The 288,358-nt window shown below is 38.1% G+C and overlaps 1 protein-coding gene across 1 annotated transcript; it reads right to left on the reverse strand.

Moving 5' to 3' along the window:
• Positions 1-70,421: 70,421 nt before the first annotated feature.
• On the reverse strand, positions 70,422-223,111 carry ERCC6L2 (ERCC excision repair 6 like 2). The gene is made up of 20 exons (XM_059071749.2): positions 222,656-223,111; positions 217,561-217,985; positions 182,478-182,600; positions 173,144-173,337; positions 165,666-165,827; positions 165,058-165,265; positions 154,114-154,254; positions 152,758-152,871; positions 151,778-151,897; positions 145,429-145,500; positions 144,667-144,812; positions 134,229-134,324; positions 123,392-123,491; positions 114,725-114,877; positions 110,523-110,603; positions 107,735-108,896; positions 102,006-102,160; positions 79,779-79,960; positions 71,612-73,221; positions 70,422-71,064 (listed from the first exon to the last, which is right to left on the reverse strand). Exons 1-19 carry the CDS (start codon positions 222,735-222,737, stop codon positions 72,249-72,251), a joined length of 4,689 nt encoding a protein of 1,562 aa, XP_058927732.1. The 5' UTR covers positions 222,738-223,111; the 3' UTR covers positions 70,422-71,064; positions 71,612-72,248.
• Positions 223,112-288,358: the final 65,247 nt, after the last annotated feature.

Here is a 288,358-nt window from a genome sequence, read left to right on the forward strand (position 1 = left end):
CTCAACTTGGGATGATTCGCTGTCTATTCAGATATTCCACAGATGCATGTCACTTCAAGTTGATTGTGGAGCTTTAATCCGCTGCTTCTGAGGCTGCTGGGAGAGACCTCCCCCTCTCTTCTTTGTTCGCACAGCTCCTGAGGTTCAGCTTTGGACTTGGCCCCGCCTCTGCGCATAGGTGGCCCGAGGGCGTAAGCTCTTTGCTCAGACAGAACAGGGTTAAAGGAGAAGGTGATTCGGGGCCTCTGGCTCACTCAGGCCGGGGGGAGGGAGAGGCACGGATGCGGATCGAGCCTGCGGTGGCAGAGGCCAGCATGACGTTGCACCAGCCTGAGGCGTGCCGCATGTTCTCCCGGTGAAGCTGTCCCTGGATCCCGGGACCCTGGCAGCTGCGGGCTGCACAGGCTCCCGGGAGGGGAGGTGTGGAGGGTGACCTGTGCTTGCACACAGGCTTCTTGGTGGCGGCAGCAGCGGCCTTAGCATCTCATGCCCGTCTCTGGGATCCGAACTGATAGCCGCAGCTTGTGCCCTTCTCTGGAGCTCCTTTAAGCAGCGTGCTACTCCCCTCTCCTCTCGCACCGGGAAACAGAGGCAAGAAAAAGTCTCTTGCCTCTTCAGCAGCTCCAGATTTCTCCCGGACTGCCTCCCAGCTAGCCGTGGTGCACAAACTGCTTCTGGCTGTGTTCATGCCGCCAACCCCAGTCCTCTCCCGGCTTCCGACTGAAGCCCAAGCCTCAGCTCCCAGCCCCCGCCCACCCCAGTGGGTGGACAGACAAGCCTCTCGGGCTGGTGAGTGCAGGTTGGCACCGATCCTCTACGGGAATCTCTCCGGTTTGCCCTCTGCACCCCTGTTGCTGCGCTCTCCTCCGCAGCTCTGAAGTTTCCCCCCTCCGCCACCCGCAGTCTCCACCCGTGAAGGGGCTTCTAGTGTGTGGAAACATTTCCTCCTTCACGGCTCCCTCCCACTGGTGCAGGTCCCGTCCCTATTCTTTTGTCTCTGTTTATTCTTTTCTCTTTTGCACTACCCAGGTACGTGGGGGAGTTTTTTGCCTTTTGGGAGGTCTGAGGTCTTCTGCCAGTGTTCAGTGTGTGTTCTGTAGGAGCAGTTCCACGTGTAGATGTATTTCTGATGTATCTGTGGGGAGGAAGGTGATCTCCCTGTCTTACTCTTCTGCCATCTTCTCTCTCCCTCCAGTGATATTCTGAGAGAAAAACCTTCTCAGTCCCCCTGTGATTTGACGCCAATGGTATTCTGAGTGAACACCATTCACAGCCACCCCTGTGATTTGAATCCAATTGTGTACTGAGAGAATATCATTCTCAGCCTCCTGTGATTTGATTCCAATAATATTCTGAAAGAACACTGTTCTCAGTCCCCCCTGTTATTTGACTCCAATGGTGTTCTGAGAGAACAGCGTTCTCAGTTCCCCTGTGATATGCCTCTAATGCCGCTCTGAGAGCACAACATTCTCGGTCACCCTGTGATTTGACACCAATGGCGTTCTGAGAGAATGCTGTTATCAGTCCTCACTGTGGTTTGACTACAAATGCATTCTGAGAGAACAGTATTCTCTGACCGCCCTGTGATTTGACTCCAATGGTGTTTTAGAGAACACTGTCCTCAGTCTGCCTTGTGGTTTAACTCCATTGTGTTCTGAGAGAACAATGTGCTCAGTCCCCCCTGTGATATGACCCCAATGGTGTTTTAATAGAACACAGTTCTCAGTCCCCTCCAGTGGTTTGAGTCCAATGGTGTTCTCAGAGAACAGCATTCCCAATCCCCACTGTTATTTGATTCCAATGGTGTTCTGAGGGAACAGTGATCTTCTTCCCACCTGTGATATGACTCCAATGGTGTTCTGAGAGAAAACCGTTCTCAGTCGCCCCTGTGATTTGACTCCAATTGTGTTCTGAGCTAACAGCATTCTCAGTCCCCCCTTGGATTTGACTCCAATGGTAATTTGAGAGAAAAATGTTCGCAGTCCCTCCCTTAATTTGACTGCAATGGTGTTCTGAGAGAAAACCATTCTTAGTCCTCCCTGCGACTTGAATCCAATGGTGCTCTGAGAGGACACAGTTCTCAGTCCCCCGTGTGATATGTCTCGATTATGTTCTGAGAGAACACCATTCTCATTCCTCCCTGTGATTTGACACCAATGGTGTTCTTAGGGAACACTGTTCTCAGTCCCACTTGTGATTTAACTCCAATGGTGTTCTGAGAGAACACAGTTCATTGTCCCCCCTGTGATTTGAGTCAGTGGTTTTCTGAGAGGACAGAGTTCCCAGTCCCCCCTGTGATTTGAGTCCAGTGGTATTCTGAAAGAACAGCGTTTTCATTCCCCTTTGTGATATGACTCCAATGGTGTTCTGAGAGAAGACCCATCTAAAAACCCCTATGATATGATGTGAATGGTGTTCTTCAGAGCACCGTTCTCAGTCTCTGCTGTGTTTTGACTCCAAAGGTGTTCTGATAGAACACTGTTTTCAGATGACATTTGAATCCAATGGTGTTCTGAGAGAATAGGGTTTCCAGTCCCCCAGTGATGACTCCAATAGTGTTCTGAGAGAAGACCATTCTCAGTCCCCCTATGATGTGACACCAATGGTGTTATGTAAGCACATGCTTCTCAGGCCCTCCTGTGATTTGACAGCAGTGATGGTATGAGAGGACAGTGTTCTGCGACCCCCCTGTGATTTAACTCCAATGGTGTTCAGAATGAACACTGCTCTGCTCTCAGTCCGCCTGGTAATTGGACACAATTGGTGTTTTGAGAGAACACCATTCTCAGTCCCCCTGTAACTTGAGTCCAATTGTGTTATGTGAGAACACCATTCTCAGACCCTCCTGTGATTTTACAGCAGTGACAGTCTGAGAGGACAGTGTTCTGAGATCCTCCTGTGATTTGACATGTTTGGTGTTCTGAGAGAAGTGTTCTCTGTATCACCTGTGATTTCATTCCAGTGGTGGTCTGAGAGAACACCGTTCTCAGTCCCACCTTTAGTATGAGTCAAATGGTGTTCAGAATGAACACCATTCTCAGTACCCCCAGTACTTTGAAACCAATCGTGTTCTGAGACAACACCATTCTCAGAACTCCCTGTGATTTGAAACCAAACATTGTTCTAAGTCTCCCCTGTGATTTGACTCCTACTTTGCTCTGCAAGAACACCGCTCTCAGCCCCCACCTTGATTTGACACCAGAGGTGTTCTGAGAGTACACCATTCTCAGTCCTCCCTGTGATTCTACTCCAATGGTGTTCTGAGAATACACCGTTCTCAGTCCCCTGCCCCGTGATTTGATATCAGTCCTGTTCTGAGAGAACACCGTTCTCAGTCCCTCATTAGATTGGACTCCAGTGGTTTTCTCAGCTAATAGCATTCTCAGTCCCCCCTTGGATTTGTCTCCAATGGTTTTTTTAGACAACATCATTCTCAGTCCCCTCTGTAATTTGAATCCAATGGTGTTTTAAGAGAACCTATTTCTCAGTCCCCCCTCTGATTTTCCCCCTATATTACTATGAGAGAACACTGTTTACAGTCCCCCGAGTGATTTGACTCCAATTTTGTTCTGAGAAAACACTGTTCTCTGTCCCCCCTGTGATTTGACTCCAATGGTGTTCTCAGAGAGCAGCGTTCAGAGTACCTCCTGTTATTTGACTCCAATTCTTTCTGAAATATAGAATTCTCAGTCCCCCTTGACTTGACTCTAATGGTGTTCTAAGTTACACCGTTCTCATTCCCCCCTGTGATTTGACTCTAACAGTGTTCTGTGGGAACAGCATTCTCAGTCCCCCTTGTGGTTTGAATCCTATGGTGTTCTGAGAATACAAAGTTCTCAGTACTCCCTATGATTTGACTCAAATGTTGTTCTGAGTTACAGAATTCTCAGTCCCCTCGGTGATTTAACTCAAATGGTGTTTTGAGACAATGTCGTTCCCATTCCCCTCTGTAATCTGAATCCAATGGTGTTTTAAGAGAACATCTCAGTCGTCCCTGTGATTTGAATCCTATGTTACTCTGAGAGAACACAATTCTCAGTCCCCCCTGTTGTTTGAGTCCAATGGTTTTCTGAGAGAACACCGTATTCAGTCCCCCCTGTGATTTGACACCAAATAGTGTTCTGAGAGAACACTGTTCTCAGTTCCTCCTGTGATTTAACACCAATGATTTCCGAGTTATTGCGTTCTCAGTTCCCCTGATTTGATTTCAATGGTGTTCAAAGTTACAGCATTCTCAGTCCCCCCTGTGAGTTGCCTGCAATGGGGTTTTGAAAGAACAGCATTCTCAGTCCCCTCTGTAATTTGAATCCAGCTGTGTTCTGAGAGAACAGCGTTCTCAGTCCCCCTGCGATTAAACTCCAATTTTGTTCTGAGAGAACACTGTTCTCAGTCCCCACCCCCCCTGTGATTTGACTGCTATTTTGTCCTGAGAACATCCTGTTCTCAGTCCTCCCTTTGATTTGGAACCAATAGTGTTCTGAGTGAACATGATTCTCTGTCCTCACTGTGATTTGACTCCAATGGTGTTCTGAAGGACCACCTTTCTCAGTCTCTCCTGTGATTTGATTCCCATGGTTTCTGATTTATAGCATTCTCAGTTCCCTCTTGATTTGAGTCCAAGGGTGTTCTAAGTTACAGTGTTCTCAGTCTCCCCTGTGAGTTGCCTGCAATGGTGTTTTGAGAGAACAGTGTTCTCATTCCCCCCTGCAATTAAACTCCAATGGTGTTCTGAGAGAACACCATTCTCAGTCCCCACTGTGATTTGACTCCAATGGTGTTCTAAGAGGTCAGCGTTCTCAATCTTTCCTGTTATTTGACTCCAATTGTGTTCTGAGTTACAGCATTCTCAGTCCCTCCTGTGATTTGACTCCAATGGTGTTTTGATAGAACATCATTCTCAGTCCCCTCTGTAGTTTGAATCCAGTGGTGTTCTGAGAGAACACCGTTCTCTGTCCCCCCTGTGATTTGACTCCATTTGTGTTCTGAGAGAACTCACTCAGGAAAAACCTGAAGAACTGTGGTGTAATTTGTTGTTTGAGAACAGTTTCAATAGCTACTTAAACAATCAGAAAAAATTAACCTTGTGTATGAGAACCAAGTGCCAGAGACTGCAAAGATGACTATGGGTGCACAGACTGAATCTGGGAGCCTGCTTTCATTCCTGGGGCCATTTTGCTGGTGCAGGAGAGTTTTGTTAATGTCCCCCTGGACATCTCTTTCTTATAGGCCTGATCCAGTGTCTGAGAATGAAATGCTTAAGATGTTTTTCTTAGTTGATAAGTCTGATTTAAGCAAATACACATGGCAGACACAAACCCATACCCAATTTTGTCCTTGCTAAATTTCATTAATCCCTGATGTATTGAGCTCAGCTTTTCATGTGAGCTGGTATATAGGAAAGAAGGAACTCATAGTGGTGTGTGCACTGGAACCTGATCACTGGGTATACATATAGGTCCTTTTTTGACACTAGTGAATGACCTTGGGGAGTTAATGACTGTCCCTTTATCTCCACTCCCTCCATGTAGAAGGGGACTAATCCTAGTCCCTACTTCTTAGCATCATTGAAAACATTAGATACTGGTGGCTGCTGGGTCCTTATCACAGTGCTCAGCTAGTGGGCACATAACTGGTGCTTTGCAAACATGAATTAGTTATTTTAATAATTGCTATTTGGTAGAAATAAGTGTGTAGTTTAATTAATTATTCATTAACTAAGCTCATAATCTTATCCAAAGGTGATGAAGGGGGCAGTGATAAAAATAGCAAGCGTGTATTAATCACCTGCCAGGCACCATACTCTCTTTGAAGCATGTTCCATATGATGTAATGAATGCTCAGGGAGTTTGAGTAACTTGTCTGGGTCAACTAGATAGTCAGCTGTAAAACTGGGATTTAAACCCAAGCAGTCTAAGCTCAGAGCCTGACTAATCACCTTGCCATGCTGCCTGTCAAGGGAGACCCTCTCAAGGCTTATGCCATGACCTATATATCCACAGAAGGGTGGGCAGATTCACTTCTGCTCTTGATTTCCTTATGTCCTACATGGTCAGTGCAGTGCCCTGGGCATCTTCCTTAAGGTTAAAGGACACTGATTAATATCTTGGAAATGCTGGGCAGTAAAAATCTTGCCCTCCCACTGGAATATGGGAGGAGATGTGCAGGAGGGTAAATGATTGTTTAAGCCAGGTGAGCTTGAGGTAAGTCTTCCAGGCATCTCTCCAATGTCATGGTTGGGGTAATCTCCATGACTAGTTATCTTTTAGGAATGATTCACATTGGCATTATCTTCTGGACACATGGTGAGAACTAGGGTGCTCATCTTTAGTGGGTAGTAATTTCCATGATTACAAACAAGCATGACTGTGCTTTCCAGGACTCTGGAAAATGTGGGTTGCTGGGCTCAGAGCAAGCCACCTTAAGGAAGAGGGTGACAACTTTGAGAAGTGAGCAGATCATTTGGAAAACTCCAGGAAAATTAGGAATCAGGAAGAATTGGTAACACCAAATATCCTAGAAACAGGAGAACAAAGTTGTCATGAATACCTTGGAAAGAATAAATTCTGGAAGAGATAAGAATCAAGTTCCAAAAACTGAGAAAAGAAGTGAACAGAATGATTAAAATTCCAGTTCTTGATGAGAACGGAAGCAGGAAAATTCCAGGATGAGATGGCCAGTTGGGCTCAAAGACCTTCACCACCCTTCCCAATTCAGATTCTACGATTCTATCAATGCTTCACATCAAATAAGTGACCAGGATTTCCTTTGCCCAAAATAGCAACTGCTCCATCTGACCTGGGGGTAAAATATTTCTGAATAGTTTCCAAAACAACTGAATCTCACCTCCCCTTGCAGTCCTGATGGCTTAAGAAATTCCTTTCTTCCTCTTTTCCAACTAACTTCCCTCCTTGCTCTTCTTCTTTCCCTCTCCTTCCCCCTCCTCCCTCTTCCTCCTTTTCTTCCTCCTCTTCCTCCACATGCTTAGATTTCTGGCTACTGGGATAATTTAATTCCAATAATATACAAAGCAAATGGCCTGGCTTCGAAGCTATAAGTGGGATTTAACACCACTTCACACTCAACCATGGCAGCAGAGTGAAGACAACAATTTTCTGTTGAAGGAGGTGAAAGTGAAAAAAACATTTTTTTTTTTTTTCTGTCAACTTTGGCTTTAAACCTAATAGTTTTATTTTTATAAAAGAGAAAAGAAAAGGAAAGAAAAGAGTTCTTATGTATTGCAGTGTGATTAGGCTGTCCTTGGTGTTTAAGCAAAACAGAGTGTGACTTAGTTAAAGCTCATGCTCTGATTCAATAATGGGGAGGCTGCAGATTTTCATTGCACAATAATAACATTTCAGCTGTGGCTCGTGAACCCTGGTGGGGCTGTTGCTCTGCATATTATTTCCATTGGATTATGCTGTGTTGAGGCCTGGGTTTTGTTAATATTTTAAAAATCTTATCTCAGCTATCACATGTTTTGAATACCAGGAAGAGTTTAATGGAGACGCCAAGGTTATGTAGACAACATGAACTGCATTAAAACGAGCTGTCCTTCCTCCCTCGTCAGTTATGTTGCAGATTTGGAGTCAGTGACTCTTGTCTCAGAAACAACAGACAGAGCAACTCAGTGCAAGCAGGGGCCTGCTGGGAGAGGGAAGAAACCTAATTAAACAAACAATGGAGACCTGGGAGGAGCCAAACTAATAGAAACCAAGGACAGAGAAAAATAAACGAACAGTAGACTAAGTAGGGCAAAGTTGATTTCATATCCTCTTTTTCCTTTCTTGCATATCCCAAATATCCTATTCAATACATCATTCATTCATTCATTTATTCATACTACCCCCATCCTATTATCACTTTCAGGAGAGATTAGGAGATAACAGAACATCAAAATAAAAGTAACGGCATGAATTAAATGAATAAGGGGAAACACAGAGGAGTCAAACTAAGGCATGATGCTGACAGAGGAGTTAGAAAAAGGAACATTGTTTTTTCCAGTACAACACAATCAAATCTCAAAATGGCATATTTCATGCCTTTTGAATCTGGTTGTTTGGCCTAAGTGTGTTTTTGATGCCTGCTAAAAAAAAAAAAAAAGGATAAAATTGACTGCTTTATTTTCATATTCCTCACTTTAATAGAAAAAATGGAGGGATTAGGAAATGAGAATGGTGAGCTCTGTAAATGTAAGAATGAAGAGCATTAACAAGGGTGGGAATTAAATGGGAAATGCAGCAGAAGATGGACCAAGAAAAGAGGAAAGGAGGAGAGGAAGTCACAGAGAAAGGGCTGTGCAGAGCAGAGCATCACGAAGAGGAAGAAGCCCTTGTCTGTGCTTTCCCAGCGTCCCGAGCAACTTTCATCAGAAGGTTCAGAGTCCCGGAAATGTTCTTTGAGCCACTGTCTCCCCCATTAGTCTATCAATTTGTCCCTAGGGAAGTTTCTAACCCATAGTAGATGTTCCATAAGTGCTTGTTGGACTCAGGTCTGAAAGCTACGAATGGAACAAGTATAAGAAAAAAACAAATGTCATACAAAATACAGGTGATGAAAAATATTAGTAAGAGACAAATAGTAAGGAACAAAAACAAAGAGACGTCTTTCAGGTATTGCTTTCGATCTTTCCTTCTCTGGAAGTCCCTTCCTGACCTTCTAGAAAAATCACCCCTCCTACGGGCTTCCACCATTGTTTGCAGTGACCTAGACCATGACTGCATGGCTGTATCTCTTCACTGCTGGACATTCAGTTTTGAGCAGATGGCAAGTGTGTCCATCTGGCTCACTCTGGTGCCCACAGAATCTAGCACAGTGGCTGGCTCATTGTAGTTGCTCAATACATGTTATTCTGAATAATACAGAAGTTAAAGGAAGTGTCTCATGAAAATATAGGAGAAATTATAAAAGAAATGATAGAGGATATAAGAAGCTGTTTAGGCACATTTAAATGCAAGAATTTAATTTGAAAATTCAATGAAATAGATGCTCTTTAGTGAAAAGCAGGGAAGGTGTTCCTACACTGTTGGTGGGAATGTTAATTGGTGTAGCCACTATGGAAGTTCCTCAAAAAACTAAAAATAGAATTACCATATGATACAGCAATCCCACTCCTGAGCATATATCTGGAGAAAACTCTAATTCTAAAAGATACATAAACCCCAATGTTCATAGCAGCACTATTTACAATATCCAAGACATGGAAGCAACCTAAATGTCCATCAACAGATGAATGAATAAAGAAGATGTGGTATATATACAATGGAATATTACTCAGCTATAAAGAAGAATGAAATAATGCCATTTTCAGCAAATGGATGGACCTAGAGATTATAATACTAAGTGAAGTAAGTCAGAAAGAGAAAGACAAATACCATATGATATCACTTATCTGTGGAATCTAAAGTATGACACAAATGCACTTATTTATGAAACAGAAACAGACTCACAGACAGAGAAAACAAACTTATGGTTACCAAAGGGGAACAGAGGTGGGGGAAGGATAAATTAGGAGTTTGGGATCAGCAGATAAAAACTACTACATATAAAATAGATCCTATTATAGGACCTAAACAAGATCCTACTGTATAACATATGGAAGTATATTCAGTATCTTATAATAAACCATAATTGAAAAGAATATATATATAACTGAATCACTTTGCTGTGCACCAAAACTGACACAACATTGTAAGTCAACTGAATTTTAAAAAATCAAATCAAAAACATTTTAAAAGCAGGGAAGGTACTGTGATAGTAAAGGTGTGAGGTATAATCTCCTGAAATTTTTGTTTCCTTATCTCTAAAATGGAGTTAATAATTACTACCTCCTAGGTTTTTTGTGAGGATTAAATAAAACTATGTAAAGTGTCGAGCATTTCTCAGTCCATACATTTAATTAAGATTGTTAGGTTGAGGGATTTCCCTGGCGGTCCAGTGGTTAGGACTCTGCACTTCCACTGCTGGGGGTCCCGGTTTGTTCTCTGGTTGGGGAACTAAGATCCTGCAAGCTGTGGGGTGTGGTCCCCCCTCAAAAAAGACAGTTAATTTGAAAGTGATAGAAGCCCAGTTTGAACTTACTTATGAAAAAAAAAAAAGGAGATGGAGGGTGCTTTACTGGTTTATGTAACCAGGCCAGGAGGAGAACAGGGAGGGGTGAGGAGGGTGTGAGTGCAATGAGGACCCCTGTTTGTTGGATTCCTCCTCTACTACTCCAGCTGTCTCACAAACCTGCCACTATGACTGCCAGCAGCTCCCGATACATGTGTTGACAATTGCACAAGTAGAGAGGAAAATGGGGCTTCTCTATCCTGGCCCCAGTTCAACAAAACCCAAGAATGTTTCTGATGAGTTCCATTCAAATTGTGCCCTCACCTGTGCTCCTCACAGTACTCAGAGACCTGCCTTACCTTGAGTGTCCTACTCTGGGTCACATGCTCACCTTTCAAAAGGGAGATTGAGGAAATCATTGTAGGCCAGGCAGTCATCCCAGACTGTGCCTATGATAGTCAAAAAAATGTAAGCTATTAATGGTAGTAGTAGACATAATAAATGCAGTGAAGGAAACAAAGGAGAGGAAATGACCAACTGTAGCTTAAATTTTTTCACTCTTTACTTAGTTTAGTAACATGGCACCTGCCCTTGGCTTTGCACCTTGATCCCTACTCTGTATCTAACAGCCTCAAGCGTGGGAAGCCACACATTGCACTTGGTAAAATTCAATGTCCAAATTGGCTGATCTGTCAGCCAGAAGAGGGTGACTGGCACCTTGAAGCTGCTTCTCTTTTCCCTCCTCCTCTTGTTTGAATGAATAAATGGCAAGTTCCACAGAAACAGGCACCAAGGCTTCTACTTTCTTTTATGAACCTTGTCTTACCCACAGGGTGCTGTGTTGCCAGTAAATGTTTATTGAGTGCTTTTTAATAACTGAATTAACATGCAAACAGATGAGCAACAGCATCAGGCATCAACTGCGTTATGCAATGAAATGCTTGTGTCAAAATATTTTCTGTGAAAGTAACTCACTGAAAATAATTGAAGATTTTGCTTCAGAAAATTTGTCTCCTAAGCCAGTTAAACATGTCTGTTGAATACTTAAAATGTACAGATCCGCAAGTTTGGCACACTTCCTGATGAAATAGAAGATTTGGGTTCTGAGAAGCTTCCAATTAAATGACTTCTTTATTGTTTCTAACGTAAGCTGTTTTAATATTTCTCAGTGAAAGATTAATTTATCCCCTTGTATTTCAACTCTGAACTCTTTTTGCTAATCCTACATGTAAAGTCTAGTCTGAAAAGGCAGCATAGAAATCCAAAGAACACGTTTACAAAAGAGCTCATCAACAAGGGAACATTAATAGTCCCCTGGAATAGCTAAGTTCCGGGGAGCAGCAAGCGAAAGAATGACTCAATTCATGTGCAATCAGTCCTGAAATGTTTCCTGAACAAGGTGAGTTTGGAGTCGTATTTTAAAGGAAGTTAGAACCATGCATTGAAGTTAGGAGTGAGGACAGGAAAATGGGAAAAGGAATGATCTAGTCACGAATGTGAATTTTAAAGCAAGACAGATGAATCCTCCTCTGTCCTTAGGAAAATATATTACCTCTGAGATAAATGAGGGGAAGGCAGGTGGAGTGTGAGAGATCGGATGGCAGAAACTGGTGGGAAGTTGCTCCAGTGAGGCCCCTCCTGTCTCTGGGCTGTTTCTAGAAGGAGGATTACTGTGAGAAGTTGGCACCGAGAGACAGGCATGGGAAACCAGGGCCAGAGTTTGAATACTTGGAAAAGGCAGAAAACTGTAGAAACTTATGAGTTCTTGAAGCAGGAGAGATCATCCCCGGGGTGGCTGGGGAGAGAGATCACGGTAAGTAGAGGAGGCAACAAAACACATGTGAGGCACATTGAAAGCCCAGTCAATCTGCATTTACAAGGGTGATTAGTGTGAAAAAGAAGCCCAAGAAAGAGAGAGCACTGACTAGTCAGGGTGGCTGAGGTTATGCTTCAGTAACAGACAGTTCCCACATCCCTGTGGTTGAAACCACAAAGGTCTGCTTCTTGCTGAACTGCTTGTCCATTGCATGTCAGCCTCATAGTCATTTTGGGACCTAAGCTGATGGGGGCTCCATCTTGACTCTTGCTACCACCATCCAGACAGGACAAAGGATACTCGGAGAATCCTTTGCACTTGTTCTCAAAGCTTCTGCACAGAAATGACACACATTTCTTCCACTCACATATCTTTGGCCAGAATAAGTCACACGATCATGCCTATCTTCAAAGTTTCTGACCATCTCTTTTTAGTTTAACTTCCTAATAGAATACACTTCAAATTCTCAAGCCTAACATTATATATGTTTATTTAAAATTACTCTTCCTCTGAGTTTATTTTAATATCTGTGAATAAAGAAGGTATAATATATAAAGAAGGCCTGCATTGTGTTCTGTGATGAGTCATCTTCTATGTTAAATGAAGGACCTTGTTACAATAGAATATTCTTGGGGAGGCAGAGGTGTTGGAGTGAGAGGCTGACATGGTTAAGTAAGAGTTGCCAAAGGGAATTCCCCGAATAGAAGCACCTTTGCTTTGCATTATGCAAGAGCAGGTCCAAAGCCAATGGTACAGCAGAGTTCCAGGGAGAGCCTGCTTGCCACATGGAGCTGCCTGTGAGGGTCAGCAGTGCACCTCTTGGGGAGCGGGGTCATGGACTATTTGATAGAGTGTGTCTCTGTCAGGCTCTCTGGTGTGGCAGTAAGGCACTTGGGATAGTGAAGACCTGTTCCTTGTCGGCTCCAAGATAAATGAAATAACATGCCCTGTAGGGGTTGAAATTCAAGATTAAGCATAGTGGTTTGGAGTGGTAATATGTAATGGTTACTTGAAGGAGACAAGCTGACTGTGAAGTCACTAAGACCTTCATGAAACATTCATCTATCTGTCAAAAACTTACTGAGTACCTCCCGGGTACCATGTCCTATTATAGGCACTCGGGATGCAGTGATGAACAAGATAGATGGAGTGGATACTGTGAGATGCCACCAGAGGACAAGTGCAAGGATTCTGAGATGCAAATATGATTCAGGAAGGTGAAGAAGAGAGAAGTGTGCTGTGGCTGGGTGGCATGAACAAGAGAAATCATCTTGGATCAGTGAGATAGGTGGGGATAGACAGTGGAAGCCGCCACTGGCCATGACAGGCACTTTGGACTTTAAGGGCAATGAGAGATAGGGGCCACTAGTCCATACAGTAGTTTCCAGTGACTTAAAAAAAAAGGCACCCCTTTCTCAAGTTAAAAAAAAAGTTAATGACTAGTTTAGTGCACGATTTGAACAACAGTTCACAGTATTGCTGCTGGGGAGAGCAGGGATGCAGAAATTTGTGGCAGCTGGGACACATAACTGGGAGAGGAGCGGGGATATGGGGATAGGAAGAACATCAGCCCTGGAGTTTAATCAGCATCATCCAGCCCAGGTTCATTCAAAGGGTGATTCCATAATTCAAGCTGCATTTTAAATCAATGGCCAGACATATGCATCCTATTACAAATTAGGCAAAGCTGCTGCTGTGAGGACATACCCCTTGACTTGGCCTGGCTCTCCCCACGTGCTCACTCATCACCTCTCGACGTGGGGTGCATACGCAGTCAATAGTATGAATATGCCTCTCACACACACCCCTCCACCCGTATGTGTCCCAAGTTGTTTAACACAGCTGGGGAGGGCTGGGCTTATTTGATTGCTTAGTTCCATACCTCTAAATAAAATGCTATATTTTTTGTATCAGATTGTGTTCAGCTGCCGGCACAGAGACCCAGCAAAATCTGTTTAAACAAGATAAAGATTTGTTTATCTCTCACATAAGAGAAACCAGACACAGGGAGCAGAAAGATAGAAGGAACTTGGATCCCAAATGATTACAGAGCCACCATAGAAATCCCAGACTCTCTACATCTGGCTGGAAAGGAGACAAGGGAAAGGAAGAGGGGAATGCCCCACATGTTTTTTGACCTTTTAGGAGCTTTTCCATAAGTCCTACCAACAACTTAGGCTCAGATTTCGTTGGCCCTAATTTAGCTACATCTTCTCTCCACCTCTGTCCTGATATAGATATATCACTATTTGTAGTTAATAATCAAAGTTTCTATTTTTATGATTGTGTAAATATTGTTTACTCCAGCTACAAGAAATGAATCATTTCTTTTGTTATAAAGAACATCTCATAAACTTTTTGTTCTTTCCTAGAGTTTTAACTAGCCTTTTTTTTTTTTTTTTTGGTACTATCTGTCATTATTATAGCTTCAGCTTTTCTTCACCCCCACTCTGCCCTTGAATCTCTATCACTTCAGGTATGTTTCCTTTCTTTCTGCCTCACAAAGGCCCTTATTCCTGGACCTTCTGTTCCTTGGTCTCATCCTCTACTGGTTGATCTCAGGGTCTGCTGCTCAACAGTCATCCTTGGACTTGCCATTCCACTCTTGTGGGATGGAATCATTGTTTTCAGTGTTCCATATCTTCTTCTTTCTTCATTTATTCCACATTTTGATAGAACTTCCCTACTGATTACTCCTAGATTAGCAACCAAAGAGGTACTGGACTAGGCACCAGACATACAGAGATGAATGAAATATAATTCCTGTCTCGAAGGGTTTCACAGCCTAGTGATAGAGACAGACATGTAGAAAGATGAGTAATAATACTTAAGTGCACTTATACATTCTCATAGCTAAAGTGTGAGGCAGTGCCTGAGCAGGAGCAGTGAAATCTATTTGTGATATCAAGGAAGCCTTCGTAGTAAAGGTGAAACCAGGCTTTGAAAGAAGACTAAGTGTATGGCTTAGTGGAGAAGTGGAGGAAGGGAATTGCAGGCAGAGGTAACAGCATGGACAAATGCATGGAGGCATGAAAGATAAAGCCAGTTAGAGGAATGGCAAATTCAGTGATACTGGAGTATAAAATAAAAAAAGGGAAAGTCAACTAGGCTGATGAAGTAGGTTATGGCCAGAGGATACAAGACCTAGTATACCTTCCAAGTTCCAAACAACCTGTTTATAAACTTATGAGCATGTCTTATTTGCTAGCTGTGGGTGGCCTAAGCAGGTCTATAAATGTAGGCAGGGCATTAAAAAAACCCTAACATTTCTGTACAAGAAATAAAGTCTCTTCAGTTCTGTTTGTTGGTTTTTCAGTCCCAACTTAGAGGAGACTGCAGTTCTTCCATCAGGCCTATGTATCCCTTACTAACAAGTCGCTTGAGGTTTATCTCAAGATAAATGTTTCTTTCTTAGATACACACTTTGCTTTCCCTTCAAAAGACAAAGCAAACCCATGTCACAGAGGGTAAAGACCCTCCTATTTTCTACCTTTCCAGATTATTGGGTTTATTCTATATTTGCAACATTGCTAAGTGTTTCAAAGGGAACTAGGGCAGACATAACCTCACCTCATAGACTCCTTCTGGTTCCAAATCACAAGTCTCCTGGGTACTTTCACAATATTATTGGTCAAAAAACATTTAAAATCTTTTTCCTCTATAAATGCATGGGCATATAGCTTCCCCGTTTCCCTGTAATGCCCACATTATAGGTAGGAAGTAGACAGTTGGACAACTGTTTTATGGAGAGGCTCAGACCTCAAGAAAAAATACCTTCACCCTCCTTAATGGTGGAAACCAACATAAGGTAGTTCATGGTTACTCTCTTTTCAAATTATTTTTTGTCCTTATAAATAAAGTTGTTTCAGTAATTTTGTCATAATAGCTCTTAAGGAGGAAAGAATGAGAGGAAAATAGTTTAATTGGTTAGGGGAAGTGTGGAAAAGTGTGAGGGGGCAGGTAACACTTAATATTTTGAAATCTACTTCTAAACCTAAAACCTAATTCATAAGCTTTGTTATGAACATTTGAAAGTGTTTGAATCATTTGTTTACTTTTCCAACTAATATTGAGTGCACATCTTGTTCAATGCTGCACATTTGCTAGGCAACAAGAACAAGATGAAGAAGAGGTCCAGGCCTGCAGGGAACTTGGGGTCCACTGACCAGCAGAGGAGGACTCCTTCTTGCCACTCGGTGCCGTCAGTGCTGGGAGGGCAGAGGGGTTCCATGCCAAGGACCCCACCTTTTGGCTCCCCTTTGCAGATTTAAGTTCCATCCCTGAAATGACATCCTCTGTCTAATTCAACAAGCTCCACTATTATAAAACATTTTAGATTTTTAAAAAAAGGCTTTTTGGTCATTGCTCAACTGCAGATGACATTCTTTGGGCTCAACTTACCTTACTACAATTTTCCTTGGCTTAAAAATCCCAGCATCGCCACTGAGGATTCTCTTCACTTTGGGGAGAGAGTGTCAACTGCCCAGGTTCCAATTCCAAAATTCGGATCCAGTCCACTGTCATTCTGGAATCTTTTCTAGGCATGTGTGTATACATACATATATGTGTGTGTATATATAGATGTATATGTATGTTCAATATATTTTATACACACATATGCATATATACATGTATGTGCATATATATTATATATATATTTCTGTTTGTGCCTCTTTTTTCTTCATATTAGAAAAAATGTAACATTAACAAAGAAATGAAAACATCAACTTGTTTGTGGCTCTAGATTTCACAACTCAGTGAATGTGTGGAATTTTGTAGTGACTGAAAGAGGAGTGTCCCCATGATTTTCTGAGCTCTAAGCCTGTGAGGGAGTCACCCTTTGGAAGTGAGCAATATTATATAATTCTAGTGATAAGACCATTTGGAGTTAAATTGACCCAAATCCCCATGCGGCAGATGGAAAACATCTGCTGGGGGAGAAACCTACCCTGGCAGCCAAATCCCTACAGGACTTAATCAGTTTTATGAAAACAGTTGTTGGCAAACACCCATTTCAGTTAGTGCCCCAGTGTGATACCCTGCATCCTGGGGTCGGGGTGCTGTGGGGTGTCGCCTAGGGCAGCGGTCCTGAACCTTATTGGTACATTGGACTCAATTGAGGAGCTTCCAAAACTACTCCTGTCGGGGTGCTACCTGCAGAGTTTTCCCTGACTGGTATGGGCGAGGTCAAGCCAAGGTTGGAAACCACTGCAGTGAGGTCACTGGCTGAGAAGTACTTGGTATTTGGGGGCAGAAACTACCAAGATAGCTTGTCTTCAATCTGTCTCTTTCTCGAGTGGAAAGTTGTGGAGAGAAACAGCACAGGGATCATCTGGGGTCATCTGGGGACCTCAGGCCTAGGCATTCTTTCAGGGAGCCAGTGGCCCTGCCTGCGTGGACCCCACCACACACTGGCCTGGAGCCCCATGTGGACTGTCGTAATAGTGTAAGATAAGCTCCTAGGAATGAAAAGAGGGCAGCCTGCCTTTCTGGGCTCTTGTGCCAAAACAAGAGGTCTCAAAACTACATGGCGGTGGCAATATAGTTTGCGAACAGAAAAAACCAAAGGACAAGAGGACTCTGTTTTAGCAGATTCATTTATAAGGAAAATATCAGAAGCAAAGGCACACATGGGAATATTATTATTGGAAAGAGCATTTTGCTAAAGAATTTTTATAAATGGAAACTGCTTCAAGTTCAAACCATATTTAAAAACACAACCACATGGGTGGCAGGAAGGAGGGTAACAGCTGTGTTCAAATATTTTTCTGAAAGGATGAACACTCTTCAGACCTCATTCAGCTGTCTCTCCCGAGGGCCTGAAGTGGCTCTGTGTGGGTCCTACTTGTGTTTGGACCGGCCCCCAGCCCTGTCTGAGGCCTCTGCAACCCAGTGAGGATAATGAAACATGGTAGCTGGGTAAAGAGCTACCCCTTTAGAGATACAGATTTTTTTCCCCAAGACAATTCAAGAACAATTCATTTTGGTACTGGAGGGAGAAATGGACACAAACTATGTATGATTTAGTGAAAAAGTTAAGGGGCCAAATTCCCTGTGAAACTCGCACCCCAGGGTATCTTGAAGTTTGTGGTATTCGCCTCAGGGATAGCTCAGGAATTCTCTCTCCCTTCCTTTGACCCATAGCAGAATAGACTGGGTTAATTTTGGGTATTTCTGAGAGGTTGTTTGGGTTGGAGGTTGAGGGGATTTGGGGAAATGGGAGACAATAACTGTTTCCAAATAGACCAGAAGAGAATGTTTGCTGCGATGTGCAGCCCAGAATCTAGTGTAGGCCACCCTCTGTGGCAATTTTGGAAATCACTATGGTTTGTCACAACCATTTTTGGCCTGAGGGAACTTCACTTTTCTAGAAAACCACATTTTCTTGTTAAACTAGGTGTATGGTCCATCACTGGATGCCAGCTTCATGAGGGCAGGCAGTCTGTCCTGCCTCCCCAGTGGGGTCTGCCTTGTGCCCAGAGCAGCTGGCACAGGCAGGCACTCCAAATATATTTGTTGAACAAGAGAAAGCGTAAATGTCTCCCCTGTAAACTTCCAGGAAGCATTTCTGAAGTAGACAAAAGACCCTTAATACACATTTTGCCCCAGATTCATCATTTCAGTTCCAAGGAAATAAAAATCTGCTCTGACCTTTTGTATGCTGTCTCATATCACATAAATGTAATGAAATCTGTTCCTGCTATTGATAAGAATTAACACTGTGAGCACACACTATGCAATCAGGCACTGTTTAAAGGGGCTTGCATATATTAACCCATTTTTACTCTTACAACTGTATAGGAACAGCTATGTCCATTTCACGAATGAGGAAAGGGAGGCCCAGATGATTTAGGATATAAGTTTAGACACTCAGCTAATGAGTGGTGGAATTGGGAGTCCAACCCAGGCAGTCAACCTGTGGACATTGTTCCCATGTCCACCTCCCTGCCCTGTGTCTAAGGGTCATAAAGTCAATGCTGTGGTTTTGCCTGACCGGCATCCCATTCTTTCCTTCTGGATGCCCCTGGATGACTCTATCAACATGGTTTGTGTTCTCACATGACCCTGCCCCAACCTTAGGTCTTTGGTCTATGAATGTGCACCTGACTCATCAGTTTATGACTTTTTCCCCAGGGTTTTTGAACTTGAAATTAGTAAGGAGTCAGGGTCTATTTCTCTCCAATAATTGTAAAATCCAGGAGCTATTGGAAGCCCCATCTGCCACCACAAGGAGAAAGCACTCAACAGCCAGAGAGAGGAAGGAAGCCAGGTTCTCAGAGAAATGGGAAGGAGACACCAAGAGTCCTGAAACACTGAGCCTCCGGTTTGTAATGTTCCAAAAGGCCACCACCTTCCTGTGTGAGATCCACGATCTCTGTAAAATTCCTCCTTTTGTTTGAAGCACTTTGAATGGGGTTTCTGTCACTTACAACTTAGATACTTCTAACTAGTAGAGGCAGAAACTCAACTCTGAGCCCTAAGCCAGATTTCAGAGCCCTTTTCCCTTTTTATCAACAAAGAAGGCCTTTGTCTAGAGAGGGATGTAAGCCTTTCCCTCATGGCCTTTTCCACAAGACAGGGACTGTTCAGGAGGACTTCATACGTGTGTTGCTACTCCAGATGTTTTCAAAGATGCGGCAGTAACTTATCCCGTGCCCTCTTGCAATGGGACTCTGCCACTCCTTGCATCAAGAGACAAAGTCTATTTCCTTTCCCTTAAATTTAGACATGACACGTGACTTACTTTGACCAATAGACTACACCAGAGGTGGGGTATGTGCCCTCCAAGGCTAGGCCTTAAAAGGCCTTGTGGCTTCTGCTCTTGCCATTTTGGAGTGCTGCCCTGAGGTCACCATATAAGGAAGACAGCCCAGCCTCCTGGTGGATGAGAGGCCAGGTGGAGGAGAGCTGAAGCACTCCACTAAGAGCCAGTGGCATCTGCCAGACTCGGCGGCCCTCCAGATGAATGCAGCCATGTGCGTGAGTCTAAGTGAGCCAGCAGAGAGAGAAACCAACCTTCAGAATCCAAAGAAATAATACATCATTGTAGTTTTAAGTCACTAAGTTTTGGGGTGGTTTCTTTCCCAGCAATAGTTAAATGATACAGCCAGTTTCACATTTTCAATGTTTTAATTTTTCAAGTTTTGTAGTGAATATTCCTAATGAAAACAAATACAGCTGGCAGCTAGCAGGAAGCCTCTGAATGGAGTCTCCCTAGGTGCTGGGTTTTGTTGTTTGGCAGAGAGGTATGGAGACAGAAGGTGTGACAGGAAAAAAAATCATATCTTCCAAGGCAGAGAGGGGATATTTTCCCTGTATTTCCTGACCTACAATATGCTTTGACATAAGGGTCAGAAAGTGTTTTCGCCACTTGGCAGGCTGTATGAAGTCTGAGAACCTAAATGTTGGACGCTTTAACGTGTACGTAATGAGAAGCCATGCTTGATGGCTCCTGAGCAAGTGTATGTTAGTTCTGCAACATTTCTGTAGATGGAGAAAGCTCCGGGTGTCATCCGAGTGCTGATCCAGTGAAGAGGGAAAGCAATGTTCTGCATGAGCTCTGAACATGACTACCTATTGAGTTCCAGAATCACATGGCTCTACGTTCCCTCTTCCAGGCCCTGTAGTACTCTCACTTCAGGTGAAACTGGTCCAGGCCTAACTATTGGGAGGAGCCCAAACTTGGGATATGTTAAGCTTCCAAATCTAGAGTTCTTGACTCGGCCAGAAAGAACTTTATGCCTTTCTTCTCACTGCACTAGTTATTCAGCAAAGAGCCTTTCTAATCTTTTGCTGTTTCTCCTCCTAGTTATTGATAGAAAACCCTGGGTGTGTAGAGCTGAAGAGTCTGAGGATACAACTGAGGAAAGCTCCTCACTTTACATGATGTTGGGGTGTCTTGGTGATTTCAGACAAGCTTGGTAGGACGTGGAGTTGAGTGTTGGCTTCCAGTGGACCTCTGTTTGCTCAGGGCAGACAAAACCACCTTAACTGTGACCAAATTCTTAGGATCTCATAAACTAGTGTCCAGCTAGATCTGTTGGTTTCCCTGGGATCCCACTAAAAAGGACTTAAGCCTCAGTGAGACTCAAGTGTCTGAAGGACTTGGGACCCTCTAGGAAACAGGATTGCAGAGAAATCCCCCAGTGGAAAATTTCCCAGTTTGAGAAGGGCATTCAGCATACTGCAGGCAGAATGTCAGGTGCAGTGTGAGGAAAGAGTGGGGGTCCAGCCAGGAATGTCCCCCTATAGTCCCTGATGTGTCAACAGGAGGACACCCTAGAGCCCACAGACCAAGTCTGGCCCAGGCCTATTCTCGTGGATAAAGCTTTATTGGCACCCAGCCATGCCCATTTGTTGTAACAGTATAGGAGGAAAAGGATGACACATAGTTCCATCATGAACTTTGTTCTAGAGGTAGAGACACCCCCACTCTTTCCATCAGGAATGCAGAATAAGGACAAGGGTGAAACCCAATTAATGATGAATCTGAATAGATGATATCAAAATAAGGAAGTCCTGGAGTAAAAGATTTTAGTAGCAAGTAACTTGTGGCATCAAGGCCTGAGAACTTTACTAAAGCAGCCCTCGGCAACCACACTGAAACAGTGGCTTGGGACCTTGGAAAAGAATGGAGGTAAAGATTGAAAAGATGCAAGAAATGTTTAACAAAGATCTAGAAGAATTAAGAACAAACAAACAGAGATGAACAATACAATAACTGAAATGAAAACTACACTAGAAGGAATCAATAGCAGAATAACTGAGGCAGAAGAAAGGATACATGACCTGGAAGACAGAATGGTGGAATTTACTGCTGCAGAACAGAAAAAAGAAAAAAGAATGAAAAGAAATGAAGACAACCTAAGAGACCTTTGGGAAAACATTAAATGCAACAACATTTGCATTATAGGGGTCCCAGAAGGAGAAGAGAGAGAGAGAAAGAACCAGAGAAAATATTTGAAGAGATTATAGTTGAAGACTTCCCTAACATGGGAAAGGAAATATCCACCCAAGTCCAGGAAGTGCAGCGAGTCACATACAGGATAAACCCAAGGAGAAACAAGCCAAGATACATAGTAATCAAATGGGCAAAAATTAAAGACAAAGAAAAATTATTGAAAGCAGCAAGGGAAAACCGAAAAATAACATACAAGGGAACTTCAAAAGGTTAACAGCTGATTTCTCAGCAGAAACTTGACAAGCCAGAAGGGGGTGGCATGATACACTTAAAGCGATGAAAGGGAAGAACTTACAACCAAGATTACTCTACCTGGCAAGGATATCATTCAGATTTCTATGGAGAAATCAAAAGCTTTACAGACAAGCAATAGCGAAAAGAATTCAACACCACCAAACCAGCTCTACAACAAACGCTGAAGGAACTTCTCTAAGTGGGAAAAACAGTAGAAGAAAGGGATCTACAAAAACAAACCCAGAACAATTAAGAAAATGGTCATAGGAACATACATATCGATAATTACCTTAAACGTGAATGGATTAAATGCTCCAACCAAAAGACATAGGCCAGGTGAATCGATGCAAAAACAAGACCCTTATATATGCTATCTACAAGAGACCCACTTCAGGTGTAGGGACACATACAGGCTGAAAGTGAGGGGATAGAAAAAGATATTCCATGCAAATTGAAATCAAAAGAAAGCTGAAGTAACTATACTCATATCAGATAAAATAGACTTTAAAATAAAGAATGTTACAAGAGACAAGGAAGGACACTACACAATGATCAAGGGATCAATCCAAGAAGAAGATATAAGAATTATAAATATATATGCACCCAACATAGGAGCACTTCAATACATAAGGCAACTGCTAAGAGCTATAAAAGAGGAAATTGACCGTAACACAATAATAGTGGGGGACTTTAACACCTCACTTACACCAATGGACAAATCATCCAAAATGAAAATAAATAAGGAAACACAAGCTTTAAATGACACAATAGACCAGATGGATTTAATTGATATTTATAGGATGTTCCATTCAAACACAGCAGATTACACTTTCTTTTCAAGTGCACATGGAACAGTCTCCAGGATAGATCACATCTTGGGTCACAAATCAAGCCTCAGAAAATTTAAGAAAATTGAAATAATATCAAGCATCTTTTCTGACCACAATGCTATGAGATTAGAACTCAATTACAGGGAAAAAAATGTAAAAACCACAAACACATGGACGCTAAACAATACGTTACTAAATAACCAAGAGATCACTGAAGAAATCAAAGAGGAAATTAAAAAATACCTAGAGACAAATGACAATGAAAACATGATGATCCCAAACCTATGGGATACAGCAAAGGCAGTTTTAAGAGGGAAGTTTATAGTATACAAGCCTACCTCAAGAAACAAGAAAAATCTCAAGTAAACAATCTAACCTTACACCTAAAGGAACTAGAGAACGAAGAACAAACACAACCCAAGTTAGTGGAAGGAAAGAAATCATAAAGATCAGAGCAGAAATAAATGAAATAGAAACAAAGAAAACAATAGCAAAGATCAATAAAACTAAAAGCTGGTTCTTTGAGAAGATAAACAAAATTGATAAACTATTAGCCAGACTCATCAAGAAAAAGAGGGAGAGGACTCAAATTAATAAAATTAGAAATGAAAAAGAAGTTACAACAGACACTGCAGAAATACAAAGCATCTTAAGAGACTACTACAAGCAACTCTATGTCAATAAAATGGACATCCTGGAAGAAATGGACAAATTCTTAGAAAGGTATAAGCTTCCAAGACTGAACCAGGAAGAAACAGAAAATATGAACAGACCAATCACAAGTAATGAAATTGAAACTGTGACTAAAAATCTTCCCACAAACAAAAGTCCAGGACCAGATGGCTTCGCAGGTGAATTCTATCAAACATTTAGAGAAGACCTAACACCTATCCTTCTTGAACTCTTCCAAACCTTGCAGAGGAAGGGACACTGCCAAACTCATTCTATGAGGCCACCATCACCCTGATACCAAAACCAGACAAAGATACTATAAAAAAAGAAAATTACACACCAATATCACTGATGAATATAGATACAAAGATCCTCAACAAAATAGTAGCAAACAGAATCCGACAACACATTAAAAGGATCACACACCATGATCAAGTGAGATTTATCCCAGGGATGCAAGGATTCTTCAATATATGCAAATCAATCAATGTGATACATCATATTAACAAATTGAAGGAGAAAAACCATATGATCATCTCAATAGATGCAGAGAAAGCTTTTGACAAAATTCAACACCATTTATGATAAAATCTCTCCAGAAAGTGGGCATAGAGGGAACCTATCTCAACATAATGAAGGCCATATATGATAAACCCACAGCAAACATAATTCTCTTTTTATTTCTTTTTTTGCGGTACGCAGGTCTCTCACTGTTGTGCCCTCTCCCGTTGCGGAGCACAGGCTCCAGACGCACAGACTCAGCAGCCATGGCTCATGGGCCCAGCCGCTCCACGGCATGTGGGATCTTCCCGGACCGGGGCACGAACCCGTGTCCCCTGCATCGGCAGGCGGACTCTCAACCACTGCGCCACCAGGGAAGCCCAAACATAATTCTCAATGGTGAAAAACTCTACTACCCAAAGCAATCTACAGATTCCATGCAATCCCTATCAAATTACCAGTGGCATTTTTTACAGAACTAGAACAAATCATCTTAAGATTTGTATGGAAACACAAAAGACCCCGAATAGCCAAAGCAGTCTTGAGGGAAATAAACGGAGCTGGAGGAATCAGACTCCCTGACTTCAGACTATACTACAAAGGTACAGTCATCAAGACAATATGGTACTGGCACAAAAACAGAAGTATAGATAAATGGAACAAGATAGAAAGCCCAGAGATAAACCCACTCACCTATGGTCAACTAATCTATGACAAAGGAGGCAAAGATATACAATGGAGAAAAGACAGTCTCTTCAATAAGTGGTGCTGGGAAAACTGGACAGCTATATGTAAAAGAATGAAATTAGAACACTCCCTAACACCATACACAAAAAAAACCTCAAACTGGATTCAAGACCTAAATTTAGGACTGGACACTATAAAACTCTTAGAGGAAAACATAGGAAGAACACTCTTTAAAAAAAAAAAAAAATATATATATATATATATATATATATATATATTATTTATTTATTTATTTATTTATTTTGGGCTGTGTTGGGTCTTTGTTTCTGTGTGAGGGCCCTCTCCAGTTGTCACGAGTGGGGCCACTCTTCATCACTGTGCGTGGGCCTCTCACTATTTGTTTATTTTTGTTTTAATTTCCATTTCTCTAGGAAGTGGGTCAAAAAGGATCGTGCTGTGATTTATGTCATAGAGTGTTCTGCCTATGTTTTCCTCTAAGAGTTTTACAGTGTCTGGTCTTACATTTAGGTCTTTAATCCAATTTGGCTTTATTTTTGTGTATGGTGTTAGGGAGTGTTCTAACTTCATTCTTTTACATGTAGCTGTGCAGTTTTCCCAGCACCACTTATTGAAGAGGCTGTCTTTTCTCCATTGTATATTCTTGCCTCCTTTATCAAAAATAAGGTTACCACAGGGGCTTCCCTGGTGGCGCAGGGGTTGAGTGTCCACCTGCCAATGCCGGGGACATGGGTTCGTGCCCCAGTCCAGGAGGGTCACGTGTGCCACGGAGCAGCTGGGCCTGTAAGCCATGGCTGCTGAGCGTGCATGTCCGGAGCCTGTGCTCTTCAACGGGAGAGGCCACAACAGTGAGAGACCCATGTACCACAAAAAAATAAAATAAAATAAATAAGGTGACCACATGTGCGTGGGTTTATCTCTGAGCTTTCTACGCTGTTCCAGTGATCTATATTTCTGTTTTTGTACCAGTACCATACTGTCTTGGTTACTGTAGGTTTGTAGTATAGTCTGAAGTCCTGGAGCCTGATTCCTCTAGCTCCATTGTTCTTTCTCAGGATTGCTTTGGCTATTCAGGGTCTTTTGGGTTTCCATACACATTGTAAAATTTTTTTGTTCTAGTTCTGTGAAAAATGCCATTGGTAGTTTGATAGGGATTGCATTGAATCTGTAGATTGCTTTGGGTAGTAGAGTCATTTTCACAATGTTGATTATTCCAATCCAAGAACATGGTATATCTGTCCATGTGTTGGTATCATCTTTAATTTCTTTCATCAGTGTCTTATATTTTTTGGCATACAGGTCTTTTGTCTCCCTAGGTAGGTTTATTCCTACATATTTTATTTTATTGTTGCAATGGCAAATGGGAGTGTTTCCGTAATTTAACTTTCAGAATTTTCATCGTTAGTGTATAGGAACGCAAGAGATTTCTGTAAATTAATTTTGTATCCTGCTACTTTACCAAATTCATTGATTAGCTCTAGTAGTTTCCTGGTAACATCTTTAGGATTCTCTATGTATAATATCATGTCATCTGCAAACATTGACATCTTTACTTCTTCTTTTCCAATTTGGATTCCTTTTATTTCTTTTTCTTCTCGATTGCTGAGGCTGAAACTTCTAAAACAATGTTGAAAAATAGTGGTGCGACTGGGCAACCTTGTCTTGTTCCTGATCTTAGTGGAAATGGTTTCAGTTTTTCACCATTTATGACATTGGCTGTGGGTTTGTCATATATGGCCTTTATTATGTTGAGGTAAGTTCCCTCTATGCCTACTTTCTGGAGGGTTTTTATCATAAACAGGTGTTGAATTTCATCGAAAGCTTTTTCTGCATCTATTGAGATGATCATATGGATTTTATTCTTCAATTTGTTAATATGGTGTATCACATTAATTGATCTGCGTATATTGAAGAATCCTTGCATTCCTGGAATAAACTGCACTTTTTCATGGTATATGATCCTTTTAATGTGCTGTTGGATTCTGTTTGCTGTATTTTGTTGAGGATTTTTGCATCTATGTTCATCAGTGATATTGGCCTGTAGTTTTCTTTCCTTGTGACATTTTTATGTGGTTTTTGTATCAGGGTGATAGTGGCCTTGTAGAATGAGTTTGGGAGTGTTCCTCCCTCTGCTATATTATGGAAGAGTTTGAGAAGGATAGGTGTCAGCTCTTCTTGAAATTTTTGATAGAATTCTCCTGTGAAGCCATCCAGTCCTGGGCTTTTGTTCGTTGGAAGATTGCTAATCACAGTTTCAATTTCATCACTTGTGATTGGTCTGTTTATATTTTCTATTTCTTCCTGGTTCAGTCTCAGAAGGTTGTGCTTTTCTAAGAATTTGTCCATTTATTCCAGGTTGTCCATTTTATTGACATATAGTTGCTTGTAGTAACCTCTCATGAGCCTTTGTATTTATGCAGTGTCAGTTGTTACTTCCCCTTTTTCATTTCTAATTCTATTGATATGACTCTTCTCCATTTTTTTCTTGATGAATTTGGCTAATTGTTTATCAATTTTGTTTATCTACTCGAAGAATCAGTTTTTGTTTTATTGATCTTTGCTATTGTTTCCTTCATTTATTTTTCATTTATTTCTGATCTGATATTTATGATTTTTTTCCTTCTGCTAACTTTGGGGGTATTTTGTTCTTCTTTCTCTAATTGCTGTAGGTGTAAGGTTAGGTTGTTTATTGGAGATGTTTCTTGTTTTTTGAGGTAGGATTGTATTGCTATAAAAGTCCCTCTTAGAACTGCTTTTGCTACATCCCATAGGTTTTGGATGATCGTGTTTTCATTGTCATTTATTTCTAGATTTTTTAAAATTCCTCTTTGATTTCTTCAGTGATCTCTTGGTTGTTTAGTAGTGTGTTGTATAGCCTCCATGAGTTTGTATTTTTTACAGATTTTTTCCTGTAATTGATACCTAGTCTCATAGCACTGTGGTCAGAAAGCATACTTGATACAATTTCAATTTTATTACATTTACCAAGGCTAGATTTGTGACCCAAGGTATGATCTATCCTGGAGAATGTTTCATGAAAACTTTAGAACAACATGTATTCTCTTGTTTTGGGATGGAATGTCCTATAAATATCAGTTAAGTCCATCTTGTTTAATGTATCATTTAAAGTTTGTGTTTCCCAATTTATTTTCATTGTGGATGATCTGTTCATTGGTGAAAGTGGGGTGTTAAAGTCCCCTCCTATGATTGTGTTACTGTTGATTTCCCCTTTTATGGCTGTTAGTATTTGCCTTATGTATTGAGGTGTTCCTATGTTGGGTGCATAAATATTTACAATTGTTATATCTCTTCTTGGATTGATCCCATGATCATTTTGTAGTGTCCTCCTTTGTTTCTTGTAATAGTCTTTATCTTAGTCCATTTTGTCTGATATGAGAATTGCTACTACAGCTTTTTTGGATTTCCATTTGCATGGAATATCTTTTTCCATCCCCTCACTTTCAGTCTGTATGTGTCCCTAGGTCTGAAGTGGGTCTCTTGTAGACAGTATATGTACGGGTCTTGTTTTGTATCCATTCAGCCAGTCTATGTCTTTTGGTTGGAGCCTTTAATCCATTTACATTTAAGGTAATAATCGATATGTATGTTCCTATTACCATTTTCTTAATTGTTTTGGGTTTGGTATTGTAGGCCTTTTCCTTCTCTTGTGCTTCCTGCCTAGAGTAGTTCCTTTAGCATTTGTTGTAAAGCTGATTTGGTGGTGCTGAATTCTCTTAACATTTGCTTGTCTGTAGAGGTTTTAATTTCTCTGTCGAATCTGAATGAGATCCTTCCTGGGTAGAGTAATCTTGGTTTTAGGTTTCTCCCTTTCATCACTTTAAATATGTCCTACCATTCCCTTCTGGCTTGCAGAGTTTCTGCTGAAAGATAAGCTGTTAACCTTATGGGGATTCCTTTGTATGTTATTTGTTGTTTTTCCCTTGCTGCTTTTAATATTTTTTCTTTGTATTTAATTTTTGATAGTTTGATTAATATGTGTCTTGGCATGTTTCTCCTTGGATTTACCCTATATGGGACTCTCTATGCTTCCTGGACTTGATTGACTATTTCCTTTGCCATATTAGGGAAGTTTTCAACTATAATCTCTTCATATATTTTTGCAGTCCTTTTTCTTTTCTCTTCTTCTTTTGGGACCCCTATAATTCAAATGTTGGTGCATTTAATGTTATCCCAGAGGTCTCTGAGACTGTCCTCAATTCTTTTCATTCTTTTTTCTTTATTCTGCTCTGCAGTAGTTATTTCCATTATTTTATCTTCCAGGTCACTTATCTGTTCTTCTGCCTCAGTTATTCTGCTATTGATTCCTTCTAGAGAATTTTAAATTTCATATATTGTGTTGTTCATCACTGTTTGTTTGCTCTTTAGTTCTTCTAGGTCCTTGTTAAATGTTTCTTGTATTTTCTCCATTGTATTTCCAAGATTTTGGATCATCTTTACTATCATTACTATGAATTGTTTTTCAGGTAGACTGCCTATTTTGTCCTCATTTGTTTGGTCTGGTGGGTTTTTACCTTGGTCCTTCATCTGCTGTGTGTTCTCAGTCTTCTCATTATACTTAACTTACTGTGTTTGGGGTCTCCTTTTTGCAGGCTGCAGTTTCGTAGTTTCCATCGTTTTTGGTGTCTGTCCCCAGTGCCTAAGGTTGGTTTAGTGGGCTGTGTAGGCTTCCTGGTGGAGGGGACTAGTGCCTGGGTTCTGGTTGATGAAGCTAGATCATGTCTTTCTGTTGGGCAGGTCCACATCTGGTGGTGTGTTTTGGGGTGTCTGTGACCTTATTATGATTTTAGGCAGCCTCTCTGCTAATGGATGGGGTTGTGTTCCTGTCTTGCTAGTTGTTTGGCATAGGGTGTCCAGCATTGGAGCTTGGTGGTCGTTGAGTGGAGCTGGGTCTTGGCATTGAGATGGAGATCTCTGGGTGATTTTAGCTGTTTGATATTACGTGGAGCTGGGAGGTCTCTTGTGGACCAATGTCCTGAATTTGGCTCTCTCACCTCAGAGGCACAGGCCTGATGACTGGTCGGAGCACCAAGACCCTGTTATCCACGGAAAAGGAGAAAAAGGGAAAAAAAAAAATATATCATTGCTCCCAAATCCAGAGCCTCAATTTGGGATGATTCATTGTCTATTCTGGTATTCCAGAGATGCAGGGTACATCAAGTTGATTGTGGAGATTTAATCCACTGCTCTTGAGTCTGCTGGGAGAGATTTCCCTTCCTCTTCTTTTCTCACAGAGCTCTGGATTTCTGCTTTGGATTGGCCCCACCTCTGCATGTAGGTCACCTGGGGGCATCTGTTCCCTGCTCAGACAAGATGGGGTTAAAGTAGCAGCTGATTAGGAGGTTCTGGCTCACTCAGGCCAGGGAGCAGGAAGGGCATGGAATGCGGGGTGAGCCTGCAGTGGCAGAGGCTGGCGTGACATTGCACCAGCCTGAGGCACACTGTGTGTTCTCGCTGGGAAGTTGTCCCTGGATCCCGGGACCCTGGCAGTGGCGGTCTGCACAGGCTCCTGGGATGGGAGGTGTGGATAGTGACCTATGCTTGCACACAGGTTTCTTGGTGGCTGCAGCAGCAGCCTTAGCATCTCATGCCTGTCTCTGTGGTCCAGGCTGATAGATGTGTCTCAGACCCGTCTCTGAAACTCATTTTGGCAGTGCTCTTAATCCCCTCTCCTTGCGCACTGCAAAACAAAGGGTCAAGAAAAAGTCTCTTGCCTCTTCAGCAGCTCCAGACATTTTCCCAGACACACTCCCAGCTATCTGTGGAGCACTAGCCCCCTTCAGGCTGTGTTCATGCAGCCAACCCCAGTCCTCTCCCTGGGATCTGACCTCCGAAGCCCGAGCCTCAGGTCCCAGCCCCAATCCACCCAGGTGGGTGAGCAGACAAGCCTCTTGGGCTGGTGAGTGCTGGCCAGCACCAATCCTCTGTGCGGGATGTCTCCAATTTTCCCCCTGCACCCTTTTTGCTGTGCTGTCCTACATGGCTCTGAATCTTCTCCCCTCCACAACCCACAGTCTCCGCCAGTGAAGTGGCTTCCTAGTGTGTGGAAATTTTCCTCCTTCATGGCTCCCTCCCACTGGTTTAGGTCCTGTCCCTATTCTTTTGTTTCTGTTTTATTCTTTTTTCTTTTGCCCTACCCAGGGATGTGAGGAGTTTCTTGCCTTTTTGGAGCTCTGAGGTCTTCTGCCAGCGTTCAGTAGGTGTTCTGTAGGGTTTGCTCCACATGTAGATGTATTTCTGATGTATTTGTGGTGAGGAAGGTGATCTCCATGTCTTAGTCTTCTGCCATCTTGAAGCTCCTCCGTTTGCAGATTTTTTGATCATGGCCATTCTGACTGGTGTGAGGTAATACCTCACTGTAGTTTTGATTTGCATTTCTCTAACGATTAATGATGTTGCGCATCCTTTCATGTCTTTGCTGGCAATTTGTATATCTTCTTTGGAGAAATGTCTATTTAGGTCTTCAGCCCATTTTTGGATTGGGTTGTTGGTTTTTTTGATATTGAGCTGCTTGTAAATTTTGTAGATTAATCTTTTATCAGTTGCTTCATTTGCAAAGATTTTCTCCCATTCTGAAGGTTGTCTTTTTGTCTTGTTTATGTTTTCCTTTGCTGTGCAGAAGGTTTTAAGTTTCATTAGGTTTCACTTGTATATTTTTGTTTTTAGTTCCATTTCTCTAGGAGGTGGGTCAAAAAGGATCTTGCTGTGATTTATGTCATAGAGTGTTCTGCCTATGTTTTCCTCTAAGAGTTTGATAGTGTCTGGCCCTACATTTCGGTCTTTAATCCATTTTGAGTTTATTTTTGTGTATGGTGTTAGGGAGTGTTGTAATTTCATTCTTTTACATGTAGCTGTCCAGTTTTCCCAGCACCACTTATTGAAGAAGTTGTCTTTTCTCCATTGTATATTCTTGCCTCCTTTATCAAAAATAAGGTGACCATATGTGTGTGAGTTAATATCTGGGTTTTCTATCCTGTTCCAGTGATCTGTATTTCTGTTTTTGTGCCAATAACATACTGTCTTGATTACTATAGCTTGGTAGTATAGTCTGAAGTCAGGGAGTCTGATTCCTCCAGCTCCATTTTTCTTTCTCAAGATTGCTTTGGCTGGAGCATGGCCCGGCACCATGGCCCTCAGACCGGGGACTGCAGGAACACAGCCCATTCCCACGGGATCTGTAGGTGAGATTAACCTTTACATTCATGGACTTTGAGTGGATTATCCTCCATTATCCTCCATGTTGGTGATAGGCCTCATTCCATCAGTTGAAGGCCTTAAAAACAAAAGAGTTCCCCCCGAGCAAGAAGGAATTCTGCAGCAAACTCCTTTTGGATGCAAAAAGCAGCTCTTCCCAGGGTCTGTCTCCAGCCTGCTAGCCTACCTCGTCAAATTGTGGACTCGCTGAGGCTCCAGAATCAGTGGGGGACCTTCCAGATGGTGGAAGAGTAGAAGTGGAGATCATCTTCCTCCCCACAAATACATCAGCAATACATGTACCTGTGGAACAACTCCTACAGAACACCTACTGAACGCTGGCAGAAGACCTCAGACCTCCCAAAAGAGTGAAGACTTGCCACCACATCCTGCTGCCGCCTGCAGTACCCAGTGGGGAGTGGCCTCAGGACCTTGCTTCAGACATATATAGGGAAGCCCTCCCCATCAAGTTAGTTATGACTTACAGCAATTTGGTAAACTACACCTGTGGGTAGAATCAAAACTTTTTTTTCTCTCTCTGCCTGGAGACTCTTGGATTCTGAGCAGAAATTGGAGACTCTTGGATTCTGAGCCGCCTTATCAGGTGAATGGGAAAGACTGTCTCCTAGCAAGTGCAGGAATCTCAATATTTTGAGGACCTCTAGAAAAGAGAAATCCACCAGGGTGGAGCCTGATGGCAGGCCTTTGGCATGGCTTTCCTGGCCTTGAGAGGCCTTTTGGGAATTTAGTCTGAGACTCCTTATGAGGAGTTCTACCAAAGGCAGTTTTGAGGAGCCTATGTGGTCAATTCACCAGACTAATTTTGCAAACAGACTCTTCTTGATTTGGCTTTGTTTGGTGGAGATGAGGGTAATTTTAGAGAGAAAAATATTTTGCTTCAGTGGATTCTAGTTCTGTTCATTGAGGTCTGTATTTATGAAAGTTATTGTGTTAGCCATACTTTTTCTCTGATGTTCAAGATGGAAAGAAAATTATCTAGCAAGGTTGTCACAGAGTATAACTACTCATGATGTATCACTGCTTGCTGTAAGTCTGCCACTAAAAGGACATGAATAATGTTTGTGTAAAAATTTGATGTGATAAAATGTGATAAATTGTATAATTATAAGTGATAAAATATATAGCCTATAAAATGTTTCCCCATTAACATACCTCTGAGCTTGTTCACAATATCTGATCAGTTTTCCCCCAACGTGGATAAGTAGACAAAAATAAAGGAGGCCTAGGGCTTCCCTGGTGGCGCAGTGATTGAGAATCCGCCTGCTGATGCAGGGGACACAGGTTCGTGCCCTGGTCCGGGAAGATCTCACATGCCACGGAGCGGCTGGGCCCATGAGCCATGGCCACTGAGCCTGCACGTCCGGACCCTGTGCTCCACAACGGGAGAGGCCACAACAGTGAGAGGCCCGTGTACAGCAAAATAAATAAATAAATAAAATAAATAAAGGAGGCCTAGAACCAAGGGACATGGTCTGGACTCAGGGCAGCCAACGTTCACTCTGGCTTCAAGGGACATATACTTTGGTCTATCAGAAGATTTGCAATCAAAAGGGGAAATGATGGGAAAATCTTCACATATGAAGGTATAGGGAAGTCATTCTGGTTTATACATGGTTTAACTTAAACTTTACTGACCAGAGTGGCCTGTTTTGTGGCCTGTCGAGCTTGCATTGTACATCTACTTTGGCCATTGAGGAGGGGAATACATTTGAAAGTCAAAATGGAGTAGCTGTGGTTCAGAAATCCAAGGTTAAAACTAGGTGGCCATTGTAATGTGATTTGCGACATGTTGCTGTATTACTGAAAACTTGAGTTTTCTGAACTCTGTTGCAGACTGGGACAAAATCCACAGGTGGGTATGGTATTATCTAGAATGTGGGTACTGCTAGTATTTTGCTGAATGGTCATGATCCCCCCTGTGTTGTGTCTGTTAAATGTTTTACACATTATCCCTGGCCTGAGTAAAGGAAATCTATTTGAGGACTGGGAAGCAACCATGGCCTCACTGCAAAATGAGTCTAGTTGTTGGGTCTACAATGATAACAACACAATAATAATAGCGTTTTTATTATAAATTAAGTTCTAGACTTTGGGTCTACAGTGAGAACCTATAGAAGATTTAGAATTACACAAAGCAATAGTTTGTTTTACTTTAGCTGTATGTGCTCCTGAAAGATTTGGACAAATAAATGCTTAATAAATTAAATCATACTTCACACTTAAACTTGGAAATGGCTCTATTTTCCTTTCTGATTGGTGTTCAATTTTCTCTGCTCTTAAAACTTTAGTTTTAAGTTCTCCCAAGAGGCTAAGGTTTGGCAAACGCTTAAACCTTCCAGGGGAGCCCCCTAAAGGATCGGTCTAAGTGCAGTGCATCCTGTTTGCCACCTTCCCCCTCTCGCCATCCACCCTCACCCTCTCAACTGACCCCGTCCTAGGAGTCTGGCTTGTATGGACTGCGTTCTACAGCTGCCAGGTCCTCAGGCTTCTGGGTGGGCTTGGCCAATGGGGGCCCCAACAGGAGATCAGAGGGAGGGGGGAGAGGGGTCCAGGGTATTCATTGCTCTGGCTTCCTTCCTGCAAAGTCACCTCTCAGGAAGGTATCCTCCACACAACTCTCTCCTTCCAGGAGCCCATAACTTCTCCTTTCCTCATCCCATTGGGTCTGGTGGTAATAACAGCTCCACTGCTTTAGCCTACACCTTGTAAATAGTACCTTTGTAAAGAAACCCTATTCTAATTATTGTAATTTAAGTGTGCCTTCTCTTTCCTGTTGGGTCCTTGTCTGATAAAGTCTGGAGGGTTCGGGAATCATTTGACAGTAGATTGCATCCTTCCTTAATTTGGCGGCTAGAAGCCAGTGGAAGCTTTGCTATTTCTTTCAAGGGCTCTGTGAATTAAAGATAAGGACACACAAAAGAGGAAGGGCATCAAGGATCTGGGTGCTAGACAGAAATAGCAAAGCCATCACTGGTAGAAGATCATAGTGGTTAGGCGTGTAAGCTTTGGTGCCACGCTGCCTGTATTCAGATAAAGCACTGTGCTCACTGTAGTAACCAGCCTCGAAGATGGCCTCCAGTGACCCTGCCTCCTGCATTCTGCCCCCGTGAAATCCTTCCCTTTGAGAGTGGGAGCATGTGACTTCTTATAACTAACAGAATATATCATTTTTGTTATTATGTTGCATTAGATTGTAACTTCTTTGCTAGCAGACCCTCTCCCAGGCTGGCTTTGATGATGCAAGGTGCCATGCTGTGAGTCATCATAAAAAGAAGCCCATGAGGCAAGGAAATGAGGTGGTATTTGGCCAACAGTCAGCAGGGAACTGAGGCTTTCACCCCAACAGTACTCAAGGATCTGCCACCTCCAAAAACCCTGTGAGTTTGGAAGCAAATCCTTCCCCAGTCAAGTCTCCGGATGAAACCCTGGCCCTGGCTGATACCTTGATTGCAGCCTCATAAGACACCTTGAGCCAGATCACTCAGCTAAGCTGTGCCTGGGTTCCTGACACAGGAATAATAAATAATATCAGGTAATAAATGAGATAATAAATGAGCTTTGTTTTAAGCCACTGACTTTGTGGTAATTTGTTAGGCAACAAAAGATAGTGATATACTTGCTAACTGTGTGACTGCAGGGAAGTTACTAAACCAATTTATGTCTTAGTTTCCTCATCTTTAAAACTGGAAGTAGGATAATAATTATACACTTCTACTTTGTAGGGCTGGGGTAAGAATGAAATGGGTGCCTAAAGCAAAACCTGTCATAGAGGTGACTGATCACATAAATGTTGGCTAATATTTTTAGAGCAGACCATGTAGTCCCTTCAGAGATATGCCACCTTCCCTGATAATAAGATTCAGTTGACCCTGAGCCCCAGCTTTCCTCCCTCATTTGTCTCTTTGCTAAGTCTGGCATTTAATAACAGATTTCCACAGAGCAGAAAGCGTTTGCAACTTTGCAGAGCCCTAGAGCATGAAAACATTGCCCTGAACTTTTTCTGAGACTCAGTCACCTGCTCTGTCATCCTCTCTATGGATTCTTCCCTGCTGTGATTTCTGAATTCCTTAGAAAATCAGCTGGAGACACAGTTTGTCTGACTTGTGGAGCTCTGGATCAGAGCACAAATCTGGATGTTTGTTTGGTGGCATTTATTATAATGCATCCCTCTAGGGGCCAGCAGAGCATCAGAGACCCATGGCATCTGGACACCAGAGAGGAGGGTCTTCAGTCCTGCATCTCCCAAAACAAAGTGTTCAGTTCCTAAAGTGCATTTCACTGTCATCCAGACCTTGGATCTTTCTCTCTTCCTGCATCTGATAGACTTAAGATTTCAAGGATCTCTTCCTGTCAGTCCTCCTTCCCCATACCTTCTCTCCATACACTCTAAACTTTCAGATCCATCTTCTTACCAGAGTGAGGCCTAGGCCTCCAAGCTCCTTCCCTTCTCCTTGTATCCACCCGTGCTCCTTTTTCTTCATAGAATTTTACCTTTCCATCCAGTAAGCCCTCTCTGATCCAGATTCACTTTTACCTCCTGTTCCTACCTACCTAGATTTGGTGGACATGGGTTTTCCCCATTGCTCCAAAAGCCAGCCCCCCCCAAAAAAACCACACATAAACTATGCACATATGTGGGATATACTGCCCCCACATGCTGTGGGAGAGCAAACAGACCAAAAGAGGAAAAATGACTCTTCAAATTAGCCTCCAGCTAGTGGTCGTCACCCCAGGAGTAAAATCCAGGTGTCCTGGGCTTCCCTGGTGGCGCAGTGGTTGAGAGTCCGCCTGCCGATGCAGGGGACACGGGTTCGTGCCCTGGTCCGGGAAGATCCCACATGCCGCGGAGCAACTAAGCCCGTGAGCCATGGCCGCTGGGCCTGTGCGTCCGGAGCCTGTGCTCCGCAGCGGGAGAGGCCACAACAGTGAGAGGCCCGCATACCGCAAAAAAAAAAAAAAAAAAAAAAAAAATCCAGGTGTCCTGACCCAGAGTAGACACTGTCAGACAACAGAGCTGACCTGTCAGCTGGGTCTAGTCAGCTGTGCAATAGTTTTGGTTGCTTTTGACCCCATGAGGTAGGGGCAGAGCTGGATGTGGGCAACACTCAGGAAATATGGGCTGACTCAGAGGGCAGGGAAATTAAGTAGTTGGAGATCATTTGGAAAAACAGCCCACACTTTTGGGTGGAGCCTTTCTGGGAGGTGCATTTCATGCATTTCACAATAGCTGTTTACCTTTTAGTGTGCTGCCAGCTCTCAGGGACTCCACTGCATGTGTTCTGTTTCAGTGCCAGGGAAAATGATTCTCTTCATTGCCAATCGTGGTTTTTTAACATGTGAGTAAGCAGCTCCCCTGCATCTTTTAAATCTCCCTTGCTGAGTGCTGGGCTGCAACACAGAGGAGAGAAAGGGGAAAACATAGAGGGGATTTGTCTACAGGGATAATTTATTATTAGCAGCAGCACTGCTTTCTTCCTTTTACCCCCCTTTTTTGTGGGGTCGTGGGTAGACACTATAGTCTTGTGTGTGGGTGGGCAGATGAGTGAGTGGATAGATAGACGGAAGAGGGAGTTTCCTTCTTGGGATTCTCATAATCGGTCTGTGGTTTACATCCCATTCATCTGGAGGGCACCAGGATTAATCAGAAACAGCTCGAGCTGAAACTGCCTCTACTGTCACAAACATGCTGAGCTCCATCAGGGTCTCTTCTCTCCTTCCCACCAATCAACTCCTGCTCTATTTTAAACAAAACTCCCTCCACGTGTCCTTAATCTCAGGTAACCACCACGTGCAATGCTCATTATTTAAACTAAAAGCAGTACATACATAGAGTAACAAAACAAAACAAAACAGTACAGAGAAGTATACGGTAAAATCCCAGTTGTTACCCCCCAAAGAAACTTTCAGAGATTGGACATTTACAGAAAAATGTCAGCTCCTAAACTAGAAAAGATTATATACTTTTTTTTTTTTTTGCAGTACGCGGGCCTCTCACTGCTGTGGCCTCTCCCGTTGCGGAGCACAGGCTCCGGACGCGCAGGCTCAGCGGCCACGGCTCACGGGCCCAGCCGCTCCGCGGCATGTGGGATCTTCCCGGACCGGGGCATGAACCCGTGTCCCCTGCATCGGCAGGCGGACTCTCAACCACTGCGCCACCAGGGAAGCCCTATATACTTTTTATTTATATAAAAGGAAATTCTCTATATCCACGACTCTGGCCCTTGCTGATTTTACTTTCTACACATTAGAGCTCTTTCAAATTAGCATGTGATCACTGTAGTTCATTCTTTATAATGGCTGTATTGTATTCCATCATATGGTTACATCTAATTTATTCAATCAGATTTCTGTTTATAGTTGTTTTGGTGATTTGCAGTTTTTCACGTGGCAGCTTCAGGGGCAGAAGTCTCCTGACTGGAATGCGGGCCCTGGCGGTCATTGGCATGTTGGTCCTGCTTAAGGAGTTTGCCAGCCAGGTGCTGAGCCCACGGACTCTCAGAGATGTTCCCTCCTGCAGTGAGGCCCCACCACAGGAGAGACAAGACCCAGGCACTGCATGCTAAAGAGGTGCAGAAAAAGGTAATTGGGCTCCAACACACAAGACCTCCAGAGGGAGCAGGAAGAACATTCTCTGGGAGCCTGAGCCATGGGCTCTGGTCCTACCTCTACAGAAGAGTAAGAAACACAAGGGGCATGGACAAGCCATTCATTGTGCTCTGACTCTGAGCCAGCCACTTCGCACAGGCCGTGGCCCTTCCTCCTCATCACAGGGGGAGGTATCATCAGCCCCTATGGGTGTGGGGACTAAAGCACCGGTGCTAAGTTGCCTGCCATGGATCAACACTATTTTTGTCCTAGTGGCACATGCCAGGGATCGTTTCTCTGTTAATTCCAAGTTTGAAATTCTCTTCTTCCCAACCTCACTTTGCTCTCCTTTTAGCCACTCTTTTTTTTTTCTGGCCTCTCTTTTCAGGATAAACTAAATGAGGCCAAGAAGTTTTTATTGAGCACCTGCTCTTTGCAGAACACTTCTTTTTCTCCTTATCCTGTAGCTTTCCAAATGGGAGGCACAGTTGTCTAAGAGATTCCATGGTCTCAAACCATGTCCATTGGGCCGCAGACTCAAGAAGTCTGTCTTCTTGGTGCTCAACATCACTAATTATCAAAGAAATGAAAATCAAAGGTACAATGAGGTACCACCTCATACTGGTCAGAATGGCCATAATTAAAAAGTCTACAAATAACAAATGCTGGAGAGGGTGTAGAGAAAAAGAGCCCTCCTACACTGTTGGTGGGAATATAAATTGGTGCAGCCACTATGGAAAACAGTATGGAGGCTCCTTAAAAAACTAAAAATAGAGCTGCCGTATGATCCAGCAATCCCACTCCTGGGCATAGGTCTGGAGAAAACTCTAATTCGAAAAGATACATGCACCCCAATGTTCATTGCAGCACTATTTACAATAGCCAAGACATGGAAGTAACCTAAATGTCCATCAACAAATGGCATGGATAAAGAATATGTGGTACATATATACAGTGGAATACTACTCAGCTATGACAAAGAATTGAAATAATGCCATTTACAACAACATGGATGGACTAGAGATTATCATACTAAGTGAAGTAAGTCAGAAACAGAAAGACTCACAGACATAGAAAACAAATTTATGGTTACCAAAGGGGAAAGAGTTTGGGTGAGGGATAAATTAGGAGTTTGGGATTAGCAGATATAAAATTCTATACAGAAAATAGATAAACAATAAAGTCCTACTGTATAGCACAGGGAACTATATTCAATATCCTGTAATAAACCATAATGGAAAAGAATAGTATATATATATATGTATAAGTGAATCACTTTGCTGTACACCTGAAACTAACACAACATTGTAAATCAATTATACTTCAATTAAAAAAAAAAAAGAAGTCCAACTTTCCAAGGTCTCCTTGGGAGGAAATCACAGGATGCCCTCCTGACACACAGGACAAGTGGCAAGTGGGTCGTCTCTGCCTTCCCGGGTCTCCTGCCAATGCAATGAGCCCAGGGCTTCTCCAGGTTGCACTCTGAGCTTCAGTGCTGAGTGTGTCAGAGGCTGGGATGCTGGAGGCTGCACCAGGGCTCAGGCCACAGGGGCCTTGGAGGGGAGGGAACTTAGAGGTCCCTGGGGCTGGGTGAACACAGCATGCTAGTTTCTCCAGGGGCTGGATACTGAAGGAGGAATGATATGCAGTCACAAGTCAGACATCCATGTCCTGTCCCCACTGCCACCCCACCAGTCCCCATGGGAAATGGGCTCTGAGAGGTGGATTGACAGCAAGTAACACAGCCCCAGGCCCCCTGCTCCCATCGAACTCCTGGGTTGTTAGCAAGGCTATGGGAGCTCCCCAAAGTGCTTCAAAGTTTGAATGAGGCCTCCATTCATTGGGCAGTTGCTGAGGCCAGGCACTACCTAAGCCGGGCCCTTTTCTAAACCCGATAACAGCCCTGCAAGTCATCTATCAATACTCACATTTTACAGATAGGAAGACAGAAGCTAAAGTTAGTCAACTGTGTGTTCCAGAACCCGGAGCACGTATAAGGCAGGCAGACAAACTGTGAGAGCCCAAAGCAGGGAGGAAACCTGGGTGGCAGCCTGGGCTGGACAGGAGGCGGCTCTGGCTGGGGCGCGGGAAGCAGCGGCATTATGAGCCCTTTGGGCCTTGTCTTCCTTGAATGGGGCTATTTCCTGGTGAATCCATAACACTGGAGCAGATTGGACTCTGGCAAATCCCTTGGCAGGCTTTCCCTAATGGAACATCCAGAGAGAAAAAGTCCCCTGTCTTCCTACATGTCCCTTGTAACCTCCTCCCCACCACGGGGACCTTGTTTGCTCTGGCAGACAGGGAGCCCATTCAGAGTCCTGGGGTGGCACAGGTAGAGTCTGGCCTGGGAGCCTGGACCCCACGCCTGGTTAGGGGGATTGGAGTGGCCTCCGAAAGCCTCCTTTGGCTCGAGTGGGGGAGGGCACAGACCTTATTCTGGCAGATGAGAAGGACTGACTTTACGGTTCTATCTTGCCCCATACATCAGAAAGCCACTTCGAGCTGGTGGAACGGGGCCTGGTGGGCGGGAGGGTGGCTGGGTGGTGGGGCCGTGGTCTCTGCTGGCTGCAGGGAAGGCGATTCTAGAGCCATCAGCAGCCCCAGAGGGTGCCAGGCCACGTCAATGGGGACAATCTTAGCCCTACCTGCTTGGGACACCCATAGCTACCCACTTTAGCTTTTTATTTATGCTGTAATCATAGAGCTTTCTTTCTTATACAAGGAGGGGCTGCCCAGAGCTTTTTATATTTCCAAGGGTGGAAAAATCCACCTTACCTTAGGCTCAGACCACATCTGATTATGAAGGGGCTGTGAGTGAATTACATTCAAGCTGCCACCCAAACTGCCCCCGGGCTCTCCCTGCCTTGGAGGCCTTGGAGGCCTTGGAGGCAGGACAGGCCCTCATTCTCAGCTCCAGGCACAGGCAGCTCAGCCCCGCCCAGGGCCAGCCCCTCAGAGGAACGTCAAGGTCACTGTGAGGAAGGAACGTTCACAGCTTTTCCCCCTCCTGCCTTCTTGCTGGCCACAACTGTGCACGACTAGCTGAAGCTTATTATGTTTAAATATTCGAAAATGCCTCGCTAAATACGGCGGCTTGTTTGCGTTTGCTGACAGTAACAGTCTACCCACAGAGCCCTTTCAAACTTCAGCGGTGTTTGGGAAAGTGGACAAGGGACTCATTCAGTGACGCGCAAGTTTGACCAGAGCCAGGAATGAAGCCTGGATTTCATGAAATGAGGAGTAGCCTCAGACCACACACAGAGATGGTTCTGAACCGGCGGTGCCTGCCCTCCCCCCTGCCCCCATCTCACACACACACACACACACACACACACACACACACACACACACACACAATCCCTCCCTCCCTCTCCTCGCCCTGACAGAGGGCCCCAACTGACAGCGGGAAAGCTCATTGGCATCCACAGCCGAATGTGAAGGGGTGTCCTGGGCTTAGGCGGCCCTTTGTTAGCAACAAGCTGATGAAAAAAATGGATTACTACAGTGTGTGCACCCCATCCTAAAGAGAGCTCACACAAAAGCCAGCGCCACCTAAACACAGCTGTTAGAGAAGAAAACGGAGCCGAATGGGATCGTTGAAATCAATTTTGTGTGAGGAGGCAAGAAACACACAACTTTTCCCCCAGAATGAGGTCCATTTTGTGAAGACCTCCCCTGCATTCAGCGAGTCCAGGGGATGCCCCTTCCCTCCAGCCCCACTTCCTGAAATGTGCCCCCCCCCCAAATGACATTATGAGGACTCTAGGAGTATGCTTCTTGCAGGAGACATCAGGGCAAAATTATTGTTGTTCCCCTGTCGCTGACTGCAGACTTCATGCAGGGTAAACTGAATCTGCCTAGGGCCCTGTTTGAAGTTTAGAAGATTTAGGCTTTCTTTTCTTCCCTTTTGAACTTTTATTTAGACACAGGTTCCAATGCATCCAAGGAGCACCAGGCAGTTACACTCAAGAAATATTTATGGCGTTTCAGTGAACTGGGTGGGTTAGAGGCAGAGCTGGGCAGGGTGAGGGAGGGCAGCCCCAGCTCCCAGCCTCCACCCCGAGACCTGGTCTTTACGAAGGGAAGCTAGGCCCAGGCAGACATCACTGCCACATCTAGCTTGGCAAAAACCGTCACGCTTTTTCACGGTTTTTGTTTTTCCTTCACCAGCCACTACCCACCCCTGCCCCTCCGCACACTGTGGAGTGGCTGTCCCGGGGACGGCGTGGGAGGCAGAGTGCCGGCGCCTCCTAAGGTTGCCCCCGCTTGCCTCTCACTAGGGTGCTTCAAGGAGAGTGACCTGGAGAGAAGACTTGTGGTGTGCCTTCTTTCTTCTTACACTCATACTTTCTGAAAGGAGAAAATGATTTTGCCAAGAATAGGTACAAAGTTGGAAGCCCAGGGGTTCTGGTTTGGTTTGGAACGGGAACCACACAGTTCCAGGATGTCCTAATAGGGTACACAAATTCTTAACCTCAAGCAGTGCAGACGGTCAGGAGAATGAGTTCTCTCTTCCGAACTTTCATGGGGTTTTCCTGAAGCTTCCTCTCAGTCTGTGACCATGCTGGTGAAATTATTGACCTCGGCTTCCCTAGCCCAGAGCACAAACCACAGAGATGGAACAAGGGCCAAAGGTTCCTGGCTGAGGTGTCACTTTACATCCAGGAAGGTTTCCTCCCTCCATCCTGGGTTGTTAGAGCCAGCTACCACTCCGGTGATGGTGTCATCTCCCACGATAAACTCACTCATATTTTAACTCAAGAGCTGCTCTTTAACCCTTCTGCCTCTGTACCACTGGGAATTCATGTCCTTGTTCCCTTGCTAAATAGACACCCAACCTCTGCTCCCCTGGCATCTCTGCTCCTGCACCTCCACCCCTCCCACTCCTGCTGCTGTTGCCTCTGGAACACCAGGTAAACAGAGGGCTGGGCCTATAGTATCCACATGTGCTCCTGGAGAGCCAGCCTCTCACCTGTGGCCCAGGGTGTCACACCCAGGTCAACCCTCCTCCACAGGCCTCCCAGGAGGGACAGAAAAATACAGCTTCCCCAAGCAGTAAAATAGAGATCATGATTCTGAACTTGCAGGACAATGTGAAAAAAGTAAGATCCCCCCTTTTTTAAAGTCCACCAATATTTATCAAATATCTATTACATTCCAGGTACAGAAACATTGCCAGTTCCCAGTTATTTGGTAAATATTCTGGAACACATTAGCAGAACAAGGAGTAACAGTTTTGAACATTATAACTAGGTGTGGCAGAGACTGTAGTGCTCGCCAATCAATACCTGATTCCTGTGATCCTCTCTTCCCACTGCGCACACCCCTGGAATACAGTCTCAGCCTCCCTTGCTGTCAGGTGGAGCCATGTGACTGGATCCCAGCCAATGAGATGAGCATGTGATGTGTGCCATGTCCAGGCCCAGCCCATAGGAACTTCCCACACTTTACAAAAATGAACCAAAAAAATGGATCACAGACTTAAACATAAAACATAAAATTATAAAACCTTTAGAAAAAAACATAGAAGAAAATCTTTGGAATCCAGAGCTAGGCAAAGAGTTCTTAGGCTTGACATAAAATCACAACCCATAAAAGGAAAAAAATCCTTTAGACTTCCTAAATTAGACTTCATCAAAATGAAAGCCTTTGTTCAGAGAAAGACTCTGTTAAGAAGATGAGAAGACAAGCTACAGACTGCGAGAAAATATTCGTAAACCATATATCCATATGTCTAGAATACATACAAACCTCTCAAAACTCAGTAGTCAAAAAGCAAACAATCCAACTAGAAAATGGACAAAAAAACATGAAGAGAGACATTTCACTGGAAAGGATATACAGAATCAAATAAGCACATGAAAGATGCTCAGCATCATTAACCATTAGGGAAATGCAAATTAAAATGACAATGCGATAACCATACCAGAAAACAGTTTGGCAGTTTCTTAAAAAAACAGAAACAAAAACAAAAAAACGAAACATGCAAATATCTTCTACCCCAGCGATTACGCCCCTGAGCATTTACCCCAGAGAAATGAAGACTTATGTACTTATGTTCACATAAAAACCTCTATACAAATGTTTACAGCAGCTTTATTCATAGGAGCCAAAAATTGGAAACAGCCCACATCTCCTTCAGTGGGTGAATGGTTAACAAATTGTGGCACATCATACCATGGCACACTGTTCAGCAATAAAAAAGAACAAACTATTGCTACATGTAACAACCTGGAAGAATCTCCACAGGAATTATGCTGAGTGAAAAAAATCCAGTCTCCAAAGGTTGCATACTGGGACTTCCCTGGTGGCGCCGTGGTTAAGAATCTGCCTGCCAATGCAGGGGACACAGATTCTATCACTGGTCCGGGAAGACCCCACATGCCGCGGAGCAACTAAGCCTGTGCGTCACAACTATTGAGCCCACGTGCCACAACTACTGAAACCCATGTGCCTAGAGTCCACAATCACAAAAAGAGAAGCCACCGCAATGAGAAGCCTGCGCACCACCGCAATGAGAAGCCTGCGCACCACAGCAAAGAGTAGCCCCCACTCGCAGCAACTAGAGAAAGCCCACATGAAGCAACGAAGACCCAATGCAGCCATAACTAACTAACTAACTAACTAAATTTTAAAAAAGATTATGTACTATATGATTTTACATATACAATATGATTGAAACGACAAAATTATAGAACTGGAGAACAGATTAGCTTGCCAGGGATTAAGGAGGGGATTAAGGTGGGAGAGAAGCAGGTGTGGTTGTAAAAGGGCAACATGAGGGATCATTGTGTGATGGGACTGTTCTCTATCTTGACAGTATTGATGTCAGCACTGGCTGTGATATTGAACTAGAGTTTTGTAAGGTGTTACCATTGGGAAAAACTGGGTGAAGGGTCCATGGGTTCTTTCTGTATTATTTCTTACAACTTCATGTAAATCTACGATTGTCTCAAAACAACAAATTTAGTTACTGGACCCCCCCCAAATACCGCTAAGACTCATGATCCAGTGATCTTTCATCACTGAGAAAGATTAACAGAGAAAGGCAAACCCCAAAGTGTCCCTGAATGGCCGTGTCCTGCAAAGTCACTCCCTCAACCTCCCATACTGGGCTGAGATGTAATCAAGAAAAAACTTTTCTTGTGTTAAAGCACTGATGTCTGGGGATTGTTTGTTACTGCAGTCACTTCTACTTACCCTGACTAATGACACATTGAGGATCTGGGACTTTAACCCAAATTCGGGTTCCACAGGGAACCGTCAAGTTGTACTGACTTTCCCATGAAACTATTTTGGTCTCTAGTGCTGAGAAATTACCCCATCTTTCTGTCTGTGTGAAAACCAGGGATCGACTCCCACTTCAAGCACTTACTGGCATTTGGAGTTTAAGTCACTGGACTTCTCTAAGCCGCATTCTCCTCTGCTGCAAGACTAGGGAGTAAAGAAGTGAGGTGCATATACGTGTAATTACCTGTGCAGCTGAGATTGGGGGTTGTGTGTCCAGCAGCCTCCTCCTTGTTCTCTTTGTGATCTGACTCTTCTGCTCTCCCAGTAATTCTCTGTCTTAGCTCCAGAGTGACCTTTTCTAAAAATGGACCTGATCACTTGCCTTGGTTAAAAAATAACAATAATGAGAGTGACAAAATGGTAGTGATGCTGTTATTAATCATGATAGCTGCCATTAATCAAGCACTTATTATATTCCCAGAGACACTCATAAGTGACCTCAGCCTTCACCCTAGGGTTTGTGCTGGCATTTCCAAGCCCAGCACCTTCTGAACTGCTCTTCCTCCAACCCTCCTGGGCAGGTCATGCTCCACCAGGCAGCAGTTCTTCCCTTCAGCCCTCCACGACTTGCTCTTGGGGCATTGTGTCCCTCATTTGAGGCTGTGACCTCAGAAACATGTAGGTGGGGCCTGGGCTTTACCTGCTCCTGAATAGCTTTACATGCCAGGCACTGGGCAGAGTTCTCGTGTACATCGTCTTACCTGGTTATACAAAATGTCCTTCTGTAGAATGGGAAATTCTGACAGGCTCTTTCTAGGATGGGCTTCTAATGCTAGGGGCCCCCCAGACCTCAGTCAGGCCATGATGAAGTTTCACTGGTTGTGCTAGCTTTCTATTGCTGCTGTAACAAATTACCACGAACTTAGTGGTTGAAAACAACATGAATGCATTATATCTTGCTGTTCTGTAGGTTTCAGGTCTCACTGGGCTAAAATCCAGGTGTCAGCTGGGCTGCGTGTTTTCCTGGAGGCTCTGCAGGAGAATCCCTTCCCTAACCTTTCCAGCTTCAAGAGGTCGCCCTCCTGCCTCGGCCCACGGCCCCTCCTCTGTCATCACAGCCACAGCAGTGGGTGGAGGGCTTCGCATATGGCATCACTCCAACTTCCTCTTCTGCCTCCTTCGTCCACTTAAGATTACACTGGACTTGTGATTGCATTGGGCCCACCTGGATAATCCAAGATAATCTCCCCAGTTTAAGGTCTGTTTGTGAGCAAGCTTAATCCTATCTGCTACCTGAATTCCCTTTTGTCAGATAAGGTAACACATTCACTGGTTCCAGGGATTAGGAGGTAGCCATCAGACCTTCCACACTGGTCCACAGCAAAATGAGAAAAATAACAATAGTGATTTTCCTATGAAGCTACTTTTTAAAAAAAATTTGCAATTCTGAACGTATGCCTTTGCAATTTGAGGGAGGGGATTTTTTTTTTTTTTTTTTTTTTTTTTTTTTTTTGTGGGCCTCTCACTTGTGGCCTCTCCCGTTGCAGAGCACAGGCTCTGGATGCGCAGGCTCAGCGGCCACGGCTCACGGGCCCAGCCGCTCAGCGGTATGTGGGATCTTCCTGGACTGGGGCATGAACCCGTGTCCCCTGCATCGGTAGGCGGACTCTCAACCACTGTGCTACCAGGGAAGCCCGGGAGGGGATGTTAAATAGTATGAAATGTCCTTTTGAGAAAAAACGAAAAGTTGGCAAACTGACATTTTCCTGGTCCATGAAGTTCCAACCTGTGGAACTAGTAGTGGAACCTGTGGAAATAGTCCCCCAGAGCATCATCTGCATGGCAGCCAGAGGCTGGCAACCTCAGGGTGCTACTGAGGGGACCAGGGGTCCTAAAGGATGCAGCCCAACTGAGAATCATGGAGATGTGAGGGTGTCAATGACAGGGGCTTATCGTCCCATTCAGATCGGCTCCCTGATTAGTACTTGGGCTGGGTTGAGGAGTGGGGGCCCCAGGCTATGAGCAACCACGGGATGGCTGCAAGAGGCAAGCTGACATAACATGTGTCACGATCCTCAGCTGACAGGTGTTTGTCTAAAGCTAACGTGGGTCCATGGAGGCAATCAGAGGGCTGTGTGGTTTTTGAGAAGCCACTCAACCTCTCTCAGCCTGTTTCCTTGTCATCAATTAAATAAAGAGCATAATATCTTCCTTAAGGGCCTTATGAGGCTAAATGAGATCCTGTACAAGAGGAATTTGTGTAGTCCACATACTTATACTATATAAGCAAATAAACAAATACCAGTTTTTACCTTACCTGATAGAGAATACTCTTGATATTTTTGAGGGTTAAAAATAACTGTAATCTTTAACAAAATGTATTTCTTGGTTTTTGCCGTTGTCATTTGTCTTTAGAGAAACAAGTTAAACCAGACAACTTTAAAATAGCTTCTAAGTCAGCGTTTCAGTTTCAAGATATTGAGAGACAAATTCACTCAAGAGATGGGATAAAATCCAGCCATTAGCAAGCAGATGAATTTAGTTCAAATGTTGTGTGTTTATAATATTTTGAAAATGTTTATTGGTCTATTAGTTGCACAGGTAAGGATTTACCTACTGGTGAGGGCTTTTAAAATATCAGCAAATGATTTGAAAGATTAGAAAGAAAGAAAGAAAAAAAAAAAGGAGAGAAAAAGTTTGGTTTTGGTTGATAACCTTAAAAATCATATAAATGGGGCTTCCCTGGTGGTGCAGTGGTTGGGAGTCCGCCTGCTGATGCAGGGGACACGGGTTCGTGCCCCGGTCCGGGAGGATCCCACATGCCGCGGAGCGGCTGGGCCCGTGAGCCATGGCCGCTGGGCCTGCGCGTCCGGTGCCTGTGCTCCGCAACGGGAGAGGCCGCAACAGTGAGAGGCCCGCGTACCGGAAAAAAAAAAAAAAAAATCATATAAATGACTTTTTAACAAATAGTAAAATTAATATATAGATATTGATGGATATTTAAAGAGATTATATAAAGGAGAAAATAATAGTCACTCTTATTCCTGTGACCCAGAACCCTGCTAACATTTTGTTGTATTCCTTTCTGTTGTTTCCTTTTAACCAGCAAGAATAAAGTGATTTTCATACTGTACTGCTATCCCATAGAATCCTACCAGCATAGACAAATGACTTTAGCTCAACAACAGAAAACCTTGTGGGTTTTTCTAATTATTACATTATCTATATATACCCTCCAATATTTCTAGATGTCCAGCAATATCTGCTTGGATTCCCCCTATATTTTCCATTTTTCCTCTCTCCTAGAAATTCTTTGAATCTTTCAGTACTCTCTAGAGCACTGGTCTAAATGAACACAGCTTTTAGAACCGAACTGGGGTTCATCCATGGCCACAGATTCTGAGGAACCCAAGGACAAGGGAGGTAGGAAGAGAAGGAGACACAAGTCCCATTCCCCTTCTCCCTGTCCTTAGGCATTTATCTCATGGCCATCGTGGTAGCATGGTGGCTGGGGCTTGGCCCTTGTCCCACTTTCTGCACACACTCCTGACCTGCTGGGGCCGGAGCACTAAACAACTTTACCAAACTCTCTTGTACCTGAATGTTTTCACATGAGTTCGAGTTAACCACTCAGATACATCTGTGACAGGCTTGGAAGACGGGAGTGAGGCAGGGTTGACATCTGCGGTTTCTGCAGGCTTGCGGACATCAGGAGCCACGGGCACCTTCCATTTAGCTGGGGTAGCTGGTAGCGAACAGCTGTGATTTCTGGAGCCTGCCTCTGTAGTGGCTGTTTCTTGATTACAGAAGAGGCAGCAGCCCTTTGGTGGCTCCATTCTGCAGGATGGCTTTGAGAATCACCTCTGAAATCTCTCCCTAGAGGTGGTTTCAGAATCACCTCCCACTGATTTTACAAGCCATTTTGCTTAATTAAGCCCAACTCACTTACACTAGCTAGAGTGGCTTCTATTCTCTGCAACTGAGCCCCCACTGATACAGCTATTCTACAGGATCAATCTAGTTTGAGCATCTGCTATGAATTCACATTGTACTAGGCAAGAAGGAGTCCATCAGAGAAGTACTGGAATGGCTCGCAATGTGCTGCACCAAAGTTACTTAATCCTCTCCATTGCCTTAAGAGCAAAGTACTATTATCACTCCTATCATACAGAAGAGGAAATGGAGTCACAGGTGAATTAAATAACTTTCCTGAGAGATTTTGAAACCTGAACTCAAACAAGGGACCATAAATCTCTCTCTTCCATTATGTTTTTCCACATAGTCAGGCTCTTTTCCACCTCTCCCTTATACCATCTCCCAGCAGAATATTTCACAAGAAGCCCGTTTAGCTCTTAGAAACGGATTTCTTTATGCCCTGCATTTGAAGTCTGGAATATTAACCAAATAGTGCTACTGCAAAAGACATTCTCAGTCTGTACCTAAAGAGGGCTGGAGTGTGCACTACATAGTTCTTGCTTTCTTTGTAGGGGAGATTAGCCGGGGAGGATTGCTCTTCTTTTCACTCCTCCACAGAGATAATTTATCACTATTTGAAGAATTGTATGCTTCTGTGGTTTCTTGGTTTGGAACCGCAACAGACACTGAGACTTCTGCAAAATTCCAATTATTTTCTGCATGGAATGCAACTGAATGCACTGATGTCTTCCAGAGAGCAGGTCAACAGGAATAATTTTCTAATAATTAGTCCTATGAATAACACAATTCTCAGAGCCCACTTTCACTCAAGCCTTTCCATTGATAGTTTCAGTAGCTCCAGGTCAGGATTTCACTTTACACATCTAAGGTTCCACGCCTCCCCACCCCAGTCCTGCTCCATCCAGCACAAAAAGAGGCAATGCGAACTTGACAGAAATGAAAATGCCAAAACCACACGTAAGAATCAGGCCTGGGTGTAGCACTCATCTGCTAAGTAAGAAATCTTTCCCCTGAGTGAGTCCTCCACAAACAAGGTCAATCCCCAAAGCCCACACTACCTTAGCCAGGGAGGGGCCGATGGCGCCATTAAAAACTCTTGCCAGCGGTTACCTCAGACAATGTAAATACAAAACTGGTGCTTGTGTTTATTTAAAGTTATTGGCATCCGGCTCATTCCTGGTAGACAAGGATAATCTTGTTTACAGCAGCAGCAGCATCAGATGACGGACAAGACTCTGTATAACATAAATCAAACGATGCGGGGTGGGGGGGGCATAGTTTAAACATGCCCCCCCCCAGCCCCGCATAACAACTTGGGGCATAAACAACTTCCCTCAAGCAAAACAAATCCTGCCAAGATCAAGCTGGAATTAATTTATTATACAGCTTCAAGTTGACTTGTTTCAACATTAAACAACTGCAAAAGCAGAGGGATAAGAACTGATGTCCAAGACCATTACAAGCCTGTCATTTTACTCCTAACATTTTTTGCAAAATGTGTTTTTGGCTTTGTTGTGTGCTTGTTTGGCAATATTCACTTTCCTGCAAATGCTGCCACTCGCATCACTTCACAGGGAAGGTGTGGCTGTGGACTGTGCATGCGCATAGACAGCAGAAAGGAACAAGGGGACCACCTGAAGAGCTGCCATTGTCCTTTCAAAGGCATTTGGTCTGGCAGATAAACCCGGACCTGGGAACCTTAATGAATTTAACGATATAGAGACAGATATTAGGATTTCAGGGCAAATGTACAGAGCTCAAGTAGGGGTCAAAACTTGGCAATAAACTCTGCCTCTTTCTGGGGTTCAGACTTGCTAGAACTGATGGAAAGGTCTTGCTGAGATTTACTCACATGAGTAACTACAGGGCCTCCAGGGAAAGACTCATGTCAGTGAAGATGGAATCTATCAGACAAGCCAGTCCAGAGAAAAGAGTGGTCTTAGACCTACCTGGTGACTCAGTAGCACAGACTCTCAGCAGGAGGTCGTGCCTGGGGAACACAGCAACCCCCAGAAAAAGGGGGCGTGGCCAGGAGAAGGAAGAACAGCAGTGGTGATGGCACACGGTGTGGGAGGGTAAATGAATGAAGAGTCCCCTCATCCCAGCGCAGCACACGTGACACAGGAATAGGAGGCAGACCCGCTGGGAGGGGCCAGCAGGACTTTGTTTCTCTGAAGCCCGATTCCCATTCTGGGTTTTTCTCCCTTTGCTGTCTGTTTCTCCCCTAGGTTGGGACACATCTTCATCTCAGTGTCCCTGGCATCCTGCAGATGGTGGGATTCAACACTGGGGATGACTCCATGCCCATCTGTGGCCTGCCCTCTCCTGGCCGCACCATCTTCCTTGCAGCCCTCTTGGGGTGGGGGCATCCTGAGTGCCATCCTTGGCTCTGCACAGGCTGTTACAGCTCCACTCTTTGGAAAAACCTCCCTGAAGCCTCAAGCTACCCAGAGATGCCACCTTTACCCCCTGTCACCTATTGGCCTGACACTCCCCCATGCATGTTAAGACCTTTGGCATCTGAAGGTAGGTCTTTCTCTCTACCTTAAGTCCTGCCTCTGTCCTGACTGCCTTTGCTGTCCATGAACCTTAACTCCACTGTCCTCAACTTTCCTTAACCTTCACCCTGTCCACCTGAACATGTTCTCCTCAAACAAGAAATCCCACTCCCTGACTCCCCTACACCTCACCCCCTCACCCCCACTCCGATACATATGCTCGTTGATTCCTCCAGGCCTGTGCCTTCTCCATCACCTCACCTGAGACGCGTTTCCCGGACCTACTGCATTCTATTCTCATGCCACTAATGACCCTATTTTCCTGCCCCTTGACCTCTACCAGGGCCCACCTGCCAAACCCTGACCCTGGATCAGTCTCACTGTCTGCCTTCTCTGCTCTCACACTTGGGCAATATATTTGTTATCAATTGTTAATAACACATTACTCCAAAGCTTAATATCTTAAAATAGCAAATGCTTAGTTTTCTTTATTTAGACTCTGTGGGCTGAGCTGGGTGGCTGTGGTTCAGCGTCTCTCGGGAGGTTGCAGTGAAGATGTTGGCCAGGGTTGCAGTCATCTGAAGGCTTGACTAGGGCTTTAGGGTCTGCTTCCAAGGGCTCCCTGTGTGGCTATTGACAGGAGGCCTCAGCTCGCACCGCAAGGACCTCTCCATAGCGTTGCTTGAGCACCCTCAGGACATGACAGCTGGCTTCCCCCAGAACAAGTAATCCAAGAAAGAGAAAGAGCAAAGGAGAATCCACAGGTCTTCTGTGATGTAGAATTGGAAGTCACACACTGTCACTGGCACTTCTGCTCATTCTATTCCTTAGAAGCAAGTTGCTAAGTCCAGCCCACCCTCAAACTTAGGGGAATTAGACTCAACCTTTTGAAGGGAGGAGTGTTGGGAACATGTGGACATTTTTAAAAACCACCACAACTCACTTTATTCCTTTCCTCTCATGACAGCAATCACTCCACTTTCCTGCCCCCTTGACTACAGTCAGGGCCAACTTGTGAAACCTTAACTGGGATCAATCTTGTCATCCACCTTCTCTTCTGTGCATGGGCAACTGAGCCCCAATGAAGAAAAATCTCACAAATGGGCGATGGGGTTCATGCTGACGCATTTTCTCCAGCCTCACTGGGCTCCTCCTGCTTCTGGTGCATCTTCTGTGCTGCCCTAGGTGACTCTCACTGCTGTTTCTTGGTGGCACATCCAAAGTCCGCCTCCCTCCTCCGGACCCTCATACCACATGCTCTCAGCAGGCAGTTGCCACCAGCTTCATTGATGGCATCAGCTTCCTCCCTCTTTCACAAATGAACCTGTATCATAAACTGCCTTCCCTCCCTTCTTGGGGGAAAAGGGGCTTCTCTCCTTTATTCAAGCTTGACCGTTCCTGATCCAATGCCCCATTCCTCCAGCAATCAGCACAGATTCCTCTCAATCTTTCACCTTTCTACTGGGTTCCCCTGCCCCCTCACCCCCAAACTAAGAACAAACTCATGTTCATTTCAACGTTTGTTTTTAAAAGTTGAGACAAAATAACAATCCACCCTTGGCCCTGTCTCTCCCCTACCACACAAGACACCCATAGTTGGATGGTCTTGTGTCTCCTCTACTTCACAGTTGAGCTTCTAGAAAGAGTGGTCTGCACTCTTGGTCTCTTCTTCCACCCTTCCCACCACCACCGACCTCTCAACCCTTGGCAACCTAGCTTTCCGCTCCCTGGCTTCCATGATGCCCTGGGGGCCACCACATAGCCAGCTCCACAGATTATCCTGTCTTGTGTGGCCTCCATGTAGCCCTGGACTCCCTGTTGATACATCGTTCCCTTTGACACTCTCTGCCCATTCCTGTCTGTCTCCTCATTCTCCTCTGTCTCCTCTCTTTCTTCCTAGAATGTTCTTGGTCTCTCTGAGGTATCTCACCAAACTCACGTCACCTTTGCCCTGGCCTTCTGCAGCTGCACTTCTAGCCCCATCTTTGTTAAGGAGAGCACAACTTACTGCCCAGCAGTCCGTGGCCCTGCTGCACCTGGATGTCACATGCGAACTTTAACCTTGACACGCCCAAAGCTAGACTGATCACATTTCATCCCAAACTTGGCATCCCTGTCTACCTGGTCACTCAAACCAGAACCTGGGAGCCTTCTATCTCCACCCCCCCCCCCACATGACCAAACAATTAAGTAATCTTGGGAAACAAACAAAACAATAATTACAAAAATGGCTGAGGCCATACTGCCGGGGTTCACAGCTGCCTCGGCCACCTCCTGACCTGCTGGCATGGGGCAAGGCCCATCACCTCTGTGCCTCTGCTTTCTCCTCAGTAAACTGGGCATAATAACAGTATCTACTTCATAAGGATGTTGTGCTGGTTTCGTGATGAATACACGTAGTGCCAGAGAGTAAGAGCTCAGTAAAGTTTGGCTCTGGCCATCACTGCTCTTCACCCCCAGGGATAGACATGGCCTAGGAGTGCTACTCAAGGTCTGGTCCACAGACTGGGGCCAGTTTGGGAAATACTTGTCATTGGTTTGCAACGAGATAAGCTCAGAAGTAGAGAGTAAGCTTGTTAAACTGTTTTAAAACGGTTTTAACCTTGAAGTGTTCTAAACTGTTATATGGTCTGATGGATAATTTTATACAGGTTGAATCTAATGATGAGAAATTGGGGCTTCATCTCACACCCATTGGGGCCACTATCAAAAGACCAGAAGATAACAAGTGCTGGTGAGGATGTGGAGACATTGGAACACTGTGCACTGTTGGTGCAGATGTAAAATGGTGTAGCCACTTTGGAAAAGAGTATTGCAGTTAGTAAAAATTTTGTTTTAAATTACCATACAATTGGCAATTCTACTTCCAGGTATATCCCCCAAAGAATTGAAAGGAGGGATTGAACAGATATTTGTACACCCGTATTCATAGTATCATTATTCATTAGCCAAAAGATAGGTGAAACCCAAGTGTCCGTTGTAGGATTAAAGGATAAACAAAATGTATCAGACTTAAAAAGGAAGGCAATTCTGCCACATGCTACAACATGGATGAAATCTGAGGGCATTATGCTGGGTGAAATAAGCCAGACACAAAAGGACAAATACTGTATCATTCCACTTGAATGAGGTACCCAGAGTAGTCAAATTCAGAGACACAAAGTAGAAGGGTGGTTGCCATGGGCTGGGGCAAGAGAGAATAGAAAGCTGTTTAATGGGTAGTTTCAGTTTTGCAAGATAGAAAAGTTCTAGAGATTGGTTGCATAACAGTGTGACAGTACTTAACACTGCTTAACTATATATGATGAAAGATGGTTAGGATGGTAAATTTTATGTTGTGTATATTTGATCCCAATTTAAAATCTGTTTTGATAAAAAATTAGGGCTTATATTTTGTACGTTCTTTTAAAATTTCACTTTCTCCAGTAATATGTTTTATAAAAGTATCTGTCCAAGAAGGATTGGAAACAAAACAAACGGGTCCTCCAGTGCATACTACAGATGCTTCCAGAAGTTCTGCCCTGGGTCAGGCTCTCCACCCTTCCTTACTGGTTTACCCGCCTGTACTCTCACCCTTCTCCCATCCATTTCTCACCCTGTGGCCACAGTGATCTTTCTAAAGGGCAAGTCTAACATCACGTCTGTCTTGGGCAAAGTTGTTCAGTCATTTTTTGCTTGCTTTGAGAAAAACCTCCAACTCCTCAGCTGGGCACTTCTCTGGGCTCCAGTCTGTGCCCTTGCCCAGCCTCACAGCTCCTCACCCATGGATGGAGCTGCCAATCCTCTGATCATCCCGGGGGCTCTGCATCTCCTGGTGGGGGCACTGGCTGCTCTTTTGCTTGTAATGCCTTTGCCTCTGTGTCCCATCCACCCTATTCTGGCTTGTCTGTCAAAGGTCATCTTTTCCCAGAAGCCTCCTCTGAAAGTCTAGGAAACCACTAGGAGTATGATTAACCATGGGAAAATGAGCTTCCTTGGCATGGACACAAACTTAAGAAGCTGTAAAGTAAGAGGTCAGGCACTTTGATGTGCTATAGGAGGGAAGCTTTGGGCAAACCACTACTTGACACTCCCCAAATGATGCCTGGAAGGTCCTCTGCCACTTGCCATGTGTTTTTATGTCTCTCACTGTTTCCTCCTCCAGATTCTTTAGCAAATCAGGGGTTCTTCAAAGCCAGCGGGCTCCAAGCAGGTGGATGGTGTCAGACAACAGGGCCCTGAGGGTGTGAACCTCTGGGGACTCCCAGCCGGGCCCCGCCCTGTCCCCACCCTGCACCGCATGGAGAGGGCAGGCAGTGCAGAGTCCCCTGGGCCTGTCAGGCCCCTGAAGGTTGCTGTCTTTCCTTTCAACTTGGGAGAAGAGCGAGAGGCTTCAGGACAGGTTTCTGATGTGCTTCCCAGCGAGTGGGGAGCGACCCAGGCAGAGCTGGCTGCCACAACCCAGCAGCTGGGCTACGCGGACAGCTGGCCCTTCCATGGCTACTTCCCGCCCGAGGTTCTGCAGTGGCCTTGACCTCCCTGCTCCATCCTGCATGCGGGTTGGGACTTCCTGCCAGCGCTGGCCCGCACCCTGCTTGGGGCGCCTAGATTCAAACCATGTGCCCAAACCCCCAAATACATTTTTGTAATCTGTCCAAATGATAACTGCAGACAGAAAGGGGCATCTCTTTTATATTGTGACGGCTACAAGAAGGGGCAGTGTCGTCCCAAGGCCAGCATTCCTTCCCGGATACCTAGTTCCCAGCCTCTTCCTGTGTGGGGCGATTCTTCAAATAGCAAAAAAAAAAAAAAGAGAAAAAGAAAAATTATTATATGAAGACCCAAAGTAGAAATTAGGAATTATCTATGGTTTCCTGTAATCCTTTCAGGTATAATATGTCAGATTCAAACTGGAAACTATGTCTGGGATGAAATCCTTCTTGAAACGTTTTTTTGTGGTTCATAGTAATGACTAGGGACTGGCAGGTTTACACAAACAAAATGAATATTATAATTTTGTGGGTAAGCAAATAAATTACTTTTATAGGACTTAGGCACTTTCCACGGAAGCTTTATCTGAAAAGGCACTTATGCATAAAGGTTGCTGAGTAGCCAACTTGTGACCCTTGAGGCCTGGTTCTTTGATTACACAGGAAGTGGGGGCCGTGCCTCTCTGCAGGCTTTCTGATTAAATAGGGAAATACAGAATGCTTGATAAGTAGAAAGATTCTTGCTTGATTTGTAAGCCAGCTGGGAGCCTTGAGACTTTGAGATTTGACCTACATATAAGGGAATTGCCCTTTTCACAGGCCATCAAGTACCTGATGGAGTTTGTGGAGGACAATGACATTTTAGAGGTGGTCAGCATTGTATCTTGGCCACAGAGAAGCTCTCTCTGGTTCTGCCAGCCCCAGGCTCTCCATGAGATCTCTGCTGGTTTTAAATTGCTGCAAGGTATAATGGGGTCCTTTCGAGTTTTCATAGCTCCGAAGCATGACTTTCCTGACATATAAAAAGGCTCCGGAAGGATGACTATCAAAGCTGAAGAGCTGTGTTTGTATGAGTACCCAAACAAACCCGCCAGGGAGATATGTCGTGAGAGACAAACTTGGAATCGGAGGCAAAGATAAACAAGCCAGTTTCAGCGACAGAGCCAAATCACCCCCGGGGTTCCTAGGAAACGTTCTCTGAGGAGCTGTCACTGGCACAAACCCTCTGAGGAGAGAGAGGCTATGGAAAAAGAGCCTGAGTGAGATGCTATGTGCAGGTTCGACTTAGCAGGCCTCGCTCGGCCCAGCTTCCGTTGCCCCAAGTGAAATGGATCTGCTCTTTCCTGGAGGCTCCAGTGGAAGGCGTGCTCAGATCTGGGGTCCCTGGTTCTTCCTTGGTGAAGGGAAGTATGTGTAGCACTGGCCTTGGGGCCCAGGGCATGTGTGGAAGGTTCCCAGTGCGACATACCCAGGTCCAGCCTGGGAGCTTTGAGGAAGGGAAATGTGGAAGCTGCCAGCCCCGCTCTGCCCCCATGCATACGCATCCCTTAGCTGCAGCCCCCTGGACAGACCTGCATCACGTCAATGACCCATATTGTGCCACTGATGAGTTGAGGGCCCTGAGATTTCATTTTTCTACCCTTACTTGATTCAAATGTTGTCCAAAGTCAGTTGGATCTTAAAAAAAAATGGTGGAAATGTTGTTTGCTCTTAATGTGGATTGTGGATGGCCGGCCTGACCTAGGGTGGGCCTGGGACAGGGGGCAGGTGGGAGGGCAGTCAGGTCTGCAGTGGCCAGGGAAGGCTTTTGTCAGTGCAGAGCTGAACCAGGCAATGGGTGCCCAGGGATGGAGAGCAAAGAGGACTCAGGGCTCTACACACTTCCTTTCTATTTGCAAACAGTTATGTAAACACATATGCAAGCTGGTTGCTACCCTGAGGGTTTGGGCAGGTAGCCCAACCATCCCCTGGGTCCTGGTGCTTGGGCACCTCAGTTTTATAGCATTTGGAAGGCAACTTGATTGGAGCAGGCTGTGGACTTTGCTGATGCGGGTAAATAATTTTTTGTTGGATTCAAGCCCTCCTTTGCTTATTGAGAAAGGGAGAATATTTATTCTGGATGAGTATTGGCAGCGATACGTCATTCTGGTTATTTTGGATGACTCCAGACCCCCATCACAGATCTCTGTGTGCCCTTGGTATACAATCATCTATTCAGGCCCTGGGTCAAGTGTCACCTCCTTAAGGGGAGAACTTCTCTGACCAGTCTTCCTAAAAAACAAACAAACAAAAACCAAACAACATAAAATGACCCATCCTGGCCTATTTCATTCATACCACCTTCACTCTATCTGGAAATATTTATTTCTTTGCTTGTTGATTATCTCTGTCCCATTAGACATGAGCAGCTCCATGAGAGCTCAAATCTTGTTTGTATGGGCACTGCTCTATCCTTGGCATCTAAAACTATGCCTGAAATATAGCAGGTGCTTAAAAAAAATTGTGGAATGAATGAATGTGCTTTGAAATGTACACAGGATTTGTTTTTGATCAGGTTGGTAAGACATGTGGAAATGACTGTCATTAAAGAACAAGTCTATACTCACAGATCCCTAGAAACTGGAGGCATAGCAGAGCCATGTGGGGAAGCACCAGGGTCCATCAGGAGGCAGAAAGAGAGGGTAAAGCATGGGCACAAGCCTTTATTGTGACTTTTGTGGGAAGGGATGGATGAGGTAGGGTGAACAGCTGAGCAGTTTTAAGATTGAATAGTTTGAATAATTTCTGTAGCTCTGGGCTATAGGGGTGGTCCCTCCTTGTCTAGTATTTTGTGATTAGGGCAGAGGATATTGCCTCTAGGAGTGTAAAATCCAGATAGAGGAGGTGGTTTGGAGTGTGGGCTCTGGATGGGTTAGTTTGCATATGAAAGATATGCAGGCAAGTTGTTTGCTGCCTGGAGGAATTAGCTAATCCTGGGAGGGGCAGTCCCTCACTGGGTCCCCAAAGTCCTGAGATTTCAAAGTATCATAAAATATAGACAACATAAAAAAAGATTAATACAGAATGACTCTTTGACGTGCATAGAAATGTAAAAGTTATGGGTACAGATGTTTAGACAGATGTGATAACCAAACACAGAGTGAGCTAAGACAACTGGGGCTATCATATTGGAGCTATCATTTATATTGGTCCTGAAATCAACATGTTCCCTCTAGGTGGTTTTGCCAATGGAATTGCCAGTGGGGAATGATCTTTTCTGACACCACCCCTCCACAATTTTTTACTGGAGTATAACATACATACAGAAGAATGCATCCATCATAAGGTACAGCTCATGAATGTTCACAAAGTAAGCATACCCAGGAAACCAGCCCTCTTGTACCCTGTTCATTTACAATGGCAACCACCATCCTGACGTCTAATAGCATTGATTAGTTTTGCCTGTTTTTTACCTTCATAAAAAAGGATTAATATTTGCCTCACTTTTTTGTCTAATTATATTTGTGAAATTCATGAATATTATTTCCCATGTAGAAGACAGTCCATTCTCATTGCTGTACGGTAGTAGGGATACACCACAATTTATTTATCCATTCAAATGTAAGGGGCCTTCAGGAAACATCCAGTTTGGGACTCTGGCCCCTCCACTGGCTTTTTGCCCACTGGTGCGTCAGGCAGCATTTCAGTTTGTTTTTTTTTTTAAACATCTTTTTTTGAGTATAACTGTTTTACAATAGTGTGTTAGTTTCTCCTTTACAACAAAGTGAATCAGTTATACATATACCTATGTTCCCATAACTCTTCCCTCTTGTGTCACCCTCCCTATCCCACCCCTCTAGGTGGTCACAAAGCACAGAGGTGAACTCCCTTTGCTATGCGGCAGCTTCCCACTAGCTATCTAATTTACATTTGGTAGTGTGTATATGTCCCTGCCACTCTCTCACATCGTCACAGCTTACCCTTCCCCCTCCCCATATCCTCAAGTCCATGCTCTAGTAGGTCTGTGTTTTATTCCCGTCCTACCACTAATCGCTTCATGGCATTTTTTTTTCTTAGATTCCATATATATGTGTTAGCATACGGTATTTGTTTTTATCCTTCTGACTTACTTCACTCTGTATGACAGACTCCAGGTCTATCCACCTCATTACAAATAACTCAGTTTCATTTCTTTTTATGGCTGAGTAATATTCCATTGTATATATGTCCCACATCTTCCTTATCCATTCATCTGTTGATGGACACTTAGGTTGCTTCCATGTCCTGGCTATTGTAAATAGAGCTGCAATGAACATTTTGGTACATGACTCTTTTTGAATTATGGTTTTCTCAGGGTATATGCCCAGTAGTGGGATTGCTGGGTCATATGGTAGTTCTATTTGTAGTATTTTAAGGAACCTCCATACTGTTCTCCATAGTGGCTGTATCATTTTACATTCCCACCAACAGTGCAAGAGTGTTCCCTTTTCTCCACACCCTCTCCAGCATTTATTGTTTCTAGAGTTTTTGATGATGGCCAATCTGACCGGTGTGAGATGATATCTCATTGTAGTTTTGATTTGCATTTCTCTAATGATTAATGATGTTGAGTATTCTTTCATGTGTTTGTTGGCAATCTGTATATCTTCTTTGGAGAAATGTCTATTTAGTTCTTCTGCCCATTTTTGGATTGGGTTGTTTGTTTTTTTGTTATTGAGCTGCCTGAGTTGCTTATAAATTTTGGAGATTAATCCTTTGTCAGTTGCTTCATTTGCAAATATTTTCTCCCATTCTGAGGGTTGTCTTTTGGTCTTGTTTATGGTATCCTTTGCTGTGCAAAAGCTTTTAAGTTTCATTAGATCCCATTTGTTTATTTTTGTTTTTATTTCCATTTCTCTAGGAGATGGGTCAAAAAGGATCTTGCTGTGATTGATGTCATAGAGTGTTCTGACTATGTTTTCCTCTAAGAGTTTAATAGTGTCTGGCCTTACATTTAGGTCTTTAACCCATTTTGAGTTTATTTTTGTGTATGGTGTTAGGGAGTGTTCTAATTTCATACTTCTACAGGTAGCTGTCCAGTTTTCCCAGCACCACTTATTGAAGAGGCTGTCTTTTCTCCACTGTGTTTCCTTCCCTCCTTTATCAAAGATAAGGTGACCATATGTGTGTGGGTTTATCTCTGGGCTTTCTATCCTGTTCCATTGATCTATATTTCTGTTTTTGTGCCAGTGCCATACTGTCTTGATTACTGGCCTTGTAGTATAGTCTCAAGTCAGGGAGCCTGATTTCTCCAGCTCCATTTTTCGTTCTCAAGATTGCTTTGGCTATTCGGGGTCTTTTGTGTTTCCATACAAATTGTGAAATTTTTTGTTCTAATTCTATGAAAAATGCCAGTGGTAGTTTGATAAGGATTGCATTGAATCTGTAGATTGCTTTGGGTAGTAGAGTCATTTTCACAATGTTGATTCTTTCAATCCAAGAACATGATATATCTCTCCATCTGTTTGTATCACCATTAATTTCTTTCATCAGTGTCTTATAATTTTCTGCATACAGGTCCTTTGTCTCCTTAGATAGGTTTATTCCTAGATATTTTATTCTTTTTGATGCAATGGTAAATGGGAGTGTTGCCTTAATTTCACTCTCAGATTTTTCATCAATAGTGTATAAGAATGCAAGAGATTTCTGTGCATTAATTTTGTATCCTGCTACTTTACCAAATTCATTGATTAGTTCTAGTAGTTTTCTGGTAGCATCCTTAGTATTCTCTATGTATATTATCATGTCATCTGCAAACAGGGACAGCTTTACTTCTTCTTTTCCTATTTGGATTCCTTTTATTTCTTTATTTTCTCTGATTGCTGTGGCTAGAACTTCCAAAACTATGTTGAATAAGAGTGTGGAGAGTGGGCAACCTTGTCTTGTTCCTGATCTTAGTGGAAATGGTTTCAGTTTTTCACCATTGAGAACAATGCTGGCTGTGGGTTTGTCATATATGGCCTTTATTATATTGAGGAAAGTTCACTCTATGCCTACTTTCTGCAGGGTTTTTATCATAAATGGATGTTGAATTTTGTCAAAAGCTTTCTCTGCATCTATTGAGATGATCATATGGTTTTTCTCCTTCAGTTTGTTGATATGGTGTATCACGTTGATTGATTTGCGTATATTGAAGAATCCTTGCATTCCTGGAATAAACCCCACTTGATCATGGTGTATGATCCTTTTAATGTGCTGTTGGATTCTGTTTGCTAGTATTTTGTTGAGGATTTTTGCATCTATGTTCATCAGTGATATTGGCCTGTAGTTTTCTTTCTTTGTGACATCTTTGTCTGGTTTTGGTATCAGGGTGATGGTGGCCTCGTAGAATGAGTTTGGGAGTGTTCCTCCCTCTGCTATCTTTTGGAAGAGTTTGAGAAGGATAGGTGTTAGCTCTTCTCTAAATGTTTGATAGAATTCGCCTGTGAAGCCATCTGGTCCTGGGCTTTTGTTTGTTGGAAGATTTTTAATCACAGTTTCAATGTCAGTGCTTGTGATTGGTCTGTTTATATTTTCTATTTCTTCCTGGTTCAGTCTCGCAAGGTTGTGTTTTTCTAAGAATTTGTCCATTTCTTCCAGGTTGTCCATTTTATTGGCATATAGTTGCTTGTAGTAATCTCTCATGATCCTTTGTATTTCTGCAGTATCAGTTGTTACCTCTCCTTTTTCATTTCTAATTCTATTGATCTGAGTCTTCTACCTTTTTTTCTTTATGAGTGTGGCTAATGGTTTACCATTTTTTAAATCTTCTTAAAGAAACAGCTTTTAGTTTTATTCATTTTTAAAATTGTTTCCTTCATTTCTTTTTCATTTATTTCTGATCTGATATTTATGATTTCTTTCCTTCTGCTAACTGTGGGGTGTTTTGTTCTTCTTTCTCTAATTGCTGTAGGTGTAAGGTTAGGTTGTTTTTTGGAGATGTTTCTTGTTTTTTGAGGTAGGACTGTATTGCTATAAATTCCTCTTAGAACTGCTTTTGCTGCATTCCATAGGTTTTGGGTCATCGTGTTTTCATTGTCATTTGTTTCTAAGTATTTTTTGATTTCCTTTTTGATTTCTTCAGTGATCTCCTTTTTATTTAGTAGTGTATTACATAATAGTTCAAGTATTACATAATAGTTCAGTTCAGAGAAATAAAAAACAGGGATTCACTGGAGCAAATGGTAATCAGATGGTCCCTGTTTACCATCTTGAGTGTTGCCCACCTTACCTAGGTCATAGAAAGGCCAGTGGGGTGGAATCACCCCTAAGTCCTAGATAGGAAATGGGGGCTAGGGACTCTTGTGGTGCCATTGTGGGTCCTGCAAAGGGAGCAGGTGCTGTTGGTCATTCCATCCCTGATTCGGAAGGTCAGGGCTTTCTGCAGTGGTGGAGAAACTGACTGGGGGCCGCATGGGGAGTGGGGTAGGACTGCCTGACTCCAAATTGCCTCTGCTACTCATAAGCTGTGTGATCCTCTGTGCCTCAGTTTCTTCCTTCATAATAATAGATAACAATACTTAATAAAACCTATACAGAAGGGTTGTTGGGCAGTCAAATGAGAATACCCACTTGAAGTGTTTAACAAATGACATAGTAAGCGCTCAATAAAAGTGATCCAAAGTCCTCAGAACATTTATTCCCCAGCCCAAGCACCCTTAGCCTGCTTAACAGAGGAAATATGCGGTTTACCACCACCGAGGTCCCCTTGTGCTTCAACAGGCTCTGGGAAGCAGTGTGAAAAATGGATTAGGGAGGGAGGAGGAGCGAGACTAGGAATCCAGGGAGAAGTCTGCAGGCATCCAGATGGGAGGTGGAGGGGCGGGACCTCGGGGCCTTGGCAGTTTCAGTCGTTATTTTGGAGAAATAATCTCTAGGACTTGATAACAGGCTGGGAAAGGGCCCTTGGCCAAGCACCAGGCTTGGATGGCGGGAGAAAGATGGAAGGTAGGGAGGGCAGGTGCAGGGACGATCTTGGGGGGTGGGGGTGCGACACGTGCGGTTTGGGACAAGCAGCAGGCCCAGAGGAGGCGGGGTGTGCAGGGATGGAGTTAGGGTAGGAGGTGGAGTATTTTTGCACGTTGGGGGCCTGCTTCCTGGAGCAGCCGGCTCTGGTCTAGGTGCTGTGCAAGTAGGTGCCAGGCCCGATTTCCTCCCCGGACCGTCGGCTTCGCGGCTGTTGGGTGTGCCGGACGAGCCGCCCAGGGGCACTCGCAGGTACCGAGCTTGGGACCCGCCAGGAGGAGTTCCATCTAGCCGCTGGCTTCCTTCCTCCCTCCCTCCGCACCTCACCGTCCTCAGTTAGAGCTCCCATTCCGCCCATCTCCCTGGCGCCTCCGCCCTCCTGCTTCGCTTGACCTCAGTTAGACGCGCTGGGGATCAAGTTGAAGCTGATTTTTCAGCCGGCCGCCAGCCAGACCGCAGAAACCGTCGCCCTTCACACCCGGTGGCCGCGCGCTCTCCGCGGCCAGGGCGGGACGGGAGCGGGCGGCGGGGAGGGGCCCCTCTCGGCTCGATCCCCCAGCCCCAGCGCGGCCGGCAAAGGGTCTCGCCTTTCACAGCCCGCAGAGTGCTGACCCCGCCGTCCCGAGCGGTGTCTGCGTGCTGGGCGATCCCGGGCTGTGCGCAGCTGTGGCGCGTGCGCGCGGGGGGAATTCACGCCGCCTCCAGCCCACATCCCTCGCCCCTCTCTGTCCCCGGCGGGGTCGCAAGCTCCCGCCTGGTCCCCCAGACCAGGGTTGGGGATTATCAAGCGCTCCCTGCACCCGAAGCTCGAGGGTAAGCAGCACCCCACAAAGGGCCGCCCCTCCGCCTTCCTTGCCTCACTTTTCGCGGTGGACGAGACCCCGGGCCTCGGTGGAGATCGGCCACCCATTGTTTCCTGCGCACAGCGGGGCTCGGGGACTTTCTTGAGGCTTGCGGCTAGTGGAAGATCACGCGCCCTCGAGGCGCAAGTCCCTGCGGTTTGCTTTCATGTTTTCCATCAGTACAGCCAGAGCATAATTTAATTAGCTTTGCTTCTTTTTTTTCCCCCAAAAGGAGAAAATAAACCTGATTCGGAGGAACAGGTTCTCTCCCCCGCTTGGGGGCGGTGAATCCCCTCTCCCGTTTTGTGGCACTGCGGCGGGGGTTTCCAGCGACGATCCTCAGCGGCGGCGGGTGGCCTTCTGGAAACTCGCTGAGGAAAATTCACATGAGCTTCACGTGAAGCAATTTCTACATACACTCTCTAATATTTGCCTGCCGGGCGGGATGGGAAGGCGGAGTCGGGAGTAAGGTGGATTCCCCGACAGCACTCCTGGGAAAGGGAGTGTGGGGCCGGGGAAAAGCGGGGGCGAGGGCCAGAGCAGAGTGCGCGCTCGCGCTTGGGCCCGCGGTCCTACCCCGCACCGCGGCTCCACGTGCCCGACACCATCCCACAGAGTGACAGGCGAGGGAGGAAAAGCCAATCAGCCTCCCCTGGCCCAGAGACGGAAATCTGCGAGGTGCTGCCAGTCTCCCGACACTCAGGACTTGCAGTCATTGACACCCGAGCTCTCAGTCTCCCCCTCCGCCCTTTTGTCCCCCGCCCCTCTTACATATTTTGGAGGTTAGGTTAGTCGTCAGAAGCATTTTTATGTTTGGCAGTCCAAAGCTCCAACTTCTCTACTAGGCCCACGTTCCTGCTCATTTAGGGTTTTAAAGGCCAAGGGAGGAAGTGATGTTCTGGCCTTCCCATTCTTTCAGGTCTGGCCACCAACCCATCTCCAGAATTTTGGGGTGACCTGCTCTTATCACTCCAGCCCAAATCGGGCTTCACTCAGAGAGCACCCATCATTTGTGCCTGGGTTCCTTGGTGGCTCTTGTTCCCTTACCCACATACCTTCCTAGGGGACACTCCAATCTTCCTGAGACCTGGCTGTCCTCCCCAACATCCCCAGCACACTGCTGTGCCCTAGGGTATCTTTTAGGACTATAGGAGCTGTTATGCCTTTCAGGGCAATGTGGCAGTTCTGGGCCATTTCAGGAGGTGAAATGGCACCTCTGCAAGGGCCCCACTAACTGCTTGGTTTTCCCTTTTCATGGGAGGTCAGTGAATTGCTGCCTCTGGGGTTGACTTGCCTGGTGATAGGGCCTCTGCAGTGTCCCAGATATGACATTCAGAGCTCCTTTGCTGATGGCATTTCCCAATATGTGAAGCCGGAGGGTGAACTATCTACAAAAAAGGGAAATTGGGGAGTTAAGTAGTCTGAGATGCAGGTTTGATGTAGTGTTTGCGGAAAGTGGGGAAAGCTGATTGAGGACGGGAAGCTGTTAGGTTGCTGGGCAGGGCATTGGGGGCTCCATTGATAACTGGTGAGCAGGATGCTTGGGGGCAGGGAAGGGTGGGTAAGGACTGACCTGGAAAAAACCTGGGGTTTTGCCAGGCAGTGCTGAAGGGAGGCCACTCAGGGCATTGTCACTGGGTCAGGAAGGCGGTGAGTACTGGCTGATACAGCGAGACAGAGTTGACTGTTGGAAGCATAGTGAGGAGGCTGGCAGATGGGCAGGGCAGGCAGACTCTGATCATGTAAAATCAGAAGTTCCCATGACCACATGTTGACATTTATGTTTTGAAAAATTAAGATTTTTTGTTGTTTTTAGTCAATACTTTTATAATGGCTTTAGGAAAGAAGAAAATACATATTACGAGAAAAAGAAAAGAAAAAATATATAATATATGAATTAGCCATCATGAGGCTTCTTTTGAAGTCCATCTTTCAGTCCAGAGGTATGCCTCACTTTACAAAAAATAAGGAAAACCCAAAGTTAAAAGACATGGGGAGGGGGACAAAAACTCATATTTGACAAGAGGACTCACTGGAGTTTCCTTAGAGATGTATAGGAAATTCCAAGATTTCCTATACATCCAAGATGCACACTTCCCCCTTGCTTAAATATATACACAATATAAATTGAGTTTCAGTTATTTCTTTCAATGAGAGGAAGGGACCCAAAAAGACATCTGTAGAAAGAGGCATTCTTGATTTTTAACTATGAGAGAAAGCAGTACAAAACCAAGAATGTCCATTGGGCATTATCCATGTCAATGACATAAGGGCATCATGCTCATAGAAATAAGATTGGTCTTAAATTTGGAAATTTAGGGGATAAATATTAGCACAAAAATTGTTAACCTAACCTACGGTAAAAATAAATAAATAAAGTACTTTTGGTAAAGTTTAATTAGAGAAACAATTCTGTGTGTGGGTATTTTTATGGAAACATAACAACCACTTTGGGGCCTAAAAAAAATACAGGATGGCTCCAGCGTGAGCTCAGTTGCACGTCCACTGGTTTCACGTGGGTTGGGGGCTCACTGGAGAGGTCGAGTCCTGTCCAGCAACAAAGTCTCAGACAAAACATTAACATATCAGAATTATTGTGAAACTTTAAAAATAAAAATGGGTATCTATGCTGAATCCTAGACCTTCTGAACTAGAATCTTCTGGGGAGGGACCTGGGCACCCGTGTGTGGAAAAGCCTCTGCAGGTAGTTCTGACTTGCCACTTCAGGGCTGGGGACCACACAGACTTAGACTTCTGAAGGGAAGGTCAGTCTGAGTCTCTCCCTCTAGGGGCAGAGAGTAAACACCCAAGTGGCTGTTTTCATACTTAATACTCTGCAAGATCCTGTGAGGCAACGGTGTTCTTTTCACCTGCCACAAACACCCCATGGAGCCAGCACTGGGGGAGGTGTGAAGACAGGGCAGTGCATGGGGCTGTCACCCAGGGCAAATGCAGTATCACCAGTGCCAAGACCTGTTCCTCAGCTTAAGAACCTTCCCTTCAAGGCCCTCCAGAAGCGCTGGGTGGAGGATGCTTTGCAAAAGAAGGTGGGGACAGAACTGGGAAACAAAATCACATCAGTGATGATTAAATGAGAATTAGATGAGGAGCCTAAAAAGTGCTCTGCACTCTGGGCTCTTTGAAGGCAGATGCATCTTATAGGATCTTATAGGTTCACTGACATCCTTGGTGGGTTCCAGACCCACTGTTAACTGGGTTTATGACATAGTGACCATGGAGCTCTATTGCCTCATATGCGAAAAATGACCTTTGAGGCAGGCAGTGAACCCATTCTTTTCGATTTTATAGACTAGTAAATGGCCAAACTTTTGGGAACTGACATATGGCTATCAACTTTTATATCAAGTAAGGACAATGAAATAGGCGAAAAACTATGATATGCTATCATTTCATAAAAGATGACTATTTTATATCAAAAAGGAAGGATAACTTCAGAATCTTAAAACTGCACATTCAACTTTAAAAACAACCCTATACTGTCCTTGGCTTTCTCATTTTCTATGGATTGATGAAAAGTTTATCACCAACTCATCTCTGCAAACTAAGTCTCTTTCACCTTGAACACTTAGGGGCAGCTGCACTGCTTGCAGATGATGTTAGTTTAGTCAAAGAAGTGGTTTCAGGGCTTGAAGGGAACTCTGAAGAGTTCAAGTGCAATGGTCTCATAGTATCTTGCCTCAGTTTCCAATATTGATAATTATGTTTTGGGTGCTAGCAGCCAGAAACTCCATTGTTGCTTTGAAGAGAAGTAAAAAATACAGATGTGGCAAACAGAATCATGGAAACTTGAAGTTGGAAGATTTTTTAGCAATGATCTCATCCCTGTCATTTTCAAACTAATACTCCATGGAGCCACAGTGGTGCTGCTTGAATCAACAGACCTCCATTTTAATTGTTATAAATAATTGAGCCTCTAATTACGGTAGAGTTCGTTTGCTTAAAAAAATGCTTGACCACTACCGATCCAGTCCATCTCAAATTTAAAGGGGAAACTGATGCTGAAAGAAACCCTGGGATTTGCCTGTGGTCACCTTCTTAGTTGGGAGAACTTGGTGGCATGACACTAGTGGAGTGGGGAAGGAAGGATTCTTATTACAGTGTCTTGTTCTCACATTCATCAACAGTTGAACCAAATCTTCCCACTGCTCCACTGCAAGGAAGGTCAACCCTTAGTTACCCTTCTGGAACGTTTTGACTGGCTCCTTTCTATACTGAACCTCATACTCTGCTTGGCAAACCATTCCTACATAATTATGACAAACATTTCACTGACATCTGTTGGAAACTAATTTTTAAACTCCAGATCTGTACTTTTGCTCCCATTTTGACCAGCACTGATAAAAATCTAAAATTAAATAGCATTTAATTACATTTGAAGAGTATAGAGCTAATGTTTGTATGAACATCATTTTATGTTTCTAAGGTCATGTCTATGTAAAAAAATTAAAAGGTACTTTATTTTATGAAAGATACACTTGGATTAAAATGACTGAACTCTACTGTCTGATATATAAACTGAGATGAAGATGCTTTCTTTCTGAGCTCCTCGTACAGCTGACCCCACAGCAGTCTAACAACATTTATATGTCAAGTCTATCACACACTGCATAGCACATTCATTTTGTAGCAAGCTCCTGGTGGTGAAATGGTGAAATGTAGCATCTAATAAGTCTGGACACAATTCAGCTGCGAGCAGCAAAAAAAAAAAAGACAAAGTCTATATAACCTAAAACAGAATTTTTGAACTGTGGTTCCCAGTCATTAGTGGGTCATGAAATCAACTTAGTGGGTTATGAAAGCATTAAAAAACATACACAAGAGCCAAAAGTGCAATAGAAGAGAAAATACCAAAATATATTGCATGCCTTAAGGATAAATATAATTTCATAAACATTTTATTTCATTCATATATATGTATTAAAACATGTACTGGGTCATGAAATAATATCTGTTTCACAGCTCTCAACACTGTGCTAGAGAAAAACATACTTGGCCATTCAGTCCCTTAAGAAAAGATTTTCTTTCTTTTTCTCCCCATTTCTGAGCAATGGCTCCACACTGCGATGGCTGGGTACGCCAAAGGCCCCCTCCCCTCAATACAGTAACAATTCAGAGATCTCTGAGCACCCCCATTTCCTGGTTCACTGCTATTTTCTGGACATTTCCTCCCATCATAGCTCTTCCGGTTCAACTGAGGGAGAGTTGCCACAGTGTATCTGCGTGTGGGTCAGTAGAAGCCTCAGGTCCTGCTACCATGTGCCAGGCATGATGCCAGGGGCTTTACAGACCCGACTCTTTATATATATGGTTTCCTTTGTTTTACTGGTAGCGGTGCCTCACCTGTACATCTCGAGCTCTTAGCACAGCACCCATAGGGGCTGAGTGAATGTTTCCAAATAAGTGAATTCAACAACAAGCACATTCCATTGGTTATAAACTATATAAGTTCAACAAAATATGAGTTTTAAATAAAATCAAATGTTTACTCATTTATTCATACTTTAAAAAGTGCAGGGGCTTCCCTGGTGGCGCAGTGGTTGAGAATCCGCCTGCCGATGCAGGGGACACGGGTTCGTGCCCTGGTCCGGGAAGATCCCACATGCCGCGTAGCAACTAAGCCCGTGAGCCATGGCCGCTGAGCTTGTGCGTCCGGAGCCTGTGCTCCGCAACGGGAGAGGCCACAACAGTGAGAGGCCCGCATACCGCAAAAAAAAAAAAAAAAGTGCAAAAGTACTATACAAAGCTTTATATAGTTGTACAAACAGTTGACGCATTGGTGTTCTGTGGCTAATGATAATAATTGTATTACTTCAGTATCATATATCATAAAGTTATACAAATTAACCCTTTGATTTTTTTTTTTTTTTTTTTTTGCTGTACGTGGGCCTCTCACTGTTGTGGCCTCTCCCGTTGCGGAGCACAGGCTCCAGACACGCAGGCCCAGCAGCCATGGCTCATGGGCCCAGCCGCTCTGCGGCATGTGGGATCTGCCTGAACCGGGGCATGAACCTGTGTCCCCTGCATCGGCAGGCAGACTCTCAACCACTGCACCATCAGGGAAGCTCTAACCCTTTGATTTTGAGCAGTTTATAAGCTTACTATTTTAATACACATCATGTATTCAGTACTAGTTATTCCTTTTGTATAAATAATTTCTTAATAGTAGTACATGATACTGAGAGAAAATAAAACAGTTAATAATTTTCCAAATGGTAATAAGAAAGAAATTCATTAGTATACATTTGATTTGGGGGGTGAGCATAATTTGGCCTAGGACTTAATGGAATCTAGGAGAGTGAAACAAAGCTTTTTTAAACTGGAAGGACACTCATGTGGATGAAGTTCAAGCCCTTCATCTTTCATATTAGGAAATGGCTGCACACCAGGCTAAATGACTTATCTAAGGTCATATAATTATACAATAAGAGAGATACCCCAGGTCTCCTGATAACAAATCCAGAATATTTTCCATTTCATAAAAGAGGTTTATACTATAATACAATCATATTTTTTAAAAAGATCAAATCAGCTATCAAGGTAAACCAATACATGATAACATTTTAGACTTAAAAAGAAAACCCTAGAGCAAGAGTTTATTAAAAATATATGTTGACAACTGTGTAACATAATTTGTGTGGAATACAGTGTTGTAAACATTGATGGCAGAAGTTCATTGGTTGTAGTAATTTATTTGTGTGTTTATGTATTACTCTTGTGTATTAGATGTGCTTTCATCTGTATCACTGGAGTTAAATTTTTTCCACAAAAATTTCTCATTTGATTTCCAAAGAGGAGCTTCAAGATCCTCCTTCCTTTTGGAGGATGCAGCAGAAGGCACTTTTTCACACAGAGTCTCTATTACTGCCAAGTCGGTGAGTTTACTAAGACTCTCGTCATTCTGTTCATTCAAGATGTCCCAGAAATCTTTTGGTCTCTGTTTTGCTTTCTCCATGGGCCCTGAAAGAACTTTCTTTGGCAGTCGTGTGGGACTGTTCCCGTGACTTTTAAAGAGGTCATCAAGAATAGAGGTGTCACCAAGTAAGCTTACCACAGAAGTGTTTTCTAACACTGGATTTTCTATCTTTTTGTTTTCCACTTTGAAAAGGGGTCCATTTCTTGAAACACCCAATCCTGTGATATCCTGTCGTTTTTTCATGCTATTTTCCAACTTTTCCAACTCATATGCTCCAGACTTACTGCTCAGGAAACAGGATGCTACAGTATCTTTGGATGCTTGGCTGTTTTTCCCATTGTTCGTCTCTTGGGTAGAGCTTACAGGTAATTTCTTAGTTTCCACATCATTAGAAAGCACCTCTTCTCTAAAGAAACTGTGATTTCGAAACTTAATTGATTTTTCTTTATACATTTTTGGGCTGCAAATTTGAGAAAAATTTTTGGTAGAATTTTTAAATGACAAAGTTACAGAATCTGACACCCTTTCTTTTTTAAGAGACTCTCTTTTTTCAGACAGATTCCTGACTCTCTCTCCTTCCTCATAGGCAGATTTAATGAATTCTGAAGGGGAATCCACAAAGAATTCTTTTACCTCTGGATACTGAGAAGCATAAAAGTCTCTTAGCATTTTCTGTCGTTCTTCTGATGTGGCATTAGTTATATGTTTAGCAAATTCCCTTACAGAAGACAACTTAAAATAAGAAGCCATTTCTTCAAACTGTTTCCTGAAGATTGAATGAACAAAACCAGTGGTTATTTTTATTACATTTTATTTTTAAAGAGCTTGTCTTCAGTGTTATGCTATGTAGCAACAAAGCAATGTAATCGTATTCCTTTAGCATATATTAGCTTAATTCCATAATGAACATGCATTTTGCACTTAGAAGAATGTGATCTCTTTCCTTACACTACTGAAAAAAATATTCTAGCTCATGAAATTACCAGCTTTTTAAGTTATTCTAACTTATACTATCAGGTATTTCCCGGGAATTGTGTGATCCCAGCATGCTGCTACTCCAGTCAGCCAATTTATGACTTACATGAGAATCATAATTTATATAATCTGTATTTGGAAATCTATATTGCATTCAAGATCCATGAAATAAAATTGTCAAAGAAGGGTCTTAATAAATAGAAAAGAGAAAATGCTGAAAAATTAAGACAGGAATATTTTTCATCTATCTCCTCTTTTCTCCTTCCACAAATATTGATACAATATAGAAATTTCACACAACTTTTTGATGAGCCTAAAGGAAAGTTCTAAACTGATAAACCTAGATTCTTCTTCAGTATTGATCTGACTTCAGTATAGATAGCTAAACTAATAAGTCAGATGCTATTTGAAGAAATGTGTTTCGGTCTTAGTATAAAATATTAATAAAAGCTGTTATATGCATGTGTGAGGAAATGAGCCTTCTGAAACCCTGCTAAGATGGAAGTGGAAAGGTTGTTTAGGAACCCTGGGCACTAGACTCTCTCCTTTCCCTAGGTGAGGGTTCTATGGACTGAACTATATCCTCCCCCAACATTTGTAAGTTGAAGCCCTAAACCCCAGTGTGACTGTATTTGGAGATAGGGCCTTTAGGAGGTAATTAAGGTTAAAAGAGGTCATAAAAAGTCACCAGAGAGCTCTCTCTCTGCTATGAAAGGACACAGTGAGAAGATGGCCATCTGCACGCCAGGGAGAGAGCTCTCACCAGGAACTAAATCAGCTGGCACCCTGATCTTGGACTTCCCAGGCTCCAGTACTGTGAGAAGTAAATTTCTGTCTTTTAAGCCACAGTCTGTGGTATTCTGGTATAGCAGCCTGAGCAGACTAAGACGGACTAAGAGGGTATTTGGTTGGCTGATGGATGCTGAGTTTAGGCCATGAGTCAGGAGAGCCCAATGCTTATAAATGTTCTTTTAAACAAAAGCCATAGATAGTGCTGCAGCGTATGATTAAAAGTCCCCAAATTGTAGAATTATATCTATTTTTACATAATATTTCCTTACAACATTCATTTATCCACTCAACAAATATTTATAGAGCCCTCTTATTTGCTAGGCACTGTAAAAGAAACTATACAACAGTGAACAAACCCCAGTTCCCTGTCTTCAAGGAGTTTATAGTCTAGTTGGGGGAGATAGATACATGAAAATCAAACCAGAAGGGAGTGATAAACCCCATGATGGAGGTAAATACGGCACCCTGTTGGCATCCACAGAAGGGGTACCTAAGCCAGTGATTGGTAGTGGGCAAGGTGGCAGGGAAGGCTTCCCTGCTGTCACCACAAGCCAGTTAGGTAAAGATGAGCCAGGAAGCCTTCTAGGGAGAGAGGGAACGTGCACGGGCCCAGTTCCAAGAAGACTTGGTGCACAAAGGGGCAGGAGAATCAGCCAAGAAAAAGGCTGAAAATCATGAGGGATCCATATGCCAATTTCAGAAGTTTGAATTTTATCCTGTATACAACAGAGAATCCTGAGGATAAAAAATGATTTTTTAAATGTATGTAACCAGGAGCTTTATTTAAAGCCACTATTATTTTTGCCACTCAGACCAGGTTATATAAAGTTTGTGTTTCCTTTGATTTTAGTGGCAATCCATGCTGCAAATTCATGACTTTCTTTTGTGGCTTCAGATGAGTATCGTGGCTTCTAGTCCTCACCACACTGGTCCTGTTACTTGTTCCAAATCCAGGTACTATCTATGCCTGATCAACAGCCACTCTCATTGCCAACAGAATAGTTAATAACACGAAAACAAGTTGCCAAATTTCTGTCCTGGATATGGCCAATGTTCTTTGTTGGAAAGCAACAAGTATGTTCTTAAAAGGTTGCAGTTTTTTTTTTTTTTTTTTTTTTTTCGTTATGCGGGCCTCTCACTGTTGTGGCCTCTCCCGTTGCGGAGCACAGGCTCCGGACGCACAGGCCCAGCGGCCATGGCTCACGGGCTTAGTTGCTACGCGGCATGTGGGATCTTCCCGGACCAGGGCACGAACCCGTGTCTCCTGCATCGGCAGGCGGACTCTCAACCACTGCGCCACCAGGGAAGCCCAAAAAGGTTGCAGTTTTAACTTCACATGAAGTAATGAAGTGTTATTATTCTGTTTATTAATCATCTCTGAATCATTTTCCTGGCCTTTCTCATAAATATTTGTGCTGTGAAGATTAAGTTATTGGCAGGGTTACAGGCTGATGCCTTTTATTCATCCAAGACTTGGTAGTGTTTCAGCAGTTGCCAAAGTACTTTCATCTTTGCTGTGCTGACCTCACCCATGACCCTGCAAATCTGTCACCTCTGGGAGGAGAGGTGCTTAAGACCTTATTCTACCTGAGTAGTATGCAAGTAAACTGGGCTGTGTGGTTGCCCTTTACAGGATGAGCTATGATTACAATTCATTTTATTTTTGCCTTCTAAACTTGCTTTTGTAATTCTTGGTCTTTCTAAACACTCAACGAATTGCAAGGTACAACCAGGGGATATAAGCTAGCCACCACTTTGTGAAGAAAATTTTGTAGACACTCATAATCCATTTAGAGAAAGGGGCAGTGGTGGAGCAAAGGAAATCAAAGTTAGGGATCTTTCAGTCTTTCAGCAAGTGTATCAAGAGTATTTATGTATCACAGAAAAAATTCAATTTTTCTCCTTTTTTCTTGAGGAACTGAAGGAGAAGGGATGGAACATAGCTAAAACCATGTTCTTTCTGCCTAAGCTTTCTGAAGTGAAGGTAGGACTGAAACTTCATTCAGATAATCCATGGGGCTACAGCATAGTACAAATTCTTGATTCACATAAAGTAGGATGGTTAGCAGGAAAGAGGTGCTAGCAGTTTGGACACTGATCCCTAGTTCAGATGTTGGCATTCTAATATTAGACACCCTTCACCCTTTTATTTATCATGAGGCATTTATCCCTAGGATAAGTAGAGAAAAAAAAAGAGGCAAAACCTAATCACTGTTAATACTTTTATTTTTATATACAGTGCTAAAGGGAATAAGATGCTTGTGCTTAAAGGCTGGTAAAATGTGTATGGTTGGTCTCCTAGCAAAAATAATTGCCCAAAGAAAATTACCTGCAATTTACCCAAAATCATTGTTGTAAATCTGTTTGTGAGGAGTTGTGTTGCTGTAGCAGTGTGGGGTGTTCACCTTTGTGGGCAACGCTGGGCAGCTGAGAGGCGTGCTCCAATCTGCCACACCAGCACCCGAGGAGCTAAGGGACAGATTGCCTGGGAGTTAGCAAAACCCGAGGGAAGCATCTGGAACACGCAGAGCAACCACCATTTTTCTATTGTCCGTAGAAGTCGTCAGGACCAACTGGACCACGCCTCCTCTCCCTGCCTACCTCAGCACTACTTCTCAGTTACACATAACCACTGGCTTCTCATCCCCCTGCTGCTAGTCTCTACATCCCTGATCTAATCCAATCCCCTATCCTTCCAGACCATTCCTCGGTGCCCCTGGAACCAGGCTATGATTGACTAACTCTCCTGTGTCTTCTACCCAAGGGGCCCTCTGTCTCCTCCCGATACTGCCTCCCCACTGCAGCCCTCACAAGTCAAGATCTTATACCTCACATCCTTAAACCTCAGGGTTCATGCTTCCCATTGCTGCTTCCAGATCATTTTTTCTTAAAAACTCCTTCCCCTCTTTAAGGTTTATGCTATCCAGCTTAACCATCCTCACCCCCACCCTAACCTTGTTAACTGACTTTCTAGTTGCTTCCTGATAGTGACTGAACACTCAAGATCCTGGATTAATGTTGCTTCCTTTCCCATCTCCTGCCATCATTCGTGATAACATCAGTATCCATATGGATGTCCCACCCAACTCCTGGCCCACCAGTTTCTTGACCTCACCTCTACAGACTCAATTCCATGTTAGGTCCCTATTCCCAAAGTCATATACCACTAATGTCATTACCATTAACTGCACAGCCTCCAAATTCCTGAATTCAATCATATCATGCTCCAGTTCAACTGCTCAATTATCCCAGTGACAACAATGCTGGAATATACCCTTCATCTCATCAAGTCCTCCAATTTGCTGACTCTTCTGCTTTCTCACTAACATCAGCCTCCCCTTTTCCAGCTTATGTTCAATTTTATAATTGCTTTTGCAAACATCCTTTAGCTTCCTTGCTTCTCTCTCCTTCTCCTGGTAAAACTCAGCTGTTTCCCTATTCTGTGTCTGCAAATGAACAACTGAAGCTTGCTGAATGAAGTCTGCACAACTGCACAGATGGTTTTACTGGAATTACTCTCGAATAGGAACTTAACATCACCCAGGAAGTCTAGCCCCACTAAGCTTGCTTTCCCACTTTATGACTTCCACTAATGACTTCTTTCATAATTTCTCTCTCCCCAAATCTCTTTCCCTTTGTACTGATGACTTTAATTCTCAATTAATTGGGGAAATATCACTGTATCTGTGCCTTTCTTTATCCCTTTCTCTTAATACTTCTCAAAGGCTAGATCTTAGCCTGTGGTCTGGATCCCACCCTCTCCTGACTCTAGGAATTCACTTTTTCTGTTGTCACCTCTCTGGCATGATCTCTTTTTTTCCTATTAGTCTTTTTCCTCAACACACAAACAGGTTCTATTATCTTCCCAACTTAAAAACAAACTACACTTCATCCCACAACGCCCTCCAGCTACTGCTAGTCTCCACATCCAAACTTAAGGAGCAGTCCCAGGGGCTTGCCTCTCACTGCTCGCCCACCTCACCCTGGCATCTGCCTACTTCTACTGCTCACGGAAAGGTGAACAGAGAGTTCTTCAGCTCCAGGGGCTTTCCCACTTCTGATTCTGGTTCTCAGCAGCAGTCAATAAAGTTAAGTGTTACCTCCTTTTTGAAACTCTCACTTGTCTTGTACTTTAGGACCTGGCACTGTGCCTCCTACCCAGTAGGCCAGTCACTCTCCAGGCTCAGTACTGGGGCTTCTCCTCTCCTCTCTGTGTTCTGTTCCTAGGCTGTTCACACAGTCTACGGCTATAAAAACTATCTGTAATCTATTTATAATCTCTATGCTGATAATTTCCAAAGTTAGACCTCCAATCTCCAAATCTCAGAGTAGCATATCCACTGCCCATGTGACATTTCCCTATATCCTCAAATTTAATATGAGCAAAAGACAACTCTTGATTTTTTTTTTTCACTCCAAACTTGTGTCTCTCCTAGTTTTCCCCATTCAGTGAATCCAGTCTGCTGCTTAAGGCAGAAAATTGGGAGTAATTCTGTCTTCTCCCCTTCCCCAAAACCAGTTCAACATCAAACTGAATTTATCCATTCGGCTTTGTCTCCATGGCAACTACTCTATTGCAAACCACCATCACCTAGTTCTTTATGGTTTCCCCTAGTCCACTCTGCCCTCTTCCATGCAGAAGCTGGAAAAATCTTTTAGAAACATACATCAGATCGTGTCATGCTTCAACAGCTTTCTACTGCAGTTGGAACAAAATCCAAATTCTTTTCTATAATCTACAAGGCTTGGCATGCTCCAGCCCCATCTATGTCTCTCCCTTCATCTCACGCCATTCTCTGCTTGATTTATTATGCACTAAGTACACCAGTCTTCTCTCAAAATCTCCTCCCTCTTCAGAAAGTTCTTACTTTGGTTCTTTGCCTCATTATCCTTCAGGTCTTAACTTAAATGTCACTCGTATAGAGAGGTCTTCCCTGACTACCTAGTAGAAAGGGAGTTATATCCCTCCCAATCTCATTATTCTCTATAAAGGAGGCCTGTCTACATTTTCCTATTACACACCATTTTATAATTATTTATTTATAAGTATTTTTACTTTTGAAAATTTTATGGTTTGATGCCAACCCCCATTCCACTGTACTGTAAGATCTATTTCTCTTTTTTTACACTGTATATTTAGCACCTAGCACAATGCCTGAGTGCATATTAGATGCTCAATAAATACTTAATGAGTGAATGAATACAATGCACTTAAGTATTTCATTTATATAAAATAATATCATTTTTTATTAATTTGGGGATTAGCCTTCTTGAAACACTAAAACATTTGGGAATTTTTTGGCCATGCTGCGTGGCTTGTGGGATCTTAGTTCCCCAACTAGGGACTGAACCCAGGCCACCGCAGTGAAAGTGCTCTAACCACTGGACCACCAGGGAATTCTGGGATTTATTTTTTAAAGTGTACAAATTCATATTTCTCTGAAATATTCAGATGTCAGGTATAGTTAAAATTCAAATAATTTGTGTATTTTACTAGGTAGTTATATTTCTTTTGAGAATCACTCATAAAGTCCAATGTTGTTATAGATGACATACCTGCGGATCCCTTTTGGTGTTTCTCCAATTATGAAGGTGGTCTGGCCTGTTCGGTAGACATTTTTCTTCTTCTGGCTTACAGGGTGTGAAATGTAAAGAGGAAAGGAAATGTTGCGTTCACTTGGTTGTTGGCATTCCTTTGTATGTGTCAATGTATCTCCCTTCAGTTTTTCCTTATATGTCTGAAAAAAGGATGAAAGCAAAAACTCTGAAAAAACAGTCATTTTTGGTCAAATAAGGAGACTGTCTTCCTTTTTCCCGTTATTCTTTACAATCTAGTATATCATATTCTCCAAGTGATATCATTGTCAAATCTTGTTAGATCTTTAAAAAGATATTACTTGTAGCAGTAATGCGATGTTTCTCTTTTCATTGTTTAAGATATATGCTAAAGATATACCTTTCTTAAAGATACAATAAAAGTAATGGTAATATGATGTTTCTGCTGTCAAGACTATGGGTATACTGATACACATGCTGGCATCCACTCTCCTAAACAAGGATAAAAATTAATGATTATATAAATAATGGCATAAAAATGGGATATTTAAAAATTTTAATTCAGCAATTTCTCTCAATATTATTAAGCAGACTTTCAGTTATTTAATCTTATATAAGTAGTCAAACTTTTAAGAAATAACAACCTTTATATAATAATGCAATACACTAGTTTTGTAAATCCTATTTCAATCTCCAGTGGGTTGCAAGAACTATTTAGTGATTGTTAAGATGTTAACTAGAGGTGGTTGAAATTACAGGCAGAATCATATTTATTTTACAGACTCAAGGTGTCTTGCATAACACAAATTGTTAAAAATAGTGAGTCAAGAAAAAAATAATTTTAAACTGTATGGTTCCATTTTCCCTGACAAATGGTAAGGTGAGTATGTGGAAAGTCCCCTTCTTATTCCAAAAAGAGAAATATTGGATGCAATTTGACAACAACAACAAAATTATATTTGAGCTCAAAAGTAAGAAAGGAAAATCTCTAGATGCCAAAACCAAGTAACATAGTGGTAAGTGGGAGCTGAAGCTCAGCAGGTTCAGGGATAGGGTCCAAAGTTCTAGTCTGCAGGATTCCATGTGTAGAGGGAAAATGGAAATGATTTAACTCTCTGAATTGAAAAACAAACAAACAAACAAAATAAAAACACAGCAGGAATTAAATGGATATTCAGTTTTCAAATTAAAGCTAGGAAAGCCCAAACTGGGGGCACAGGATAGAAACGAGCAGGCTCCCTTGTTACTCTAGATAGAATCACTGGTGAAAACGTGGAATGCCCAGCCCGTGCCATTTGTGGAATCTGATTTTGTAGCACTTGCATTGTATGGAAAAATCTAAGCTAAAAACCAACATAAAAAAACTGGCCCAGAACCAGTGAAAACCATAGATCTCAATGAGGGGTGAATACAAAAATATAACATAGGAACACTTTTTAAATCTAGAGAATTCTTGTGATTCCAATGTGGGGGGGAGAAGAGTTCAGGTAAAAATTATAAAGAACATACAAAGCCCACTGCCACGAAAGTGGACAGATACAACAAATGTGAGAATCCATATCTGAGGAATTATAGATAACAAAGCGATCTGAAAGAGACTTTAAATCATTAGCAAATCCAGAAAGATAAAGGAAGAACTGGGTATTGTAAAATACCAGATCTGAGAAAGAACCAAATACAAATTCTAGAAAAGAAATATAGGTTTTAAAAAAAATAGACATAGAAACAAACTTAAAATATGGGTTAAGCAGCCGGCTACACAGCCTTACAATGATAGTTGATAAATTGGTAGAGTAAAATTACTCAGAATGCTAGGCAGAGAGAGAGAGAGAGAGAGAGAGAGAGAGAGAGAGAGAGAGAGAGAGAGAAGAAAGGAGGGAAGGAGGGAAGAAAGGAAGAAAGGAGGAAAGAAAGGAAGAAAGGAAGGAGGAAAGGAAGGAAGGAAGAAAGGAAGGAAGGAAGAAGAAAGAAAGAAAGAAAGAAAGAAAGAAAGAAAGAAGGAAAGAAGGAAAGAAAGGCAGACAGACAAGAAAGAAAGACAAGAAAGAAAAATTAAGAGACAAAAGACATGGCAGAAAACATACCAAAATTTCTAAAATATTAGGAGATAACAGAAAATGGAAGAGATAATGTCAGAGAAGTAATGGCAGAGAACTGAAGAAGGCATGAATCCTCAAACTGAAAAACGGAGAGAATCTTTAGTGTGAAAAATGAAAATAAATCTGCACCTTGTTAGATCACAGATAAAGAGAATATCTTAAAAACTATCAGAGAAAAATAAGCTATCCCACAAGGAAATAATAATCAAACTAAAGGCAGACTTCTCATTACCACTACCACCATCACCACCACCAAGAGAAGATAATGAGAGTATCTTCAACATGCTGGGAGAAAAAAACCGTCAGCCTAGAATTCTAAACCCAGTTACACTATCACTTAAGAAATTTGCAGGCATACAAATACTACAAAACACAGATTAGTAACTGTCAATGAGACAGTGATTTTTTCTTTTACAGGAGTTCAATGGGACTGAAGTGGCACATATCACTGAATGTCGGTAGGGAATGGCTTTCATTCCACAAATATTTACTGAGCACCTATTATGTTCCTGCCACCATGCTATGCAGTTGAGAACAAAAATATTTACATATACAAAGAGGCCCCTACTCTTAAGGGGCTTAAAAAAGCTGAGCCCCCCTTCCCTTTTTAGTATTTTCTGTTCTTAAAATAAATCATTTATCTCTTTAATTTATATTCAAGTTCATTTCATTGAAATAAACTGAACAAAAGACATAATTATATGTTCTTTAATAGCAAACCATTTCTAATGAAAAGAAATTGACTTCAAAATCTAGTGTGACTCACGTGGACAAACACAAAATGCCAGGTTGCCATTTTGAACCAGGGCTTTGCTTCAGTCAGTAATGCTGAAAGTACTTTCCTCAAAGACATCATTTCTTAAATCTTAAAACATTATTAATAGAGGAAAATGCTGATCTTTAAAGATAAATTTGAAAGAGATATGATGCATTTATTTTACATCACAAGAAAACAAGATGAATGTTAAAAGTTCCTAATAAAATAGCTCATAATCTTTGATGACTCCAAGAAATAATTATCCATTATTATAAGGAGGGATGGGAATGTTTACATGGGGATAAAGGGAGTAAACCGAAACAGAAGGAATGGGGCCAACCAAGAACATTCCTTCCTCATATACTGCAATTTTTGAAGCCATGGAGAAAGCATGCCAGGCCATAGAAATTTTCAATTATTTACATGATTACTCTGGGTCTTTCTGACCCTGGCAGCATTACAAAGCTCATATTTCAAACAGATACAGTTTTTCTTAAGTTGGTTTTACAAATTCTTCAGGAAAATTCAACTTTTCTATTCATAGCTATCAGACATGTGGATCTTTAATTTATGCCAAATATTACACACTTAAAAACCTGATTATTTTAGATAGTAATAAAAAGAGAAAAGCATTTTTTCTCTCACATTGGCTCAATATCCCATCTTTTACTTAAAAAAAAAACTGGGTTCAGATTTCCATTTTAGTAAGGTAGTTTAACACTTACTGAAACAAGGCTGTGAAACAAAATTTTGTTTACTAATTATTTTAATAAACATTTTGATGCCCTTGTTATAAAAGCTGGTTTCACTATTTATAGTAAAATAGTATCTTTTACAATAGCTGATGTAAGGAAAATAGTGACAGTGCAGTTGCAATTGAAGGGACAGTTATAATTTATTATAAAGCAAAGTAGTGGCCAAGATGAAAAGATTCCAGACCATGTGAAATTGGATGCAAACTCTGTCACTACCACTTATGTCAAAGTTGGGAAGTCATATGACACTGAGGCAACACTATGAAGTAGCAATAGTAATGAAGGGTCAAGTAATGAAAAATTCAGTAAAAATGAGGTGTATTAGGAAATTAAAAGATAACATTATCGCTCCTTAATATTACGGTAGAGGGTGAGATTGCTTGCTCAAGAAAGCAAAGTAAACCCACTCTTCTTTCCACCGGAGAACAGAATGGCCAACAACTGGAACACTATGTCTGTATCCGATAGGAAATTTTGAGATCGTAACATGAAGAAACCAGAAAGCCCAGTTTCTGTAAAAGCCCCTAATTGCTCCTAACTTTTTCCTAGAAAGTTTCTTCTAAATTATCCAAGATTTGCTTTGAGAAATTACTTCTATACTCCGTGATTCTGATGAAGGTTTCCTTCCTCTTAAGATTTATGGTTATAATGATAAGGAGGGAATTACGGAGATAAGAACTTTGTACAGTATTTGTATAGTATAAATATGACTGCTAATAAGTATTTTAGAAAGCTTGACACTTTTAGAGTTTAATTTATAACTTAGTAATTGCTATGTTCATGATTATCTTCATAAATTATTAGATATTGTTAGGTATTTCTACTATGGTATATTTATGAAAGTAATCAAGTTCAACTTATGGAATCTTTATTAAAAATAAAACTTAGTAAGTGTAAAGAGTGTAGTAATTATTTCTAAATAACATAAACATACAGTTAAAAGATCCATTTGATGATGAGATTAATTGAATGGAAATGTGAGGTTACTTAAGAAGCTGAATTTATCAGAGAATATTGAAATAATAATCCTAATTTATGAGTGGTAATATGTCTTTCTCCTTTGGACATATATGCACTATGTGGAGCAGCCAGTTGAGCGTTGAAAATGTAGAGGAAAATCCTCCCCCTTCAGAGTTAAACAGGTCTAAAAAGGTAAAAGGTCGGCCACGGCTAATTATGTTAAGTCCTAATCTGATTTATATAATTAAACATTTAAAACGTAACATGTTGTCAGAAAAGTAAATATTTGTCATTAAAAATAAAATTCGGAATATAAAAAAATTATTTAATTCAACAAAAACATTAAATATGTATTATTTCTATAAATGGTAATTGTTTTAATATATTTTGGCCAAAACAGTCTCCTCACCTATCCACAATCAAATGTTTAATGTGGAAATGGCTTACTTCAAAGACTTCATAAATAATTGCTTTTTTAAAAATTGAAGTATAGTTCATTTACAATATATTAGTTTTAGGTGTACAACATAGTAATTCAATATTTTTATAGATTATACTCCATTATTATTAAATTATTACATTATTATAAAACAAAGGCTGTATTTCCCTATGCTACATAGTAGTATATCATGAACATCTGCTTTGACTTAATTTTGATAAAGTTATAAAATCAATATTCATTTTTCTAATGTCTCTATAAAATATATTTAAAAATACATCATAAAATTACTATTTAAACGTGTGTAAAGTATACAGTCTGCAAAATAAAAGCTATAATTTTAAGTTGTAAAATATATACATTAGGACTGCAATAAATAAGAGGGCACTTTTGTAGGGAAAAATTTCTTCTTTTAGAGTAGCCAAAATGAATTTACACTAGACCTTGCCAACTACATAATCTTGTACAACTTATTTTTTGCTGTAAACTTTTAGGTTTATATTGGTTCTAGAAGGAAAGTTTATCTTTAGATCAATAGTATGAGACATTCAAATGACCTTTGATAATAAATACTTTCTTTTTCCTTTGGACCCAAAGTGTACTGTCTGTATTTCAAGGCATTAGACCTAAGCCAAATAGCAATATTAATAGCAATAGCCAATTAAAATATTGAACCAGTAGTTATTTTTTAAAAGATATAACTGAAAAAAGATAAGGTATATATAGATTTTCAATATGAAAGAATAAGAAAAAATAAAACTGACTCTTAAAAAGTTTGCAGATAACAATCTTTGATGTCAGTGTACTGAGAAAAGGAAAAACGGGAATATTCCCCCTACCTCACAGCCATATGATTACATTAGCATTTTTCTTTTTTTCTCTGCTACACATGAAATTTATCTGTATATAATAGAAAACTTCATTGGAATAGTGCACAGAATGTTTAAGGAAAAAAACCCTTTTTCTTTGAAGTAAAAAATAATTTTGGAGGCAAATTACTAAAGAACTATAGAGGGCGCCTAGGTAGGAATAGCAAGGAAATGAGAAAAGTTGATAGGAATCAGTTTTTCCCATACGCACCCACCCGTGGGCAACAAATGGGGCAGGAAACATTACTATCCAGGAGACTGAGTTTCAAAAACAACCATGAACAGCCTCTAGTTCCCATTTTGGCATGAGGAACACTATTGTAATCTCTACCATCTTTCTAAATCTCTTTGGGGCTAATTACTGGAGACACATCCATAGCTGGTACAGATAATGCTGATTCCTTTTCCTCTGCTCATCTATATCCCCCACAAGTAGAGGAAGCTTGGAGGAGGGCAATGTACAATGAAGAACAGCCTGATAGGATGGGTAGCCTGTCTATGATAGGCTACCAGGATGTAGTGAAATCTTTATTAAGCAATTTTGGAATGGATCTGTCTGCTGAGCTGATTTCTCTAGAAAACACCTTACAGAGGATATACCAGAACAAAGAGCAATGTATATTTAACAGCCACATTCACTGTTTTTTCCATAACTGGATGATCAGCCTTGATTAGTCACTGAGAAAACTGGAAAACAGGGAAGAGATTTTCAAAGGCAGTGGAAGGTCCCAATGGTTCTGATTTGTTGAGAAGCCTGAGTTTGGATTCTAAAATCACCAGAGGATCTGCCCATCACAGGAAAGCTCTTTGGTTTATACCTTGCTCCTAAGAATAGCACAGAGCTTCACAAGCCAGTCTATGGTCACAGCCACAAGTGGGCACACCGTGTAGCCAAAGCCCCTCACATTGGCCTGCTGATCACACCAACTTTGCCATAAAGACTAAAAAAAAATCAAGTGCTCTTTCATTTTTTGTCTTCATTAAACCTTAAATAGTTAAGTCTGAGAGGCAGTAATGCTTTTGTTTACACATCTGTTCAAACAAAAGATTAAAAAGAAATCTCTCTTTGGGTAAGGGCCAAACCCTATAAACACATAAAAAGTCATAAACTTGCTTGTCTTTGCAAAGCAGGGAATCAGGAGTACCATAAAGACATATAGCACATGTAAATAAATTCATTCAAATGGCATGTGAGAGTCTAAAAGGACAAAGACCTTTAAGGATCTTTGTACAAGTGTGAAAAACCCCTTATCTCTGAAGTAATCATTCAAGATTTCTGCCTGGAGGTAGGAAATATTACTGTAAATGCAGTTTTCCAACACTCAACAAAAACCTAAGGCAACTATGAGGTACCCCTGAATTGTCTTCACTCAGCCTCTGGAGAAAAGCCAGCTGGTTAGAGGACCCACCACGAATATACACTGAAGTATAATTTTCTGCATATGTTTAAAAATGTCATTTAAGTCTGAAAAAACAAACACTTAGATTCAAATCTAAAACATTTTTTTTTTGATGGTGAAGGAAGATTAAAGTTTGTAATTATGGTTCTCTTTTCCTCCTGGAAGAAGTAACCATTACAATTCAGTTTTTTATATATATATAGATATATATTTTCTTTTTTGATAGTACTTTGCTTGCTGAGTGAGCTACAAAAGGACAATATTGGCCTCCCTGAGCCTAGCTTCCTTTTTTTGTGCACAACAGTCCATTTCTCATTGTACAAGAAACTCATCTATCTATAGGAACAAAGTGATAGACTCGGGAGTGCAGGTGAATACTGTGTGGCACACGCTACAAACAGAAATACAAAAGCCCTATCTCCTTGGGATCTGGGAACATGAAGGCAGTGCCACAGCAGTCAACCTGGGGGAAAAGGCCAGATGAGATGGTGGCAACTACCTTTAAAAAAGCCTGCAGACCAGCAACAGGGAGTGTTGGCTCATATTCCCTCAGTCCTTCATGGGAGGGTGGTCAGGGAGTAAATTCCCCTTAATACCTCCTACAGACAAAGGCAAGGCCTTTTTGGGGTAGCTGTCTGAGCATGGGACTCAGTACCACAAGCCCTGGTTTCTACTAGTCTTTTTAGGATCTCCAGGAAGTAGTAATGAAAAGGTCCTTGGCATCTGGAGCCCTGACTCAATTTTAAATCTTTACATATATTATTTATATTACTGCAAAAATGTCTCTAAAGACTACTTCAAGGTCCTATACTAAATACCTGTTAGTGAAAAGATCACGGAAGGGTGGTGCTGATGGAAAAATTTTAATTAAAGTCTTTCTTGGCAGGCACCCACCCCTGCTTGCCTTTCCAGTGGCTGGCACTTCCACGGGGAGCTTAGGCTCTCACTTCCTTCCTCCAGGCCTCCAGCTGGAGTAAGTGTAGGCTTCTATGCAGGCTGATTCAGTGACAAGGCCATCGATGGCTCTTCAGTGTCTAGGGAAGAACATTTCAAGCACCCTGCCACAAATAACACCGGGACATTAACTAGTTGTGAAGTTGGATGCAGATTATTGCTAATAATAAAGTACTGAAATCTGTGAATAATTCTTTTTAGTAAATTAGAGTGGATTTCCTATAACCACATCATTTTCACTCTCTTCTATTCTGATATGCTTTCTTGAGTCATGCAGAAGAGGAAGTAAAGCTTTCCCACAGAGAAAGGCCCACTGGAAGTATGTTCCACTAGAACTGAATTTAATGATCAAGTGACCCCTTCTTATGGTCTAAGATGGCAGTTCTGAAACTTTTAGGTCTCAGGACACCTTTACACTTTAAAAATTACTGAGGACACCAAAGAGATTTTGTTTATGTAGGTTATATCTATTGAAAGTTTAAAATAATTAAATAACTCTTTACCAGCAAAAAAGTTTATATTTTCCAAGGCAAACAAACAAAAAATTAGCCAGAAGAGTGGCTACGTATTACATTTTTGCAAATGTCTTTAATAGCTGGCTTAATAAAAGACAGCTGGATTCTCGTATCTTCTTCTGCATTCAGTCTGCTGCAACAATGCTGTTTTAGTTGGAGTATATGAAGAAAATCAGCCTTATACAGATACGTAGTTGAAAAAGGGCAGAATATTCTCACAGCCTTTTCAGATAATTGTATTCTTTTTTTTTTTTTTTGCGGTACGCGGGCTTCTCACTGTTGTGGCCTCTCCCGTTGCGGAGCACAGGCTCCGGACGCTCAGGCTCAGTGGCCATGGCTCACGGGCCCAGCTGTCCTGTGGCATGTGGGATCTTCCCGGACCGGGACATGAACCCGTGTCCCCTGCATCGGCAGGTGGACTCTCAACCACTGCACCACCAGGGAAGCCCTAGATATTCTTTTTTGATACTTTACCAAAATTCAATTAAGGTTAGTTTTATGTAATATTTGAAACCATATCAGTGAACTTTTTATATTTTTAAAATTAAAATTCATTGGTATATTTTGTACTCTGGATGAATTTTTTCCCCCATGCATGATTTTGTAATATCATTCACTGGTCATTTGGAAAATATTAAGTCAGTTATGCAGATCTTCAAAATGTTGACACATTCAATTATATAACATTGGAAAACCATATTTGTTGTTATTACCACCTATGCATCAGAAAAAATCTTTTTAAATATTGGGAAGGGGTCATGGTCACGGTGGCAGACACAAGTTTTTCAATATTTTAATTTTCACTTGAAAGCTTGAATTTTATCACTGGCAACAAGTACTGTCTGTTGTCTTCCGTGAAGTGACAGAAAGTATCTACCAAATACACAAGTCTAAATAACCATAGTTTGTCAGTCATTCTTTCAAGTATTGATACAAATTGTGTTCCATAAAAAAAAGTGGCTAGTTTAGTCTGCAGTTCAATTATACAAGTGCTTGTGTACACGTCCTATTTCATTAAACAGAATATTAAAAAGATGAGTACCAAAGGGTTGAGATTTAAGAAAATTAGTAATTTTTGTTGATTCATCAAGGATATTCTTTTTTTTTTAAAGAATCAATTTTATTTATTTATATTTTGGTTGTGTTGGGTCTTCGTTGCTGTACACAGGCTTTCTATAGTTGCATCGAGTGGGGGCTACTCTTCATTGCAGTGCGCGGACTTCTTATTGTGGTGGCTTCTCGTGTTGTGGAGCACGGGCTCCAGGCACGTGGGCTTCAGTAGTTGCAGCACGTGGGCTCAGTAGTTGTGGCACGCAGGCTGTAAAGCACAGGCTCAGTAATTGTGGTGCACGGGCTTAGTTGCTCTGTGGCATGTGGGATCTTCCCGGACCAGGGATCGAACCCATATCCTCAGCATTGGCAGGTGGCTTCTTAACCACTGCACCACCAGGGAAGTCCCCATCAAGGATATTCTTTTTTTTCTTTTTTTTTTTTTTTTTTTTTTTTTGTGGTATGCGGGCCTCACTGTTGTGGCCTCTCCCGTTGTGGAGCACAGGCTCCGGACGCTCAGGCTCAGCGGCCATGGCTCACGGGCCCAGCGGCTCCGCGGCATGTGGGATCTTCCCGGACCAGGGCACGAACCCGTGTCCCCTGCATCAGCAGGCGGATTCTCAACCACTGCGCCACCAGGGAAGCCCAAGGATATTCTTAAGAGAAACTAAAAGTAGTTTTCTTTTCCTAAAAGTATTTGGTGGTAAATACTAGTGGACCAAATAATTTTTATGAACAAAATGAGAAGTTCTTTTTCTTAAGGTCTTCATTATTTCATCTGGCCACAGCAACGGGATAGCCTTAAATACTGAACAAAGGATATGGCTTTCAAATTCCATTTTGAAGCAGTTAATGCTAAATAGTCATGAAAGTTGTTTACAGATTAATTGAAATTTGATTCCGATAATAACTTGGTTACAAAATGACTGACACCTTTAAATAAAACATCAACCTACCAACAATTTTGCTGTAAATGCAGTGAGAGCTGACTGTGGTTATGTTAAAAGGGGTTCTATCTTCATCAGGAAATTTGCAAAAATATCACAACTTCCATCTTAGATCAAGGATCATAGTTCAAACATATTTATCCTGTCTAAAGCTAATCAACTACAAAAGAATTCATGCTTATACTAATAAATTAGAATAATTCTCACATTTCTCTGTATAGAATCTCTTTAGTATCTACTAGAAATTCAATTAAAATCAGTAAGCTCTAATTGAGTATTTATGTAGCAGGTACTTTTTTAGGTCCTGGGAATAAAAGACAGAGTAAGATTCACTTCCTAATGCAAAAGAGTTTCACAGTCTAACCAGGAATACAGTGCCAGACACTGTGGATGGCCTACTAACAGCCACTGCCTCCCTCTTTGTTGTCTGAACAAAATTGAGGTTCTCTTAGAAATGTGCTCAGGGAAGGTAGATTTCCCTCTCAGTTCTTAGGAGATAAACAAATTAGTCAAGCCAATTATGTTCTGCCAGAAAGATTTTCCTCCCCAATAAAAGGAGAGATACAGGAAAAGAACCATGCCTTCCTGTCTTTGGATACATTTGTATGAGGAAAGAAGTTCTTGAGATGCAGTAGTCATCTTGCAACATAAGGTAAAAGGCTTCATGGAACTAAAAATTAACAGTGAGGATAGTGGGGCAGAAAATGAGAGAGCCTGAATTCTTATGATGTCATTGGACTGGAGTAATACACCTGGAAATATCTCCCTCTAGACTTGCTGTCATGTAAATTAGTTCAACAGCCTATTGTATAGGCCATTTTCAGATGGTTATTCTATTCCTTGCAGCTGAAAGCATCCTGTAGATACTTACTTATAAAATATCACATAATACAATGTGATAAGTGCTATAGCAGACATACACACACACACAAATAAGTAAAGATGAATTTGAGGAAAACATTTATACTGCTTTGGAGAAGACAGGGGACAACTGTCACTGATGATACAAGGAGTAGGGCTTCAATAGGCAGATACAGGTGAAATGGAATTTTAAACAAAAGAACCACAAGAGCAAAGACATGGAAGAGTAAAAGTCCATGGTGTGCTTGGAGACTGATTTATAAACTGAAGCTGACTAGGAAGAGCTCGCTCATCTTTCTATCTGCAGAGTCTAGCACAGTGCCTGGCACATAGTGTCAATAATTCTGAATGAGTGTCTCAGAATGAGACTGGAAAAGGAGATTAGCACCAAATTGAGATAGGCCTCATGTTCTATGGAAAAGAAACACGATAAGATTTTTTACAGAATTTTGGAAGAGAGAAAATTATGCCCCAAAGTTACTGTTCAGATTTGTTACTGCTAGATGAGGAAAGCTTACAAAATCATGCATGGGTAGGGATATCTTTCTGACACCATTCTCCATGTTCTCCCTTCTAGAGTGGGTGTCTTATACCAGCACTATGGTCAAGAGATGACAGATAATGAGTGAAGATGAAGAATACCAGCATTTATGCTGCTCTAAAATAACTAACATATTTACATTATCTGCCAGTATATCCCCTTTATCATTAACTTGTGGAGCTAAGAGTTAAGGAGCCTTTACTCATAGTGAAAATGGTTGTGGGGATCTGCCTTATGTAATAGTTTCTATGTAATAGTTTCTTGCAGGCATTACCAGTAACAAATGTTTTCTGAACTTCCACTCTGTGCTGCCTGTTGCTAAGTGGTGATGCTTACGGACAAGTATGTCATGTCCTGATCCTTAAGCAGCTTGTAACATACATGAGAAGAGAGCAAACATTAATACGGTGTCTGCCATGTCCACAGTGATGACTGGCACAGAGAATGGGTGTGAAAGGAGCTGGGAATAGAGTGATCTCTGAAGACTGAGGCTTCATGTAAGAAGTGGAACTTGAATTGGGAGTGGAGGATCAGCCAGTATATGATTTACTTGGAGGTGCAGATTGAGTAAATTTATCAAAGACCATGAATGCCAGGCAAACCTGAGACTACTTCTAATTCAGATAAGGAGGGACTGTTTCCCTTGGTTAATTAAATATATTCAGTAGTAGCTCTGAACAATGTCAAGTCATTGACAGAGGATTTTCAAGAAAACTATGAAAGTTGTTCATGGAAAAGATAGCTTAAGCCATTTAATTTTCAGAAGATAGTGATGGGGTTCATTATATGCTGACAACAACTGAAAACCTAAATTATTCAAAAAGTATCAATTATGTACAAGACACTACTTTAGGTCTCCAGAATTATCAAATGTGAATCAGAGATATATTGTGCTATTTTTTGAAGTCCAGACTTTATAGAAAAGAAGAAAAAGATGTATACTTACATAACTATGATAAAAACGTGGAAGTCATATGTTAGAACAACAGGCCACATAAAGTACTATTGGGAGAAGCAGAACGAGTGTAAGGAGAAGGACAGCTTACTTCCATCTTAGGTTGGAATTGGGGAAGACTTTGTGAAAGAGTGACACATCTGAAAGGTAGAGAGGTTTGGAGATTTGGGAGGTTAGAAAACCTAAGGCTGAAAGTTATTTGTGGTAGAGAAAAAGCATAAGTAAAGAGAAAAAAAGTTAAAAAAATTATGTCTTTGCCAAAATATCTTTGGCAGAGTAGATATTGCAAACAGTCTTACTATATTTCTTGAGTACAGATAGTTTTAACTATCTAAAAAAATATTTTTTAAAGAGAAAGATGCATTCAGTCCACCTGAATTTTTTGTTTAACTGCTAAAGTGACGGTAATTCTTCACAGGCAAGTTATCTTGGAAAATTAGACTGATTTGTCATATTGGAAAAGCAAAGTGGAATTAAAAAAAAAAAGTAAAAACCTTCAAAGCAAAATAGAAACCAAAGGAACTGAGGGAAAAGCACAAGAGAAGACAGAAAGATTGAAAGACTACAGGGATTTAATCTGACTGCCACTGTTGAGCCTGAGGGAAGTCACGTACCCTCTCATTTAAAAAAAAAATCAGTAAAATATTATGTTTGCATTAGTCTCCAAGAATCCTTCACATTATGACCTTATAATTTTGCTTTATTCGTCCTATAAAATTCAGAATTCATATGTATATAGGCAGGATTCTCAGATGACAAGGCAATAGGTGTTTCCATTAAGTGGCCATGTCCAATTGATACCATGGTTTTCAATAGAGGGATAAAATATAATTTGAAAAGGGCTGTTAAGTGCTTAACATTCTCTAAGTCGCTAGGTGGAATCAATCAGATTTCAATGAGGCCTTATATCTTTAAGCTTTTATATTGTTACTTAGAAGGTATTATTTGAAGAAATAGTATTTTTAAGCTATTTATAATCTTCCAACTATTCTAAATGGAGAAGCTGTTGAGAGAAGCCGTATCAATCATCTATGCAATTGGAACAATGACCAGCTAGGAGAAGAGTTAGAATCAAGCTAGTTCCTAATAAGCAAAGAATAGTTTTGTCAGTCTAGGCCATGGTCAAATTAGTTTTTTTTTTTTTTTTTTTTTTTTTTTTTTGTGGTACGCGGGCCTCTCACTGCTGTGGCCTCTCCCGTTGCGGAGCACAGGCTCCGGATGCGCAGGCACAGCGGCCATGGCTCACGGGCCCAGCCGCTCCGCGGCACGTGGGATCTTCCCGGACCGGGGCACGAACCCGTGTCCCCTGCATCGGCAGACGGATTCTCAACCACTGCGCCACCAGGGAAGCCCCAAATTAGTTTTTTATAAGTACTGTCAAATACAATTTTTTTCTATAGTATTCTTTATGATAAATCAGGCATAGTTCAAGATGGGCCCTTCATCTATAAAATTTGAGGACTGGACTAGATATCTTTTATGGTATTCTAACATATTCTATTATTGGTGCTATTAACAACAAAAAGAATAACCGGTCATTGCGGAGAATAACAAAGAGTTTCACTCATCACCCCTACTAATAAGCAATAATCATAATTATAATAATAAAAATTTATGCCATTCTTGTAAGGAGTTGAATGTGTTTTGTACATCAGCTCATTAGTGGCATTATTAAACCTGGTAACGTCACTGTGAGGAAGGATGCCACAGCTTCTCATCGCCACCAGCTAGGAGGGGAATAGGTACAGGTGCTTATAGTTAACACCAGATTCTCATTCCTCTGACGAGGTTAACAGGTGTTCTCCACAAATGACACATTACCTCCCTGAATCAATCCTAGCTCTAAGGATAGAAACACAACAGCCTTTTTCATGCCAGCACTGGTCACATAATTTCATACATATACACATACAAGTTAAATCCAATCTGTACTAAAATCACTTGAAATAATAACTTTCTGATACAAACACCATAAAATTAACATCTAGCTATAGAAAGAAAAATCATCAGACCATGAAAAATCCCACCCAGTAAGAGTTAATTCTGCTACATGCTGAAACCATAAACCTTACTTACTGGACTACTTCATAAACCAGTCATTTGTGAACAATTACTTTAAACCATCATGCCATTCACTATCCTGAAAACTAGGCTAATGGAATGCTATATCTCCCCAAAGTCTGCTCATTGTAAACAGTCCATCCCTCCTTGCTGACTCCAAAAGCTGTATAAACATACTGCAACTAAATCCACCATAGCTCATAGAAATCCTTTCTTTAAGTAATCTACAAAATGCCTATCTAATACAAATACAAGAAAGAGAAGTTCTAAGACAACATTTTGTATTTACAGTATTCTGAACAGTGCTTAAACCTGCACTGGTTATATAAAAGGCACTCTCTCCCCCATGCCACCCCCACCTCCAGGCTGACGGCATGCTTAGTTCTCTCATTTACACCACACTGCAATAACATAAAGAACGGTTTACTATTAATCCAGGTTTTACTACAAAGCAACCCGTTATTTCTCTGTCAAACACTGGCAAGAGTGCCAAGTGTCTGTCATCCAATTCAGGGGATTAAGTCTTCTTTTATAGTCTGATACTTGTACCAATTTATAAAAATACAGATATAGTTTCTTCAAGTTGGTCACAGTCTATATTTTGGCTTGGATTCAGGCAGCAGAGGTTGACTATGACAGCTGGCAGGAAACTGAGGGGAGAATACATCCTCCCCCTTTCAGTCACCACGTCTCAGTTGCCATAGTGATTAATCCTTAATCAAATGCTGTCTTTGTACAATTCTTTTCAGAAAACTTTAAGTAAACTTAAGTTGAAAACATGCAGTTGATTTAAAAAATGAGGTACCATATCACACACAGGTATAGCTAAGTTTTATGACATACTTCCATATAAAGAATAAATTAACTCTAATGAAGTTCCTTCCAATGCTTAAAACATTTCTTTTAGGTCTAAGCTTAAACCTAAATCACATAGGTTTTCCCCCTTGTTATTAGACATCTTGTCTTTTAAAATAAGCTGTCTTCAGAAATGGTTCTAAAATATCCAAGTACAATTGAAGGCAAAGCACGTTCTTATTTTATATAGTTTATATTGCTAAATTAAAAAGGTATAATTAGAAATTTATTTTAGGAGAGATAGGTTTTAATTCAAGACATTTATCAAATATGTTCAAATAAGTAGAAATTATTTTATAAAAGTATAAACTGTAAGAAACCAAAGGAAATATGGAAAAGATAGTATATTTTAGAACTTTTCTTAATATATGGGTGAATTCCATTTGCTTCATAACTTTTGTCATTCTGGTTACCAATAATTACACCAAGGGACTGAGAAACTCTGAAAGACCATAGTATGTTATCTATAATTGCAGTGTACATTACTTCTCTTTTGTAAGTTTTCCATTTAGTATATTCCTTTGCAATTTAGTTAAAGGCTCTTACTTAGACTCAATTACAGTATTCCGTGGAAAGTGAAATACTTGCATATTGTGGCCACTGTTAATCTTGTGTTGCCTTCGTACAAATAAATAGAACTTGTTTTGTTTTCTTAGGAATTGAGGCAACACATCTGCATCTGGCTGCAGTCACACAGACACACACAGAGACCACACACAGGCATACACACACACAAACACACAAAATCTTTTCAAACACAAAGGTCTCTAATAAAACTTTGGTGACAGACATGAAGTACTCAAAAGAATTCTCAGTAATCAGAAAGATTCTGGATGTGAGCCCCAGATGAAAGCTACTGTACTGTAGCTGGGAGGTCTAGGGGATTTTTGGAGATTTCTGAAGAAGAGGGTTGCCGATATTTCTAACACTATGGCTGAGTCTTTCTGCCTTCATCTTGCTCCATTTACCTTCACCTTAGTTTATTCTTTTCTTCCCATAATGGTTTAAAAGTTTTCCCCAAACTGAAAAACCACTATTGCCAGCCACCACCACAGGGAGAGCTGCAAAACCTCTCAGTGAGTGACATATATATCTCTAACCAAAGATGATGGTGTGGTTCAATGATTTACTCATTAAAGGTGTTGAAATAAATACTATCAACCAGATATGATGAAGTCAGTGATTGTGATCCTTTTTTTCCTTAGAAATTCTGTGAATGGCTTTGACATGTCATCAATATCTCATTTACGTAAAATAATATTTTTTAATTTTAAAAGTCTTCAGAAATGCTTGATTTAACCATCTTTACAAATAGTTTTAGTAAAAAGAAACACAACATTACCATCATTCCATCTCACTGATATTATTAAAGTAGTTCCTAGTTTCCAGAAGAATTATAATGAGGAGAACCCACAGTAATATGTATAGAGATGCAAAAGGACTAGTTTGATGGCAGAGTGCTCTCTCACTCATTTGAATGTCTGTCAGCAGCTATGGAGATATCATGAATTAGAAGTAGTCACAAACTAATGAATCTAAACAGAAAATACATCTATCAGCTATAAGGAGAAAAGTTACTAATAACTTCTATTCTAATATAGAATATCCTAAAATAAAATTAATATAAAGTATAAAGTACTGAGTGACTTTTGTTTTCATAAACAAAAACAATAGTCACATATAAAAATTTGAAAAATAATCTACCATAAACATTCTTGTTTGTTTTTAAGGAAATTCAAAGCCCCAGATGGACTAGTACCACCCAATCTTTTACTTATAGTTAAATATAGCTGCATACAACTGTTTATAGATTATTTGTTCTTGTTGATCCTCACCCTCCAGGGGAGTTAGAGACCTGACATCAGTCTTATCCATTGGTTGTAATAACAATACTTATTATTCATTGACTGCTTACTTTGTGTCAGGTACTGTTCAGAGCATTTTATAGGTATTACCTCATTTAGTCTTCACAACAACCATCTGAGGTAAGAAGTATAATTAAAATTATTACTTATAATTACTTTTAAGCACAGGGAAACTGAGGCACAGAGAAGATAAGTAACTTGTTCATGGTCACAGAGGAAGTATCAGGTAGAGCTACAATTCAAACTGACAGCCCGAAAAGACTCCATGCCATAGGCTAGTTATAACAATCAAAAATTCCTTCTGCCTCTAGAATATTAGAGTTCAACAAACTGAAGATGAGTCTCATTATATGAGTTCTTTTATTTATTTATTTCTAGTTAAACTAAAAGGAGGAAAGCATGAGGTATGTCTCAGGGGTCGCAGTTTTATGTCAAAAATATAGGTTTAATTTTTGATGTTGGTGAAAAACTAAGAACAACAAAAATATGTATGATCACTATTTTGAAAACTCATTTTTAAAAAAAATTTATTTATTTTTGGCTGCGTTGGGTCTTCGTTGCTACGTCCAGGCTTTCTCTGGTTACAGTGAGCTGGGTTGTGGGGGCTACTCTCCGTTGCAGTGAGCAGGCTTTCTCTGGTTGCCGTGCGTGGGCTTCTCATTGCGGTGGCTTCTCTTGTTGAGGAGCATGGGCTCTGGGCACGCAGGCTTCAGTAGTTGTGGCACGAGGGCTCTAGAGCACAGGCTCAGTAGTTGTGGCACACGGGCTTAGTTGCTCCGTGGCATGTGGGATCTTCCTGGACCAGGGCGCGAATGCATACCCCCTGCATTGGAAGGTGGATTCTTAACCACTGTGCCACCAGGGAAGCGCTGAAAACTCTGATTTTCATATACCAAGACTTTTCTTTTTATTTATTTAACTTTTTATTGGAGTATAGTTGACTCATAATGCTGTGTCAGTTTTAGGTGTACAGCAAACTGTACAAAATCAGTTATACATATACATATATTTATTCTTTTTTAGATTCTTATCCCATATAGGTCATTACAGAGTATTGAGTAGAGTCCCCTGTGCTATACAGTAGGTCCTTATTAGCTATCTATTTTATATATAGTAGTGTGTATCCAAGACCTTTCTTTTTTGATGGTAAGTTTATAATACCATTCCCAAGTGATTGTTGTTTATAGGTAATACATTTCAGCTTTCAAGATGCTAAAGTACAACTATATTATTAACCTGATGTATTAAATGATATAGGTCCAATCTGAGGGATTGAATCTTATTCTGTCAGAATTTTATTGTATCAAGTATTGATTTAAAGAAGTTAGCCCCTGAAATAAATGTTTATATGGACTGTTCTATAATGCCTGCTAGCATTGGTGGCATGGTACTGGACTTCTTGCTTAATGGCTTTAAAACTTCCCTGAGTATTTTATACCCACCGTGATTTAGTCATTAAACACCAGATTTCTTCATATTCCCTGAAAAAAATCTACTAAATTGGTCTATGTGTGACTGGGGAGATATATGGCCTCAAAGGACATATCAGAAATTCCAGGGGCTGGGTATTCCAATTTGTTTCCTGGTAAGAAATGCCCCTCACTCTGAAAATCACTGTGAAAAGACAAAGTTTCTGATGAGACTGTGCTGTTCATCTCAAGAATGCTGGGGCTGAAAAAGGTTGAAAACTACTGGTATTGCTAATGTAAGGATAAAGGAAATCCCTTCGCACCCCCCTCCCCAACTAAAGGCAAAGTATATTTCCAGCATTTTCATTTTTATAGTTTTCCTTACGAAGTTTCCAAAGGTACTTTTTATTGCTTCTATATCTAGGGGTTGCTTCTTGGGTCCATTTTGGGAGGTATTACATGGCTGTAAATTTCTTCTCTGAGAAATATTTAAATAAGCTAGTGACCAATATCCAGTTAAATTATTGCATTAACATCTACTACACAGTTTGCCAAATTTTCTGACCTTTCACATTAAAATTTGTTTGGAAAAGAGCATGGTTTAAAAAAAAGGCACGGTTTAAAAGAAAGAAAAACCTAATAAAAAATTAGCTGTCTGTTTAAAAGATTCTGATATGCTCTTCATTTTAATATAGTAAATTTCTGGCAAACCCAGCACATTTCTGCCTACCTTTTTCATATAGCTCCCACAAGGTAGTCAAGCTGTAGAAATGCTATCTACAGCATTGGCTGAGATATGGTATGCTCAGAGCAAATGAGAATATTAAAAAGTGGCATACTTGGGTCATGAAAGTGCTTTCATGAGTTGCATTTTGGAATTGGGCATTTGGATTACACTGAAAAATGCTAAAAGCACAGCCTTTCAAAGCTCAATATTACATTTACTCTAAGGATATTATAAGACAACTGACAGTTAACTAGATCATTCAGTGGTCCCCATTTAAAATGCCACCTGACAAATTTCTTTCAAATTAAACGCTAGGAAAAGCTTTGCTCCTCCTTAGAAGAGCTGTTTTTTTGTTTTTTGTTTTTCTTTTTTCTTAAGGACAATCATTTAGCTCAGTGTTTCTCAGCAGGGTGTTATGGCATTTTGGGCAGAACAATTCTTGGCATGTGGGATGCTCCCCCCACCCGCCAGGACAGCCATTTAGTATCCCTGGCCTCCAGACATTAATGCCAGTCAGGCACTTAGTCATTGTGACCACCCAAACTGCCCAACATTTCCAAATGTACTAGTTGAGAAAACACTAAATACATTGTTCACTTCCTTTGTTTTGTCTACCAGGAAACTCAATCAAATTTGTCATTAAAAAAATATATCTGGGAAAGTATAGCATATCCTATATACCTGCATTCGAACTTTCTCCCTGTCTTGTACTTCCGTATTAATTTATATTTTCCTTGGTCATGAACTTAATTTTGTATTCTGATTTTATTAAGACAATCCAAAATCTTTGTCAAACCAGATGAGGTATAAATAAATGAAGATAGCTTTGATCTTGGGTGGCCTAGCCCTGCAGCGGCTTGAAGTGGCGGTCAGTGACTGAGGTTGGGTCGCGCCGGTGAGAGCACCAAATCCTAGCCACTAAGACCAATGGTCAGTGACAAGGCCCTGGCTGTACGGCTCTGCAGAGAAAGAATTCCCACAAAGACGGAAAGTAGCCAAACAAGTAAAGTATTCATTAGGCGAGAAAAAGAGTATGTGTGGATAGACACATGGGTGGGCTCAGAGAAAGAGCAGCACCCTCGTGGCAGTTTGAATCACTTTTATGGGGCATTTCTTCGGGTTTCCTTTGGCCAGTCATTTTGACTTGCCTGGTTCAAAGCCCATATTTGGTATAGCTCAGGATTTTTCCATGTGTGCACATGCATCTCTTAGCCAAGATGAATTCTACGGAAGAGGCCTTTGGGTAGGTTTGGACACTTGGCATCACTCCCCTTTTGACCTCCAAGGAGCCTTTCTGCTCATGTGTAGTCTGGGAGGTCTTCTGACTTCAAGAATGAGGAATAAGTGGTCTCTTACCTTCCCTCTGGGCAGGGTCCAGCCTCCTCTCTCAATTGTCCTGTTACTCCCATCTCAGAGTACCAGTCCACAAAGAACGAACACAAACCGTTTGCCCTGGGGGCCCATCTATCTCCTGTCTCAGCTTGACAGGTCAGATAGCATCCCGCACCCCCCCTCATTCCCAAAAGTAGCACTAACTTGAACCAGTGTCATTGTTATATACAATACCAATTTTTCACTTCTACACATAAAATGGTAGAAAAACTACTCCTCAGACACCTAGCTCTAAGGAATTAAGAAACAATAATAAGCCAAAGAGAAGAAAATATTTTTTAAAACTTTTGACCAAAGTGTGTAAAAAAAAATATATCACTTTTATAGAAGCCTTATTTCTATATAACAGCAAATTTAAATAAGAGCCCATAGGAAGTATTTATTACATTTAACATTATAAAAATCCTTTTGTTAAAAATATAAATTCTATATGAAGTTAGTTTTTCTGTGTATCTTCATTTTAGATGAAAAATTATGGAGGTAAATCTAATGATACATTTTTCTTTTTCCATATGAGAAGTATTTTTGGTTCTGATTTAAGTGATTCCCTCAGATTCCTCATTTTTGGCAGACTTTCACTGAGGGAAACTATTAAGCAACTCAACATTATCAGGCATTTAGATATAGATTTGTCTTTTAATATAAAACATCTTTAGTGGATATAGTGTCTCAAATTGTATTGTTTTTTACACTTATTTGTAAGTCATTTATAGTCTTGTTGGTACTTTTGAGGGAGTACTTACAGAAGATCCTACTGAGGAACTTCAGTGAGAATGAGGTAAAAACTAGAGATACATTATCCTATGTTCTACTTACCTTAGAAGTACAAACAGCTATGTTAGCAGGAAGCTGGGAAAACTGCTTCAATTCAAATACATCACGTGCTGCCCATCGGCTCATGTGATTTTCAGCTTTGCTTGATCCAATCACATTCTGGTTTGAGTGAATGTAAGCCACTTCCTGAACACCACCTAAGAGGTAATTGATATTTATTAAGTGATGTCTCATGATGAAGCAATATGGTTCAAGGTATACTTTAAAAATTATCAGCAACACATTAAAAACAAGTTAAGCTTATTTTATTTTTAATCCTCAAGAAAATCATTGTTTGTATGTCAATATCACAATATTTTTTTAAAACAACTGAAAAGAGAAAGAGTTCAAATATATTGGTCTAGGTTAACTTAGAAATGACTTTTCCCTCTCATCAATATAAGAACTTCTGAATCAGGTAACAGTTTTTAGATTTAAGCCTGAAATGAGGGTTTTGGCTAAGAGGAAAGTCATAGTGGAAGGTTGTCTCTATGAATTTGTTGTTTCTGTTGATGTAAAAAAAAAAGTTTACAAATTTAAAAGCAGTGCTAACCTCACCTGTTCCTTTAAACATGTATTTGATTACAGTGACAAAGTAGGAGCATGGGGTTTATGACCAGGGAGTTTCATTTGGTTGGCTTTGTTCAGTTTTACTGTTTGTATACTGTCTTTTTTGTACATATGCCCAGAGTTGGAGGTTTTTAGGAAATGAAAAAAATTAACTTACACCATTTATCTGAAAGAAGTTTAAAAAATGACTACATTTTTTTAATTGCTTTGCTTCTGGGCACCTATAATTTACTTTTAAATTGCGGTCATAAAAAAGAAGGCTCAAATTGAGATCTATAAGAGCTCCCTCAAACAGCTCTAGCAATGAACCTCAATTATGTCCTTCAACACGTGTGCTGTTTTAGTCCTAAACCTTTCTCAACCAGAATTGCCAATCATGAGAAAACAAGATGTTGTTAAATAAGATGAGTAAAAGAGTAACCAAGATAATATTCACCTTAAACTTCAAAATATCAGTAGTAAGTATACCAACAGTTTAAAACCTTCAAAAGGATTCTGGTAGAAAATTTACTCAGATTTTTCTTAATTTTGATGACACATTTTATGCATTATTCAAAATAGAACGAGTTCCACACAAACTATTGACATCTTTTACACAGTAAAAAACAAAAACAAAAGACAAAACTTAGCTGCTCTTTTAAAAGTTTATGCAGTAATTCCTCAAACCTAAAATCTAATTGTAGCACAGAAACCAAAGGACAGTCCAGTACCGGTATCCCTTAGTTCTTGAAAGTTTGCTTTACACCACTTACCTTTTCCAAAAGACCTACGTTAGTACCTGTTTTCACTCTAACAGAAAGAAATCCAAAGAGAATTTTCGCTTTTGTAAAAAAGGGCGAAAAGTGAAAAGTGTTGCAGTGTTTGCTTTGCAGCAAGCCCTTACAGAGGCAGTACACAGCCCAGCAGCAAGTGTGGCACCACCAAGATCCTTCCCCAGGAATGACACTCGGCATCTCAGCATCAAGCCATCATAGCTTTGGACTGTGTCTGTGAGCATCTGTGCTTTATCTGGATTTATTTTGTGCAACCATTAACAAGATGTGTCCTAAGGTAATTGCTTCTTTGCTTTACACCATTTCAGCTTACAAAGTTACATAGGAAGGCTCTACTTTCGGAGAGCAGGGTAAACCTGCACTTAATTACAAGGGTATCAAAATATATATCATAATGAACTTTTAAATGACACTACTAATAACCACAAAAGAAAGCTTATCAAAATATAAGCTTGCTTACATATCAGATTCTTTCATGTAGTTTTTTTGGGAATGAGTGAGATACTTTTGAAAGCAATGCTAACTCTTAAAAACTACTAATCAGATTCTCAGCAGATGGTGGTAAGGGGAAGCAGTTTTTCAATCTCTCTGAATCCCCACATGAGAACATGGGAACAACTAGACTACAAAACCAAAAGCAAAGGACAACACTTACAACAAAATTAGATGACAAGATACTCCCATTAGCCCTAAAATACAAGAGGGTGGGTATAACCCACTAATAGCTACACACTCTGCATGGCATCAGGGTCTGTGTGAAGGAAGAAAGAAGTGACAGGGTGGCATCTGATGGATCGGAGAACAGGAGACCCTAGCACAGTGGGTTACTTGGAGATCAGCAGCTGGATCTGGGAAGGTTCTGCATTCTCTAAAGCTGAGTACAGAATACATGGGGCTTGTGGTAAGAAGGCCTAAGGGGCTGGGGCAAGCTAGCCCTAAGGAACTCCCCAAACTAACCGCCCAGGGCTCCCAGGCCAGGGCCATACAATGAGGAAAAACTGCTGGGATGGAGTCAAAATGAGCAGAATAGGAAGAACAAGGATGAGGGCAAGAGATGGTCTAGAGCAAAGCAGGGGAAACAGAAACAGGAAATCCTATCACAGTTTTGAACACTATAGAAAAATAACAAATATGAATCTCTGTGAAATTAGAAAAGAGTTTTTAAACTCTACCTCATTTAAAAAAATTCAGGGAAAATAATTTCTATAAAAATGAGCAAGAGGGTCAAATCTCATAAAAATTATAAGAGAAAAGAGAATAAGCAGCAGAATAATATCCCTACAATGAAAATATGCCAGAAAGATATGCTTACAAAACAACAAAATTGTAACTGATTTCAAAATTAGGTAAAACACCTTAATAAAATGATAAAATATAGGAACCAACAATATAAATCAGAATTTGAATAACTCAGAAATGAGTGGCAGAACTCAGAAAGACACAGAAATTTAAAAAAAAATTCAGAAATGGAGACTAAATTAGAAGGAACATAAGAGAGAATAAACACAATAGATACTGATTTAAGAGAAACAGAAGGACATCTTTAAAAAGCAAAAAGAAATGAAAAATAAATAAAATAGGATTTGGGTGAATGTGACAAATACTGAAGACAGGCAAAGAAGACCGAACATTTGAATAACAGAAATTCCTGAAGAGGAAAGTCAAAGTAAAGGAATAGAACAAGTAACTAAAAATACTAGTACAAATAAGCTTTCCTTAAATAAAAACTGAGTTGAAACTACACTATGAGAATATTGATCCAGACTACTATGGACTGAATATTTATGTCCCCTCAAAATTCATATGTTGAAGCCCTAATCCCCAATGTGATGGTGTTTGGAGGTTAGGCCTTTGGGAGATAATTAGGTCATGAGGGTGGAGCCCTAATGAATGGGATTAGTGCCCTTATAATAAAAGACATGAGAGAGATGATTTCTCTCTTGACCATGTAAAGACAGCAAGAAGGCAGTGATCTGTAAAACAGGAAGAGGGCCCTAATCAAGAACCATTCCTGATCTTAGACTTCCAGCCTCCCAAACTATGAGAAATAAATGTTGTTTAAGACACCCAGTCTATGGTAACTTGTTACTGCAGCCTGAGCTAAGACAAACACCAAAATATAATCTAGTAAAATTACTAGAAAATAAGGAAAAGAAAAAACACACTTTGGGCATCTAAGAAAAAAAAAAGAACACATAGTACAATACTTCATGCCAGAAGAAAATGAAGCTACATATTTAAAATACTTAAAGTGTAAGCCAAGAATTTTATATCCAGAAAAAATGACTTTTAAGTATAAAGGGCACAAATTGCTATCAACAAGAATCTCAGGGAATATTACTCTAATGAGTACTTCTTGGGATCTACCAGAAATAAGGGATCTACTAGAAAATAAGCTTCAGACAACCAAAATGACTAGAGAGACATTGACATAAAAGACATTGACTAATGAGAAGCATTAAATTTATAGTTACCTGCAAACCAAGAATAAATGAAGTCTAAGAGGAGAGAGTATAATGCAATATTCATGTGTGTTGAGAATGAAGACATAATATATCCATTTTAAAAATGGGCAGAAATGGGAGAGTATATACAAAAAAAACCACCCCCCAAAACCTTAATGTTTCTAGGAATTATAATAATATTTTTCCAATTCTACTTTTGTGTAACATGGGTAAAACATGAGTAATTATGGAACATTATAATTAAATCATTCCCAATATGTCAAAGAACCAGTATTATCAGCACAGAAGAAGTGGTATGTAAATATGATAGAGAAGAGATTAAGTAAAAGCTCTATACCCCCAAAGTAAGTACAAATATGGAAGTATCAATATGAATTCATGAAATATTTTATCATCATAAAAATACATGTACATAAATACATATATAAACTCACATATACCTATATATACACACACACATACATATACACATACATAACACAAGCAATTTATCCACTGAAAAGGCCCAAGCGAGTAGTAGCAATGATCATTCCTAACACTAGACCGTGGTCTTGAAACACACTTTCTCACTAAAAGAAACCAAGATTTCTTAGAGAAATGACTGATTTTAGGTCTGAGGCAAAAAATGCACGATGGAACATCCTGTAATACCTGATAGGTATCAAAGATGATTAGCATCATGTTAAAGATCTCAGGAATCAAAATGCTCATGTTTAAAGGCTCCCACTGTCCAAAGATGGGAAAATTGAGCCTCAATAATGATATTAATTGAAATGGATTTGGACTCATTAAATGTGTTTGAATCAATTAATTCATATGATTTTAAGAAAAGAAATCTAAGGATGATAGGAAATCAATTTATTATACTAAAAGCTGTTAAAGAAATTATTTTTCCTGCCTTCTCTATATGAACTGTACCACTGGGTAAGTAACAGTAGATGAGGGGAAGTATCTCCTTACAGAAGCCTCCTAACTAACAAATGAAAAAGAAATGAGAGAAGTAGAAAATGTCATTTTGCTACTCTGAATGAATAAATAATTCTAGGCATTAAGCACCAATGGCTGCTAAGATCAAAGAGAGAAACCAGCATACATTCTGTCAAACACTAACTTTTGTTTTGTCAAAGAGATTGAACCTGAGTTTGATATAGTGTCAGATGCCAACTGCTCATTTTCAGGAAATACAGAGGGTGGAGAAATATGTTCAACTGCACCAATCCGCAATATGCAAGTTGCAGAAAACTGGCCTGGTTTCTTCAGCAGAGAAATCATATAAATTGTAAATAAACAAAAGGGATGGAGGAGGAATCCTATACATTAAGCTATATAAAAATTATTTAATGAGGGCTTTCCTGGTGGCGCAGTGGTTGAGAGTCTGCCTGCCGATGTAGGGGACACGGGTTCGTGCCCCCGGTCCGGGAAGATCCCACATGCCATGGAGCAGCTAGGCTAGGCCCGTGAGCCATGGCCGCTGAGCCTGCACGTCCGGAGCCTGTGCTCCGCAACGGGAGAGGCCACAACAGTGAGAGGCCTGCATACAGCATAAAAAAAAAAAAAAAAAAAAAAAAAAAAAATTATTTAATGAGACTAAACTATAATGTCTAGGGATACACATTTGTATAAAATGTATATACATTTAATAAAGCCATAAAAATGCAAAAAAGTTAGAATAATTAGTGTATGGGGAAGGTTGTGATTCATATGCGCCACATGGAAGGGGTCCTGGTCTAGATGACAAAGTTCTCTATCTTGACCTAGGTAGTCTTCCCCTTTATCCTGCCACCACCCACTTCTTCATTTGTGTCTCAATGTGGCATCTTAATTGTAGAGCTAATTCAAGTTAATTCAAGAATCTCTTGAGGAACTATGTGATTGCATGAAACAAATATACAAAGAAAAGTTTTCAGAATATATCCGCAGTTACCTAAAAATTTATCCATTGATTCATACATCTGATCTTGATTGACAATGTTCTTACTTGGAAATTTCATTGGTTTTCTTGGTATAAAAGTGCTATTTTTCTCATGGCTAGGTAATTTTGAAGAAAAACTGATTCTATCTTTTCTAGTTTTTGGTCTATGGTTCTGTTTAGAGACACTGATGTGGCTAACAGATATATCATCATCTGAGGATGTAAAATCATCAATAGCCTGAGAGGTACAGTCTTCATCTGTTGCACACAGTTGGTTTGTTTTTTTCATTGTTTTTGGAAAAGTGTAAAGTTCCCTTTTATTTTCCTCTTTTCTCTTAAACCTCAGAGAACTAGTAGCTCTTTTCTTTCTTACTCTTGACTTGGAGGAAATTTCAATGTCATCAGATTCGTCACTAATATCACTACTGCCTTTTCTTTTTGTATTAGATTTTAGGGTCTTGTTCTCAGGATTTAATTGTTTTGAAATTAGTCCATTTCCTCTGACATTGGTCTTTCTATTATCACCATTATTTCTTATATTTACAGGGTTTTCTGTTTCAGAATCTTCAGATCCATCCACAGGTGGCTTAAACCTTACACTCTTCTTGAGGAATCTTTGAGTTGTATACTGTGTGGGAAAGATGATATCACTATCTTCTGATTCTGTGACATTCTGTGAAATGCAATGGTGGCCAACTGTATTTTTAAAATTTTTCTCATCATCAGACTCAGAAGAAATATTCTGTTCTAAAATCTCAGTTTTATCAAAAATATATTTTCCCTTTGGATTTAGGATGTTAGTGAATTTCTGATGCTTTGAAGTACCAAGAGAGTCTTGACTTTTCCGACAACCAACATCTTTGGCTTCTGTTGAAAGGCATGTGGGCTGTCCATCAGAACTTTCATCGTCAGAGGCAATATTTCCATCACTATCCTCAACTGCTTCACATTTTGTCTCAAACAATTTAGAGAAACCACACTGGAGTAAGGTAAGCTGTCCAGGAGAACCTGAAGCTTTACTTGAATCAGATGCTTTGTTTTTAGCAGTCTTTATTTTTGAGTTTCCTACTGATTCATCTTCACTAAAATCACTGCAGAGATCACATGCTTCTTTTGCTAGTGGTTCTGCAGGCTGTTCTGGACCTTTGTGTTCTTGACAGTCAGGCTCCCTAGCCTATAGAAGAAGCAATGGTGGAAACATTAGAAAACGTCAAAATAAGGATATCAAATCTATCACACTGGAGGGGAATGGAATTTGGGCAGATAATTTACGGACAAGTATATTACTTGGTATTTTCTAAAAGTAAAACATTTATTGATAGTAAACAAACATAAAGGATTTAATATTACAGTCTGGTAGACTCTTCTTCTTCTTCTTCTTCTTTTTTTTTTTGTGGTACGCAGGCCTCTCACTGTTGTGGCCTGTCCCACTGTGGAGCACAGGCTCCGGATGCACAGGCTCAGTGGCCATGGCTCACGGGCCCAGCCGCTCCACGGCATGTGGGATCTTCCCGGACCAGGGCACGAACCCATGTCCCCTGCATCGGCAGGCGGACTCTCAACCACTGCACCACCAGGGAAGCCCTGGTATACTCTTTTAAAGTTGAATAACTTTCCAAATAAATAAAAGTTAAAACTAGAATATCAAATGATCAAATTATTTATAAGGAAAACAGAGCAGAGCTGTTAGCTTCTAAAATGCAGAGACTGATTCTGGCCTCAAAGTGAAAAACACACAACTTATTGCTTATGACAGTCCAGCAGATACTTTCAATCATGCATTAAAAACAAAACAAATTTGTAGGAGCTAAAGAATTCCCAATTGGAAAATGTTTCTAATTGATTAAAAATAGATCGGATAGGATCTTGACCACCATAAATAAAGAAAATATTGAAGCTATTTTGAAGTAAAATTTGCTACAAATTTAAATCCAATATTTACTTTTTTCACATTAATTAGAGCTAAATAAATTCTCAGTTTCTGAAAACTGAGGCTTCATTAGTAAAAGATTTTGGGAAAGTATTATCTGGTAATACTTCTGCCAACATTTAATACTCATGTATTTCTATAAATTTAGAAAAATATTCACCCCATATTTGGTTATATAAATTTATAGGAGTGTTATAAATTTATAGTTATCATTGCATATAGTTATCATACAGTTATATGATATACATATATATATGTTATATCATAATATATAGTTATCATATAGCCCATTATATCTTTGGGCTAGTACAAATTTAGAGTTAAATCCCTTAAAAAAATAGCAACAATTAAAAAAAATCTTCTACATATATTCTTTACTTTTAAAAAGACTTTATCATGACAATATAGATTCTGTAGTATGTGAGATGACAAACTACCACAAGACAAAGGACTCAAATAAAATATCTGCTTGAGTCAGACAATGAGTTTGGTGTTTGAATTTAATAATTTAAAATATACATTAATAATTATTTTTCCATTTAATTTGTTGTTTAGTTAAAAAAAATTATTTAGGTTGGATTGGTTACCTATACAGTGCATTTAATTTTGGATTTACAGTTTGGCATAGTTAAAATTCCAGTTTGGATGTAAATACCTGGTGACTGCTCCTGAATTTTTTTTTATGATATGATATGAAATATTAGCCTAAATTATTAATTTTACTGACAGTCCTCTAACTTTGTGTCCTTGACTTTTTTAAAAAAACATTTTCTTTGCACATTGAAAAATGAAGGAAAAGGAAAAGAAACTTAAAATCTTCACATACATGTTTCCCAGGAGTTCTAGGCTATAGATTCAAAGATTCCTTACTGTTTCTAGTTTGTGTAGTGGAGGTTCCTCTTTCAACCATGTTGTAGCTGTCATGATCCCTGCTTCCACTTGGCCTTCTCTCTATAAAGAATGCAAATAACTGTGTAAAATATAGGGTAGAAATAACCAGATAAACCACAGCAATGGCATGCTAAAACTTAGAGTTAAGAAAATTGAGTACAGGGAATTCCCTGGCAGTCCAGTGGTTAGGACTCTGTGATTTCACTGCCATGGGCCTGGGTTCGATCCCTGGTCAGGGAACTAAGATTCCGCAAGATGCGTGGTATGGCCAAAAAAAAAAAAAAAAAAAAAATTGAGTACAGCCTGCTCTAACTCTCCTAATGCTATTTTTCAATTTGCTAATTAAGGAATTCATATATATTTTAAAATGCTCATAATTCTTAGGGAGTACAGAGGCACAGTGGAAGCCTGCTGGGCTCATAAAAAACTCTTACTTCTTATCATAAGCTTACTTTTTCTGACAGAAAACTAATAACATTTTTCAGCAAACTCCACTAAAAGCCCTAGTAGGGAAGGAGAGTGAAAAAATGTTAAAAATTTACCCAGTAGTGATAGCCATAATAACTATGTCAATATGATAACTATATAACTATTGTATATATGTAATTATTATATAATATTGCAATAACTGTAAGGACATATTATCAACATTTTAAATACCACAGATAATGTTGGGTATTGGGAACTCGATATTCTAGCTTATAGTTCTAGTGTGTTTATAGTTCATATTCATTAAAATATGTTTATTGATTCCTTCAGTGTAGTAGACATCAAAATGAAAATATTCACTAATATGAAACTAAAAAAATCTTAATTAGATAATATGCTTGCTACATCTTTTAGGAAAGTATGCCTTTATAGCTTTTGGTATATCATTTAGCATAGATATTTAATGGCCTAGATTCTAGAATATTAAATTCTTCTTCAAAAGGAAATAAATTTATTTCTCTTTTCAAGGCTTTATTTGTTGATAGAACAAGGGGAAATAATACTATCATCACCAGAGTCACAAATATCTAACTTACGAATACACCAATATTCATAATATAGAAATGGCATGGTTCCAGTTACCTGGTATCCAGGGCAACAAGTGAGAATCACCCCTAAAGAACTTGAAACAATGATAAAGAGTTCCTGAATTGCCATGAGATCTTTTCTTCCAGTGCCTAGAGGCTATTACTGTAAGGGAATGGGAAGCCTCTGTCCTGAGAACTCCCTTTTATCTCTTCAACAGAAGCCAAATGGCTACAACAGATGCAACTGGCAGCAACAGAAATCTACAAGCTGTCAGAACCCCTTTGTGATAGGTAAATGGCAACTCCAGTCTTCTGTTGACTTGGAGTCATCCTTAACTCCTGTTTCTCATACCCTATCAGATGATCCATCAGCAAATCCTGTCAGTGCTTCAGGGCATCCACCACTACCCTCTGGCCCAAACCACCATCTCTTGGCTGGATTGTTGCAGTATCCTCCTACCTGGCTTCTTGCTTCTGCTCTTGTACTTCTATAGTACAATTCTTAACATTTAGAATAGACAGTATAGATCAGACTATGTCATTCTGCTGTTCAGAACTCTAATTGCTTTTGTTCTCACTCAAGTCAAAGCCAAAGTTCTTGCAGGATCTGGTTTCCTGTCATTTCTCTGGCCCCATCTTTTGCTCTTTTGATTACTCCACTCCAGCCACTTTGGCTTCCTTGCCATTTTGAAATCATGCAGGGCCTTTGTTTGCATTTGTTCCTCTGTCTAAAACACCTCTTCCTTTCTTGTCTCTCCAAAGAATCAAATGCAATCTCACAGTGCATCCTTCCTTGGCTACTCCATCTAAAATTTTAATGCTCTTTCCTTGACAGTCTCCCTATTTCCCTTCCTTGCTCTATTTTATTTTTGAGATATAATTTACATATAATACTGTGTATGTTTAAGGTCTATGAGGTGTTTATTTGATATATTTATATACTGTAATATGATTATAATCATAGCTTTAGTTAACACCTCTAATATGGCATATAATTATCAATTCTTTTATGTGGTGAGAACATTTAAGTCCTTTAGCAGTTTGGAGGTATATAATAATAGTATTATTGACAATACTCACCATGCTGTGTAGTAGATCTCTAGAACTTATTCATCTACTTGCTCTATTTTTATCCTTAGAATCTATCATCATAATATACTAACTTCAGTTATATTTCTCTTCATTATTTGTTTCCCCCAAATAGAATGTAAAATTGTATAGGCAGGGCTTTTTGTCTATTTTATTCATTTCTGTATGCCTAGCCCTATGATGTATAGTATTGGACATTTAATATATACTCAATACACATTTGTGAAATTAGCTCTCAATATCTATCTCTAAAGGGAAACCATTAAAAGAAAGTCAATGCAAAATAGAACTAAAATGCCCAGAAATCATCAGATTAAAAGTGTTCTATATATTCAAATTTCTACATCTTAAAACATTCTGAAAGGGATTTTTCTACAACCTTTAAAAATTAAAAATGTATCATAGGAAGTAAAATACTTCTTTTATTTTATAATATATGTTTCCATTATGCAGGGCTTGGACTAATAATATTTTAAAGCATCATTCAGCCAAAAGCACAGCATGAATCTACTAAATTCTGATTGATAACAAATGAGCAATTTTAATTCAAAATTTAATTTAATAATTGAGTGGCAATGATGTGCCTAGCAAGCAGTTAAGCATATTTTACCATAAACAAAATATAAGGTATGGAGGGTCCTGTCATTAATAAACAATCCTGGAGGAGAAACAACATATATTTAGGACAACCAGAGAATAAGAGAACTTTCCGTTTAATAACTTGTCATATGGAATGCCTTACCTAACACTTTTTTAACAGAGGAATAGGTGGCTATTCTGATAAAAAAGAGCACAAAACTATTTGATACATAGTAGAAAACAGGATAAGTAATATAATACTAATATATTTTACAGATAATGATTTCAAATTAGAAACCATGAATATACTCTAGTATGTTGGGTAGTACTACCCAACGTTGGAGGTAGGATCTGAGGGGGTCCTGGAGGACAAACAAGGCTATTTACTGATTAGAGAAGAGGAATGGGAAAGAACAAGTCCGTCAGAGAAATAGCATATTCAAAACAAGAAAGAGACAGAAAAAGGGGGACTTTAAATGGGTCAATCAATTCAGAATCAAATCGTTACTATAAAATAAAAACTCAGCAATATACATCAGACATTGTATAATAGTTGTAATAGTCACAACATACAAATCATATATACCTTCCTCTTCCCCCAACCATTGATGATCACGTTTGAACTGCTACTAAACTTGTTTAACATATGCTTACTGATGTTATGTGTTCAGTATGTAAATGTTCTCTTCCACCTCTCATAAAGATGGTCAAAGTTCTTTAAGGACAGGGACCAATTGTTCCTTGAACTGTTTTTATGGTACTATTAAATAAATGAAGTACATTAAGGTTTTACTATAAAGTCCTGGAAGTTAAGGGAAATATCCTTAAGTTTCCCAAGACTCAGTTTCCTCAACTGTATGATGATGGGATTGAAAAAAATGATAGTCCAGGATTTTATGATACTCATATCAATATTAACAAAAAAATAGGTTAATATTCTTAGTACTCTGGTATATTAAAGAATTTAAAAGATTTTTTAAAGGATATAAATATCCTGTTAAGAATAAGAAACATCTGTATCCTGAGGATGAACACAACTGGGAGAGTTTGAAATACTGGTATGGAATTTTTATTGGGAACAGAAAACAAAAATCTCCATGAGACATGAGAGTGCATCTCAGGGAGTATTTGGTAACTTTTAATCAAAACACATTTTATATTTTTGTTTATTTAGGAAAGTCTCTTTTTTTTAGTTCCTGACTTCAACAGCTGTTTTCAAAATAATTTCTCTTTACCGTCTGAAAATGGCCTTGGAAGTCATACTGTCTTGTATATGTATCTGAATTTGTGTATGTACATTATTTATAACTATGCATGAGGAAAATCTTAGTTTAGAGGTACAGTAATTCATGTCCTATTTCTATAAAAGTAGAAATGCTAAACATAAAACATTTTTTAAGAAGAAAACCAAAAATTTCTCTGAAAAGGCACCAGCAATTTTCCTGAGGAAGAAATCCATGTTTAAAATATTGAAAAAATCAGAGAAAAATTTCACACCTCCAGGATGTCCCTTGTAAGACAAGACCCTTGGGACCTCAGTTTGAAGAGATTATAGACCCCAAAAAGCTCTCCTCGATGCTCTTTTGATCCTTGAACTGCTTCAAAATACCGCTTGGCATTTTCACTTCCAACCACCACACAGTGAAGCTGCTGTAACAGAAAAAACACAAGATATTTTGAAGTGTTCGCTCCAACAATATGTCAGAATTTCCTGGCATTCCCTGTATATACACAGCTTTAGCTGGAGCAGGCAGAATCTCCGTAGGGAGGAAATTTTATTTTAATTTCCCTGGCAGATGTTGCCATTATGGTGAAATAATAATAATCTGGCCAGTTTTATTAAAAAAGAAATCTTACATTTCCTATTTTATCTGTTTTCTAACAACTGACTCAAGATCATATCTCTATGGACAAGCCACTGGATGTAAAATGTAAAAGGCATACATTTGAATATACTTTTCTCCTTTCTAGACTCTTATTTCAATAGAAACTATTAAAACTGGCAGAAATAGTCGCTACATCACCAAAGTTAAATTATAATCTAAAGTAATTATATAATAATCACGTTGGTATCAAACTAATTGTGGCCATGGTTACATTGTCAACTAACAGCAAAAACCCAATCATTGTTAAGCAACATTGCATCTCTGAAACAATTCTGAATACAGAAAGAACACTGACATGGAACCCTTAAGGACATATACAACTTTAGTACCAACATAATGTAATCTCTTTATTTACTAGACACTTTACTGTATATAATGTATATATAATTTGATTAACCCATGTATACTCTAACATTTCTTGAAAGAAACAAAGAATGAAAAATAACTTCAATCTATTGCTAATGGAAAGATTAGTAAGAAGCGATACTTTATGGTGATTATCATCAGATTGATTTACACTATAAAAAATTACTTTAGGCAAATAAAATTATTCTTATTAATAATAGCTACTATTTATTGAACACATGTATAGCATTTTTACATTCTCATTTAATTCCTACAACCCTATAAGATATTATCATCTCCCTTTTAGAAATAAAAGAACTTAAATTCAGAGAAATTAAGTGCCTTGCTTACAGCTGCCTCACTAGGAAGCATCATTTCTAGAATTTTTACCTGAGTTTGGCTGAATTCAAAATTTATACTTGTATCAATCACTCATATCCAGATGTCCCTCTTAAAACAAGACCCTTGGGACCTAAGTTTGAATAAGTTATGGATCAACATACCAACTTGATTAGTTTTATATCAACGTCCCAGAAATATGGGCTATAGTCCTGGAAATACAGAATCACAATAGCAATTGATGTACTTGATGGCCCAGTTACCTATGATTTTACCCTTGCTACTGACTCTTCCTTAAACACTGTATTGTCAGACTGCTATACTACTAAATATAATCACCAAAGTAATTTATAAGTATTAATCTGAATCTTTGTAAGTCTCCTCTCAAAGTTTTGTCACAAAACTTATAAAAGGCACATTATTTTGTACTTAAGTTTTCCAAAGTGGCTCCAGTAAAAGTGAAGGCCAGATGCATCCATCTGTAGGGTAACTATAACAAAATCATGTCAGAATTCAAGAGGGTAGGGAAAAAAATCAGTATTTGGAAAATGTAGCTTAGTTTCTAGCTTAAGAAGAACCCATACAAGGATATAAAATGCTTAGATTTCTTCACCATATACAAGATACGTAAGAAGTAAAAAAGGAATATTCATCATGTTAGAGTTCATGACCACTTCCTCCATCTTCAAGGCCAGTAATGAGGCATCTTAGTATCATTCTCTGACCCTCTGCTTCTGTTATCACATTGCCTTCTTCTTTCCTTTTTCTGACCCTACTGCTACCCCTCCCTTTATAAGGACCCTTGTGATTACACTGGGCCCACTCACATAATCCAGGTCCGTTGAAGGAATTAGGATGTGGATATCTGTGGGGGGCCATTATTCAGCCTACCACAGTAAGGAAGTGCAATAAGCATGATGAGGGCTTGTCAAAATGACGCAGAAGCCCCCTTGAAGGGGTTCTCACTGGTCAAAACATGAGAGTTTGAACATAAAAATAATTAATGATATTCAGTGGGTTACTAAAATCTGTTACTAAAATTCTATCCATGAGTCCACACAGATTAAATAAATGGAAGAGAAGGGAAAGCTCTTTTTTTATGGTAGAATGCCAACAAATATAAAGGAAGTAATAATGGAAATAGAAAAATCACCATCTGACAAACCATCATAGTAGTAGCCAATTCAGGTGGGAATCATCAATGAAAGCTAAGGCTGATGAGTACAAGGTTGATGAGGAACAGGATACAGTTGTCCATCATCCCTTGGTATGGGGGGGGGATTGGTTCCAGGATCCCCAAGGATAACAAAACCCATGGACACTCAAGTCCCTTTTATTACATGGCATAGTATTTGCATATAAGCTATGCATTATTTCCTATATACTTTAAATCATCTCTAGATTACTTATAATATCTAATACAATGTAAATGCTGTGTACATAGTTGTAAATACAATGTAAATGTTCGGTTAATAGCACACAGCAAATTCAAGTTTTGCTTTTGGAACTTTCTGGACTTTTCTTTCTGAATACTTTGAATCCATGGTTGGCTGAATCTGAGGATGCAGAACCCATGGATACAGAGGGCTGACTATATTGGCATAGTCTCTGATGATCTCCCCATAAAATATATACTATTTTACAAATGAAAAAAGTGGTGACTGCAGTGGAAAAAGCTGGCAGACACAAACTTGACAGGTGATCAAGGTTAACATCACCAGATCAGGTCACCACCAGGTGCCTTCTGACCAATGCAATGAGAAGAGCACAGCATTCTTTCTGTACCATTCTTGCCAAGGCTTCTTTCTTGTCTTGAGTTGGAAGATGAGGAAACATCAAATGGAAAGCATACACAAGGAAAGGCTTTACTTTTTTAAACTGTCAAGGTCATGAAAGACCAGGAAAGCCTGCGTAACTTAAGGTTGAAGAAAACTTAAGAGACACAAAAAGAAATGTAATTATCATCCTGAGCCAGAAGGAGAAAGGAGACATTGCCAGGAAAGCTGATGAAATCTGAATGGGTTCTATGGATTACAAGGTAATGCTGTATAAGTGTCAGTTTCTTGATTTGGATAACTGCGTTTTTGAGAGGAGATTTGTGGGAGGGCAGTGAGGGAGAAGCAAGTTGCAGAACAATATGTAAAACTGAGTGTTTATAATGCATAAGGCTATTTTTATATGTACATATAAATAGGACGGTGTCCTTATTTGGGAGAAAACAAAGAATTTAAAGGTGATAAATCTTCAACTTCCTCTCAAATGGTTCAGAAAAAGAATAAAGATCATGGCTGAGAGAAAGAGAAAGCAAATGTGGTAAAATGTTAACAACTGGGGAATTTGAGTGAAGTTAAATGGGAGTTCTCTGTGCTGATCTTGTAACTCTTCTGTAAATATATATTAATTTCTAAATAAATTACATATATATGAAAGATGAATTTCTGAATGCCAAATTTTAGATTACATGCAACGCTCCAAACCTGAAGGAGCACAGTTGCTGTATAAGTGATTTTTTTTTTAAGTATAAAATATACTTTATATTTTATGTGTTGAAGGCATTATCACAACAAACATAAAAACATCAAAGGGCAAGTCCCCGTTGAGCAACACAGATCATCCCTTATCAGTCTAACCAACACTGTAATGTTTAGGTTTATCCTTCCTAGATCTTTTTCAATGCAGTTTGAACTATTTATATATACATGTAGAAACAGTTTTATAAATAAACACACTTGATATACTTGTTCTGCAAGTTACTTTTGCCCCACTTAAAATGTCTTAAAGATTATGCCACATCAGTACATTTGCTCTATAATCTTTAAAAAAATTTTTTTGCTGTATATGGGTATATCAGAATTTATGTTAATTCTGTTACTATTGGACATTTAGGCAGTTCCTTTTTCCATTTTTTGAACAAATACTAACAATTCTGAATATAAATCCTTGTCATCCTTCAATGTGCATATGTGAGAATATTTCTGCCAGGTAAATAGGAAGAAAGTGCATTTTTAAAATGCTGTTAAATTAGCTTAAAAAATAAGTGCACCAAGTTGTATTCTCAAAAACACTATGTTAGCACTTCTTTAAAAATATCCCCACCAACAAGGAGCAACGCCAATTTTCTCACTTCCCTTAGAAACTCCCCACAGGACAAAACAAAAAAGTCTTTTGCATAACATGTAGAACACAATCTTATATTTTACTTCTCCATTATAAGTGTAGTTAAGCATCTTTTCATATACATGTTAACTGTTTGTATTTTTTCTTCACTAAAATGCCTAATCAGTCTTTTTATTGGTTTGTAGGAGTTCTTTATATATTATAGATGCTAATTTGTTTATTATACTTATGGCAAGCATTTCCTCTGGTCTCTCCTTTAATTTGGCTTATAGTTCGTTTGTCATATAGAAGTTTCATATAAAAATGTAGTCAAATTTACAATATTTGCCTCAGAGGCTATATCAGTTTCCTAAGGCTGCTGTAACAAAGTACCATAAACCAGGTGGTGTAAAACACCAGAAATTTATTCTCTCCCAGTCCTGGAGGCTAAAAGTCTGAAATCAAGATATTGGCAGGGCCATGCTCTCTCTGAAGGTTCTAAGGGAATATCCGTCCTTTCCTCTTCCTAGTTTCTGGTGGTTGCTGGCAATCCTAGGCATTCCTCAGTTTGCAGCTTCATCACTCCGATCTTTGCCTCTGCCATCACATGGCATCCTCCTTCTGTGTCTGTCTGTAACCAAATTTCCCTCTTATAAGAAATCAGTCATTGAATTAGGGCCCACCGTGATACAGTATAACCTTATTTAACTTGATTACATCTGCAAAGACCTTACTTCCAAATAAGATCCCATTCACAGGTACCAGGGGTTAAGGACTTCAACATAGGTTTTTTATTTTATTTTTTTTTTGGGGGGGGGCACAATTCAACTTCTAACAGAGGCTTTGTTAAAGATTTTTACATTTATGTTCATGAGACATATTTGTCTATAATTTTCTGTTCTTGTCATGTCTTTGCCAATTCTGGCATCGGGATTCTTCTATCTTTCTAAAGTAGGCTGGAATTGTTCCCTCCTCTGTTCTCAAAAAGAATATTAAATGTTTAACAGAACTCACCACTGAAGGAAAAATTTCCACCACTGTGGAAAAGTTTTGAATTAAAAATTCACTTTCTTTGACAATATAGAGCTATGATTTCCCCTCATTTGAAGTTACTGCTCTGAAATATCCAGTATTGCTATTAAGAAGTTAGCTATCTATTTAATTCTAGTACTCTTGTAGACAATTTTTTTTCTCTCCATGAAGTTTATCTCTGGAAATTTTAAGGGTTTTACAATTATAGAAAGACAATATAAGTGTGGATCTATTTTCATTCATCCTATTTAACACTCAGTGGGCTCATATAATTTGTGGACTCTCATCCTTTGGGGCTTCTTCCTTCTCTTTCTTCTGTTCCCTTGCTCAACTATAAGACTGATATTGGAACTTCTAGATCTAGCCTTCATTTCTCCTTTTTCTTACATGTGTTTGTTCTATCTCTGTCTTTTTGCTCTGTAATCTAGAAGAATTGCATGGCTCTTTCTTTTAGATGAAAACTTTGTTCTTTGCTATTCAGCCTATTGCTGGAGTTTCTCATTTTCTGGATCTCTAATGGATTTTTTTTCTAGTAGTCTTTTGTTGCTCCCAGGATCCTATAACCTCATTTACCTTTTGAATAGTTATATTTCTTTAAAAATCTTTTACTCTTTTCTATTAATTTTGTTTTCTCTGATGTTAATTCTTTTTTAGTGCCTACATGAGTTCTTATATCTCTTGTAATAAATTATCATAAACTTGGTGGCTTAAAACAACAGAAATGTATTCTCTTACAGTTCTTACAGGGGGCTAGAAGTCTGGTATCAGTATCACCAGAATGAAATCAACTTTTGGCAGAGCCATTTTCTCTTCATAGGCTCTAGGGGAGGATCCATTCCTTGCCTCTTCACTTCTGGTGGCTGCCAGCATTCCTTAGTTTATAACTACATAGCTCCAATCTCTTGTCTCTGTGGTTACACTGGCTTCTCTTCTGTCTCTATCAGATTTCCCTTTGCTTCCTACTTATAAGAATGCTTATGATTTAGGGCCCACCTGGACAATCCAGGCTAATCTCCCCATCTCAAAAATCCTTAATTTAATAATCTGCAAAGACCCTTTTTTCCATATAAAGTAACATTTATAGGTTCCAGGGATTAGGACCTGGTATCTTTGAGAGCCATTTTCATGGTGTTTATTTTCCTAAACTGCTCAATACTAATTATTTTTTTGGAGGGGTGGGGGAATATTCATCTGTCTTCAAATGCCTTATGAGCTTATCTAGGCCTACTGCAGTAATTATTCAAAGCAGGCAGCAGGTGGAGGGGTTTGCAAGTATTTATTATTTTGGACTTTCTTCTCGATTTCAGCAAAAATTTAGAGCTTTGTTTCCTTCCTTCCAGTATTTCTACTAATTGTTCCTACTTGAGAGCAGACATTTCATTGTCTACAATCTGTTACAATGGGGGAAAGATCATACAGGTTAAACCACCTTGTTAGATCATTAATAATAGCCCAAAGAGGGGGCATCACAGTTAACCCAATGCTCCTTTTTATTTTTAGTATCTGTTGACTCTAAGCTTGGAATATTCACTAGTTGCACCTACCTTTTCCAGTAGTCTTCTCATGACTGAGTTTAGCTTCGTTTCTTCCTTCAATCTCATCTCAACTGCCCTTTGTCTTTCAGGGTTCCTTATCATTTTTGGCCCACAGAGAGAACTCTTTTTTTCTTTCCAACATTTTTATAGGATTTTTAAACATCATTTTGGATTGTTTTCCCCCCAAGAGATCCGAAGTACACTTGTGAGGCTAGCGTGTGTTTGCCATTTGCACCCTTGGTTAAAATTCCAATCAATGTTTAAATCACATTTATGCCATTTCCTCATATGATTGCCATCTTATCTTTATTTGTGCTTATCAAGTTGTATGGCTGAATGTTCCTTAAGTGGCTTATTTATTTTATTTTATTTTATTATTATTATTTTTTTTGCGGTACGCGGGCCTCTCACTGTTGTGGCCTCTCCCGTTGCGGAGCACAGGCTCCGGACGCGCAGGCTCAGTGGCCACGGCTCACGGGCCCAGCCGCTCCGCGGCATGTGGGATCTTCCCGGACCGGGGCACGAACCCGTGTCCCCTGCATCTGCAGGCGGATTCTCAACCACTGCTCCACCAGGGAAGCCCTAGTGGCTTATTTTAATAAGCAATTAGATCATATAAAGTTCTGAAAACTTAAATTACCCTCATCTTCTGAAGCCTTTTTATTACATATTATTATATATTATATAACAGGCCATTTTATTTCATTAAATGAGTCAGATGAATAGGCAAAAAGGAAATACATATAGTAATGGGATCAAGAAAACTTACTATGTGACTGAGGAAAGACTCTTACTTGTGACAAGTCAAAGATAGTATTCTAAAGAGCTGCTCCTAAGATGAAAAAATAATATCCTACTTTTTTCCAAGATTAATGTCTGAAAAAATAATTTTCAAGTAGTTGTGCTATACCTAAGAACAAAAAGATTAAAAGTTTCTTACAGAGCTAAATGCTTTAAGAAAAATAAACACTGCTGTGTACAATTCTATTTTTAGAATTAAGAAAATAGCATAAATTTAAGACTGGATCGTTCTTAGGTTAACTACCACCACATGTGGCAGATGTTTGCTCTTAAACAGATTCCAGCTGAATATATAGGGAGTAATTCAAATTTAACATTTATAATTAAACTTGAACCTCATTCCAGATCTTCTCAAGTGGGCAGTTACAGACTAAGTAAACTTTATTTAGAGGCATAAATGGAGTAGTAATTGATACCCTAAGGATATTAAAGAGTTAATGCAATTTTAGATGAATATTAAAAGCACCAGCACAGTAGTTAGTGCACTTGAGTTCTATTCCTATAATTTCATTTACTGGGGTGTCCTGGATCCCAGTTTCATTATATACAACATGAAACATTTGTATTAGGTATCTCTAAGGTATTCCTCTCCAGTCTTCTTCACGCACACATAGATAATGGAAACATGTGAACGTCTACTCAAAGAGGAGGTTACTCAAGGCTGGAAGCTGGCTTAGACAATCTTGCTACCCAGAGAGCTGTAGGATGTCTGGGTGCACCTGTACCCCATCTGTGGCATACACTTACATCATGGTCCACAGTTTGGGGAGCTGTGACCTTGCTACTCAAACTGTGATCTGCAGACTACTAGTGCTGGCACTTCCGGGAGTTTGTTAAAAATGCAGAATCTTGCACTCCACCCAGAACTACTAAATCAGAATCTGTATTTTAAAGATCCCTATGTAATTCATGTACACATTAAAGAAGTACTGCTCTAAGAAACTTTCAGCTCTAAAATTCAATGAACCTAAGATTTAATCTGTTTTATAGAAGTGTATTCTAGAGTATACTTCATAATCTTATTAAATTCCTTATTATAGCTAGAATAAATATTTGTACACAAAGTTATTATTAATTTTTGAAAACTGACAAGTGTTTACTTTTAATTAGAAAAAGGGAAATATATTTACCTGCTTGTATACCTGTCGTAAGTACATGATCTCCTCCACAGTTCCCAAGGATATCAGCCTAAGCACTTTGACATCTCTGCATTGCCCAATCCTATATGCTCTGTAAAAACATTAAAAACAAAAGGCAACCAAGATCAAGTGAAACAACTTCGGGTTCAGGAGGTAGCTTTTGGATATAAAAATGAAATATTGCTAAAATTTTAATTTAGAAAGAAATACCTTATTTTTAGATATGCTATATTATTTAATAATAATGTAAAAATAGAAATTCATATAAAAAGGCCAGCCATTGAGGAGGAAAGTATTATAGAAAAAATATACATATCAACTTCATTTCTGTTACAAACATCGCCTTCTACTGGGCAAAAACTTTTCCTAAATTCAGATTTTTCTTTTATGGCAGTCTTAAGCTTTTGAATGATTCCATTTATATAAAACTCTCAAAAACGCAAACGAATCCACAGTGACAGAAAGCAGATCAGTGGTTGCTTGGGGGGGCCTTGGGAGGGGCCAGATGGATGGATTACAAAGTGGCACAAGGAAAATTTGGCAGGTGATGGATATGTTCACTATCTTGATTGTGGTAATGGTTTCATGGTGGATACCTACAGCAAAACTTATCAGCTGTACACTTTAAATATGTGCAGTTTATTGTATGTTAATTATATCTCAACGAAACTGTTAAAAAAACCTTGGAGGAAAAACAGTAATCAACTGGCAAGCCTATGGAAGTGCAGATTTACAGCCTTCATCCACAGAGATTTCCAAGCAGTCTGTCTGACTGGATCACTCAGTTGATTAGTACCCCAGGTGTTTTGATATGGACTGCAGTGCTAATTAAAACTCTAACCTGACTCACCACACTGATTAACTATAGGTCCAGTCCCTGTAGCTTCTCCCAGGTGGAGGCTTTATTGGATGTCCTGAATGAGGTCACCTGTTTCTAATAAATACCTGTTATAGTCATGGGGGATCAGGGGCAAAGCCATACTGCTTCATGCTTGAAAATGTTATAATTTGGGGGAAATTTAATTTTGACCTTATAAAGTCACATTGTATTGTTATATTTGGTGCTCCTTCTGCCTCCTTCACCCACTCCTCCTCACAGGGAAGGGCTTTTACTAGAGGACGTCTTGGTACTGAAAATCTTGCATTCCTAGAAAATAATGGGGCCTCCTGTGACACAGCAAAGCCAAGGGTAAGTTACTGCAATTCTCACTTCCATCCTGCAGCCTGGATAGAGAGGGACTCATAATCCCTTTCTCTCCCACAGTGGATTTGGGTCTAAAAAAAAATAAATATGGATCTAAGGAAATGTCTTTTGGGTGTAAGGCAATTGTTTGCTGAATGGGATAGATTCTGTCAGAATACATATTCTTGAATCTTTACAGACAAAAACTTTATAACATGTTACATTGGACCTATGCTTCATCATTTTCTAGGTCTATAAAGTGCGGATATGTAAATGGTCTTTCATCATGCAAAGACAAGTGTCGAGAAACTGTTATACCGTGTGGAGGTCAGTATTTTCATTTCTCTTCTTTGCTCCTCCTGTCAGAGTAAATGGAAGGAGAGGGAGAGGAAGAGGAATTCTGTTCATTTAGTTTTACTGTCAACTAACTTTCACTGAAAGCCAAAGCACAGTGAACTGTGTCTCGAGGCAACACTGGGATAAATAAGTCTTGATGGCCTAGATGAAAAAGAACAAAATTACAAAAAATGTTGTTGAGACAAAAAGAAATGGATATTTTTCTGAGGTTTTCATTTGACTATTTTCCTGGGCAGTTGTCACTGGCAAGAGGCTGGTTAAAAGTGCAGGCTCTGTAAGTCAGACTGTGTGGATTCAAATTTATTCTATCTTAAATTGATACCAACTTAATTTCAATTGCATTAAAAAATTCTCCTTTACAGCTCTGCTTTCACCTTTTATCTTATTGATGTTATAAATTATATCTTTACATGTCATATATTCATTAGCAGATTTATAATTATTTTTATATTTGTCTTTTAAATCCTGTAGAAAACAAGGAGAAGAATTATAAGCCAAAATTATAATAATACTGGTTTTGATATTTGTTTATGTGCTTACCTGTACTGGAGAACTTGATATTTTCATATGACTTTGAGATACCATTAGAGTCCTTTCATTTGAAATTGAAACTCTCTCCTTAACATTTCTCCTTAGTATAGATCAACAGAACAGAATAGAGAGCCCAGAAATAAACCCAAGCACCTATGGTCAACTAATCTATGACAAAGAAGGCAAGAATATACAATGGAGAAAACAGTCTCTTCAATAAGTGGTTCTGGGAAAACTGGACAGCCACATGTAAAACAATGAGAATAGAACATTTACTCACCAACTACAAAAATAAACTCCAAATAGATTAAAGACCTAAATGTAAGAATTGAAATGATAAAACTCCTAGAAGAGAACATAGAACAATCTTTGACATGAATCTTAGCAACAGTTTTTGGATCAGTCTCCTAAGGCAAAAGAAACAAAAATAAATAAATGGGACCTAATCAAACTTACAAGATTTTGCACAGCAAAGGAAACCATTGACAAAACAAGATAACAACCTAAAGAATGGGGGAAAATATCTGCAAATGATATGACTATCAAGGGGTTAATAGCCAAAAAATATAAATAGCTCATACAACTCAATATCAAAAAAAACAATGTCAAAAAACCCAAACAATCCAATCAAAAAAATGGGGCAGAAGAGCTGAAAAGACATTTTCCTAAGAAGACATATACACAGCTAACAGGCACAGGAAAAGATGCTCAACATTGCTTATTTTTAGAGAAATGCAAATCAAAACAACAATGAGCTATCACCTCATACCTCTTAGAATAGCTATCATCACAAAGACCACAAATAACAAATGTTGGCAAGGATGTGGGGAAAAGGGAACACTTGTACACTGTTGGTGGTAATGTAAATTGATACAGCCACTATGGAAAACAGTATGGAGGTTTCTCAAAAAACTAAAAATAGAACTACGCTACAATCCAGCAATTCCACTTTGGTGTATATATCTGGAAAAAATGAAAACACTAATTTGAAAGATACATGCACCCCAATGTCCAGAGAAGTATTAATTACAATAGCCAAGATATGTAAGCAATCCAGTGTCTATCAACATACAAATGGATAAAGAAGATGTGGTACATACATAGAATGGATTATTTTTCAGCCATAAAAAAAAGAATGAAATTCTGCCAATTGCAGCATCATGGATGGACCTAGAGAATATTATGCTTACTGAATTAAGTCAGACAGATAAAGAAAAATACTATATGATATAACTTATATGTGAAACTTAAAAAAATAAAACAAGTGAATGTATATAGAAAAACAGAAACAGAATTACAGATATAGAAAACAAACTTGTGCTTACCAGTGGGGAGAGGGAAGTGGGTGGGGATGAGATATGGGTATGGGATTAAGAGATGAAACTACTGTATATAAAATAGATTAGCAACAAGGAGATATTGTACAGCATAGGGAATTATAGCCATTATCTTGAAATAACTTTCCATGGAGTATAATCTGTAAAAATACTGAACTGCTATGCTGTACACCCAAAACTACTATATTACTACAAATCAACTATACTTCATTTAAAAAATACTATAATGTCAGTTATATCTCAATAATAAAAAATGCAGAAATACAACTTTAAAAATACACTAGAAGGAATTAACAGTTGATTATAAGATACAGAGGAATGGATCAGTGAGCTGGTAGACACAGCAATGGAAATCACTGAAGGAATAGATAAAAGAAAAAAGAATAAAAAGAAAGGAGGAGAGTTTGAGACTTCTGGGACTACATCAAGCATACTAGCATTCACATTATAGGGGTCCCAGAAGAAGAGTGAGAAAGGGGCAGAGACCATATCAGAAGACATAATAGCTGAAAACTTCCCTAACCTGGAAAAGGAAAGACATCCAGGTCCAGGAAGCACAAAACAGGATCAACCTAAACAGGAGAATACCAAGAAACACTGCAATTAAAACTATAAAAATTAAAGATAAAGAGAGAATATTAAAAAGCAGCAAAAGGAAAATCAACAAGTTACATTCAAAGGCACTTCCATAATGCTATCAGCTGACTTTTCAGGAGAAACTCTGCAGGGCCACAAGTGAGTGGCATGATATACTTAAAGTGATGAAAGGGAAAAACATACAACCAAGAATACTCTATTTGGCAAGGCTTTCATATAGATTTGATGGAGAGATCAAAAGTTTTACAGACAAGCAAAAGCTAAGAGTTCTGCACCACCAAACCAGCTTCCAAGAAGTGTTACAGGGACTTTTCTAAGTGAAAAAGAAAAGGCCACATCTAGATATATGAAAATTATGAAAGGAAAAACAATCCAATTGGTAAAGGCAAATATACAGTAACAGTAGTAAATCAACCATGTATAAAGCTAGTAGGAAGGTTTAAAGACAAAAGTAGTAAAATTGTGTATATCCATTATAAGTAGTTGAGGGATACACAAATCAAAATGATGTAAAATATGATGTCAAAAACAGTAAACGTGGTGGGGGAGGAGAGTAAAAATTTAGGGTTCTTAAGTGTATGTGAACCTAAAAGATCAGCAATTTATGTTATCCTTTTGAAGAACTTTTGGTAGCCACAAACCAAAAATCTAAACACACACGAAAAAGAGAAAGGAATGCCAACATAGCACTAAAGATAGCCATCAAATCACATGGAAGAGAAGAAAGACACAAAAATAATTATAAACACAACCACCAAACAATTAACAACATGGAAAGGAGAACATACCTATCACTAATTACTTTAAAAATATATGGACTAGATGCTATAATCAAAAGACAAAGAGTGGCTGATTGGATACAAAAACAGGACCTATCTATATGCTGCCTACAAGAGACTCACTCTTGAGCTAAAGATACACAGACTGAAAGTGAGGCAATGGGAAAAGGTACTCCTTGAAAATGGAAAGGAAAAGAAAACTGGGGTGGCAATACTTATATCAGAAAAAACAGACTGTAAAACAAAGACTGTAGTAAGAGACAAAGAAAGACATTACATAATGATCAAGGAATCAATTCAAGAAGAAGGTATAACAGTGGTAAAGGGATGAGCACCTAGCATAGGAGGACCTAAATACATAAAGCAAATTATTAACAGACATAAAGGGAGAGACTGACAGTAATACAATAATAGTAAGGAACTTTAACACCCAACTGACATTACTGGACAGATCATCCAGACAGAAAATCAATCAGGAAACACTGGCCTTAAACAACATATTATATCAGATGGACTTAACAGATAAATATAGAATATTCCATCCAAAAGCAGAAGAATGCACATTTTTTTCAAGTTCACATGGAACACTGTCCAGGATAGACAATATTCTACACAACAAACAAGTCTTAGTAAATTTAAGGTTGAAATCATATCAAGCATCTTTTCTGACACAACAATCAATATGAGACTAGAAGTCAACTATTAAAAAAAAAACCTGCAAAAACACAAACACGCGCGTTTAAACAATATGCTACTAAACAACCAATGGATCACTGAAGAAATCAGAGAAGAAATAAAAATATACCTGGAGAAAAATGAAAATGGAAACACAATGATCCAAAATCTATGGGACTCAGCAAGAGCAGTTTTGAGGCTTATAGCATTACAAGCCTGCCTCAGGAAACAAGAAAAAACCCAAATCAACAACTTAAACTTACACCTAAAGGAACTAGAAAAAGAACAAACAAAACTGAAAGTGAAGGAAAGAAAGAAAGATCAGAACAGAAATAAATGAAAGAGAGACTTAAAAAAAAAAAAGATCAATGAAACTAAGAGCTGGTTCTTCAAAAGGATAAACCTTTAGCCAGACTCTTCAAGAAAAGAGAGAAGACTTAAATCAATCAAATCAGAAATGAAAAAGTTACAACTGATATCACAGAAATACAAAGGATCATAAAAGATTACGACAATTATATGTCAATAAAGTGAACAACTTAGAAGAAATGAACAAATTCCTAGAAATGAATAATCGCCCAAGACTGAACCAGGAACAAATAGAAATTTTTTTTTTTTTTTTTTTTTTTTTTTTCGATACGTGGGCCTCTCACTGTTGTGGCCTCTCCCGTTGCGGAGCACCGGCTCCGGATGCACAGGCTCAGTAGCCATGGGTCACGGGCCTAGCTGCTCCATGGCATGTGGGATCTTCCCGGACCAGGACATGAGTCCGTGTCCCCTGCATTGGCAGGCAGACTCTCAACCACTGCGCCACCAGGGAAGCCCAAATAGAAATTTTAAACAGACTAATTACCAGTAATAAAATTGAATCAGTAATTACAAAACTACCAACAAAAAAAGTGCAGGACCAGACAGCTTCACAGTTGAATTCAACAAACGTTTAGAGAAGAATTAACAATATCCTTCTCAAACTATTCCAAAAAAATTGCAAAAGCACACTTTCAAGCTCATTCTATAAGGCCAGCATTGCCCTGATACCAAAACCATACAAATATATCATAAAAAAAAAAACTACAGGCTAATATCACTGAAGAACATAGATGCAAAAATCCTCAACAAAATGTAGCAAACTGAATTCAACAGTACATTAAAAGGATCATACACACCAATCATAAGCAATGAAGTTGAAACTGTGATAAAAAAAAAACTTCCAACAAACAAAAGTCTAGGAACAGATGGCTTCACAGGTGAATTCTATCAAATATTTCGAGAAAAGCTAACACCTATCCTTCTCAAACTCTTCCAAAATATAGCAGAGGGAGGAATAGTCCCAAACTCATTCTACAAGGCCACCATCATCCTGATACCAAAACCAGCCAAAGATGTCACAAGGAAGGAAAACTATAGGCCAGTATCACTGATGAACATAGATGCAAAAATCCTCAACAAAATACTAGCAAACAGAATTCAACAGTACATTAAAAGTATCATACACCATGATCAAGTGGGGTTTATTCCAGGAATGCAAGGATTGCTCAGTATATACAAATCAATCAATGTGATACAACATATTAACAAACTGAAGGATAAAGACCACATGATCATCCCAATAGATGCAGAAAAAGCTTTTGACAAAATTCAACACCAATTTATGATAAAAACCTTCCAGAAAGTAGGTATAGAGGGAACTTTCGTCAACATAATAAAGGCCATATATGACAAACCCACAGCCAACATCATTCTCAATGGTGAAAAACTGAAACCATTTCCACTAAGATCAGGAACAAGACAAGGTTGCCCACTCTCACTGCTATTAGTCAACATAGTTTTGGAAGTCATAGCCACAGCAATCAGAGAAGAAAAAGAAATCAAAGGAATCCAAATCGGAAAAGAAGGAGTAAGGCTGTCAGTGTTTGCAGATGACATACTATACATAGAGAATCCTAATGATGCTACCAGAAAACTATTAGAGCTAATCAATGAATTTGGTAAAGTAGCAGGATACAAAATTAATGCACAGAAATCACTTGTATTCCTATACACTAATGATAAAAAATCTGAAAGAGAAATTAAGGAAACACTCCCATTTACCATTGCAACAAAAAGAATAAAATACCTAGGAATTAACCTACCTAAGGAGACAAAAGACCTGTACAGAAAAATATAAGACACTGATGAAAGAAATTAAAGATGATATACACACATGGAGAGATATACCATCTTCTTGGATTGGAAGAATCAGCATTGTGAAAATCACTATACTACCCAAAGCAATCTACAGATTCAATGCAATCTCTATCAAACTATCAATGGCATTTTTCACAGAACTAGAACAAATATTTTCACAATTTGTACGGAAACATAAAGGACCCCAAATAGCCAAAGCAATCTTGAGAAAGAAAAATGGAGCTGGAGGAAACAGGCTCCCTGACTTCAGACTATACTACAAAGCTAAAGTAATCAAGAGAGTATGATACTGGCACAAAAACAGAAATATAGATCAATGATACAGGATAGAAAGCCCAAAGACAAACCCATGCACATATGGTCACCTTATCTTTGATAAAGGAGGCAAGAATATAAAATGGAGAAACGGCAGCCTCTTCAATAAGTGGTGCTGGGAAAACTGGACAGCTACATGTAAAGGAATAAAATTAGAACACTCCATAACACCATATAGAAAAGTAAACTTGAAATGGATTAAACACCTAAATGTAAGGCCAGACACTATAAAACTCTTAGAGGAAAACATAGGCAGAACATTCTATGACATAAATCGCAGCAAGATTCTTTTTGACCCACCTCCTAGAGAAATGGAAATAGAAACAAAAATAAACAAATGGGACCTAACAAAACTCAAAAGCTTTTGCACAGCAAAAGAAACTATAAATGAGACGAAAAGACAACCCTCAGAATGGGAGAAAATAGTTGCAAATGAAGCCACTGACAAAGGATTAATCTCTAAAATATACAAGCAGCTCACACAGCTCCAATATCAAAAAAACCAACAACCCAATCCAAAAATGGGCAGAAGTCCAAATAGACATTTCTCCAAAGACATACAGATTGCCAAGAAACACATGAAAGGATGCTCAACATCACTAAACATTAGAGAAATGTAAATCAAAACTACAATGAGGTATCACCTCACACCAGTCAGAATGGCCATCATCAAAAAATCTACAACAATAAATGCTGGAGAGGGTGTGGAGAAAAAGGAACCCTCTTACACTGTTGGTGGGAATGTAAACTGATATAGCCACTATGGAGAACAGTATGGAGATTCCTTAAGAAACTAAAAGTAGAACTACTATATGACCCAGCAATCCCACTACTGGGCATATACCCTGAGAAAACCATAATTCAAAAGACACATGTACCCCAATGTTCATCGCAGCACTATTTACAATTGCCAGGACATGGAAGCAACCTAAGTGTCCATTGACAGATGAATGGATAAAGAAGATGTGGCCCATATATACAATGGAATATTACTCAGCCATAAAGCGAAATGAAAATGAGTTATTTGTAGTGAGGTGTCTGTCATACAGAGTGAAGTAAGTCAGAAAGAGAAAAACAAATACTGTATGCTAACACATATATATGGAATCTTAAAAAAAAATGATTCTGAAGAATCTAGGGGCAGACATGAAAAAAGATGCAGATGTAGAGAATGGAATTGAGGACCTGGGGAGGGGGAAGGGTAAGCTGGGAAGAAGTAAAAGAGTGGCACTGACATATATACACTACCAAATGTAAAACAGATAGGTAGTGGGAAGCAGCTGCATAGCACAGGGAGATCAGCTCGGTGCTTTGTGACCACCTAGAGGGTTGGGATAAGGAGGGTGGGAGGGAGATGCAACAGGGAGGAGATATGGGGATATATGTATACATACAGCTGATTCATTTTGTTATAGAGCAGAAAGTAACACAACATTGTAAAGCAATTATACTTCAATAAAGATTTTTAAAAAAAGGAAAATGGAGAAAAAAACAGTTAAAAAAAAAGAAAAGGATCATACACCATGATCAAGTGAGATTTATCCCAGGAAACAAGTATGGTTCAATCTCTGCAAATCAATGTTATATACCACGTTAACACATTAAAGAATAAAAATCATATTATCATCTCAACAGATGTGGAAAAAGATTCTGAAACAATTCAACATCCATTTATGATAAAAACTCTCAATAAAGTTGAGTACAGAGGGAAGAAACCTCAACATAATAAAGGCCATATATGATAAGTCCACAGCTAACAACATACTGAATGGTGAAATATTGAAAGCATTTCTCTAAGATCAGGAACAAGAGAAGAATGCCCACTCTGGACACTTTTATTTAACATAGTATTGGAAGTCTTAGCCACAGCAATTAGGCAAGAAACAGAAATAAAAGTATCCAAATTAGAGAGGAAGAAGTAAAACTGTCAGTGTTTACAGGTGACATGACACTATACATAGAAAATTCTAAAGATGCCAGCAAAAAACTACTAGAGCTCATCAATGAATTTGGTAAGGCTGCAGGATACAAAATTAATAAACAGAAATCTGCTGCATTTCTATATGCTAACAATGAACTATTAGAAAGAGAAATTAAGAACATAATCCCATTCACAATCACATCAAAAAGAATAAAATATCTAGAAATAAATTTAACTAAGGAGATAAAAGAACTTTACTCAGAAAACTATAAGACACAGATTAAATGGACTGTATAAGAAAGCTAGGTTTCAATGCTTTATGATCTGGTCCAAACATCCACTGCAATAACCTTTTGTCAGCCTCATTCCCCACTTATTTATAAAATGTATGAAATGATTCTTTCAGTTTTGATCAAGGAGCACATGTTATAGGTTAATCCCTCTTTATGTACAAGGTGTGGGAAAGGAATTTGTTTTAGAGTCAGCACATTAATTAATTTCCCATAAGGATGTACTTTAGTCTACTCCCATATCCTTGAGTTGATGAACACATGCTTGAATTTCTCTGTGCTCTCCTGTTGACTTGGGATTGTGGCTTTTTCTGCTGGTTCCTTCATCATAAAAATTCTCCCATGAGTTTCTCAAAACTTCTGATCTACTAGTAGTGACCTTTCTATTTTCCTGCAGTACTGGGGATTTATTCTTTCTTCTAAATTAATCTTGTCACAATAATGGGATTTTGAGATGAATGGAAAATTAATGGCTATTATCAGCCTGCCATTTGGATTCAGAAGTTCAGGGTTATCTTAAATAAAAGTTTAAAAATTTTTTACAAGGTCTTCCTTATCTTCTAATCACAGTCACACTGTAAGCAAACTAAAAAATTCAAGAGCATTTTTAGATTAAAAGTATTTGCAGGTCACTTTAAATTTTGTCACCGTTGTACCTGTCAATTGCTTGAAGATCATTGGCTGGATTCCATGTAGGATCAAATAATACAACCACATTGGCACCAATAAAATTGAGGCCTAGTCCACCAGCCCTGGAGTAAACAGAAAAGAGCAAATTAAAACAGCAAAAATAAATTTTGCTCTCTAACTCAATTATGCCAGGTTTCTATAACCAAATCAACACAATATTACATTAACATTATAAAAGTAAGGTGATTAAAACACAAATATGCCACAAGTAAAATGGCTATGGAACAATTTTTTTTGTACCACTCTAGACTATCCCTAAGAAATTTGAGCATTAGAGACCATGTAAGTAGGTTGTGCTGGTTTTTACATTTTTTTGGATACTCAAATACTATTCTCGAAGATTTTCCTAACATAAGTTTTAAAAACTGCTAGTATACTCCAGCTAAATAAATATACACACTTAAAAAAATGCGCTCCTCCTTATTCCTCCCACTAAGTGCAGCTAAAAAAACCCTGGGCATTATATATAAAATAAAACATAAGATTATGAAAGATAGAGAGCATAGATTGGCTAGAGACCACAAAACCTAAGGAATGACATGGCAGTGAGTTCCCTGGCTTTATTTTTGCCTAATATATCCCAGATTGGATTCTGGAGAAGCCAGTGAACTGGAAATGCCAGCAGCCAACAGTCACAGACCAAAAAAGCCCCAAGAAAAACCTTCTTCCTTTAGCCAAGGAACCAGGAAAGATACAGAGTTTTAAGACAGAAAAATGTTAGATAATGAATAGCCTATTCTTGCAAACACCACAGAAAAAAAATCTGTGGCTCCAACCCTAACCTGGTCAGCAAAGGCTAAGTGAGGAGACTAAATTCCCACCTTTGACAGTAATGAGGTACCTCTCATTCTCACTCAGGTGGTGTCAGAGAAGACTGATTGAGGAGCCGGAATTTTTCATTTCTACCCAGCTATAACCAGGCCCCTCTGTAGTGTGGGTGGAAGCCATGGAGAAATAGCAGTGAAGTGCCTCAAACTCAGGATGTCAACAGAGGCCAAGCAAGAGACACAGATTTCCAGCCCATGTGGCTGGCATGGTGTCTGGGTAAAACAGAAGTTTTAAATAAGACACAGAGTTTCATAACATAATACTTAAAATGTCGAGCATACAATAAAAAATTACTAGTCTTATCAAGGTCTAGGAAAATCTCAATTTCTATAAGAAAAGACAATTAACATACAACAACACTGCAAAGAAGCAGATGTTGGATTTATCTGACAAGGATTTTAATGCAGCCACAATAAAAATGCTTCAAAAAACAATTACAAATATGCCTGAAACAATTTAAAAATAGAAAGTCTCAGCAAAGAAAGAGAGGATACCAAATGAAAATTTTGGAATTGAAAAATTACTAAATTACAAAACTTGCTGGATGGACTTGATAGTACAGTGGAGATGACAGATGATAGAATCAATAAACATAAGAGCAGGTCAATATTATTGCTATTTACCCAATCTGAAGAACAGGAAGAAAGTATACTGAAAAAAAAAATAACATTCTTAGAGGCCTGAGGGACAGTAACAGAAGAGCTAACACTTCTATCATTGTAGTCCTGGGAGAAAAGAGAGAGTGAGACTGAAAAAATATTGAAAGAAAGAAATATAGCTGAAAACTTCCCAAATTTGGGAAAAGAGATAAACTTAAAGAATGCAAAAAGTTGCATGAACTCCCAAAATGATAAACCCAAAGAAACCTATGCTAAAATACAGCATAATTAAACTTCTGTAAACAAAAGACAAAGAAAAACTCTTGAAAGCACTCAGAGAGAAATGATACACAACTTTTAAGGAAACATCAAATGACAGTGGATTTCTTAGAAACCAAGGTGGCCAGGAGGAAGCAGTATATTTTCAAGTGCTAAAAGAACTATCAACCCAGAATTCTATATCCAGCAAAAATATCCTTCAGGAATGAAAGGGGAATCATGACATTCTCAGATTAAGGAAAACTAAGAGAATTTGTCACCAAGACTTAGAGGAAAGATAAAATAAAACAACTAAAAAGCCAACCAATATCCAGTCCTGTCAAATTTACCTCAAAAATGTTTTTCTCATGAGTCCTTTCTCTATTCCTATTTTCACTTGCCCTAGGTCAAGCTTTTATGTCACACCTGTATGTATTACTTCAGTGCCTTTCTGTCTTCTCTTACCTCAGACCTAAAATCCATTCCCACATTACATAAAATAATTCTAAGCACAGAATATAGAAAACTAAGTGTGCCATTCCACTGTTTAAAACTCCTCAATTCTTTGGAAAGCCAAAGCTTTATCTTCATTTAATTGACCTGTGGTTAAAATATACAGTGAAAAGAAGCCAAGAAAGATATATATATATTTTGACAGTTTTTAAAATATGATATTGCTTAATGGATTTGGTAGATTCATTTTTCTATCAGTCAAAACATGTCTGAATACAAATAATTCATTTTGGAATGAAGTTGATTTCTAAAGATATCTTTTCTAAATGTATCTTTTAGCAAAACTGAATATATAAAATGTTTGTCTACTGAGTTAAAGATTTCAGCTGCCTGCATAGCTTATTAGATTTTACCTAAAAATAACTGTTATCTTCTCATGTTTTGAATTTTCTGGGTCTAAACACTGTACATTTAATAATTATTTTATTTTAAAATAATTATAAAATTTTGTATTTTTTAAAGGGATGGTAAAATTAAAATCCAATAATAAAATCATTTTCTTTATTTTCTTCGTTTTTCTAATCTCAACCTTCAAAGTCTTCACTGAGGCTTTCTCTTGCTGATTTTCCCTTTTCAGATGCTTAGACCATCACATAACTCACACTTAGATAATGCTTTACACTAGATACTAACCATCCAGGGAGGGAAAATGTTAATAATCTTCTCTTATACAGTTTCTATCAAAATAGAAAAAAATTAACATTTATTGAGCATCTAATATATACCAGGAATTATGCAAGATATTTTCATATATCCTATTCTTTCAACCTCAACCCAGCTCTATGAGCTAACTATTATTCTCATTTTACAGATGAGAAAATTGAGAATCTGAAATACTGATTAACTTGCTCAAGGTCTCTGAGGTGGCCAGTGTCTGGATTCAAACCCAAGTATCCTGACTTGTTCAATATTCAATAGAAATTGAATTTTCTCCTTTGGAAAATTATTTATTAGAGGCAACAGCATAAAGATGTCACAGAGACTTGAACTCAAAGAAAGAAATTAGGTGGGATAAAGAGGAAGTTTGGGAAAGGATTTAAAAAATGGGTAAATTATGGGAGTGGGTGGGATTTAGATACCCAACAAGTACAAGAGGAGTTAGATGTTTATCTGTCTACTATGGTGATGGGGAAAATTCTGAAGAAACAAGGTTCATAAGGTTATATAATTAGACTAGTTATGTGAAAAATCAACCAGTTATAATCAAAATAAAATTGGAAATCAAGAAGTATTTTCTAACACTTAACACCAAAAGTAAGTCTAGTCAACTGTTCAGTTAGCTTCCTGTCAGTAAGATATGCATGAATTTGTTTCAGATACCCTAAATGAGTCATAGGAAAGTCACCACTTAAGGTAACAATCTTCAAAGATATTCTGAAGTTACTTAAGACTGTCTGAGTTAAAGCAGAGGCAACATTTCTTTTAAAGAAAAAATAATCTCTAAACTCTGTCTCTAGAGATGAGGTGATTCTCTATTTGACGATAATACAACTCAGAATCATAAACTTTCAAACATGTCACTCCTCTCATATGGATAACAGGCCTTAAGCAATAAAATGTTTAGAATATAGCCCTTTTCAAGCTGAGGAATGGTATTAAGATAGATTGCTAATAAACATTCAGGCTATTCATTCCTTAGGTCTTCCACATTCTATTTTGTGTCAATAAATATGTAAAAAATTATATTTTAACCATATCTTAATGTTCCACAAAAAAATTCTGTCAATGAATTAAATTTTACTGTTATGTATTAACTATTATAAAAGGTTGAATGAAGTAGTCACTTGAACAAATACTTCTGAGAAACCTAAATATAAGTAAGAGATACCATGTTTGTAGATAGGAAGGTTCAATAGCATTAAAATGTCACTTTTCTCCAAAGTCATTTATAAATTCAGTGATTCCAATAAAAAATCCCAACCCAAGGAAAAATATGCCAGATAACCCTTCCTTAATTAACTGAATGAGATGACTATGGAAAGCAAAACTTTAAGGTGTTGACATTTCAGAATAAAGATAACTCAGAGAATAAGGGCTTAAAAAGAAAAAAAGACTAAAAATCAGTTATTTAAAATAATAACCGGAAAATGACATTTTTCAGAATATAGAGCAAAAAAGATTAAAATGTGAAGTAAGAGTCCAAGTTCAGAGGTTTAATGACTCATTGTAGGGGAATTCCTTGGTGGTTCAGTGGTTAGGACTCCGAGTTTTCACAGCCAAGGGCCCGGGTTCGATCCCTGGTCGGGGAACTAAGATCCCACGAGCTGCATAGTGCGGCCGGAAAAAGAAAAAGAATCATTGTAGGAGCCCTAAAATCAGATAACCTAGTGTCTGAGAGAAATGCCAAAGGAAATGGAAGAGAAGCTATGGTCAAAGAAATAATCAAAAGAGAATTTTCCAGAGTTGAAAAATACAAGCCCTCAGATTATGCCCAGCAAAATAAATGAACTAAAAACCCAGACCAAGACTCAAATATCACTGTGAAATTTCAGAATACAACAGATGAAGAGAAACTCTTGTGAGTTCACAAAGAGGAAGGAGAATCAGATTGGCCTTAGACAAAAATTCAGCAACACTAAATACCAGAAAACAATGTTGTAATACCACAGAGATCTGAGAGGAAATTATTTTCAGTCTAGAATTCTACAGTTGGCCGAAGTAGCAAGTGAGAGAGCACATAAAAGACATTTGTTGATATTCAAAGATAACATAAAATTTACTTTCTATATATTCTGGCGTACAAAGTTATTTGTTAAAATAGCTGACAGATGATACGGGCAGGTGACAAAAGTAGAAGAAAGGGTGGATGTGTGCTAATGCTAATACCACACATTACAAGTACTTAAAAGATACTGTAGAAAGTTGCTGGACTAAAAATCAAAGATTGAAGTATATTATTTCAGGTTAAAAAAGTTAATTTATAGACAAATAATAAAAATAAAAATAGTAAAGACTGTGTGGAAAATGGGGAGGGAGGAGTGTAAGTAAACTAAATCCTCCTCTAACATAACATAGAGTCCAAGCTGTTTAAAGCTGATAAACTAAAAGATAATGAAGAATTAGGATTCTGGCAAAAATGATGGACTGAGCCAGTGTGAAACTCTTTTGTTTCAACACCTAGAAATTAAATACAAATTTCTGCAAAACAAGGAAAACAAAACAAAAACTGAGCATATGTCTTTTGAAAAACATAGCTAAAGAATGGATTTATTATGTCTTGTAAGGTTCTTTATGTATCAAATGTAAGGACTTAGGTAACAAGTCACTCTTTGAATTCAGTCATAGGAAAACAGGAATCCAAAACTTCTCTTGTCCTGGTTGGGATGCCTAACAAAGAAGTCAAAGTAAAATCACAGTAATGGAGAACTCCTACAACCAGTCTCCAAAGGATTTCCACAGAGGAAAGAAGCCCCACTGAAGATAAGCTCAAAATTAAAAATTACAAAATGTGCGAAGAAACCATCTACCATAAGCAAAAGCCAGAGGGAAGAACAAATAGAAGGATTAGCACCCCCCCAAGCACGGGAGTTAATAAAGCAAAAATGCCATTCAAAAAGATATTTTTACAAAAGACTAAAATTACTAAAGAAATAAAAGAAAAGCTAGAAACCATAAAAAAATATGTAAAACTCATCAGCTAGATTTGAAACATATAAATAAGACTTTTAAAAAATTGAATATATTCCTATGCTATACATTGCATCGCCATGACTTCTTTATTTTGAACCTTTCAAATCCCTTCGCCTATCTCACCCCTTCCCCCCAGCAACCACTAGCTTGTTCTCTGTATCTATGAGTCTGTTTCTGTTTTGCTATGCTTGTTCTTTTGTTTTGTTTTTTAGATACCATGTATAAGTGAAATCATATGGTACTAGTCTTTTTCCATTTTATTTCATTTAGATTATACCTCTAGGTCCATCCATGTTGTCTCAAACGGCAAGATTTCATTCTTTTTATGGCTAAGTAATATTCCATTGTGTATATGTATGTGTGTGTGTGTGTAATCTTTATCCACTTCATTTATCAATGGACACTTAGGTTGCTTCCTTATCTTAGCTATTCTAATTACTGCTGCAATGAACACTGAGATACATATATCTGTTCAAATTAGTGTTTTGCATTTTCTTCACATAAATGACCAGAAGTGGAATTGCTAGATTGTATGATAGTTCTATTTTTAATTTTTTGAGGAACCTCCATACTGGTTTCCATAGTAACTGTATCAGTTTACATTCCCACCAACAGTGCACAATGGTTCCCTTCTCCCCACATCCTCACCAACACTCGTTATTTCTTGCCTTTTTGATAATAGCCATTCTGACAGATGTGAGGTGATAATCTCTTTTTGGTTTGATCTACATTTTCCTGAAGATTAGTGATGTTAAGCACCTTTTCATGTGCCTGTTGGACATCTGTATATCTTCTTTGAAAATATGTCTATTCAGGTCCTCTGCTGATTTCTTAATTGGATTGTTTTTTTGATATTGAGTTTTATGAGTTCCTTATATATTTTGAATATTAACTCCTTACTGAACATACCATTTACAGTTATCTTCTCCTATTCAGTAGGTTGCCTTTTCATTTCATTGATGGTTTCCTTCACTGTGCCAAAGCTCTTTAGTTTGATGTAGTCACATTTGTTTATTCTTGCTCTTGTTGTACTTGCCCAGACAGATCCAAAAAATATTACTAAGATCGATGTCCAATAGCGTACTGCTTATATTTTCTTCCAGAATTTCCATGGTTTCAGGTCTAACATTAAAAGTTTAATTCACTTTGAGCTTATTTTTGCATGTGGGGTTAGAAAACAGTCTACTTTCATTCTTTCACATGTATCTGTCCAATTTTCTCAATATCATTTTTGAAGAGACTGTCTTTTCCCCACTGTATATTCTTGGCTCATTTGTCATAGATTAATTGACCATGTAAGTGTGGGTTTATTTCTGGGCTCTCTACTCTTTTCCATTGATCCATATGTCCGGCTTTGTATCAGTACCATGTTGTTTGATTATTATAGCTTTGTATAGCACACATTTGATTTTGAAATCAGGAAGCATGACACCTTTAGCTTCAGTCTTTCTCAAGCTGCTTTGGTTATTTGGGATATTTTATGGTTCCATACACATTTTAGGACTATCTCTTCTGTGAAAAATGTCATTGGTATTTTGATAGGGATTGTATTGAATATGAAGATTGCTTTGGGTTATATGGACATTTTAACAATGTTAATTCTTCCAATCCATTAACATGGTATATCTTTCCACTTATTTGTGTTATCTTCAATTTCTTTCCTTATTTGTGTTATAGTTTTCAGTGTACATGTCTCTTTCACCTCCTTAGTTAAAATTATTCCTAGTTATTATATTCTTTTTGACACAATTGCAAATAAAATTGTTTCCTTAATTTCTGATAGTTGGTTATTTGGTATAGTAATGCAACAGATTTCTGTATGTTAATTTTGTGTCCTGCAACTTTACTGAATTTATTTATTAGTTTTAATAGTTTTTTGGTAGTGTCTTTAGGGTTTTCTATATGTAGAATCATGATATCTGCAAATACTGAAATTTTGCCTCTTCTGTTCCAATTTGTATGCCTTTTAATCTTTCTTATCTGATTACTGTGGCTAGGAATCATTGTGCCATGTTAAATAGAATTGGTGAGAAGTGGGCATCCTTCTTTTTTTCCTGACCTTATAGGAAAAGTTTTCAGCTTTTTACCATTGAGTATATTATTAGCTGTGTGTTTTTCATATATGACCCTTATTATGTTGAGGTATGTTCCCTGTATACCCACTTTGTTGAGAGTTTTTATGGTAAATGGATGTTGAATTTTGTCAAACTCTTTTTCTTCATCTATTGAGATGACCATATAATTTTTACTCTTCAATGTGTTAATGTGGTTTATCACATTGATTGATTTGCGGGTATTACTTTAAAAAACATTATTTAAAAAATAAGAATGCTTATGTATGTCTTATAAAACTTAGCTCAAGACAGGATTCTATGTCATTTAATACTTTGTATTTAAGGACTCGTGTGAAATTACTTCTTGAATTCATTCACAGGAAAATGGAAATCTAGAGCTTCTCTGCTTGGGCCTTAGTTGCAAGAATTCAAGAATTTTAGTGCTCAACAGTTAAGTAGCTCAATCATCATATGTAACACTCAATTCCTCATTTTAAGTAATTTTTTTTTTTTCTTTTTTTTTGACCACGACGTGCAGCCTGTGGGACCTTAGTTCCCTGACCAGGGATTGAACCCAGGCCATGACAATGAAAGTGCCAAGTCCTAACCACTGGACTGCCAGAGAATTCCCAAAGTAATTTTTATTTTGACTTAGTTTTTCATTTTTTGTATTTTACATGTTTACTTTATAAGTCCCTTGAGATTACTTTCTAAAATATACAAACAGTTTATACAGCTCAATATCAAAAAACAACCCAATCAAAAAATGGGCAGAAGATCTATACAGACATTTCTCCAAAGAAGACATACAGATGGCCAACAGTCACATGAAAAAATGTTCAACATCATTAATTATTAGAGAAACGCAAATCGAAACTACAATGAAGTATCACCTCACTCCAGTCAGAATGGCCATCATCAAAAAGTCTACAAATAATAAATGCTGGAGAGGGTGTGGAAAAAGGGGAACCCTTCTACACTGTTGGTGGGAATGTAAATTGGTACAGCCACTATGGAAAACAGTATGGAGGTTCCTCAAAAAACTGAAATAGAGCTACCATATGATACTGCAATCTCACTCCTGGGCACATATCCAGAGAAAACTATAATTTGAAAAGATACATGCACCCCAGTGTTCATTGCAGCACTATTTACAATAACCAAGAAATGGAAGCAGCTTAAATGTCCATCAACAGATGAATGGATAAAGATGTGGTATATGTGTGTGTGTATATATATATATAATATACACACACACAATGGAATATTACTCAGCAATAAAAAAGAATGAAATACTGCCATTTGTAGCAACATGGATGGACCGTGACATTATCATACTAAGTGAAGTAAGCCAGACAGAGAAAGATAAATATCATATGATATCACTTACATGTGGAATCCAAAGGAAAAAAAAATACAAATGAACTTTCCAAAACAGAGAGAGACTCACAGACAAAGGAAGGGGAGGGATATATTAAGACGATGGGATTAACATATATACACTACTAGAGATAAGACACATAACCAACAGGGATCTACTGTATAGCACAGGGAACTATACTCCGTATTTTGTAATAACCTATAAGGGAAAAGAATCTGATAAAGAATATATATATATACATACACACACATATATATGTATATATATATAACTGAATCACTGTGCTGTACACCTGAAACTAACACAAATGACACTGTAAGTCAATATACTTCAATTTAAAATAAAGTCCTTTGAAATTCTTTTTGAATTACAAAAAGGACTTATTACATCTAATGTAATATTAGATATAATAGTACATCTAATGTAATAAGTATTTTATAGATGTGCTTCCACTATCTTTCAAAAAGATAGTGGAAGCACATCTATAAAATACTTATTACATTAGATGTTGAAAGTTACAGATTTGTTACCCCCCAAAAGGGAATAATCTTAGGTGTATATATCAAATCTTTCTCTAAAGTGAGTGTATTTCTTAAAAAGTTTATTGAGAGATTCATAAATAGGTGTTAGAACTGATTTAACTTTTATAAAACCTATAAATGTTGAGCTGCTCTGCTTGAGACCAGGTAGAGACAAAGGAGGGAAACTCCTGGCCCACTAAGCACTGTGGGTTCTCAAGGGCTCCTTGATCACAGTTCGAAAACCACTGCTACCTATCATTCTCAGCTGTTTGATTAATAACTTGATTATCCAATTAAGTCTGAATGCTCTAACCACAAGACATGAGTCAAAACAGTACAGAAGATTTCTGAAGAAACATTCATTTTTTGGATTTAAAAAAAATAAAGCCAGACATATAAAGAGAATTCAGTGATAAGGGAACTGAGAGAAAAGTTTAGATAGAACTCAAGATATTGTTATTTCAGCCAAAATTAACAGCATTTTTGTTGCTTCTTCTTAAAACTAAATGAAACAAAGCAATACAAGCATAACCACTGAAAATCCAGTAATAGTTTAAATATTACCTTAAATGTTAAAAGCAATTAGATAAAAATCAAGTTATCAAATTTTATTTTCTTACATTGTGGAGACAAGGCAAATGTTAACATCTTGTGTACTGTTGAACTCTTTCACAATCTTGATTCTTTCCTCTGATTTTGTATTTCCATCAAGTCGTCGGTAATCAAGCCCAGATGCCATACAGTATTGCTGCAGCACATCGAGCAACTAGAGGAAAGATACAGAGACGTGCAAAGACAAATTCATGGTTTAATAAGTTTCATACTGTTATAGAGATGAGCTTTACTAAGTATTAATATTGCTGGTCACAATTTCTTATAATTACAAGAGCAACAAATATTTTTCTAATTTCTGACTCATATATATCTTCCCATTATACTGAAACTGATTTTAGTGTTCAGCAACCTTTGTTTTAAAAAAAAGAAAAACCAATCTTTCAGGGGAAAAAATCAATTTTTAGTTTTTTAAACTAAAATGGAATAAAAAGAAAAGTATTGTCTAACTCATTTATGTAAATATATTACATTATTTTTGCTATTTTCCACATTCTAAAATTTCTTAAATGTCTTAAAGAACACTTTAATTATCAACAAAAACATCAACAGAGAATTAGAAATCTATCTTTGAGTTTGCTATTTGACAGTAAGCAACTCTGATATAATTGAAATTTTAGTATCTGTTTTAAAAGTTCTTACCTCATTACCATTTCCTACAGAAGATACATAAGATAGTAAATGTGGCTGGATGCTGTTTTATCTCAGGAATGTTTTGCCTCAGGAATTAGGGTTGAGCCAATCAAGAATATGCTTCAGACAAAACTCACCTTGGTGGAAAAGGAGAAAAGAAGAACTTTATCTTTGTTTTGTCTACAATGGTTTAAAAGCTGCTGAAGGACCTGGAAGGCAACCAGAGAACATCAGTGAACCAGTTTCAACAAAAAGTATACTATATACATATAAACATCACTTGAAAATTTCTTAAAATTACTTTTATACAATATAACCTCAGTTATCTTTTGTAATTCCCTTCATTTTATTCCAAGTTAGAGAAATAAAGTATTAGATAGTACATGAAATTCATCATCATATTGTTAATAATGAGGTAAAGTTCTCAAAGACTTTTATTTCATTTCATCTGGTTTTAATAAAAAGGAAGCATTTTAGATTATGGGATGCATTTAAATGGATTAATTTAATTTCCAAACTATACTTTATTTATACCTACAATATGTTCAGAAACTAAATTACAGAGCAGCATTCCTTTTAGGAAGTATTTAAGTTTTCTCTAGATAGATATAATAAAATGTGTTTAATTTCACCTAGGTTCTAAAAGTTCTGATATTTATTTTCTCAGAATAATCAGTCAGATATACACCTCTTCTCATTTTCTCCCATTTCTCTATTTACAGTAAGCCCTGAATTCCAGACTTGATTTTGACCTCAAAATGCCAATAATTTGCCCCCATATGCAGTGCTTTTAGGGAGGAAACAAATAATCCAAAACCTGTGTATGACAGTAGTACTGTTATTTTTAAAAAGGCATTTCCACTCTGGCAATGACAGCTCCAGAACACTGTGGAAAAGCAAACCACAAAGGAAAGAAAAGGAATTTTCTGTACTAAGTATAAGGTTTTTCTGAACTATACAATAAACAACTAATTTTATTTATTAAATGATAAACATTTAAACTTTTAAATAAAAAAAATTATACTCAATATAAAACTCTTAATAGTTGAGCAAGAAAAGACATTGTGCTAACTCTGACCTCTATGCAACAATCTCAAAAAAAAAAAGCTGTGGATTTAAAAAAAAAAAAAAAAAAGCTACTTGGACAACCAAGCAAATGGTAAATAAAAATGTCACAGATCAGGTAAACATTATTTTGATACTTGGACAACATATAAAGTAAATTTTATTTGTATTAGCTTTATTTTTTTAATAAAATAACTGAATAAAGCATGTGCATTTGAGTTTCACATAATTCATTAACTTTTTAAAATTAATATATTTTATATTTTAGAGCAATTTTAGATTTACAGAAGAACTGAGTATACAGAGAAATCCCAAAGACTCCCTCCCTCCCTCCCCCCACTTCGGCCTCTTCCCTGAACAGTTTCCCTTATTATTAACATACTGCATTAGGGTGATATATTTGGCTGATGAATAAATACTGATAAATTATTATTAATTAAAGTTCATAGTTTACATTAGGGTTCACTTGTGTTGTACAGTTCTATGGGTCCTAACAAATATATAATAACATGCATCCATGATTACATTATTATACAGAATAGTTTCACTGTCCTAAAAATTCCCTATTCTCCATCTATTCTTCCCTCCCTGCAAACCCCTTGCAACCACTGATTTTTTTGTTTCTCTATAGTTTTGCCTTTTCCAGAATGTCATATAGTTGGAATCATACAGTATGTATGACTGGCTCTTTCACTTAGTAATATGCATTCAACGTGCCTCTGTGTCTTTTTGTCGCTTGACATCCTGTTTCTTTCTATTGTTGAATAATTTTCCATTGTCTGGAGGTACCACAGTTTATCCACTCACATATTGAAGGACATCTTGGTTGCTTCCAAGTTTGGGCAATTACAAATGAAGTTGCCATAACCACCTGTGTACAGGCTCTTATGCAGACATAAGTTTTAAACTAATTTGGGTAAATACCAAGGAGCACGATTAGTGGATCGTGTGGTAAGAACATGTTTGGCTTTGTAAGAAACTGCCAAACTATCTTCCAAAGTGGCTGTACCACTCTGCATTCTCACCAGCAATAAGAGTTCCTATTGCGTGTTGTCAGTGTTTTGAGTTTAGCCATAGGTGTCTAGTGATATCTCGTTTTAGTTTGCAATTCTCTAATGACATATGATGTTGATAATTTTTTCATATGCTTATTTGCCATCTGTATATCTTCTCTGGTGAAATATCTGTTCAGATCTTTTGTGTATTTTAAATTGGATTGTTTATGTTCTTGTTGAGTTTTAAGAGTTCCTTGTATATTTTAGATACCAGTTCCTTATTGTTTTGCAAATAAATTCCTACCAGTCTGTGGCTTGCCTTATCATTCTCTTACAGACATTAACATTTTAAGACAAGGATATGATGCATAGAAATCCACTCTGATTGTTTGAGGGTATCATACCTATTACAATTTCATACCTATTACAAATTCTTGAACATTTTATAGTAAAAACAAACAAAAAGTAATAAGGAAAGTGAATGTTTTTGGACTGAAGGTCTTTATTAGGCTAGTTAAAAAACAAAAAAAAATAAAAAAAAAACTTACTAGTTAAATGAATAACTATAAGCTAAGATCCCTTACTAAAAATTTCAGAAATAACAGTGTGTTCACTATAGTTGGAGTCTTAATAATGCAGACCCAATGTTTTGTCACTTAGTTGTCCTCCACAGAACAAGACAATCCACCTGTAAAGAAATCCTAAATTTGAGGATGTTCACAGCTAATGAATCTTAGATCTAATTTTTCTCAAGTCAGTCAGGCCTAGAGATGAACACGACCCTTGTATGATTCTAAACAGCACTAAATTGGGTTTCCTAGTCTTTTTTCCACCCTCCACAATAAGACTCTGTGGCATTTCCCAAGGGAATTAAAGGGAAAATGAAGATTCTCATCAGGGGAATGAGTGTAACTTTGTGTCCATCCCCTTGAATAGTAGTTGAGGTCAAAAAAGACCTTGGCACTTAAGAGAAAGAGCTGGAGTTCATGAGCATAGCTTTGAGGCTATGATGGGTACAGTAGGTATTATGTCCACAAATAAACTGCAGCTGCTGGCTAACCTATAATAAAAGAAGCAGATCTAGGATATTTCATCACCTGAATTCAAGAACTACATGCAATTTGGAGTTCTTAACCCTACAGGCAATAATTCCATTATTAGCCTGTAAGTTTTGTATTACTAGATCATGAGATGATGTTGCTAATCAAATGATGAAACACAGTCTTGAAAACATATCCCTAGCTTACTACCATCAGTCTCTGTTTTATTGGTGATCTCCCACAAAACAAGTACAGGCTTCCTTCTCATATAAAGACACACACCCAGCCTCTGGCAATAATTCCCTTCTACAAAATCATAATAAAAATAAATGTAATAATTATCTTAATCAAACACTATTATTCCTAAATAAGTAACTCCAATAGTATGTTTTAAATCATATAGTTAATGGATATATAAGAATATAAAGTGCAGAGTAATAAAATTCCATTTAATTTCAAGAGTGGTAAATTTTTAGTGAAGAATCACAATGAATAAAATTTAAATAAACAGCTATGAATAATGAAGTTTTCAAAGAAGACCATGATTTCTGGAAATATTCTATTGGCTTAAATTATAGGATTATAAGTGCTCAGTTCTAAACTAGCAGGGCTTTTCACATTTCTCAATTTAAAAATAATTAAATAAAAGTCAATATGGATGACAAAAATATTATTGTTAGGAAATATTGTTAGACTTGAATTATTTGTTGTGATAATAAATCATAGGACTTTCTCTCTAATACAAACTTATTTATTTTAAAAATACACAATTTTTATGAAGTGAGTATAGAGGGAACATACCTCAACATAATAAAGGTTATATATGATAAGCCCACAGCTAATAAATATCATACTTAATGATGAAAAACTGAAAGCTTTTCCTCAAAGATTAGGAACAAGACAAGGATGTTCACTCTTGCCAATTTATTGTACTGGAAGTCCTAGCCAGGGCAATTATGCAAGAAAAAAAAAGGCATCCAAATCAGAAAGGAAAAGTAAAACTGTCACTATTTGTAGATGATATGAGATTATATACAGAAAACTTTAAAGACTCCACCAAAAAAAGTTAGAATACATAAATTCAGTAAAGTTGCAAGATACAAAATCAATATACAAAACTCAATTGCATTTTTGTAGATTAATAAAGAACTATCAGAAAGTGGAATTAAGAAAACAATCCCATTTACATTTACATCAAAAACAGTAAAATAACTACTAATGAATTTAACCAAGGAGGTGAAAGATCTGTACACTGAAAACTGTAAGACACTGATGAAAGGAACTGAAGACACAAATTAATGGAAAGATTCCATGTTCATGGATTGGAAGAATTAATATTGTTAAAATGTTCATACTACCCAAAGCAATCTATAGATTCAGTGCAATCCTTATCAAAATTCCAATGACAATTTTCACAGAAGTAGAAAAAAACAATCCTAAAATTCGTATGAAAGCACAAAAAACTCCAAAAAGCCAAAGCAATCCTGAGAAAGATGAACAAAGGTGGAAGCACCGCACTTCCTGATTTCAAACTATATCACAAAGCCAAAATAATCAAAACAGTATGATATTGGCAGAAAACAGACACATAGATCAATGGAACAAAACAGAGAGCCCAGAAATAAACCATGCATATATGGTCATTTAATTTACAACAAAGGAGCTAAGACTATACAATGGGGAAAGGCTCTCTTCAATAAATAGTGCTAGGAAAACTGTACAGCCATGTGCAAAAGAATGAAACTAACCTTGAAAAGATATCTGCACCCCCCAGATTCACTGTAGTATTACTTATAATAGACAAACTGGTAACAATATAAATGTCCATTGACAGATGAATGGATAAAGAAAAGGTGATACATATATATGTGTGTGTATGTATATATATTATACATACATATATATATATATAAAAAATACACAAGGAATATTATTCAGCCATGAAAAAAGAAGGAAATCCTGCCATTGTGGCAACATGATTAGACCTTGAGGGCACTGTGCTAAGTGAAATAAGTCAGAGAGAGAAAGACAATTACAGTATAATCTTACTTAGTGGAATCTAAAAAAAATCCCTCATAGGTACAGAGAACAGATTAGTGGTAGTCAGAAGCAGGGGGTGGGGAGTGGGTAAAATGGGTGAAGGTGGTCAAAAGGTACAAATTTCCAGTTATAAGATAAATAAGTTCTTGGGGATGTAATGTACAGTATGGTAACTATAGTTAACAATACCACATTGATACCTGAAAGTGGCTAACATTAAAAGTTCTCAGCCCAAGAAAAAAAATTGTAAATATGTATTGTGATGAATATTAACTAAACAATGGGGCAGTCATTTCTCTCTCTCTATATATATATATATAGAATCATTATATTATACACTTAAAACTAATACAATTTCAGATGTCAATTACATCTCAGTAAAAAAAATACACAAGTTTTTAAGGTAATCTTCCTAGTTTTTATTTTATTTCATTGAATTTAGATGACCAAGCAAACTAAACTATTGTGTGCTTATGTACCTTATGTTTTAAGAATATTTGCAGGATTTTAAGGGGGGAAAAAACCTATTTTAAATTACTTCCTTTTTATTTTTTGCCAAAAGAAATAATTTATTTTTTCTTAATTAAAACATAGTAATTTGGAATTGTTCTTTAAAAATCTGAATCCATAAATAAAGTTTCTTGATAGTTATTAAAGGGTTAAACAAACAAATTCTATTGCAAGGTGGCTTAAAGCTGTCAGTATTTCACACTGCTGTCACAGGAAATTCCCAAAGGCCTGGACATGTTTGGAGAACCTAGTCTTACTTTTCACACCCTTCCCTCAGTAATACACCACCAAGAGCAGCACCAACAGGTCAATTTTCTGGTATACAGCAAATGTCCACTTGCCACAAATGAGATTTAGCAACCTTACAATCTAGGTCAGCAAGTAAAAACAAGAGCCAGAAAATTCGGTCTAGACATAGAGGCCCTGTCCACCTTGAACTCTTCAAGTAGTTCCTTTCTCAAATTTGGAACTACTGGCTATCCTCATCCTCTTATTTGGCATTAACATTTTTATTTCTGGTAGATTACTTCTTTAAACATTTGAAAACAAAATATTATATATGTGGTGACAGCATACATTTTTAACAGGGCATGAATCCAATACATCAGTAAGGAAAGTTTGAAGTACACTTGATGTAACTACTACTAACTGAGAAATCTACCATACACAGGGTTCGTAGTGAGCTGATACAATTATACCAGTTGTCTTTGGTCACTATCTCTTCTGAATGATTGGGCATCTATCTGTTCTGATTAATTGGTGTCCCTGTCATACCACTTGATAAATATATTGTATATCATCCTTGTGTGTACGCAAACTGAAAGAAGAATACTTGCCTTCATTTTTCCACTGTATTTTGGGTCAGAAAGTGTTTCAAAGGCTGCGTCTTTGCTTTTCTGCACAAAATCTGGGAATCTGGAAAATACCTGATCACATATCTTCTTGATAAGTGTTTCCTTAAGGGGAAAAGGTAGGAGAAAAGAAATCTCAACACAATTTAAACCTGTATAAATTGAAATCATTTATGAAAAATATCTATTTAGAAGGAATATATATTCCTTCCTAGGTTGAAGATTTTACCTTCTCTAATTCAGAAAACCTTAAAGTGATATGTTAATCATATATGGCTTTGATGAGTTCTGAGATAGTGTTATGTCTATTAATTTTGCTGTTACTTTTTTTTAAGATTTCCAAAATAAGGAATTGAATACTTCCCAAAGAGCAGTCTTTTAAAATTACATTTGAACAGCCTCAAGCCTATCACACAAAAAGAATACATAAAATCATTTTATAAAAAAGTTTTAAAAAAGATCTTTTTTATTTACATTGTGCTTTAGAATAAGACACAATTGAAATGACTAAAGTAAACGACTGCATGTATGCCTAAATTTTGAAATTACTGATTTTTGCCATTTGGGGAAGCACTCCTAATATTTAACATACAGATTATTATGAATCCTCATTTTAATCTAGTAGATAAGATAAATGTAATTAGACACATTATTAGTGGAATTAGGACTGACTCATCAAATATCTTTAATTAGTAATTATATCAAAAGATGTTAGGAAAATAAATATATGAAAATTATCAGAGGCACAAAAAAGTTATTTTAATTTAAGGTTAACTTTTCTCACTTTGATTAAAAATTTAAGTGCATATACTTGTTTGACACCTAAATTAAAAAACAAGCAAGTCAGTTACTCTTAAATTTCATACAAAAATAACTTAAGGGTATTTAGCTAAGAAATTTTATACCAAACATAGAATACTTATACCAAATAGCATCACAAAGAAATTTCAAAAGCCAAACCAAACCTGTTGTTTGGAGGTGCTAGCAGCCTGAAGTAATGCAACATGGTTAGCTACCTTCTGAAGGACTGCAAGGTAACTGAAATACAAGGTTTTCACTGTTTCGCCATGTGAATTGGTCTGTAACCAGAAAAGAACAGAAAATAAAAATAAGCAAGGGACTAACATGGCTATGTAACTACTTACATCACAAAATATGCCACTTACAATAATACTTATTATCCGGTTGCTACTGGCACAATACGCTCTGAGAAAATAATGGTCAACTGATATACAAAATATCCATGAATCACTAATGTGGAATTGTAGTTTTGGTGAACCATACACAATGATGTTTTTAATAAAAGAGGGGAGAAAGTACTCATTCCAGGAAGTATACACAGTGATAAAAATGCTGCCATAAGAGGTTCCTGGTCATAAAACTCTACAATGTGGTGATGGTGTTACATAGAAGCCTTTACTCTCTTCGCTCACCCATTCCAGTTTTCTAGGAAACTGTGCTATTACAAAAATGTGAAGTGGTTAAAGCCAGCAAAATAAATGAGATATGGAATAAATAACAATCTAGATAAATATTTACTTATGGTCCCTCTATGTATGTGGATATGAGTTGATAATAAAGTAGCAAGGTGAAAAAAGGGCAGGAAATACATAGATTTTTTTAAAAAGCATAAATGAATATTTTTTTCTAAATAAAAAAATACTTTACTGTACTGATACACAGTTTCTTTTAAATTAACATTCAATCTCACACCAGAATAATATTTTAAGCCTGCTATCAAAGAGGAAGCATTATCCATTGATAATGAGAAATTTACTGGAAATGAAATGAAATTTCAAGATAAAAGCAGGATACTTCCCAATAATAGTTGAAAGGGAAGATATAAAATTGGAGCTACTTTTAAAAACTAGTTTTTTGAAAAGATACTTGAATATTGTATTTTGCTATGATTACTATGTGATATTGTAAAATCTTTTGGAAAATTATTCCCTTTTCTTAACTTACAGCTTCTAAAGATAAAGAACAATGTGAGGACAAGTTATTTATTTATTTATTTATTTATTTGCGGTACGCGGGCCTCTCACTGTTGTGACCTCTCCCGTTGCGGAGCACAGGCTCTGGACGCGTAGGCTCAGTGGCCATGGCTCACGGGCCCAGCCACTCTGTGGCATGTGGGATCTTCCCGGACCGGGGCATGAACCCGTGTCCCCTGCATCGGCAGGTGGGCTCTCAACCACTGCGCCACCAGGGAAGCCCCCAGAGGAAAAGTTATTTTATCTGCTACTTACTCTGATACTATTAGAATAGAGTACTATGTAATCAAAAGCAAGATAGTAAAGATATCATATGGAAATGCTCACCTTATAACAACAATTTCTCCTTTTTCGGCCACTGCTGCAGGTACAAGGCTCAGAAGACTGAAGTATCAAAGACACATCTTCTGTTTCTAATACTGTTTGATAGACAGCTTTCTGAAAATCTGTCAGAGAACAATATACCATCTGCCAAGATAAAATACAAGGTAACTTTAGTATCTTTTTTATAGCAATAATAATCACAATGCACATCAGGCTTCATAGACTGTAATAGTGAAAATTGCTCATAAATTTATATTTTTTCTGGATACATCATTATACATAGGAGAATATAAGGAAATTTCTCCTAATCCTCCCATATTCTATGCTACAATCCTACCCTAAAGTATACAAATTATAACTTACTTTCCAAATAAATCTGTTTGTTCTTTAATTTAAAAAATCAAAATATGAAAAAAGTATGTAATTTCCTTATAATTTCCTCAACATATTATTGTGGGTCTTTTCAGGGTTCCATACTATTAGCACTTATTATGCAAATAAGTGATTAAAGTTTAGGTCAAATAAAAAAACTAGAAAAGGAAAAGGGAAGATTTTTAGAACAATGGTATGGATAATACTTACTGAATTACTTGAAAATTTAGAAAAAAGTAAAAAACTTCCTATTACTGAAAACAGGATAAAGTATTTGTATTTGATATCCTGCTATAAATTCCCAAGATTAGTAAAGATAAGGATTAAGTAAATACACATAAGAGCAAAACATGCAGAAGTTGCTACTTTGTGCCCCAATTCAAGAAAAGAAAAAAATATGAGAAATCAATGCCACAAAGTTATAGTGAATACAGTTTGCCTTATATTCCTGGTAGTACTGGAAATTGGTAAAATTATTCTACATATAGCTGTATGTAACCAGGGTCATAAAACTAAATATATCCATATCAGGACTTTGAGGAATGTGAATAGGAGAAAAGCCACCTATTTTAAAATATTTATATGTGTGTATCACTACAATAGAATATTACTGCAAAAAAAAGACACATTGTGCATATGAGAATATTGAAGATGGGGTCAATGATTAAGGTACAGAGGGAAATTCTGAGTTATGATTTTCCTCCAGGTTTATTAAGATATATTTGACATACAACATTGTATAAGTTTATGGTGTACAACATTATGATTTGATATGTGTATTTATTGCAAAATGATTACCACAGCAATAAGGTTAGTTAACACATTCATCACTTCACATAATTACTATTTGTATGTATGGTGCTAACATTTAAGATCTATTCTCTTATCAACTTTCAAGTATACACAGTATTGCTAACTACAGTCACTATGCTGTACATCAGATCCCCAGAACTATTCATCTTATAACTGAAACTTTGTACCTTTTGACCAGTATTTCCTCATTTCCCCTAAACCTGAGCCTCCGGCAAACACCATTCTACTCTCTGTTTCTGTAACTGTAGCTTTTGTTTTCTTAAACTCCACATATAAGTGAGATCATACAGTATTTGTCTTTCTCTGTCTGATTTATTTCAGTTAGCATAATGCCCTCCATGTTGTCACATATGACAGATTTCCTTCTTTTTTATGGCTGAATAATATTCTGTTCTATGTACATACACATTTTCTTTATTCATTCATCTGTCAACAGACAGTAAGGTTGTTTCCACATCTTAGCTATTGTGAATAATGCTGCAATAAACATAGGAGTTCAGGTGTCTCTTAAAGAGTAATTTCATTTCCTTCAGGTACACAATCATCCCTCAATATCTGCAGGGGATCGGTTCCAGGACCCACCTCCCCTATGTTTACCAAAATCTATGTATGCTCAAAACCCTTATATAAAATAGTGTAGTATAGTTGGTCCTCTGTATCTGCAGATGTGGAATGTGCAGGTGCAGAGGGCCAACTGTATACCTGGAAGTGGGGTTGCCACAAACAGTGCACTGGGGTTTCCTTTCCTTCACATCATCACAACACTTGTTACCGCTTGCCTTTTTGATAACAATCATTCTGACAGGTGTGCACTGATATTTAATTGTGGTTTTGATTTGCATTTCCCTGATGATTAGTGATATAGAACATCTTTTCATGGGTCTGTTGGTCATCTGTATGTCTTCTTTGGAAAAAAGTCTGTTTATTAGGTCCTCTGCCCACTTTTGAATTGGATTGTTTGGTTTTTTGCTACTGAGTTGTATGAGATTTCATATATTTTAAATGAGTCCCTTATCAAATATATGGTCTGCATATATTTTATCCCATTCAATAGGCTGCTTCATTCTGTTGATTGTTTCTTTTGCTGTACAGAAGCTTTTTATGATGTAATCTCACTTGTTAATTTTTGTTTTTGTTGCTGTGCTTTTGATATTATATCCAAAAAATCATTACCAAGGACTTCCCTGGTGGCGCACTGGTTAAGAATCTGCCTGCCAATGCAGGGAACACAGGTTCAAGCCCTGGTCTGGGAAGATCCCACATGCCACTGAGCAACTAAGTGTGTGCAACACAACTACCGAGCCTGTGCTCTAGAACCTGCGAGCCATGAAAGCTCGTGCACAGCAACGAAAACCCAACGCAGCCAAATATTAATTAATTAATTAAAAAAAATAATTGCCAAGACCAATGTCAAGGAGATATTTCCCTATGTTTTCTTCTATGAATTTTATAGATCCAGGTCTTACATTTAAATCTTTAATCCAATTTGAGTTAATTATTGGTGTAAGGAGTCCAATTTCATTCTTTTGCATGTGAATACCCAATTTTCCTGGCACCATTTATCAAAAAGACTGACTTTTTTTCTCCATTGAGTACTGGCTCCCTTCTAAAATATTGTTGGACTGTTTACACATGGGTTTATTTCTGGGCTCTGTATTCTATTCCACTGGTCTATGTATCTGTTTTTATACCAGCACCATACTGTTTTGATTATTGTAGCTTTGAAATACAGTTTAAAATCAGGAACAGTGATGCCTCCAACTTTGTTCTTCTTTCTTAGGATTTCTTTGGCTATTTGGGGTCTTTTGTGGTTTCATACAAATTTTAGGATTGTTTTTTCTATTTCTGTGAAAGATGTCACTGGAATTTTGATAGGGAGTGTATTGAATATGTAGACTGCTTTGGGTAGTGTGGACATTTTAATATTAATTCTTCAAATCTATGAATATGGAATATCTTTCAATTTATTTGTGTCTTCCTCAGTTTCTTTTATCAATGTCTCATAGTTTTCAGCATACGTGTCTTTCACCTCTTTGGTTAAATTATATTCTAAAGTATTTTATTGTTGAGTTGTTACTAAAACATGTAGTAATATTTACTGAACACTTCTTACATGTCATACATTTCAGAGCAACCATGTGAGGCAAGCACCATTGTCATCATTCCCATTTAAAATATAAATAAATCAAGTTTTGAGAGATTTAACAAACTGCTCAAGGTGATAAAACTAATAAGGAGGGGAGCCAGGATTCAAGCCCATGGTATTTGATTTCAGAGACCAAGTTCTAAACCTCTATCCACAACTCTTATTTCATGTACTTAAAATTTATTGTTCCTACTAGATAGATAACTAAAATTACACAAAACGTTTAAAAAGTGGGGTACAAAAATAAATGGGACCTAATGAAACTTAAAAACTTTTGCACAGCAAAGGAAAACATAAACAAGACGAAAAGACAACACTCAGAATAGGAGAAAATACTTGCAAATGAAGCAACTGACAAAGGATTAATCTCCAAAATATACAAGCAGTTCATGCAGCTCAATATCAAAAAAACCCAAACAACCCAATCCAAAAATGTGCAGAAGACCTAAATAGACATTTCTCCAAAGAAGATAAGCAGATTGCCAAAAAACACATGAAAAGATGCTCAACATTACTAATGATTAGAGAAATGCAAATCAAAACTACAACGAGGTATCACCTCACACCAGTTAGAATGTCCATCATCAAAAAATGTACGAACAATAAATGCTGGAGAGGGTGTGCAGAAAAGGGAACCCTTTTGCACTGTTGGTGGGAATGTAAGCTGATACAGCCACTATGGAGAAGTATGGAGGTTCCTTAAAAAACTAAAAATAGAACTACCATATGACCCAGCAATTTCAGTACTGGGCATATACCCTGAGAAAACCATAATTCAAAAACAGTCATGTACCACAATGTTCACTGCAGCACTATTTACAATAGCCAGGACATGGAAGCAACCTAGATGTTCACTGACAGATGAATGGATAAATAAAATGTGGCACATATATACAATGGAATATTACTCAGCCATAAAAAGAAATGAAATTCAGTTATTTGTAGTGAGGTGGATGGACCTAGAGTCTGTCATACACAGTGAAGTCAGAAAGAGAAAAACAAATACTGTATGCTAATACATATATATGGAATCTAAAAAAAACCCTGTTTCTGACGATCCTAGGGGCAGGACAGGAATAAAGACACAGATGCAGAGAAGGGACTTGAGGACCCGGGGAGGGGGAAGGGTAAGCTGGGATGAAGTGAGAGAGTAACACTGACATATATACACTACCAAATATAAAATATATAGCTAGTGGGAAGCAGCTGCATAGCACAGGGAGATCAGCTTGGTACTCTGCGACCACCTACAGGGGTGGGATAGGAGGGTGGGAGGAAGACACAAGCGGGAGGGGATATGGGGATATATGTATGTATATAGCTAATTCACTTTGTTACACAGCAGAAACTAACACAACATTGTAAAGCAATTATACTTCAATACAATGTTAAAAAAAAGTGGGGTTCATGAAGTATTCCAATTGAATGATAATATATGCTTTAGCTCAAAAAGCCAAATGTTGTATCAGTTTCCCCAACTTGCATATCAAGATCATATTTTCCTTTCAAATCTATTTTTTAAAGTAATAATCAACAGGATACCCTAAGATTAGGGTATTTAATACGACTGCCCCTATTGAGGACAATATTAATTAGATTTCATTCACAGTAATTTTTAGAAACTTTATTCCATTGCCTGAGCTAGAAGAACAACAAGATTAAAAAGTATAAAAGACCACTATGTTTTAAAAACATTCTGTAAAGGTTAATGCCTCAAATTTTCTTATACAATTAACAGAATTTAATTGTAATTTTCCTACAAATACTTAAAATTAGGTTAGTTGTTCAACTGTACATTGCATTCTACAAGAAATGTACCTACATAAAAAAAACTTTTAACAACTTTGGCGTGTAGTTAGAATTAAATTACCAAAGAATATACTGGGTTGTAGATGGTACACAGTATAGGAAGGACAAAATATAAACAGAAAACACATTAGGGAGAGAAGTTCTTCTTCCTTCATTGAGGAAGAATTATATCAAAAGCCTTCTTGTTCTAAAATAAGAGAAATTTGGTAAAAACCCACCAGACATAAAAAATGAAGAGGAAATAGCAGTCTACCTGAAAAAGAATACAGAATAATGATAGTAAAGATGACCCAAACTCTTAGAAATAGAATAGACAAAGTGCAACAAACATATAACAAGGACCTAGAAGAAATAAAGAGGAAGCAAGCAACGATGAGAAACACAATAAATAAAATTTAAAATACTCTAGATGGGATCAATAGCAGAATAACTGAGGCAGAAGAACAGATAAGTGACCTGGAAGATAAAATAGTGGAAATAACTACAGCAGAGCAGAATAAAGAAAAAAGTATGAAAAGAATGGAGAACAGTCTCAGAGACCCCTGGGACAATATTAAACATACCAACATTCGAATTATAGGGGTACCAGAAGAAGAAGAGAAAAAGAAAGGGACTGAGAAAATATTTGAAGAGATTATAGTTGAAAACTTCCCTAATATGGGAAAGGAAATAGTCAATCAAGTCCAGGAAGCACAGAGAGTCCCATACAGGATAAATCCAAGGAAAAACACGCCAAGACACATAATAATCAAACTGTCAAAAATTAAATACAAAGAAAATATATTAAAAGCAGCAAGGGAAAAAGAACAAATAACACACAAGGGAATCCCCATAAGATTAAAGCTGATCTTTCAGCAGAAACTCTGCAAGCCAGAAGGAACTGGCAGGACATATTTAAAGTGATGAAGGAGAAGAAACTACAACCAAGATTACTCTACCCAGCAAGGATCTCATTCAGATTTGATGGAGAAATTAAAATCTTTACAGACAAGCAAAAGCTGAGAGAGGTCAGCACCACCAAACCAGCTTTACAACAAATGCTAAAGGAACTTCTCTAGGCAAGAAACACAAGAGAAAGAAAAGACCTACAAGAACAAACTTGAGGGGCTTCCCAGGTGGCGCAGTGGTTGAGAGTCCGCCTGCCGATGCAGGGGACACGGGTTCCTGCCCCGGCCCGGGAAGGTCCCATGTGCCGCGGAGCGGCTGGGCCCGTGAGCCGTGGCTGCTGAGCCTGCGCGTCCAGAGCCTGTGCTCCGGCAACGGGAGAGGCCACGGTAGTGAGAGGCCCGTGTACTGCAAAAAAAAAAAAAAAAAAAAAAAAGAACAAACTCGAAACAATTAAATGGTAATAGGAACATACATATCGATAATTACCTTAAATGTAAATGGATTAAATGCTCCCACCAAAAGACACAGACTGGCTGAATGGATACAAAAACAAGACACATATACAGGCTGTCTACAAGAGACCCACTTCAGACCTAGGGACACATACAGACTGAAAGTGAGGGGACTGAAAGAGATATTCCATGGAAATGGAAATCAAAAGAAAGCTGGAGTAGCAATTCTCACAGCAGACAAAATAGACTTTAAAATAAAAACTATTACAACAGACAAAGAGAGACACTACATAATGATCAAGGGATCAATCCATGAAGAAGATATAACAATTGTAAACATTTATGCACCCAACATAGGAGCACCTCAATACATAAGGCAAATACTAACAGCCATAAAAGGGGAAATAGACAGTAACACAATCATAGTAGCGGACTTTAAGACCCCACTTTCAGCAATGGACAGATCATCCAAAAAGAAAATAAATAAGTAAACACAAGCTTTAAATTATACATTACAAAAGATGTAATTAATTGATATTTATAGGACATTCCATCCAAAAACAACAGACTACATATTTTTCTCAAGTGCTCATGGAACATTCTCCAGGATAGATTATATCTAGGGTCATAAATCAAGCCTTGATAAATTTAAGAAAATTGAAATTGTATCAAGAATCTTTTCTGACCACAATGCTATGAGACTAGATATTAATTACAGGAAAAGATCTGTAAAAAATACAAACACATGGAGGCTAAACAATACACTACTTAATAACAAAGTGATCACTGAAGAAATCAAAGAGGAAATCAAAAAATACTTAGAAACAAATGACAATGGAGACACGACAACCCAAAACCTATGGGATGCAGCAAAAGTAGTTCTAACAGGGAAGTTTATAGCAATACAATCCTACCTTAAGAAACAGGAAACATCTCGAATAAACAACCTAACTTTGCACCTAAAGCAATTAGAGAACGAAGAACAAAAAAACCCTAAATGTAGCAGAATAAAAGAAATCATAAAGATCAGATCAGAAATAAATGAAAAAGAAATGAAGGACAAAATAGCAAAGATCAATAAAATAAAAGCTGGTTCTTTGAGAAGATAAACAAAATTAATAAACCATTATCCAGACTCATCAAGAAAAACAGGGAGAAGACTCAAATCAATAGAATTAGAAATGAAAAAGGAGACATAACAACTGACACTGCAGAAACACAAAAGATTATTTGAGATTACTACAAGCAACTGTATGCCAATAAATGGATTACCTGGAAGAAATGGACAAATTCTTAGAAATGCAAAACCTGCCACTACTGGAGCAGGAAGAAATAGAAAATATGAACAGACCAATCACAAGCACTGAAATTGAAACTGTGATTAAACATCTTCCAACAAACAAAAGCCCCGGACCAGATGGCTTCACAGGCGAATTCTATCAAACATTTAGAGAAGAGCTAACACCTATCTTTCTCAAACTCTTCCAAAAAATAGCAGAGTGAGAAACACTTCCAAACTTATTCTATGAGGCCACGATCACCCAGATACCAATATCCGACAAAGATGTCACAAAGAAAGAAAACTACAGGCCAATATCACTGATGAACATAAATGCAAAAATCCTCAACAAAATACTAGCAAACAGAATCCAACAGCACATTAAAAGGATCAGACACCATGGTCAAGTGGGGTTTATTCCAGGAATGCAAAGATTCGTCAATATATGCAACTCAATCAACGTGATACACCATATCAACAAACTGAAGGAGAAAAACCATATGATCCTCTCGATAGATGCAGAGAAAGCTTTTGACAAAATTCAACACCCATTTATGATAAAAACCCTGCAGAAAGTAGGCATAGAGGGAACTTACCTCAACATAATAAAGGCCATAAATGACAAACCCACAGCCAGCATCGTTCTCAATGGTGAAAAACTGAAACCATTTCCACTAAGATCAGGACCAAGACAAGGTTGCCCACTCTCACCTCTCTTATTCAACATAGATTTGGAAGTTCTAGCCACAGCAATCAGAAAAGAAAACGAAATAAAAGGAACCCAAATCGGAAAGAAGAAGTAAAGCTGTCACTGTCTACAGATGACATGATATTATATATAGAGAATCCTAAGGATGCTACCAGAAAACTACCTGAGCTAATCAATGAATTTTGTAAAGTAGCAGGATACAAAATTAATGCACAGAGATCTCTGGCATTCTTATACACTAATGATGAAAAATCTGAGAGTGAAATTAAGAAAACACTCCCATTTACCACTGCAACTAAAATAATAAAATATCTAGAATAAAGCTACCTAAGGAGACAAAAGACCTGTAAGACCTGTATGCAGAAAATTATAAGACACTGATGAAAGAAATTAAAGATGATACAAATAGATGGAGAGATATACCATGTTCTTGGATTGGAAGAATCAACATTGTGAAAATTACTCTACTACCCAAAGAAATCTACAGATTCAATGCAATCCCTATCAAACTACCACTGGCATTTTTTACAGAACTAGAACAAAAATTTCACAATTTGTATGGAAACACAAAAGACCCTGAATAGCCAAAGCAATCTTGAGAAAGAAAAACGGAGCTGGAGGAATCAGCCTCCCTGACTTCAGACTATACTACAAAGCTACAATAATCAAGACAGTATGGTACCAGCACAAAAACAGAAATACAGATCAATGGAACAGGATAGAAAGCCCAGAGATAAACCCATGCACATATGGTCACCTCATCTTTGATAAAGGAGGCAAGAATATACAATGGAGAAAAGACAGCCTCTTCAATAAGTGGTGCTGGGAAAACTGGACAGCTACCTGTAGAAGTATGAAATTATAACACTCCCTAACAACATATATAAAAATAAACTCAAAATGGGTTAAAGACCTAAATATAAGGCCAGACACTATCAAACTCTTAGAGGAAAACATAGGCAGAACACTCTATGACATAAATCACAGCAAGATCCTTTTTACCCACCTCCTAGAGAAATGAAAATAAAAACAAAAATAAACAAATGGGATCTAATGAAACTTAAAAGCTTTTGCACAGCAAAGGAAACCATAAACAAGATGAAAAGACAACCCTCAAAATGGGAGAAAATAGTTGCAAATGAAGCAACTGACAAAGGATTAATCTCTAAAATTTATAAGCAACTCATGCAGCTCAATAACAAAAAAAGAAACAACCCAATCCAAAAATGGGCGGAAGAACTAAATAGATATTTCTTCAAAGAAGATATACAGATTGCCAACAAATACATGAAAGAAAGCTCCACATCATTAAACATTGGAGAAATGAAAATCAAAACTACAATGAGATATCATCTCACACTGGTCAGAATGGCCATGATCAAAAAATCTAGAAACAAGTAATGCTGGAGAGGGTGTGGAGAAAAGGGTAAACTTTTGCACTGCTGGTGGGAATGTAAATTGATACAGCCACTATGGAGAACAGTATGGAGGTTGCTTAAAAAACTAAAAATAGAACTACCATATGACCCAGCAATTTCAGTACTGGGCATATACCCTGAGAAAACCATAATTCAAAAAGAGTCATGTACCAAAATATTCATTGCAGCTCTATTTACGATAGCCAGGACATGAAAGCAACCTAAGTGTCCATTGACAGATGAATGGATAAAGAAGATGTGGCACATATATACAATGGAATATTACTCAGCCATAAAAAGAAATGAAATTGAGTTATTTGTAATGAGGTGGATAGACCTGGAGTCTGTCATACAGAGTGAAGTAAGTCAGAATGAGAAAAACAAATACTGTATGCTAACACATATATATGGAATCTAAGAAAAAAATATGTAATGAAGAGACTAGGGGCAGGACAGGAATAAAACACAGACCTACTTGAGCATGGAGTTGAGAATACGGGGAGGGGGAAGGGTAAGCTGTGACGAAGTGAGAGAATGGCATGGACTTATATATAGTACGAAATGTAAAACAGATAGCTAGTGGGAAGCAGCTGCATAGCACAGGGAGATCAGCTAGGTGGTTTGTGACCACCTAGAGGGGTGGGATAGGGAGGGTGGGAGGGAGGGAGATGCAAGAGGGAAGAGATATGGGAACATATGTGTATGTATAACTGATTCACTTTGTTGTAAAGCAGAAACTAACACACCATTGTAAAGCAATTATACTCCAATAAAGATGTTTAATAAATAAATAAATAAATAAAATAAGAGAAATTAGTTTAATGTATATTAACAGTAAACCTGTTAGATAAAATGTTAGTAAAGTTAGTGAGGAAGTTGATTGGGCTCAATTAATGTTTTATGAAATTCTGCATATAACTCTTTTTCATACTGAGTAAAAGGCAAAAAAACTATATTCATAAAATACCACAGGAGATAGGTTTCCTGTTCAAAAAGGAATATTTTTAGAAAAAAATAAAAGACAACAAGAAATTCATAATATACACAAAAGCTGTTCTCACCCGGTCTTCCTTCTTAGGCAACTGATCCTTGATTAGAGTCTTGGTACGCCTGAGAAACCATCCAGACATCTTTTTTGCAAGCCTTTGCATGGCCTTTCGGCCAGTAGCTAGTTCTCTTTTTGTTGCTGTGTGTCTCTGACCATGTTCTACTTGGTCAGAAAACTGCTTCTTGAAGTGGATCCTGCTACCTAAAAGTCCTGGCACAGCCCTTTATAAAGGCAATAAGAAAAAATGTTAAGGCTTTATCAAACTATCTAAATAGGAAATCACTGACTTCTTTTTGCTTTTAAGAAATATACTAAGTCATTTGTTTATTAATGATTACAATAACAAAAGGCAAGACAGCAGAATGTTCTTTATGACAATTTTAGTGAACAACTATAAGAAGATGATGGAACTGGTAAAGTAGTTCAGATATTTACTTCAGGGACCATGAATCATAAAGATAGGCTTTCATGGGACACTCCACTCTGTACACTATGTTTGGGATCAAACACTTCTGTAAACAGAGAATTCTTTTTCAGAAACAAATAATTAGGAAGCAAGGTAACATTAAGTTCAGGAAGTATTAAATAATTTTCCAAAAAATAAAAAGTGTTTTTACTCACCAGTCCATAACACACCACAATTCTTTCATGTTGTTCTGAAGAATGGTTCCAGTGAGGCCAATTCGGACATTACATTTTAAAGCTTTCATAATTTCTGTTACTCTAGCCTTTGGATTCTTGATTCTATGAGCTTCATCTACTATGACAGCTGACCATTCCAAACTATAAAGTGAGGAAAAAGGGAGGAAAGGTTGAAAAAACTTCCCTTTCTTAATCTATATAATTTTTAGAGTGCAGCTTTCTCTACCAAAGTTTTGAAGTCTTTTTCCTCTTTACTCTTTGTTGATTCCACAGAATTCTCACCTCCTTATTTAAAAGATCACAGCTTTGGACAACCCATGAAAATTAAATGTGTAGGAAGATAAAAAGAAATAGAGATTCTGTTTAGTAACAATGAAATGAAATAACTCATTTAAACATGACTAAAATGACAAAAAAGGAGTCTTCTAAAAGTAATAAAATAGAGAAATAAATATAAAAGAAGCAAAACTTATGTTAATTATGAATGAAAAAATATCAATATAAACTCATGATTTTTAAAAGTTGTACTACATAGGTCTGTCTGCTAAAAAGTTTTAGAATTGATTATTACCCCAGTAGCAATGAACAACCATAGTGGTCAATCCACTAAAAGGAAGTAGATTCCCATGGTGAAACAGTTGATTTCAGGTGTGCAGCAGGGGAAATACTGGAGAGTGAGAAAGCACAGATGTATTCAAAGACAAATGGGGGGCTTCCCTGGTGGCGCAGTGGTTGAGAGTCTGCCTGCCAATGCAGGGGACATGGGTTCGTGCCCAGGTCTGGAAAGATCCCACATGACGCAGAGCGGCTGGGCCCGTGAGCCATGGCCGCTCAGCCTGCACGTCCGGAGCCTGTGCTCTGCTACGGGAGAGGCCACAACGGTGAGAGGCCCGCGTAACGCAAAAAAAAAAAAAGACAAATGGGGGCATGTCCAAAGGACACAGAAGCCAGACTAATTAGAAAACTTAAGCATGACTATAGGATAGTATAAAACATTGAGTAAATAAAAACCCAGGAGTTTTAAGAAAAAAATTTACTTTAGATCTTTACCTTATAACATATACAAAAACTAACTAAAAATAGATCACAGACCTAAATATAAAGCTAAAACTATAAAAGTTGTAAAATGTAGGAAGAAATCTTGTGACTCTGGGTTAGGGAAGAATTTCTTAGATATGACAGCATGGTCAATAAAAAAATTTTGATAAGTTGGACCTCATCAAAGTTAAAAACTTTTGCTCTTCCAAACACACAATTAAGAAAATGAAAAGACATGCTACAGACTGGGAGAAAATATTTGCAAATCATAACCTGATAAAAAACTTGTATACAGAATTATATAAAGAACTACTACAACACAGTTGAAGTTAAAACAATCCAATTAAAAAAATGGGTAGGGGCTTCCCTGGTGGTGCAGTGGTTCAGTCCGCCTGCTGATGCAGGGGACACAGGTTCATGCCCCGGTCTGGGAAGAACCCACGTGCTGCGGAGTGGCACGTGAACCACAGCCGCTGAGCCTGCGCATCCGGAGCCTATGCTCCACAATGGGAGAGACCACAACAGTGAGAGGCCCGTGTACCACAAAAAAAAAAAAAAAAAAAAAAAAAAAAAAAAAAAAAAGATGGGTAGAAGATTTTAATAGACATTTCACCAAAGAAGATATACAAAGGGAAAATAAGCACATCAAAAACTCATCATTAGAAAAATGCAAAAAAACCCCCAAGAGATACCACCAAAAACCTATTTGACTGTCAATCAAAAAAAGACTGACAATATTAAGTACTGGCAAGGAAAACTGGAAACCTCATACACTGCTTTTGGGAAAGTACAGCTATTTTTCTAAAACAGTTTGGCTGTTTCTTAAGAAGTTAAATTTCCTCATACCACCCAGCAATTCCATTCCAAAGTATCTATGCAAGAGAAATGAAAATTTACATTCACACAAAGGCTTGTATGTAAATGTTCAGAGCAGCATTATTAGTAATAGCCCCAAAGTGGAAACAATCCAAATGTCCATTCACTGAACAAATAAAATGAGGTGTATATATATATATATGCACATAATAGCACTGTTCAGCAATAAAGAGGAATAAACTACTGAAACATCATACATGATGAACCCAAAAAAACATATTAAGTGAAAGAAGCCAGACACAAAAGACTACATATTGTATGAAATTTATATGAAATTTCCAGAAAAGGCAAATCTATAGAGACAGAAAGCAGATTAGTGGTTGCCTGGAACGAGATGGGACCAGATACTGACTGAAAACAAAAAACTTTTTGAGGTGATGGAAATGTTCTTAAACTGGATTGTGGTGATAAATGCACAACTTTATAAGTTTACTAAAAACCATTCTATGCTTAAAATGGGTACATTCTATGGCATGTCAATTGTACCTCAATAATCTATGAGTCCATAGTGATACTCAAAAAATGGGGGTTGGGGAGTGGGAGAGAAACTTTGCTATCATTGCGAATGACCATTGTACCAATTTGTTAGTCTGAAAATTGGAAATTAAAGCAAAAGAATCAAGCATCACTCACCTTGCTTTGCCAGTTGAAATTATAGTTAATTTCTAATTATAGGAGAATGCTGTTAATAAACATAGAAGAAATGATGAACTTAGGAAAATATTATTTTTCAAAACCCAATAAAATAACTGATTCAGGCAAGAATAATTTCTGTATGCTAATACCACTAAGTAAAAGGATTGAGGGACCAGGATATTCAAATGGTAGCAAAGCATAACCCACAAAGTACTTCTAATTGTAAAGGGAGAAACATATCTTTACAATGGAGAGATCTGATGATCACCTCCTTAGCCTATGGGACAAACTTCACAACATTAATAGTAGGACAACTTGACATTAATATCTCCTGAAATAATGTAATATGAAGTCCACAGCATCATTTATGAAGTATTCTTGTCAAAAATGTCTGACCTGAAGCTAATTAAGTCTTTAGACCAAAATCAGCTTACAAAACTACATATGTTAAAGGAATACAATCAGACAAATCTAATGTGAGACATCCTAAAACACAACTGGCCTGGTCCCCTCAAAATGTCTTATAATAAAAAAATAAAGTTGAGGGAATGTTCTAGATTAGAAGAGACTAAACAGACTTAATAGTCAACACACACACATTAACTTATATCTTGCCAACATACACACACACACACACACACACACACACACACTGGTGAATATAGGTGTTGAGTATATAGGCGTTCATGTACTATTACTTCAGTTTTTCTAAAGGTTTGATCATTTTCTTAATATAAAGTTGAAAAAGGATAAGAGATCAAGAACAAAGGAAAAGAGGAGAAAACAATCACAAAATTTTTAAAGCAGGGAAGAAGATGAACAAGACAACTTATAAAAACAGAGGAAGGAGTATCCCATGCCAGTAGTAAAAAATGCCAAGAAACAATCTGATTCATATTATTGAGCTCTTTCTCAAATGGTAGCACCAGATGCTTCCAGAAATTGGAGTTAGGTAAATGTTCAACAGTCTAAGAAGTTGTTGGAGCTCCTATATACTATTTGTTATCCCACAAAATAGCCAGCCAGGACACTGTAAAGTAAGCAAAAGAAGGGCAAAGTACAGCAAAATCCTCATTTTTCCTTAAGAGGAAATCTACAAGTGATGTTAAAAACTTAAAGGACAATTTTTAAGTTGCAGCATGAACATGTTCTTTGAGATATGGAAGTAAAAACTAGGAAGATAAGTTAAAGAGTTGAAGGTGACTGTCTCTGAAGAACAGCTAATGGGGGTGGCAGACAGGAGTGAACTGTGTTCATATTTGGCTCTTTAAATAATATGCATATATAACTTTGATAAAAATAAAAATGAAGTAAAACATAATAGTAATAACAAAAAGAGATACAGCTCACTCAGAGTGTTTATCTACTCTATGGATTATCTATGATAAATGTTTAATCCTGGTCTATCATATAGAGCATTCTCACAAAAATTACTTAATATTTACTCAGATTGAATATAAATTATTTTGAATATTGTTAAAAATAAAGCCATTCAAACTAAGGAAAACTAAATACAACAAAAACTGTAACATTTGATTTTTCTAATTTTGCACAGAAACCTGATTTACATAACTCTATGTTAAAACTCTTATTTAATATTTATAACAATCATAGAAAATAACCACTTAACATTATTATATGCTAGAAGTGTAATAAGCACTGAAATACAAAAATTATTCTATATCAAAGACCTCACAGTCTAAAGGAGAAGTTAAACAAAAATTAAAATGACTTGCTATGATAAATGAATTTCTTATTACATTTATCTAACTATAGAATATCTCTTATATAATACATTGCATAAAAGCCCAAAGTCAAGGTTTAAATCTCATGTCCACCACTGACTTAGTTGTTGTAGGCCTGTGTAAGTTACTTAACTTCATGCCTCAGATTGTTCCTGTCTTCTGACAGCATCCAGGAAATAGTAACAGGCAAACTTATGAGCTTGTAAGTGTAGTAAAATAAATCCTAGAGCTCACAAAAATGGTAGCTCTAAATCCAACTTTACAAAATAATTACATTAAATATAAATGGACTAAACACTCCAAATAAAAGGCAGGGATTATCAAAAAGGATAAAAATGCAAGACCCAACTATATGCTAACCACAAGACACTCACCTTAAATATAAAGAACAGATAAAAACAAAAAGTTGGAAAATGATAAAAATACAGTAAGCATAAGAAATCTGTATTGTCTATATTAATACCAGATAAAACTTCAAGATTATTAGATATGAAAAGGAACTTTTTTTAAAAAAAAGGATCAATTTATAAGGAAAAAATACTAATCATCAATGTGTGTGTACCTAACTACAGAGCTTCAAATATATGAATTGAAAATTGACAGAACTGAAAGGAAAAATAAACAAATCCATAATTATAATTGAAAATTTCAACATTCCTCTCTCAGAAATTGTAAGCCAATTAGAAAGAAAATCAGTAAAGATAGAGGATACTTGAACAACACCTAAGCAAACTGATTTTACTGATATTTATAGAACATCACATCCAACCACGGTAGAAAAAACACTTTTTTCAAGTGTACACAGATCAGAAAAATGCAAATTACACTGCAATGGGATACCACTATACACACTAAAAACAAAATGATTGACAATACCAAATATTGGTGAGAATATGAAACAAATGAACTTTAATAGGTTGCTAGTTGGAGTAGAATAGTACAACCTCTCTGGAAAATGGCTTATCAGTTTCTTCTAAAGTTAAACCTATACTTACCATGTAACACAGAAATCCCACTCCTAGGAATTTACAGAAGAGAAATCAAAATATATGTCAAAAGAAGGCTTATACATAAATATTACTTAAATTTTTACTTTCAGTAACCAAAAACTGGAAAACCCAAATATCTATCCCCAAATGAATGGGTAACAAAATGTGATATATTCATAAAATGAAATACAATTCAGCATTAAAAAATAATGATCACTGATACATTCAATAACATAGCTGAATCTCAAAAACATGATGATGAGCAAAAGATGCCAGACACAACAGTTCTGGAGGCTCAAATTCCAAGATCAAAGTGTTGACAAGTTTGGTTTCTTCTGAGGTCTCTCTCCTTACCGATTGCTGCCCTCTTGCTGTGTCTTCATCTGTCCTCTCCTCTGTGTACATGAGTTCCTGGTATCTCCTTCTCTTCTTCTAAGGACAACCAGTCAGATTGGACTCCCAGATTAAGCCCCACTATAATGGATTCATTTTAACTTAATTACCTTAAGTTACATTCTGAGGTTCTTGGAGTTGGGACTTGAACACATGAATTTGGAGGGGACATAATTTAGCTCATAACAAGCCTCCTAATTGGTCTTTCTCCATTCAATTCAGCTCTACTCTGCACAGAGCAGCTTGGTTACTTATAACATGTAAATCTAATCATTTTTATCATAATAGTAATCTCCTGAAAACACTTCAGGGACACTCTGCTGATCTAAGGATAAAGACCAAAATCTTCTAAGAGGCTTTCAGTATTCTTTATGATCTGTCCCTTGCTTACCACACTGGTGTTGTCTCCTAGCCACTTCCTTCTTACACTCTAGGCTACAGTCATTACATGCAGAAAGCATCAGAACTGCTTTCATTTATTAAAAAGTGCTGTGATCTTTGTTGCCTGAAGGCCTCTACAATTTTGTTTTTAAGGGATAAATTTATTTATTTATTTTTGGCTGTGTTGGGTCTTTGTTGCTGCATGCGGGCTTTCTCTAGTTGCAGCAAGTGGGGGCTACTCTTGGTTGCAGTGCGCAGGCCTCTCATTGTGGTGGCTTCTTTGTTGCAGAGCACGGGCTCTAGACACACTGACTTCAGTAGTTGTGGCAATGCAGGCTCAGTAGTTGTGGCTTGCGGGCTCTAGAGCACAGGCTCAGTAGTTGTGGCGCACGGGTTCAGTTGCTCCGCGGTATGTGGGATCTTCCCAGACTGGGGATTGAACCCGTGTCCCCTGCATTGGCAGGCAGATTCTTTTTTTTTTTTTTTTTTTTTTTTCTGTTCGTGGGCCTCTCACTGCTGTGGCCTCTCCCGTTGCGGAGCACAGGCTCCGGACGTGCAGGCTCAGCGGCCACGGCTCACGGGCCCAGCCGCTCCGCGGCATGTGGGATCTTCCCAGACCGGGGCACGAACCCATGTCCCCTGCATTGGCAGGCGGACTCTCAACCACTGCGCCACCAGGGAAACCCTGGCAGGCAGATTCTTAACCAATGCGCCACCAGGGAAGTCCTCTCTGCAAATGTTGTTTGTTCCCTCTTCCTGGATTATTTTCCTGCTCTTTCCTATTCTTATCCATCCTTCCTTCAATTCTCACTCAGCTCATAGGTCATCTTCTCTGGGAAGCTCCTTTACTACTCTCCTCACTCTGCAGCAGTCAGGCTCCTCATGTGCTCCTATAACATTCCCTGTTTCATATTATAGCATTCACATGGTTTTATAATTGCCTGTCTAGATTCCCCACTAAAATCTTAAGATACAGTTCATTTCTTTTGGGTACTTATAGTCCTGGAATAGTGGTTCTCAATATGTATATGCATTTTTTGCCAGTCTATATTCACAACAGACTCCCATAATTAAAATAATTCACGAAAATCACTATTTTAGTCCAGAGATATCATACACATAAAAGGTTGTACATGAGATTTAGGACAAGTCCTATGCATTAACATGCATTGTTTGGAAAGGTAATAGAGGAAACAAAATAAGGAACTGTAGAAAATCTGACTCAGGTTTTTCTTCTTAAAAAACAAGTTAATTATTATAAACTGTCTATTTCAATAATCCTGAAATCAAGTTAAATCATGCTAAATATTTAGAGCTTTAAAAAAATCACAATATAAAGGGATAAATACAATTGATGTAAACATAATACTAATTCAATCATTCCCATTATTCCAATTACCTGTTAAGCTCATCCAGACATAAGCGCAGTGTTTCATATGTTGTTAGAGCAATTTCACATTTCCTCTGTTTCACACGAGCCAGTTCATTGTCTTTTTTGTTACCATGTAAAATAGTGACTCTGAAATATCCCCAGGTGTCCAGTTCATCCCTCCAGTTGTAGAGAACAGAAAGAGGAGCAACTATTAAGAACATCTGTAAGAAGAAGAAAAAAAAATTAATGATATAATTTTTTAAATGAAAAAGAACCCCAAAGTTAAATCCAGAATATCAATAGTCCTATTCCTTGATTTTTGACACTGTAGCTAATAAGTATAAATACAACTGAGAAATTCAATATATCTGGACTTAGAAGACCATCAAAAAATACTTCGTTGTTTACTTAGCACCTTATTAGGAAAAAAATAGATACCCAACCTTGTCCAAAGGAGCAGCCATTTTTTATTTTCCCCCCAAAAGGAGTTGAGAGATAAGAAAAAAATAATTCTCCAAAACAAAAGGAGTATAATCCCAATAATAACTTCAAGGGCCATGTGGGTAATAGAAATATGCAAAGCACGCCAGGTTTTTTTATTGAAATGTATGGTCTTCCAGAGCTCTCTTTCCTAGTCCATTTCCTCTCCCCCTCTCTCAGATACTATCAGTTGATAACCTGGACAATTCACTGGAAAATTGAAGCAATTAGAAGAAAACCTCCTCTTCTCTTATCACTAGATCAATAACCTACCTATATTTACTTCTATATATTCTGCCCTCCCACCTATTACCATAGGTGAACTGTCCATGTTCTTTTCTAAAGACAAACCCTGAACTTATGTAGTGGCTCCAATCACTTCCTGTCAACCTGAAGTCAATGATGAAGAAACTCCCCAATCTGCCCAACATGATTACATTTTGCTTTTCAATGGACCACATACAACCCCAAGCAAACACATTCTAATATATATTTCTCAGCAATAAAAAACAAACTAAACAAACAAAAATATTCTTCCTTAAACCTACATCTCTCTCTAGCTATCCCCCATTACTTTACTTTCTTTATAGAAATGATCTTCAAGAGTTATCAATATTTGCTGTCCCTACTTACTCTCCTCCTGTTCTCTCTTAACTCATGTAAGTGGGACTTCTGCCCTAACCTATTAAGATTAACAATATTTCTGTCTAATCTTGAAATAAGTGTTTTGGGGGTTCACCAACCTTTCCTGTACTAATCCCAAATCCTGTTGTCATCAGCCATTTACATTTTTAATGTTTTTGTTTCTTACCGTTACCACTATTCCTAAGCTATTATCTTTAATAGGGTTTTAAGTAAGTTTCTTTTCTGAAGTTTTATACTTGTCCTACTTGATAAAGATGAACCAATTAAACATACAAACAAAAAAATAATACAACACTACTCTAAATCCTACACTCTCTTCTATGAAACATTTCAGCTGGGCCATTTGTCAGCTGTAAGATGTCAAATCTGTGACTTTGTTTTAGAAACAGGAAAAACAAAAAGAAGAGGAGATTAACCTACTAAATGTGAGAGTTCCTTTTTTCTACCCCAGCATCAAGCATATATAAGTACTTTTTTGTCATACGTGATTCATCTCAAATAGTTTCATCTTCTGGCTCAGAATTTATCCTATGAAATCCATTTTTCTCCTCCTACCTTCAAATAAAATATCTAGGCTCCAAGTAATAAGCCCAGTTATTGTCTCTGCCTGACCCCCCAACCTTTTTACTTTTTAATGTTATAAGATGAAAATAGTATCCAAACTCCATATGAGCACTTTGAGCAGTTTTCCACTCAAGGGGTCATTCATCAAAGGTGTCAATGAATCTACACTTTGTTGTACAGCAGAAACGAACACACCAGTGTAAAGCAATTATACTCCAATAAAGGTGCTAAAATAAATAAATAAAAATCCCAAACCTAAAAAAAAAAAAAAAGGTGCCAATGAACCTAAAGATTCCTAGAATCAACCCTAAGATTTCAGAAGTTGTTTAAAAATTAAGACATTCCTTATAGACAATATTGGTCTTCAAAGTTGTAAAAGGTAAATCAAATGGATCAAGAACTCATTTTAATACTAAAAGAGATAAGAGAACTGAGTTATGCCATTTAACAGACATTAACCCAAGGACTTCACATTAAAATGCTATAAAGTAAAAATATTTATCATTTCCTTTTTAGAGATGAGAAAACTAAAGGATAGATGTGTTAAATAGTATGCCCAAGGTCATAATGCTATAAAGTGGCAAAGTAAGTATTTGAACCCATGTCTGTGTAATTCCAAAGCTCTTAACCAACAATGATATATCATGTTAGCACCTTAAATCAGAAAGTCTATGACCCTGAGATGCATAACTTTCTTATTTGCCACTGTAACTATGGTACTTTGTTCTGTGCTTAGAAAAAAAAGGTGTTCAAATAATGAATAAAAGCATATGTCAGTGGCAAGGTAGGAATAGCACTGTCTATTCAGAGGACAATGACAGATCACCAGAGCCAAAGTAAAAATTTCACATTGGAAGAAGTGCAATATCAAGCTGAAAAATAAAATGTACCTATATTGAGAAAACGTACAGACCATAAAACTGGAATTTTTGCTATTTAACTCAAAGCTCTAAAGCATATTCCCTGTAATTAACTCTACAATCTTAATTCTTTCAAAAATGCCAAATCTATTTAATTTACATCCAAATTGTGCATAATTGATAACTTTTCCTTTGGTATATTCTGGCTATTTAATATATGGAAATTTAAGTTGAGAATCCACTCTAGAAACCTCTGCAAATCCTTTTTAGAAAAGCAGTATAATAGTAATACCAAAACTTGATAAGCAGTCTAACAAAGTAGAAAATTATAGAGCAATATCACTTAGATCAATGGATAGCAAAACAATAAATATCATCTCTTCTAATTAAACAAAAGTAAATAAAACATGAGAATGGAAATGACAAGTAAGATTATAACTATTTGCAGAAAACATAAGTAAAGCAAATAAATGAACAGTAAATTAACTAACAAGACTATCAAAGAATTAAGGAAGTCAAATTTAAAAATATATGTGGGGCTTCCCTGGTGGTGCAGTGGTTGAGAGTCCGCCTGCCAATGCAGGGGACGTGGGTTCGTGCCCTGGTCCGGGAAGATCCCACATGCCGTGGAGCGTCTGGGTCCGTGAGCCATGGCCGCTGAGCCTGTGCGTCTGGAGCCTGTGCTCCACAGTGGGAGAGGCCACAACAGTGAGAGGCCCGCGTACCACAAAAAATAATAATAATAATAAAAATTTTAAAAATAAATAAAATAAAATAAAAATATATGTGGCACCTTAAATGACTTAGACCAGACTGATTTATAACTTATATACAGATGATTCCAAAAGCAGCAGAATATATTCTTAAGTTCACATGCGACATTCTCCAGGATAGACCATACGTTAAGCCACAAAAAAAGTCAATATATTTATGAAGGTTGAAATCATATCAAGCATCTTTCCTGATTACAGTGGTATAAAACCAGAAATCAATTACAAGACAAAAACGGGAAAATTCACAAATTTGTGGATATTAAACACCATGCTACTGAACAACCAATGAGTCAAAGAAAAAATCAAAGTAATCAAAAAATACCTTAAGACAAATGAAAATGGAAATATAATGTACCAAAATTTATTGCTGCAGCAAAAGCAGTTCTATGAGGAAAGTTCATAGTGATAAATGACTACCTCAAGAAACAAAAAAATTCTCAAATACACAAGCAAACTTACACCCAAAGGAACTAGAAAAACACAAACTAGAAAATTAAGCCTAAAATTAGTAGAAGGAGGAAAATAATAAAGATCAGAATGGAAATAAACAAAATAGAGACTAAAAAGATGACAGACAAGGTTAATGAAACCAAGAGCTGATTCTCTGACAACACACACAAAATTGGCAAACCTTTAGCTAGACGTAACAGAAAAAAAGAGGGCTCAAATAAAATCAGAAATAAAAGAGAACTAACAGTTGATACCACAGATATAAAAAGGATCATAAGAGACTACTACAAACAATTTTATGCTAACAAATTGGAAAACTAGAAGAAAGGGATGTATTCTTAGAAACATACAATGTACCAAGACTGAATCATGAAGAAATAGAAAATCTGAACAAAACAGTTCCTAGTAAGGAAATTGAATAAGTAACCAAAACTCTCCAAATAAACAAAAGTTCAGGACCAGACAGCTTCACTGGTAATATCTATCAAACATTCAAAGAAGAATTAATACCAATCTTTCTCAAACTTTTTGAAAAAACAGAAGAGCAGGGGATGCTTCCAAACTTATTTTATGAGGGCCAATACTAAAACCAGACAAGGATACCTCAAGAAAGGAAAATTATAGGCTATATCCCTGATAAACATAAATACCAAAATCCTCAATGAAATATTAGCAAAATGAATCCAACAATACATCAAAAATGATAATAAATCATGATCATGTGAGATTTATTCCATAGATGCAAGGATGATTCAACATATGCAAATCAACTGCGCAATACACCTCATTAACAAAATGAAGAATAAAAACCATACGATCATCTCAATGGAGCAGAAAAAGCATTTGAGGAAATTCAACATCCATTTATGATAAAAACTCAACAAACTGGGTACAGAGACAACATACCTCAACATAATAAAGGCCATATATGACCAGCACACGGCTAACATCACACTCAATGGTGAGAGCTGAAAACTTTTCCTGTAAGACAAGGAACAAGACAAAGATGCCAACTTTCACCACTTTTATTCCCATAGTACTGAAAATCCTAACCAGAGGGGGAAAAAATCCAAATTTGAAAGGAAGTAAAACTGTCACTATTTGCCAAAGACATAGAAATACACAGAAAACCCTAAACATTCCACCAGAAAACTGTTAGAATTAATAAAGAAACTGAGTAAAGTTACAGGATACAAAGTCAATACAAAAATCTGTTTTATTTTACACACTAGCAACAAACTATTAGAAAGAGAAGTTAAGCAAACAATCCCATTTACAACTGTATCAAAAAGGATAAAATAACTAGAAATAAATTTAAACAAAGAAATAAAAAACCTGTACACTATGTACACCTGAAAACTATGAGACACTGATGAAAAAAATTTTTAATGTCACAGATAAATGGTAAGATAATCCATGCTCATGGAAGAATAAATATTGTCAAGGTATCAATAAATGGTGCTGGAAAAACTGGATAACCACATGCAAAAGAATGAAACTGGGTCACTGTCTTATACCATACACAAAACTGAACTCAAAATGGATTAAAGACTTGAAATTAAGACCTGAAACCATAAAACTCCTAGAAGAAAACATAGGCGGTAAGCTCCTTTACATCTTGACAATGATTTTTTTGATTTGACAGCAAAGGCAACAAAAGCAAAAAGTATGACAACATCAAGCTAAAAAGCTTCTGTACAACAAAGAAAACCATCAACAAAATGAAAAGGAAATCTACTAAATGGGAGAAAATATTTGCAGACCATGTATATAAGGGGTTAATATCCAAAATATATAAAGAACTCAGTAGCAAAAAATCAAACAAGTAGCATCATTTGCAAGATAATAAACTAAAGAAATAGTGTATAGTAAATAAAATACTGGAAAAGGTTTTGTTTAATCACCATTGAAATTGCGTCTGATGCTGGTATTATGACTGCTAGAAAAATCTTCCCTCTGCATTAATACTGATTATGAATTTTACACAGAATCTTTAAAGTTTTATCATACAAGATAGTAGTATTTTTAAAAGAATTTGCTTTGATTCATTTTCATAAAGACTGAATTCCAATTTTAACAGCCTAAATCTAAAGAATCATTCCAAGAATATTAGAAATGCATAGTTTGTATCTTCTCCTTTAAGAATTTATTCTTGGCACAAAACATCTATTTCACACATTCTAGGATGGTTTATTCACAGACTATCTTTTAAAAATGCACAGAGTTTTTAAACTGGGCTTCCCTGGTGGCACAGCGGTTGAGAGTCTGCCTGCCGATGCAGGGAACACAGGTTCGTGCCCCAGTCCAGGAAGATCCCGCATGCCACAGAGTGGCTAGGCCCATGAGCCATTGCCGCTGAGCGTGCGCGACCAGAGCCTGTGCTCTGCAACGGGAGAGGCCACAACAGTGAGAGGCCCATGTACCGCAAAAACAAACAAACAAACAAAAAATCCCCCCAAAATGCACAGAGTTTTTAAATGGATCAAAACAAATTTATCTTTTGTAAACTTCATCACACAAAATTATAAGTTTTGTTAGGATTTGCTTCTGGGGAATACTGTGGGACATCAATGGTAATTTCATTAAAAACTTTCTTTATAGAATTCCAGTTCAAATGATTAAACACATGCATTTATTGATGCCAATAAAACAAAAGAACAAATATAAAAATAATTCGATAATAGCAGTAAAATGTCTGAAAGGGCACTACCGGATGATCAGTACACTACAAGAGCAGATGAGAACTGACATACTTGAAGACCTGAGGAATCCATCCTTTACCTACGTAAGAGAAAACTTCCAAAAAAAAAAAAAAAAAAAAACACACACAAAGTGAGTTTTCCTAGAAGAAACAAATATGACAACAACCAACAAAATAAAACAACAACCACAAAAAACTCAATGAAGAACAGGCAGTTGGAAAGACTGGGTCATGGAAACGAATGGAACATTAAATGTAAATAGGTTAAATTCTCCAATCAAAAGACATAAAATGGTTGAATGGATTTTTAAAAAGAAGACCCAAACACATATTACCAATGAGATTCACTTCAGCTTTAAAGACAGATATAAACTGAAGGTGAGTGGATGGAAAATGATATTCCATGCAAATGTAAACCAAAAGAAAGTGGGGATAGCTATTCTTAGAGACAAAGAAGGTCATTAGATCATGACAAAAGGGTCAATTCATCAAGAGGATGTAACAACTGTAAATATTTATACACCCAATATCAGAACACCTAAGTATATAAAAGAAATATTAACAGATGTGAAAAGAAAAAAAAGACAACAATAAAATAATAGGGGACTTCAATACTCCACTTTCAACAATGGATCACTCAGACAGAAAATCAATAAAGAAACATTGAACTTAAACTACACATTGGATCAGATGGACCTAATGACACATACAGAACATTCAACAGCAGCAGAATACATATTCTTCTCATGAACATATGGAACATTCTCCAGGACAGATAAAATGTTAGGAAACAAGACAAGTCTTAATAAACTTAAGAAGACTGAAATCATATCAAATATCTTATCACACAATGGTATGATATCAATCAAAGGGGAAAACTAAAATATCCACAAATATGTCGAGATTAAATAATATGCTCCTCAACAACGAATGGGTCAAAGAAGAAATCAAAAAATACCTTAAGACAAATGAAAACTGAAACACAACATACCCAAACTTATGGGACACAGCAAAAGGAGTTCTAAGAGGAAAGTATATAGTGATAAATGCCTATATTTTTTTAAAAAGTCATATATATAACCCAACTTTATACCTTAAGAATCTAGAAAAAGAAGAACAAATTAAACTCAAAATTAGTAGAATGAAAGAAACAACAAAGATCAGAGAGGATAAATGAAATAGAGACTAGAGAGATAATAGAAAAAATTAATAAAACTAAGGGCTGTTTTTTGAAAAGATAAACAAAACTGACACCCTTAACTAGACTAAGAAAAAGAGACAGGGCTCAAATAAATATAATTAGAAATGAAACAGGAGACATTACAAATAATAACACAGAAATACAAAGGATCATATGAAATTACTCTGCACTATTATACACCACCAAATTAGATACACTAGAAGAAATGGATAAATTCCTATAAACAGACAACCTACCAAGACTGAATCATGAAGAAACAGAAAATCTGAATGGAACAATTATTAGTAAGGAGCTTCAATCATTAACCAAAAACCTCCAAACAAACAATCTAGGACCAGACACCTTCACTGGTAAATTCTACCAAATTAACACCAATTCTTCCCACATTCTTCCAAAAAAAATAGAAGAGGAGGGGATACTTCCAAACATTTACAAGGCCAGCATTACACTGATACCAAAACCAGATAAGGACACCACAAGAAAGGAAAATTACAGGCTAATATCCCTGATAAACAAATCCTCAGTGAAATACTAGCAAACTGAATTCAACAATACATTAAAAGGATCATACACCATCAAGTAAGATTTATTCCATGGATGCAAGGATGGTTTAACACATTCAAATCAATCTGAAAACAAAGCTAAAAACAGTACTTGAACTCTTGAAAACTTAAAACACATTAAGAATTATAATGCTTCTTTAGGATCAAATTTAAATTGACACTAAGAATGGACCTATGCTCTTGAAAATAATAGGAAATTTAAAGTAATAAGATTTTTTTAATACCTTAAGCCAATACTTCTCAAAATCTTACACTGAAATGCCCTTAATCATAGACAACAGTAAACTCGGACTTCTCGGCAATCTTATATATAAGAAATATGTAAAAGACACTGTTTAAAAATGTGTAGAAGGTGGTTCATCACCATAATATGATAAGGATTTCACAAAATCAGTTAAACTTTATTTCTATCCAGTTTCCTTGATGCTGAAGAAAATATAAACGTCAGACACATACCTATAACACACCTTTCTTTTTTGCATTTCATGTTTATTTTAGAAATGTCTTATTTTTTTATAAGAATTATATATAAGATATTTATAAACACACATTTACAAAGGAGAAAGCTGAAGAATGGATATGAATAGCATTAACAGTCACATGGGCAGAGACAGTGACAAGCCTAGACCTTACTTCGCCTTTCTGATTCCGACTTTGATGTTCCTTGTATAGGAAGGATTTGTTTCATATATTCAGGAGGTAATTATTCTGCTAAGCAACTTTATCATTGAGGCACCTGTGTTAGCAATATCTACTACTATCTGCATTTCATTCTCACATAAATAAAATACAATGGACTTCAATTAACGTTACATACACATTCATGGAAATTTAACAAATTAATCAAATTAAGTCATGTAAATCTTGCCAAGCAAAAGACTGAAAGCCCCAGGCCACCCCCAAAATTCAAACTGAAGCTACATTTTGCTATTTTCAGAGTCAATCATATCTAACTTGAGGAAAAAACTGATAATCCTTCAGAAATTAGGTCTGTGAAAGAAATGTTTGAATAATGTCTTTAAATACTTATGTTTTAAATTTATACTATAATGTATAATGTTTAAAGGTTTCCAGACACTTTTGCAATACTAGCTTCATGAACTGTACATTTCTAGATATCTTACCTTTTTTGCTGTAGAAGAAAGGGGTTCCTTTTTCATACTTCTTAGTAAAAACTCTGGCATGTTATTTTCAATATCTTCACGAGTTCCCTTTTTACCCAAAACTGCAGCCAAAAATGAAATAACCTAGGGAGAAAAAATCCAATTTTTTCAATCACTGTGTATCGTGATGGACAAAATTTTACTGTTTACCTGAATACTCAGTGACAATTTGAGTATGTACAAATAGTTTTGCTGTGAGGAAACACAATATGAACCACTGGTATTGGTTTTCTTTATTTGTATTAACAAACAAATCTATAATATAAAAGTTACCCTTGAATGTAGTAAAAAAAATTAAAATAAAAATTCTCACATTGCCATCTCTTCCATGATAAGTTCTACTCACTCAATGAATTCTTTCTTGATCTCATCAGTTGAGATGTCATATTCTCTATTACAATAAACTGTGTACATTCCTTTTTCCTTGTAGGAAATAAACTCATTAAAGGGGTAATACTTGGCTCATAAATTTGTGCATTTTTCTGTATCCAATACATATAGGTGGAATGACAGAATGTTATTTAAGATAAACTAAGGCAATTCATCATTATACACACCATTTTGAATAATAGCTATTCCCCAAATATCAAGTGAGAAAGACAAAAAGACATAGGAAAAAAGGAAATGTAACTTCATATAATGAAGAGCAAGAGATATTTAACCTAGACCTTGGTTCAAATTTCAACCTAAGTTGCTTGGCAGATATGTGAACTTGGGCAACTATATTAATCTCTTTGAATAACTAAAATTATATGAAAACACCAAATATAATACTGGAAGAGTTGTTTTAAATATTAAGGGGAGAATATATGAGGTATACATATATATGGGGGAAAATAACTGATCTGATCATTACTTTAGAAAAATAAGTTATACAAATATTAAAATCTAAAGAAAAAATATGAGAATTAGAAAAACTATCAAAAAATAGTGTTTTCAACATGGTTTGGATACTCCTACAGTGTAAATCTCAAATGACAGAAGAAAAAGAATGGTGTAGAAGTATTTGAAGAGATAAGGGCTAAAAGTTTTCAAAAACTGATTTCAAAAATCAAGCCATACACAGTGGTTAAGAATCCATCTGCCAATGCAGGGAACAAGGGTTCAATCCCTGGTCCGGGAAGATCCCATATGCTGCAGAGGTACTGAGCCCACACACCACAACTACTGAGCCTGTGCTCTAGAGCCCGTGCTCTACAACAAGAGAAGCCACTGCAATGAGAAGCCCACGTACTGCAACGAAGAGTAGCCCTCACTTGCCACAGCTAGAGAAAGCCTGTGCACAGCAAAGAAGACCCAGCACAGCCAAAAATAGATTAAATAATTTTTAAAGCCATATATTCCATATCAACTAAGAACATGAAGCCAAAAAAAAAAAAAATCCACAAGTACTTCCTGCAGAGAAAAAACTGCTCAAAATTTGAGACAGAAATATATTAAAAGTGGTCAGAGGAAAAAACAACAGATTATCTATCTAAGTAAGCAACAATTAGACAAATAGCTGATCTTGCAACAAAAGCAGTGGAGACACTATACAATGGAGTGATATTTTTATTTAGGTCTTTAATCCATTTTGACTTTATTTTTTGTATATGGTGTTAGAGAATCTTCTTATTTCATTCTTTACATGTAGCTGTCCAGTTTTCCCAGTGCCACTAATTAAAAAGACTGTCTTTTCTCCACTGTATATTCTTGCCTCCTTTGTCATAGATTAATTGACCACAGGTGCATGGGTTTATTTCTGGATTTTCTATCCTGTTCCACTGATCTACGTCTGTTTTTGTGCCAGTATCATATGCCTTTGATTACTGAAGCTTTATAGAACAGTCTGAAGTCAGGGAGCCTGATTCCTCCAGCTCTGTTTTTCCTTTCTCAAGATTACTTTGGCTTTCTGGGGTCTTTTGTGTTTCCATACAAATTTTAAAATTTTTTGCTCTACTTCTGTGAAATATGCCATTGGTAATTTGACAGGGATTGCATTAAATCTGTCACTGCCTAAATGTAAAAAAACTCCTACAGAAAAACATAGGCAGAACACTCTTTGACATAAAACGCAGCATCTTTTTGGATCTGTCTCCTAGAGTAATGGAAATAAAAATAAACAACTGGGACCTAATTAAATTGAAAACCTTTTCCACAGCAAAGGAAACCATAAACAAAACAAAAGACAACCTACATAATGGGAGAAAATATTTGCAAATGATGTGATGACAAGGCATTAACTTCCAAAATATACAAATAGCTCATACAGCTCAACATCAATAAAACAAACAACTCAACCAAAAAATGGGGAGAAGATCTAAACAGACATTTCTCTGAAGAAGACATAAAGATGGCCAAAAGGAACATGAAAAAAATGCTCAACATCACTAATTATTAGAGAAATGCAAATCAAAACTACAACGAGGTATCACATCATTCCAGTCAGAATGGCCATCATCAAAGTCTATAAATAATAAATACTGGAGAGGGTGTGGAGAAAAAGGAACTCTCTTACACTGTTGGTGGGAATGTAAGTTGGTACAGACACTATGGAGAACAGTATGAAGGTTCTGTTCACAATATGTGTGCCACTTACACAAAAAACATCTACAACAAGAGGTAGAGAAAGACCATGCAAACAAAAACCAAATGAAAGTTGATATAGCTATATTAATATCAGATAATACTGAGGCAAAAAGCATTACTAAATTAAAGAGGCACACTTGATACTAATTAATTCATTTGGAAGTTATACAAAGTGTAAATTACTAAAGAAGAAACATTTACTGAAACAATAGTCATCAAATTGATAAGCACAATGGTAGATTTTGAAATAAGTTAGTAAGAACAAAACAAAGAAATCAGTAAAGATATAGAATATTTGAATAAAATGGTAAGCAAACTTGACCTAATAAACATTTGATAAACCACTGTAAACTACAGCAAAACATAGTTTCACTTAAAGTACACATAAAATATTTACCAAAGTTGACATGCAAAGTCCTGGAGCAAATCTTAATACATCCAACAGACAAAAATCATACAGAATATGTTCTTTGGTCACAGTGCAAGAAATCAGAAATAACAAAAATATAAACAGAAAATCCCCCAATATTTGGAAAGTAAGGAATATATTTCAAAGTAGAACTCACAATGGAGATTAGAAAATATTTAAATTGAATACTAGTGAGTAATAATTATATATTAAATTTGTGGAATACACTTAAAGCCATGGTTTATGGACTTAAATGCATATATATTAGGACAGAAGAGAACCTGCTAATAAAATATCTAAGAATCTATCTGAAAAATATATAAAAATAACTTGTTATTTTTAACACAGAAAAATAGAATTTAACACACAAAAATAGAATTATAAAACATGAAAAAGCATAAAATAAAAAAGACTGACAAAGCCAAATGATCATTCTGTGAAAAGATTTTTAAAAGTGATGACCCCTAGAAAATTGATTAAAAAAACAAATAGAAACTAAGAGAACAGGCAAACACACACAAAAAATGTATAAGACACAATAAACAATGTTATGCCAATAACTGAAATTTTAGGTGAAATGGAAAAACAGAACTTATCAACACTAAAACAAGAAGAAACAGAAATTTTGCATATTCAAATAACTATTATAGAAATCTAAATACATAATCACAAACCTTCTACAAAGAAAACTAAGCGTCAAATAGCCACAAATAAAGTCTACCAATGCTTAAGAAAGCTATAATGCCAATCTTAAACAAACTCCTCCAGATTTTAGAGAAAGGGAGAAATGTTCTCAACTCATTTTATGAGTTCAACATAACCTTGATAAGAAAATCTAACAAAAGTATGGGAAATTTACAGGCCAATTTCTCATACTCACATAGAAGCAAAACTCTTAAAATATTAGCAAATGGGACATAGAAATGTAAAAAATAAATATATACTAAAGCCAAGTTGGGTTGACTGTGGAAATGTAATGTTGGTTTAACCTTCAAAATTTAGATATTAGATACGTATTAACTAGTATCTTAGGTATTACACTTAGCTTTCCTAACTCTTAGTTTCCTTAAAATAAAAATAAATTAAAATAGGACAATCTATTGAGCTGGCCAAAAGGTTTGCTCTGTTTTTTTCCATAAGATGATTCCAGTAGCACTTAGTTGTCTTCTAACTTCATTCAAAACAATTTTGTTAGATTGTATGTGACAGCTGTCATATCAGTATGCATTTGAAAAAAAAATCAAAATCGGTGAATTTGTGTGCAGCCATTTTAATATTGAAGATGGAAGAAAAAAGCAACATTTTTGGCATATTATGCTTTATTATTTCAAGAAAGGTGAAAACACAACCAAAATGCAAAAGATTTGTGCAATGTATGCAGAAGGTGCTGTGACTGACTGAACATGTCCAAAGTGGTTTGTGAAGTTTCGTCCTGGAGATTTCACCATGGTCGGGTAGAATAGTTGACGTTAATAGTGAGACAGTAACTGAGAACAATCAACGTTTTACACCATGCAGAAGATAGCTGACATACTCAAAATATCCAAATCAAGCACTGAAAATCATTTGCACCAGCTGGGTTATGTTTAATCCCTTTGATGTTTGGGTTCCACATTAAGCGAAAAAAAACTTCTTATATTTCTGCATACAATTCACTACTTAAAAGCAATGAAAACGTTCCATTTTTAAAGCAAATTGTATTAGGTGATGAAAAGTAGATACTGTACAATAATGTGGAATGGAAGAGATCGTGAGGCAAGTGAAATGAACCACCAACAACCACACCAAAGGCTGGTCTTCATCCAAAGGTGATGTTGTGTATATGGTGGGATTGGGAGTCCTCTATTATGAGCTCCTTGCAGAACACCAAACGATTAATTTCAACAAGTACTGCTCCCAATTAGAACAACTCAAATCAGCACTCGACAAAAAGCATCCAGAATAAGTCAACAAAAAAACGCATAAACTTCCCTCAGGATAATGCAAGACCACATGTTTCTTTGATGACCAGGCAAAACTGTTACAGCTTGGCTGGGAAGTTCTGATTCATCCACCATATTCACCAGACATTGCACCTTTGGATTTCTACTTATTTCAATCTTTACAAAATTCTCTTAATAGAAAAAGATAGAATTAGGAAGCTGCTTGAAAAATGGCAGAAGGTAGTGGAACAAAAGGGTGAATACATTGTTCAATAAAGTTATTGGTGGAAATGAAAAATGTGTCTTTTACTTTTACTTAAAAATCAAAGGCACTTTTTGGCCAACCCAACATTTCACTTCAAGATACTTAACATTTTATGTGAAGTGATACATTAACTTTAAGCACATAGTAAAAAGTTGGGAATGTATATCTTTATCACTAGACGAAACATGAAAAAAATAATAAACACAGCACAGTTAAAAATCAATAGAAGAGGGCTTCCCTGGTGGCACAGTGGTTGAGAGTCCGTCTGCTGATGCAGGGGATGTGGGTTAGTGCCCTGGTCCGGGAGGATACCACGTGCCACGGAGTGGCTGGGCCTGTGAGCCATGGCCTCTGAGCCTGCACATCCAGAGCCTGTGCTCCACAACGGGAGAGGCCACAGCAGTGAGAGGCCCGTGTACCACAAAAAAAGTTAAAAAAAAAATAGAAGAATTAAAATGGAATTCTAAAAAATATACTATCAACCCAAAACAAAGGAGAAATATTAAAAAACAGAAAGCAATCTGTTCAAACAGAAAACAATCAATATAACCAAATCCAAACATAACAGAAATTATATTAAATATAAATGCACTAAACACTCCAATTAAACATCAGAGGCTGTCAGGATAAATACAAGACTTGTCTCCAAGAGACACATTTTAAATATAAAGACACAGATAGCTTGAAATAAAGGGTTGGAAAAAGACAAACCATTCAAACAGTCAGCATAAGAATACTGGACTGGTTATCTTAATATCAGATAAAGTAGATTTCAAATTGTATTACCAGAATACAGAAACACTTAATAAAGGGGTCAGGAAGACATAGTGATCGTAACAGTTTACAACCTAATAACACAGCTTCAAAGTACATGAAGACAAAATTGACAGAATTAAAAGGAAAAATAGAAAAACCCACAATCATAGCAGGAGATTTTAACTTTTCTCCCTCAGCTATTAATACTTAAAACATAGAAAATCTGATTATTATCAATTACCTTGAACTGCTAATTAGAAATTATATAGAATAGTACATCCAACTACAGAAACAATTGCAGAATAATTGCAGAAATCAATGAAGTACCAAACAACAGAGAAGATTAACAAAGCTAAAAGTATATTCTTTGAAAGGATCAACAAAATCAATACCCCTCAAGTTATACTAATTAAGAATAAAATAGAGGCTACAAAAGATCCACATTAAGATGCAGAGAGATATTACTCAGATGCGACAAATACTAAAAGAATAAAAAAGGAACATAAAGAAGTATTTATGTCAATCAATTTGGCAACTGAGATAAAACGTATAAATCATTTGAAAGATACAATTTACCAAAATTGACACAGCAAAAAACAGAAAATCTGAATGGCCACATATCTATTAAAGTAATTGAATTCATTAACAAAAAACTTCCCTTAAAGAAAACTCCAGGTCTAAAAGATTGCACTAATAAATTCCATCAAATATAAGTATAAAATAACTTAAATACACAACCTTTTTAAAAAGACAGAAAAAACACTTTGCAATTTATTTTAAGAAGCCTACAAAACCCAGATACAAAAACCTGACAAACATATTGCAGGAAAAGAAAATTACAGACCAATTTCCATAATAAATATAAATGTAAAACTTATTCAAATATTAAGCAACTGAAACCAGCAATATAAAAAAAAATCTGATGATCAAACTGGGTTTAATCCCAGAAATGCAAAATTAGTTTAACATTTAAAAACCAATATAAATCTTACTGATTTATATAATAATATATTAACAGAATAAATGGGGGAAAAACATGATTAGCCCAATAGATGTCAAAAAAAATTTGATAAAATTCAATACACATTAACTATAATAAATCTCAGAAACAAGGACAAGAAGGAAACATCCTAACTCTGATAAAAGATACTAAGAAAATCCTACAGCTAATATACTTAATGTTGAAATAGTAAATGCTTTCTCTGTAAAAGCAGGAATGAGATAAAGATTTCACTCCCACTAGTTCTATTCAAATTGTACTGAGATCATACCTAGATAGTGAAATAATGTAAGAAAAAGAAATAAAAGGCATAAAAATTGAAGAAGTAAAACTGTATTTGTGGATGACATGATCGTTTACATAAAAAACCCTAAGGCATCTACAAAACAACTAAAACTAATAAGTGAAGAATTTAGCAACACAAAAAACATACAAAAATAACTTTGACTTTTATATATAATACCATCAAAAAATCTGAAAGTTAAATGGAAAAAATCCATTTACAAAAGCATCAAAAATATAAGAATGAATTTAATAAAAAATGTATAAGGCCCATGCACAAAACTATAAAACACTGCTGAGACAAGTTAAAGACCTAAATAAGGGAGCTATCACTTCATGTTAATTCTCCACAAACTGTTGTATAAATTCAATACAACTAAACTCCACAAGCCTAATCAAAATCCAAACAGATTTTTTCATTGAACTTGACAAACTGATTAAAACTTAACATGGAAATGCAAAGGGATAAAAAGAGACAGGAAGGTACTTAACACAAAATTGAGTGTAAGTGGGATTGGTTCAAGATGGAGGAGTAGAAGGACGTGTTCTCACTCCCTCTTGCGAGAGCACCGGAATCACAACTAACTGCTGAACAATCATGGACAGGAAGACACTGGAACTCACCAAAAAAGATACCCCACATCCACAGACAAAGGAGAAGCCACAATGAGACAGTAGGAGGGGCGCAACCACAATGAAATCAAATCTCATAACTGCTGGGTGGGTGATCAAAAACTGGAGAATACTTATACCACAGAAGTCCACCCACTGGAGTGAAGGTTCTGAGCCCCACTTCAGGCTTCCCAACCTGGGGGTCTGGCAATTGGAGGAGGAATTCCTAGAGAATCAGACTTTGAGGGCTAGTGGGATTTGATTGCAGGACTTGGACAGAACTGGGGTAAACAGAGACTCCACTCTTGGAGGGAACATAAAAAGTACTGTGCACATCAGGACCCAGGGGAAGGAGCAGTGACCCCATAGGAGACTAAACCAGACGTACCTGCTAGTGTTGGAGGGACTCCTGCAGAGGCGAGGGGTGGCTGTGTCTCACCGAGAGGACAAGGACACTGGCAGCAAAAGTTCTGGGAAGTACTCCTTTGTGTAAGCCCTCCCAGGGCTGCCATTAGGCCCACCAAAGAGGCTAGGTAGCCTCCAGTGTTGGGTCACCTCAGGCCAAACAACCAAAAAGGAGGGAGCCCAACCCCACCCATCAAGAGACAAGCAGATTAAGTTTTACTGAGCTCTGCCCACCAGAGCAGTAGCCAGCTCTACCCACCACCAGTCCCTCCCATCAGGAAACTTGCACAAGCCTCTTAGATAGCCTCATCTACCTGAAGGCAGATAGCAGAAGCAAGAAGAACTACAGTCCTGCAGCCTGTGGAACAAAAACCACATTCAGAGATAGACAAGATGAAAAGGCAGAAGGCTATGTACCAGATGAAGGAACAAGAAAAACAACTAAATGAAGCAGAGATGGGTAACTTTCCAGAAAAAGAATTCAGAATAATGATAGTGAAGATGATCCAGGACCTTGGAAAAAGAATGGAGGTAAAGATCAAGAAGATGCAAGAAATGTTTAACAAAGACCTAGAAGAAATAAAGAACAAACAAAAAGAGATGAACAATATAATAACTGAAATGAAAAATATACTAGAAGGAATCAATAGCAAAAAAACTGAAGCAGAAAAATGGATAAGTCACCTGGAAGACAGAATGGAGAAATTCACTGCTGCAGAACAGAATAAAGAACGAAAATAAATGAAGACAGCCTAAGAGACTTCTGGGACAACATTAAATGCAACAACATTCGCATTATAGGGGTACCAGAAGGAGAAAAGAGAGAGAAAGCACACGAGAAAATATTTGAAGAAATTATAGACGGAAACTTCCCTAACATGGGAAAGGAAATAGCTACTCAAGTGCAGGAAGTGCAGAGACTCCCATACAGGATAAACCCAAGGAAAACATGCCGCGACACACAGTAATCAAATTGCCAAAATTAAAGACAAAGAAAAATTATTGAAAGCAGCAAGGGAAAAATGAAAAATAATATACAAGGGAACTCCCATGAGGTTAACAGCTAATTTCTCAGGTAAAACTCTACAACCCAGAAGGGAGTGGCATGACATATTTAAAGTGATGAAAGGGAAGAACCTACAAACAATATTACTCTACTGGCAAGGATCTCATTCAGATTCAATGGAGAAATCAATAGCTTTACAGACAAGCAAAAGCTAAAAGAATTCAGCACCACCAAAGCATCTCTACAACAAATGCTAAAGTAACTTCTCTAAGTGGGAAACACAAGAGAAGAAAAGGACCTACAAAAACAAACCAGAAACAATTAAGAAAATGGTGGGCTTCCCTGGTGGCACAGTGGTTGAGAGTCCGCCTGCCGATGCAGAGAACACGGGTTCGTGCCCCGGTCCGGGAAGATCCCACATGCTGCAGAGTGGCTGGGCCTGTGAGCCATGGCCACTGAGCCTGCGTGTCCGGAGGCTGTGCTCCGCAACGGGAGAGGCCACAACAGTGAGAGGCCCGCATACCACACACACAAAAAAAGAAAATGGTCATAGGAACATACATATCAATAATTGCCTTAAGCATGAATGGATTAAATGCTCCAACCAAAAGACACAGGCTTGCTGAATGGATACAAAAACAAGACCCATATATATGCTGTCTACAAGAGACCCACTTCACACCTAGGGACACACACAGACTGAAAGTGCGGGGATGGAAAAAGATATTCCATGCAAATGGAAATCAAAAGAAAGCTGGAGTAGCATACTCATAACAGATAAAATAGACTTTAAAATAAAGAATGTTACAAGAGACAAGGAGAGGAGGCGCTTCACGATGGTGGATGAGTAAGACATGGAGATCACCTTCCTCCACACAAATGCATCAGAAATACATCTACATGTAGAACAACTCCTAGAGAACACCTACTGAACGCTGGCAGAAGACATCAGACCTCCCAAAAGGCAAGGAACTCCCCACGTATCTTGGTAGAGCAAAAGAAAAAAGAAAAAAGAGACAAAAGAATACAGATGGGACCTACACCAGTGGGAGCGAGCTGTGAAAGAGAAAAGGTTTCCACACACTAGGAGGTCCCTTCGTGGGCAGAGCCTGCAGGTGGTGGAGGGGCGAAGCTTCAGAGCCAAGGAGAACGCAGCAACAGGGGTACAGAGGGCAAAGCAGAGAAATTCCCGCATGGAGGATCGGTGCCGGCCAGCACTCACCAGCCCTAGAGGCTTGTCTGCTCACCTGCTGGGGCGGGTGGGGGCTGGGAGCTGAGGCTCGGGCTTCAGAGATCAGATCCCAGGGAGAAGACTGGGGTTGGCTGTGTGAAAACAGCCTGAAGGGGGCTAGCGCGCCACGGGTAGCTGGGAAGGAGTCCGGGAAAAGGTCTGCAACTGCCAAAGAGGTAAAGGACTTTTTCTCACCTCTTTATTTCCTGGTGCATGAGGAGAGGGGTTTAAGAGTGTTGCTTAAAGGAGCTCCAGAGATGGGCGCAAACTGCAGCTATCAGCACAGACCCCAGAAACGGGCATGAGACACTAAAGCTGCTTCTGCGGCCACCAAGAAGCCTGTGTGCAAGCACAGGTCACTATCCACACCACCCATCCCGGGAGCCTCTGCAGCCCACCACTGCCAGGGTTCTGTGATCCAGGTACAACTTCCTCGAGAGAACACACAGCATGCCTCAGGCTGTTGCAAAGTCACGCTGGCCTCTGCCGCTGCAGGCTAGCCCCACACTCCGTACCCCTCCCTCCCCCAGGCCTGAGTGACCCAAAGCCCTCTAATCAGCTTCTCCTTTAACTCCATCCTGTCTGAGCAAAGAACAGACACCCTCAGGTGACCTACATGGAGAGGTAGGGCCAAATCCAAAGCTGAATACTAGGAGCTGTGCAAACAAAGAAGAGAAAGGGAAATCTCTCCCAGCTGCCTCAGGAGCAGCAGATTAAATCTCCACAGTCAACTTGATGTACCCTGCATCTGAGGAATACCTGAACAGACAATGAATCATCCCAAATTGAGGAGGTGGACTTTGGGAGCTATGATATATACTTTTCCCTATTTTTCTTCTTGTGAGTGTGCATGTGTATGCTTCTCTGTGTAATTTTGTCTGTATAGCTTTCCTTTTATTATTTCTCCTACGGTTCTGTCTCTCCGTTTTTTTGGCGGGGGGGTTGCTGGTGTGGTTTTTTTTTTTTAGTATAGTTTTCAGCGCTTGTTATCACTGGTGGATTTGTTTTTTGGTTTGGTTGTTCTCTTCTTTCTTTCTATTTTTTAAATTACTTAAAAATAACTTGAATACTTATTTTTTGTTTTTGAACTTAATAAGTGTTCTTTTAATTTAACTTAATTTTATCTTTCTCTTTCTTTCTCTTTTTCTCCCTTTTATTATGAGCCATGTGGATGACAGGCTCCTGGTGCTCCAGCCAGGTGTCATGGCTCTGAGGTGGAACAGCCAAGTTTAGGACATTGATCCACCAGAGACCTCCCAGCTCCAAGTAATATCAAATGGCAAAAATCTCCGAGAGATCTCCACCTCAATACCAAGACACAGCTCCTATCAACGACCAGCAAGCTACAGTGCTGGACACCCTATGCCAAACAGCTAGTAAGAAAGGGACACAACCATACCCATTAGCAGAGAGGTTGCTTAAAATCATAATAAGTTCACAGACACCCCAAAACACACCACCAGACATGGACTGCCCAACAGAAAGACAAGATCCAGCCTCAACCACCGAAACACAGGCACCAGTCCCCTCCACCAGAAAGCCTACACAACCCACTGAACCAACCTTAGCCACTGGGGGCAGACACCAAAAACAACGGAAACTATGAACGTGCAGCCTGTGAAAAGGAGACCCCAAACACAGTAAGTTAAGAAAAACAAGAAGACAAAGAAACACACAGCAGATGAAGGAGCAAGGGAAAAACCCACCAAACCAAACAAATGAAGAGGAAATAGGCAGTCTACCTGAAAGGATTCAGAATGACAGTAAAGATGATCCATAATCTTGGAAATAGAATGGAGAAAATACAAGAAACGTTTAACAAGGATCTAGAAGAATTAAGAGTAAACAAACAATCATGAACAACACAACAAATGAAATGAAAAATTTTCTAGAAGGGATCAACAGCAGAATAACTGAGGCAGAAGAATGGATAAGTGATCTGAAAGAAAAAATAGTGGAAATAACTACTGCAGAGAAGAATAAAGAAAAAAGAATGAAAGGAATTAAGGACAGTCTCAGAGACCTCTTGGAAAATATTTAATGCATAAGATGCATAAGATGGACTTAATGATATTTATAGGACATTCCATCCAAAAATAACAGAATTCACTTTCTTCTCAAGTGCTCATGGAACATTCTCCAGGATAGATCATATCTTGGGTCACAAATCAAGCCTTGATAAATTTAAGAAAACTGAAATTGTATCAAGTGTCTTTTCAGACCACAACACTATGAGACTAGATATCAATTACAGGAAAAAAACTGTAAAAAATACAAATACATGGAGGCTAAACAATACACTACTTAATAACCAAGAGATCACTGAAGAAATGAAAGAGGAAATCAAAAAATACTGAGAAACAAATGACAATGAAAACAAGGTGAACCAAAACTTATGGCATGCAGCAAAAGCAGTTCTAAGCGGAAAGTTTATGGCAATACAATCCTACCTTAAGAAACAAGAAACAACTCAAATAAACAACCTAAGCTTACACCTAAAGCAATCAGAGAAAGAAGAACAAAAAAACCTCCAAAGTTAGCAGAAGGAGGGAAATCATAAAGATCAGATCGGGAATAAATGAAAAAGAAATGAAGGAAACGAAAACAAAGATCAATAAAACTAAAAGCTGGTTCTTTGAGAAGATAAACAAAATTGATAAACCATTAGCCAGACTCATCCAGAAAAAAAGGGAGAAGACTCAAATCAACAGAATTAGAAGTGAAACAGGAAAAGTTACAGCTGACACTGCAGAAATACAAAGGATCATGAGAGATTACTACAATCAACTGTATGCCAATAAAATGGACAACCTGGAAGAAATGAACAAATTCTTAGAAATGCACAATCTGCCGAGACTGAACCAGAAAGAAATAGAAAATATGAACAGACCAATCACAAGCACTGAAATGGAAACTGGGATTAAAAATCTTCCAAAAAACAAAAGCCAAGGACCAGATGACTTCACAGGCGAATGCTATCAAACATTTAGAGAAGAGCTAACACCTATCATTCTCAAACTCTTACAAAATATAACAGAGGGAGGAACACTCCCAAACTCATTCTATGAGGCCACCATCACCCTGACACCAAAAGCAGACAAAGATGTCACAAAGAAAGAAAACTACAGGCCAATATCATTGAGGAACTGAGAGGCAAAAATCCTTAACAAAATACTAGGAAACAAATCCAACAGCACATTAAAAGGATCATACACCATGATCAAGTGGGGTTTATCCCAGGGATGCAAGGATTCTTCAATATATGCAAATCAATCAATGTGATACACCATATTTACAAATTGAAGGAGAAAAACCATATGATCATCTCAATAGATGCAGAAAAAGCTTCTGACAAAATTCAACACCCATTTATGATAAAAACCATCCAGAGAGTAGGCATAGAGGGAACCTACCTCAACATAATAAAGGCCATATATGACAAATCCACAGCAAACATCATTCTCAGTGGTGAAAAACTAAAAGCATTTCCTCTAAGATCAGGAAGAAGACAAGAATGTCCACTCTCACCACTATTATTCACCATAGTTTTGGAAGTCATAGCCACAGCAATGAGAAGAAAAAGAAATAAACGGAATACAAATTGGAAAATAGGAAGTAAAACTGTCACTGTTTGCAGATGACATGATACAATACATAGAGAATCCTGAAGATGCCACCAGAAAACTACTAGAGCTAATCAATGAATTTGGTAAAGATGCAGGATAGAAAATTAATGCACAGAAATCTCTTGCATTCCTATATACTAATGATTAAAAATCTGAAAGAGAAATTAAAGAAACACTCCCATTTGCCATTGCAACATAAAGAATAAAATACCTAGGGATAAATCTACCCAGGGAGACAAAAGACCTGTATGCAGAAAACTACAAGACACTGATGAAAGAGTGAAGATGATACAAACAGACGGAGAGATATACCATGGTCTTGGATTGGAAGAATCCACATTGTGAAAATGACTCTACTACCCAAAGCAATCTATAGATTCAATGCAATCCCTATCAAGTTACCAATGGCTTTTTTAACAGAACTAGAAGAAAAAAATCTTAAAATTTGTATGGAGACACAAAAGACCCCAAATAGCCAAGCAGTCTTGAGGGAAAAAAAAATGGAGCTGGAGGAATCAGACTCCCTGACTTTAGACTATACTACAAAGCTATAGTAATCAAGACAATATGGTACTGGCACAAAAACAGAAATGTAGATCAATGGAACAGGATAGAAAGCCCAGAGAGAAACCCATGCAGGTATGGTCAACTAATCTATGACAAAGGAGGCAAGGATATACAATGAAGAAAAGACAATCACTTCAATAAGTGATGCTGGGAGAATTGGACAGCTACATGTAAAATAATGAAGTTGGAACACTCCTTAACACCATACACAAAAATAAACTCAAGATGGATTAGTGACCTAAATGTAAGAATGGACACTATAAAACTCTTAGAGGAATACGTAGGAAGAACACTCTTTGACATAAATCACAGGAAGATCTTTTTTGATCCACCTCCTAGAATAATGGAAATAAAAATAAACAAATGGGACCTAATGAAAATTAAAAGTTTTTGCACAGCAAAGGAAACTACAAACCAGACGAAAAGACAACCCTTAGAGTGGGAAAAAAATATTTGCAAAGGAATCAACGGACAAAGGATTAATCTTCAAAATAGACATTTCTCTAAAGAAGACATACAGATGGCCAAGAAGCACATGAAAAGCTCGTCAACATCACTAATTATTAGAGAAACTCAAATCAAAACTACAATGAGGTATCACCTCACACCAGTTAGATTGGGCATCATCCGAAAATCTACAAACAACAAATGCTGGAGAGGGCCTGGAGAAAAGGGAACCCTCTTGCACTGTTGGTGGAAATGTAAATTGATACAGCCACTATGTAGAACAGTATGGAGGTTCCTTAAAAATCTAAAAATAGAATTATCATATGACCCAGCAGTCTCACTACTGGGCACATATCCAGAGAAAACCATAATTCAAAAAGAGACATGCAACCCAATGTTCACTGCAGCACTATTTACAATAGCCAGGACATGGAAGCAACCTAAATGCCCATCGACTGATGAATGGATAAAGCAGATGTGGTGTATATATATATATATATATATATATATATATATATATATATATATATATATATATATACACAATGGAATATTGCTCAGCCATAAAAAGGAATGAAATTGGGTCATTTCTAGAGACGTGGATGGATCTAGAGACTGTCATACAGAGAGAAGTAAGTTAGAAAGAGAAAAACAAATATCGTATATTAACGCATATATGTGGAACCTAGAAAAATGGTACAGATAAACTGGTTTGCAGGGCAGAAATTGAGACACAGATGTAGAGAACAAATGTATGGATACCAAGAGGGGAAAGTGGCGGGGGTGGTGGTGGTGGTGTGATGAATTGGGAGATTGGGATTGACATATATACACTAATATGTATAAAACGGATAACTAATAAAGAATCTGCTGTATAAAAAAATAAAGTTAAAATAAAGAAAGAAAAAAAATTGAGTGTAAGTAACAGTAAAACTGAACAATGACACAATAAAAAGACTAGAATCAAGACTCATACATATATGGACAGCCAGCTGAACTAAAAAATGGGCAAAGAACTTGTATCTTAGTCACTTTGGAGTGCTATAACAAATTACCATAGACTGGATGGCTTAAACAACAAACTTTCATTTCTCATAGTCCTGGGGGCTAGGAGTTTCAAAATCAATGTGCTGGTAGATCTGATGTCTGGTGAAAGCCCACTTCCTGTTTTGCAGATGGCAGTCATCTTGTATCCGCAGATGACAGAAAGCAGACTGAGGGGGTAAACTCCCTAGTATCTCTTCTTACAAAGCCACTAACACCATCATGAGGGCTTCACACTGATGACCTAATTACCTTCCAGAGGCCGCATCTCCAAACACCATCACATTGGGGATTAGAGTTTCAACAAATGAATTTTCGGGAGATGCAAACATTCAATCTATAGCAACATGAATACACAATTCTCCAAAGAAGATACACAGATGGCCAAAAAGCACAAGAAAAGTTGTTCAACACCATTGATCATTAAAGAAATGCAAATCAAAACCACAGTGAGGTACCACTTCATATGCACTAGGATAGCTACTATGAAGAAAACAGAAAATAAGTATTGAGAAGGGTGTGAAGAAACACGAAACCTCATACATTGCTAGTGGGAATGTAATATGGTGCTGCCATTGTGGAAAATGGTTTAGCAGTTGCACAAAAAATTAAACATAGAATTATCATATGACCTAGGGAAATGAAAGCATATGTCCACACAGAAACTTATACACAAATATGTGTAACTGCATTATACACAGCAGCCAAAACATAGAAACAACCCAAATGTCCATCAAAGGATAAATGGGTAAACAAAATTGTTGTATTTACATGCAGTTGAATATTATTCAGCCATAAAAAGGATGAAGTACTGATACATGCTACAACTTGGATGAACCTTGAAAGCATTACACTAAATGAAAGCACCAGACACAAAAAGTCACAACTGTATTTCCTTTCTATGAAGTATTCAGAAAAGGCAAATCTATAGATGCAGATGCAGAAGATCAATTAGTGGTTGGCAAGGGATGGCGGGAAGGGGAAAAGAAAACTGATTACTTAATGCATATTGGGTATTGTTCTGTGGAGATGCAAAAGTTGTGAAACCAGAGAGAGATGGGGGTTGCACACACTGTGAATGCACTAAATGCCACTGAATTGCATAAATTGAAATGGTTAATTTATGTTATGTGAATTTCACCTCAGTAAAATAATTATACCTTACAGTTTTATGAGTATGCATTTATGTATGATATAATCACTATTACTTTAGTTCTTGAGAAAAAGAGGAAAAATATGTAAAATGTCAAGCTAGTACATAAGAATGATTCAATGTTAGCATTATTTCACTGAGGTAAGGAAGCTTTATGCCCTGAATACAATCTTGCATATCACAATAAACTAAGTAGATTTTCAGTAAATTATGTTATCTAAAAGATTATAAAATAATGATAAATAAGGATGGTCAAAACTTCTGCTGAGTTTTAAAATATTCTTTAAAATCTGCATTCTGAACCCACATTACAAAAGGCAGTGTAATGCAGGAGCTATGAAAAAGACTTTGGAGTCTGACCAACCAACATTGTACTACCTATGTGACTCTGTGCAATTTCTATAATGTTGCCATAAATTTCAACTTTTTCATCAATAAAATGAGTGAATAATGCCTAATTAACATAAGTTTAATGGAAAATGTATATCGTAGAACATGGCACATAGGTTAGGAATCATTAAATATATAACCACAGAAAGATATGATTACTCAACTCAACTTAAAATTAATTAATGCATTCAATAAAATATATTAATATACTTATTACCTACTACGTGCCAGGTACTGTCCTGGGCACTGCAAAAGTTTAGATGAAAGGCTTATTTCTATCTTCCAGCAGTTTGAAATCCATGAGCTGGCATGGGGGACTGAGGAGGTAATGGAGAAGAGCTGAAGAAGCATTGTTGAGAAAAAACCCTGATGAACAAAAATAAAGTTACTGAAAAATTCAGCAAGAGATTGATGAGAGAAAAATGATTGATGTACTACATAGAACTGAGATTAAAGGAGGCATAAAGACTGTCCCACAAATGACTGAATTTTAAGCACTGGACAATTATATTTTTTTTTACTGAAGTATAGCTGATTTACAATATTTTTAGTTTCAGGTGTATAGCACAGTGATTCAGTTACTTTTTTCAGATTATACTCCATTATAGCTTATTATAAGATATTGAATATAATTCCCTGTGCTATACAGTAAATCCTTGTTGCTTATCTATTTTATATATAGTAGTTTGTGTCTGTTAATCCATATTCCTAACTTGTCCCTCCTCACTCCCACTCCACTTTGGTAACCATAAGTTTGTTTTCTACGTCTGTGAGTCTTTTTCTGTTGTCTCTGTGTGTATATACACATAATTTTCTATGTTCCACATAGAAGTGGAACATAAGAACAAATATCATTACTATTTGTCCTTTTCTTTTTGACTTACTTCACTAAGCATAATAATCTCTAGGTCCACCCATGCTGCTGCAAATGGCAATACTACATCCTTTTGGGGGCATTGAGTAATATTCCATTGTGTGTGTGTGTGTGTGTGTGTGTGTATACACCACATCTTATTAAACCAATCATCTGTTAATGCGCACTTGGGTTGTTTCCATATCTTGGGTATTGCAAACAGTGCTGCTATGAACACTGGGATGCATGTATCTTTTTGAATTAGTGTTTTCATCTTTTCTGGATATATGCCCAGGAGTAGGATTGCTGGATCATACTGTAGCTCTATTTTCAGTTTTTTAAGGAAACTCCACACTGTTTTCCATAGTGGCTACACTGATTTACATTCCCACCAAGTGTAGGAGGATTCCCTTTTCTCCACACCCTCTCCAAAATTTATTATTTGTAGACTTTTGGATGATAGCCATTCTAACCAGCGTGAGGGAATACCTCATTGTAGTTTTGATTTGCATTTCTCTAATAATTAGCAATGTTGAGTATCTTTTCATGTGCCTGTTGGCCATTTGTATGTCTTCTTTGTTAAAATTCCTATTTATAAAGGTATTCTGCCCATTTTTTTGCTTGGGTTGTTTGCTTTTTTGATATTGATTTGTACAAGATGTTTGTATATTTTGCTTCTCAATCCCTTCATGGTCACATCATTTGCAAATATTTTCTCCCATTCTGTATGTTGTCTTTTAATTTTGTTGATGGTTCCCTTTGCTGTGCTAAGCTTTTAAGTTTGATTAGGTCCCATTTGTTTATTTTTGCTTTTATTTTTTGCATTGGGAGACTGACCTAAGAAAATATTGCCATGATTTATGTCAGATAAGTTTGGCTTATGTTCTCTTCTACAAGTTTTATGGGGTCATGTATGTAGGTGTTAAACTACTTCGAGTTTATTTTTGTATATGGTGAGAGACTGTTCTAATTTCATTGTTTTCATGTAGTTATCCAGCTTTCCCAACACCACTTGTTGAAGAGACTCTTTCCTCCATTGTATATTCTTGCCTCCTTTGTCGTAGATTAATTGACCACAGTTGCATGGGTTTATTTCTGGGCTCTCTATTCTGTTCCATTGATCTGTATGTCTGTTTTAGTGCCAATACCACACTCTTGATTTCTGTAGCTTTGCAGTATAGTCTGCAGTCTGGACAGGTTATACCTCCAGCTTTGTTCTTTTTCCTCAAGATTCCCTTGGCAATTCTGGGTCTTTTGCAGTTCTATAGAAATTTTAGGATTATTTGTTCTAGTTCTGTGAAAAATGTCACAGGAATTTTGATAGGTATTGCAGTACATCTGCAGATTGCTTTGGGAAGGATGGCCATTTTAACAATATTAATTCTTCCAGTCCAAGAGTATGAGATAGCTTTCCATTTCTTTGAATCATCTTCAATATCCTTTATCAATGTTTTATAGTTTTCAGCATATAGCAGTGGTCCCCAACCTTTTTGGCACCAGGGACTGGTTTCATGGAAGACAATTTTTCCACAGATGGGGGTGGGGGAGCAATGCAAGCGATGGTTCAGGCAGTAATGCAAGCAATAGGGAGCAGCAGATGAAGTTTTGCTCGCTCACCCACTGCTCACCTCCTGCTGTGCAGCTTGGTTCCTAACAGGCTAAAGATCAGTAACAATAACAGTCCATGGCCCGGGGGTTAGGGACTCCTGGCATATTGGTCTTTCACCTCTTTGGTTAAGTTTATTCCTAGTTGTTTTTTTTTTTCCTTTTTAATGTGAGTTTTAAATGGGATTTTTTTTTTTTTTTACTTTCTTTTTCTGATATTGCATTATCAGTGTAAAGAAATACAACAGATTTCTTTATATCAATCTTGTATCCTGCTACCTTCCTGAGTTCATTTATTAGTTCTAAGGGGTTTTGGGTGGAGAATTTTGGGTTCTCTATATAGAGTATCATGTCATCTGCGCATAGTGACAGTTCTACCTCTTCCATTCCCATTTGGATCTTTTCTTTTTCTGGTCTGATTGCTGTGGCTAAGACTTCCAGTACCATGTTGCATAGAAGTGGTGAGAGTGGGCATCCTTGTCTTGTTCCTGAATTTAAAGGGAAGGCTTTCAGCTTTTCACAGTTGAGTATTACTTTGGCTGTGTGTTTGTTGCAAATGGTATTTATTGTGTTGAGATATGTTCCCTCTATACCCATTTTATTTAGATTTTTTTTATCATGAATGGATGTTGAATTTTGTCAAATGCTTTTTCTATTGAGATGATCATGTAATTTTTGTTTCCTTTTGTTAATGTGGTGTATCACACTGATTGATTCACGTGTTGAAACATCCTTGTGACCCCAGAATGAATCTAACTTGATCATGGTGTATGATCCTTTCTATGTATTGTTGGATTTGGTTTGCTAATGTTTTGTTGCAGATTTCTGCATCTATATTCATCAAAGATATTGGCCTATAATTTTCCTTTTTGTAGCCTCTTTGGTTTTGGTATCAGGGTGATGGTAGCTTCATAGAATGAATTTGGGAATGTTCCCTCCTCTTCAATTTTTTGAAATAGTTTGAGAAGGATAAGTATAAGTTCTTCTTGCATATTTGGTAGAATTCTCCAGTGAAGCCATCCAATCCAGGACTTTTGTTTGCAGGGAATTTTTTTTATTATTATTATAGATTCTATTTCACTTCTAGTGATCAGTCTGTTCAGATTATCTGTTTCTTCTGGACTCAGTTTTGGCAGGCAATTTCTAGAAACTTGTCCATTTCTTCTAGGTTGCCCAATTTGTTGGCATGTAACTGTTCATAGTATTCTCTCATGATTTTTTTGTACTGCTGCAGTATGGGTAGCTATTTCTCCTCTTTCATTTCTTATTTTGTTTATTTGGGGCCTCTCTCTTTTCTTCTTGGTGAGCCTGGCTAGAGACTTGTCAATTTTGTTTATCTTTTCAAAAAACCAGCTCTTGGTTTTATTAACCTTTTCTATTGTGCTTTATTGCTATTTTATTTATTTACTCTCTGATTTTTATTATTTCCATCCTTCTGCAGACTTTGGATTTTGTTTGTTCTTCTTTTTCTAATTCTTTCAGGTGGTAAGTTAGGTTGTTCGAAATTTTTCATGTTTCTTGAGGAAGGCCTCTGTTGTGATGAACTTCCCTCTAAGAACTGCTTTTGCCACATCCAATAGATTTTATAAAGTTGGGTTTTCATCTTTTTTACCTCAAGGTATTTTCTGATTTCATCATTGATCCATTGGTTTTTTTGGTAGTATGTTGTTTAGTCTCCACATTTTCATTATTTTCCTGTTTTTCTTTTTGTGATTGATTTCTCGTTTCAGACCACTGTGGTCACAAAAAATGCTTGAAATAATTTCTATCCTCTTAAATTTGTTGAGGCTTATTTTGTGACCTTATATGTGATTCACCCTAGAGAATGTTACATGCACCCTTGAAAAGAATGTGTACTGTGGGGTTTGGGGGGTTGTTGGAATGTAGTGTCCTTTAGATATCAATTACATCCAAGTAGCCTACTGTGTCATTTATGACTTCTGTGGCCTTAATGATTTTCTGTCTGGATGATCCGTCCATTGATGTCAGTGGGATGTTAAATTCTCCTATGATTTTATTATTGTCAATTTCTCCCTTTATATTAGTATTTGCTTTATATACTTAGGGGCTCCTATATTAGGTGTGCATATGTTAACAAGTGTGACATCCTCTTTTTGTATTGATTGCTTTATCATTATACAATGCCCTTCTTTGTCTTTCTTCATGGCCTCAGTTTTGAAGTCTATTTTGTCTGATATGAATATTGCTACCCCTGTTTTCTTGTCTCTTCCATTTGCATGAAATATCCTTCCATTCCCTCACCTTCAGTGTCTGTCTCTTCTGCTCTGCAGTGAGTCTGTTGTAGGCAGCATATTGGAGGTTCTTGGTTTTTTTTAATTCATTCTGCTACTCCATGTCTTTTGATCAAAGCATTTAGTCCACTGACAAAGTAATTATTGATAGGTATGTACTTATTGCCAATTTAATACTTGTTTTCCAGTTGTTTTCATAGTTCTTTGTTTCTTTTGTTATTCCTTTTGTGGGTTGATGAATTCCTTTGTAGTATGCTTGAGTTCCTTTCATTTTGGTTTCTATGGATCTACTATACATTTTCAATGTTGAACCATAACTGTATCTAATTGCTTTAAATTGATATTTACATTCAAACACGTTCTAACGATCTACGTTTTTATACTCCCCTCCCCCATATTTTGTGATTCTGATGTCCTAGTTTACATCTTCATCCTTATCCTTTTACTGTTTATTGTAGTTATAATCACTTTTATAATTTTTTAATTGGTTTTTAACCTACGTACTGGCTTATTTATATGATCTTCAATCCTGTTATATATTTGCCTTTCCTAATGTGATTTTCCCTTTCCTATAGATTCTTGCTATTTTTCGATTTAGAGAAGACCCTAAAATATTTCTTTTAGGGTAGGTTTAGTATTGCTGAATTCCTTTAGCTTATGCTTGTTTGAGCAATTATTTCTCTCTCCTTCTATTCTAAATGATAATCTTGCTGAGTAGAGTATCTTAGGTTGCAGGTTTTTCCCTTCCAGGATTGCAATATATCATGCCACTCCTTTCTGGCTTGCAAAGTTTCTACATAACTTTATGGGGGTTCCCTTGAAACTGACTCTTTGTTTTTCTCTTTCTTTAACTTTTGCCCTTTTAATTATGATTTGTCTTGGTGTGGGTCTGTTTGGGTTCATCTTGCTTGGGACCCTCTGTGCTTCCTGTACATGGATATCTGTTTCCTTCTTTAAGTTTGGGAAGTTTTCAGCCATAATTTCTTCAAATACATTTACTATCCCCTTCTCTCCTCTTTTTGCATAGGTTGGCATGCTTATATTATTCCATAGATCTCGTATGTTGCTTTCATTTTTTTCTTTTCATTTGTCTTTCTGTCTGTTGTTTGGTTTGGGTGATTTCCATTAACTAGCTTTCAGATAACTTATTCATTCTTCTGTGTCATTTAGTCAGCTATTCATTGCTTCCAGATTGTTCTTTACCTCAGCAATTGAATTGTCTGTTTTTGGTTGGTTCCTCTTTATAGTTTCTTGTTCCTTGTTACAGTGAGCTGCATTTCTATCGATAATCTTTCTTAATTCAGTTAGCATTTTTATTACCTTTTTGAACTCAAGATCTAGTAGACTGATGAGCTCTGTTTCAGTATTTGTTCTTTCAGGAGATTTCTCATTTTTTAATTGGGAGTAGTTCCTCTGCCTTTTCATTTTACTTAACTTTCTTTGTCTCTATGAAGTTAGGAGAAACAGTTACCTACTGTGGTCTTGAAGGAATGTTTTTACATGGGAGTGTCCCTCTGCAGACTGTGTATCCAATGTTTTTGGTGCAAGGGCTGGCTTTGCTATGGATGCTGGCCACATCTTTCCTCAGGGTATGCTGGCCATTATCTTCTTGAAAGGGGGTGTGGTTGGCATCGTCAGAGTATCTAAAGCTTAGGAAGGTGTGAGGCGTAATGTCCTCTCTGCTCTGTGGCTGTTGCCACTCTGTCAGGGGTGGGGTTTGCTGCCCAGTTGTTGGAGTAGAAGCCCTGAGGGTCAGGTTCAGTCAACCTCCATTGTCCTAGAGTGCATGACCTGCCCAAAAGGTTGTGATTGCTGAAGTAAGTGAGGCTCATGTACTCCAGATTACCTGTGCATAGCCTGTGTAAGCAGCTGCAGCTCTGCTCAGAAGCAGCCCAAATTCACATCCCTTTCTCTGTTGTGCTCATCCCACATTTAGTGCAAGGCTGGGGTGTGGTGCAGGCTGGGGGTCAGGGCATTGTGGCTGCAGGAACTCAGGTGGCTGTACAGCTGCAAGAGATCTGGGCTGCCTCTGAGGCAGTCTTCGCCCATGACCTGTCTGTCCCAGATCTAGCACTAAGCTGTGGTGTGGAGTACGCAGAGGCAGGGCATTCTCACTGGGAGATGAACCACTGCATACTTCTGAACATACTGACAATAGCCACCACTGTCCTTCCCAGATCACATCTCAGGCCTCCCAGGCTGTCTGCATAGCTAGATCGAGTCCTCTCCCAGCGCCTGTCTGCTTGAGGTTCAGCACTTAGCCACGGTATGTTCTTGTGGCACTGACCTGTGCATGCCCTGACAGTGGCTGCAGCAGTCCTGCCTGCTGCCTCATGCATGTGCTGACAATGGCCACCACCCCACCTAGATCACACACCAGGCCCCCCTAGTCTGTCTCTGTGTAGCAAGACTGAGTCTCTTCCCAGGGCTTGGTTGGCCATGCTGCAGTGCAGAGTGACCGAGGCTGGGGTGTTCTCCCAGTTCAGATGGGGAAGTGCATCAGAGTGGCAGCTGCTAAGTGCAAGGCTTTCTCTACCATGACTGCTGGCAAGCCAACATGCATGCATTCCCTGGAATAGAGTCCAGATGTCTCCAGCCCTTCTGTCTGTCCCAGTGGTTTTTTTCCACAGGCAAGGGAGCCTGTCTCCTCCACACAGGATGCCAGGACTGGGATGCCCAGATTGTGCTTCAACCTGCTCGCTCCTGAGGAAAGGGTCTGCCCATGTGGACCTTCTCTTTCTTTCAGATCCTTCCCAGGTGTGCAGGTCCTGACCCAATGCCATTTTTTTCCATCCTACCTGGTTATAAGGTGATCTTTCTTGCAGCTGTGCTTGTTAGGAGTTTTTCTGCCAGTTTCCAGTTAGTTTTCCATGAGAATTGTTCCACATGTAGATGTATTTTTTATGTGTCTATGGAGGGGAGGGGAGCTCCACATCCTCCTACTCTGCCATCTTAATCCCACCTCCTGAATATTTTTAATATAACCTGATAAAAATCTTTCATGCATGCCCACTATTTTGACTTTATAATTTTTTTAGTCAATTTAAAGTTATTTATACTTTGTATTCAAAGATATGTAACTTAAGTTTAGAATTCACTGAATTCACAGATGATGTAAGTATTCATAACATCTTGGGTTCTCAATGCTTCCTAGAATATAACTTAAAACAGAAAGAATCATAGAAAATGTATAATAAAAAGTTTAGGCAACTGGGGTATTAACTGTAAAAGAACATGGAGAAGCTTTCTATGGTGAGGGAAATGTTCTATACCTTGATTACAGTATTGATTACAAATATATATATATATACACATATGTGTATATTTGTCAAAACGCATTCATCGTAAGGATGTGTACATTTTACTGTTTGTAATCATACCATCACACACACTGATACATATATTCTTTTAAATTATAGGCAACTGGTCTTCAAAGTCTACTGAAAAGGCAAGAAAAAGATACCTATTAGATATCATATAACAGTTTAAATGAGGCAGTATAAGACCTAATCCATTGCTTTCCTCTTAACTCATCTCAGATTGTTTCATTATAGGAAAACTACAGGCATACCTCATTTTATTGTACTTCACTTTATTGTACTTCACAGATAATTGTGTTTTTTATAAATTGAAGGTTTGTGGCAACTCTGTGTCAAGCAAGTCTATCAGTGCCATTTTCCCAACAACATTTGCTCACTTCATGTCTCTGTGTCACATTTTGGTAATTCTCACAATATTTGAAATGTTTTCACTGTTATTATATTTGTTATGGTGATCTGTGATCAGTGATCTTTGATGTTATTATTCTCATTGTTTTGGGGTGCCATGAACTGCGCCCACATACGGCAGCAAACTTAATCAATAAATGTTGTGTGTATTCTAACTGCTCCACCAACCAGAAGTTCCCCTCTCTCCTTCTTTCTCCTTGCGACTCCATATTCCCTGAGACACAATATTGAAATTAGGCCAATTAATACCCTACAGTGACCTCTAAGTGTTCAAGTGACAGAGAGAATCATATGTCTCTCACTTTAAATCAAAAGCCAGAAATGATTAAGCTTAGTGAGGAATGCATGTGAAAAGCCAAGACAGGCCAAAAACTAGGCACCTTGCACAAAACAGCCACATTATGAATGCAAAGGAAAAGTTCTTGAAGGAAATGAAAAGTGCTACCCCAGTGAACACATGAATAATAAGAACATGAAAGAGCCTTATTGCTGATATGAAGAAAGTTTTAGTGATCTGGATAGAAGACCAAACAAGCTACAACAACTCCCTTAAGCCAAAGCCTAATCTAGAGCAAGGCCCTAACTCTCTTCAACTCTACAAAGGCTGAGCGAAGTGAGGAGGCTGCAGAATAAGTTTGAAGCTAGCAGAGTTGATTCATGAGGTTTAAGGAAAGAAGCCATCTCCATAACATAAAAGTGCAAGGTGAAGCAGCAAGTGCTGACATACAGCAAGTCACCCAGATCTAGATAACTAATTAATGATGGTGGCTACACTGAGCAACAGATTTTTATTGTAGACAAAACAGCTTTATATTGTAAGAAGATGCCATCTAGGACTTTCATAGCTAGAGAGGAGAAGTTAATGCCTGGCTTCAAAACTTCAAAGGACAGGCTGACTCTCTTAAGAGCTAATGCAGCTGGTAACTTAAGTTGAAGCCAATGCTCATTTACCATTCTGAAAACCCTAGGGCCCTTGAAAATGATGCTAAATCTACTCTACCTATGCTCTATAAATAGAATAATAAAGCCTGGATGACAGCACATCTGTTCACAACATAATTGACTAAATATTTTAAGCCCACTGTTGAGACCTACCGCTCAGAAAAAAAAGATTCCTTTCAAAATATTACTGCTCATTGACAATGTACTTGTTAACCCAAGAGCTCTAATGGAGATGTACAATAAAATTAGTGTTGTTTTCATGTCTACTATCACAACATCCATTCTGCAGCCCATAGATCAGAAGTCATTTCAATTTTCAAGTCTTATTATTTAAAATATATACTATATAAGGCTATAGCTGTCATAGACAGTGATTCCTCTGATGGATCTGGGCAAAGTAAATTGAAAACCTTCTGGAAAGGATTCACCATTCTGGATGTCATTAAGAACATTCATGATTCATGTAAAGAGGTCAAAATATCAACATTAAGAGGAATTCAGAAGTTAATTCCAACCCTCAGGAATGACTTTTGTAAGGTTCAAGACTTCAGGGGACGAAGTATCCACAGATGTGGTGGAAATAGCAAGAGAACTAGAATTACAGGCTGAAGATGTGACTGAACTGCTGCAATATTATGAGAAAACTATAGGGATGAGGAGTTGCTTCTCATTCATAAGCAAATAAAGTGGTTTCTTGAGATGGAATCTACTCCTGGTGAAGGTGCTATGAAGACTGTTGAAATGACAACAAAGGATTTAGAATACTACATAAATTTAGTTGATAAAGCAGTGGCAGAGTATTTGTTTAATTAAGGTATGTACATTGTTTTTTTAGACATAACACTATTGCATGCATAATAGACTACAGCATAGTGTAAATATAACTTTTATGTGCACTAGGAAACCAAAAAACTTGTGTGACTTGCTTTATTATGATATCACTTTATTGCAATGGTTTGGAACTGAACCCACAATATCTCTGAGGTACACTTATATAGTCCTAATTATGATAATTCATAATTCAATCTGTTCATCTATCTGATACACAATCTTAGCTCTAACTTGTCAAATTCCATGAAACAAAGATATATAAAATGTCTATTTTACTGAAAAATCTCATCTTTAGAAGAAGTTCCATAAAAGATGATTAAATCTGTAAGCTCTAATTATGGATTAGCTTACTTAACTCACTACATTAATGATTTTAAAGAAAAATGTTGCATCCCTTTAAAATAGTCTACACTACCTCCTAACAGATTATTCACCTACCCCCTAAAATGTAAGTTGAAATGAAAATAAATTTGAATTTATTTGAGAATACACACTAACTAGAGAGGCTAACTTAAAACCACTGACAAACTTTTTAGCTCATTATATTGAGGTAATGCTAGTAGTAATGTGTCAACATCCAGAAGGCAGAGAGAGAGAATGAAAAGAATAGCACAGGTGGATTTTATGTACCAAGACTGTAAATAGCACTCATCACTTCCACTCTAATCTCTGTTAACAAGCCCAAGACATGAAAGGGGAACTGGGAAACATATTCTTTGTCATTTGGCCATAACTCCAAGAAGGCAAAGGGAATAAGTTTGGTGTAGATCTAGCCATCTCTATCACTTATGCTAGCATAGGAGAGGTCTATCAAAATCTTAATTCACAGAAGGAGAACAACATATTTACAATGCAGGTTTACAAAACTAATCTGAAAAAAAAAACACAACATGCTTTAATGTGGAATACAGTAGTTCTAAAATTATGGTTAAAGATGAACAAAAAACTATTTAATCAGCCACCTATAGAACAGTAAAAGGCCAAAAACTGCATTTCAGATATGATATATCACTCTGGGAAAGCTTTGTTTTTACAGGCTTTCCTTTGAAACTGTCAGGCAAACATTTTTATAGGCCATCTTTTCTCATACACAGTCAGCTATGATATATAGCATAAGTCAGAGACAGGCAAATAACACAACAAACCTCCTCTTAGACCAACAGAGGCGGAGCAAAACTTGTTTGTTTCTTATAGGATTAAAAAAAAAAAAAAGCCTACTTTCCTTATTTTTCATCTCCCTGGGAGACAAAAAGGTAAGCAAGTACTTTGGAATCATACTTCAAAAACTATGACGATTTTTGCTTGCTTTAAACAACAGAAACAACAAAGTGCTATTTTAAAAGGGGACCTAGCCCATTTATCTTTACAAAGTTCTTCTCCTAAAACCTGAAGTACATGCCAAAACAAGAAAAGCAATTTATCTTCAAAATGCTAAGACATTTTTGTTTCTGCTTTAAAGGCTTTGTGCCTCTGGAGGTTAATTCACCTTTCACATTGGATGTCATGGCATTTTCTCCATGAATGAAAATAAAAACAATATGATTATTTTCTTTATTACTATATTCCTGAGTGAACATAACTTGTGATCTAAAGAAATTTTAAATTTTAGTATAGCTTTTGAATCAACTAAAGATCATATTATCCAAAAAATAGTATTGACAATAACCTAAGAAAGCTATAATTATCAGCAATCCCACCATTTCTCTCAGGATTGAGGTTTACTATACCTGTATTTTTAAAATGTATAGTAATGACATTTTTTTTATAATATCAAATAATATAAAAACAAAGATTCAAAGAAAATCTTTACAGTTTGCAAAATTTTATCTCTCCTCTGCTGCTCAAAAAGTACTAATACCATCTTCTTCACATAGCAGATGGGGAAATAAACATGTAAAATATATGTACTTATTTAATAGTAGTGTTTTAAGACTTTGTGCCTATGAAAGCTAATTACCAAATTAAGATTTTCAAAATCACTTTGATTCAATGAATGAGTTCTTTTAAGATAAACCTTTCAAACACTGTACTAGAACTATGCCATCAGTGAAAAAAAGAAATAAAAAAAACCTCAACGTCCTAACTTATATCACTCAAATTAGTTTTAAATTTTGGTGAACTTTCAAAAGCAAACCCAACAAAAAGCAAAGGATGAAAATACCAACTTCCTGGGAAGCCTTCCTTGACAACCCCGAGCAGGCTTGCTTCTCCACTTAATTCCACTGGAATATCAGACTGGGTGATGGCCCCTTAACTACATTTCTTTTCATCATCATTTGTGAACTCCGTAAGGGTAGTGATCATACACATTTATATTAGGCTCTTCAGTGCCTATCACAGGGCCTGGACCATGCTAAGTGCTTAATAAATGTCAACTAATTGAATGAATGAATACGGTTAATTAAAAGCTGAACAAAAGGTTGCAAGATGGAGGCAGCAAAGGGAAGAGAAAGAAGGGGGGAAAAAAGTACTAGAATGGAAATTTAAATGGTTACTTCCTGTACATGTCCTTAGAGGAAAGCCATTTAGTACTCCTGTGCCTCAGTTTCTTCATCTAAAGAAGCTGAACAAGATTATCTCTAACATCATTTGTTTCTAAAATTTTATTTTAAAAATGGAATGGTCATCTTATGTATAAATATTCACATAGACTAAACACTCTCTTAATCAACCTTCACTGAACCAACTCACCAGATTAACAAGTTTTCCATCACCTCTGAAAAATGTATAGTCTGAGCAAAGGTTTTTAAACTTTAGTGGACCTCAAATTGCCTAGAGGGTTTGTTAAAACACAGATTGCTGGGCCCCACCACCTGAGTTTCTGATTCAGTATGTCTGGGATAAGACCCAAGAATTTACAATTCTAACAAATTTCAGGTAATGCTGATGCTGTTGGTCCAGAAATCACACTTTTGAGAAACACAGCCTTATAGTAAATGCCCATCCAACTCTATTCCTGTCATTTGAGCTGTTTGATTATCAAAGGTCAGTTTCCCAAACCTGTATATTCCAGTTGAAATTGTTTATTATCGTTACACTAGCTGTTTAAATATCATGTAAATATATAGAGAGTCATTTTCAAATTACCTTTGAATTAGGTGTGAGATTTCTGTAAAACACTAAGAAATTTTCATAAAAATCTAGGATTTTGCATTCTTTCCCAATTTAACTTCTTAGTCCAATTAAAAATTAAAAGTGAAAATAGTGGTGATAGAATTATTGGTGTTGAAAAAAATCATGGGCACAAACAGACATGAGGAAACTTTTGGAGTGATATATTATTTTGATTGTGGTACTGCAGTGATCATTTCTTGGGTGCAGATATATGTAAAACTTATCAAATTGTACACTATAAATTTACAGTTATTGTATGTCAATTATACCTTAACAAAATATGTAAACAACACACAAACTTACACACATACACACACCCAACAAAAATTTAATAAGACTGACAAAACCAAATTTTGTGAGGTTATGGAGTAACCATAACTCTGATACATTGTTGATAGGAATGAAAGAAGTGTTTCCAAAGTGTCAGTTTCATACAAAACTAAACACACATCAGCTTATGACCAAGTAATTCCATTCCTAATTATTTACCCAAGAGAAAGGGATACACAAGAGATTGTTCAAGAAAGTTCTTAACAGTTTTATTTCTAACAGCTAAAAAATGGAAATAGCTCAGGTGTCCATCAGCAGTACGAATAAACAGAATGCAGCATCCATACAACTCAACAATGCTACTCAGCAGTAACAAGAAACAAACTACCCATGTACTCAATAACAAGACGAATCACAAAATATTATGCTAAGTAAAAGAAGCCTTATATAAGAATACATCTGTATGATCCCATTTATATGAAAAGGCAAAACTAATCTATGATATAAAAAAGCAAAACAATGATGTCTCTTGGGGGTGGCAGGAAGGAATGTGAAGACATCTTCTGGAGTGATAATGCTCTATATCCTGAAAGAGCTTACACAGTTTAGCCAGATTACACAGAGACATGTATTTGTCAAAACTCATGGAATTGTGGGTACATTTAAGATTTCTGCATTTCATTGTAAACCTTACTTCAAAATGAAAAAAAAGAATTATAATTAAATATTGAAATTGGCAATGATATACATGCTCAAGTGTTTGGGGATAAAACATACTAATGTATGCCACTTTAAAACTCAACAAAAGATGGTGGGATGGATGGATATGTGAATAAGCCATATATAATGAAATGTTAACAGAATCTAGGTGGTAGGTATGTGGGTATTCATTGTACAATTGTTCCGGCTCTTCTACTACATGTTTGAAAAGCTTCATAACAAGATGTTGAGGAAAAATCAGTTTGTAAGATAGTAGGGATTCCATTTTTTGCATATTTATGTATGTCTGTGTGTTCATCGACATGCACATAGGAAGCATATGCATGTAGATATTTATGTATGTTGTATACGCAACTATTCCCTCTCAATCAGATCCTTCCAATTCACTTTAAGTACACTCAAGTTCCCCCTACCCCTAAATGGTACAAAGCAAACAAAAAAGAAATTCCCTCAAAATTCCATCCTCCTTCAGCTACTACTAGGTCATATAAAGAGATGAGCACACTTCTGGTGTCCATGTCTTCACCTATTCCATTCTGGCTTGTGCCCCCAATACTCCAGCAAGATGGCTCTTACTCAAAGATTTCAATGATTTCCAAGTCAGTAGATCAAATGGATATTTTAAAATCCTCATCCCTTGAAGAATGTAAAATATTAAATTTACCCACTTTTCAATTTGAAATGAGGGAAGCAAACTTTTTTGGTACGTAAAACAAGCATTTTTTAAAAGAAGAGCTCAATTTCATACTGCAGCCAAGTTAGAACGTAAGAAGGGGAAAACTTAAGGGATGAGATCAGAAAAAAGGAAAAAGAAATGAAGAAGTTACTACTATAGTTCAAAGAGTAATTGCCAATGGCCTATTTTCATAGACCATTTTCACCTAATTCTACTACATTTTGAAATTCTAGTGAACTCATTAACTATTGTTCACATTTCTTCAACTGGTTTAGTCATCCTATCTACAGTAGCTCTATCTTAAATGGATCTCCCCAAACCGCCTATTTATGTATAAATTATTTTCTGAGTTACAAGAATAATAACCAGAGAACTAGGTCCCCAAGGATCAGATAAATCCAGCTATGTATCAAAATTAGTACAAAAACTATTTCCTAATCTTCAGAAGGTGAGCCCTCAAAGATATTTATAGCAGCACTATGAATAGCATATAATACAACTCAAAGCCTTCCAATGATTTCAGTGTGTCAGATAATATAAAATTGTGCAGTAAAATCACTTTTAAAATAATCTTATAAAATGTAAAATAAAGAGAATTTCTTTGTGACATGAGCTTCCGAGATGAAAGCTTAATATGAGCCTAAAATGTGCAGAAGAATTTGAATTTTATTTAGTATGTTTAGGGTGGAGTTTCCCAAACTGCAGGTCACTTTTTTTAGCACCCTCATGTTTCTGATTTTGAAGATGAACAGGCATTGACTAGTCAAAGACATGTGGGGAAGAACATTCTAGCACGGGCAAAAACAGTAAAAGTATATGTAAAGACAGTCACAGAAGGGCTTTTTAATTTATTTTCCTTTAATATTCATCTGCATATCTTGGTCACAGATGGTAGTTTCCAAAAGGCTCTTATCTTTATTCTTGGAACCTGTTCTCCTGAGAAAGTAAATTTGTTTATTCCACAAGCAATTATTTAACACCTTCAATGTGCAAACCTAGAACTATGTGCATTGCCTGAGATTAAAAGAAAATAGATTATGGCTAATAGAAACACACTATGATTACTGAAACTGAATTTTTCGCTTACCTTTGAACTCCATTAACAATGGAGGTATCATGAAGAATAAAGTAGCTTAAATTCAATTGTAAAGACAGAAACACAGGAGGACTTAATTAAACTAGACAAACACTCCTGAAAATCCAGAGTGATTGCTTAGTATAAAGTCTAGGTTCAGAACTCTCATCTTTTTGGATTATAAAACTTTGTGGTACACAGCTTCTGACAAGGCTCCCAATAATCCCCACCTCTTGGTATCCACGACTTTATCTAATGTCCCCCCTTCAGTCCAGTATGAGCTGAACCTCACAACCTGCTTCTAATGATGTGAATATGGCAAAAATGAAGGCTGTCTCTTTTGTGATTAGGTTACAAAAGACCATGACTTCTGTCTCACTAGTGCTCTCTCTTGCCCAATCACTTGTTCTCCCTGTTGAAGCATGCTTCCACACTGTGAGAAGCACCATGAAGAGGCCCATGTGGTAAGTAACCAAGGAAGGGCTTTGCCAATAGCTCACGAGAAACAGAGGCCTCAGTCTAAGAACCCACAAGGAACTGAATCCTGCAACAACCACACAAGCTAGGAAGTGAATCTTCCCTAGTCCAACCTTGAAATAACTGCAGCCTTATGAGAGACAGAGCCAGAAGACCCAGCTAAATGGTATCCAGATTCCTGACTCACAGAAACTTTAATACGATAAATGTGTAGTTTTAAGCTGCTACATTTTGGAATAATCTGTTATACAGCAATAGATAACTAACATAGAGCCTATCTGCAGAAGCGCATATACATATACAAATTCTGGCACACATTTTAGAGAAATAGGAGGCCTCTCTGAAGTCTACCAATAGAACTCCTAGTGGCCCAGAGATCCCAGACTAAGAAATTTAAGCTATGATAAACTCCAAACAATATTCACAAAAGGCCTGCAGAAGTCAATTTAACCATGCTATGTAGCTTAACAAATGTCAGAATGCTTTCCTTCCATAAGGTATTATTAAAAAAGTTAAATTACTCTAAATATAATTTATATCTTAGTACTAGTATTACCAAAGGTAAAAACAAGTTATACTATAACATCATTTTAAATAATGTATTTCATAGGTACTAAATAAATATTGAGGATAAAATAATGACTAAACACCATCCTTAAGTACTGTGTGAGACAAACACACACACACACACGAAACAATTATAAGATGTGGGATCCAAACAGAAATTTGCATATGGTATATATTCATGTATGTAATATATATGATATAATATGAATGACTTAATTGAATTTTAATTATAAAGCAATTAAAATAAATACCTGTACTGTTTTTCCAAGTCCCATGTCATCACCAAGAATACACCCTCTTCCTTGGATGAAGTGTTCATAGAGAAACAGGGCTCCTTCCCTTTGGTAGTCTCTCAAATACCTATTAATAGTATAAGGAATAGAGTCTCCATTTTCAGATAATTGAAAAGCAACAGCAGATGATGGAAATTTTCTGTCTGGGAAATAAGGTTTTTCCAAATCTTCATCATCAAAAATAAAATTCCTGGAGCAATCTTTAACAGATTTCACTTCTTGAAGTCTTTTAAGAGGTACTTTCCTTTCTTGAAAATCTGAATATAAGATAACTGCAAATGACTTCCCATTTTCATCCACTGTGATAGATTTTATGCTTGCTTCACAAAGTTTTTCATTATCTGGAGAAGGGGCGAGACATCTTTCTCCTGGATGCCACATATCTATAATAATAAAAGAGAAAATAAACTTGCCAAATCTAACTTATAAAGTAACACCTCATTTATCCACTGCTATGAGAAAAAAGTGTTCCTCACATAAATACCCTTTCCAAAATCTGAAACAAGGTAAATTATACCTATAACATGTATAAATATTTTCCTAAAGTATATTTTCCTCAAGTATAATATCATAATAAAGGGTACATAATTTATTTCCAGTTCTCACCCTGGCTGTGTGTCATAATCTCCCCATATACGCTTCGTCTATTGATTCTGATTCAGTGGATATGGGCCATGGGCATCTGGTTTTATTATTGTGTTTGGTTGTTACTGCTGAATTCAAAAGGTGACTCTGATGCACAGCCAGGATTGAGAACCACTTATTTAAATATTCATGATGACTCATGAACATTAGGTATAACTTTCATGATATGGTAGAGTAACAATGAATAGGACTTGGTAACAGGTAAGCTAAAATCCTCTGAACAGCAATATTTTTGCGATTCTTCTGTCTGCTTTTTTAGTTACTCCATCTCCTTTCTCTGAAGACAGCTGTTTCTTCTCACTGTCAATATTGCTGCTTCTAAAATGTTGCTTGAATCTGTATACAACTAATCAAGGGAATCTCCAACTCAACCACAGAGTGATATGTACCAGCTTTGTCACAGCTTTTTCCCGTCTAGGTTTTGAAGAGCCAAGGTTCTTAAAAAAGAGATGAATTCTAAGATCTCTTTCTGCTAAGATTCTATTAATCTTTGAAGAGTCTGACTTGTCTCTATGTACAAATTTATTCTGTGCTTAACTGTAAAGCTATTTTATTTTCTATTCAGAAAATATAGCACTGTGAACGAGGAAGAGGGCCTCTACAGAGTATACTGTTGATACAATTAAAAGGTACCAAATAGAGGAAATTAAGTAAAAATAACTTCCCAAATGGAATTTCTTATAGCAAGAATCCCAGAGGAATTGTATGGCTACAATTGTAAGAATACTAGGAATTATTTTTCTCACATATTTCTCATTGAGATCATATGATCATTGGTAGTTTCCCAGGGAATTCCTAATGATGCTGAATTAGGCTTTTATAACATTCATGATTATAACTAGTACATCTATGTTCTCTTTAGCAAGAAAAGCTCATTATACTAGTCCTCATCAGTTGTTCCTCAAAAGTAAAACCATTATTCTAATTTTGATAAGGTTGTTTTTATATAACAATCAGAAAAAAAAATCTGTTCTCTCACTCTAATCTTTGCATCCAAACTGTTTGCGAACTGTTACATTATTCTAAAAGACAAGAGTTTTAATGTGAAAATAAAACCTTTATTCACTATACAGGGATAAAAAATAGGTTGATGGGCCCTATTTTCATAACAGTACTGTTTGAGCCTTAAAACCTACGTTAAGCCTTGCAACATTTTTTTTTTTTTTTTTTTTTTTTTTTGCGGTACGCGGGCCTCTCACTGTTGTGGCCTCTCCCGTTGTGGAGCACAGGCTCCAGACGCGCAGGCTCAGCGGCCATGGCTCACGGGCCCAGCTGCTCCGCAGCATGTGGGATCTTCCCGGACCGGGGCACGAACCCGTGTTCCCTGCATCGGCAGGCGGACTCTCAACCACTGCGCCACCAGGGAAGCCCGCAACAATTCTTAATACATTATTTGTTTCACATGCTTTGTCTACCTATCCAGCAAACGCCGTCTAATTTTTAAAGACTTAATTCATTAATCTATTTATTATTCAACATATATGATTTAACACCAATTATTTGCTAAAACTGTACCACACAGTTAAAATGAAGAAAACCAATGTCAAAAATGATAGTGATTAAACCTTGCTTAGAACTAGTCTTTCCAAATCTCATTAAAAGGCATCATTGTCTAACCAACTTTTCAAAGTAGAAAACCTTTCTTTAGTCAGCCCTTATTCCTCTTTTTATATTAGTCCCTACATTCTCTCCATCAGAATGTCCTGCTGGCTCTACCTAAAAAAGAAAAAAAAAAAGCATCACTTTCCTCCATGCCACCATCACTTTAAAACAACTGTGGGTAAACTTTTTCTGTAGTCAGATTTTAGCTACTTGTTATTTTACATCTTGCAGGCTATACTCTCTCTTGCCCTTGTAACACAAAAGTAGCCACAGACACATAAACAAATGGGTATGGCTGTGCTCCTGTAAAACTTTATCTACAAAAAAACAAGTGTCAGGCTGAATTCGGCCTTGACTGTAATTTGCCAAACTTTGGCTTTCTCCTAAATTACTGCTACAGACTCCATTCTCTAGTCTCCATTCTCTACCCATTCTCTCTGCTGACACTATTTCCCTCTACAATCCATTTTCCACATAGCAGCAATAGTGACTATTTAAGAATATAAATTATTAGTAAATCTTTAATTTAAAATCTTTTAATAATGACCCACTGCACAAAGATAATAATGACCCACTGCACAAAGAATAAAGTCCAAGCTCCTTACCATGGCCTATAAGACCCTGTATGATCTTCCCCTACTTACCTCTCCAACTTAATCTATCAATTTTTCCCTTGACTCAAGCATATTAAGCAGGTCTTTTCTCAGGTGTTTTTATGTCATGGCCTCAGAGATTTTATCTCAGACCACCTTATTTAAAGTAGGGAACCCCACTATCCTGTACTATTTTATTGCCTCTATAGTACATACCACAATGTTTAATTTTCACGTTTCCTTTTTTTATCTGCCTCTCTCACTAGAGAATAATATCTTTTCCAAGAAAATGTCTGTATTCTTCAAAATTTTATCCCCAGGACCAGCACACAGTAGGCACTCAATAAATGAGCTGAATTTATTAACAAAAACACATCCTCGATCTCACAGAACCTTGACATCTAATGAGAGAGACAAATACTCAAAAGTTCACACACATGAAATTGCTATAAGTGCTTTGGCAGAACAGAGTGCTATAAGAAAGAGGTACTGAGGAAACAGTTTAAAAAGTAAGGAGATTTAAGAAGAGAATGTCAGTCAGAGGGCACATACAGCATGTGCAAAATCCTCATGGGCTTCACACAACAACTTACAGAAGTCTATTTGGTTCCTGAGTTTGGGTAATTTCTAGAACTAAATATTAATAGATTCAATTAAGTTTGAGCAGGGCGGTTATCTCTCAGTATTCAAACTCCAGAACAAATAGCTTAAATTAGGATGATTTTCTTTTGGACTGAATAAGGGTAAGGCTCCTTTTGATCTTGTCCCTGTGTTCCTCTTTAACTTCATTTCCTCCCTCTCTCCTGATTTCATTCCAAACTGGCCTCCTTGCTATTCCTCAATCATGGTAAGCATACTCCCACCTTAGTCTCCTGAGATTTCTGTTCCTTCCGCCAACATTCCTCCTAAATACCAAAGTGACTGATTCTTTCACTTCATTCAGGGTTCTGTTCAAATGGCATCTCCTCAGAGGTATCTTCTCTGACCACCCAATCTAACATAGCACTTCCCGCCACTCACTCTTCCTTCACCCTGCTTGATTCCATTTTCTGAGAAAAATATGAACTGTCTGTTATTGTTTATCTCAACTTAAATATAAATTCCCCAGAGCAGGGACTTGTGTTCACTGCCATATTCTGGGCACCTAGGACAATGTTTGAAACTCAAATACTTGTCAAATTAACAAATATTTATATATAGCTAACATTTTGAGGGCTTATGTGTGCCAGGCATGCAATTTAGATGTAGTAGTTCATTTAAGCCTCACAGCAACCCTTCATGTAAGTAATATTATTGGTTCCATTTTACAAATGGTGAAACAGATAAAGGTTAACCATGGTCACACAACTAGAAAGTGGCAGAACCTGGATTTGAACCAAGCTATCTGAACTTGTAACTACAATACTGTACCAGTTCACACATGAATAAACAATTCCTTGGAACTGAGTAGCCCTGCCCCTTTTAAATGAGGTATGAGCATCCCAGTTACTATAATCTCCACTCAGCAGCTTCATCCATTTATTTCACCTGCCAGGTTTCTATAGGTATTTATATTTGTAGTCCCTGAGTTATAGTGTCATCAATTCCTAGCCGTCAGAGCTGAGGCTCGTTACTTAAACGTCTCTGAACTTTAGTTCTGAATCCCTCATGTATTTAATGAGAACAATATCTTCCTCAAAGGAAAACAAGTACATAAACAATTAGCATATTTCTGGGCACAGAACAAGCACTCAATACCTGGTAGCTTTTGTTATGTCACTATTAATAATGAAAGCTATTAATTTAGGGGCAAGAAGCCATACCAGATGACTTGTGGCAGATAACCATACCCTCCTTAAACCCTCTCTTGGTGACCCATTAAAGGTGATCCTGACTCAGTACATCATATATTAAGCTCTTCGTGTAATAAACTGAACTAAATACGTCAACCTTTATTCACCTACTTAATAACAACTCTACCATTCACTAAGAACTGAGGCATACAAGAACAGAGAATAAAAATACCAAACATTTACTTAGGGTTTACTATGAGCCAGACACTGGGTCACATAAATGCTTTGCTTAACACCATCTCATTTAATAATCACAAGAACTCACTCAGCAAAGATCTCAGTTTTACAGACGAGGAAACCACCCCAAAGTTGCTCAGCAAATGACTGTCAGAGCCAGCACTAGATCCCAGGGCAGTCTGACTTCGGAGTGCAGGTTCTCACCTTTGCTGTTGGTTTCCGCGCGGGGCTTCGCGACAGAGAGATCCATCTGGCCAGGGGGAAGGGCCTGGCAGCCTGGTTGCATTTAACACCTGACAGGCGGCGGAGCACCGCCAGGAGGAGGCTGGCGGGCGGACGGCGGCCAACTCCACCTGCCGCCGCCCTCTGTACATCGCCCCACCGCCCGAAGCCCGACGTCACGGGACGAGAGGGAGCAAAGGTGGAGCCTGACAGGGTCCAGGGAGAAGGGCCGGTGGCGTTCGAGACAGCGGCAGAGCCGGAGGGCGCTGTGGAAGCTGGCAAGGCGGCGCTCACCTAATCGTCTGGGGCTCCGCTGCCTGCGGAGGACAACAAGCAGGCAGGTCGACGCCCTAACCTCCCTCTCAGTAATAGGCCTCGCTCCGGGACCCACCACAACTTCCAGCCCTGACTCTGGAAATCCCGCGAGAACTGGCTCCCGAACTGTTTTCGGGATCTCACGAGAACAAAATCTTGGTTGACATGGGCGGAGCGATCTTCCGCCTGTCTTTCCTCTAGGAAACCAGTAACACAAAGATCCGCGATAGTTGCAAGTATCGCGAAGTTTGATATCGCCTGCTACCCTGCCGCGGCTCTTGTGGCTGTCGAGAGAGGGTGGAATTTGCTCGTGGGCGTGGACCTGCAGTGGGTCTTTTAAGGACCGGTAAGGAGGGTGACGGCCTGGCAGGAGACCGTCGTCCCCGCGATCGTATCTTGTGGCTTATATTAGGCGCTTGGTTTCTTCGTCGTGTTGCCGGACGCCCACGGACTTTAGTAGGAGGCGAGTGGTTCCCTCTTGGAGTGCTGCCTCAGCCCTATGGACACCGACGGCTCAGGACACCCAGAGGAGGCATATTTTCTTAGGTCATATACTAAAATGTAGTAAGTTATAAAAAACTTCTCTGAGTACAAAACCTGCAACACATGCCCTCAGAAGGCAAAGGTAAAGATACTATGAAAACTTGAAAGTGTTTTTTCGTGTACCATCCCAAGTTACCAGTGGTTTGTATAACACGTTATGGGTAAACACTAAGCAAACCATCAGGCTGTTTTGGTAAGCATCTTCAGGGCAGCATACCACTCAGGAATTAATACTGCTCATCTAATACTTTTCCAGACGTTTTATGTAGATTAATCCAAAAATGCTTCCTCACATGTTAAAATGTTTTTGTGTGCTGTAGGATATTTCATGGAAGTAGATTAGCCTGCATGGGCCTGTATTCGTTTCCTATGGCTGCTGTAACGAATTACCAAAAACTTAATGGCTTAAAACAGCATAAAAGTGTTATCTTATAGTTCTGTAAGTCAAAAGCCCTACATTGGTCTCATTAGGCTAAAATCAAAGTGTCAGCTGGGTTGCCTTCTTTTCTGGAGGCTCTGCAGAGTATATGTTTCCTCGCCTTTTCCAGCTTCTAGAGGCTATACACATTCCTTGGCTCATGGACACCCTTCTGTCTTCAAAGCCAGCAATGTTTCATCCCTCTCACCTTTCCATAGTCACATCTCCCTTTAATTGCAGCAGGGAAAGACTATTTGATTTTAAGGGCTCACATGATAAGATTGGGTCCACCAATAATCCAGGATAATCCTCCCATATCAAGGTCTATACCCTTTTTCACATCAACAAAGTCCCTTTGCCATATAAAGTAACATATTCATGGGTTCCAAGGATTAGGATGTGAATATCTTTGGTGGATCATTATTCTGCCTACCACAGGGTCTTAATGAGAAAAACTGTATGGCTCTTTGCTCTGTAAATAGGTATCCATTCTTTGACAGATACTAAAAATTAGCGTGTTTTCATAAAATGCTTCATCTAGAATAGCACTTGTTTCTGTTTACCAGCAGGTAAAAATTTTGTATGGAAGAGAAACATCTAATTCATCCATTATGTGGGTCCTCACACATGGTTAAGAGGTTAAGTCATTTAACCCCACTGCTTCAGTGTCCTCACCCATGACAGATTAATAACAGGGTTATTGTAAAGATTAAGTAAATAAAACACCTAAAACAATGCATAGTCACAGTAAGGATTTAGTATTGCAATATGCTATTGTTATCAATAGAATGCATCCACTTGAAAGTTGAATTCTGCATAGCCATTTCTTCATTTTAATATTTTGGCTAATAGTTGATAGTACCCTATTAATTAGATTAGAATTTTAGACTAGATTCTAACTTAAACATGGATTATAAGGCATATTTTCTAGGTGCAGCTGAAAAAAACTCATTATAATTGTTACTCTTGATTTTAACATGCACCTTGATATTGGAAATTCTAAAATGTAGGGAAAAACCTTGGAATTGGAATTGATGAAATATATCTGTTTTACTTAAATTCTGTTCACATTGTCCCTAAAATCAATAGCAATTGGAAATTTCTATCAAGCTTACTTTTTTATTCTGCAACTATCAGAGAAGAAATTTGATTTTTTCCCCTACTGAAATGACTAGTTGTTGTCTTATTTTTTAATGTTGTCTTATTTTTCCAGAGGTCCACTGATTTAAGATGTTCATTTCTAAAGAGCTGACCTCTAAATAGGAGTGATTAGACAAATCATGTAGAAGTAAATATTGATTTAAATGAAAGAGATCATCTGGGTAATGGAATACTCTTGTGACTAACAGAAGTGAAGGGGGCCTCAATTTCTGAGTATTTCTTATTTAACCTCACCACCATGGTTATGATACATGGTGAAGCGAATAATCATGACATAAAATAAGTTTTAGTGAATTACATGCCTCACAAAATTAGACATCCTGAAACATTCCTTTCCCCATTTAACAGTAGCTTTTATCTGAGCCCATTAGAGTGACATCCTTGTCTAGGTGCTGATATTGTAAGCATCCAACACTGTAAAACTACACTGCAAAGTGAAATTGAAAGCCTTGCAAAATATTCAGGAATTACCAAAAGTCAATAAAAATTATATTGCATAACTAAGTCAGATGCAAAACCATTGGCAAAGTATGATCTAGCAAAATTAAGCCTGTAAAATCTACAAAAAGAGAAAAAACTCAGATGATGATAGCATGGGCATTTCAAAAGAGTATTACTTGAATATCAAAGAGGCCCTTGAGAATGAGGATTAAACCTTTTAATATTTTATTAAAAAGTAGTCTTTATATTCACACTGCAGAAGTCAAATATGAATCTATCTGTGGTTCATAGACCTCCAAAATTGTGAATTAATCCAGCAAAAAGGCTCAAGAAAAAAATAGGTATGTGTCTTAGTCCATTTTGGTCGCTATGACAAAATTCCACAGACTGGGTAGCTGTGGATAAACAGCAGAAATTTATTTCTCACAGTTCTGGAGGCTGGAAAGTCCAAGATCAATGCAATGTGTCAGCATGGTAGTATTCTGGTGAAGGCCCTCATCCAGTTCATAGCTGGCCCTTTCTTGCTGTGTCCTCACATGGTAGAATGGGCTAGAGAGCTCTGTGGTATCTCATTTTTTTTTTTTTTTTTTTTTTTTTGTGGTACGCGGGCCTCTCACTGTTGTGGCCTCTCCCATTGCGGAGCGCAGGCTCCGGACGTGCAGGCTCAGCGGCCATGGCTCACGGGCCCAGCCGCTCTGCGGCATGTGGGATCTTCCCGGACCGGGGCACGAACCCGTGTCCCCTGCATCGGCAGGCGGATTCTCAACCACTGCGCCACCAGGGAAGCCCGGTATCTCATTTTTAAGAGCATTAATCCTGTTAATGAGGGCTCCATCTCATGAACTAATCACCTCTCAAAGACCTCACCTTCTAAAACCATCGCAATGGGCATTAGAATTTCAACATATGAGTTTTGAGGGGACACAGACATTCAGACCATAGAAGTATGACAATAAGACAACATAAGAAATTGAGTCTCAGAATTTTAGTTAGCTGATTTTAGGTAGTAGCATTTCTCCCCGGATACAGTTTTCCAGCCATTGTATCAAGGGGAAGAAAGGAAGAACAGATGAGGGTGGGGTAGAGATGATAGAAATAGATGTGTCCTTGTTTGCCAATAAGTAACCTAAACCTTAAAGTTTAAAAGTCAATGTTATGCAACAGTGTGAATGTACTTAATACTACTGAACTGTAGACTTTAAAATGGTGAAGAAGGTAAATTTCATGTAATATATATTCTTTTACTCTCATTAAAAAACAAAACAAAAAACGGGTCAACAAAAGGACAATTTGACTCTTGAGTCAAGTGTAGTGAAAGATTTATAGTGAATGGCAGGTTAGTGTTAGGAATGTGATGAGCATTATTACCTCTTGAACCTTCACCAATGCTGTTTTTACTTCATAGACTCATTATATATTAGAACTTGAAGAAATCTAAGGGATTCCTTGATCCTGTGCTCTAATTTAAAGACAAGAAAATAGTTTTGAGAAATGTTAGGTTATTTGCCCCTGGTCACAAATAGCAAATAAAATCAGGACTAGAACATGATTCCTGATACTCATTGCAATATGATAGGTATACAAAAATATTTCACAGAAGATACTTTTAGATTTGAAAAATTAAATCCTGTGATTCAATTTCATGTAATATTTCATATCACATGTCACATAGTAAGTCTAACAAATCTGCAACAAAACACGAGGAACTGGCAGGTTGAAATAATTTTATAAAAATACTCAAAATGCATAGCAGACCTTGCAAAAAAAAAGTATGTAAAATACTCATAGGCCAAAAATAAGGAGGGAGGTGAACCTAGCTTATTTAGCTGGCGCTTATGCCACTGCTGTCCTGAAAGCATTTGCCCATCTCAGTTACCAAAAGGTCTGAGTTTTAACAGTTTTGTGGGGACAGAAGACATGGTCTTAAGCTCTCATAAGGTCCCAAATTGGAACTGAGGCTCTCATTTGAAATCAGAAACCTTGAAAGGTAACATCCTCAGTGAAACAGTGGGCTAGAAGAAAACTCTGGAGAGCAGAGAACAGGGAGGATGAAGAAGAGAGACTTGTTTTTCTTGGCATGGGCTCTTTGGACAGGGTGTGTGTGTGTGCGTGCGTGTGTGTATTTCCTCTGACATTTTGAAACCACAGCCATGCCCCCAAATGGATTACAATTTGAATTCACATAATCTGCATGATCTAGGAAACCCCAAGCCACAATAATAGCATAATGTAGTGCCAGTTTAATTACATCCAGGTTGGGAGAAAGAAAATAGCATATCCTCTCTAAAAGAAAACATGTTAAAACAAAGACTCCTCAAAATTCTCAGAGATAAAGCCCTTTAAAACAGTTCACAGTCCCCAAACTGCAAAACACAAAAATGAGCCACCGTGAACAAAAGCCAGTAGGAAAAACATGCAACAAAGATAGACCCTTGGTAGTTTCAGTTATTAGAAGTATTAGATAAAAGTTTGTGTGTGTGTGTATAGATAAAATACGTACTGATATTTTAAAAAATGAAACTGAGGACATGAGAAAGAGAAAAGACACAGTCAAAAAACAGCAAACAGATTTTTTTAAAAGACTAGAACTTTGGGAAATGACGATTTTAATTATTGAAATTAAAAACTATATAGTAAGTTAAATGGCAGATTAAACACCATAAGAAAAAACATATTACCTATAGAATAGAATGACAATTTAACTGATAACACTAGACTTCTCAATATTAGAAAGGAAGCCAGGAAACAATAGGATAGTAACTTCAAAGTGCAAAAAGAAAATAACTGTCAATCTAAAACTTCATAGTCTGCTATACTATAGTGAGTGCAAAATAAGAATACTTTCAGACAAAATCAAAAGCATAAAACCAGTAGACTCTCACTACAACATCTTTTTAAGGATTTTGAACTCAGAAAACAGATCTGAAATGTAAGAAGAATGATTAGCCTAAAAAAGTTAGCAAACAACCATTAACTGTGTAAAACTATAGTAATGATGTAATTTAAATATATAAAAAATGAAGGTAAATTAAAATGCTGGACAAAAAAACTTGAAAATGTGATAACAGTGAAAGAATATAAGGTGTTTAAGATGTTTCTGTTGGAAAAGAGGAGAGTAGAGATACTGATGATTTTTACTAAGTGAAATATTCACTTTAAATGTCAGGGTATATGTAATGAAATATTAAAGGAACATATAAGTTCTTAATAAAAAAGTGGATAATAAAATTCAATCAATCCAATACAAAGCAGGAAAGGAGAAAAATAAAGCAAAAGCATGATTAATAGCTCAAAATAATAAAAATTGATCCATATATTTTAGTAAAAACAATAAATGTATTTAAAAGATTAATTTTCCTGGTAAAAGGTACTTTCTGACTGGATAAAAACTAAATCCAGCTGTATGTCAGTTACAATACATACTCTTAAAAACGTAAAGGCAAGGCTGAAAAAGTAAAAAGACATAATAGAGAAATAGTGGAGGGAAAAAACAATTAGAATAGCTCAATATTAATATCAGACAATACAAGCTTTAATGTGAAAAGCCTTAAGGACAAAGAAATTAGCCACAGAAGTTATAAAAGGGATAGTTTACCAAGGAGATAAAAAAAGGATCTCTACTTATAACCACCTACCAATAGTCTCAAATATATAAAAGTTGTCAGAATTTCAAGGAGTAACTGGTAAGGCCATAAACATTGTAGAAGTTTTTAATATTCTTCACAGTAATTGTCAGATTAAAAAGAAAGTAGAATCAAGCCACACAATTAACTGTCTTGATCTAATGGACATATATAGAGTACTCTGTTTTATTAATAGAGAATAAACATTCACAAGCACATAGGGAACATTTATAAAAATTGACTATAAACTATGTCATAAAACAAGTCTCAACAGCTTTCCAGCAGTCTGCTTCAGACAGATCATGTTCTCTAGTCCCATGAATTAAGTCAGAAATCAATATTTCAAAAATGTTTTTAAAAGATGATATATTTGGAAATTTATGGGTCAGAGAAAAAAATCATGATGGAAATTAGATAATAAATATGTAATAATTAAAAGGAACAAGTTATAAGACTTCTTCAGCTGAGGCCCTAAAATGACAAACCTCACATTTAATGTGAGATAGTCTTCCATATAAGATTTCCAAAGGAAGTCAACAACATAGATTTTATGATCCTAATTCCTCATCTACATTGAGTATATGAAAGTGTTGGATGGAAGGGATTAGAGGATAGGGATGGGAGGTTAGAGGAAGAGAAGAAAATGTTTTTGATAGAGCTATTGCAGAGCTAAGTTCCACACCTCAAACAAGCAAAAGGAGCTTCAGAGGAATCACTTGGAATATTTAATATGCATCCCTTGGAAATTTTGGAACATGGTGGACTATTTGACTCAAACCTTAAGAATCTGAAGGGCAAGTGCTGTGGCTGGCTAGCTGCTTTGAAGTTGAGTAAGAAAATTTAATGTGTTTAGGGCCACCTTACTCCCAGAGTTTATTGTGACAAAAGGATGCACATTTCCTCAAGATGTGGGTCTTAGGTGAGAGAAAGCCAGCAGAGACTTCAAGATGACCCCAAAAGGGGACCAGGGACAGCTGGATACATAGGGATAAAACAGTGACCCTGAAGAATACAGGAAAGCACCCTATGAAAGACAGCCAAGGAAGGCCTCTGCACTCTCATGGCAGTACTGGTTTAAAAGACCTTTCCTGTTTCTTAATTTTTCTGCTTTTCCCAAACAATTCTGGAAAAGTCAGGAGCAGCCTAGTAAGTATGAGAGAAAGGCAGAAACATATATAAAAGTAGTAATCACCCCTATTTTTCCACTGCAACAACTCATCTGTAGCATGTGTAAGCTCTGCTAGCAGAAGAACTTTAAGTTTAAATGAGTATTGAATTATAAATTTTAATATTACAGTGGACCTATTAACTATAAAACCAAGACTTTTTGCTTATTTGTCTAATGGCTAGAAGTGACCACAGGATTTTTTATTATTGAGAGAGACCAGAAAATTCATGTGATTTCTCTGTACCCTTCCTTTCAAGGGTATGGAGAAAAACTAGCCCTTGGAGTGGGTTTGAATGAGCAGTGTAACAAATAAGTGAACTTATATTCTGATTTCCTCTCAGGAGTCTTGCTGTTTCAGTATCCATTAGAACTCAATAATAATAGAAATACTGCATATCAAAGCTTATGAGAAATTCATACTCGGGGACACCATCAAGAAGACCAACATACACACTTGTGGGAGTCCCAGAGGAGAGAGAGAGAAAGAGACAGAATATTTGAAGAAATAATGGCTGAAAATGTTCCAAATTTTGTGAAAGACATGAATACAAACACCCAGGAAGCTCAACAAACTCCAAATAAGATGAATGCAAAGAGGCCTATACCAAGACACATTATAATTAAATTTTCAAAAGCCAGTGCCAAAGAGAGAATCTTGAAAGCAACAAGAGAGAAGCAAATCATCACATACAAAGGATGCTCAAAATTATCAGTATATTTCTCATCAGAAACTTGGGAGGCCAGAAGAGAATTGGCTGATATATTCAAAGTGCTAAAAGGAAAAACTGTCAACCAAAGAGCCTATATCTGCCAAAACTGCCCTTCAGAAGTTAAGGGAGAAGTTAAGACAATGCCAGAGAGACAAAAGCTAAGTGAGTTCGTGACTACTAGACCTGCCCTGCATTAAATGCTCAAGGGATTCCTGTATAGTGAAATGAAAGGACACTAGACAGCAACTTGAAGCTGTATAGAAAAATATAGAAATCAATAAAGGTAACTACATGGGAAATTATAAAAGCTAGTATTATAACAATGGCTTGTAACTCTATGTTTTGTTTTCTACATGATTTATGAGACTAATACATTTAAAGAAAAAAATCAACTCATAGTGTAAAAGCTAGTATTACTGTAACTTTGGTTTGTAGGGCCAAATGTTTTCTGCTTAATTTAGGAGATTAATTATTATTAGTTGTCTATGTTTGTGGACATACAATGTATAAACATGTAATTTTGTGACACCAAAAACCAAAAGGGGTGAGGACAGAGCTGTAAAGGAGCAGAGTTTTTGTATATTATTGAAATTAAGCTGATATAAATTCAAGTTAAAGTGTTACAACTTTAGGATGTTAAATGTAATTCCCATGGTAACCACAAAGAAAGTAGCTATAGAATATACACCAAAACAATGAGAAAAGAATTTAAACATTTCACTAGAAAATCAACTTCATTTAAACACAAAAGAAGACAGCAATGCAGGAAATAAGGAACAAAATAGCTGTACAACATATAGAAAACAAATAGCACAATGGCAGGAGTAAGTCCTTCCTTGTCAGTAATAACTTTAAACGTAAATGGGTTAAACTCTCCAGTCAAAAGTTGGAGAAAGAGATTAGCAGAATGGAGAAAACAACATGAACCAGTTACATGTTGTCAACAGGAGACTCGTATGAGATCCAAAGACACAACAGTTAAAAGGGAAAATATGGAAAAAGACATTTCATGCAAAGAGTAAACAAAAGAGATCTGGAGGAAGCCATGCTAATATCAGAGAAAGTAGACTTTAAATCAAATAAGTTATAAATGACAAAGAAGGGCATTATATATTAATAGATTAAACACAGCCAGAAGATATAACAATTATAAACATTTATGTACCTAATGACACACTATGAAAATATGAAGCAAAAACTGACAGAATTGAAGGGAAAAACAATTCAATAATAATAGTTGGAGACTTTAATACCCCACTCAAAATAATGGATAGAACAATGAGACAGAAGATAGGTAAGAGAGGATTTAACACAATAAACCAACTAGGTCTAATTGACATACAGAACAATCTACCCAACAACAATAGCATACACATTCTTCTCAAGTGTAGATGAGACATTTTCCAGGATAGACCATATTTTATGCCACAAATTGAGTCTTACAGATTTAAATATATATATATATATATATATATATATATCTCATGCAAAGTAAAAAGCATCTTCTCTGACTACAATGGGATGAAGTTAGAAATCAATAACAAAAGTAAACCTGGAAAATTCACAAAATTGTGGAAACTAAACAGTACACTTTTAAGCAACCATGGATCAAAGAAAAACAAGGGAAATTAGAAAATACTTAGAGACTAATGAAAACGAAAACATACCAAAACTTATGGGATGCTGCAAAAGCAGTGCTAAGCAGGAAATATAAAGAAAGAAGAACGCTCCCAAATCAACAACTTCAACTTTACAATTTAAGGAACCAGAAAAAGAACAAACAAAACCCAAAGCTAGCAGAAGGAAGTAAGTAATAAAAATTAGAGCAGAGACAAATGAAATACAGAATAGAAAAACAATAAAGAAAATCAATGAAAACAAAAGTGATTTTTAGGGCTTCTCTGGTGGTGCAGTGGTTGGGAGTCTGCCTGCTGATGCAGGGGGCACAGGTTCGTGCCCCGGTCTGGGAGGATCCCACATGCTCCGGAGCGGCTGGGCCCGTGAGCCATGGCTGCTGAGCCTGTGCGTCCAGGGTCTGTGCTCTGCAACGGGAGAGGCCACAGCAGTGAGAGGCCCACGTACCACAAAAAAAAAAAAAAAAAAAAAAGTGATTTTTAGGAAAGACCAACAAAATTGACAGACCGTTAGCTAGATGGACTAAGAAAAAAGAAAACTCAAATTACTAAAATCAGAAATAAAAGTAGGGACATTACTAGAAATCTTACAGAAATAAAAAGGATTATGAGAGTACAATGAACAATGGTATGCCAAAAAAATAGAATAAGCCAGATGAAATGGACAAATTTCCCAGAAACAAAACTAACCAAAACTAAATCACAAAGCAATAGAAAATCTGAGTATACCTATAACCAGTAAGGAGATTGAATCAGTGATCAAAAATCTGCCAACAGAGAGAAGTCCTGGACCTGAGGGTTTCATTTGTGAATTCCGTCAAACATTTAAAGAGGAACGAATACTAACACTTCTCAAACTTTTATAAAAAATTGAAGAGGAGGGAACACTTCCTGGTTTATTCTATGAGGCCAACATAACCTAATACCAAAGCCAGGTAAGACATTACAAGAAAAGAAAACTACAAGCCAAATCCCTATGAACACTGATGCAGGAATCAACAAAATACTAGCAAACAGAATTCAGCAGCATGATAAGTAGAATTTATTCCTGGAATGCAAAGGTAGTTCAACATATAAAATTTGATCAATGCAATATGCACATGAATAAAATGAAGGATAAAAACCCACATGATCAACTCAATGAATGCAGAAAATTATTTGACATCCTTTCATGATAAAAACACTCAACAAACTAAGGATAGAAGGAAACTACTTCAATGTAGTAAATCCCATTTATGGAAAGCCTACAGTTAACAACACATTCAATGGTGAAAGACTGAACACTTTTCCTCTAAGATGAGGAACAAGGCAAGGATGCCCATTTTCACTATTTCTATTCAACACAGTATTGGAAGTTCTAGTCAGAGTAATTAGGCAAGAAAAAGAAATACAAAGCATTCAACTTGGAAAGAAAGAAGTAAAATTATCTGTTTGCAGATGATATTATATATAAAAAGGACCATACAAAAGCTATTAGAATACATGAATTCAGCAAAATAGCAGAACACAAAGTCACTAAGTAAAAATCAGTTGTATTTCCGTACACAAACAATAAATAATCTGAAAGGGAAATTATAAAACATTTCCACTTACAATTGTGTCAAAACTAAGAAAGTACTTAGGAATTAACTTAACCAAGGAGATGAAAGACTAATACACTGAAAGCTACAGAACATTTCTGAAAAAAATTAAAGAAGAAAAAATAAATGGAAACACATCCCAAGTTCATGGATTAGAAAACTTAATATTGTTAAGATTTAGTACCACCCAAAGCAATCTACAGATTCAATGTAACCCTTATAAGAGTCCCAATGATTTTTTTTTGCAGAAATAGATAAACCTATCCTAAAATTCAGATGAAATCTCAAGCACCCAGAATATCCAAAAATAATCTGGAAAAAGGAGAAGAAACCTGGAGGACTCACACTTCCTGATTTCAAAACTTATTACAAAGCTACAGTAATCAAAACTGTTTTGTACGGGCACAAAGACAGACATAGATCAATGGAATAGAATAGAGAGCCCAGAAATAAACCCTCACGTATACAGTCAAATGATTTTCAACAAGAGTGCCAAGACCATTCAATGGGAAAAATACAGTCTTTTCAACAAACAGTGCTGGGAAACTGGATATTCACATGCAAAGAATGAAGTTGGACCCTTACCAAACACCAAAATGGATCAAGGACCCAAATGTAATACCTAATATAATAAAATTCTTAGAAGAAAACAGAACAAAACTTCACAACATTGGACTTGGCAGTAATTTCTTGGATATGAAAGATGTATGAATGGCCAATAAGCACATAAAAAAGAGCTCAACATCACTAATCATTAGGGAAATGCAAATCAAAACTAAAATAGGTACCGCATCACAACTATTAGGAACACATATCAAAAAAATAACTTGTTGGAGAGGATGTGGAGAAATGTCACCCTTGAGCACTGTTGGTGGGAATGTAAAATGATACGGTCACTGTGGAAAACAGTATGACAGTTCCTCAGAAAATTTATAATGGAATTACTTTACCATTTGATCCAGCAATTCCACTTCTGGGTATATACCCCAAAGAATTGAGAGTAGCGTCTCAAAGAGATACTTGTACACCCAAGTTCACGGCAGAAGAGTGGACAATAGCTAAAATGTGGAAGCAGTCCAAGTGTCATTGATCAATGAATGGATAAGCAAAACGTGGTATATACAAATAATGAAATATTATTCCACCTTAAAAAAGAAGGAAATTCTGCAATATGCTACAACATTGATGCACATTGAGGACATTATGCTAAGTGAAATAAGACAGTTACAAAAAAACAAATACTATATGATTCTACTTATATGAGGTACTTAGTGTAGTCAAGATCATAAAGACAGAAAGTGTTAATGATGGTTGCTAGGGGCTGGGTGGAGGGGAGAATGGGGAGTTATTGTTTATTAGATACAGAGTTTCAGTTTTACAAGATGAAATGAGTTATGAGGATGGATAGTGGTGATGCTTGCACAACAATGGGAATGTATTTAATGCCACTGAATGATACCACTTTAAATGATTAAGATGATAAATTTTATGTGTATTTTACCACATTAAGATTAAAAAACTATTACTCAAAAACAATATGAGAATTCACATAAAAATAAGAGAATATGCAGATAATATTTTAGAATAAGAATTCAAATACAAGTACAGTTTGTAAAAATCAACTGCATTCCTATACACTCGCAACACAAAATAGGAAACATAATTTTTAAAATATACTATTTATAGTATCAACTAAAAATATATAAGAACAGTTAATAGTTATCTATTAAAATATATGCAAGATAGTTTTAGAAGGAATAATAAACTATTGGAAACATACATGGAAAAGAGATACACTATGTTCATGGTATAAAAATTTAATATGATAAAGATGTCAGCTTTCCCCAAAATTAATCTATAGATTCAATGAAATTCACTGTCAAATTACTGGCAGAGCTTTTTCCTGTGGACCTTGACAAGGGGATTATAAAGAAAAAGTATAAAGTGCCAAGAATATCAAGACAGTTTTGACAAGATACCAAAAGGAAAGGAGGAACAGTTCAATAAGTAATTGTTCAAAACTGGAACAGTTGAGTTTTCACAGGGGAGAGAAGTGGAGTTGAATTTGTGTCCAACATTATACATAAAATTAAATTAAATTCCAAGTAAATGAAAAACCAAATGTAAAATGAAAAACTTTAAAATTTTTAGGAAGTTTTAAATTTAGAAAGAAAGAAAAAAAAGAAAACCACCAACCCAACAAATTCTTTTCACATATTCAAAATTTCTGGTCAACCCAGCACAGCTATCAAACACCAAATGAGTGTGGTAAAGTAATAGAATGATAAATGAAGTGGTATAATTATACCATTTGTAGGACTATGTACAAGGCAGTTGCCTTACTAGACATGCCTTTATTCTAACTCTTCAGACAACTAGAACAGTATTTTATTGTTTATATGTCAACATTTGCATATTAATGATGTATATATAGTTATGTTTGAAGTATTTTTTTGCATACTATTATTTAACATAAAATTTTAGTTATATATGATTAGCTTATTCTGAAAACATGCAACATAAAACTAGCATATCCATGTAAGAATATGCTACTCAACTTTATCATTATAAAAACAAAATAAGTTGTTTAAAACTTACATGTAAATCAATAGGCTTGTATTGCTTTAAATAAATACAACAATTACAGGCTTAATTGCAATGATATTCAAAACTAACTTTTAAAAACTAAATTGAAGGGCTTCCCTGGTGGCACAGTGGTTGAGAGTCTGCCTTCCAATGCAGGGGACATGGGTTCGTGCCCTGGTCCAGGAAGATCCCACATGCCGCGGAGCGGCTGGGCCCATGAGCCATGGCCACTGAGCCTGCACGTCCAAAGCCTGTGCTCCACAACGGGAGAGGCCACAACAGTGAGAGGCCCACGTACCACAAAAAAAAAAAAAAAAAAAAACTAAATTGAAAATTGAATACAATTTTAAATAAAATATTGAAAAACAATACTTGGACTTAATCCATATGTTCCTTCCCTCATACTTATCCAAAAGTGTGGTAGCATAAAAAATTAACTGATATAAGTATCATAGAAAGACTTCCCAACTAAAAAAATACTAATGAAGATGTATTTTTTCAAGGAATTAAGTAAACTTCAAAAATGCATTACTTATTCATAATGCGATTCTCTTTTCCTCAAAAGATTCTAGCCAAAGTAATGCAAATTACATTTAAATAACATTTAGATAGTGCAAAAAGTGTAGATTTGCCTTTGCTAAGCAGGATAGAAACATTAAATATCTGAATCACTTAACAAATTTAGGGTGAAAGATGTTTTCAATCCTTACCATGGGCTCCCCAAATGGTTTTCAGATTACATGATCTGTAGTGTCCATTTCAAGTCTAAAATTCTGTGTAACTTCTGTTAAAGGTAACTTTTCCTCAAGTTATTTTAACCCACATGGCCTCATTGTTGGTGACTTTACCTGCATTTTCATTGCTTAAATTCTTCAAACAAGGCAACTGTTTCAAAAGGGAAAATATATAGACATGGTTTAAAATGTTAAAGTTCAGATTTTAAAGTATGCCTATATACTTTGTAAAGATGTTTGCCAAAGTTTTAATTTTCAAATATGTTCCCAAATGGAATAATACCTTAGGAACCATGAAACAACAGTAAAAGGGAATTCTGTGGTCATTACAGGATGTGCAGACTTGAATAGAGGTTTATTCTGAAAGCAAATATATTATTATACTTCCTTTATGAGAATCATTTTTATCACCTTGCTCTACATTCATCAATATATTCTAATGAAATAGCATGGGCTAGGAATAACTTGAGGAACTAGTTAAGACAGGGAAATATGAAAAGCATGTAAAAGTTAAATGAGTTTATTTTTAAACTGATTATTATTTTTGTAAATATAAGGCAACTCTGATCTGTCTAATTTATGCATATATTATTTGACATACTGGTTGAAATATCACATACCACTTTTGCACCTACTGTGCAAAATCCAAATAATTCATAGTTTCAGTTCTGTTAAAACCTTCTCAAATTTCTGTAATTCATTCAAGTTCTGTAGAAAAACATAGGCTTTTTTTTTCTTACTGTTAGTTATTTATACAGTTCAGTGTTACAGATTCTAAATATCTAAAAACCTGCAAGAATTCCACCATCCAAAGCATATTCTTAAGATCTTTTTTGCATTTATTTACCACTGTTGTCACAGTAATGTCTTTTGTGGCTGTGAATTATCATTAGACTTTCTATATTCACAACCATGAGAATACCTGTCTTTTCTTTTTCTGTCAAGCTTTTTATTACTTTTCTTCAGGAAAGATTATATCTGTGTCTAAATCTGTGACAAATTTCAAATGTATAGGACTGTTAAAAGTGGACATTACTGATATTATTTTATTTTTATTTATTTATTTTTTAACATATATATTGGAGTATAATTGCTTTACAATGGTGTGTTAGTTTCTGCTTTATAACAAAGTGAATCAGCTATACGTATAGATATATCCTCATATCCTCTCCCTCTTGTGCTTCACTCCCACCCTCCCTATCCCACCCCTCCAGGTGGTCACAAAGCACCGAGCTGATATCCCTATGCTATACAGCTGCTTCCCACTAGCTGTCTGTTTTACATTTGGTAGTGTATATATGTCAATGCCACTCTCTTACTTTGTCCCAGCTTACCCTTTCCCCTCCCCGTGTCCTCAAGTCCATTCTCTACGTATGCATCTTACTGCTATTATTTTAGATGGTAGTTAAGAGAAGCAGAGAATATGATGGTGGGGAGTCACACATGGTTGTTACCTTTAGAAAAAAATCATACCACTAAGCATAATAAGCTTAGAACCATAGCAAAGATGATTTAAGAAAGAGTGTCCCCCATTCTCTCTTCCATTCTGTTTTTTTTTAACTTAGCATTCATTGATGTAAGTGGATATTCATTTTTTATTTATTCAGATGCAGTTGACATACAACATTGTATTAGTTTCATGTGTATGACAAAATAAATCGATATTTGTACATATTGAGAAACAATCACCCCAGTAAGTCCAGATAACATCCATCACCATATAAAGTTACAAATTTTTTTCTTGTGATAAGAACTTTTAAGGTCTATTCTCTTAGCAACTTCTAAATCTATACAGTGGTATTATCAACTATAGCTACCATGCTGTACATTAAATCCTAAGTGGATATTCTTGAGGGGAAAAAAAGAAAACTACCACTTTCCACTTTTAAGTATTTAAATTATTATAAAGTGGTACATATCACTAGTCTAAAGAAGTGCAGTACAATTCTTGTCATATACAGTATTCCTTCAAAAACAGGCTGTCCCTCCAAGTTGGTCACAGTTTAGTAGGGGAGGAAGGGCTGTAGACCAAGTACAGTGTGATAAGTGACATGTACAAAGGGCTGCTGCATTTATGACTGAGACTTCTATCTTTCAGGCTCCAGATTTGTGAAGAAGCCAGTGACAATTTGCATGATCCTTTTCCTAACTATGTATTCCTTATATTTCATATAATCCATAGATCATTTAATGGAACTAATTCAGTTTACTGTTAAATTCTATTAAATGTCTCTTTCTGCCATAAAAATTCCCTAGCTATTGAGATAAATTACAGAAGAAATATTAATAAATTTTATAGAATCTTAGGAAAATTGGCAGTTCCCTTAGTATCTTTTCATTTAGTCACTCATTCATTCATTCATTCAACAAATTTTTTTTTTTTTTTTTTTTTTTTTTTTCGGTATGTGGGCCTCTCACTGCTGTGGCCTCTCCCGTTGCGCAGCACAGGCTCCGGACGCGCAGGCCTAGAGGCCATGGCTCACGGGCTTGGTTGCTCCGCGGCATGTGGGATCCTCCCGGACCAGGGCACAAACCCGTGTCTCCTGCATCGGCAGGCGGATTCTCAACCACCGCGCCACCAGGGAAGCCCAACAAATGTTTATTTAGCACACCTGTCATATGCCAGGAACCCTGCTTGGCACTGAAGATAAAGCGGTGAACCAGAAAGACATGACCCCTGCCTTCATAAAACTCAAAGTCAATAACATGCCCAAAATTAATACTTTAAAACATGGAGATTACATAGACTCTAACACAGTTAAATAAGACAGATTGCTGTTATTTGGATAGTTTTCATACATTGCCTCATTTTAGTAAAATTTAAGAATATCAAAAATAAAGAAAAACTTCCAGAGTGAAAGAACAGATCACTCACATATGACCAGGCAATATACTCATTTTAGACATTTCAAAAACTTCTGTAAAAAGATAACTGAGTTATACTTTTTAGTATTGTAGGGGAGACAAACTTCTGAAGCTAGAATTTTGCACTTATCCAGATCATCATTTAAATATGAGAGTACAATAAAAAATCATCTCAGCCATTTAGGGCCTCAGAAACATTGCCACACACCGACTCTTAAACAACAACAAAAAAACTCTTTGCTACAATAGTAGTAGAGGACTTTAATAGCCCACTTTCAATAATGGATAGAAGAACTAGACAGAAGATCAGTAAAGAAAGCATGGACTTGAATAACTATAGACAAATTGGACCTAACAGACACATACAGAACTCTCCTTACAGCATAATATACATTTTTCTGAAATGCAGAAGGAGCATTCTCCAGGATAGACCATATGTTAAAGCCACAAAACAGTCTTAATAAAGTTTAAATGATTGAAAACATACCAAGTGTCTTTTCTAATCACAGTGGAATGAAACTAGAAATCAACTGTACAAGGTAAACTAGAAAATTCATAAATATATAAGTATTAAACAACACACCAATATGTCAAAGAAGAAATCACAAGGGAAATTAAAAATGTCTTGAGAAAAATAAAAATGAAAACAGCATATTTAAACTTATGTGATGCAGCAAAAGTAATGCCAAGTGGAAAGTTTATCATTGTAAATACTTACATTAGAGAATATAGGTCTCAAATCAATTTTAACTTTACAACTTAAGGAACTAGAAAAAGAAGGACAAACAAATCCAAAGCCAGCAACAGGAAATAAAGATTAGAGCAAAAATAAATAGAGAATATAAAAATGATAGAGAAAATGAAACCAAGAGTTCTTCAAAAAGATCAACAAAAATGACAAACCTTTAGTTATATTGACCAAGAAAAAGAATACTGAAATAACTAAAATCAGAAATAAGAAAGGGGGGGCATTACTATTGATTTTTAGAAATAAATAGAATTATAAAAGTGTATCAGTAATTGTACACCAACAAATTGGATAACCTAGATGAAATGGACAAATTCATAGAAACATACAACCTAGCAAGACTGAATCATGAAGAAGTAGAACATCTGAATAGACCTGTAACCAGTAAGGAGATTGAATCAGTAATCAAAAATGTCAATAAACAAAAGTCTGGACAAGATGGCTTCACTGGTGAATTCTACCAAATATTTACAGATGAATTAAACCCTTCTGAAATACTTCCAAAAACTTGAAGAGAAATGAACACTTCCTAGCTCATTTTAGGCCTGCATTATCCTGATATCAAACTCAGACAAGAAAACTGCCAACATTATTCCCTATGAATATGAATGTGAAAGTCCTCAACCAAATATTAGCAAACAGAATTCTGCAGCATAGTAAAATGATTATACGTCATGACTAAGTGGGATTTATTCCTGGAATTCAAGGATGGTTCAACATACAAAAATCAATCAATGTAATACACTACATTAAGAGAATGAAAGGCCAAAAAACAAAATGAAACATGGCTATCTCAGTTGATTCAGAGAAAACATTTGACAAAATTCAACACACTTTCATGATAAAAACAATAAACTAGGGATAGAAGGAAATTACTTCAGCATAATAAAGCCTATTTATGGAAAACCCACAGCTAACATCATACTCAATGATGGAAGTCTCAACATTCTTCCTCTAAGATCAGGAACAAGGCTAAGATGCCTGCTTTCACCACTTCTATTCAACATAGTTCTGGAAGTCTTAGAGCAATAAGGCAAGAAAAAGAAATAAAAGGCATCCAAACTGGAAAAGAAGAAGTAAAATTATCTCTGTTTGCAGATGATACGATCTTGTATGTAAAAAACCCTAACAACTACACACACACAAGCTGTTAGAACTAATAAGTGAATTCAGCAAAGTATCAAGATACAAGTCAACATGCAAAAATCAGTTGCATTTCCACACACTAGCAATGAACAATCTGAAAACAGTCCATTTCAAAAATGGGCCAAGGACCTGAATAGATGTTTCTCCAAAGACAGTATGTGAATGGCCAATAATCACATGAAAAGATGCTCGATGTCACACATCATAGAGAAATGCAAGTCAAAACCTCACTTTACACCCATTAGGATGGCTATTGTAAACAAAAAACAGGCAAAAAAAAAAAAAAAAAAAAAACAGAAAGCATCAAGTGTTAGTGAGAATGTGAAGAATTTGGAACCCTTGTGCATTGGTAGGACGAATGTTGATGTAAAACGGTGCAGCTGCTATGTAAAATGGTATGTCAGTTACTCAAAAAGTTAAACGTAGAATTATATGATTGTAGAATTAGCATAGATCCAGCAATTCTACTTCCAGTTATACACCCAAAATAATTGAAAGCAAGAACTTGAAGAGGTATTTTGTACAGTCATGTTCATAGCAACATTATTCAAATAATGAAAGATGGAAGCCACCCAAGTGTGCATCAATGGATAAACAAAATGTGGTATATACATACAATTGAATATCATTCAGCCTTAAAAAGGAAGGAAATTCTGACACATGCTACAACATGGATGAACTTTGAAGACATTATGCTAAGTGAAATAAGCCAAACACAAAAGGACAAATAGTATATGATTTCACTCATATGAGGTACCTAGAGTAGCCAAATCCATAAAGACAGAAAGTAGAATGGCCATTGCCAGGGGTTAGAGAGAGGAAGGAATGGAAACTTACTTTTAATGGGTACAGAGTTTCAGTTTGGGAAGATAAAACAAGTTCCTGAGACAGAGAGTTGTGATGGTTGCACAACAATGTGAGTGTACTTACACTACTGCACTGTACACTTAAAAATGGTTACAATGGTAAGTTTTATGTTATGTGTATTTTACCACAATTTAAAATAGTTAAAACTGTAAATTTTATGCCTTGTATATTTTACCACAATTAAAATATACATGAAAACTTCTAGAAGAACTCTAATAAGATAAATTCAGTATGATATTATAGAAATAGGGGAAGAAAGAGTGGGCAAAAATCTTTTAAAAATTAATTTTGTCTAAAAATGTAAGGACAAAAAATAAAGAACAATAAGGGGCAAATGACAGAAAATGGAGAAAAACACATTTACAACTGAATTTCCAAAACTGAAATTCTATATGATGTGAACTGAAACACTTCAGCGAGAAACTAAAAAGAGATGAGAGAATTCTAAATCATTTGTATTGTTTGAGGAAAGATATCGATAAACTTGGGAAATAGAAAAATATGAAAAAGTGTAACAATCAGTCTTAATAAGTAAAGGATAACCCATTAAAAGAATAAAACTAGAATGTAAATCTCAATTTTTGATATTTGAAGAAACTTGATATTTGAACAAATTTTTATGTGAATGAAAGAATAGGAAGAAGAAAAAGAAGCAGCATAGCAAAGGGAAATATGAAATGCAGAAATAAATCTGATATAACAGTAATTACAGTAAATGTAAATGTTACTCATTGGATAACAAAACAATATACTAAATGCAAAAATAAGAGATTTAAAACAAAAAGATACAGAAAGATGGAAATTTAAATCATTAATGAAACATACTAAAATATAAACAACAGTAAAAAGGGCTAGAGTACCAATCTTAATATCTATCAAAAGAGAATTCAAGACAAAATATTATAAAAGCCAAAGAGCAATATTATATATGGACATTATAAGAATTCAAGAAGGTAAAACAAATCAGGAAGTTCAGCAAAGATGCTGGGTACAACATCAATTTTTAAAAGTCATTTAACATTTCTCTATACCAGCAATGATCATCTAGAACAGAGGTCCCCAACCCCCAGGCTGCGGACCAGTGTCCTTGCGCTCAGCCTGTTAGGAACCGAGCTGCACAGCAGGAGGTGAGTGGCAGGCAAGCGAGCAAAGCTTCATCTGCTCCCCATCGCTCTCCATGGCTCGCATTACCACCTGAACCATCCCCACCCCCCATAGAAAAATTGTCTTCCACAAAACCAGTCCCTAGTGCCATAAAGTTTGGGGACCGCTGATCTAGAAAACAACAGGAAATACAGAGCAGTAGAAAAACTATGAAGTGCCTAGTAATAAACTTTTAAAATAATGTGCAAGACATCTATGGAGAAAGTTTTAAAACCCAATTACAGGACATAAAGATCTAAATAATTAGAGAAATAGATTATCCTCATAGATAAGATAATTTAACATTCTGAAATATATTGAATATATTAAACGCCTGTATTCATGGGATCATTTTAAAGAATATTCAACTTGTAGCAAGTGAGGCCATAGGCAGTCTAGAATTTTTATGGCCATTTTTTCCTAGTCTTTAAAATAAATGTTTATTAAGGAATTTGTCTTTAAGTTCTTTGTATTTGCAGTTCCTTCAGCCTGTACTATTATTTCCCTAGATATTCTCATGGCTCATTCATCCAAAGTAGGGACTGTGGATCCATATATGACTTTATGAGCATTACTCCTTTTCTTGGCTGCTTGCCAGGGGATGGATACCAGATCTAGACCACTGAGATCTACTAAGGAAAGAAAGGGAGAGGAGGTACAGTTGGGACTTTATAGCACTTATCATTACCAGATGTTACATTTTATGTATTTTATGTGTTCATTGTTCATCTCCCTTAAGCACAGTGAGGGCAGTGACTTTTTGTTATTGATGCTCTCTGTTATGGGCACAACATTAAAAAAAACATTCCTGGGGCTTCCCTGGTGGCACAGTGGTTGAGAGTCCGCCTGCCAATGCAGGGGACATGGGTTCGTGCCCTGGTCCGGGAGGATCCCACATGCCGCGGAGCGGCTGGGCCCATGAGCCATGGCCGCTGGGCCTGTGCGTCCAGAGCCTGTGCTTCGCAACGGGAAAAAAAAAAAAAAAAAAAAAATTCCTGGACATAGTAGGCACTCAATAAGTACTTGTTAAATGAATTAATAGAATACAAGAATAATTTGTTCCTAGTGGGCAAATATATTCAAGAAGACTATCAGCTAAAATTAAGATTGGGTAAATTAACTTTTAATAAATTTTCAGAACATTGGCCTCCTCTTCCAGATACTGTACCTCAAGGGCTTACCAGCTCTCTAATTCTCAACTTTCAACTTAAATGACTAATTAAATGGATGAAAAATCTCCTTTTCTAGCTTTAATTCTTTTCTGTATTATATATAATGATTCTCTGATGCAAGGTTCTGTACATTTTACTGTGTCTTTTTGTAATTGAATTTGTGCCCTCTGGGCCAGAAATATGTCTGCTATTTATAAAAGTTTAATTTCTCCTCAATATCTAGTTAAAAGGTGAATCTTATAAAGACTAAAATGTTGCCCTAAAACAAATACTGTGCATAGTCAAATCAAACATAAATAAACATTCCACTTTTATGTTCTTTTGAGAAGAGCTTAAAGAACTAACTTATAAATTGTAATAAATTTGTAATTAGTTTAATTTGCAGTCACTGAAACATTCAGACATTGGTTTTCCAGATATTCATAGTTTGGATTAAAAATTTCACAATTTTTTATAGACTATTTTACTTCATCATACTCATTACACGTTATAGAAATAGCATACAGATTTCCCTCACACTTCATTGGTACACTAAGAATTTAGTTTTTATAAAATGCATTCATTCCAATATATTCATAATATATATTATTATTCTAGAAGCAGATAACCAGTTTAGATAGTTCTAAGGTTTTAACTGCATATTAATACAGGAGAGTATATTAAATTAAAATCAAAGAACAGATAATTCTAAGAAAAAATGATGGCACGCTGACTGGAAAAGAATAATTTTTAGTGTAGTATACTACATTCTAAATGAAAATGTTTGGATGAGAATGCAAAGAGGTTGAATATGAATAGTGTGATTCAACTGGTAAATGTGCAGTATATGTTTTGCTAAGAAATCATAAAGCACAGGAGAGTGGTCTCACTAAATGGTATTACATTTTATGAAATTAGAAATACTTTAGTTTATTGGATAAGACCAAGTCTTATGTACATATGATGATAAAAAAAGATCGACATAAGTGAGTGTAGCTAGATCAGATGTTTAAGATGGACTTAAAGGACTCAACTGAGTTCACAAGAAATACACAGGAGAGATGAACAAGTTAAATGACACTATGAAAAAATAAACAGATTTGGAACGTAGAACATTATACAAAAAAACTGGCCTGAACACTTTGAAAGTCCAATGCCAAAGAAAAGAAAATGTGCATGTGTTGAGGGCGGAGAGTGATGGGGAGAGCGCTGTTCTAATTAAAAGAGACTAAGGAGACACACACAAACCAGCTATACAATATATGACATAAAATGTATTTGTGGAACAAATGAAGAAATTTGCATGTGGTCTGGGTATTAGATAATATTATAGAATTAATGTTAATTTTCTTGGGGGTGTTAATGATGTGATTCTGTAGTGGAATGCCGTTTTAAGGGGATGCAGCTAAAATCTTTAGGGAAGAATATCATCAAGTCTGCACTTTGAAATGGATTCAGCAAACACACACACAGGCACGCACACAAGCTTATATGGAAAAATATTAACAATTGTTGAATCTAGATGGTACGTGTATGAGTGATGTGAGTGTTGTATTTTTCTTCCAAATTTTCTATATGCTTGAAAAATGTTCATAGTAAAAAGTTGGAAGAACAAAAGTTATTTAAGCATTTATAATAAAAGACAAAACTTTTTAGAATTTTTTAAGAAGAATCCAAAGTAATTCTCTATTAAAGATACAGAACTAAGCTCAAAAATGAATTAGCACTCTTTACAAAGAATGCCATTAACCTATTACTAAATAAGTGCCAAGAAAATAATGGTAATCATCCTTAAGACAGAGGCAGCTGGCATCACAGTACCAGTTATCTGCGTTTCTAAATATGTATTCTCTCAGGATAAATATGGATGCTAATGGCCTAGAGCGCTGCACAACTTGAAGCTCATAGAGGTCAGTATATTTTAAATTATTTTCAGTATCACAGACATCCACCTTTACATAAGTTTTAGATAGGCATTTGATGAAATTCTGACCTAATGTAAAATCTAACAATTTTTGTAAGTAGAATGACTAATAGTTTACCATTTAGCTAACATAGCACAAGAATTAGTTGAATTTACCTGAGTAAGTATGGATCTCACTGAAGTTTCTTGGCATCTCTGTAATACTGCATTAATTGCAAAGCTTCCCAGAAGATGCTGCTTTTTTACAGCCCAGGCTGGAGAAACAAACTTAGTAGCAAATTGGTTTATCTGTTAAATATAAAAGTGAAATATCGAGCTGAAGAAATATCTGTTAGTGTTGTGCAGTGGTAATAAAAATTACTCCCTTAATATCTGGCATTGACATTTGTTTATACAATAGTAAGCAGTGTGATCAGGATATGTTTCTTACTAATTCAGGGGCTTTTGACAAAATGTAAAGATAATCATATTAATTTAAAATAAGGTTTATGCATCAATTATGTTATATTCTATGACCTAAATTAACATGGAAAAGCTAAAATTAAATCATTAAAGTTAAGTAATTTTAATTATCCTTGCTATCACTCTGCAATTAATACTCAATTATTCTTTTTTTTTCCATTTATCTTGCTTGTATTCTACTACCCACGATACCTTTCTCTTCCCCTCGCTTTTCCCCTTCACTTTAATACATGTGTTGAAAATCTTTCATGATATCCTATGATTTCCCAACAAGCCCTGGGAACACCAAGTACTAAATTATGGTCCCTCCATCATATTCTCAAACCCAGTCCATCACTGAAGCTTCATCTTATACTAGAGCTCCCATAACTGTCAACCCCTTCTCAAATGCCTTGATGATCCAAGTCTGCTCTGAAGTCCATATGAATAATATACAAGGTTCTTCAGGGTGGTTAGGAAGATAGGACCCGGATCTTAAAGCTAATATTAAATATTAGCTTTCTAGTTACCTTCAGCTGAATGTAGATTTCCACCTGGCATGCAAAACCCCACCTTTCAGTCTGGTATATTCAGATGACAGCTTCTTAGGAGGAATGTTCTTATTTTTTATGAAAATCTGAAACAGGAAAAAGTTTTATTTTTGGGTCCCAAGTAAAAAATTCTTTTAAAAATCCCTACAGTAACAGAAAATCGTTGTCTTCTACCATTCTGAGAGGTAGAACTTGGCAGCAGTAAGCACTTTACGTTAATAAGACATTCTGATCTCTCTCGAAGAGAAAGTTTTGCATTTATAGAATTGATCAGTTGTTAGTTGTTGAGGTAAAGTCCCCCTGAAAGGAAACTGCTACACAGTAACTCATTTCTTCTACTGGAAGATGTCAAAAGTAGAAGCTGGTTAGTCATAGTGAGATTGCTTATCGCCAGTGAACATGTCAATTGAGTCATACAAGGAACATCTAAAATGGACTTTTGAGAAGTTGAAAGTGTCCTTTACTTGATCAGTAGTGCAGGGAAGGGAGAAATAGCATTCAATGACTAACGGGTAAACACCCCTTCCCACAGATTCAGGACAGCTGAAGAAGCCCATGAATGAATAAATCAGGGAGGAAAAAAAAAAAACAGTTCCAGTATAGAAGGTAATTACCTCTTCTTGTTTCTATGAAGAATGTCTCTGTCTGCTGTTCGTTATCACTGCAACAATCCAGAGAATAGAGGAAGTTACACAAAAGATTAAAGCAAAACTTTAAGAATTGCCTTAAGTGTATAATAATGTTTTTATAAATTTTCTATCTCAATTTGCTAGAAGTTTAGACCCAAGTCCTTTGCAGAATTTTGAAGTAGGGGAAGTTTGTAACAACCTTTCCTTCTTCCTTGTGGTTGCTCTTTTAGACCCTGTCCCTCCCTCACTGGTGTCCCTTCTGGTCATTCCCCCTCTATACTCTTCTCTGATTCCTTCGCCAGAACATCTGTGTTCTCTCAAGGATGCACGAAGTGGCTTGATAATCTACCCCACAGAGGATCTGAAACCCTCCATTTGTATTTCATGCCATGGTTGCTTATGGACTACATGAATTTTGGTTTGAAATAAAAACAGTAAAGCATATCTTTCAAGTGAATTCTATTTTGTGATGTGATTGTTGACTATCATTATAAAGAGATATATTTTCCTGGAAGTAATTTAATATCTGGATAAAGCTCTTAATACAACAGCTGTTAAAATCACATATTTAAATAAACTATTATAGGTAAAAATATGAATGGTTCTCAAAAATATTAATAATTTCTAAAACATTAGGTAAATATCTAGTAATAACTGGAAATAAGATGTCCCAAGTGCAATATTTGTGAAGTACCTAAAGTTTGGTACTTTTCAAACGTCGTTCACATGATAGTGGCAATTCTTTATCTTTGCCTTTAAAACTTGATAGCAATTTAGTTCACTTTCTCCCAGCTTGAAGTGACCTTAAGCTTTTAAGCTTATTTTCTTTGTGAAAGCATGTGCCTTCTTGAGCACACTGAGATTTTCCCCTGCTTTATAACTGGAGCCCTGCCCCAGAAGATCTGAACAGCATCCTGATCCCATTTTAGATGAGAGGGAGGTTGGGTTTGACCTCTTCCTTGGTGGATCTAGCTGTCCAAATGAAAGACCCCTGAGTATGCATCTTCTCCTCCTACACAGGCCTACCTCATAGAAAGAAGAAATACTCTCTTTACATTCATCTTGGGGCAACAGGCACCTAGAATTGTAAAAATTACATTCTTATCCAAATATGAGGCTGCCTTATTTTCTTCTCATAAATAGATAAGAAAACATCATCTTTCTCCTGTTGTCTCCTCATACACTCTCAGGACCCTGACATAATATGACAACCACCACATGTCATTACAAAATGTCCTACATTCAGGATGTGCCTTTTTTTGCAAGGCCATGTTATTATCTGACTAAAAGCAGACCATAGTGATAATGACAATTCCCTGTCTGCTCTGTGGGAACTCAAGATTCTCATATTCCTGCCAGATATTTTGGGCAGCTGTTGGAAGACACTCATTTCCCACTCCTGAGGTTTCCAGGTAGAGGACAGTTGTTTGTGTGGCACAGTGCTGCCTCACTTTCCTCCTCTGAAAGGTAGCACCTCATCTGAGTAGGGAGCTTCAGATAATGAACTGGGCACTTACAGCTTAGCTCCTTCCTCTTTTTTTATTACTGGTGTATGCTTGCCTGCAGAAGGCATGTGTTTTAGGCTGCTCTTGATCATGAGGTAAATGATAAAGGCTTTGTCATTGCAGGGGAGCAGGGGGCTGTGGTTTCCGAGCACTGCCTGTAATTCTGAGGTTAAGTATTGGGAATCTAATTCTTCTCATGTTTCTATACCTTCTTCTCCCATTGATCTATTAATAATGAAGCTGACATTTGCATTCCATCTGTCTGGTTCCACTTTCTATCTCAAATGGTTCAGAACTCTGGGTATCATTCTTGATTTTTCTCTTCCTTTCACACCCCATATTCTATCCTATAGCATATCCTGTCTGTCCACGTTCACAGTGTGGTCTGAATTCTATAATTCTCTTCAAGAATTCTACCCTGCCTCACTCCCTCTACCACTTGAACACTTGCCAGGATTCCCACAAGAATCCTTTTGGTCTCCAGCTTCCACTCTTGGCCCTCTTCTTCTATTTTCCCTGTAGTAGCCAAAGTAATCCTTTTAAAATGTAAATCAGAGCATATCATATCACTCTTAGGAAATAAAATCCCAATTAAATTCTTGCTATCACCCACAGAGCAGAGTATCACCTTGCCCCTGGCTAACCTTTGACCTCCAATTCTGCCACTTTTCCCTTCACTTGGTTTACTCAAGTTCACTATTTTCTCAATGACTGGCATGTAGTATTCCATCAATAATGTCAATTGTTTGAGTGCGTGAAAGAGTAAATAAATGGATGTTTGCAAGCCAGTTTATGTTAGGAAGCTGAATGGCCCTCCATCTAGGAGGAAAAAAATGTAAGTCAAATTCTTTAAATTTTCTAACGAAATGTCAGTCTGACACTCCACACATACAATCTCTAAGGTACAGGAATCTTTCCACCCAGGCAACCACAGTAACTCCTTATTCTCAGGCAACTTGGCATTGAGCTGGAACAGGAATTGGCAGCTTAGCAACCCCTGCTTAGACCTGCCTGAGACCATTTCTCAAACATGGTTGCAGAAACATGTTCAATGAGACATGCTAACTTCTCACTTCTCTATGTCTTCAAATCCCTATCTGTGTACCAAGTGAGAATTTTAAAAATTTCTATTTCAAGACCACATAATCTTACAGAAAAATTCTATGTTTTTCCTTGGCCTCATTTGGTATTGCTCCTGGTGGGGTGGCAGAGTATATACTTTGTAAGAATTACGCACATAAATATGTTTCTGATTTTTAAAAGTGCTATTAAAGATACCTATGATGTTGCTCAAATATCCTTTTTTTTTTTTTTTTGGCGTTATGCGGGCCTCTCACTGCTGAGGCCTCTCCTGTTGCGGAGCACAGGCTCCGGACGCGCAGGCTCAGTGGCCATGGTTCACGGGCCCAGCCGCTCTGCGGCATGTGGGATCTTCCCGGACCGGGGCACGAATCCGTGTCCCCTGCATCGGCAGACGGACTCTCAACCACTGCACCACCAGGGAAGCCCTCAAATACCCCTTGTATCAGGATCTTTGTGACAAATTTGATTTAGAGATATAGTTTTAGGAAAGTGCTTCTTTTTCTTTGTCAGGCAATGAAGACCACATAACATGTATCTTCTTTTTTACCTTGGCTACCAGGAAGACTTCTTCTGCCTTAGCCAAGGCATCTCTTGTGTCCACCTAGCACAGAGTTGATTGAATATTTAGCAGTTATCCAGTTAAACATATCCATTAAAAAATCTACATAATTCAGTTAGAAATTACAAGTTTTAACTTGTAGTTAGTCAAGATATTCAAGGTGGTTGGATGTATAGACAATCTAATAAAATATTAGTTGGCACGACAGAGTTAATGATTTTATGAAAGAGTGATACCTGGTCTTGAATCAGAATTAAATAAGATCAAGCTTTAGATCTGAAAAGATTTAAATTTAGATTTTAATTTTAAAATCTTAATTTGTGTCTGAAAGTCAAGCTTATATTTAATTTTTTGCTTTACATTAATTCTTTTTACATGGATTAACCCCTCTTAATACTATTTATTAATAGTATAGTAATAATTCTTTACAGGGATTGGTCCCTTTTAATATTATTTTTAATATTGATAAATTGGATATTTAATCATAAATAAATGTAATTAACATGCATTTCTTCTAAGTCACAAAAATTTATACTTGACATGGGAAATAGAAAATTATTCTTTCAGTGTCATATCCATGTCAACATGTTGACATATGTCAACATGTCCCACCTACCACTTTATAATGCCATGTGTTAAACCGATACACAGGGTGCATATACTAAATACAACTAGGAAAACATAGACGCTTCCCTCCCTCACCCTAATCATAAAATTCAGTTGAAAAACATCCTTAAGCACCTATAACATTAGGCAATACTCACTGAAACCTCATGAAGAAGAAGGTACTTTAGATTAAATAATATCTCTGAGGGTTCTAGTAGTAAAGTGATGCTCTCATTTATGGAACACTGGATACTGTGCTGCTCATTTGCCTAATTTCTTTCAGTTCCATTCCACACTCTTTCCCATCTTCACTCTGTCTCACGGAAAGCTGATCCCCATAATCTTCATGTTCCAAAAGCTCCCTTACCAAATAGTTTCCTTTTGGATTTGGGCAATGAGAGACACTGGTTAGTGATAGAAGGGCAGGAAAAAGGAAGGAAAGAGAATATTGCTCCTCCTTCCTCTCTGCTTGGGCTGCATTTCCTCTGTGATCCCACTAGGCTCCAGCTGCTGGGCTCTGCTCCTGGCAGTGGTTCCCCCTCTGCTGAAAGTCTGGTAACACCACCTCCTTCCTATATCTTTCCTTCTTTTGGGGTGATAGCAGCTTTCTAATGTTGCTAATATCTAATTTTTCCTCACTGTCTTCTGTATCCTTTCAATTCTCCAAAAACCTTCGTAACTAACACTTTATTCTCTTTGTTGAACTCCTTGTTATCTATAAAACTCTAATCGAACCCTTGGCATAGTTATTGTTTTCCTGAGTAGACTCAGATTTATATGATTCCCACCCACAGCCTAAGCTGGATTCATATGAGAACTCAGCCAAATCTAGTGGCTTGACAGAGTGTGGAGGGGTCTATGCCTATGAAGACTCAAAGAGCTTCTAGGAAATTACTTAGCCTCAGGAAAGGGAAAAATAGGACATTGGATCCAGGTCAGAGAGGAAGGGTTATACCAGGGTACCCCCAAAATAGAGCTTTATTGGAAGGTACAGTTTTAGGCAGGAGGAGTAAAGGAAAAAAAAAAAAAGGGGAGATGAGGAAAATGGAGTTAAATAAAAAGTGAAGCTTTACTAAAATGACTACACCTACACAGGAAGATATACAGATTTCTTCCAGATAGGAACAATTGTGCCTTTGAATGAGTCTTTCAATGGAGGTGGGGAAGGTAGGGGAAAGGTATTTATTTATGGTAAGGAATTTATCTGCTGCTTCTTCCCATCTCTCTACCTCCTTTTAAAATTAAATTAAGTTAAATTTATTTTTTATTGAGGTATAATTGACGTATAACATTATATTAGTTTCAGGAGTACAACATAATGATTCAATACTTGTATATATTGTGAGATGATTACCACAATAAGTCTAGTTAACATCTGTCACCATACATAGTTAAATTTTTTTTCTTACGATGAGAATTTCTAAAATCTATTCTCCTAGCAACTTTCAAATATGCAATCAGTATTATTGACTATAGTCACCATGCTGTACATTATAACCCTATGATTTATTTATTTTGAAATTAGAAATATGTGCCTTTTTACCCCCTCCCACTCCCCTGCCTCTGGCAACCATCAATATGTTCTCTGTATCTATGAGGGCTATTCTGGGGTTTTTTTGTTTTTACTTGTTTTTATATTCCACATGTACGTGAGATCATAAGGTATTTGTCTTTCTCTGTCTGACTTATTTCTCTTAGCATCATGCTGTCAAGGTCCATCCATGTTGTCACAAATGGAAAGATTTCTTCCTTTCTCTATGGCTGAATAATATTTCATTGTGTGTGTGTGCATGTGTGCACGCAAGTGTGTGTGTGTGTGTCTCATTTTCTTTATCCATTCATCTATTGATGGACACTTAGGTTGTTTCCATATCTCGGCCATTGTAAATAAAGTGGCAATGAGCATGGGTGTGCATATATCTTTTCAAGTTAGTGTTTTTGTTTTCTCTGGATAAATACCCACAAGTGGAATTTCTGGGTCATGTGATAGTTCTATTTTTAATTTTTGAAGAATCTCCATACTGTTTTGTATAGGGGCTGCACCAATTTACATTCCCACCAACATTGCATAAGGGTTACCTTTTCTACACGTCCTCACCAACACCTGTTATTTCTTGTCTTTTTTTCCAAACAAATGTGATAAATTTTATACCATTGTACGTATGGATTTGCATGAAATCTGCAAAATGAAAGAATCAGGGACTATGTATTGCAGTATATGTATGGATGTGTTTAGGCAGAAAGACAAATGAGTAAGTTGTACTGAGCAGTTAGAATTACGAGTTTACGTATTTTTTATGTTTAATGGAAAGTGGGTAAGAAAAGATGTTTGACATAGGGTCTGTTTAAAAATTTTGCATTGTTTCTGAACTTTCTCTTTTTCTTCCTTTTTCCATCAGATCTATCAGTCATTCAACCAAGAATTCCTAGATTTCTTCAAAAATGAGTCTCTGTTGACCATGTTTTTCTGAAAAAAATAAGGGGACGGTCAGCCAAATTAAGAGACAGAGGTCCTCTTGAATTATCCCAGGTACTTTCAATCAGACGGACAGATGGCCACACATCATGGTTTGCAAACACTGGTTACTGGGAGGTCTGGAAGAGTCAACTACAATACTCAACATGAAAACCCAGGTGATATTGTTGCTATGGACTGAAGTCTATGTCCCCAAACTCACAAGTTGAAGCCCTAACCCCCAATATAATGGCATCTGAAGATGGGTCCTCTGAGAGGTATTAGGTTTAAGTGAGGTCACAAGAAAGTGACCTTCATTATGGAATTAATGCTCTTATAACAAGAGACACTGGAGAGCTTGCTATTTCTGCCCTGTGAGGACACAGAGAGAAGGAGGCCTTCTACAAGCCAGGAAAAAAGTCCTCATCAGAATCTGACCATATAAAACCCTGATCTAGACTCCAAATCTGTAAGAAAATAAGTTTCTTTTGTTTAAGCCACCTAGTCTATAGTATTTTATTATGGCAGCCCAAGTAGATGAAGATAGTTGTCTAAATTTTTTAGCACTGAGTTTGGAAGAAAATAATAATTATGCTATAAATTGCTCACCATAAATCTTTAAATTTATGTTTCTGAATTTGGAGGTTATTTTAAAAGAATATAGGTATGTATTCAATCCATTCATCTACTTTCTGAATATTCAGCTTCCTGGATATCAACAAGAATAAAATTTTCTATATGTGCAATAAGATAAAAATGGACATCATTAGCCATACCAAGGAAAACAGCGAAGTGAATCTGCGACTATATCTCTAGGTATAAACATCATAAAGAATCTCAGTTACAGGGATATAATCATGATTACTTCAGAGACAAATAACCCTCCCATACTCCTGTGAATATCTATGGAAGAACTGAATTTCCTAGAAATTCTATAGAATCTTACGCTTCCTTCTACTCATGATATTGGAAAGCATCTAACAGGTGTGAGGTGATATTTCACTGCAGTTTTGATTTGCATTGTGATTAGTGAGGTAGAGCACCTTTTCATGTACCTGTTGGTCATCTGTATATCTTCTTTGGAAAAATGTTTATTCAGACTCTGCCCATTTTTTAAATCAGATTGGTTTTTTTTGCCATTGAATTATTTTTATATATTGGATATTAACCCCTTATCAGATATATAATCTGCAAATATTTTCTCCCATCTGGTAGGTTGCCTTTTCATTTCATTGATGGTTTCCTCTGCTGTGCAGGAGCTTTTTAGTTTGATATAGCCCCCATTTGTTTATTTTTGCTTTTGTTGCCTTTGCTTTTGGTGTCAAATCCAAAAAATTGTTGCCAACAAATCATTGTAAAGGAGCTTACTACCTATGGTTTCTTCTAGGAGTTTTATGGTTTCAGGTCTTTCAAGTCTTTAATCCATTTTGAGTTAATTTTTGTGTGTGGTGTAAGATAGTGACCCAGTTTCATTTTTTTTTTTTTGCATTTGGCTGTCCAGTTTTCCCAGTACCATTTATTGAAGACTATCTTTTCCTCATTGTATATTCTGGCCTACTTTGTCATAAGTTAATTGAACATATATACGTGGATTTATTTCTGGGCTCTCTATGCTGTTCCATTGATCTATGTGTCTATTTTTATGCCAATACCATACTGCTTTGATTCCTACAGCTTTGTAATGTTGTTTTAAATTAGGGAGCATGATGCCTCCAGCTTTGTTGTTCTTTGTCAAGATTTCTTTGGCTATTCAAGTTCTTTTGTGTTTCCATACAAATTTTAAGATTGTTTGTTGTTTTTCTGCAAAAAATGCCATTGGAATTTTGATAGGGATTGTATTGAATCTGTGGATTGCTTTGGGTAGTCTGGGCATTTTAACAATATTGATTTTTTCCAATCCATGATTACTGAATATCTTTCCATTTATTTGTGTCTTCTTCAATTTCTTTCATCAATGTCTTATAGTTTTCTGTGTATAGGTCTTTCACTTCCTTGGTTAAATTTATTCCTAGGTGATTCATCTTTCAACCTCTTGTCTCTCATTCAAATTTTGCCATGTAGCTGGTTGTTGTTGTCAGAGAAGAGGTGAAAATGCTTGGGGGTCTCCAGCCAGCAAGGAACTGAGACTAGGGAGCAGGTGGAGCTGAGTGAAGCTAGGATTAGTGACAGTGACAATCCCAAGTACACTACTGTGTCTGTTTCATGGATTTTCCTCCAATCAGTTCCAATGGGCTCAGCCTTGAGTTATAAAAATCAGGTGCTACAACAAAAGAGCGTATGAAAGCAAAAAGCTGTTCCATTAAAGCCTTAATGGGTGTCAGCAGCTTTGGTCCCAGTGGCATGGCAGCAATGAGACATGGCACTGGCGGCATGGCAGAGATGCCTGGTTTCTGGCTTCTGCAGCCACTGAAGGTAGTAACATCATTTTCAGCTGCAGTAGCAGGTGAGTCCCTAGGTGTTGACCACAGCAGGGTGTTGCTAGGAGACATGGATCAGCCACCCAGTGTAGAAGGTCTCTGTGTCAGCAGTGGCTGTGTCTCTGGTGGCTTCAGTGGTGTAGCTGCTACTCTAGGCATTAGTAGCAGGAAGAGATATAGTCACAGTGAGGCTGAGCGAAAGAGTGGGTAATGGTGATACCAGTGGCCTGTGAATGGAGCACTCTGCAAGGGTGACTGGTATAATCACCATAATTTACCCTTAGACAGGGTGGTTATACCTGGTGTGAGAAAGATTTTGCTTCTTGCTATCAAGGAATGGATCTATTAGGGTGATTCAGAGAGAGAGCTCTGCAGCCCACCAACCCAAAGACATTCTTCCTATCAGATACTAAATTTTTTACTGAAAAGTAAATTGTGCAAAAGCCACATCTCCAGGATCAACCAGAAGAAATATGGATATAAACTTCAACATGTCAAATCCATGTTCTCCTTCTTTGATCCTCTTGTACTGCAGTTTCTACATGATTTTACCTTATCTTCATATTAAAGTTATTAGTCAAAGACACTGAGGGAATAGTGCAGTTTCATTACATTTTAAGATAATTCACAGCTTTTTGAAAGGAGTTAGAGAGGACAGTTACTTGGATAAGCAATTTTTTTAAAGGAATTTCAGAGTCAAGATGGAGATGGACACTTGGAGTAACTGACTGAATTTACTCTAAATAATATCCAGGAAGGGCAAGTACACTTTAGGTGTGGAAGCAGACTGTTCTGCAGCATTTCGTCTACCCATTCCAGATCCAGATCAAAGGGTGGGGCTCCTGGGCAGTTGTGAAAAGTGTCAATGATAGGGACACTGAAATACCCTTGGAAATGCACAGGATGTACTAGTATACTTCCCAGAGGCCCTCGAGGAGAGTGTGACATGTGGCCAGAAAGTGGGGTGTGCCAGGGGAGGCCCATCCAAGGGTTAGCTCACAAAGGAAGAGATGGCCAGTAATTTGCCTTCCAAAAGGGCATAGCCTTTACCTAAAGAACTCTGGCTCTACTACCATAGCACCTCCTCTGGTTTTCATGCACATAGCACTTTTATTCTCTTTTAGGGAATCTTCACGTAAGTGTTGAGGGACAACTATTGAAATCTATCAACATCTGGGACTGACAAATGATGGTCTGGTCTCTTCCTACTTTTGCCTCAACCCTGGCACTACCAGGCATCTCTGGTTCTGGTCCTATGGCCTCTCCCTCAGGCTATTGCTCTGGTTTTCAGCCTGCCTTCTCTGATTCTTTTTAAGCAGTGTTTCAACTTTGCATTTTCTGAAGCTCTACTCATCTCACTTCCATGTGTCAAAGACCCCATTGATTTCCCATCTACAACTCAGCGAGGCCCAACACCTTAGTAGGGAGTTCTAGTGTGTCCAGAACTTGACCCCATCACAATTTTAACTTTATTTTCTGCTACTCCCTTTCCTTATATCTACTCTGGTCAAACCGAAATACTTGCTACTCTGTTTTATACCATGCGCAGCAACTTTTTATGCCTCTGCTCATGAAATTCCCTCAGGTTACATTGCTCTTTCCCCCCTTCCCCTCATCCTTTCACATCCAAATCCATTGCAGCCATTAAGGCCCAACTCAGTGCCATCTCCTCCCTGGAGTCTTCTATGATTTACTGAGTCTAACAGTCGGACTTCAGGAGCATTTCATCTATTCCACACCTGAAGAATGGACAGCTTATATAGCTTGTGTCATAGCTGATTGATGCACATCTTATTCTCCCTGATCCCTCAGAGGCTTGTCTGACTTCTCTTTACTTACATAGTCCAGGGCTAGTAAGGCATCTTACATCTGTCTGTTGGAAGAATATTAACATTTAAAAAATGTTTAAAAGGAAATGACTCTGTGTATTTTACCCTCTCCTACCACCAAAATAAGTTTATCACAGTGAGTAACAATGTAACCTGCCTTAATAATATATAAGCATAATTTATAAAGCAAGCATAATCATAGGCATAATCACAAGGCACAGAATATCTGAGAGATCAACAAAGAGATTACCTTCTTATATTTAAAATGTATCGCTCTTGCTCAGGTCTGAAACTATATACACAAAAGGAGAGGGAAAAAAGTTGAATGTGGTCAAGAAAGTACTTATTGGAATATTGACATTAAAAAAACACTGAGTCTATATGTCAAAAGGAATATTTTCCATCCTGAATTGGGACAATCAGAAGTGTGATTCTCAGGAGTTCCCTGGTGATCTAGTAGTTAGGATTTGGCTCTTTCACTGCTGTGGTCCAGTTCAATCCCTGGTTGGGGAATTGAGATCCCACAAGCCATGTGGCCAAAATTTTTAAAAAAAATTTGATTCTGATCTCTAGATATGTGAATGACTAATAGATAAAGCAAAGTAATGCACCGCTAATGAATAGAGAAAACCGGTAATGCACTATTTCACATTAGTGTAGGAATTCAGTAGATATCTGGTGCCTTATCCTTGTCCATTAATTCATTGTACACATAGTTATTGAGTTCCTTTTAAGTGTCAGTCAATTCTCGGCACTGGGCATATAAAGGTGAACATTGTTTTCATTGTGCTTCCATTCACAGAAGAGATAAAAACAACCAGCAAACACATAAGTGATCAACTTATGTGATCAGGTGGTGAAAATTGTGATGAAGAAAATAAAACAAAATAAGGTGATACAATGGCAAGTGACTGGGTGGAGTACACTGATATAGTCAGAGAAAACCTCTACAAGGAAGTGACTTTTATTCTGAGAACTGGATGGCAAGAAACTATCCATGAGAAATGCTGATGGAAGAGCATTCTAGGCAGAGAGAATAGCAGGGTTACTCAACCTCAACACCATTGACATTTTGGACCAGATAATTCTTTTGGGTGATGGTCCTGTGCATTGTAGTATGCTTACATAGCAGCATCCCTGGGTGCTACCCACTAAATATCAGTAGCAGCTCCATCACCCTACCCCAGCTGTGATAACCAAGATGTCTCCAAACTTTGCTGATTGTTTCCTGTGGGGCAAAACTGTGCTTGAGAACCACTGTGCTAGAGTAAAGGCTCACAGTCACGATCAAGCTTGAGGTGTCCAATGAACCAAACCAAGGTCAGGGGCATTTTTAACATTTGTTACCCTACATGACAAAATTATTTTCTATAATAATTGTGTAGCAATCCATAACAATCATTTTTATTCACTCATAAGTTATAAAATGACGAGCAATTTAAAAAGAAGAAATTTTGCCTGCAGTACCTGGGAGAACTCCAAACTGACTTCCACATTAAATACAATGTTTATTAAAAGATAAGGAATAAAAATGTGCTCATTTCCACAACTACTGAGTCTGCGCATCTGGAGCCTGTGCTCCGCAACAAGAGAGGCCATGATGGTGAGAGGTCCGTGCACTGTGATGAAGAGTGGCCCCCGCTTGCCACAACTAGAGAAAGCCCTCACACAGAAAAGAAGACCCAACACAGCCAAAAGTAAAACTAAATAAATGAATTTTTTAAAAAATGTGCTCATTTAACTTACCTATATGTTATTAAAACTTTACATACTTTCAACAATTGTTCAGAATGTAGACCAGAAAATGATTTTTTTCAAGGAAGTATTTTATCACTGACATAGTTTGGAATTGCTGGTTCAGGGAGATAACAAAAAGCTGACTAAGTGGGTTTTACCATGGTTTAATATTTTTCTGTGGTCAATGCATCCCCTTATTGCCTGTACCCAAAGCTTGTCACAGTCATCACTCTGCCCTTGATTGACCAAAGATAGCAGGAGATTAGCCCAGAGGGGCCAGAGCATGAACAACTGTGGAAGCTACTGGTAAGGATTTGTAGTTTTATTTTACTTGAATTTTATGTGCAGAAGAAAGCCAGTGGAGGGTATGGAGGAAAAGAATAACTTAATCTAAATTTTTTTCTAATATAATCACTCTGGCATGAGTGAAAACAGAGAGATGAGTGGGGAGTCTGATGCAGGAGGCCAGGTGAGCCTTCACAGTGACTGAGATGGAGCAGAGGTGGCAGGCAGAGGAATGTGAGCCAGGTAAGGTATGTTTGAAGGTAAAAAACACATGGTTGAGCTGTGTCACTGGCTTTTTCCATAGTTTTGGCCTCCCCGGGAGATCTGGTGGATGTTAGTCTGAACCAGGAAATTTAGAGCCATCAAAAAAAAGGAATTGAGGGAAAGATTGTTTCAAGATGGTGGAGCAGAAGGATGTGCACTCACTCCCTCTTGTGAGAGCACCAGAATCACAGCTAACTGCTGAACAATCATCAACAGGAAGACACTGGAACTCACCAAAAAAGACACCCCACATCCAAAGACAAAGGAGAAGCTGCAATGAGATGGTAAGAGGGGTTGAATCACAATAAAATCAAATCCCATAATCACTGGATGGGTGACTCACAAACTGGAAAATAATTATACCACAGAAGTCCACACACTGGAGTGAAGGTCCTGAGCCTTGGGGTCTGGTAACAGAAGGAGGAATTCCCAGAAATCAACCTTTGAAGGCTAGCGGGATTTGACTGCAGAACTTTTACAGGACATGGGAAAACAGAGACTCCACTCTTGGAAAGCACACACAGAGTAGTGTGTGCATCAGGACCTTGGGGAAGGAGCAGTGACGCCATAGGAGGCTGAACCAGACCTACCTGCTAGTGTTGGAGGGTGTCCTGCAGAGGCAGGGGGTGGCTGTGGCTCACTGGGGGGGACAAGGACACTGGCAGCAGAAGTTCTGGGAAGTACTCCTTGGTGTGAGCCCTCCTGGAGGCCACCATTAGCCCCACCAAAGAGCCTGTAGCCTCCGGTGCTGGGTCACCTCAGGCCAAACAACCAACAGGAGGGAAATCAGCCCTACCCATCATCAGACAAGAGGACTAAAGTTTTACTGAGCTCTGCCCAGTTGAGCCACACCTAGCTCTACCCACCACCAGTCCCTCCCATCAGGAAGCTTGCACAAGCCTCTTAGATAGCCTCATTCACCAGAGGGCAGAGACAGCAGAAGCAAGAAGAACTACAGTCCTGTAGCCTGTGGAACGGAAAACACATTCACAGAAAGACAGACAAAATGAAAAGGCAGAAGACTATGTACCAGATGAAGGAACAAGGTAAAACCCCAGGAAAACAACTAAATGAAGTGGAGATAGGCAACCTTACAGAAAAATAATTCAGAATAATGATAGTGAAGATGATCCAGGATCTCAGAAAAAGAATGGAGGCAAACGCGGAGTGGCTGGGCCCATGAGCCATGGCCGCTGAACCTGCACGTCCGGAGCCTGTGCTCCATGGCGGGAGAGGCCACAGCAGTGAGAGGCTCACAAAAAAAAAAAAAAAAAAAAAAAAAAAAAAAAAAAAAAAAAAAAAAGAAAAAAAAAAAAAAGAATGGAGGCAAAGATAGAGAAGATGCAAGAAATGTTTAACAAAGACCAAACAAACAGAGATGGACAATACAATAACTGAAATGAAAATACACTAGAAGGAATCAATAGCAGAATAACTGAGGCAGAAGAACAGATAAGTGACCTGGAAGACAGAAAGGTGGAAATCACTGTCATGGAACAGAATAAGGAAAAAAGAATGAAAAGAAATGAAGACAGCCTAAGAGAACTCTGGGACAACATTAAACGCATCAACATTCGTATTATAGGGGTTCCAGAAGGAGAAGAGAGAGAGAAAGGACCCGAGAAAATATTTGAAGAGATTATAGTCGAAAACATCCCTAACATGGGAAAGGAAATAGCCACCCAAGTCCAGGAAGCGCAGAGAGTCCCATACAGGATAAACCCAAGGAGAAACACGCACAGACACATAGTAATCAAATTGGCAAAAATTAAAGACAAAGAAAAATTATTGAACGCAGCAAGGGAAAAACAAAAAATAACATACAAGGGAACTCTCATAAGGTTAACAGCTGATTTCTCAGCAGAAAATCTACAAGCCAGAAGGGAGTGGCACAATATATTTAAAGTGATGAAAGGGAAGAACCTACAACCAAGATTACTCTACCCAGAAAATATCTCATTCAGATTCAATGGAGAAATCAAAAGCTCTACAGACAAGCAAAAGCTAAGAGCGTTCAGCACCACCAAACCAGCTCTACAACAAATGTTAAAGGAAATTCTCTAGGTAGGAGACAGAAGAGAAGAAAAGGACCTACAAAAACAAACCCCAAACCATTAAGAAAATGGTAATAGGAACATGCATATTGATAAATACTTTACATGTGAATGGATTAAATGCTCCAACCAAAAGACTCAGGCTCACTGAATGGATACAAAAACAAGAGCCATATATATGCTGTCTACAAGAGACCCACTTCAGACCTAGGGACACATATAGACTGAAAGTGAGGGGATGGAAAAAGATATTCCATGCAAATGGAAATCAGAAGAAAGCTGAGGTAGCAGTACTCATATCATATAAAATAGACTTTAAAATAAAGAATGTTACAAGAGACAAGGAAAGTCACTACATAATGATCAAGGAATCAATCCAAGAATAAGATATAACAATTATCAATATTTATGCACCCAACATAGGAAAACCTCAACACATAAGGCAAATGTTAACAGCTATAAAATGGGAAATCGACAGTAATACAATAATAGTAATACAATAATAAATAATAGGGGACTTTAACACCTCACTTACACCAATGGACAGATCATCCAGACAGAAAATTAATAAGGAAACACAAGCTTTAAATGATACAATTGACCAAATAGATTTAATTGATATTTATAGGACATTGCATCTGAAAACAGCAGATTACACTTTCTTTTCAAGTGCACATGGAACACTCTCCAGGATAGATCACATCTGGGGTCACAAATCAAGCTTCGGTAAATTTAAGAAAATTGAAATCATATCCAGCATCTTTTCTGACCACAGCACTATGAGATTAGAAATGAATTACAGGGAAAAAGAGGTAAAAAACACAAACACATGGAGGCTATAAAAATACTTTACTAAATAACCAAGAGATCACTGAAGAAATCAAAGAGGAAAGCAAAAAATACCTAGAGACAAATGACAATGAAAATACAATGATCCAAAACCTATGGGATGCAGCAAAAGCAGTTCTAAGCGGGAAGTTTATAGCAATACAATCCTACCTAAAGAAGCAAGAAAAATCTCAAATAAAAAATCTAACCTTACACCTAAAGGAACTAGAGAAAAAAGAATAAACAAAACCCAAAGTTAGTAGAAGGAAAGAAACCATAAAGATCAGAGCAGAAATAAATGAAATAGAAACAAAGAAAGCAATAGTAAAGATCAATAAAACTAAAAGCTGGTTCTTTGAGAAGATAAAACTGATAAATCTTTAGCCAGACTCATCAAGAAAAAGCGGGAGAGGACTCAAAAAAATGAAAAAGGAAAAGTAACAATGGATACTGTGGAAATACAAAACATAAGAGACTACTACTACAAGCAGCTCTATGTCAAAAAAATGGACAATGTGGAAGAAATGGACAAATTCTTAGACAGGTATAACCTTCCAAGACTGAACCAGGAAGAAACAGAAAATATGAACAGACCAATCACAAGTAATAAAATTGAAACTATGATTAAAAATCTTCCAACAAACAAAAGTCCAGGACCAGATGTCTTCACAGTTGATTTCTATCAAACATTTAGAGAAGAGCTAACACTTATCCTTCCCAAACTCTTCCAAAAAATTGCAGAGGAAGGGACACTCCCAAAGTTATTCTACAAGGCCACCACACCCTGATGCCAAAACCAGACAAAGATACTACAAAAAAAGAAAATTACAGGGCTTCCCTGGTGGTGCAGTGGTTGAGAATCCGCCTGCGGATGCAGGGGACATGGGTTCGTGCCCCGGTCCGGGAAGATCCCACATGCCACGGAGCGGCTGGGCCCATGAGCCATGGCCACTGAGCCTGTGTGTCCAGAGCCTGTGCTCCACAAAGGGAGAGGCCACAGCAGTGAGAGGCCCATGTACCACCAAAAAGAAAAAAAAAAAAAAAAAAAGAAAATTACAGACTAATGTCACTGATGAATATAGATACAAAAATCCTCAACAAAATACTAGCAAACAGAATCCACAACACATTAAAAGAATGATACACCATGATCAAGTGGGATTTATCCCAGTGGTACAAGGATACTTCAATGTATGTAAATCAAACAATGTGATACACCATGAAGGAAAAAAAACAGATGATCATCTCATTAGATGCAGAAAAAGCTTTTGACAAAATTCAACATCCATTTATGATAAAAACTCTCCAGAAAGTGAGCATACAGGGAACCTACCTCAACATAACAAAGGCCATATATGACAAACCCACAGCAAACATCATTCTCAATGGTGAAAACCTGAAAGCATTTCCTTGAAGATCAGGAACAAGCCAAGGACGTCCACTCTAGCCAACATTATTCCACATAGTTTTGGAAGTTCTAGCCATGGCAATCAGAGAAGAAAAAGAAATAAAAGGAATACAAATTGGAAAAGAAGAAGTAAAACTGCCACTGTTTGCAGGTGACATGATACTCTACATAGAAAATCCTACAGATGCTACCAGAAAACTACTAGAGCTAATCAATGAATTTGGTAAAGTTGCAGGATACAAAATTAATGTGCAGAAATCTCTTGCATTCCTATGCACTAACAATGAAAGATCAGAAAGAGAGATTAAGGAAACAATCCCAGTCACCACTGCAACAAAAAGAATAAAATACCTAGGAATAAACCTACCTAAGGAGGTAAAAGACTTATACTCAGAAAACTATAAGACATTGATGAAAGAAATCAAAGATGACACAAACAGATGGAGAGATATACCATGGTCTTGGATTGGAAGAATCAACATTGTGAAAATGACTCTACTACCCAAAGCAATCTACAGATTCAATGCAATCCCTATCAAATTACCAATGGCATCTTTTACAGAACTAGAACAAAAAATCTTAAAATTTGTATGGAGACACAAAAGACCCCAAATAGCCAAAGCAATCTTGAGGGGAAAAAAAAGGAGTTGGAGGAATCAGATTCCCTGACTTCAGACTATACTGCAAGCTACAGTAATCAAGACAATATGGTACTGGCACAAAAACAGACATATAGATCAATGGAATTGGATAGAAAGCCCAGAGATAAAGCCATGTATCTGTGGTCAACTAATTTATGACAAAGAAGGTAAGGATATACAATGGAGAAAAGACAGTCTCCTCAATAAGTGGTGCTGGGAAAACTGGACAGCTGCATGTAAAAGAATGAAATTAGAACACTCCCTAACACCATATACAAAAATAAAGCCAAATTGGATTAAAGACCTAAATGTAAGACCGGACACTGTAAAACTCTTAGAGGAAAACATGAGAAGAACATTCTGACATAAGTCACAGCAAGATCTTTTTTGACCTACCTCCTAGATTATATGGAAATAAAAACAAAAATAAACAAATGGGATCTAATGAAACTTCAAAGCTTTAGCACAGCAAAGGAAACCATAAACAAGATGAAAAGGCAACCCTTAAAATGGGAGAAAATACTTGCAAACCAATCAATGGACAAGGGATTAATTTCCAAAATATACAAACAGCTCATGCAGCTCAATATCAAAAAAAACAAACAACCCAATCCAAAAATGGGCAGAAGGCCTAAATAGACGTTTCTCCAAAGAAGACATACAGATGGCCAAGAGGCAGATGAAAAGATGCTCAACATCACTAATTATTAGAGAAATGTAAATCAAAACTACAATGAGGTATCAGCTTACACCCGTTAGAATAGGCATTATCAGAAAATCTACAAACAACAAATGTTGGAGAGGGTGTGGAGAAAAGGGAACCCTCTTACACTGTTGCTGGGAATGTAAATTGATACAGCCACTATGGAGAACAATATGGAGGTTCCTTAATAAATGAAAAATAGAATAACCATATGACCCAGAAATCCCACTATTGGTCATATACCCAGAGAAAACCATAATTCAAAAAGACACATGCGGGGGCTTCCCTGGTGGCGCAGTGGTTGGGAGTCCGCCTGCCGATGCAGGGGACGCGGGTTCGTGCCCCAGTGCGGGAGGGTCCCACGTGCCGCGGAGCGGCTGGGCCCGTGGGCCATGGCCGCTGGGCCTGCGCGTCCGGAGCCTGTGCTCCGCAGCGGGAGAGGCCGCAGCAGTGAGAGGCCCGCGTAAAGCAAAAAAAAAAAAAAAAAAAAAAAAAAGACACATGCACCCCAGTGTTCATTGCAATACTATTTATAATAGCCAGGTCGTGGAAGCAACCTAAATGCCCATCAACAGACAAATGGATAAAGATGATGTGGTACATATATACAATGGAGTATTACTCAGCCATAAAAAGGAATGAAATAGGGTCCTTTGTAGAGATGTGGATGGACCTACAGACTGTCATACAGAGTGAAGTAAGTCAGAAAGAGAAAAACAAATATCGTATATTAATGTATATATGTGGAATCTAGAAAAATGGTACAGATGAACCAATTTGCAAGGCAGAAGTAGAGACACAGATGTAGAGAACAAACGTATGGACACCAAGGGGAGAAAGCAGGGGTGGTGGTGGATGAATTGTGAGATTGGGATTGACATATGGATACTAATATGTATAAAATAGAGAACTAATAAGAACTGCTGTATAAAAAATTAAATTAAATTAAATTAAAAGAAAAAGGGAATGAAGGGATAAATTAGGAGTATGGGATTAACATATACATACTACTATATACAAAATAGATAAAAAATGAAGACCTACTGTACAGCACAGGGAATTATATTCAATATCTTGTAATAACCTATAGTTGAAAAGAATCTGAAAAAGAAGATACATATATATCTCTCTATATCTATATCTATATCTGAACCACTGTGCTATATATATATTATATATATATACATATATATAATATATATATATACAAATCACTGTGTTATACACCTGAAACTAACATGAAATTGTAAATCAACAGTACTTTAATAAAATAAAATTTAAAATAAATAAAAACCTACATCTGCACAGTGCTGAACCCAAGTAGAGACTCTGAATTGGTACATCATTCTTAGAGATTTTCTCTCTCTTTTTGCGGATTGCCCTCTTAGGATTACAAAATACTTCTTTTGCAATATCAAAAATAAAACCCCAAGGTGTAGCCAATTAAGAATTTTAAGAATGCCCATGTCAATAATAAAAATTCACATGCAATAATTGAAGTTAGAAAAGAGGGAAGATTCCTAAAATTCCTACTGTTGATTTTGAAAACTCAGCCTCTGTGTACCGGTGCCGAAACAAATCTCAGAGACAGAGTTTTGGGTGAAGTAGAAAGAATAGCTTTATCACTTTGCCAGGCAAAGGGGACACAGCAGGTTCCTGCCTTTGAAACCTGTGTGTCCCAACCCAGAGATTAGGGTGTGTGCAGGGCCTGCACTCCTTTAATCTGGCCTCAGGTTTTCTCTTCTGGAATGAGAAATACTAACTCTATTTGTAGGGGGCGTTAATTCTGCAAAGGACTCAAAGATATTGTTATGTGTAAGAGAAGCCATTTCTAGCCTAAGTCATTTTGTGATCTAAGCCTGGCCACAATGCAGGTCCATGAACAGGTCTCAGTAATTAATGATCTTAAGGGAACAAAAGAAGGCAGAAACAAATAACTGTTATCAGGCAAGAGAACTAAGAATAGCAAAGATAATATATCAGTTATAACAACTCCCAGTTTTGTTTCAGTGGTAAAGATCAGCCTGATAATCAGCCTGAGATAGCACCTTTGTTTGGATTTCTCCCTTATGTTACCTGAAAAACTGTATTCACCTCTTGGTGGGTGTTGAGCCAAAAGACACAGCCAAGCCAAAGATCAGGAGAAGGAAGGATTTATTACTTGCAGCAGGTAAGGATTGAGACAGAACTAGGACCCTGCCCCAAAGCTGCACTATTGTTTCTTGGCTTATCCTTCCTTGTCTCATCATCCCCTCCTTTCCCTGATTAGCAACTGTTCAAATCTGCCCTTTGGAACTAAGGGAAGGTCATGGAGGCTGGAGTCTGTTCCCTACAAACAAGGTATGGGGGACACATGAGGCCCATGGGGTCCTGCTCAGTTTCAATTTAAAAAAATAATCTGTTTTATGTAAGAGTCATGAGCCCAGAATGTAAAATTCAGGAAAAGGCCAAGAAAAGCAGACAACAGATTTAAAGAACATAATCATCTACACTCTGTAAAATCCATACCCCTGAGGGGTGGTTTACATGGAAATTTTGATTTGGAGCTACAGGGGAAGGTGTCTGAATGTGTTTGCATCTTGTGGTCTCCGAGTCTCTAGAATGGGTTAAGAAAAAACTGGGAAGTTGATAATATTTTTAAAAGCATAGAACACCAGAAAATATGACCAATGAAAATTCATTATATTTAGCATAGTTTTCAGGAAGCTCTTCAATATAGCTCCTGCTTACCTTTCTAGTCTCACGTCTCCTTCCATCCTTCCCAGCCTTTGTTCCAAGGATGTCAACTCATTTACAGACTGCATCCTTTGTTGCTTTGTATCTCCAAAGCTTAGCATGATGTCTGGACCATAGAAGGCACACAATAGATATTGGATTCGCCTCTTGGTGAGTGTTGAGCCAAAAGTCACAACCAAGCCAAAGATCGGGAGAAGGAAGGATTTATTACCTGCAGCAAGTAAGGAGAACACTGGCGATCTTTCCCAAAGCAGTGTCTCCCCGAACAGCAAAATTGGAGAAGTTTTAACCTTAGGGTTACATGCATATTAATGAAGGGGTTTGGGTGGTCGACAGAATCTAAGCTTTAGTTGATTCAAGCCTCGAGGGTCAGAAAAGGTCAGCATCATCCTCCCTTAGGTTTCAGTTGATCTGAGCACTTCAGGCTAATCTTTACCATTGAAACAAAACTGGGAGTCTTTACAACTGATATATTATCTTTGCTATTCCTACTTCTCTTGCCTGATAACAGTTATTTGTTTCTGCATTCTTTTGCTCCCTTCAAATCATTAATTACTGAGACCTGTTCATGGACCAGCACTGTGGTCAGGCTTAGATCCCAAAATGGCTTAGGCTAGAAATGGCTTCACTTATGTCAAGAAAGCCATGCCTGGTTCTCTTTCTCTGGGGACCCCCTACCCTATCTGTTTACACTTACTGCCCTGCTTCCATCACTCTTGACTGGTCTCCCTGTGAGCACTTCCTTAGTAAATCCCTCACACAAATCTTCACCTCAGAGAGTAGTTTCTGGAGAACCTGACCTTACAAGAGTGTTTACTAAGTGGGGCATATGAACGTGCATAAAATATAGTAACAACTCTCAAGGTGCTTTCAACCAAGTTGAACTTAATTTGAAACTGTATATGTATTTCTGATTGGAAGATAAACTTCCAATAGGTTTAGAAACAGCATGATTATCTAGACATTCTTGGTATCTTGAGGACGATCCTTCTGTTTTTATAAAAGGTTGCCCGCCTTGTGCATGGCAGTAGGTTTGACTATTTGGCCTTGCTTCACTAAGTTAAACAAGAACAAGCGTTGTCAGATGTTAGATTTACTGGGGCCTCTGGCTTCAAGTAACTTGATGAGTCGTTCCTGACAAGCTTATAAGTATTACAGCCATAACCTTTGTGGTGGTAAGGTGGGTTTCCTTAGTTTTATCTTTAATCTAACAACACAAGCAATGCTGACCACACTAATTAAAACAAGTAAAGAGTTAACCTTCAAAATGACTACAGTCCAGATGGCATCATGGAAGCCACCAGAGTCATTTAATCTTCCAGAGAATGTATCACTGCAGTAACCCAAGTCTTTCATGTGGGTTTCTGCCACAATCCTTAATGCACACACACAAGAAGACTCTGATGTTCATGGGTATGACATAGCACCATGAACATGGATTTGTACAATAAACAGCTTGAGGCAGAATGGCTGCCAGCAGAAGCATGCAGCCTCTGCCATCGGGCTTTGTGCAGATGGTCATGTTGGTGACAAGGATGCTCAGAGCTCTTGGTGTTACTTCACAATCACCCACTGTTCGCTCTCTCTCTTTTGCCTTCTCCTGTCCTCACTCTTAGCTTCTGCCAAACGTATCCTGTCAGCTACATATTCTCCTTTCTTCCAGTCCTGCTCCAGATACTTTCCCATGCTCTGTTCAAAAAGCCTCAGTTTCCCCTCAAAAGATTTTCCTCAAGAATTATCCTCCCCCCACAAACTCCCCGCCCAAGAAATCCTAAGATGTTTTGTTCCAAGTTGTTGCACTGAAAGCCTGGAAAGAAGGACCTGAATGGGTTGCCTGGCTCCCTGGCATGAGGGCAGCGCCCTCATGTCTTCACACTCAAATCTTGTTTTAGACACCCTGAAACCAAGTTTAAGAGCTCATTCTCTATGGTCATGAAATTTTACAGAATGCTACAGAAAGTTGAATTTAGATGATGCAACCACTTTATTTTCAGTACAATGTATTTGTAGCTGAAGGGGGTTTTCAGAGGAAAGTCATATCTTTTATAGGGTATCATGCTTGTCAAAAGCAATTAAATACTATATAGAATCCTCAAAGAAATGTTCAAGTGTAATCTGGATATGGTTTGGGTATCTGAATAAATATAAATTTGACCAAACCCTCTTGTATATGAAATACAGCCTAAAACATATTAATTACTTTTGAAAAAAATTGAAGTTATTCAAGTGTTTTTTTAAAAAAATTTTTATTTTATTTTATTTTTTTTTTACGGTACGCAGGCCTCACAGCTGTGGTCTCTCCTGTTGCGGAGCACAGGCTCCAGACGCGCAGGCTCAGTGGCCATGGCTCACGGGCCCAGCTGCTCTGCAGCATGTGGGATCCCCGTGGACCGGGGCATGAACCCGCATCCCCTGCCTCGGCAGGCGGACTCTCAACCACTGCGCCACCAGGGAAGCCTAGTTTATTTTGTTTATTTATTTTTGTCTGCATTGGGTCTTTGTTGTTGTGCTCGGGCTTTCTCTACTTGCGGTGAGCGGGAGCTACTCTTTGTTGCCGTGAGGGGACTTCTCACTGCGGTGGCTTCTCTTGTTGTGGAGCATGGGCTCTAAGGCACGTGGGCTTCAGTAGTTGTGGCGCACAGTCTCAGTAGTTGTGGCTTGTGGGCTCTAGAGCGCAGGCTCAGTAGTTGTGGTGTATGGGCTTCGTTGCTCCATGGCATGTGGGATCTTCCAAGACCAGGGCTCAAACCCATGTCCCCTGCATTGGCAGGCAGATTCTTAACCACTGCACCACCAGGGAAGCCCGATTCAAATGTTTTGATTTAAAATTGCTTCCACCAGCCATTGATTTAGAAATGTCATTTGCCATGACATAATTTTTTAATAATAAAAAGTCATAATTCCAAATGACTTTACAGACTACAGAGCATGGAATTATTGTGTTAAAAGGAGACTTTAATGATCTTACATAAGCCAGAAAGACTTCATTTAAAATTTATATGAAAGATATATCAATTGTTGGCCCAAGAACCTCTTGTTTCAGACACCTGTCATTTAAATGACAGGATTTAAGAGAATACATGACATTTCTAGCAACTGGACCAAGGTTATAGCAATCAAGTATTAACTTGTTTCTATAGTCAAGTTATTTCAAAGCCATGGTACACATTGCTCATTCCTATGAGACATGATCTTAGACCCATTCACACCATCAAGTCAGCCCAAGTCAAAGTTATTAGTCTCATTGTCTATTGCTGCATAACCAACTCTCCTAAACTTAGTGGCATAAAATGAAACTATCAGACTATGCTATGGATTCCGTGGGTAAAGAATTTGGAAAGGGCACAGAAGAGCTGGCTTATCTCCACTCTGTGATGTCTGCGGCCTCAGCTGAAAAGGCTGGAACAGCCGAGGCTGGAGGATTCACTTCCAAGATGGCTTCTTCATTCACATGCCTGGCTCCTGGGCTGGGCTGCTCCAAGCTGGGCTCACTGGGGCTCTTGACTAGGGCCCCTTTATGTGCCCTCTCTGTGTGCCTTGAGTTTCTGAGAGTGTGGCTGATAGGACCTAAGAGGGAACATTCCAAGAGCAAGGATTCCAAGAGAACCAGATGGAAGCTGTCTGGCCTTTTCTGACCTAGTCTTGGAAGTTACACAGCATCACTTCTGCCATGCTCATCATTTAAAGCACTCATAAGCCCACACAGATTCAAGGGGAGGGGTCAATGAGAGGAGGGTCCAAGGATATGGTTTTGGCAAGATGGACAAAATATGAGCTTGGCTTTGAGTCCCGATTCCTCCGTTTCTAAATGGGTGACCTTGGGCAAGCTTACTTGACCTCTTTCTTTACTGTACAAACTCAGATCGTGATCAATCACAAGGTTGCTAGAATATGTACAAATCCACGTTAGAGTGTATTGGTGTTCATGAACAGCTGGCTGATTTTAAGCTTCTTTTTTCTTAAACACATTTACCTCCCTTCTCAGGCAGGAGAATCCTCAATCTTCCTCCCATAATTCCACCAAAATCTGCTCTCAAAGCCATTGTTCAGAAGGTGGAATCTCCCGGTTGCCCCTCAGTGGCTGAGGAAGGACATGGTGGAATGCCCAGGGAAGCTGCACCTTGCAGAGGCCACCTACCCTACTACTCAATCATGCCTAAGAACCCACCCCTGCCTTGGATTTGGTTAGAATTTCAAATCTCCCCTCTCATGACACCTGTAGAAGCCATTGAAAGACATTATTTCAGCCCTCAGGACTATTCCTTTTCCTTTAAAGAAAATGAAATGGAATTCCAGATCAGAGACCCACAGGACAGAATTTTTATGAAGTATGTGTTCCTGTTCTTTCTACTTCCTGTCCCTGCCTGATGTCAAATCAGTTGAGGCCGGGGCATACTGAGAATGTAAAGGGCACTATCAGCCTGGCTTCTCCTTCTGCCCAAGTTCTTTACCCATGCACATTACTTACATCTGCTCCAGCAACCAAAGCAGTTTCATTCATCTCCAGAGCCGACGAACACATAGAATATTCCAGATGTGAGGGGTGGTGAGGACAATATTGTATCCAATTATGATTAAAGAATGCCATACTGAGTTATTTCTTTATAGTCATTGCTACAATTCTTTAGCAACCTCACTGACCTCCCTGTTGTCCTACTTGGTTTTCCCAGGCTCATCTCCACACGAGTCAGAGCTCTTTTTAGAACCATGTGAGGCCCCGCACATACCTACTCAGAACCCATGATGCCTTCCTATTGCACTAGGAGTAAAGTCTAAGCAACCTGCAATGTCTTACAAGGCCAAGCACAATCAGCCATAAGTACTTCTGAGATCTCATTTCCCACCTTAGACAGAGCCAGCCAGGCCCGCTGTTGCCCAGGTCCTGAGCTTAGAAGGGCCCCACGCTTGGTTCAGTGCTCTGCTAATGCAGTTTTGAAGGGTTTAATAATTTTTGAACCAGAGGCCCTGCATTTTCATTTCACACTGGGCCCTGCATGTCATGTGGCATGCTCTGACTCCAGCCCCACGAGCCTCCTCTCATCTTCAAATGGGCCTGACACACCTGCCACTCTGCCTCAGGAATTGGCCAGTTACTGCTCCTTTCCTCTTCTGAGAAAGCTCACTTGGTAAGATGTTTACTTGGTTGCTTCTCTCCTTCACTTGGCCCTCCCCAGCAGAGAAGCCTTCTCTGACCATCACGTCCTTGGTGTCACCCCTCCCCATACACTGAAGCGTTCCTGCAAAGCACCCATCTCTGCCTGGTGTTATGCAGTATATTTACTTAAGTGCAATTGGTTCTTGTTGTCCCTGTAGAAGTTCCTCCAGGGCAGGGACATTACCTGGCTTGGTCATTCCTTTGTCCTTGGTACCTAACACACTTCCTGGCACACAGATATTTCTCAGTACATGTTTGTTGAGTTAACTTGTTCCTCAGTAATACCGGGAAAGTTGCCCATCTCACCAGGAGCACATTTTAATCCTCTGAACCTGGTTATGAGAAGAGTTTAGAGGACACATTTGGAGATATGCTGCTTTGCTTTAATCGTGGTCCCCTGGCTTTTCTTAGACTGCCACATATTCCCACTTATCTTAATCTCTCTGCCTCTCCCATTCTTTCTTTTTCTCTGGTTTTCAACAACTCTAGTTCTATGCTTTGAACGTTCAAGATATGGAAAAGTTGAGATGAATTTTCTAACTTTGGAGAGAGAACCAAGAAGATAAGTCTTAGGAAATCTCAAGATAATCCCCCAGTTCACCCTGAACCGGACAATCTCAGCTGGAGGAAATGGCAACAGACCCGTATCCTGACTGCCAGCCCCAGGGCCCTGCTGTGACCCACATGGCAGGATAGACATCAGAGCCCAGAGGTGCCTTTGAGATCAGCTAGACCAAACTCATAACATTTCATGTTCTTTCTGGGTGGAATGGATGTTTCAGGTTAGAGGTTAGAAATGAAGAGAGGAGGGCAGGGGAGGAGACCATAAAAGGTATACTTGAATTATTCTGGCTCCTGAGAAGGAATTAATTTCCTGAGATTACAAGACTAGTTATAGGTCAGGTGCAAATATACATTTTCTGACTTTCTCTTTGATGTTAAATGTCTTTTAATTGAAGGAACTATCACTGACATTTAAATTTCCAAAGTAGTCTGGTATTACTATCATTCTCCACATTCATTTTCAATGAAGTTTTCTACCATTGCTCATTTCCCAGTTTATAGTCAAGGACTGTGCTCTCCCTGCCTGTGGGTATCAGTGGCCCTGCATGCCAAGAAGGCAGCAGATGGCAGGTGCCAGGTCATCAGACTGCACACTGAAGCCTCCAGCAAGGTAAGATGTTCAAATGTAAGAACGTTCAAAGCCTAGGTGTCCTAGAATAGGGGCGCCTTGGCAGAGTCCTGGCAACATCACATCTTTTATTTTCTTGTTCTTTTTGTACCTCAGGTGGACAGAAATGAATTAATTATAATCTTGATGTACTCTTATCATTGGTCCATGCATGCCCCTCTATGGTTTATATGTAGATCTTTTTGTTTTTAATAATTTTATCAACACCCATGAACTCACCACCTGACTCAGAAACTAGAACACTGACAACACTGTAGACGTCCAGAAGGTCCCGTCCTTCCTGGCCTCTCACCTCCCCAAACCCCAAACCTTCAGTAGCCACACACTACCCTAAGTCTTGTGTTGTTTATTCCTTTTGCTTTTAAACAAATACCTTTTTTGAAAAGTATGACATTCCTATATGTGTTCTCAAAAGCATATGTAGTTTGGGTTTTTCTTAGCAGTGTACAAATGCATCAAATTGTAATTTTTGGGGACTTGCTCAGAAAGGGGAACTGACCTTGTGCCAGTACCAAATCCTTCTGCACCAGCTTGGATGGAGAGAGTTCTCAACCAGTAGCTGGATCTGGCCCTACAATGACCCACGGAGGTGGAGAGGCCTGCAGGGCCCCTCTTCCTTGTGCAAAGGGGAGCTGACAGCACCAGAATACTTGAGCCTCTTCCTGGGTTTGCCTTTCCTCCGGTAGCCCACCTGTGCTCCAGGCACAGCTTCCAACCACCCGCTTTGTGAGGCTGCTGGATCCCCCACCTGTGCAAACACAGGGCTTCCTGTCACCACGTGGCCAGAGCTGTGCAAAGCTGCGGATGCGGAGCTTCACGTTTTTAATTTCCTAATGAGAACGATTGTAGACCTGGAAAACAGCTGTTATCCCAGGGGCCACGGCACAACATAATTCAATTGTGCCTTTATGATTTGTCTTGTCCTTTGCAATTTTCCACAAACCCAAAACATGTTTCGCTACTCACTTTCCATGTCACAGCGATCACAGGACTTGGCCCTTGGGGAGACTCTGCAGCACGAAATGGTTTTTACTTCATAAATCCCAAGTGGAAATAAGAGGATATTGACTGATGCACAGAATTGTGGTACAACATAAGGATACTGAGGTTGCAAGGATAGCCCAATCCTAAGTAGGGTCCCCTACTATGTCCTCTGTCACTGCTATGATTAACCATTATTAAAAACAAGAAGCCGATGTGTCATAGTAGAAAGAACATGGATTGGGATTGACATATATACACTAACATGTATTAAATGGATAACTAATAAGAACCTGCTGTATAAAAAAATAAATAAAATAAAATTCAAAAATTCAAAAAAAAAGAAAGGAAGAACATGGACTTGGACATAAGAAAAAAAATTAATTCAGATCCCACCTGTGTCATTTGCTCCTCGTGTAACCTTGAACCGCTCAGTTAGTTTCCTGATCTGTAAGATGGAGCCAGATACCTACTCCATGGAGTGTCGTGAAGGTTACCTGAGATAAGGTGTGGAGCTCACACAGCCTGTAACATAGATTACAGCCAAGGTGCTTAACAGCTGGTAGCCTTAGGCCAGGTTCCTGTTTCCTTACCCTAAGTCTGCCGTAGCCCCTAACTCCCAAGCCTCACTCCCTCTCGATTCTTATCAGCCACACATCATGGTCAGATGAATCATCCCAAAGCAGCACACTTGTATATATCACATTTCCTCCTCTCCCTTAACCAAACCCACAACGCTAAACAACAACAGAAACCTCTGTGCTTTCCCAATGCCTTCAAGATGTTCAAATGCCTTCAGTTGGCATTTCAGCTCGACCACTGTTTAGAATAAATATAAGCCTTTGCAGTTGTCTTTTATTATTCCACATGTGAATCCTGTGCTCTAGAGAAACCTGTTGCTCTCTGAACATGCCAGATGCATGTCAGGTCCATCTGTACCTCTGCTCGCACATTCATACTGTCCCCCTTGCACAGACAGCTTGCCTCCTCCTTTCCATTGGTATACATTCTATCCTTTCTTGGAGGTGCGAATAAAGCCCCCACCTCTCTACATCCCCTCCTTCCCTTCATGTTGGCTATTTCATGTATCTCACCTTGCTTTGTCGTTAGTCTTCTGTGTATGTGGCAGCCAGCACCTGGCTCAGGTTCTACAGAAATGTGTGGTGATGATTGCAAATATAAAAGCACAGATTTCAAAGACATATCCAGTTAGAAATGCCTTCTTAAATTCACCTGGAGGGAGGGAGCCGCAAGAGGGAAGAGATATGGGAACATATGTATATGTATAACTGATTCACTTTGCTGTAAAGCAGAAACTAACACACCATTGTAAAACAGTTACACTCCAATAAAGATGTTAAAAAAATAAAACAGTTTGCTGAACCAAAAGAAAAAAAAATTCACCTGGAATTCAACTCATAATAATTTCCTTCCAATTTTTTCAAAATTTTTAGCAATAACCAGATTGAAATGATCAGGCTTTGAATCTGTATATTGCTTTTTTGCACGTTTCCATTTTTGTTGTTAGGGTGTGTATGTGTTTGTGCACAAGTGCGTGCACGTTTGGGTGGTTTAGCTTCACTTCAGACCCTAGTGGGAAATAATTACTTCATTCCCTTCTCTATGGCTGCTCTGAGCTGATAAACTTTCATCAAACCACATTGATTGTTTAAACATCCAAAATCATGCTGGAATTTGGGAAAGATAACTGAAGTAAAAATGAACCTGACAATTGTTGACCAGTGTCTGCCCTTTAAGTTTTATCCCAGCCTCCCAGAATGGTTTAATCTTGTAATAAAGTATGCTAAGGTGAGTTGTCTTCCCAGAATTCCCTGAGAGCTGTGGGGAGCAGTGGGGGGCAGTGGGGGGTATCTGGCTCTGTTGGCAGTAACAGGGCACTGAGGAAGGGGGTTCTGTTTAAGCTCTAAACTTGGCTGTTCAGATTCCAGGCATTCTCAGTAAGCGTTATACCTAAACCTGAACTTGGACAAAGACCAAAAGATTATGCATTAATACCATACCCAAAATATTTGAGGATTCTGTCAAATTGAAGGTTGGCCAGTATCCATGTGCAATAGTGCAGCATGAACAATATTGGATTTGAAATGATTAAACAGTGATATCTTGAGTTAGAGGGTTTTTTGTTTGTTTGTTTGTTTTAGGAAGCTGTTAATTGGCATCCATTTTTCTGCCTAATGTAGGAAGAGTTTCAAGTCTGAACTCCAAGAAGGAAGACATTGATCCAGCTTGGAGATTTCCAGTCTCTTCATTGTGCAGAAGATTGGTAAATGTTCTCAGGAGAACACTTCCAACAAGGAGAACACTGACATATGAGGCCTTCTTAGGTTAGACTTAAGGAAACTTGCTGTGTCACATAGCCAGCAGCTCTTGCAGCCCATTGAAGGGATTAAGACTTGCATAGCAATCCAAAGTTATAAAACTGGCACCGAAGTCCTGTTAAGGATGGCAGGTCAAATACACATGTCAGGCTTAGTAAACAACACGTCCAGATGGAGCCAGTCAGAAAGCTCTGGGGGTATTTCTTCAAACAAATGAAACTGATTCCATCCCAATTACTTTTGAATGTATTTAGAGGAGATCATGCAATAGTGTTTAGGTTTGAATTAATGATAAGTCAATGGGAAGCTAGGAAAATGGAAAAAACAAAATAGTTCAGTATCATCTCCAGGGGGAAAAAATGTTATTCAAGAAAGGATAAAACATGCATAGTGCACTGCAGAGGTCAGTTTTATATACCATTTGCATTGTTATAATTATATAAACACTAAATATCTATCTATCCAAAATGACAACGTAACTATTTTTGGAGAATGGAGGGGTGGGTGGCAAGTGTGTATCTGTATGGTGAGGGTTAGAGACAAGGAGAAAGAGAGTGGAATATTCATTTTCCAAACTGGAAACTCAATTAATAATGCCTAAAGATGAAATATCAGATAGAAGTATGTTATTTAAACATGTTGTGGTTGCTTTTGGGAAAAAAGAAAAGAGGATGGGCCAGACTGTCCTTTTTTAAAAAAAAAAAAACACTAGCTATATGGATGAAGGTACAGCCGGCTTTAACAACAAGACCCCAAAATACAGAGGCTTAATTAAATAAGATAGGTATATGTGTCTTGTTTGATATGGTCCAGAGAGAAAAATTCTGGGTTGGAAGATTGGCTTTATAACCTTCCAAATCTAGCTTTCATCTCTGGGACCAAGGGAGCCATTCTAGTTTTTGTCTTCCCAGCCAGTGGGAAGGGGGAACAGGTCAGGGCAGCACACGTACATACCTTGGCAGGAACATGCCCCAGAAGCAGCACATAGCCCGTGACCCGACTGTGAGCACATGGCCTTGCCAAGCTGCAGGGGAGGCTGGGAAATGCGGTGACTAACTGTTGGCCATGTGCTCAGCTAAAACTCATAAGTCCTATTATTAAAGAAGGTGAGAACTGATGTCAGTGCTCAAGCAGCACCTCTGTCAAATAAGCTTTGTAGAATTATTTGATTTTTTCAACCAGGTGCATGCATAACTTCCATACAAATAAAAATTAATTTAAGACCCAGTGCTTAAAGATCACCTTTTGATCAACTGAATTAGTTATTGAAAGCTAGAAACTGGGGTCCTGAAGCAGAATGCAGGCACCCCCAGAAAAGACTGCGCAGATGATGTGGAGCCAAGAGGATTTAGGCCTGTTTGATACTATACTTTAGGTCCCTCTATTTCAGGATACTTACAGCCCCTTTCCTGGTATGAATATATGTTACACATGCTGCAAGGATACATTGGCACCCTTGCAAACCTCTGATTTTCAAGTAAATTTTTCCAAAACAACAAGACTCTGAAATGGAGATTAGTGCATAGAAAGCTTATTGGGGAGCGCTCTTGGCATCAATACCTGTGGGCAAAGAGAGGGAAGCAGGACTGTGGTTAGGGGGGAAAGCTCTGAGTTCTAGAGCTGGGATGCACTATCAGAGGTATTGTGGCAAGGAGGCCAGACTTTCATACCCCATTATTGATCAGTCTTTGGATGCAGATTGTCCCAGGAAATTGTAACCTTGAGGAGTAACCTTGGATGAAGGAGCCTGGGCAATTCCCAGGGCAGGGGCGGGGCGGGGACAGAGCTGATAAGTGAGGTCGGCTTCCAGCAGAACTCCCAGCAGCTCAGGGAACAAGTCTTTTATTTCTGGAGGGGGATCTGAGCAATGCATCACCACATCTGCTGTGTATTGATCCAAGTAGCTTGTCTCTGGATCTCTGTAAAATCAATCATTTGAATTTGGATTCCAGCAGTGGTGGCTTCTGGGAGAAATTCAATGGCGCCAATCTCATTAGGATGATAGAGAGGTTGGGAGGTGCTAGAGGATTTACATGGAGGCTGCATATGGGTAGTTAGCAAGCATGTTATTTGACTTAGGTTATATTTTTACTGGAGGTTGCTTTAGGATAGCTGTTAGGGATTAAAGGGAGGGGGACCTAAAATACAGGCGAACCAGACGGATATCTATGTTTATACTTTACTTTCATCTATGCCTTAGGGTGATTAGTCAACAGTTGTTGGTTAACATATAAAGAACTCTTATCAGGAATTTAGACTCCAGAAGGGACCAAGGCAAGGGCTTCAAATAATCCTATCTCCATCTGCCTCAGAGGGTTTATTAGTTATCACAGGGAGTCTTAGAAGTAGGTTTTCATTGGAGAAATGACTAGTGTTAAGGCATGTGGTTGCCTAAGATTTCCACTGGCACTTCCTCCCTTGATTTGACAAACCCAGTGGCACAACACCTTTGGAATGATTCCCTAGGGATAGAATTCTGTCCTGTGGTTCCCCACCTTTTGAAGGGTAGCCTCTGTCACCTCTGTCACCTGATCCTGATGTCAAAATTTTGTTGTGGCCACATCTAACTGAATATTTCCTGCAAGAGGCTGGTCAGAGTACTTAAAAAGACAAGAGAATAGAGGAAAGAGGTTGAATGAGTATTTTTGTGCATACCTGCTAATACATGTTCGTGGGCATGTGGCATAATTTGATCTGAGATGTGCTTTCCTTTAAACATATGTCCTGGTGGTGAGTTGGATGAGGGAGAGGACATAGATCTCTAACTGCTAGAGGCTACCAATATTTTTCAAAGGAACCTCATAACTGAACAGCCAAATTAGCCTAGAGGCGAAGGTGAATGATGCCTCACCATATTGCTCGTTAAATGTTCCAACAATTAATCTGTTAAATAATGATACCTGGGAAAAATGTGATTATCAACACATTAGTTTAGTGCAATGATTGATCATAAAAATAAGCTATCTTGCCTTAGAAATTCAGTGCATGATATACAATAAAGACCAGAAAGTAAACCTGAATTGACTATTCTAGATATTCATTTGACACTTAGGAGGTCTCTTCTATTGGACTTGGCCTTGGGCAAACTCAGTATATGGCTCTAGAGCGAAGTCTTTCATGTGTCTGATGGCATGGCTGTGGAAATGTCTCCTAGGTGTGAAACGCTAGAGAATTCTAATGGGAGAACACCACAGAAAAGTAAATCCAAAATCTTGCCTTGGTTGATGTAGTCTGGAGGAGGGATACTTGGGCAATGCAGTTAGACAAAATCATACCATCCAAATACTGAATACAAGAGTATTAAAAGGAGACAAAGAACAAAAACCACTGTGAATGTGATAGGAATCTGCAGCTCCTGGAACTCCTTCACACAACCCCCCCACTCAGACAAGGCTCTCCTCCTCTTAAACTCCCAAGGACCTGCCCACAGATTTACATCTTGGCTCAAGAATCTTTGATTGCCTTTCTCTATTCACATACCCTCCCACCATTCAATAATCCCTTCCTCATATACGAAGATGCCTCTCCAGCTTCGTTGGCCAACGTTGATCCCTTTGTCCAAATTCCCTTAACTTTGCCTCTTGTGTATTTCCTGCTTTTTCTTCTTGAGATCCTAAGTCCCAGGAAAATTTACTAGGGAGGAGCTTGTGGCCTTTGTCTCATCTGTCCAAGGCATCTCTGTAGTACCTAGCATAGAGCTGAGAACTCAGAAGGTCCCCAACTAATTCTTGTTAAGTCTAACAGGGTGTAAACTCAAAACACCTGGGGGGTAAGCAGGGAGCAGACAGGCTAAGGCAAACTGGGGAAGGAATTCAAATTCAAATTATTTTTTAAAGAAACTTTGCTAGAAAACAATACTGTAGTTGATTTGCATGCATCAGGGTTGCAATTCCTGGTCTCTAAGTGATTAGCAAGCAATTTCTGGCTACCTCCCTTAGGAAAACAAATTGGCAACTGGAATAGCAGAGAAGCATTATTTGTTCCATTCTGGACTTCTCCCCTTAACCCATGTTTGTTTCTGGGCAAAGGGACCACCCCCAGACTGTGCAAAGACATCCCACTATAAAGGGGCCATTATGCTCAGGGAAATAGTTTCTTCAGGTTTCACCTTGATCCTGAGCCCAGCTCCTTTCCCTCTGGAGCCTATGCCAGGCTCTGCTTGAACGTGGTCTGCCATGCAGCTGTGGGTGTGTGTTGGAGGGCAGGTGGGTAAAGGGTGGAAGTCCGTGGACCTTTTCTCTCCATACTGTGCTGTTTGGAGGCAGAAACCCACTTGTGCTCCTTTCCTGAGGATTCGGGATGGGTATATTGGCATTTGGGAGAGTAGAGGAATCTAAGTCAAAAGCCAGTTGAGCAAGAAGGTAGAAATACCCTTCTTCTGAAAGAAGGCTAAATGTGGAAACATACCCCAAAGGCGTGAGGAAATGGGAGTTTATAGTTGGTGAAAACAAAGAATGAAGATAATTGAAAGCTGACTGCAAATTATTTGTCATCTTGCTCTTTTGAAGATGTTCATCTAAAAACAAGATCATGTGGAGGAGAAATGACATGTCTGACTGTTGCCAACAGCAGCCCTTTGGGGGCAGGAGATGTGAAGCAAAATGAGTTCAGAAAGAGATTTCTCTCTGAGAACAATTACTCACTGCCGCGCTGGCAAGGTCATTGAGAGTTGGAGTTTCACTGCTGCAAAACTGTTTACATACAAGGATACACAGGGACAAAAGGTCATGGGAGGTAAGCAAGCCTGGAGTCCTCAAAGTCAAAAGACAATAAACACACCGACTTTCAAGACTTTTAAAGAAACACAGGTGGGCCAAGCAAATTCCCACTTTGGATGCAGATTCACAACATCTTATAACAGATGAAAATTGGACTGGGGCAGGAGTTGGCTCAAAATGAAGTAATACTAAGTTTATCACAACCAAAACAGGCAATGGAGGGTTAAGGCCTAGGATGGTACTTCAAACGTGTCTGAACTAGAATTAAAACTGAACTGGCATTGAGGAGAGGATCAAGGTCCGGAGCAAGAATACAGGGAGACCACTGAGAACCAGAGAAAGAAAAACCTTTTTCTGAATACTCATGAGGTGTAATGAGTTGCTGCTCTGATGTAATGCAGAGAACATTTGGTGATGTGACTTGTAGTGGACTTGGGGTCTAATGTGTAGACTCCCAACTATGACCTGAGCAGGTATTTCATCAGAAAATATTTGGGTATACTTAATTGAAATGCATTTGTACCAAGTCAACTCTTACAAAATATTGTTAAAATATTCTCCCTGGAAATAACATAGTGTTTTGTCCTAAATTTGACTACTCATATTAAGCAGTCTGAATAAATATGGTGGGACTTGGTACCCTCTGAGGCATTGTTTGCTGAGAAGAGAATGCTTTTAAACCTCCTAGGACACTGAGAAAAGGTACAGACCCCTTGGCTTCCTGGAAGCCTGGTGTCCCAGCCAAGGCGTGTCCCACTTCCTCTTTTTCACTCACCATCAGGCACTAAAGTTCTTCATAAGTCACAAATGCAAATCTGATTCACCGCTTTCTTATTGAGCAATTACAGCAACTGGACTTTGAAATTCAACTTAAAGGAAAAGAGAAAAGTCTATTTTTAATCAGAGAAAAACCTGAAGCTGAGTGAAAATCCCTTCGTGGGTTCTGCTGAATGTAGACTAAAACCACTTTTGAGGTGATCATTAATTTTATGGAAGTGATATACACCAGAATCAACTTCTATCCCACTTCATAATCAATCAGGTAATCAGCAAGTCTGATGGAAGTGTGAGCGCTTTGTGTTCTCTCTGGTGCTCTGTGAGGTTATGGGAGAACAGAGTATCACTGTGTCTTAAGTGAATGATCAGGGCTGGTTTCAAGTAATTTTAACCACAGAATTGAAACTATCAGGTAGAGGGAAGGAAATGCAGAATGACTTAAACAGCTGCTTCATGAAAGGAAAACATTCAGTACCTCTTTCAATGTCCTCATTTGGTGGTATTTCTTAAGGATTGTGGCAAATTATGATATCTTTGAGAAAATCTTTAAATTAAAAAATTTTACACAATATGTGTGCAACTAAAGAAGAACACTCAGAAATGCATTTTGTCTATAGTGTATTCATTTTATACATTTTTCCTGATATCATTATGAATTAATACATATATTTTTCAAAACTTCTCTCTAATATATTTTTTTAAAACCCTAATTCTAGATTATCACACTTTGAAACAACTTTCTCTTCCTGAGCCTATTTCACATATCAGAGCAAAAGTATTCTTGCACAAGTATCACTTCTGTTAGACTAGAAGAGAGTGAATTTATAAGTTGTATTAAAGAAACAATTAAACTTTGAAATTTAACCACCTTATCTGTTGTTGTTAAGACTATAATATGTCATAATTGGGCTTTTTAAAGTAACATTTGCTTTATGTATAAAACTATAAAGATGATACTAATAATGTTCTGTAACCCTACCCATAGATAACCTCTGATAACACGTTTTAAAAAAATTAATTCAGGTACATAAAGAAAAATTCAAGCAGTACAGAAAGTTGTAAAGTGAAACGTAATATTCTCTTTCCTCATCTGGTCACTCTTATCCTGTTATCGGCAGTTTCTTATAGTTCTTTCAGAAAACATTTGCTCATATATCAAATGCACTGACAAACACACTCACACATGCACATATTTAAATTTTTTTCATAGAGGGCATCACACAACTAATACCCATAATGCCTCATCTGCCTTGTTTTCACATAATAAGATATCTTGAAGAACTTCCTTCGTTAGCACAAATAGATCAATCTCATTCCTTTTAACAGCTGCAGAGCATCCAGTTCTGTCAGAAGCTATATATATCCAATATATTCTACAATATATTTCAGTAGCCCTTTATTAATTGGTGTTTAAGTAGTTTCCAGGGTTTTTTTTTAATTAAAGAAAATGCTGACTGAAGATCCTTTTATAGGTTGGTTTTTAAATATATATATATATATATATATATATATATATATATGTAGATTATATTCCTAGAAGTGGAATTTTTTTTAAACTAAGTTTTCTTTTTCAGTCTATTCTAACCTTTTATGTTACCTACAATCCAGAGGAAGGAAAGCTTTCTAATTTTGCTTAGGTTAGGATGTAAAAATTGGAAAACATTGGTGACAGTGCACTGGCCAAATGCCTTGATTCATTTCAAATTTAAGTGTGGAGGTGCTTATCTTGAAGAGACGCTTAGAATGAGGTGCAAAACAATGTTCTTCTCATTCTAGAATACTACAGAGCAAGCCATCAAGTGAGTAGCATCTCCCACCCAGCAGGCTGTTCATTAAGAAATATGACCATTTAAAAATTGATACTTGATCACATCTTTGTGATTAAGTCACATTGTCAAAAATTTTATTAGCCACACAGAACACACAAATGCTGACTGAAGGGAAGAGCCACCTTCGGTTTGTCTCAGACGAGATTTATGTGAAGCTGTTAGCCCTGGACCACAACTGGAATCACTAAAAAACACTTCTTTGGATAAAATAGGTCACTCCTGTATACCATCTAAGTGGTCCCTGAGCCATGTACAATTCTATAAGACCTACATGTTACAGAAACCAATTTTTAGAATCTTGCTTTCATTAAATACAGAATGTTCATTCTACTGGGAAAAACTCAACTCCTTATGCCAGTATTAGCAGCCAGACCAAACCTTCTGTATATCAGCACCATATGACAATTCAAATTACGCCTAAGTCCCTGGGGGTGGGGAGAGTTGTGCCTTTACAAAGAACAAAATTGCTGATGTAAGTCTGAATATAGAAGTTTCATTTTAAGGGAAAGAGAAACTTTTCTGGGTGAAGCTAGATTTGCTCCACAAATCAAGCCAGGCAAATGTCCACAAGGTCGGGCCCTTTGGTGATGTTTCTAAGGGTAGCAGACCTGGCGCCCCTGAACGTTTGCCATCCCTCTGCATTCCCTCCCTCTGTACCCCGGAGGTGTCAATAGGAAAGGGGCCACATGCCCACTAAAGCAATCCCACCCTGTTTGTGAGCGCAAATGGGGTCCCCTTGGTGATTGTCTTTAGGACATTTCTGGGAGTTTGAGAAAACTGACACTCCATGAGTTCCTTTAATTTAGTTGTGAGTAGGACCAATTCTTTCACAGGTTTTCTGTACTCTTAGTAAATGAATAGTGAGAATTTGAGTGGATAAAAAAGCAGGCAAAAAATATGGTCAGTGATGTATTTCTGTCCCTGAGATATTTGCACTGAAAATTAGATATTGATTTCAAATAGCTAAAGGGAATAAAAAATGAAACAAATGGGAAATTGCAGAAATAGATGGAGATACCTACAAAGCAGAGCAGAATTGAGCTGCTTTCTTTAGACGTGCCCTTTCATTTTATAAACTAACCCTTTTAACAAGTATTTTGAGCACCCATGCACCAGACTCTCCTAGGTATAGGTGTATAGAGATTCTGTACCAAAAATAGTCCAAATAATGCTTTGAGTTTAAAATGGTTTCCATCACAACCACTG

The sequence above is a fragment of the Kogia breviceps genome, chromosome 8 (assembly GCF_026419965.1).
Source record: "Kogia breviceps isolate mKogBre1 chromosome 8, mKogBre1 haplotype 1, whole genome shotgun sequence".
In the NCBI taxonomy this organism is placed as follows: Eukaryota; Metazoa; Chordata; class Mammalia; order Artiodactyla; family Physeteridae; genus Kogia; species Kogia breviceps.

Coding starts and splice junctions, on each gene's coding strand:
- ERCC6L2 (XM_059071749.2), bottom strand. CDS start 222,737: ATGCAACCAGGCTGCCAGGCCCTTCCCCCTGGCCAGATGGATCTCTCT. Junction 165,828..173,143: donor TGTCTGGATGAGCTTAACAG/GTAATTGGAATA, acceptor CTCACTTTATAG/TTTGGAATGGTCAGCTGTCA. Junction 134,325..144,666: donor ATTTGCCTTGTCTCCACAAT/GTAAGAAAATAA, acceptor TGTTTACTCCAG/GGCTGGTGGACTAGGCCTCA.